The 254,869-nt window shown below is 41.0% G+C and overlaps 5 protein-coding genes and 1 pseudogene across 15 annotated transcripts; 2 read left to right on the top strand and 4 right to left on the bottom strand.

The window, feature by feature from the left end:
• The first annotated feature begins 5,193 nt into the window (after positions 1-5,193).
• On the top strand, positions 5,194-11,754 carry LOC101404690 (histamine H3 receptor-like). Its single transcript, XM_087420330.1, has 6 exons — positions 5,194-5,213; positions 5,632-5,684; positions 5,992-6,001; positions 7,931-8,107; positions 8,273-8,423; positions 11,161-11,754. Exons 1-6 carry the CDS (start codon positions 5,194-5,196, stop codon positions 11,752-11,754), a joined length of 1,005 nt encoding a protein of 334 aa, XP_087276456.1.
• A 4,969-nt stretch (positions 11,755-16,723) lies between these two features.
• On the bottom strand, positions 16,724-40,968 carry VPS35 (VPS35 retromer complex component). Of its 2 annotated transcripts, none has more exons than XM_004443431.3 (17): positions 40,667-40,968; positions 35,285-35,383; positions 33,880-33,976; positions 32,978-33,101; positions 32,281-32,463; positions 30,447-30,660; positions 29,108-29,191; positions 28,581-28,690; positions 27,068-27,164; positions 26,815-26,963; positions 24,965-25,172; positions 24,427-24,582; positions 22,414-22,536; positions 20,135-20,314; positions 19,412-19,651; positions 18,809-18,952; positions 16,724-17,707 (listed from the first exon to the last, which is right to left on the bottom strand). In XM_004443431.3, the coding sequence occupies exons 1-17, from the start codon at positions 40,667-40,669 to the stop codon at positions 17,528-17,530; spliced, it is 2,391 nt and encodes a 796-aa protein (XP_004443488.1). In that variant the 5' UTR covers positions 40,670-40,968; the 3' UTR covers positions 16,724-17,527. The 2 variants fall into 2 exon arrangements, with proteins under 2 accessions (XP_004443488.1, XP_087276450.1); XM_087420324.1 differs by lacking the exon at positions 40,667-40,968 and adding an exon at positions 37,776-37,808.
• Positions 40,969-41,075: 107 nt separating this feature from the next.
• On the top strand, positions 41,076-48,107 carry ORC6 (origin recognition complex subunit 6). The gene is made up of 7 exons (XM_004443430.2): positions 41,076-41,279; positions 42,489-42,618; positions 44,329-44,492; positions 44,714-44,803; positions 46,016-46,128; positions 46,853-46,921; positions 47,552-48,107. Exons 1-7 carry the CDS (start codon positions 41,215-41,217, stop codon positions 47,677-47,679), a joined length of 759 nt encoding a protein of 252 aa, XP_004443487.1. The 5' UTR covers positions 41,076-41,214; the 3' UTR covers positions 47,680-48,107.
• A 5,350-nt stretch (positions 48,108-53,457) lies between these two features.
• MYLK3 (myosin light chain kinase 3) lies at positions 53,458-131,240 on the bottom strand. 4 transcript variants are annotated; one of them, XM_087420321.1, is made up of 13 exons: positions 130,931-131,240; positions 85,332-85,422; positions 83,821-84,226; positions 79,575-80,032; positions 77,389-77,494; positions 76,725-76,818; positions 76,182-76,291; positions 75,092-75,233; positions 66,127-66,197; positions 58,319-58,447; positions 56,722-56,874; positions 55,653-55,785; positions 53,458-54,461 (listed from the first exon to the last, which is right to left on the bottom strand). In XM_087420321.1, exons 1-13 carry the CDS (start codon positions 131,072-131,074, stop codon positions 54,402-54,404), a joined length of 2,097 nt encoding a protein of 698 aa, XP_087276447.1. In that variant the 5' UTR covers positions 131,075-131,240; the 3' UTR covers positions 53,458-54,401. The 4 variants fall into 4 exon arrangements, with proteins under 4 accessions (XP_087276447.1, XP_087276449.1, XP_004443486.2 ...); XM_087420323.1 differs by lacking the exon at positions 130,931-131,240 and adding an exon at positions 97,922-98,118; XM_004443429.3 differs by lacking the exon at positions 130,931-131,240 and adding an exon at positions 91,364-92,000.
• Positions 85,332-177,919, bottom strand: HDIP1 (HDAC and MIER1 interacting protein 1). Of its 6 annotated transcripts, none has more exons than XR_015549172.1 (5): positions 177,698-177,885; positions 172,643-172,739; positions 156,873-157,055; positions 150,686-150,898; positions 85,332-85,422 (listed from the first exon to the last, which is right to left on the bottom strand). XR_015549172.1 is itself a non-coding variant. In XM_087420325.1 (4 exons), exons 1-4 carry the CDS (start codon positions 177,761-177,763, stop codon positions 150,780-150,782), a joined length of 465 nt encoding a protein of 154 aa, XP_087276451.1. In that variant the 5' UTR covers positions 177,764-177,885; the 3' UTR covers positions 149,859-150,779. The 6 variants fall into 6 exon arrangements, 4 of the variants coding, with proteins under 4 accessions (XP_087276451.1, XP_087276454.1, XP_087276453.1 ...); XR_015549173.1 differs by lacking the exon at positions 85,332-85,422 and adding an exon at positions 141,229-141,319; XM_087420325.1 differs by lacking the exon at positions 85,332-85,422 and having other exon boundaries at positions 149,859-150,898.
• A 3,471-nt stretch (positions 177,920-181,390) lies between these two features.
• Positions 181,391-247,366, bottom strand: LOC147913153 (uncharacterized; annotated as a pseudogene). The gene is made up of 4 exons (XR_015549174.1): positions 247,356-247,366; positions 244,790-245,245; positions 195,258-195,354; positions 181,391-186,673 (listed from the first exon to the last, which is right to left on the bottom strand). The product of XR_015549174.1 is annotated as an uncharacterized LOC147913153 (transcript).
• Between the last annotated feature and the right edge of the window lie 7,503 nt (positions 247,367-254,869).

The raw sequence follows: 254,869 nt of genomic DNA, 5'->3' as shown, positions 1-254,869 counted from the left end.
TCCTGTTTACCCCAGATAAGAACTTTGTCTTTCAAGTGCCCAGCTCCCTCATTTCCCGGTGTGAGGAGAAAAGGAACCGGCTGAAAACCAGTGTTTAGGGAGCGAGGTGGGGGTTGGGCTGACAGCTCCTTTCTTCCCCACTCTGAGTCTAATTCTGGGTCTCAAACTTAGGCCCAAGGCCCCAGAATTAACATCAGTGAGTGAAGGTCTGACGTGAGTCGGCAGGGAGTGGTGAGGACTGAGGAATCTTTCCCTCGTGTTAGTGAGCATTTGTTAATTCATATCTCCTCTTCTAGTAAGAGACAAGACAGAGAATCTGAGGCAAAATGGTGAGAAGCCATTCTGGATGGTATTGCTGGGGCCAGAATCCCTGTGATATTTATGGATACTTCAGTCAAGCAAATGCATCAGTGCCCTTTTTGTTTTAGCCAGGTCAGGTGGGGTTTCTGCCACTTGGAAGTGCAAGGCCCTGCTGATCCCCACGGACACGGCACTTCGCACACTTTCACCCTCATTAATTTATCTGAGCACCAGAACATCCCTGTAATAGGGACATTACTACCATCCTCATTTTATGGATAAACAAAACAACCTGAGACTCAGCTACTTCCCCAGGGTCCAGCGGCTGGTCTACCAGGGCCTGGACGTCAGTCCAGGGTTCCCCTGCAAGCCCAGGGCTCTGCGTCCTCAGATCTCTCCACTGCTCACTTCCCTGGTACAAGGCTGTACAAGCAGGAAGTGACTCGCCCCCAAATACCATCCTTTAGCAAGTTCTGCATAAGGTAGTGCGTGAGTCGGTTCTGTTTTCTGAAACAGATCCCCTTGCACTGATATGTGACACATCGGACAGAGCAATAACTATGCACCTCCATAGGGAGGGATATTAATGGGGAAAGTCAGGGGAATGTTTTTTAAAGCAGAGACCATTTTCTATTTACTTTTATTTATTTTTTTTAATTATTATTTTTTTTTATAATTTTATTTATTTATTTATTTTCCCCCAAAGCCCCAGTAGATAGTTGTATGTCATAGCTGCACATCCTTCTAGTTGCTGTATGTGGGACGGGGCCTCAGCATGGCCGGAGAAGCGGTGCGTCAGTGTGCGCCTGGGATCCGAACCTGGGCCGCCAGCAGCGGAGCGTGCACATTTAACCGCTAAGCCACGGGGCCGGCCCTATTTACTTTTATTGTAATGAGTTCCTGGCAAGAAGCTTGTAGAGAACGACACAGCTGACACAGCACAATGCATGACAGCAAATGCCTCCCAGCAAAAGGGCCAGCTGTTCTACCAAGTCTCGCAATAAAGTCAACGTTTTTATCTTCATACTATTCATGCACATTTCTCATTAGGTTTACTTATAAGCATTTCTGGCTTTTGTTGACATCGTAAATGCAATATTTTTTGCAACAAATTTCTAATCGGTGGTTGCTGGTGTATAGCAGAGCTTTTGATTTCCACCTATAAATTTGAATCTATCTACTCTACTGAGCTCATATTAGTATCAATAGATTTTTAATTGAGTCACTTGGATTTTCTAGGTAGACAAAAGGAATTTTGTGCTTTATCCTGTAATAAAGTAAAAAAAAAAATAATAGTGTGGGAGAGTGGAGTAAAAATTACAGTTGCCACTGGAATTTCTCCTAGGGAAAGATGATCTTTTTTTTTTTTTTAAACAGTTTTATTTATTTATTTTTTTGTGAGGAAGATCAGTCCTGAGCTAACATCCATGCTAATCCACCTCTTTTTGCTGAGGAAGACTGGCTCTGAGCTAACATCTATTGCCAATCCTCCTCCTTTTTTTTTTTTCCCCCAGAGCCCCAGGAGATAGTTGTATGTCATAGTTGTACATCCTTCTAGTTGCTGTATGTGGGACGGGGCCTCAGCATGGCTGGAGAAGCGGTGGCTCAGCGTGTGCCCGGGATCTGAACCCGGGCTGCCGGTAGCAGAGCACACGCACTTAACCGCTAAGCCATGGGGCCGGCCCGAAAGATGATCTTTGATCCAGAAAATAGTTTGATTAGCTACTTGAGCTAGAAGTATAGGCAGAAACCTAAAAAATGAAAAGAGATGGCTAGACTGATGGTCAGGAAAAAAGAGAAGATAACGTTTTGCTCTGAGAGAAGGGAGTAGAGAGAGAGGAGCTGGGGCGATAGTGTGATACTGGGGTACTGTGTGGGGGTGAAGCAGTCCACAAAAATGCCTTGGTGAGGGGCTGGCCTGGTGGCGCAGTGGTTAAGTGCGTGCACTCGCTTCAGCGGCCCAGGGTTCGCACGTTAGGATCCCGGGCGCACACCGACGCACCGCTGGTCAAGCCATGCTGTGGCGGCGGCCCATATAAAGTGGAGGAGGATGGGCACAGATGTTAGCCCAGGGCCAATCTTCCTCAGCAACAGATGTTAACTCAGGGCTGATCTTCCTCACAAAAAAAAAAAAAGAGAGAAAAAAAGAAAATGCCCTGTTTGGGGTTGGCTGGCAGGAATTTTCAGAATAGGAATGTCTAATGTTCCCTTTGAAGCCGATAAGCTTGTGTCTCTGAGATGTAAACCCTTCTTAGATGTCCTCCCCAAATCTGTGGAGTGCAGTTTTGCAGAAATCAAGGAAGGAGCTGAGTTCCATACTTGAGTTGCCGTGACCCATGAGAGAGATGGCACCCACGTGAGACAACCCACAATCAAGAGGAGGCTGAGTCCCACGTCAGATATGACCGACCCCTGGAACAGAAGCCTGCTGTGAATTTGAGGGACCTTGGAGAAGTTTTACACGCCACCAGGTGTGCTAAGAGTCAAGAGATCTTATCTCCAACTCAAGAGTCCTGGAGGCTCCGGTTGACATCTTGACTACAAGAGCTACCATTTATTGTCTACTTGCTGTGTACCATGCAATATCTACCTATTGCCCCAAAATCTTTACAAAAATGCTTCCAGTTACTATTAGCACCATCTGACAGCTCATCAAATGAGACTCAGAGGTTCTGAAGTTTGCCCAGGGTCACCCAACAAGTAAGTGGTGGAGTCAAGATTCAATCTCGAGTCTGTCTGGTTACTAAAGCCATGGTCTTACTCCCTCCCGAGAGGACACAGAAGTAGGAGCTGGTGTGAGGGCTGAGGTGGGGACAGAGTCTTGTAGGAGCCCAGGGAGCAGGGAAGGCAGCTCTACCCCAGGGGGAGGTTCCTCCTCTGTTCTGACTGTACATGAAACAGCCCACACGGCCTGGCAGGGAAGTGAAGTCATTTCCTTCCAAACTGCAAAGCAAGACGCTCAGACACCAAAACAACAACAACAGCAATAATAAAGATCATTTTTACTTCCACTTTAAAAAATAGACAATGATGGGCCAGCCCTGTGGCGTAGCGGTTATCTTTGTGCACTCCACTTTGGCGGCCTGGGGTTCACCGGTTTGGATCCTGGGCGCAGACGGATGCATCGCTTATCAAGCCGTGCTGTGGTGGGTTCTCATATAAAGTGGAGGAATATGGGCACGGATGTTGGCCCAGGGCCAATCTTTCTCAGAAAAAGAGGAGGACTGGCATCGGATGTTAGCTCAAGGCTGATCTTCCTCACACACACACAAAAATAGCCAATGATTTCTTTTTCCTTTTTTGTAGCAAATTTGGCTTCTCAGTTATGCCTCCCTGGGGCAAATTTGAAATATCTGTGTTCCTGGGAACACCCAGCAGGGGGAGGCTGGTAGAAGAGAGAACAGGCAAGGATTCCAAGAGTCGGGGTGATGATCCTCCGAACGGATGACAGCAGTCATTACAGCCCCGGTTCTGGAGCGCTCACCCGCATGCCACGTGCTGCCCACGTGTTTTCTGTGCAGTCACTGGACCCTCACCACACCATGAGGACTTCTATCATCGCCTTTCATAAATGAGGACACGGAAGCCCAGGGAGGGTGAACCTCTCCAAGGTCTCCCTCTCCCACCTGGTAAGTGGTGGAACAATGTATTGGTCAGCCTGGCTGCCATAACAAAATACCACAGACTGAGTGGCTTGAACAACAGAAATTAATTTTCTCACAGTTCTGGAGGCAAGAAGTTCAAGATCAAGGTTCTGTCAGGGTTGGTTTCTGGTAAAGGCTCTCTTTCTGGCTTCCTTCTCACTGTGTCCTCACATCGCATTTCCTTTTCATCGTTGCTCAGGAGGAAGGAAGGAGAGGGAGAGAGTAAGACAGAGAGAGATCTGGTGTCTCTTCCTCCTCTTATAAGGCACCAATCTTATCAAATCAGGGCCCCACTCCTATGACCTCAATTAACCTTAATTACCTCCTTAACCCCCCCTCTTCAAATACAATCACATCACATCACGGGTTAGGGCCTCAACATATGAATTTAAGGGGACTCAATTCAGTCCACAACATTCCACCCTTTGGTTTCCCAAAATTCCTGTCTTTCTTACACGCAAAATACATTCACCCCCTCTCAACAGCCCCCAGGAATCTTAACCCATTCCAGCATGAACTCTAAAGGCTGAAGTCCAGTCTCATCTAAATATTACCTAAATCAGGTGTGGGTGGGACTCAAGGTGTGATTCATCCTGAGGAAAAATTCCTCTTCAGCTGTGAGCCTGTGAAGTCAGACAAGTTATGTGCTCCTAAACTACAGTGGTGGGACAGGCATAAGATAGACATTCCCATTCCAAAAGGGAGAAGTCGGAAAGAAGAAAGAGGTGACAGGTTCCAAGCAAGACCAAAACCTAGCAAGGCAAATTCCATTGGCTCTTAAGGCTTGCTCCGGACTGAATGTTTGTTTGCCCCACCCCCCAAATTCATACTTTGAGACCCTAATCCCCAGTGCAATGGTATTTGGAGGTGGGGCCTTCAGGAAGTGATTAGGGTGAGATTAGGTCATGAGTGTGGTGCCCTCATAGAGGAGTAACACCCTTATAAATGAGGAAGAAACATTAACTCTCTCTCTCTCAACCATGTGAGGATACGATGAGAAGAGTGCCGTCTGCAAACCAGGAAGCATGTCCTCACCAGACACCAGATCTGCCGGAACCTTGACACTGGACTCCCAGCCTCCAGAGCTCTGAGAGAGGTTTGTTGTTTCAGCAGCCCAGTCCATGGTATCCCGTTATAGCAACCTGGACTGATGAAGACAAGGCTCGAGAATAATCCTCCGGCTGGACAGTCTACTTCCAGGCCAGCTACAGGGCAGCAGCATCAACCTGAGGCTCTCTGCATTGGCCCCATGCGTGAGGCACTGGGCAGGTGTGGCCTAGCCACCGACACAAACAGCACATACACACAACAAGCAGGGATTGACTCTTTTTGTTTCAAGTACATTTTTTATTTGCATCAAGTACCTTCTTCTTTCTAAAGTTCATGTTATGTTTTTGGTTGGTTGGTTGGTTTTGTTTTATTGAGGTCACATTGCTTTATAACATTATATAAATTTCAGGTGTACATCATTATATTTCACCCTCCCCCCGACCCCTTCCCCTCCGGTAACCACCAATGTGTTCTCTGTATCTCTGTGTTTATCTTCCACATATAAGTGAAATCATATGCTATTTGGCTTTCTCTGTCTGACTGGATTGACCTCTAAGCTTGATCCCCAAGCCACTCAATTGCTGGAGGGAAACCTGTGTGCCTGTCAGACCCAGTTCTCCTGCCCTTCTACCCACAGACAACAGTGGCAGTGCTCCTGTGGCCTCTACCGACCTGCCTTCACCTTTCCTGGTGAGCTCTGGGCAGTCTGCTAGCTCAGCCCCTGGTTGGTGGGAGGAGGTGCCACCAACCAGCTCGGAGTGTCATTTCCACCAGCTCCTGAGCATCTTCGAAGCAAATGAAGAGGCAATTAGCGGACAAGAAAGGAGATAAATGCTGGCTTGTTTCTTCCTTCCTTAATCGCTGGAGTCTTTTCGAGCCCTAAAAGCATCAATTTCACCATGAGAGGGACATTCATCTCCCAAATGGCCCTGTCTGTCAGCCTCAGTCTGGAGCCACAAGATCCCAGGTCCAGCTCTGCTCCGCCCTGACTCCCCAGATGACCTTGGGTGAGTCTTCCCTTTCTGGCCTGTTTCCCCACATGTAAAATGAGACGGTCCAACTAGATTATTGTCTCTCAAATGCAGGTTGACAGCCAGTTGAGGATCATGAAATAAATACAGTGAGTCAAGACCAGCATTAAAAACTAACAGGGGCCGGTCCCGTGGCGCAGTGGTTAAGTTCCGCATGCTCTGCTTTGGCAGCCTGGGTTCGCAGGTTCAGATCCCAGGTGCAGACATATACCACCCGTCAGCCATGCTGTGCTGGCTACCCACATACAAAATAGAGGAAGATTGACAATGGATGTTAACTCAGGGTGAATCTTCCTCAGCAAAAAAAACCCTAATAAAATAGTAATAATTAATGATAGTAATTTTAAAACTAACTAAAATTAATGATAAAACATAGAAGAAAACCAAAGTATCAGAATGCATCATACTAAGGGTAATTACTGTTTTTGTGAAACCCTTTCTTCATTGATATGTGTGTATGTGCACATGTGGAGTGTGTGTGTGTATACACTGGGTTATAATGTAAACAGTATTTCCTATGTAAGTCATGGTTCAAAAAGTTTGAGAGTCACTGCACAAAATGATTCCCAAGGGCCTGTTCCTGCTCTGTGGTCCAAGAATTCACATCCATGACGTTGGGTCCCTTTTCCTATCAAACTGGAGTAAACTGGTCTACAAGAGGCAAATAACAGGACAGATAAAACAGCTACACATCTTCATGATTTACACATATTCCCTCCATCCACCCCCCCACACACACATCCCCCAAACAACAGGGCGGAGCACTTGGCAGATTCTGCCCCAACCCAGGAGACAAGAGAACATGTTAAGGTGCAGCTTCCCACCAGTGTGCCCTCCTCCCCCTTCCTCAGGTGCCATTAGTCCCTCTGGGGGACAGTCTGTGGTCCTGACAGGCAGTCCAGGTGGTCCACTGAGCCAATTCCCCACAGGGAAGGCCTTTCTATGCTAGAGAAACAAGAGGGGAGGGGTGAGAGGCAGGGGGCTCTGAGAAAACGGACTAACACCCACACCATCACCACCCACTGTGAACAGTGTCAAAGCGGGTCGTTCAACTAAATTAGAACTACCTTTTCTGAGCGCAGCCGCGCAACATGTTATAAAACAGTGGCTGTGCATTCCCTTTGTCCCAGCAATTCTGCTTCCATTAATTTCTCCTGGGGAAACCATGGGACAGGGAGCAAAGATACACACGCCCAACCAAACAAAACTAAGAAACAACTGCTAGTTGTGCATCAACAGATTTGGCAGATATGATCATCCAGACAATGGAAAATAGTATCATAAAGATAACGAATGTGCTCTGTATTCCATGTGAATGCCGGAAAATGTCCAGATTTATTATTTCGTGGGAAGAAAAAGCAGGTTATACAACATTAGGACAGCCGAACCCCATTTTTCTTTTTTTAAATCTATGAGGTTTTCTTTTTTTTTTTTTTCCGCCTGTCTAGTTCTGTGGGCGAGGGAAGAATTAGGGAGAAAAGGGGTCTGAAGCCTGGAAGGCCTTAAACCAAAATGTTCAAAATGGGTATCTCGGCGAGGGGTCACGGCAGGAAATTTTACCTCTCCTTTATGCCTTTCTGTATTGTTTGTTTGTTTTACAAGTGCACGTATTACTTTTATGATCAAATAAAACATAAAACTATTCCTATTTGGGAAAATCTTAACAACTTGCTCAGAAGACCCCAGCACAGCTGAGCACGGACCCGGAGCGCCGAGCCCTCTGTCTCCCGCCTTCGCAGCGGGGAGCGAGCGCGGAGGGTGGAGCGCCGGGCCCCCTTCGCTCCCCCAGCCCGGCCCCCCCGGCCCCGGCCCCCCATCCCTCCCCCAGCCCGGCCCCGGCCCCGCCCCTCCGCCCACGTCTTCTGTCGCCTGGCCTCACTCCCTGCCGTCGTCCCCCGCTCCTAGCGCGCGCTCCCCTCGCCAGCCCGGCGGCGCCCTGCCGCGACCTCGTGGCCCCGGGGCTCGGGCGGGGGTGCACGCAGGCCGCCTCTGGGCGCCGGGCGCCGCGCTGCTGGCCTCCGCCCTGGACAGCAGCCTGCGCTCCCGCGGCAACTTCGCCCTCAGCTTGGCCGTCGCCGGTGGGTGAGTGCGGCCCCAGGGGCTGGGGGCCAGCGGCACCCGAGCAGCCCTGGAGAGAGGGATCCCTGCTCTCCGGGGTCCCTGAGGAGCTGGAACGCGTGGGCCACCCGAGTCCGGGCCGGAGCGGGCAGCCGGCAGGGCCCCCTCCGCCGCCCCCTGTATCCGCAGGCGGCTTCTGCATCCCGTGTGCATCGCCTGCGTCCTGCCCCGGGAGTGGAAGTTCGGGATGGAGCCGTGTAGGTTGTGGCTGGTGACTGATTACCTGGTGTGCGCCGCCTCGGTTTTCAGCATCGTCCTCATCACCTCGGGCACCAGGGCAGTGAGAAGGGCTGGAGGCTCAACACAAACCTGCGGGCGTGGGGGGCGCCGGGGACACAGCCGGGTTTGGAGTTGCTGGGCTAGTGGTCGAGAGAAACCATCATACCACTTCCGTATATTTTCAGGACCCCACACGTTGGAAAGGAAAAGAAAAAGAGAGATGCCAAAATCACGTTACAAATATTGTGATCTGTTTTAAATGCTTTTAACAAAGAAGTTAACATGCAATATAAATTGTGCATTTCACAGGATTTATTTGGATCATTATACAGTGTACCATAGGTGGTGTGGTCCTGAGTGTGATCAGGAAGACGACGCAAATCTAAAGTCCTATTAAGACACCTTTATCTTCTTACCCATTGTTCTCACCCTGAGTTCACCCAGGCCTCTGCTCAACTGTCAACCCCTCCGAGAGGCTTTCCTCGGTCACCCATGTCAAATAGCAGCCCTGGTCCTTCTCCAGTCCCCTTTCTCTGCTGTACTCACACTTATCACCACCTGATCCTATGTTCCAGGTCTGTATCTGTCTCCTTTACTAGAACCCAAGCTCTAAGGGGGCAGGGGCCTTGTCTTGTTCGCTGGTGTAGTCCCAGTGCCTGGAACAGTGCTAGGCATAGTTGCTGATTTAATGTAAGCGTAACCTCATCAAAAGTCTAAATTCAAGGCCCGGTGGAAGGGTGATGTGGGTGCCAAGTGGCTTCTTGCCCTTCCTGGTAAGGATTCATGGCTGCCTCCGCCAGAACAGTGCTGCGTGGGAAGGGTGCCTGCTTCTGGGCCAGCCCACCTCGGCATTTCCAGAGCTGACAGCAACGGGCCGGGCTTGCGTGAGCAATCACAAGTGGGGTTCACTCACAGGGGTGCCTTTTAGGCTGGCTCAGGAGCCAGGAGACCTGGGCTGCAGTTTTCCTTTAGCCACTCTCACACTGTGTGACCATGGCTCCTCACGGCACTCCTGTGAGACTGTTTTCTGTTGGAAAAGTGAGGGTCAGAAGCCCTTTGGCTCTAACCTCTATGCTGACTAATTGGTTTGGTCCTCACCTCCCTGTGAGATAAGTAGAAACTAACATTTCTTACCCCCATTTTGCACAGGGGATGATAAGGCCCAAAGAAATTAATCTGCAGGGGCACAGGTGAGCCTTAAATGAGACAGAGGAAAAAACCAGAAGTGAAAAGGAGAACTTTCTTTTGGGCTTTAGAAAAGTTCCTTTTATCTTTTATACAAGTCATCTCTGTTCACTATAGAAAAATTAGAACATAGCAGCAAGCTCTGGGCCCCTCTCTCCTCAGACGCAGGCCATGGCTAAGTCCCCTCTGTGGCGCCCACACAGCTGGCTTCATTTCCAGCCGCAGTTCTCAACTCCCTTGGGAAGCTTTTTTTTCCCTAATATGTACTTACATTTAATTGGCGTGGAGTGGGGCCCAGGTTTGGCTTTTTTGTTAATGTCTTCCGGTGAGTATAAGGTACAGCTGTGGATGAGACACCCCCCCGCCCCCGCCGCCTTTCACCATTGCTCTAGCCACACTTGTCCTGTCTCTGTCCCTGTTACTGCTTCTTACACTCCTACTGTGTTTGACCAGAATTATTTCCTAAGTACCAACATGGTCTAAAGTGGCATTTTCTAAATTTCAGGAGCTCGGAGTGGGCTTTGCTTGCGTTCACTCTCCTGAGGTCCTCCCTGGGTGATTAAGTTTCCTTTGCTCTGAATTAAAGGCTTTGTGTACATTGCAGGCATATATGGTGAAATCACCTAATTATCAGTATTAAATGTTCTGCTTTGACCCATGTGAAGAGCTGGGCCTTCTCTTCCAGTGACACGCATTCTAGAAGAGCCTACAGTACAGCAGCCCAGTTGGGGGAAAATGTCTCCCAATCTTCAGAGAGCCTTTAATTTCCCCAGTTATCTTTCACCCATCTCAGAACTTTCTCTGCACACCAAAGATACAGGGGGAAAAAAGGCCAAAATTTTTATTTCATGCTTCTGCCTTTATAGATATTTTTATACCCAGTAATAATGATAGCTAATATTTGAGGGCTTATTTTAAGTCAGACACTGTTCTAAGAACTTGACATGAATTATGTCCAATTGCTTACTATACATAGAGTCATGACAACCCTGTGCCCTAGGTAAAAGTGTCCCATTTTAACATGAAGAAACGGAGGCATAAGCTTCAACATAGGTTAAGTACGTTGCCTAGGACGAATAGCTAGCCAAGTGATAGTGGGTGTTTGAATCCAAGCGACAGAGCCTCTGCTCTTAGCCACTGTGACATAGTGCTACCTACAGAGACAGTAGTGGGGACTGAATTAGTCAAGAGTAAAATTACTGAATGAGCACATAAAGTTACAGGATGTACTTAAAGTTGGAAGAGGAAGCGCATTGTAACACAGTGCTGTTCCACACATGGATGTTGATTGAATTATGAATACAATGTACATATGTTCCAGGAGGTGTTGAAGGTGTATGCCGTCACACATGAATACCACTAGTGTCCAAAGGGACAGACCTTTAGCTGTCTCCACGGGGGAGAAGCTCTTCACCCATTGCAAGGCTACTTGGAGTGGCATAGTACAGCTGGGGAAGAGTTGGCTGATGTGGAAATAGAACCCACCCAGCCCACAGACACTGGCTATCGTAACTAATATTCAACCTCTTTGTTGGCACCATGCTGTACCAGCCTGAGTGAGTGAAGCTCCCCTCTTACTGGCCCCTGCTGTTTCTCCCTAGGTGACTTAACAGGGCTCAGAACGGCATGACCAGAATACTGTCTTCAAGATGGCGCTGGTGTGGGTGGCAGCGTTCCTCCTCTGTGGGCCTGCCATCATCAGCTGGGAGTACGTGGCTAAAAGGAGCATGCTGCCTCATGGGGAGTGCTATGCCGAGTCCTTCCATATCTGGTACTTCCTGATGATGGCCTCCATCACTGAATTCTTCACCCTCTTTATCAGCGTCACCTACTTCAACTTGAGCATCTATATCAACAATGTTTTTTTGTTAAACCTGAGAGGAGGGGCAGAAAGAGGAGAGGCAAGGGCCTCTCCCCCAGGCTCAAGGGTTTTTCCTTGGATGTCCCTGGGACTCAAGATGTGCCGCCTCTGCAGGTGGACGTCCCAGCTAAAGCAACGCACTGGCGGCAGAACCACCACAGGGCCACTTAGGGCGTCTGTGGTGCCCAGAGGCAGCCAGAACGCCAGCACTATGCGGCTCTCCCAGGACAAGCGAGTGGCCAAGTCGTTGGCCATTGTGTGTGCGTCTGTCCTGTGCTGGGCCCCCTACACTTTGCTCATGATCATCCGAACTGCCTGCCAGGGATATGCGTCCAGGACTCGATGAGATATCCTCTGGCTCCTCTGGCTGAATTCAGCTATCAACCCTGTTCTGTACCTGCTCGGCCACGTGAGTTTCAGAAGAGCGTTCATCAAATTGCTGTGCCCTGGAAAAGCCAAGATCTACCCTCATATGTACATATAACAGAAATGCCTCCAGTAACAGATTGCCTAAACCCCTAGTGCCTGAACTCCACAAAGGAAACATGGTCACAAACACTTCCCTAGGCCGCTGCCACCCCCTTGTCCTTAGTCTTTGCCACAAAGAAAGGTGGGAACCATCTAAGAAACAAGTGAAACAAGTTACTGCAAGTATTGTTAAAATGTTGTCTATGGAATTCTCATCTAGGGCTTTGTTACTCAAAGTAACAAAGTGGTCCCTGGACTGGCAACATGAGGATTACCTGGAATGTATGCTCTCCGGCCCACCACAGACCTGCTGAATTCCGGAATCTGCATTTTAACAAGATCCCCATATGATTTGTATTTTAATAAAGCTTGGGAATTGGTCCAGGGGATGTGTAGGAGGATAGAAATACTTGACAAAAATGGTTTTGTGATACCCCACTCCTGTGGAGACATCCTGTTTAAGGCTTAAAATCACTGTGGCTCAAGTTCATGTTAATTTTACCAAATTTGCACACACTGTCCTGTAAATCCATTTTATTCCTGATAAAGTTTACTAGTTTAAATAGATTCCAACCCTTTTGTTTGGAGTTTTATATGAGAGTATTCCATCGCCTTTGTGTATATAATTAAAGACAATACGGCCTGAAAAAAGAAATGGTAGAGCTTGTTTACAAAACATAGCAGACAAATTTTACACTTACACTTACAAAAACACCCCAGACAAATGTGCTCCTTTAAAATGCAAGAGAGTATACCTAATGATCATGAAGCCATTCTCTGCATTTGCATTTAGTTCTCTCTGCTGAGTGAAAATGGATTTAAGTCACAGCCTAAGATTTTACTTTAGTCGTAGGAAGACATTTCTTTTTTTTTTTATTAATTTATTTTATTTATTTTTCCCCCAAAGCCCCAGTAGATAGTTGTATGTCATAGCTGCACATCCTTCTAGTTGCTGTATGTGGGACGAGGCCTCAGCACGGCCGGAGAAGCAGTGCCTTGGTGCGCGCCCGGGATCCGAACCCGGGCCGCCAGCAGCGGAGCGCACGCACTTAACCGCTAAGCCACGGGGCTGGCCCAAGGAAGACATTTCTGACCTAAGGCTAAACACTATAAGGAGTGGTCAAGTATACAGTCCACCTCCAGAGATTTTGGCCAGTTTTGTTGGTACACTGCAGGGTGACCAAGAGGAGTGAACAGCACTTAAGAGGTCTCTCAGCCTATTTCCAAATGACTTATTTTGAATTACCACAAGCCAGGAAACTTATGTCTTGAATCAGACCTAGAGCAGGTCACTCAAGTACGTAGCAAATGATACTGTCAACTTATGGCAGTGTCTGCTGTCGATCCCCAGGGCCTCCCCTCAGGACTGACCCTAGCAAACAGGAAGGCCTTCCCCAGAGATCTCCTTACCCAGCACCTTTCATTTATAATATGTGGTCTGGAATTCCCATCATCAAAGACAATTCTGTTGGGAAATCCTTTCAACTCTATTCTGCCTGAACTTTGGATTCTCATAATGAGAGAGCTCATGTAATGGAAGAGTCATCTGAAAGCTAGACTTGTGTTTAAATCCCCTCTCACGCCTGAGAAGGTACATTTTTCATGTGGTCTGTCACGTTTCTCAGTGACTCTGAGAGTGGCACACGAACTGGACTACAACCGCTCATCACTCTTCTTCAGAGCACTCAAAGATGCCTGATCAAGTCAAACACCTCCCTCTTTAGGTACACTGAGACAGATATACCCGCCTGCAGCCCAGCCAGGGCCCATAATGGACAGGGTGGTATCGCACTTTGTTAACCTGATGGCTCCCAACCTCAGGGATAGAGCACTCGTCAGAAGTACGAGTTTCTAGGTGAAGAAGCAATCACCTGGACTCTTAAGAATCACCAGTTTCCTAAGTGAAGACACGAAAGGGAGGGCAGGAATGTCCTAATAGCAAGCATCTCAGAGTGAGAAAGCGTCATCTGCTTATATCACCTTCCTATATGTGTCCCCTAGTACTGGAATTCAGAGGCAGTCAATACCAGGCCTGCCCTAGGCTCAGTGCTTCTATCCATCTATGAGGGATCTTTTCCCCCAAACTATTAAGAACCAGTACTTTTGTAAGTGAGCATAAGTGAGGCCATCTTGTTATGCTAAATGGCCCCAGCCCCTCCTCTCTCTGACTACTCCCTGTTCTGCACGTACTCTAAAAAATTCACATGCTCTCCTGATTTATGGCCTCCACTTACCTATGTACTCCCTGATAGCTTGATAAATTAAAACTTTGTTCTATGAGTTTCTCTCCAGGAACAGGCTGACCACAGGCGGGAAACACACCTACAAGGTATCCATCACAGCTGACAGAAGAATGGAACAATATGATGCCTGGAGCCCATCACGTCTGGAGACCAGCATCCCTGCACCCCCTCCTCACTGCCCATTTTCCTATATAACTGCCTTTGAAGATGGGTCTTTGAGACATTAGTCACCTGTCTTCCTATTTGCCAACTACTCTAATTAAAGTTCATTTCTTGATCTCTAACTGGTGATTAATTGGCTCAGATCATGGCAAGCAGAGCAGGCCCATTGCTCGGTATCACTTTTTTGGTAAGATACAATAAAAATTACTAAAAAAAAAAGGATGGGGGGAGCAGACATACAAAACAGAAGCCCCAATTTATTATTAGATTCAACAGATATAAAATTACCAAATTGCTCTCAGTTTTTAATTTAAATGCTTAGCCCAGCGTTTTGTAGTTCTCAGCACAGTCAGGTACGAGTTGAACTTGCTTCAGTCCATGGGTCACTCTCTGGTAGCCTGGCTCTAGCTATACAAGATGGGACTGCAGGTTAAGCATGAGCCTCACAAGGCTCAACAGGCAATGGGACTGAAGTCCCAGAACTCACACAGCCCTCCCCAGCTTTCCCCACCACCCCAGTCCCCAAGACCTTCTAAGCTCTCCCAAGCAGACCCTTACCATATTCTGTAACTGCTGGTCTACCTGCACACCAGACCGAAATTCTCAAAGCTAGAGACCCTATTGTGTTCACCTCTATATCCATTGCCTGTGCCTGGCATATAGCAGATGCTCGATTTTTGTTCAATAAAGAAATCTTTAAATTAAGATAAGCAGAGCTTTGGTTTATTTCTTATTTATTTATTTTTGTGAGGAGATCAGCCCTGTGCTAACATCCGCCAATCCTCCTCTCTTTTTGCTGAGGAAGACTGACCCTGGGCTAACATCTGTGCCCACCTTCCTCCACTTTATATGGGACACTGCCACAGCATGGCCTGACAAGCAGTGCTTCGGTGTGTGCCGGGGATCCGAATGGGCGAACCCCGGGCCGCCGCAGCAGAGCGCGTGCACTTAACCACTTGAGCCACCAGGCCAGCCCCTGGTTTATTTTTTAAATCTGGTCTCTTCACTTCAACCAAAAAATATGAAATAATTTACACTTTGTACTGAACATTATTTTTACCTCTGACCCATCCTCTCCTGAGCTCAAACTTAGTATTCTCCTTGAGTCCTTACTTTTCCAATTGTATTTCACAGAACAAGTGAATAAAATGGACATGTCAACCTCTATTCCATCATCAGGTTTATACACAGCAAATGAACACCTGCAAAGTAAAGGGTTTGCTGGACTAACAGGTTCCACAGGAAAGCTTAGCGTACTTGACAGATTTCAATGGTACTAATTCTATAACTTTGGAAGCATTTGTTCTTGTGAAAAAACCTAATGTCCTAGTCCATTCGGGCTGCCACAACAAAATACCACAGGCTGGGTAGCTCATAAACAACAGAAATTTATTTCTCACAGTTCTGGAAACTCGAAGTCCAAGATCAAGGCACCAGTATGGTTGGGTGAGGGCTGTTTTCCTGGGTTTCAGACTGCCAACCTCTGTATCCTCACATAGTGGACGGGGGCGAGCATGCCTGCTGGGCCTCTTTCTCGTACCCATTCATGAAGGCTCCACCCTCACGACTTAGGCCCACCTCCTAATAACCATCATCTTTGGGGGTTAGGATTTCAACATGAATTTTGGGGACACATTCAGACCATAGCACCTAACAAGCGCTAGACCTCTATCAATGGGAGGGGCAGAGGTGTTAAGTAATGTGGTCATTTGAAAATCTCTGTAAATTCTTTGCAATTTCTCCCTTCAAATGGTGGAGCTTAATTACTCTTACCCTTGAATATGGGCTGGACTTAGTGACTCCCTTCTAACAAAGAGAATAAGGCAAAAACGACAGTGTGTCACTTCCAAGGTCAGGTCATAAAAAGGCATTGTGTTGCCTCCTTACTGTCTGGGGTCACTCACTTGGGAAGCCAGCTGCAATGTCATGAGGACACTCAAGCAGCCCTTGGAAAGGCCCACGAGAAGAGGAAGAGGCCTCCAGCTAACGGCCATGTGAATGAGCTTGGAAGCCAGTCCCAATCAAACCTTCAGATGACTACAGCCCCAGCCAAAATACTGGTTGCAACCTCATGTGACACTCTGAGCCAGAACCACCAGCTAAGCTGCTCTCAAATTCCTGATCCCGAGAACTGTGAGATAAATGTTTGCTGTTTTAAGACAATAAGTTTGGGTATAATTTGTTACACAAGAGATAACTAATACAGGTGGGTGAGCCTTTTGGGAGTTTATGTGGAGGCATCAGGCCTAGGAAAACAGGGTAAGGCTGAGGAAAGCAAATGGGTATAAATGACTGAAAGAGAAGATGGTGCCTTGCTCAGTACATGCTTAAAACGAGAGTCATCAAGTGAGCACTGTGACCATGAGAATGTCCATTATACTCCACAGGCATTCTACTAGTTCCTTTTACCAATCAAGACAGTATGAAAGGAAAAAGGTCCAAAATTGTTAAGAGCAACTTTATTGTTTCACTGGTGCAAAAAGAAAAAAAAATCATGATAATTGTTATGATGCACTTCCCCCTAAATTTACAATAATGAAGGTTATACATAAATTATATAGATCACAAAGTTTCTATTTTATACTATTTAGAACAAAATCATTTTGATAAATATGTCCAGAGGACAACATAAGTTCTTAATGGATGGCTGAGTCCAGATATGCAAAATATAGCTTCTAGTTTTGACCACGGGGCTTTAAAATTCTCAAACATGCATTAACATATTCTAGTTTTAGGGAAAATATTACTCATGGCCTTATTTTGCATTGAGGGAAAAGCCCAAGCTGCATTTCACATACAATACTCCTTTCCTCTAAATTAATCTCAAATTGGACTAGAGAACAAAGAGACAGACACTTTCGAGTTAGTACTCCCAAGTAATGAAGGAAATTACACAATCAACAATGAAACAAAACAGAAAAAAAGGAAGGAGAGCTTCATTAGTAGATGAGATAAGTGGCATTTTGGGGTTTTTTGCTTTTTTTTTTAAAGACCACAGGAATTTTCAATAGCAGATCAATCATGCTCCTTGGGGTGATCAGACAGACCTGAACACTTATGAAGTGAGTAACTGTATTAAGGTCTTGAAGGTGAGCGTCCGGAGGTGCTGGGTAAAACACATCACAGGTAAGGAACGGGAAACCTACCTCAGCATTTCTGGAAGGCACAATCTATGGAAGGGTAACCTAGCATAATAAACCCTCACTGGATGTGCATGGGAAGGAGGATGGTGAGCCTGTTCCCTTTTTAAAGGATGAGACCTTCATAAATCGGCCCCTCAGATTCTGGTGATTCCCGCCTCAAGCGCAGATGCTCCAGCGTGTTATGAAAATGTTTGTTAATCTGCTCTGTTTCTTCACTGGACTCAAGATTTGGGAGGTCTTCTCGAATCTTTTGGATAAGCTGGTTCAAAACCTGAATTGTGACCTACAAAGAAACATGTATAATTTCACAATCAAGCATGTACCACCAAAAGTTAAACAATAATTAAATAAAAATGCTTTGAAGACCTACAACTAGAATATACAACTATGTACTGGGGCTTTGGGGAAGGGGAGGGAAAACAAAAGAAAGACTGGCAACAGATGTTAGCTCAGGGCGAATCTTTCCCAGGCAAAAAAAAAAAAATGCTTTGAGGAGCTCGTGTTACTCTCCTCAATTACCAGAGTAATTATGAGAAAAAAAGAGGTGAGGGCCGGCCCCGTGGCTTAGCAATTTAGTGCGCACGCTCCGCTACTGGCGACCCAGGTTCGGATCCCGGGCGTGCACCGACGCACCGCTTCTCCGGCCATGCTGAGGCCGCGTTGCACATCCCTAGAAGGATGTGCAACTATGACATACAACTATCTACTGGGGCTTTGGGGGAAAAAAAGGAGGAGGATTGGCAATAGATGTTAGCGCAGAGCCGGTCTTCCTCCACAAAAAAACGAGAAGGATTAGCATGGATGTTAGCTCAGGGCCGATCTTCCTCACAAAAAAAAAAAAGAAAAGAAAAAAGAGGTGAGAACATGATTCCTGGTTTGAGCAACAATTATTGACTATTCATCCAAAAAAAAAAAAAAAAGAAAATTTTAATAGAAAACAGAGTGTCATGAACCAGTGAAAGAACAAAAGCAAAATCTTATCTCACCTCCAAATCCTGACCAAGACGCACCGCTCAAAGGATAGTGCACCACCTTTACTTAGGAATTATTCTACCCTTGCATGTGATGACAAATCAGCTTACTACTGAGCATTTGTAAACTATTTTACATTTTTTAAACAGACAAGTGACTATAGTTATCTTCCTAAGCAAAAGAGATGAGAATTTTCTTTCTACTTGAAAGCACATGAGTTCTTCTGTGAGAGAGATGCATCTAGACAGAGAAGGATTTTTCACAATGAAAGAAACTAGTAGGTGGATTCTCCAAACTCTGACCCTTGTAAACAAAAAGAAAGAATGAGAATGATCAACTTTTGTATATATCAAATCTAAGAGCAGGAAGGGAAAATATTAGTTCACTAACAACACTTTATTAGTTCACTTACCGCATCATTTTCCTTTTCATAAAAATAGATATATCTGTTCAGAATTTCTATAAAAAGTTGCACTTGTAGAGAGGGATCCATGCACTGATTTGCTATTTTTAGAGCTTTCTTTAGGCATTCCATTACCCTCTTGCCTCCGTGAAGCTAGAATAAAAGGGGGAGGAGACGTATTACGGAGATTAATGAATCACAAATGTCCCACTTCACACAAGAAAATAAACACAACACTCAGTGGTTCTTTTGTGGTTTAAAGGGACAACAAGTTTCAGTCAACTTCATTTTTGTTAAAGTACACAGCTACATTTTAAAACAAACATATTATTTGTTTCATATATCTATCTATGTTTTACATTTATATATTATGTATACTTTTTAAAGGTAGTGGTATAAACTTGCTACGTTACAATATCCTCAAAGTGGAGGCTTCACCAAGGACATAACTCTCTGTACATGACTGTCCATTTCATTTCATTTAACAAAACAAAGCCATTTTTTCTGTCAGGTTTCCAAGACTCCACAGGTTTCACCTCCAGGGCACGAGGCCCCAGCAGCCATTCCCTGCCAATGATCTCCTCTCCCGTGACATGGCAGGAAGGACCCTACCTCTTCCCCATTTCTGTCTGTGTTTCTGCCAGACCAGAAGAGGTGTGCACAGGTGCTCACAGCTCGGCCCTGATCGGGCTTCTTCAGAAGTTTGGATGCAGCAAGAGCACACTGAGTCCTCAGGGGTTCATGATTCTCCTCACTGAAGCACTTCATTCTTTCAAAGGTACCGATGATCAAGGTGATGGCTGCCAGCTGTGCTTTGGAGTCACTGATTTCATCTTCATACAGAGAAAATGCCTAGGGGAGAAAGCAGAAGGGATCTTTAGGGGTGATCTACTGGAGCATTTTCCCAAGTACTTCCCACCAAAGCCTCGTCCTGTGAGACATTCTGCAGTCCCTTCAGATCAGAACGTGCTGTGCCCTCTCTTGCAGAGGCACAAGAGACAGCTGACAAAGATGGTGACAAGCTGCAACAAAGAAACTTGTTTAACTTTTGTTTAACCCAGAGTTCCCACTGAATTAACATAGGAACTTTTTTTTCCAAGAAACAGTTTTTTCCCCAAGAAACTTGGAAATCTTAAATCTCATTAGCATCCAGTAACTGATCAATTTTCCTGTTCCAAACTATGGCTACAGTATTAAGAAGTTCCCAGATGGTGGGAAAGGGGTAGTTACAAATTCAGTGAGGAGTAAATCCATGCTCAATACCACTATAACTAAAGACAGATAACTGAACAGAGCAAAACACATTCAACAACCCAGAAAGAGAACAGACATCACCTGGGACATAAATTCATATGCTACTGTTTCATGATTTTCAAAACCAATTTCTCCAGCGGCTAGAGCCCCTTGTAGAAAAAGTCGTAAGGGTAATTCTGCCAGCTCTGCTTTGATCAAAGCACTGATAGTCTGGTGAGCAAATGAAAAAATCTTCTGGCATTTCTTTTCCCATTTGTCATCCTAAAACAAGAAAAAATAGTTTAAATTACCTTAAGTTCAAGATTAACTTGCTCAAGAATATTCATTTTATATAAAACTTCTACAGAGCAAACAGGAAAAGCGATCAAGTTCCGCTCACAGTTGTCCAGTCATCTTCCTTCTGTCTCCTTTATGGAGCACACAAGTAAATCAAGCAGGATGTCCTCTCAAAACATCCACTTGAGGTTACCAGCTTTGCAATTTTTGTATTTGATATATTTTTTTCCTCATCAGAAAAGTAACACATTCCCAAATTGGACAAAAGCAGGAAAATACATAAAAGAATTTTAAAAATTAAAATCATCCCTAAATACACCACCCAACAATAATCACTGATGACATTCTGATGTGACGTCTTCCCTTCTTTTCTTCCGTGCACATGCAACATAACTGGGATCTCTGGGTGTGGTCTTGTTCTCTACTTTAAAGCAGCCACTGAGAAGAGTTCAGTGTGCTCGTGCTGCAGATAATCTGTATCCAACTTCTTTTCTTTCACTTATTTTGTCATAAGAATTTTCCTCATGATACTAAAAAGTTATTTGAAATCATTTTAATCACTGGAAAATATTCCACAAACTGGATGTAGCATAATTTACTTAACTATTCCCTTTTGGAAACAACCTGTAACACCATAATAAATGGCCTATATACATGAGGCTTTTTTGAATTCCTAATTATTTTCTTAGTATAAAATCTTAGAAGCGGAATTACTGGATCTTCTAAGGCTCTAGTTACATAATGCCAGTTTTCTAGAAAGATTGTGGTAATTCACATTCCTGCCTTTACTAGATGAGAACGAATTCTCATCACACCATTGCCATCGCTAAACCTTATTTTACTTTTCTCTTTCCCAGTTTGATTTCTAAAAAAAAACATTGTTGTAATTACTAATGAGGTTAAATATTTCATCCATGTTTGACCACCCAAATTTCTTGTCAAAGTAATCAGTTCTTTTCATAGACTTTTTACAAGGATTAAATGCAATAATCCAAATATATAGTCCTTGGCACAGTGTACGGCACATAGTAAATGTCAGTTGCTATTTTTACCGTTATATTCACAAATATCTATCTATAAAATGCTGGAAAAGGGACTGAAGGAGGGGCTGGCCTAATAAAAACTGGCCAAAAGCTGCTGTCATGTTGGTAGGTCTACTGAGTAAACCTTGTTTCTCCATTATTAGAAAATTAAGTTTACTGAGGTTTGTTCCTTAACACAAACCTGCCTGTCCAACTTTCAGGAACATTAGATTGAGGTATTTTCTACAAAACTAAACCACTGAAGACTTAAGCCATGAATCTGTGTGTAAAAGGAACACAAGTCATAAAATTATTCAGTTACAGGCTTTTAGAGAGAGGTGATGGTGCAACGCTGGGCCCTTTCACTAGGCAAAGCTAACCTGAATTAGATCTGAATTGTTACGTATTGCAACCTCTACATGAGATTACTGCATCACTGTACTTTAAAGACTCCAAGAAAACAAAACTGTTCTTAAACACTAAAGCATTCTGAGCAAATTTTGTAATAAACTTAATCAATGTCTCACAAGTGATATTTAAACACAGGAAAGACTTCTGGCATAAATTTAAACTGTGTTAATCTTTCATTTCTAAGTGTTGTTATGTGATCCTTCACCTAGTATGTAAGCTACCAACATCACCGTTAGGAACACAACACAAGATGAATAATAAATTGAGTTACTAGGGGCCGGCCCCGTGGTGTAGCGGTTAAATGTGCACGCTCCTGCCGCTGGCGGCCCGGGGTTTGGATCCCGGGCGCGCACCGATGCACCGCTTGTCAAGCCACGCTGTGGCAGCGTCCCATATAAAAGTGGAGGAAGATGGGCACAGATGTTAGCCCAGGGCCAGTCTTCCTCAGCAAAAAGAGAAGGATTGGCATGGATGTTAGCTCAGGGCTGATCTTCCTCACAAAAAAAAAATTGAGTTACTGAACCCGGGATTTTGTTATACCATTGTCTATTTTTGTACATGTTCGAAATTTTCTATAACAATAAACTAAAACACACACACAGAGGGGAGAAATAGGAAAAAAAGTAATGACATACTTAAAAGGAAACCCACCACTTTAGAATTCTCTTTGTAGCGAAAGGCCAGCTGGTAAGCTGCAAATACCAAAGGTGGCAGTGTGAAGCGGATCCGCTGATTTCCACCAGCTCCAAAATGTTTTCGTGCTGTGTTTAAAATCTGACCAAAAAACCCCAGAAAACATTAATCTTTTCCACACTATGATTAATCATTTATAAAATTAAATAGGGGCTCTAATCATCATCATCACTACCACTTTTTTAATACACACAACATACCAGGCTTTATGGCAGGCACTTTACATTTCTTATCTTGCCAAGTCATCACAATCACCCTAGAGACAGATACTAACCCCATTTCACAAATGGGGAAGCCTGAGGGTCAGAGAAGTTGTATAACCTGCCCAAGGTTACACAGCTACTCAGGGGCAGAGACTTAAATACATTTTCATACACACATGTACACAGTATACCATGTTGATAAAGACCACAGGCTCTGCAGACAGACTTACAATTGAAAAGTAGATTCTAACAGTTACTTCTTATGTGACCCTGGGCAAATTATTTACCTTCTCTTAGCTGTAAGTTTCATTTGAAAAATGGGGTAGTATATTTCTCCTAGGGTTGTTGGGAAGATCAAATAACACATGTGAAGTGTTACCAGTACCTGACACAAGGCATGTGCTCAGAAAATACTGGCTATTATTATGACACAAAAACAGCTATATGCATATTGCTGATATATCATACCTCCTAATTCAGAAAGATATTAAGACCACTTAAGTCAAAGAAAATGGCAATACACTTTAAAAGAGCAATTGTGAAACAAACGTCTAGTTGTTTCAGAAAAACCATAAGAATGCATGAAATACTTTTTAATAAGTGTGACACGCTGTGTGACATATTCAGGTCTTCTCTGATATGGCAGATGGATAAGAAGAGAATGTATTCCCCCTTCGGGGAAGTCAGAGCTAATGATCCTCACCTTAAAGGTCTCTCTGGTTATGGGCATAACCAACTGGTCACAGACAGAAGGCATACTTCCTAACTACTACACTTGATACGCAACAAAACATGAAAACACACGTAGGTATGTGTGTGACACAGCAATATAAGGGAATTAGCTGAAATATCTGAACAATCAGCCAGTCACTATGTAGAGATCACACACAGTGCCCAGAATGTTTGTCACTAAGACAAGTCAACGACTCTCACCCTACCAACAGAAATCAGCTCTTCACATTGGTCATGAAAGAGTAGAAGAGTGTCAACTACGACGAAGGAAGGAACGGAAGGAGCAAGTCAGGACTCATCCTCAAGAAACGGGCTCTTCCTCACAGCTGCATGACACTCAGCCCCACGCATCCAACAGTGGTTCAACGACTTTGCCAAACAATAACTAAGCATCTGTGCTACTTTTTATTAAAATAAATTATTCAGTCATCAGTCACCGATACTCCTACTCAGGTAACATATATCATTCATTTCACAAAGATTTATTGAGGACTAATGATAAAGAAGGAGAGAACCTTATCTGATTGTTCTTTACCAGGAAAAGGGGGTTAAAAAGAAGGCAACTTGAATTTTAAAGTTTTTTCACACATTATCAATGTGGCAAACATATACAACTATATAGTGCAAACCTTGGAAACATAAACACAATCGAATATAAGGATTGCTGCTTACGCTTTAATTTAAAGTTTATTATGACAAACAACTGAACATTTCTAAAAGCAACACAGAGTTCAAAAATAAAAATTAACATGGAATGATTACTGGACATCCAACTAAAGGAAGATAGGCTTTTCTGCAATTCTTAAGAAGTCTTCAAAAGAAACTAGACCAACCAACTTGTTCCTCATAAGCTCCAGAAGTTTACAAACAATTATACATTTATATATAAAGTCCACGAAGGTCACTTAATCTCTTATTCAGTTGCAATTCTTTCAAAACCTTCTAAGACTTCCCACTGCATTAGACCATCTGAGGCACATCTATCTGTGATTTCACCAGGCGCTGCTGAAAGGGTACAGTAAAAGTTAACTCATACCAAGTACTGCTGATCAGGGTCCTCAGAGTGCAGAAGATGAATGAATCTGCCCACAAGGCTCTGCTCATCAGCAAAGTCCTCTGGATCAGGGTCTTCTACAGGCTGATCTGGCTGATCCTGAATCAACGTGGATACCAGATTCATTATGGAATCCACCTGCAACATGGGAGACAGCAACCCACTGGGGTGAAACCATCAGCATACAAAGCCACTGCCAGTGTTTCTAGTTGTGTAAAGTTACAAAATGGTATCAACAAAACAATTCCTTTTTTGTAAGAGAGAGTATGCGTGTTGATACACATATAGACAAAACTCCAGAGAGAGATGCACCAAATGTTAATCAACAGGTGGGATTACAGTTGTTTTATAATTTCTTCTTTATACAGCTCTAATTTTCTAATTTATATAATGAATAAGCTACTTTAACTTTTTTAGTATTAAATTACCCTCCCCTCCCATCTCATGTGTCTCTCTCAAAGTCTAAAATCGTTAACTATGTTGTCTCTGTTTACCTAATGTAGCACGCTGGTATTCTTACCTGGTCTTGAGAGACAATTTCTGTATTATAATCCAGAACATTACTAAGCACGTAACAACTCATGCTCTTTCTGGACTCATAGTCAAAGTACTCAAAGAGTGGGTGAAAATGTTTTAATTTCAAGACTGTTAAAATATTGTTGTAAGTGTCAACAGGTATCTTCAAAAGTCTGGTGAGCTCCTTTGAAACCGCACTACTGGTAGCAATACTACAAAAAGAAAAACAGCAGCCTTTTAATGAATAGAGTTAACTTTCTATATACACAAATAGCACTTATTTCATAAAAATAAAAAATTTTTCATTTCTACATTAAAGGAAATGAGTCAAATGAATCACATCATCCCAAAATACTCCAATGACCTCCTTCCAAGAGGATAAAGATGCCCATCTAAACACAAGCATTTATTCATCTATTAATGTCCTATTGATACAAAATAAGATATAATAGTCTCCAACTCACGAAGAGATTGGAGTTAAAATGACTGTCTAGAATTTGATACTTCTAAGGGAAGTATTTTAAGTGGTAGTTAGACTCCTAGGGCAGCCAATAAGTACTGTATATTCATGATGAAAATAAATAGGAAGAAAAATCCATGCAAAACTAGCAATTCCACAAAACAGGAAAATGCATAAATGATTTCTTCTGCCTCAGATGTTGGTGATTAAGGAAAAGCAGGCTGAATTTAAGCTAGTAACTTGTAGGAGCATTCTGTGGAAACTGAGGAATATCCGGGCATTTATAAGACCTTTAGAGGTTGGGATTTCTAATTTTTTTTTTGTCTAATTTTACTTTAAAATTTACTTGGTGGATGAAGATATAGATACGTCACTTTTATCATTCAAGATCTGGAATGTTTTTTGGTTCACAAAAAATGGGAGTGACCAAAAGAAAAAAAGGGAATAAAAAGAAGTAAAGGAAAAAGAAACCTTCCTGATGCAACTAAACAACTGGAAGAGAGATGGAAAGGAAAAAGATTATGTGATGTAAAACTACGACTAGTATAGGGTAAGGAGGGGCCTGGCTTGATCCCATGTTCAGAAGCAGTGGAAGATGGGACAGTAAGGGGACCAACTGCCCACAATGGTCACTAGAGGATGCCACATATCGAGGACAGCATAGGTTGAGGAAACTCCGAGTAGGCAACAGAACATTATACTTTCCTTGATGGTATCAAAATCAAAGCTCAAAATAGAAAAATATTTTAGACCAATTTAATTCCCACACCTTAAATACATGAATGCCCCCAGTTTTTCACAACTTATTCACTTGTAGGAAAGTACTTCTTCTGTAAATATTGCTTGACATAAATAGTTTCCTTACCAGTTTAAAAACTAACTCAAGAGCCGGCCTGGTGGCGCAGTGGTTAAGTTCTCGTGCTCTGCTTCGGCAGCCCGGGGTTTACAGGTTCAGGTCCTGGGTGCAGACCTATACACTGCTTATCAAGCCATACTGTGGCAGGCACCCCACAGATAAAGCAGAAGAAGATTGGCCCAGGGCCAATCTTGCTCAGCAAAAAGAGGAGGATTGGCAATGGATGTTAGCTCAGGGCCAATCTTCCTCACCAAAACAAAACAACCCTGACTCATTCCTATATACGAAAGGGTCTGAATTGGAGACACTGGTCCCTGAAGACTGCTTACGGTCCATGAGCCCCCACTATTTGACCAACGGACACAACCAAGTAATTGGTCACTACTTTCTGCCCTGACTAGCACCAAGCAAGTCAATCTAACAAACTCTTAAAACAAGACAAATGCTAGCATTTCAAAAAGGAAGTGAGAAAGAAAAACAAATCTAGGACAAAAAAGTGCTTTATGAGGGTTTCTTACAAAATATAACTTTGACTTACTGTTCAAGGTTGAGCTTATTAAATATCTCCACTGTTGTTTCTAGAACTTTATCAACATAGTCCACACGATCAGGGTAACACTTCATAGCAAGATTAATGAGAGAGACTTGTAAAGATACAACATCCTCCGAAGGCATGTCTTGTCTAGACTGGAAAGTTTAGAAAAACAGAATTTATTTTAAACAGTTACAAAAGGATCTACTACCTGGGAAGTTCCACAGTTTTGAGAATTTAAGAGAAAAGCCAGACAGACCTGTATTACTGTAGCCACCTGCTGGGAAAATATGTCAAAAAGTTTAATATCTGCTGGGATTCCAGGTCCATCTTCACGGTGAGCAAATAAAGCTAATCTGAAAAAGAAAATAATCTTTATTTAAAAAGATATGGGGATCTGGGTAGTGAGATCACGGATGACATTTCATTCTTTATGCTTTTCTGTATTTTCTACAAAAGTATTTCTCCTAGAACATTAAAAAAGGACACAGAATGTAGCTGATCATTCCCTCAATTCATTTTTAACTGAAGAGTTTTGTCAATGATGCCCTATTTCTTTAAACCATGCTTTATACTATACATAAATACATTTTCAACAGGCCAATTTTGCCAAATTCCCTTAAGCCTATTTAAGTATATAGAGATAGAAATGCATCATAGTGACAAATCTATTGAAGTCATGATTATAAAAATAATCTTTAAAAGATAAAAAGTACATAGACTATTTTATGACGCTGCGTTTTTATTAAAGTTTAAAACACAACTAATTCCAGAAGCAGTACAGTTAACTTCTACTTCCCATATTTTAAACTATTCAAAACAATGTGCGTTCCATTATCATTATTAGATTGTCATGATTACAACTGGATCCACATTTTGTTATGCAGAGAAAAATCACCACTGACAGGAATGGCTAAGTGACATTATACCCGACATTGGAAAATCCACTTACTAGCTTCCATTGAGAGTACGCTCAATTAACATATAATTCTTAATGCCCAGGATTCAGCTGATAATTTGGAGAATTCTGCTATATAAATTCTCAGACTTTAAAACTAATAACTTAGATATTTAAAATATAACAAAAGGCATTTGCAGAAATAAATCTTCACTTGGGTTTCTGATTTCATAATGTCAACGATGTGTATGCTCACAAGTAGGACACACACTAGGTACTAGCATTCAGCATGTTGCCAAGCAGGCACTCATTAAAGCCATTACCAAAGGCCAAGTTTCATACTTTTAACCAAGGCGAAAGGCTGAAAAAGTAAAACCTAAGCTAAAGGGGATCTACTAACATATTTAATACTTGAAGATTCTTCTTTAAACAATGTGACGACAGACTTTAAACAATGTGATTACCTGAACATTCTTAATCATCTATATCTTATGGCTATCTGATAAAGAAGACTCCAAATCAAATTGGTTCCCACCAAAAGATAACCTTCATCATGGTAAAAAATTTTGTTCTTTGGTGATCTTTGGATTTGTAAGATTTAAATGATAGGTCTGTATAACAATGTCTTTAGATGCCAATTAATTGCAGATTAGAAATATTCATCATCTCCCTGCCTCTTGCATAATTAAAAGCTAAACTTCTTTCATGCCTAAACTAGGCAAGCACTTAGTAGATACTCATAGAACTAAATAGTGTAATTACGTTAAAATCATTAATATAATAAACAGGTAACAGAAACAAATAATTCACGAAAAGGTTTTAAATTCATTATTCTCAAGTCAGAACATTGCCCTCCAATGTTGGAAGCTCTTACCTATCAATTAAAGCAATGATTATGTTTTTCACATTTACATTTTGGTGTAACTCAGCACAGGCCCGAAGAAAAGGATTCAAAGTTTGAAGATGGAATTCATCAGGGAAAACCTGAAAATAAAATAATAATTGACTGATACAAGTAAAAGCATTTCACATTATATTCTGGACTTACTTATGGTATTTCAAGTTCATATTTGTGGAAAAAATCATTTAATCTCATACAACTAAATTCAAATATATTACTTTTAAGTTTCTCCAAACATAAGCCCAGACAGAAATATTCCACTCACCAAAGTATGCCTACAACTAAACTAAAACTACGAGACCTAGAAAACTTGGAAGTTACTCTTTCCCACCTTTGTGGGGGAAAAACACATCAATACAAAGATCAAGTTAGTACAAGAAAGGAATTCTTTATTCAGGAGAGCTTATTTTCTACTCTATCAAGAATTTTTTCAAAATGATAAAAGTTAAAGAAATATAAAATGAGTTCTTGAAGAAAATGAAATAAATGTTCTCACCTACCTGAATAATACACTCCATGAGATATTCTTGAGCCAAAGCATCCCTACAATTCACAACTTGCTCCAATATGCCAGTCAAAACAATCTAAAAGAGAAAAAAAATGTTAAGAGTTAAAAGATTATTTTCAAAATTTTAAATTATTCCTCTAATAACACATTTCAACTATTAATTTGAAAATCATATTTTAGATTTTTCTCACCCATACTTCATTTCTAGATTAAACTTTCAAGTTTTACAGAAGAATTTTTAAGTAAAAATTTTTTTATTTTTAAATAAAAAATTCTGGGTTTCTATTTAGTAAAAGACATTTAGGACGAAGTCCAGTTCATCAATTTTTTCTCTTTTATGGTTTGTGGGTTTTGTGTCCTAAGAAATCTTTGTCTAATCCAAGGTTATAAAGATTTCTTTTGTGTTTTATTCTAACAGTTTTATAGTTTTAGATTTTATATTTAGGTCTCGGATCCATTTTTTAAGTTTTTCTACATAGTATGAGGACAGGTCACAGTTCAGGGGTTTTGTTTGCATCTACACGTCCAATTGTTCCAGAACCATTGGTTGAAAAAGTTGCCTTCGCAGCTTTATCAAAAATAATTGAATACAGGGGCCAGCCCAGTGGCGTAGCGATTAAGTGCGCACGCTCTGCTTCAGCGGCCCAGGGTTCGCAAGTTCGGATCCCGGGTGCGCACCGATGCACCACTTGTCAAGCCATGCTGTGGCGGCGCCCCATATAAAGGAGAGGAAGATGGGCATGAATGTTAGCCCGGGGCCAATCTTCCTCAGCAAAAAGAGGAGGACTGGCATCGGATGTTAGCTCAGGGCTGATCTTCCTCACACACACAAAAAATAAAATAATTGAATACATATATGTGGGTCTATTCTGAATTGTCTATTTCAACGGTTGGCAAATCTAGCTCAATGCCTGTTTTTGTAAATTGCTTCCACGCTGTCTGTGGCTCCTTTTGCACTACACCTGCAGAGTTTAGTAGAGGAGCACCATATGGCTTGCAAAGCCAAAATATATTTATTATCTGGTCCTTTACAAAAAAGTTTGTCTATTCCTGCTTTATTTTCCTCCACTGACTTACGTGTTGATCCCTTTCACCGATACCACATTACCTTACTGCAAATCTTTAGAGTAAATCTCAATTTAAGAAAAATTGGTATCTTGATAATACTGAGTCTTCCAATCCACAAACACAAACTCAAAATACATCTTTTGGTTTATCTAAGTCTTCTTTTCAATGTAATATTATTTAACAAAAATATTTCGATTTTAAAAATTGGACTTCAAATTACATTTCATGACATAAAAAAACATGGCAAGTAAAAAGACATAAACCTGTTTGTAACGTTCCACATTTACACCTTCCAACTGACTGAGGCGCACCAAATTTGTTCCCACTAGAATTCTCAGTTCTTGTCTTTCTCGTTCTCTTTTTTCTCTATCTCGGCTATGTCCCTGATGTTGCATTCGCACCCACAGCTTGTTCATTTCTGCAAAGTTGAGCAGTACGAAATCCATGGAATCACTGATATCACCAGTTGTTTCTTCACTGCAAAGAAACAGTTGGAAAAATCTTCATATTCAGCATTTAAATTATAAGACCAACTTACTATTACCCCTCTCCTATGTGCATTTCCTTTTTATCCCTTTAATACACCAATGCTTTATACAAAACACTTTCAACTTCACTGGCTTAGTGTTCAGTTTCAAGAGGAACAGACTTAAGAGAAAAAAAATACCAGGGAGAGGATACAGTGTAAGTTTAAAGGGACAAAATACGTTCCCCCACACCCCTTCCTGGGCCAACTAGACTTGTCCTTATAGCAACTCCATTAATTCAACAAGTTTCAAAAATTTGACACTTATAATGTACTGTTAATTACATTATTTTATTGTTGAATATTTTATGTTTTCAATTGGAATGTAAGCTTTGTGAAGGAAGAGACCATGTATTTCCTGCTTATTTTTATATCTCCTAAGATGGGGAACTTAGTAGTTTTCAAAATTTTTTATTGATTGCCTAATTAAATGTTCAAAACTAAGAGTCAAATCAGAATAAAGCAAATAACCTCACTATCTTCTCTACACTATTAAATTTTTTTCTTTTCTATACTGTTTAAATTTTTGGTCACACGCATGGTAAAATTTTATATTTTTTCTTTTCAAAAGGAATTGATGCAGATATACTAAAAACTGCTGAAATGTACACCTTAGAAACAAATGAATAAATAAACTTAAAAAAAGGAATTAAGTTCCTGAATCTAGGAAACCTGTCACATGAACAGTTCACCCAGTTGGTTGAAGACCACAGCCAGCTGACCACCTGCCATTTTGTGAGATAAAAGCACAACGGACTTGGATGCTGGAATGCTGGTCATGCAAGAGACAGGGTTCTCTCTGAATGGCTTTTGTTTTTTCTGTTTTGGAGTTAATATCTTATTTGTGTGGACAGATAATTAAAATCACTCATGTTCTAGGGTAACTAGCAGTTCACAAATTATAAAAACTGACAGACATTTAAGAAATAATATGAAAATTGGCTAGCTCATGCAAAATGTTAAGCACACTTCATTATTTCATCGCAAATACAATTTTCAAAATGTAACTCATTTAAAAAGTTATATTTTCAAATAATATTTAACGGAACAGAAAAATGCTCTCAATTATGTTAAATTTTACAAGCAGGTTCTAATAATCCACAGACATAATTTTCATAAGAGTACATCTTGTATCATACCACATATCCTGAAGAGTAAAGGAAATTTATACAAGAGATGCTACCAGTGACTGACCGTGGGTAGGAGAATTATTGATATTTATTCTTTTCTATATACTTTTCTATACTTTTTATATCATCTACAACAAAAAAATATTACAACTAAATCAAGAAAGAAAAGCAATGGGGCCAGCCCAGTGCCATAATGGTTAAGTTCGTGCACTCTGCTTCGATGTCCGGGGGTTCACAGGTTTGGATCTCAGGAGTGGACCTACACACCACTTATCAAGCCATGCTGTGGTGGTGACCCACATACAAAACAGAGGAAGACTGGCACAGACGTTAGCTGAGGGACAATCTTCCTCAAGCAAAAAGAGGAAGACTGGCAACAGATGTCAGCTCAGGGTTGATCTTCCTCACACCCCCCCCAAAAAAAGAAAGAAAAGCACTTACTCTGTTGGCTCTCCTTCATCAGGTAAGATATTTCTGGTACACTGAAGAAGATAATTTCGAAGAAACAGACCTCTCAAGGGATGCTGCACGCCACGGCACATTTCTACCAAATCTTTCAAAATATCTTTCCTTGACTGAGGAAATGACTTGACATATACAACTCCAACTGTGATCAACAAATAACTAGGAGAATTATGAGGAAACATTTGATTAGAAATAAAATATTCAAGTCAACAATTTGATTATGTCCAAACATACTAAATAAACTAAATACAAACATATTAAATAAACAAGACAAGGACCACGTTTTCTCCAGCACAATGAAGAAAACATCATCTGATTTAAAATATAAGCATTCATTGACACCCCCCAAATTTATATATACTCATTCATATATATATATATCATCATCACCTTTAAACATATTAGGAAGAGAATAATTATCATGATATTAATTTTTCTAGTACTTAAGAGATTAAAGAAAATATGTCCATTTTTTTCTTTCTAAAATTCTCAATATTTTATATAAAAAGTAAAATTACACTCTAAAACCTTAAAAAAAACTACCAAAATGTTAATCTCTATTCGTTAAGAAATTAACCTTAAAATTGGTTTTTAAAAAATACTGCTGATTTTAAAGGATATAACATAAAGTGGGAAATGCAGCTATAAAGCTCTCAGATCCTCAATTACTTACAGCCTTGGGATGATGTTTCCAGCATACTGTACGAGTTCGTAGAGATCTGCCACTTTCCTCCCTTTAGCAAACTCATCGGTCAGGTAGACCTCCAAGTAGTGCAGTTCATCAGAAATAGCCATATCTTTTCGTTATGATTAAGGACTCAAACAAAGCTAAGCCAACTGAAGTGATACTCTGGAACTTGCTGGAGTCAATAAACTACTGGGCAGAGATCTGAAATGTTAGTTCTTTAAGAGAGCATGTTTAAGTGAAGACAGAATTTTACCTGGGCTTTCCTTACTTTAAAATAAGGGTTTAAAAAGATATCTGGTGAACCGGCCCCGTGGCTGAGTGGTTCAAGTTCCACATGCACAGATCCACTCATCAGCCATGCCGTGGCAGGCAACCCACGTACAAAATGGAGGAGGACTGGCACAGATGTTAGCTCAGGGAGACTCTTCCTCAAGCAAAAGAAAGAGGAACACTGCCAACAGATGTTAGCTCAGGGCCAATCTTCCTCACCAAAAAAAAAAAAAAAAACATATCTGGTCAAACAAAGTAGTAAAAACAAGGACTGCCTATCAAACTACTAAAGGGTTTTGAGATGGCAAATCACTGAATTCCTTTCCATTTCAGAGTCCTGCACGACTAAATCTAAGCATTAAAGAATCAACTCAAGATCCTTCGTGAAAGGTCTGAAAATTGAGATATAACAACAACCAATTTAAAGAAGTTTCAGCATAGAAGTAGGTTTCTGATACTAAGCTTTTCTTTTTCTCACTTAGCACATTTGCATGGAGGAGTACTATTTGGTTAAGATAATATAACTCCAGAAAAACTTAATATGGAACAAACAAAATAAGCCCTTATCAAGAAAAAAGTATGGTTGAAACATTCATTCTTCAACATTCAAAAGATACAAAGTTCATAGTAGCTCTTTGGTGATAACATAGAAGTCCGGAGCTCACCAAGCATATTAGAAGCATGTTTCAGAGCATCCATAAGCTTGTTTTTGTCCTACAGAAATACCAAGAGAATTGATGAGAATGCTTAATTTAAATAAACATTTACCTTGGTTACATCAAGTCTTTCATCAAGGACTTGTTACACAGTTTTGAAAGTATACAGCACTTAAATTATTTTAATCACATAAAAATCACGTTTAGTTTCACCCTGCCTTCTTTCTACTGAAAAGAAAATGATGTCTGATTCCTCACCAGGGCTGCAGAGCTTAGCAAGTCTCACATGTTTAGGACTGCAGGCTCTAATCTTTACAACCCCTAGTGACTATGAAACCAGCTCTATTAACTCACATTTTACCTGCAATCAGAAAGCTGGCAGACTGATTCTTCTGAAGCAAGATATTATTCTGACAACGACCGTGTCATAGATTAAAGACTCTTCAGAGATGTCTGGAATGACTATTCCTGTAAATATGCTTTCCTCCTCACACTGCCCACGCGTCCCACGTAACACAAAAATGCAGACAATTCCTTTAGGTACAAGAAACACTATTCCTACACAGAAAGAGAGAGGCAAGCAACAGCAAGCTCCACGCCCACCATTTTCTCCACTCCAAGACTTTTTTTTTTTTTTTTTGCAAATTTGTTTGCAAGGAAAGCAATACAATAGATACAATTGGTTAAAAGAGCATATTACTAAGCTTTAGAAACTGTAAGACACTTTACAAAGCTAAGATATTATCATCATCATCACAGCAATTTATAAATTGAAGTACCAGCCTATTTGGTACCATTTCCTAAATTTTAATCTAGAGAATCTATAGTTTCTACACAGATTATCTCCTACGCTATCCTTTAGAATATGAAAATATATAAATAAGTATAATTTTTAAGCAACTTTCTGCAAAAAATATATCTAGTCAGGACAGAAATAAAAGCCTTCAAGATAGAAAAAAAGATGAATAATTTAAATTGAAAGAACTTAAATCATTTGTTCAATGAATATTTTTTAAGCACTCATTATATGTCAAATATTCCTCGGGTTTCAGGTATAGAACCACTAACGCCAGTAATTCAGATCAGATATTGGTATGGTGATAATACAGTCATGTGTAAACAGGAGGCAGGGCCTCTTGCCCTCACGGAGCTTACACTCTGGCAGGGAAGACAGACAATCCCAGGGCTGTCTGTTTGACACTGCTCCACACAGTGCTGAGGGAGGTGAGACTAAAGACAGATGCTGGGGGACACTGAAGATTAGATTCACCGGAAGCAGTGGTGCTACATGACTTGAGAAAACACTGCAGACGCATCCTTACAAACACACAGACCGCAACTGTGCCTCTCACACTGTCATTCTTACCAGGCATCTCTTCATCTGGAATGACTGGACCTTCACAGCCTGTATGGCTTCATCCAAGAGCTTTTCCTGCTCATCCTGAGGTGACTGCTGTGTTGTAGGCTGAAAAATAAAAACTACTTCCATGAACGTCTCATTAGCACTCTTTTCCAGCAAATCTGTTATTTCTATAGTTCTAGCCATAGTCCTTTTCCAAGGCTTTCATATAAGGTTCATTCCAGTTCTACATCTCAAACCCATTTATCAATTTTTGACAACTACTGAACAGAGAGCTATCTCCAATCACTGAAGTTAACAGCATGAAGATTCCTTAAAGTAACCTCTATACAGAGTAACGTGTATAGAGAATTTTTTCTTTCTCTGAAACTGACTCAACATTCTTGTAGCAGGTTGGCCTCAAGAAACATGACGTGGTAGTTTATGGCTGCCTGTATTCTTCTAATATGCTCTGAATCCAACTAGAACATAGCCATCAACCAATCTAATTCTTGTGATAGGTATAGTCTAACCCAAATCTCTAAAAGCCTCTTTTTCTCTAGACTACTTTTCATCTGCATTTTAGTCTATTTTTAGACAAACCAAGGAACTAGTTTATGAGAACAATGACTCCTTTAGGAAATAGATAACAAACAAGTAAACAGCTTAGAAGTAAAATAGCTGAAATTATTGTTAGTGACTTGTAGTGGAACACAAGAGCATAAAGAGCATTCTTCTCAAGTACCCAGCTTGTAATTTCAAACAGAGAGAGTTACAGTTATAATGGACAAAATATATCTAGATACTCTTCTCTTTGTCATCAGCAAAAACCTGCTTCCAAAATGAGTGAGATCTACTTGTCAAGCAGAATTAACCATTCTGTCCTTTACGTTGTACAAACACTGTGTTTACCCTTCTACTACAGCATGCATCACTTTATAATCATAAATGATGGTCATTTTTACATCCCTGGGACCCAACACATTGCCTGACACACAATGGATGCTTCATAAATGTTCACCGTATAAATGAGCGAGCTGGTTTTAGAATGCTTAGATTACATATTTAACAAAAAATGACTAAAGAATCAACAGATGAATGGACAAATTATGGTATATACATAAAATGGAACATCATTCAATCATAAAAAAGGAATTAAGTATTGACACATGCTACGTGAATGAACCTAGAAGACACTAAGCCAAGTGAAAGATGCCAGACACAAAAGACCACATATTGTATTTGCATGTAATGTCCAGAATAGGTAAATCATCCACAGAAACAGAAAGCAGACTAGTGGTTACCAGGAGGGAGAGTAGAGGAATAACTGCTTTTGAGTACAAGGCTTCCTTCTGGGGTGATAGAAATGTTTTAGAACTAGATAGAGGTGGTAGTTATACAACATTGTGAATGTACTAAATGCCACGGAATCATTCACTTTCAATGGTTAACTCTATGTTATGTGAATTTCACCTTAATTAAAAGAAAATGACTAAAGACAGAATGCCTCTCATACAATGAGCTAGAAGGTGGAAGACAAGGACTTACATATAAACGTGAAAGTTAAATCTGGTCTGTTCCACTATCGAAAACAATCAAAACAACACAATTTTGAGATTAACAAAAGGCACACAAAACCCACTTCTGAACTACAATCATTTAAAAAAATTGAAAACTTTCTTGGTCTAATTTTGGAAAGAGAAAAAAGTTAATTGACTAATAAGCAATGCCAAGCATCTCTCTTTATTTTTCTCTATGGCAAACTTGTAAACTGTTTCTCAGCAACCGTACTTCTTGAGAAGCATAAATAAATGTCAAAGAAAAAGCTGTCTTTTAAACTAAATGTAAAGGGAACATTCACTTATACCACAGAACTATTAGTGTAAAATGTTGGTCTCAGAGGCAAGGATGACATGAGCGTTTAATTAACATTCAGACTTAATAAAATTCACTATTCATTATGGGCTAGTCCTCTGAGAACTTCAGGGAGACCAAGCTATGGTTTGGATATTTTTGGCTCTTTACTTCTGATGCAATAGATTTAACAATTATTAGAATCAAGGATTTCATTAAGTTCAGCTGATCAACTTAGAGACAGGTAGTGATACACCAGGATTTTTAAAATTTTTATTATTACATTTCTATTGTGGTAAAATATATATAATATAAAATTTGCCATTTTAAACATTTTCAAGTGTACAGTTCAGTGGCATTAAGTATATTCACACTGTCTTCCACCTCCAGAACTTTTTCATCTTTCCAAAAGGAAACTGTGTGCCCATTAAACAATATCTCCCCATCCCCTCACTCCCACCCCAGACAACCACCATTTTACTTTCTTTCTCTCTGAGTCTGACTTCTCCAGGTACCTCATATAAGTGGAATCATACAGTATTTGTCCTTTTGTATCCAGCTTGTTTCACTTAGCATAATATCTTCAAGGTTCATCCGAGTTGTAGCATGTGTCAGAATTTCCCTCCTTTTAGAGGCTGAACAATATTCCATCGTATGTACATACCAAATTTTGTTTATCCATTCATCCATCAACGGACACTTGGGTTGCTTCCACCTTTTGGCTACCGTGTATAATAATTATCTTTATATAGCAAATAAAACTGTGGTTATAAAGAGATTACAAAAATCCTTGTATAGAAGTGACTAGATTCAGTTATCTACAAACAACTAAAATTTTAGCAAAATTTTTCTATTTTGTATCAAGTGAGTTTAAAATTAATAGAAACACAAACACAAAATGCAGACAATTACAGACTTACTACAAAGTAGGCTACAAATGAAGAGATAAAGCTATAATAAAGAAATGTATTTTTTACATATTACTCGTAAGACAATGCAGTTATCATACAGACAGCTATTCCAAGGGAGTGTCTTGATGCCCTTCCTTGGAAGTGTTGCATAGAGAAGGAACAGTTATAACATTAACATTCTCTCATTAAACACAAGCCGGTTAACGAATGTCTCCTCACTCATGAAAGTGGTGTCATTTACAAATTACTCTGCACTTAGCAGCTACATGGATCAGAGAAAAATGGCAACACTATAGAATCAAGATCAAATTAACATTTGTAATTAGGCCCATTTTAGCTTGAGACCCAAGCCAAACAGCCCTCCCAAGTCTACACAGTTATAAGGTGTAGAGAAAAGCAAAGGTCATCATGACCTCATCACTTACAAAACTACTCTCCAAAACATTGTGCTTTCATTTCCTCTTCTATCAAACAGGGATAATAAGAGTACTTATATCACCGTTACGAGGAATAAATGAAATGACACAGATAAAGCTCAAAACATGACCAGCGCTTAGTAATAAGCATTTCATAAGCACTACCATTATTATTATATCCCCCTCAGATACCAGCAATTATCTCCACCCATCCTCTCTCTCCACTCATATGCTGTACATGTAATCTAACAATACAATGCAAATCAACCGTAAAATGAAAATAACCAATCTCACAAATACAGAATTTCATCAGGTTAATGAAAGTGCTATCTAAAAAATGATGATAAGGCACAAAATAATAATTGAGGTAGGGAGAACTAAGGATGACGAAGGGCTGGGAACTTCAAAACCTAATCTGAACACCAAACTGTCTCCAGCTTCCTTTACCAATAGATTTTCCCAGGAATCCTATGATGGCACACAACCTGAGTATTCACTTCTCCCAGCTTTATCTATTGGCAATACCCTCTCTTCTCCACCTGGAGAATCTCTGCTAACCCTCCTCAGAGTCTCAGGTCACATGTTACTGTCCCAAGCTCCCCAGGCAGAACTCTGTCTCCCTCCATGACCCCACACACTGAGTTGACAGTGCTAGTAAAGCAATCCTCAGAGTGTACTATTACATTAAGTTCCACAAGCATGTCTTCCCCGCTAGACTCTTAAGTTCTTTGAAGGCAAGGACTACGTTTATTTCTAGGGCCTAGCACAGTCCACAGCACGCAAGATGCTTGATGCATTGAATTGGATCCTAGAATTTTAGGATGGCGAAGGGCTAAAGAGGCCAACACTTGTTTTCAGATGCAAAAGAGAGACTCAAAAAAGACTGAGTGACTTGCCCAAGTTACAAAGACAGTGGCTGTAACAAGACTGATACTCAAGTTTTCTTTCCCAATAAAATTTATGAGGACAGGACTGTGTGTCCGGCTCACTGCCCCAAACTGGTTCACCCAGCACAGAACCATACTATACCGGGTGTATGGTAGATCCTCAACTGAATGCTTTCATTACAAAACACTATGTCAATCCATAAACGTTGAGAAACAGACAAATCCTCATTAAATTTTTGCACCATTCTTATATCAATTCCCAACTGCAAAAATTCTGCGACAAGCAAAATCACCTTGTATAGCAATATATTATATTAAAGCAGTATATGTCAAACATTTAATTGTTTTCTGGTATTAACACGTTTAAGGTGAAGCCCGTTTCCAGGCTTACAGGTTTTCAGAAGCCTGTCTACATAAAATGAATAGTGAGATAATTAAAACTGACACACAGTACACCAACACGCAAAAACATTTACACAGTGCAGACTACGCCAAACGCTAATAAAATGCAAGTGACAAGTCGCCTTTGTGGAAATGAGATACAAAGAGTCACATTTTGAGGAAGTTCAAGTTTACAGGCCAACAGTCACACCAAGACCTGCAGCGATCACGGAGAGGCGCTAAGAAGAATGCCTGCTTCCAACAAGTAAAATACTTAGACTTCATCAATGGGGAGACACTACGGGCGCCAGGGCGCCCAACGAACCAGCGTGAGAGGACACGAGTGGCCTCCCTTCCGCCTGCCAGGATTAACGTCCATCAGACAGCAGCGGGCTTTCCAGGAAACGCACGGGAGCGAGTCCCTAGCACTCGCGGACAGACGCTGCAGCCCGAGGGGCTCCGAGGCCGAGGAGGCCAGGGCACCACTGCGGCCCCTCTGGGGGTACTCCTTGCACAAGAAAGGAGGAGGGCCGGCACGGCTACCAGGCACGAAGGTGGAAACGCCCCTCGGGGAGCCACCTCTGGGCGGGTCCCGACACCCCCGGCCCAGCCTGACGCTCCGACCCGGCCATCGGACTCCCGCCAAGGCGGGGCGGTGGCTAACCCTGCCCAGACGCGGCCGCAGGCCTTCACGGACCCCGAGAGCCCACAGGCCGAGACACCCCTCCGAGAAGCCGCCCTGTTTCAAGGCAACGGCCACGGCCAGGAGCCGCCGCCCACCCGGCCCGCATCGGCCCGCCTGCGGCCTTCCCGGCCTGCCCCACCCTGCAGGCCACGCCGCGTGGGTGTCGGCCCCGGTCGGGCCGCGGGCCCCACTCCGCCCGCTGGGCTCCAGGGCGGGGGGACGGCGCAGAGGCCGGAGAAGGGTCAGCCCGGGGCCCGCTGCCCCTCGGCACTCACCATGGCGACTCCTGGAGCAGCGGCAGCACCCACTGCGCGGAGCCTACCGCGGTCAGGTGACGCCCCGGCCCCTGCACGCCCCGCCCTCGCTAGCCCCGCCCCCGGACCCTGCAGGGGCTCCCCGATTGGCCCGCTTCGAGGAACCAAAGTCTCGCGTGTCTAGCGGCCCTCGCTCCTCATCGCTGGACTCGCGGACCTGGGCTTCACAGTGTGTGAGAGGGCGGGGCGGCGCAGAGTAGCAGGGAATTGGTCGCTGGCAGGAAGGAGACAGCGGGAGGGAAAGGCAACGTCAGACGAGTTTGTCAAGAAGTGAGGGACGGAAGGAAGGGAGGCCGCCCGTCCACCTGCAGCTGCGTGAGAGCGTGCACTCGTAATGCGCACGCGCACAAGAACGACTAGGATTGTTTTTTGGGGCGGCCTCAACTCCTCGTCCCAACCAATCCAGGTGCAGCGGAGAGGCGGGGCCTGGCTCTCACTGGCTGGCGCGGCGCCTGCGCGCGGCTTTTGTCGCGTCGCCGCTGTCTGCGGGGGTCGCCCTGGTGCGCGCCATGGAGTCGGGGCTGATCCGGCGTTTAGCCCCGCGACTGGGCATCGCGGAGCCCGAGGTGCTGAGGTGAGTCCGGCTCGCACGCCTCTGCGGCCCAGCCCCTCCGCAGGCGAGGCCCACGCCTTTCCTGCGCGACGGGCGGCGCCGGGGCGGGCGAGGGCGCCGGGCCGCGGGGGGTAGCCCTGCCTCGGGAAGGCCTTCCGGGAGTGGCGAGAGGGCGGCTGTAGACGTCCCTGGGAACACTGGCTCTGTGGGGTGCGCGCTGGTGGGGAGGGGAAAGGGGCGGAGGACTTGGGTCACTGTCTACAGCGGTGAACCGGGCTCGGGTACGCCCCGTGGGGGTCACGGCCTGCGGTGGCCAGAGCCACGTAGGAGACGAAAACGGTGACGAGCCGGGACGCCTGGGCAGGGAGCAGAGCGCGGCCTGCCGGCTGCCTTTGATAAGATTTAAAAAAAAAAAAAAATCCGGGAAGGGCCTCGGAGAGGGTGCCGTTTTGCTGAGACCCGAGTGACGGGAGGTGCCGGCCGTGGGAGGACGCGGGAGGAGCGGCCCCGGCGGAGACAACCGCCTGTGCAGAAGCCCTGAGACGGGCAGGCCCTCGGCGTGATCCCGGGGTGGCTGAAGCGGGGAGAGCAGGGCGAGGCCGGGGCTCGGCGGTCAGTTAGGCGAGGCAAGGGGAGGGAAGGAGCGCTTCTTGAAAGATTTGAAGTGGGATTTTCTGGCCAGTCATTTAGAACTGCGGTTCTTAAAGTGTGGATCCTGGACCAGCGGCATCAGTGCCATCTTGGCACCTGTTTGAAGTGCACATTCTTGGGCCCCGCCCCAGGCCTGCTGATGAGAAACGCTCTGGGGATGGGATCTAGCAGCCTGCTTTCACAAGCCCGAAGGTGATTGTCTTGCATGTTCAAGTTTGAGAACCACTAATTTAGAGGTAGGGGTAACAAGAAGGAAGCTTGGAATAACCTGCCAGCCTCTGTGCGTGTTCCTGCTTGTTCCAGTAATAGAAGCATGAAAGCAGAGTTGTGTATTGGAGGAAGTGGAGAACTTACTTTTGCCTAAAATTGCTTAAACACAGCGGTGTCTGGAGTCGGAGGGCTGGGTCTGTCTTACAGAACCCTGTCCTCCCCAAACGATGAGTTTCACTCCCAGCCCCACATAAACTTCATAGCAGTTAGGCTCCGAATGAAGTCCACTAGGCTGTATGCATTCTTTACCAAAGCGTTGGGCAAACTTCTGGAAAAGAGGTTTAGTGAACATGTTGGCCTTATAACCAGGAAAGCAGAGGAGTACTTGCGACTGTCGCAGGTGAAATGTATTGGCCTGTCTGCACATACCACAGAAACCAGCAGTGCGGTCATGTGCCTGGACCTTGCAGCTTCCTGTATGAAGTGCCCTTTGGACAGGGTAAGTAGGTCCCGTTCAACACTGAAGCTTAATCATACATTTCAATTTCTGGTTGGACTAGACCCTATTAAAACGCTTGTGTTTTAGAATTTTCCTGGCTATTATCATATGTTATTATTTTAGATGAACTTTAAAACCATTTTGTTGAGTTGGAGAAAAAAATTTTTTTGTAATATTCTCTTTACTCTTTACTCTCTAGTTTCCCTGGCCACCTCTTTCTTTGCTTGAAGCCATCTTCCATGCTGCTGCTAGCATCATCCTCCTAAAGCACATATTTTAAAGCCCATGTATATTTTTCTTCCAGTATATTTTTCTTCCAGTATCACAGTGGTTGCCAGCACAATCTGTGGAGTCAGGAAATGTCACATGTTGAGACCAAATCTCAGCAGCACCAGTTACTTAGTTCTGTGAACCTCCAGTTTCTCTATCTGTAAAGTGGGGATAAGAATATCCATGTCACTGGATTATTGTGAAGGTTAAACAATATACTGTATGTAACACACTTAACACAGTACCTGTCACATAATGATGCACTCATTAAATGGTGCCATTAAAAACACCATTGGGGGCTGGCCCGGTGGCGTAAGCAGTTAAGTGTGCGCGTTCCGCTTCGGCGGCCCGGGGTTCGCAGGTTCGGATCCTGGGCGTGCTCCAACGCACCGCTTGTCAAGCCATGCTGTGGCGGTGTCCCATATAAAGTAGAGGAAGATGGGCACAGGTGTTAGCTCAGGGCCAATCTTCCTCAAGAAAAAACAAAAGGGGGAGGATTGGCATTGGATGTTAGCTCAGGGCTAGTCCTCCTCACAAAAAAATTAAAAAAAAAACACCATTGGCCCAGCTCCCTGGTGTAGTGGTTAAGTTTGTGCACTCTGCTTCGGTGGCCTGGGGTTCACAGGTTCGGATCCTGGGCACAGACCTGTGCACCACTTATCAAGCCATGCTGTGGCAGGTGTCCCACGTATAAAGTAGGGGAAGATGGTCGTGAATGTTAGCTCAGGGCTAATCTTCCTCACCCAAAAAAAAAACATCATTGGCGCCCAGTGGGTTGGCTCCCCATTACCATCAAACTCTCCATGCTCTGTTGAATGCTGACTTCAAGCTACGCTATTCACTTAACAGACGATGCACTTTAATGACTTGTTTTTTTTTTTTTTTTAACCTGGAGTGCTCTTCTGGCAAGCTCCTGTTTGTCTTAGATGACTCTGCCTTCCTGTTTTATCCTTTATGAAGCTTTCCTTGACTCCCGGGCTGAGTGGGTTTCGCTTAGTTGTTGATCCTCCTGTTTCTCTCCCAGTTTCCCTCTCTCCTCCCTTTCCCTTCTCCACACACTCACCCTCCCCACCTCACCCCCACTCCTCTCCTCCTTCCTTTTCCCAGTGAACTGCACGTTGGCACTTTTTTTTGTTGAAAAACAGATGACCATATGTGCGTCTCCTGTTTTTTTATTCACAGCTTGGCTGTAGTATACTGTGTTGTTTTTTAAATTATCTGTGCATATGCATGACTGCCTTTCTAAAGTATGATCTCCTTGAGAGCAGTATTTAACTCTGCCTGACATGATTACTGTTTTTGACTGAATGAAGCTAAACCGTTAGCTAGTATGACTTGTCACAATTAATTTTAAAAAGCTGACTTATTAAACAAATGTTTAAAGGCACTATTATATAGAACTTATGATATTTATGATTCATGTGTGTCTTTCTTTTAAAGCCTTATTTAATTAAACTTTCTGGTTTGAACAAGAAGATGTATCAGAGCTGTCTTAAATCTTTTGAATGTTTACTGGGCCTGAATTCAAATATTGGAATAAGAGACCTGGCTGTACAGTTTAGCTGTATAGAAGCAGTGAACATGGCTTCAAAGATACTGCAAAGGTATGAGGCATAAAGAACTGTAATTGAAAATTTATACTGATACATAAAGCAAAATTATCCAATGTCCTGTTAATTTTTAGTTTTAAAAAATAACTAATATGCTAAAGTGACAGAGTACATATCTCATGCATTTAAATAGCTTATAAGTTCTGATTTGCATTTCAGTGCCTTTGAAATAATATTTTCTAACAAATAATTCTGCACACGATGCTTTCCCTCAGCTATGAGTCCAGTCTTCCACAAACACAGCAAGTGGATCTTGACTTATCCAGGCCACTTTTCACTACTGCTGCACTACTGTCGGCATGCAAGTAAGTGCGCCTTTTAACATTCAGAAAAGTCCACAATTTACAGATAGATTTCTCATTCCCAAAGAATACTTCTAATTAGTTTATTTCAACTCAGAGCATATTTTCTCATAAAAATAACACTTGGAATAGTGGCCAAGTGACCAGATTCTGAGTTTGTCCCACAGCATAGCTGACAGCTTGGATCTTGTGTTGCCGGAAGTCCACTTGCCGAGTGGCAGCCATATATGTGAGCTAAGTGTTCTGATTTCAGGGTCTACCTTTTATAAGTGATGAAATCTATCATGAAAACAGTGGTCGCTTGTGATTTTCCAGTCATATTTTTTTAAAAAGTTCTGATTGCAACTGTTTTTCAAGTAATGTATAAAACATTTCAGTGATAAATTCTTACATCTGAATCTTAAAATTTGGGGTTATCTATGTGTATACTGAAATGTTAGCCTGGAGATATTAGTAATTTTTACCTCTGTCCAAAGTTGTCTTGTTTTATCTTACTGGAAGACTCCTTAGAAAACAAAATGTAGTTGGCCCTTAAAGAGTAGGTTTCTTACTACCCAGCCACTAATTTTGGTGTGTTTGGCTCTCTTAGCTCCATACTTAGGAGCAATTAATTGGCATTCATAGAAAATGTCCCTGTAATTCAACAAAGGTATGTGTATGGGGAGGGACTATGGCTGCTATTGTAGAAAATGGTATTGACAAGTTACCCCACTTTTGAAACCAGATTGCACTGGGCAAAGTAAGGTTTGGATAGGTCTATCATCCTAAATAAGAAGTTGGTTTGGTAGTTTTCATTAGTGGTGGTTGTGGAGTGTTATTAGCAGGGGTTTTTGGCAAGGGGAGAGTAGTTGACATTTGTGTAGTGTAAGTATAAGCATCGTGGGTTAAAGTGAGTTGAACAATTAAAAATACAGTGATTGTCATTCAGCAAATTAGTAACCTCTGAGATTTACAAAGAAAGAGGTCTGTAAGGCATGAAGTACCGTAACAAATGTCTTTTATGTGCCCCATTTGTTACATAACAGATCCCATGTGCATTTTAACTCTCAGTCTAATAAACAACTAAAGAAATAGCTTTAAAAGGCCAATTTTCATGGTAGACAGTTGGGGGTTCTTCGTAAAGCATGGGTGGAAAGGAACTAAGCTGATAACCTGGTTGGCCAGAGAAGATAACTACTGGTCTTACAAACAGTAATTTATCCAATTATTTTGTAGGATTCTAAAGCTCAAGGTGGATAAAAATAAAATGGTAGCCACATCCGGTGTAAAAAAAGCCATATTTGATCGACTGTGTAAACAATTAGAGAAGATCGGGCAGCTGATTGACAGTGAGTATTCATTCCATATTTCAGGAACGTCTTTTTTTTTTTTTTTTTAAAGAATTCTTTCTTTTTTTTTTTTTTAATTTTATTTATTTATTTATTTTTTTCCCCCAAAGCCCCAGTAGATAGTTGTATGTCATGGTTGCACATCCTTCTAGTTGCTGTATGTGGGACACGGCCTCAGCATGGCCGGAGAAGCGGTGCGTTGGTGCGCGCCTGGGATCTGAACCCGGGCCGCCAGCAGCGGAGCGCGCGCACTTAACCGCTAAGCCACGGGGCCGGCCCAGGAACGTGTCATTTGAAAATGGAAACCTGCTGGTAATAGTCTGATATTGCCAAACGTGCAGAATGGCTGCTTTCTGAATTCTGTATTTAATGTAGACCAGAAAAGTTTTAGTGAGAAAATTGCTTTTTCTATTTTTCAAATAAAGTAGGTTAATAACTTTTTAAAAACTTGTGATTCTCTGAATCCATGCCTGGAAAGTAGACTTTCTGTTAACATGCTCTAATGTTAAATGCCAGCCTCCCTATGTATAAGTTAGAATAGAAGTGAGTCTCAAGTCTGACAAGAGAAGCCAAAGAAAAGAGAAGGGCAAGATCGTTTGCCTTCTCCTTATCCTAGTATTGGTCAGTCAAGGTGTCTAATTCTTATTTGTGATCCAAAATATGCCCAAATACTAAATTGAGAATAGGACAAAATTAACCTTGACAACACTTTTTTTCCTTAAAGGAGAGCCTAGTGATTCAGCTACTTCTCCACGGAAGAAAAAGAAGACAGTGGTTGAACCTCCAGCCAGGGGTAAGGCGTACTAACACTGGATGAACATTTAGTGCACTGGGATTAGTGTACAGTGGGTTTAATATGGTGAACAGTCCTGTGCTGCTTTAGCAGCTTGCCTGACAAGCTTTTAAATAAATCCTGACAGTTAATCATTGGATAAGACCAGTTTTCCAAGCAGTCATTTACAGAAGTTAACTGAAGTACTGTATAATTAAGAACACATCTGAAGCCAAAATGCTTACCTTCAAATCCTGCCTTACCACGTACTGGCTGCGTGATTTTAGGAAAGTCACTTAGTGTCTGTGAGCCTCATCTCCTAATCTTTAAAATGTGATTAATATTAGCACCTACTTCAAAGAATTGTGGTGAGGGTGGACTGACATATGCTATTAAAGTGCCTGGTTCAGTGCCTGTGGAGCACAGGATAAGTGCTTGATAAGTGTTCCCTATTGTCAGGATGTCTTGGAATGCTTGGAGTACAAGAGAGAGCAAAAAACTGAGGTGTTACCTGCTGTTTCCACTTTTCGTTTCTGTATCTTATTCCCTATTCCCTTCATTAATTAAAGACACTTTAAACAAGTTTCTTTTTTTATTACTTCATTTGTAAACATAGGAATTTTGAAACACTTTTGAAAATTTTTCTCACAGAAATAGAGAAGGTGGTAGAGATCCCACATAAACCACAAAAAGATGAAGATCTGACACAGGATTATGAAGAGTGGAAAAGGAAAATTTTGGAAAATGCTGCCAAAGCACAAAAGGCCCCAGCAGAGTGACTTCAGCTTTCAGACTGCCGTGTGCTGCAAACCGAGAGTGCATCCGCCACCTCCACGAGGATGTGGGGCATTGGAACTCTGAACTTTTATAATAAGGATCCTGACTGTTGCGTTAACAGCAAAGAAGCCAGCCCTGGGGCTGAGTTCTGGGCCGCAGGCTGGCCCGTGACGTGGGCAGCAAATTCCTGACATCAGCCACGGTTGGCCTAGCCTGGCTCCCCACAGGTCTGCACTCTCCTACAAAATGGAGTTGGAGCCATTTTGCTCTTTTGTTTTAAGCAAAAGACAGTCCCTTGTCCTATCCAAAATATAAAATTCAGGCTGAATGGAGTCTTATGGATCTTATTTAGGTTTTAGTGTAAGTTTCTTGGTTTGACTAAATCAATATATGGTACAGCCTAAGCTAATAAATGTTATTTTTATATGCATTCAAGTTGCCCTTGTCATCAGTTTGGGGGAATCCTTGCAATTTCAAAAGCTGTCTGCTCTAGCAGGAAAAAGCCCACAGTGCTGTACGTGGAACCATGCTGCTCCCCAGAGCACAAACTCTCGAATCGGACTTCCTGGGCTTAAAACTGCTCAGCCACATACCACTGTGATGCCTTGAGCACATTAATTAACTCCTTCATGTGTCATCTATAATAGGACTAAAAATGGTGTCTCCCTCAGAATAATTTGGAGGAGTATCTGAGCTAATACATGTGAAGCATTTAGCACAGAACCTGGTATAAGTATTTAGTAAATGTTACGACAAAGAGAGAAACTCACATATAGAGGTCTCACATAATGAATTATAATTAGCATTAGCATCATATTAAAAAATCAAATGGACCAAGGTTTATTTTCTTGAATGTCCACATACTGAAAAATGTAACCTTATTCAATTCTACTGATTTTAGAACTAAGGGAGAGGGGCTTCTGTGGAGGAGAAGTTACTGGGGGCTTAGAGGCATCATGCCAGACATTATTGTAACTAAAATGAAGAATGTGGGATCTAATTAAATATTTCCATGAAGAATGCAATAAAGTGATTACATCCAAATTTTAAAAACCTTTCAGAATGATATCAATAATAACAGTCGTCACCATTTATCTGCTATAAGTAAGGCATAATACCTACTGCGTAGACCTGGAGTGCTAAAGGAGTGGTTTCTCCTTTTTCTCTGCCCTTTTTAAGACTAAACTTAGCAGCCTAAGGCTAAAGAAATGCCACAATCAAATTATTCCCAACAGAGGCAGAATGTCTGGCCGGCCCTGTGGTAGAGGGGAATGAGTGTGAGCTTTGGAACCACACACACACGCACCAGCATTTAAATTTTGGCTCTGCCACTTAACACCCTAAGGAAATTTCAAAACCTAAAAAAGCCTCAGTTTCCTCATTTATAAAATGGAGATATTTATCCACCTTGTGAGTATTAAAGGTAATATTTGTGAAGTGCATGGCACTTAGAAGGCATTCACTAAATAGTAACTCTTGTTATTACTTTGATCTAAAATGGGTAAATAAAAAACTTTATTTTAAGAAGGTATATAATTTGTTTTTATTTGTTGCCAAGATTTAGATTTCTAGCTTTGGGTCAAAAGCAATTTACTCATCACCAGGTAAAATTAAGCATATTTACTTTTTTCTAATTGTAAAATATATATAAAATTTACCATCTTAACTATTTTTAAAAGTGTAGAGTTCAGTAGTGTTAAGAACATTCACATTGTTATGCTACCAATCTCCAGAACTCTTCATCTTGCATAGCTGATTCTACCCATGAAACCACTCCCATTTCCCCCTGCCTCCCAGACCCTGGTAACCTCTAGTCTAGTTTCTGTTTCTATGAATTTGACTGCTGTAGGTACCCTCATATAAGTGGAATCATGTAAGTAAGTGGAATCAGTCTTTTTGTGACTGGCTTATATTTCACTTAGCATATATTTCACTTGTCCTCAAGGTTCATTCATATTGCAGCATGTGTCAGAATTTCCTTCCTTTTTAAGGCTGAATAATATTCTATGTACAAATAGCCCACATTATGTTTATCCATCCATCAATGGATACATGGGTTGCTTCCATCTTTTGGCTGTTGTGAATAATGCTGCTGTGAACATGGACATACAGATATTTCTTTGAGACCCTGCTTTCAATTCTTTTGGATATATGCCCAGAAGTGGGATTTGCTGGATCATATGCTAATTCTATTTTTAAGTTTTTAGGAACCACCATACTGTTTTCCATAGCAGCTACACCATATTATATTCCCACCAACACTGCAGAAGGGTTTTCTCCACAATTTCTCCACATCCTCGGGAACATTTATGTTCTGAACACTTTTGCCATTTTCTAATTTTTTAATAACAGTCATCCTCATGGGTGTGAGGTGGTATCTCATTGCGGGTTTTTTGTTTTTTTTTTTCTGTGAAGAAGATCAGCCCTGAGCTAACATCCATGCGAATCCTCCTCTTTTTGCTGAGGAAGACTGGCCCTGGGCTAACATCTGTGCCCATCTTCCTCCACTTTATATGGGACGCCACCACAGCATGGCCTGACAAGCTGTGCATCGGCGCATGCACGGGATCCGGGCCCAGGCCGCCAGCAGGGGAGCACGCGCACTTAATCGCTACGCCCCGGGGCTGGCCCTCATTGTGGTTTTGATTTGCATTTTCCTAGTGAATAGTAAGCACTTTTTCATATGCTCTTGGCCATTTGTAGATCTTCTATGGAAAAATGTCTATTCGAGTCTTCTGTCCCTTTTTGAATCAGGTTCTTTTGTTGTTGTTGAGTTGTAGGAGTTATATAGTCTAGATATTAACCTCTTATCAGATATATGATTTGCAAATATTTTCTCCCATTTCTTAGGTTGCCTTTTCACTGCCTAGTCCATGACAGTAAATATAAGTACTATTTGTGACTTTCTTTCCCCGTTATGCCTTACAAGCAGGTGATGGTAATTATTTTGATGATCTGGAACATAGTAGGTACTTGGTTATTTCTTAAATTAGTTGGGGAATGGGGGATTGCCTTATAGCAATCTTGTCCAAATGCCCTCCCAGGGCAGGAATTCTTTCTGTAACAATGTTCCATCACATTCACACTCCGAGGGATAGGGGTTTACTACTTGTGAGTCCGCTGTTTCAGTACTGTTGGAAAGACTTTTTGGAAGCTCAGTTCTTTAAGCTCATGGTTTATTTAACTGATTTAAAAAACTCTTTTATCATGAAAGTTTTCAAAGACACACAACAGTAAAGAGGACAGTATAATGAAATCCTAATGGATCACCCAGACCCAACAGTTAACAAGATTTTGCCACACTTGCTTAACATAGCTTCCTTTTTTCCTGAAGTCATTTAACCTACATTATAACCACAGTGCCCTTACAATACCTCACAAAATTAGTAGAAATTCTATCATCAAATAAATATGCAATTTAGAATGATATATCCCTGGATGTCTCTAAAATATCTTTTTATTGTTTATGTGCTCCAATCAGGGTCAAAACAAAGTCCACACTTGACATTGGGCTGCTAATTTTTAATTATAAAAGCAATACATGCTCATGTAAAAAAAATTCAAATGATTCAGAAAGTTTATAAAGTGAAAATTGGAATTCCCCCTCTCCCCATCACCCACTTTCCATACCCCACTGTTAAGTTTCTTGCATATCTAGAAAACTTGAATGCACATATAAGCATATCTCTCTCCACAAACGGGATGATGCCACATATATGTTTTATAATTCTTTTGTAATGAAAAGATGGCTGTCAGTACATCTAGATCTATGTTTAACAGTGCAAAGTATTCGCCGAAATGGATGTGGCAAAATTTATTTAACTAAACCCATACTGATAGGCATATATGTAGGTTGGTTTCATTGGGCAATTAGCAACAGTGCTACAGTGAACATCATTTTGCTAAATCTCTGTCCACTTGTTCAATTATTGCTAAGGAATAAATTTCTAGAAATGGAATTGCTGGGTGAAAGTGTGGGTGTGCCTTTTATTTGGATACATATCCATCAAAAGTGGAAGAATTCCATTTTCCCCATAGGTGAAATGGGGAAATCTGATAGGTGAAAAAAGTGGGTCCTGACTACCCTTTAAAGTTTCTCTGCCCCACAATTTCCAATGACTGTTTGTTCATTCAAATGGACGAGTCCCTTTAGATATAGTTGATACCAGCACAGTTGCAATCTAAAAAATTTTTGAGCTAAGTACACACCAGCAAAGTAGAGAACTGAAAATGTCCAGAAAATTAAAGCTTCATAAAAGCTCCCTTGAATTTTAGATAAGGGAGGCTAAAATCCATATTACCTCTCACTTGCGTGGGCCTGACCCAAGCAAACCCCTCAAGAGAACTTTGGAAAGTTGTTTCTCTAGGTAAAGAATAACAGCATATAGGGAAAAAAAGAAAATTTGATGAAAGATTCTCCTGGTGTCTGCCCTGTCCAATATAGAAGCAACTAACCACATGTGGCTATTCAGCACTTAAAATGTGGCTAATGCAACTGCAGAACTGAATTTCTAATTTTATGTAATTTTAGTTAAATGTAAAAATGGATACTTAATTCAATTATTAGAAAACATTTAAGATGTTTTGACCAAATTGAGTATGTGAGTATATCTTTCCACAGTAAATTTTATGAAATCTAAATATAAATTATGTCTAATGAAAACCCAGCATCTGAGTTGAAATGTATTTTAAGTGTAAAATACACACCAGATTTTGGAGACCTAGTATGAAAAAATATATGAGATATCTCATTAATAATTTTTACGTTGATTACATATTGAAATAACGTTTTTGATTTATTGCATTAAATTATTAAAATTAATTTCACCAGGTTTTTTTTAGACGAGCTATTAGAAATTTTTAAATTATGTATATGGCTCGTATTATATTTGTCAGACAGTGCTTCTCTAGATTGGGGTTAACTAACTGTACATTTTTCTGGAGAGAAGATTCATAGCATTCCCCAAGAATCTGAAGTCTCAGAGAGAGTAAGAATCGCCCACTAGATAGAACTGTAAGACATTTCTCCAGCTTCTTCTGGAGGCTGCTCTCAAAAAAACCTTTCTTTTTTTTTGTGAAGATCAGCTCTGAGCTAACATCCATGCCAATCCTGCTCTTTTTGTTTGCTGAGGAAGACTGGCCCTTAGCTAACATCTGTTGCCAGTCCTCCTCCTTTTTTTTCCCTTTTTCTCCCCAAAGCCCCAGTAGATAGTTGTATGTCATGGCTGCACATCCTTCTAGTTGCTGTATGTGGGACACAGCCTCAGCATGGCCGGAGAAGCAGTGCATCAGTGCACACCCAGGATCCGAACCCCAGCCGCCAGTAGCGGAGCGCGTGCACTTAACCACTGAGCCACTGGGCCGGCCCCCAAAAAAGCCTTTTTAAGAGGGTTAACTGACGCTTTAAAAGGAAGCATTTTACTAAACCACTGTTCCTCTCTCATGAAAGGGAGATTTCCAGCAGCCGTCTCTTCTGATGTTCATCCATTAGCTGGCCAGCATGGAGCAGGCCTGGACGTGCTGGTCCTGAAAATCTTAACGAGGGTCTGTTCTCCGGAGGAGAGTTACAGCGTGGGAGCTGCAGCAGCTGGGTGAGCCTCTCCACCTCCGCCTCCCTCTCCACACCCGTGTCCTCTGCCAAAAACAAGTCTGTATTTGGACAAAAATTCTGACAGGCTGTGCAACTGTTGCATGGCTAATTACACATGAAAAGTAACTACTCCAGCTAAAACTGCTGACCTGAGAAGGTTACGGGAATAGCACAAAAATCAGGTTGGAAGTGACGAAATTAAAAGGATTGTTTACTTTCTCACAATCAAGTATTCCTTGTTAATCATTTTCTGTCAGTTAAATGACAGCATTGAAAGTGGTACATCCTTAACAAAGCAGTCAGAGAGCAGGTTTCCTTTATTGTCTGGTGATGTTTCACTCTGTGTTTCTCCCAGGAAGCTGAACATCCTTACATCCTTCTCTCTCTTGCACATATTGCCTGTTTCCAGACTTCCTAGACCACAGATTCATAACTGAGGAAGGGGAATCAGGAGGGAGACGGCCAACACCAGGACAGGGCAGAGTGAGGGGCGGGGGGAGGAGTGTGTAGATTTTCAAGCACATTCACAATGATCGTTTTCTGCTTCGGCCACAACCGTTGGTATATTTTGAAATTTCAAAGAATATTAAAGGATGCACATTTTGATTCTCAAAAAGGAGCACAAGTTAAAACAAGTCTGAGGATCACTGCCCTAAATCCACGTTGCTTTACACAAGAGTGGGGTAGGACGATAAAATGGCAGCTCACACTGGAGCAAATCAAAATTCTAGGAATTCTTTGTGCTGGAAGAGATAACTCGGAATAACATGCCCCTACGTAATAGTCTATTGAGTTCTTTAATCAGAATATGTTTAGAATTTAAACCTAACAGATGCAAAGGAAAAGCTTTCCTACCTACCTAAAGCATGCCTTCACTTACCACCAAAGTAGGGATACTTAATAAGTCCATACAGCATTTCAACTTAGTGATCTTATAAGGCAGAAAAAAAGGTCTTAGTCACTTTCTTTACAGCCACTTTTCACCCACAATTCTGGAAGGCAACAGCCATAACCTTTCTCACAAAATAAGTGGAATCAATATTAGTAAAAGGCCAGATTATTTAAAATCTTGAGTCATCACTTCACTACCGGTCTCAGCAATTGCTGGGCCCACGGGAGCAGCAGAGTTGAGGATTAGGGGCAAGCTGGAAATTTCCTTAACCTGTTGGCAGCAGTCACCACGTAGAAATGTTTCTTGAGGTAAGGAGAGAAAAAGAGAAAAAAATCATATTTTTAGACCAATTGTTTTAAGAAGAAACAATAAAAGGACTTAAGCAAGTTTAACCATTTGGGTTTGTTTAAAACTGATAACCTAAAGGGGAAAACAAGATTCTAGCAAAATTATAGTGGAACAGTTACATGACTTTCAGTGGCATGTTTGGAGCAAGCATGAACGAGAAATGTTATCTGCCCTTTTCACATGGAAAAACAGAGCACCCAGCACAGCGGTCTTCACATTGTGAGTACAGCCCACCGTGGGATGTGAGATCAAATTGGCGGGTTACGACCTACATTGTTTGCATGAAACCAAGTATGGCAGACTAGAAAATATCAGAGTGTCGGGGCCGGCCCCGTGGCGCAGCGGTTAAGTGCGCGTGCTCTGCTGCGGCGGCCCAGGGTTCACTGGCCCGGATCCTGGGTGCGCACCAACGCACCACTTGTCAAGCCATGCTGTGGCGGTGTCCCATATAAAGTGGAGGAAGATGGGCATGGATGTTAGTCCAGGGCCGGTCTTCCTCAGCAAAAGAGGAGGATTGGCAGATGTTAGCTCAGGGCTGATCTTCCTCACAAAAAAAAAAAAAAAGAAAGAAAATATCAGAGTGCGTCACACCCTCTGAAGCAAATGCTGTGATATTTCTGTTTTGCATACGTGTGTACACATACATGTGTACTTGTGTGCTGGCTCTCTAAGTTTTGTTTTTGTTTTTTAGCGAGGATCTGAGTCAATATCAAAATGTTGGAAAGCCACTTCCCTGGAGGAGACAGATTTTATGTCCATGGTACCAAAGAGTTCTGTTGTAAACCAAATTATAAAGCTTTTCAAGCATAACAGGGCTTTCCCAGCCCCTGTTTCTGAGCGTGGAGGAGGCAGGCCTCAGCCACAAGCAGTGGGCTTGGAGGGCTTCCCTGCTGAGCTTGAGAGCATACGCTCAAGCTTTCTTCTGTCATTTCAATGTCCACATAAGGATGAACTAAATCCCACTTTTATGCATGTCATTTTTGGTCTGTGGCACTTTTTAATCAAGCTAAGAGGTTTTTACATAAGAGGGTTTTTTCCCCCTAAATAATCTTTCTATTTAGAATAAAAGTGTAAGTAAAAACGTAGCTACAGTTCTTTCAAAGGACATATTAAGAGACAAACGCTGCCTTTACTAAAAGAAATACCTTCCATTTCCTCTGAGCCATGTATTTCTGCAGCAATAGTTGGGATTTGAGACGAACTTTGGATTTTGAAGCTTTGGCAGGCAAATTATTCAACCACTCATGTTTCAGGCACTGTGTGGCACTCATTCTGCAGCTGCGAAATCAAACAGCATTGAGACTTTTAGTTGAGGTTGCCTTTTCTGGTTGTCTGAAATGTTCAATTGAGTAGGAAGCCTGAGTCAGTAGAACAGATTAATCATTTAGGCAGATTCAAGCCGCACACTAAAAAGGGAACTCCTCCTGCCTAAAATTCTCCTTAAAAGTGCAAGAAAGTTGTCAACAAAATGTTCCCTGCCCTCTACAGAGGGAACGTACCCCAGTGGGTAACCACTGCCTCCCAGAGAGAGCTGGGGAATCGCGGCAGGGCAGTGGGAAGGCCAGCCGCGCCCGGAATCGCTCTGGAGTAAGAGCACAGGGGCCTCGAGAGAAGTCCTCCCTCCTTCCAGAGCATAATGTCAGCTTGCTCTTCCGAATTAGAAATACGTTTTCTCTCACATTACTTTTCATAATCAGGAAGAAACAAACAACAGGAAAGGCCAGGGAACTTACTCACGGGCCTCGCCCCTGAGCCGTCTGCAAACTCCCACAGGTCTGAGTATCAAACTCAATGGCCCAGCCCACACCCTTGATAGAGCCACTGAAAACAAAGGAGGCCCTAACCACAAAGAAATGAGGCTTTCTGGCTTTTATTCTGGGGAAGAATAACTGCATATTTCAACTTTTTTTCAGCTTTAGCCTATTAAAAGTGATAACTTGGAACTAGGACTGATTTGTAAATATGGTCCTTTCTAAAACTCTAAGTTTTACACTCCTAGTTGTTTGTTTTTTAATTGATTTCCTTTGTCCTCTTCCCTGCTACCTTTTTTGCTCCAAAGAAGTGGCAGACTAAGAAATCCTGGACAGAACTGGTGCACAGGAAGAAGGGAATGTTAGGTTCTGCAGCCCTGCCCAGCAGCAGCCCAATCTTCACAGCACGCAGATCAGTGGTCACCATCAGAATGGATCACAGGTGACAAGCAAGAAAGGGTACCTCTTCTCTTTGACCAGCAAACGGGAGACAAAGTCCTTGGCCTCCTCCGAAAGCCCTTCAAAGGTGTCAGCGTCGAAATCCCAGCTACAGTTCACAATGAAATTCATAGTCTCTGCATCTGTTTCCCCTAGAAATGGGGACAAACCACTGAGCCTACAGGGGAGAGAAAAGACCATCAGTGTGCGGAAACCACATCTGCCCACGTGCATCAACAGGATAGACAAGAATCTTACAAGGTCAAGCAGAACTAACCAGAACCAAGAACTGACCAGAACCCATTACCTCTCCACAGGAGATAGTCCAGTGCATTCAGGTAGGGAAGGAAGTGGAAGGATTGAAAAACTGAAGGCAGGAAGAGTGTTCGAATAAATCTTCTGTCATGCTCACCTCTTTCCCCTTACTCCGAAGTAAGGAGTAAATTGGAGCCCGACCCAATATGTCCATTTATCAGGCACATGGTTTTTTTTTTTTTTTGTGAGGAATATTGGCCCTGAGCTAACATCTGCCAATCCTCCTCTTTTTGCTGAGGAAGACTGGCCCTGGGCTAACATCCATGCCCATCTTCCTCCACTTTATGTGGGATGCCTGCCACAGCAAGGCCTGACAAGTGGTGCGTCGGTGCACACCCAGGATCCGAACCAGCGAACCCCGGGCTGCTGCAGCGGAGCGTGAGCACTTAACCGCTTGCGCCACCGGGCTGGCTCCCAGGCACATGTTGACTTAACTTAAAAATACCTTAGCCTGTCTCCGAGACAGCCAGGCTGGTGTAGATACTACCCAGCCTCAGGGGCCAAAGGGAAACTGGCTTCATTAGGCTCCTCTCGAGTGAGGGCGGAAAGACACGACTAGCCTTGGTCTCACATCTCCCCCACCTGCTGCAGCACAACCACACACAGAGCAGGGAAACGGGGTAGCGGCTACACCGTAGTGATAAGACTGGGAGCAAAGCGTGACTTTGCTGGGCCTCTGAGGAAATAGCCGAGGGACACCCACAGCTGGAGAGAGAGGAAGCTGTTTAGACTGTGCACAGATCCCCTCTCAGCCCTCCTAACTCTGCTTCCTCAGCCCTCAGAGAACAGGGAGCACAGGGCAGGGGGACAAGGTAAGACGCTGCAGCAGTGTCCCGCCTGCCGTCCCCTCTTGTACCGCGTCAGGGCGCTCCAGCCCCACTGGTACCGCAGCACCTGCTTTTCTTTGCTGGAGGCCTTTCTCTCCAGTAGAAGCTGCTTAATCCACCCAGAAGTTTCAGGGAATTAATGCCCTGGGATCAGCCCACAAGCAATAACTGATAAGAGTTGGTGTGTCAATACCCCAACTTCCTCGCCTCTCAGATGGAATGGCTCTGAGGGGGTGTTCCCCCACGGATCCCAGAGTTCCCCCACAGGCTTCAACCCCAGCTGCCCACAGTGGTCTGGCTCTACAGCACATGTTTTCCTGGCTGCCTTCCTCCCCATCTCTCTTCCCCACTCCGCTGTGGGTGCTTCCTAGGAACACCTCCCCAGTCAACTACTCACACTCTAATTTTTGCTGCATCGAAGGACACCCAGACTAAGAGGGACGGCCCCATCCCCCCGGGAGCCACGCCCCAGGCACTCACAGCATGTAGGTGATGACTCCCATGCTCCACATGTCCGTGGGGAACGAGACAAACTCGTAATTGACGACTTCCGGGGCCAGGAACTCAGGGGTGCCGAAGTTCACCTTTAGCTTCTCTCGAGGCTTGTACCTGGGGAGGGGGTGCAGAGGACCGTGGGAGTGAGCCTGGGATAAGATGTGGTGCTGGGAGTAATTCCTGGTGGGAGCTAGACATTCCCCAGCCCTTCCTATCAGCCGTGTTGTCTGGACTCACTTCCCGCCACGCAGGGGTTTACTGGGGAATCACCATACTCCCAGACCCCAAATCCAGACTTTCCTAAGCCACTGGGGAGAATTAGCAAACCACAGTCCTCCTCCTCTGGGCATCTACAATCTGAAAAGGAGAGAAGATCAATATACAGTCATGCCTCACTTAACAACGGGACACGTTCTGAGAAATGCATCGTTAGGTGATTTCGTCATTGTGCAAACATCATGCAGTGTACCTACACAAACCTAGATGGTATAGCCTACTGCACATGTGGGCTACACGGTGCTGATCTTAAGGGACCACCGTCGTATATGCAGTTCATCGTTGACAGAAGTGTCATTATGCAGCATGTGACTGTCTTATTCAGCGTGCAGCTGCGTAAATGAGCACAGACAAATTGGTTGGAGCTGCGTGTGGAGGTCTGCTCTGTCGGTGTGTGCAATGTGGTTGGAAGGATGTCAGTAAGAATTCCAAAAAGAGGAAGAACGCTCAACATCACTAATCATCAGGGAAATGCAAATCAAAACCACAACAAGATATCACCTCACACCATCAGGATGGCTACTATCAAAAAAGCAAACAAAAACAAAACAGAAAATAGCAAGTGTTGGCTAGGATGCGGAGAAATTGGAACCCTTATTGGGAATGTAAAATGGTGCAGTTGCTATGGAAAACAGTAAGGCGATTCCCCCAAAAATTAAAACAAGAACTACCATATGATCCAACAATCCTACTTCTGGGAATATATCCAAAAGAATTAAGAGCAGAGTCTCGAAGAGATATTTATACACCAAGTTCATAGCAGCATTATTCACAATAGCCAGAAGGTGGAAGCAACCCAAGTGTCCATCGACAGATGAATGGATAAGCAAAATGTGATATAAACATACAATGGAACATTTTCAGCCTTAAAAAGGAAGGAGATTCTGACACATGCTACAACATGGATGAACCTTGAGGACATTATACTGAATGAAATAAACCAGTCACAAAAAGACAAATACTGTATGATTCCACGTAGATGAGGTACCTGGAGTAGTCAAATTCCGAGACAGAAAGTAGGATGGTTTCCAGGGGCTGGAGACAGAAGGAAAATGAGGAGTTGCTGTGTAATGGGTGTAGAGTTTCAGTTTTGCAAGATGAAAAGAATTCTCGAGATTGGTTGCAAAACAATGTGAACAAACTTAAACACTACTGAACTAATCTTAAAACTTGTAAAGATGGTAAATTTTCTGTTATGTGTCTTTTACACAATTACAAAAAGAATTAGAAAAAGGGCTCTGGACATGAAGTTTAAGGAAGGCTAGGAAGAGGGTTGATGCCTGAGTGGGAAAAGGGTTGATGAAAGGTGGTTTTTAGAATCAGTCCTGAAGAAGAAGAATGTCTCTCGTTAAAATTTAATGGGCAGCAACTGAGATGTCCTTTGATTGGGTGAGTACGTAAATAAACTGTGGTACATCCAGACAAGGAAATAGTATTCAATGCTAAAAAGAAATGAGCTATCAAGACATGAAAAGACATGGGAGAACCTTAAATGCATATACTAAGTGAAAAGAAGCCAATCTGAAAAGGCTACAAACTGTAGGATTCCAAATATATGACATTCTGGAAAAGGCAAAACTATGGAGACAGTAAAAAGATCAGTGGTTGTCAGAGGTTAGGGAGGAGGGAGAGATGAATAGGTGAAGCACAGAGGATTTTTAGGGCAGTGAAAATATTCTATAATACTGTAATGGTGAATACATGTCCTTACACATTTGTCCAAACCCATAGAATGTACAACACCAGAGTAAACCTTAATGTAAACCACGGACTTGGGGTGATTATGATGTGTCAACGTAGGTTCATCAGTGTTCATAATGGGGAGGCTTTGCATGTGTAGGAGCAGGGGGTATATGGGAAATCTCTGTTCTTTCCCCTCAATTTTGTTGTGAACCTAAAACTGCTTTAAAAAAATTAAGTGTTAATTAAAAAAAATTTAATGGGCACTTCCTATTTGCCAGGAACCATGCTGAAAGTTTTATATATATAAACTTTTCATCCTCACAACAGCCCTATGAAGTAGATAAGATTATTGTCTCCATTTTACAGGCGAGACAATTGACAAATAGAGACGAATAATATGAATATTCTGCCAATGTGCCCGATTCCCTTAAACCAGGGAAGTAAGTTTTCAAATTTGCTGACAGACAGGCAAATGCAGACCTGGAGGCAACACAGCCTACACCCACCCAGTGAAAGAGCAACAAGGACCACCTTGGTGGCTGTGCTGTGGAAGGAAGCCAGGGAGGGGAAGAGAGTGCAAGCCCTCCTATGGCAGCCCACTCCTCCCCTGAACTGGCAACTGACCCGAGGCTCAGGGCCAAGGAGCTAAACTGAGAGGAACAGCCTTTCCCTTGAGGAGAGGAGACCCAGGCTCTCCGCCCCTGGAAGCCACATTCCCAGGATGCATTATTGTTTCCATTGCTTCATCTGCCTCTCACACACACCCTGTATCACGTGACTTTGTAGTTCCTTCCACTAGAGGTGGCATATATGGCCCCACTCCATTGAGTGGGCTTGGCCTTGTGAGTTCCTTTGGCCATGGAATGTGGGTGGAAGTGACAGTAGGCCAAGTCCAAGCTAGGCCATAGGAGCTTGCCTTCTTGCTCCTCTGCCAACACCACGAGAAGAGAACGAGAGACGTGGAGCAGACCTGTCCTCACTGACCTGCCTCTTGGATCCAAGCCAAGCTCAGCTCAGCCTAGATCAGGGACTCCCAACCAGGGGTGTGCGGGGAAATGTTTAACAACCAGTTATCTGATTTAAAAAAAAAAATCCTGATTTGTAGCATTTGCCAATTTCTGTGGTGTAAATACTGATTTCACCACACCATCATGGTTGATGTCAACGTACCATCACGATGTCACTGAATGCAGAGTTGAGAAGAGGTTTGCAATAGCCCACCACTCTGTACTATTTCCACCATACAGATACAATAGAATAAATAGCCTCATGAGCATAAACAATAGTGAAATGTAGTAAAATAATTAGGAAGTGATAAGTTTTAAAGATGAAATATCTTTGTTTTTAATATAATTTCTTTAATTGAAAGTTTATACAGCTTAATTTTTAATAACGGCCGTTTAACAACTGGCTTACAAGATTCCTTATTGTGAGTTAGTATGAGTTGGGTCCAGAATACTACTCTCCCCAGCTGACTCACAACTGTGTGAATGAGAATAAACGATTGGTGCTTTAAGCCACTGTATTTCGGAGTGGTTTGTTATACAGCAGTATTGTGGCAATAGCTAACCAATACACCCATCCCAAAGCTGTGTCAAAATATCCAGAAAGACCTCTCCAGATCCCTAGCACAAGGCCCTCTGTGACGATACGGTCACAGATGAGGTTGCAGCCCCACAGGGTTAGCCCCAAGGGTAGGCACTTCCTTGCCCTGCCCAAGGATCTGATGAAACGGGCTTGGAGCCCAATCTGAGCACAGCCCTGGAAGCCAGGAGGCCCACCCCTGCACCCAACATTCTTGAGACTAAGCTTACACAAGAAACTTCCCAACCTGTCCCCATCCTTGACCCTTGACATGTCTCTACTTTGACCCACTGATGGTTCTCACTGCCCAGCCTGGTGTAGTGCTGGTCCCTCTCGATAGACGTCATAGCCTCTGAAGACTTGTGTGTGCCCCTACTCTACCGGGGTCATACGCCACTGAAAACCTCAGCACCTTCTAACAGCCCCACCTGGAAATACGACTTGACTTGCTATAGCTTGTATGACCGGGAAAAATTGGCATTTCCTCCCTCTTTACAAACATTTAATTATTCTGGAGTATAAAATATGCTCTCTCAACCTGCACATTCCCCCCACGGATCCTTCCTCTTAGAAGGACACACTTCCCAGGAAGCAGGCCAATTTGGAAAAAGCCAATTTGCCAAACAATCCTTTTGCCAAACGACCAGCTTGCCAGACTACTGAGGATGTTTTTGATGTTTTCCTTTCATCTCACAGACAGAACGTGTGACTCTGTCAGCCCAGCTCTGTCGAGCGCAGCTTCCTGAGAGTGAGGTTGTTCGGACACCTGCCCTTCTCCGATGCCCAGCAGCTTTATGTGGGTGGCCTTCTCTCAAATGTGGTTCCCTGTGTTTATTTTCTTGAACTTGCCTTCCACCTCTGGTCCCACCAGCAAAATTATTGTCATCAAGGCCCTTGACCAGGTTAACAAATATGTCTGGCAGTTTTGGATGGATTGTCTGACCGTTTCTGAATAGATTTTGACTAACTGATTTTTTGTAAATTGGCCTACAGCCCTTTTCACCTTCCCACCCGGTGAGACTCAATGGCCTATAGGATAATGTTGCAACTTCTGAACCTGACATTCCGGACTCCATATTAGTGCCCTGATCTTCTACTGTAACTGCCTCCCCTAATCTCACCCGCAGCTCCTCCCTTCCCCGGACCAGCCTGCTCGTGTGCCATGCACATCCTATTCTCAGCCCCATAACTCACACTCTCTCTCCTGCCAGCTACGGGCAGAGCTGTGATAGAGCTGGTTCTTATGGGGGCACAAGAGTCACTCGTGCACATCTCCTCCCAACTCTGCATTCAGTGACATCATGTTGGTAGCTTGAAATTGGCTAAAATTAGTAAAAGTTACAAATCAACCCCACTTCCTCTCACCCACCCCGCCACGGCAGCTGGTTGTTAAACATTTACCAGCATACTACTGGCTGCATGTAACAAAATTCTGTTCATCCGTCCCTTCTGTCTGCTCAGAGAAGCCTTCCCAGACTCCAGGAGCCTCAGGTAGTTACTTTTTGCTCTGAATTCACAGTGTGTCATTGTAAATACGGTAGTCCCCCTTATCCGTGGTTTTGTGGTCTGTGATTTTAGTTACCTGTGGTCAACAGTGGTCCAAAAATATTAAATGGAAAATTCTAGAAATAAACAATTCATAAGTTTTAAATTATGTGCTGTTCTGATAGCATGATAAATCTCACACCATCCTGCTCTGTCCCGCCCGGGACTGAACCATCCCTTTGTGCAGCGTATCCACAGTGTAGATGTTAGCCGCCTGTTAGTCACTTAGTAGCCTTCTCAGTTGTCAGATCGACTTTTGCAGTATCTACAGTGCTCCTGTTCAAGTAACTCTTAATTTACTCAGTAATGGCCCCAAAGTGCAAGAGTAGTGATGCTGGCAACTTGGATAGCCAAAGAGAAGCCGTAAAGAACCTCCTTTAAGTGAAAAAGTGAAAGTTCTCAACTTAATAAGGAAAGAAAAAAATTGTATGCTGAGGTTGCTAAGATCTATGGTAACTTTATTACAGTATATTGTTAAATTTTTCTATTTTATTATTGTTGTTAATCTCTTACTGTGCCTATTGATGATAAATGAAACTTTATCATAGATGTGTATATATAGGAAAAAACACAGTATATACAGGGTTCAGTACTAGCCTCGGTTTCAGGCATCCACGGTGGGTCTGGAAAAGTATCCCCGTGGATAAGGGGGGACTGCTGTACTCATTTGGCAGTTGGTCATTTGGCATTTGGGAGGGTACTGCCTACACTGGTGTGTGTATTCTCACTGATGACAATACTGCTCCAGAGCGGGTGAATGTTGGTTCTTGGGAGGGGGGAAATCTTAGCTATTATGCTGGTTTGTGGCTCTCCAAAGAGCCACCGTACATCAACAGATACACGGTACATCTGTGGCATTGAATGTCATGGGGAAGGGGCCTAGCAATTAGGAAAGAAATGTCTAACAAGGCACTTGGGGGGGCAGTAGTGAAATTGGAAAATAGGTTGAGAAACACTGCTCTAGTGTATAAGACATGCAAGGGTACAGGATGCACTCCAATTTTATAAAACATTATCTGGGAAAATATTAAGCAATATTTTTCCATTCTAGGATGTCTAAGCATCTGGGGTGGGGGACTTGGGACTGTTTGTGAGATACAGCACACTGTGTAATGGAGATCCTGAAGGCACAGCGGGTTGATGTGGACTTCCCTCTGCTGTTACTCTCATGACCTCCATTGTGTGAGGAACTGAAAATGCACCTTTCGTCCCTGCAAGGAGGTAACAGTTATCACTTCAACCAGTCAGGGAGTGACCTAGGAAGACTGCCCTTGTGGTTCTGATTGCCACCTGTGGGACGCAGGAGCTGGACACCAGAGGCTGAGCTCAGGCCAGCAGCTCTGCCTCCACGGTGATGAAGCCCTGCTTTCTGCCCTTTGTGGATGGAGCAGACGACACTGCAAGGCTCATAAAGCAACAAAAACAACTTTGTGGAAAATGACCATTGACGTGAAAGAAAATTTTAAGAGCTGAAAATTCAGTTGTGATGTGAAGATCTATCTAGAAAATATGTGATTCCCAGAGAAATGTCATTCTTGGTGGAAACAGAATTCTAGAAGAAGCCTGCAGGATGGGCATACAACTATTGCCATATTTATAGACTGTGGATGCCTGAAGGTGTGGGGGACAGCCCTCCCCAGGGCCACGGGTCTGCTAATGCCACTGCTAAGAACCCATACACTGGGCCGGTCCCGTGGCTTAGCGGTTAAGTGTGCGCACTCCGCTACTGGCGGCCCGGGTTCGGATCCCGGGCGCGCACCGATGCACCGCTTCTCCGGCCATGTTGAGGCCACGTCCCACATACAGCAACTAGAAGGATGTGCAACTATGACATACAACTATCTACTGGGGCTTTGGGGAAAAAAAGGAGGCGGATTGGCAATAGATGTTAGCTCAGAGCCGGTCTTCCTCAGCAAAAAGAGAAGGATTAGCACGGATGTTAGCTCAGGGCTGATCTTCCTCACAAAAAAAAAACAACCCACACACTGAGTGTCATGCCATGGGCAAGAGCCCTACACAGGCACAGAATTCATCATACATATGACTGGACAGGACGGAACAATAAACTACACTTCACTAGGCTTTAGGCATTTTAAGGGACTCCAAGATGTTTTAAAAATTATACACGATGCTCCCTGTATGCACTGGGTGGGTCTGCACCGTTGATGCACTATCTCATTAACCTTTGTAACTGCCCCCTAGCCGCCGGTACTCCCTTATACCCCCTTTTACCAAGACAGACCCAGTCCTGAGGGGCCCAGAACCACTTGCCCATGGCACCACCCTACACTGTCACATACTCATTTTCCTATTTCACTCAGTATGTCCTGGAGGGCAAGGATGGTGACGGATGCCTCACATGCCCCGGCCCCCGGAGGCCTGGGGAATGAATAGACTTGAGCTGCCCAGCACCCCCATTCAGTGGTCCCCCTTTAACTGTCGCTCCCCTCTCTGCTCACACAGGTGGTTTGGCTCACACACCATTCATTAACCCCACAGCCTTTTCAGGAGAAGCAGAGGCCGCAGCATAAAGCCACCCCCTGTGGTAGTAATAGGCCTGTCAAAGGCCACCAGCCTTTCAGTGAGAGAGCTTTCTGTGTCAATCCCCAAACTCAAAAATTGGCTGATCTGTGGGTAACCACATCCAAGAGAGCCACAGAGCCCCCAGGGAGTTCTGTCCAAGTGCCGAAATACAGCCTCCTTACCTTCTGGCCAGCCCGAAGTCAATTATCTTAATTTGGTGTCCGGTCTGACTGACACACAGGATGTTCTCCGGCTGGGGAAGAAAGAGAAGTCTGCTCAGCTCAGTTAATGCTAAGAAGGTCTGCAGCTCCCACACTTGTTGTCAACAGGCCTCAGTTTCCCAGCCTCCAAGGGAAATGCGTGGCTTGGGGGAACTCTACAGGGATGATATTGAAAATAAATAACGTGGGCTGGTAAGAGACAATAAGGAGTGGTGTGGACTGGGAGGGAACTGGAGGCCTCCTGCCCCGTGTAGAGGGGCAGCCACTGCTCAGCTCCAGCCACCGGCCACCACCCAGGATGTGGGTCCAGTTGCCAGAGTTCCTCAGCCCTCAAGGGAAGCCAGAAATCCAGGTTTTTATGTGAATATTCCATGCTTTTAAATGTTGACAACAAAATTCAGTTTAGACACACATTCATCAGGTGTGGGAAGCAAACGCGACACCCCCGTGGTGCAGAGCTGGCTCACAAGCTGCTGTTGGAGACCCGTGACTGGGGGTGGCTCAGCCCTGGCTGCACGTTAGAACCATCAGGGGGCTCTCAAGTGCCAATGCCAGGACCCACCCTGACCAGCGACATCAGAATCTCGGAGGTGGGACAAGATCTTCTCTGGGCAAGGAGATCAAAGCTGCTAAACGTCAGCCTGCCATTTTGTGGTGACAGCTGTGACCCCCTGGATGGGGTGGTGGTCCTGACACACCTCTCCTCTGAAGTCTTTCGGATCAGCTCTGAGGCCCCGAGGGAGCCTGAAACAATGCTTGCTGTTCGTGCAAAACAACTTTGGATGGGAGTGGAGGTTGAGGGCAGATGGAGGGCTCATGGTACAAAGGGCCTGGAGACCTGAGGCCAGTGCCTGAGGTCCAGGGGTCCACTACCTGAGTCTGGAGCCCCAGATGAGTCCCTTCCCATTCCTGAAACCGCAGTGTCTCCATCTGTAAAATGGGAATAATAACCTTTTCCTGCCTTCCTCCTGGGAGGGTGTGAGGATCAAACGACATGATACGTATGAAACACTTTACAGATTCTGAAACGAATGCCACGTACTCTTTGTCCCAACAGACGGTTTTATTGCTGTTTATGTTACAATGGGGTTGTGCAATTCCTAAGATGGGTACAGGGCAATGGTGATTACAAGTCTCCATGTCTTCTTTAGAAGGCCTGGAACAACACTGTCCAATAGAAATATAATGTGAGCCTCATATATAATTTTAAATTTTCTAATAGCCACATTAAAAAAGTAAAAAGAGGGGCCGGCCCGGTGGCATAGTGGTTAAGTTCGCATGCTCCGTTTTGGCAGCCCAGGGCTCGCAGGTTCGGATACTGGACATTGCTTATCAAGCCATGCTGTGGCAGGCGTCCCACATATAAAGCAGAGGAAGATGGGCACGGATGTTAGCCCAGGGCCAATCTTCCTTACCAAAAAAAAAGGAAAAAGAAACAGGTGAACTTAATTTTTATAACAGCATTATTGAAATATAAATAATGATACCATAAATTTCACCATTTTAAAGCATACAATTCAGCAGTTTTCAGTAGATAGTTTGCTGCTATCTAATTTTAGATCATTTTCATCACTTTGAAAAAAAATAACTTGTACCCGTCAGCAGTCACTCTCCATTCTCCTCCACCTCCAACTCTGGGCAACCATTAATGTATTTTCTGTCTCTGTAGATTTGCTGATTTTGGACATTTAATATAAATGGAATCATAAAACATGTGGCCTTTTGCATCTGGCTTCTTTCACTTAGCATAATGTTTTCAAGGTTCATCCATGTATCAGTATTTGATTTCTTTTCATGGCTGAATAATATTCTATCATATGGATATACCATATTTTGTTTATTTATTCATCAGTTAGCGAACATTCGGTTGTTTCCCCTTTTTGGCTATTATGCATAATGCTGCTAAGAACATTCATGTACAAGTTTTTGTGTTGACTTATGTTTTTAATTCTCTTAAGTATATACCTAGGAGTGCTGGGTTATATGGTAACTCTATGTTTAACATTTTAGGGCCTGCGAAATGGTTTTCTAAAGTGGATACACAATTTTACAATCCCACCAGCAGTATATGAGAGTTTAATCGCTCCACATCTTAGCCAACACTTCTTATTGTCTGCTATTTTTATTTTTTTATTTTTGCTAGTCTAGTGGGTGTGAAACAGTATCTCACTGTGGTTTTGATTTACATTCTCTAATGACTAATAATGCTGAGAATCTTTTCATGTGCTTATTGTCCATTTGCATATCTTCATTGGATAAATGTCTATTCAAATCCTTTGCCCATTTTTTAAATTCGTCTCTCTATTATTGAGTTGTAAGAGTTCTTCATATATTGTAGATACAAGTCTCTTGCAAGATATATGATTTAGAAATATTTTCTCCCATTCTATGGGCTGTCATTTCACGTTCATGGTGGTGTCCTTTGAAGCATAAAGGTTTTTAATTTTGATGAAGTCTAATTTATCTATTTCTTTTCTACCTTGTGCTTTTGAATCATATCTAAGAAACCACTGCCTAATCCAAGGTCACAAAGATTTACTCCGATGTCTTCTTCTAAGAATTTTATACTTTTAGCTCTTATATTTAGATCTATAACCCATTCTGAGTTAATTTTTGTATATAGTGTGACGTAGGGGTCCAACTTTATTCTTTTGCAGGTAGATATCAAGTATGGTGTCTCAGCACCATTTGTTGAAAAAAACTATTCTTTCCCCCATTGAACTGTCATGGCACTGTTTTAAAAAATAAATTGACCACAAATGTAAGGCTTTATTTCTAGACTCTCACTTGTATTCCATTGCTCTATCTGTCTACTCTTACATCAATAACACAGTTTTGATTTCTGTAGCTTAGTAGTCAGTTTTGAAATCAGGAAATGTGAGTCTTCAACTTTGTTCTTCTTTTTCAAGATTGTGTTTGCTCTTCTAGGTCTCTTGAATTTCCATCTGAATTTTAGGATCAGATCATTAATTTCTACAAAGAAACAGCTGTGATTTTGATAGAGCTTGCATTAAATCTGCAGATCAGGGCCAGCCTCAATGGCCTAGTGGTTAAGTTTGGCGTGCTCCACTTCAGTGGCCTGGGTTCCATTCCCAGATGTGGACCTACACCATTCGTCTGTCAGTGGCCACGCTGTGGCGATGGCTAACATACAAAAAGAGGAAGATTGGCAGCAGATGTTAACTCAGGGTGAATCTTCCTCAGCAAAAAAAAAAAAAAAAGAAATCTGTAGATCAGTTTGGGAGTGTTGTCATCATAACAATATTAAGTCTTTCAATCCATGACTGTGGGATGTCCTTCAATTTATTTAGGTCTTTAAATTCTTTCAACAATTTTTGTAGTTTGCAGAGTATAAGTCTTGCACTTCTTCTGTTAAATTTATTCTTAAGTACTTTATTCCTTTTGATACTCTTGTAAATAAACTTGTTTTCTTAATTTTATTTAAAGATTGTTGATTGCTAGTGTATGGAAATATAATTGATTTTTGTATATTTGTCTTATATCTTGCAACCTTGCTGAACTCATTTATTAATTCTAATAGTTTCCCCCACCCTCCTGAGGATTTTCTATATATAAAATCATGTCATCTATGAATAGAAAGAGTTTTACTTCTTCATTTCCAATCTGGATGACTTTTATTTCTTTTCTGGCCTAATTGCCCTGGTTAGAACCTCAAGTACAATGTTTAATAGAAGCAGCAAGAGCAGACATCCATTTCTTGTTCCTGATCTTAAGAAGAAGGCATTTAATCTTTTACCAGTAAGTAGTATGTTAGCTGTGGGTTTTTCATAGATGGCCTTTATCAGGCCAAGGAACTTCTCTTCAATATCTAGTTTGTTTAGTGTTTTCATCATGAAAAGTTTTTCAATTTTGCTTTTCCTGCATCTATTGAAATGATCATGTGATTTTGTCATTTATTCTTTTAATATGGCATATTACATTGACGGATTTTCATATGTTAAACCAACCTTGCATTCTTGGGATAAATCCCACTGTGTGATGTGTATAATCCTTTTTGTATGTTGCTAAAATCAGTTTGCTAATAGTTGATTGAGAATTTTTGCATCTATATTCATAAGGGATATTGGTCTGTAGTTTCCTTTTCTTGTGATGTCTCTGTCTGGTTTTGGTATCAGGATAAGACAGGTCTCATAATATGAGTTAGGAAGTATTTCTTTCTCTTCTATTTTAGAAGAGTTTGTGAAGGATTAGTGTTAATTCTTTAAACATTTGGAAGAATTCACCAGTAAAGCCATATGGGTCTACTCTTCTTTGTGGGTAGTTTTTGATACTTATTCAATTGCTTTACTTGTTATAGGTCTATTCAGATTTTCTATTTCTTCTTGAGTCAGTTTTCAGTAGTTTGTGTCTTTTTATAAATTTGTCCATTTTATCTATGTTATCTAACTTATTGGCATACAATTTTTCACAGTATTCCCTTATAATCGTTTTTCATTTCTGTAAGTCTGGTAGTGATGTCCCCTCTTTCCTTCCTGATTTTAGTAATTTGAGTCTTCTCTCTTTTTGTCTTGTTCGATATAGCTAAAGATTTGTCAATTTATTGGTCTTTTCAAAGAACCAACTTTTGGTTTCATTGATTTTCTCTATTGTTTTTCTATTCTCTGTTTCATTTTTTTCTGCTCTAATCTTTATCTTTTCCTTCCTTCTGCTTGCTTTGAGTTTAACTTGCTCTTCTTTTTTAGTTTCTTAAAGTGGAATATTATATTATTGATCAATATAAAGTTTTGCTGCTACAAATTTCATTCCTGGTTTAGATGCATCCTATAAGTTTTGGTATGTTGTGTTATCATTTTCATTCATCTCAAAGTATTTTTCAAGAACTTAATAATATATTTTACTTAACCCAATATATCCAAAATATTATCATTTCAATAGGTTATCAATATAAAAAATATTGATGAGATATTTTCCATTCTTTTTTCATAAGTCTTTGAAGTTCAGTGTGTATTTTACATTTATAGCATACCTCAATTCAGGCACTAAATTTTCATCGGAAATATTTTATATGTATTTAGATTTCATGAATTATTCATGTTTAGATTTCATGAAATTTATAATTTAAAAGTAAATTTACATATTGAAGTTGTTCCAACTATACTTAAAAGTTTTCCAAAAACTGAATCAAGTTTCAGTTTTTAAATTTGAATTAATTAAAATTAATAAAATTTAAAATACAGTTCCTCGGCCACACTAGCCACATTTCAAATGCTTAATAGCCACATGTGGCTAGTGGGTACTGTATTGAACAATGCAGCTCTGGAGCTCTTTCTCCATGTTTGAATTCACACAACATTCCTAGGAGGTAGGTATTATTATTCCGCATTTTGCAATTGATGAGCTTGTGCAAGATCAATCAATAAGAGAAGAAACTTACGCAAGATCTCACAGCCAGGAATGGGCTGAACGAACGTAAGCTCTGCTTCTGACTGATCAATGGGCCTTAGCAACGATCGCCTCCTGCTGCAGGGTCACAGGAGTTGCCCCAAAGGCTGTTTCTTCACCCAGAACCACAGAGCAGAATCCTGAGGTTCTCCTAACTGCCTACTTTATAAGCAACTGGTCCAGAAGCCCTGGAAATAGCTCTAGTGAGGAGGGGAAGCTTGAGGTCAATTCCCCACGATCTCTACCATTTTTATGAGTACCCCAACTTTATCACCTGATATCAATCAGGAAAGATGGTCAGAAGGAGGAATGTTTACACACACAGGAATGTGTACCTACTTCCCAACTTCTGTGGGGAGCCACTGAAATTCCTGAAAAGGGTTTAGAGAAACACCCTCCTGTTGTCCCAACAGAGTGGAAAAATCACAGAAATGGCTGCCATGCAAATCAAAACCACAGTGAAGTATCACCTCACACCTGTTAGGATGGCTATCATCAAAAAGACAAGAGATAACAAGTGTTGACATGGATGTGGAGAAAAGAGAACCTTGTGCACTGTTGGTGGGAATGTAAATTGGTGCAGCCACTAGGGAGAACAGTAAAGAAGTTCCTCAAAAAATTAAAAATAGAACTACCATATCACCCACCAATTCCACTTCTGGGTGTATATCAGAAGGAAATCAAACCACTATCTCGAAGAGAGAATCTGCACTCTCATGTTCAATGCAGCTTTATTTACAATAGCCAAGACATGGAAACAACCTAAGTGTTCACTGACAGATGAATCGATAAGGAAAATGTTGTATTTATATACAATGGAATATTATTCAGCCATAAAAAGGAAATCCTGCCATTTGCAACAACATGGATAGACCTTGAGGATGTTTTGCTAAGTGAAATAAGTCAGGTAGAGAAAGACACTATATGATGTCACTTATACGTGGAATCTAAATAAACAGAGCTCATAGAAACAGAACAGATTGGTGATTGCCAGAAAGAGGGAAATGGGTGAAGGGGGTGAAAGTACAAACTTTCAGTTACAAAATAAATAAGTTCTGGGGATGTAATGTACAACATGGTGACTATAATTAACAATATTGTATTGTATATCTGAAAGTTGCTAAGAGAGGAGATCTTAAAAGTTCTCATCACAAGAAAGAACACTGTAACTATGTGAGGTGATATATATTAACTAAACATTGTGATAATCATTTTGCAATATATATATATATCAATCTTTATGTTGTATACCTTAAACTAATACAATGTTATATGTCGACTATATCTCAATAAAACCTGAAAAAATTTTTTAAAAGATAAACAAAGTACACAAATCTTTAGCTAGACTGACCAAGAAAAAAACAGAGTACTCAAATAAATAATATTAGAAACAAAAGAAGAGATGTTACAATTGATACCACACAAATACAAAGGATCATAAGAGACTACTACGAACAATTATATGCTAAAAAACTGGACAACCTAGAAGAAATGGATGAATTCCTAGAAACATGCTGCCAAGACTGAATCACGAAGAAATAGAAAATCTGAACAGACCAATTACTAAGAAAGATATTGAATCAGTAATCAAAAATCTCCCAAAAAACAAAAGTCTAGGACCAGATGGCTTCACTGGTGAATTCTACCAAACATTTAAAGAAAAATTAATACCAATCCTTCTCAAACTCTTCCAAAAAATAAGAAGAGGGAACACTTCCAAACTCATTTTACGAGGCCAGCATTACCCTGATACCAAAATCAGACAAGGACATCACAAGAAAAGAAAATCACAAGCCAATATCCCTGACAAACATATATGCAAAAATCCTCAACAAAATATTAGCAAACCAAATTCAACGGTACATAAAAGGATCATACACCATGATCAAGTGGGATTTATTTCAGGGACACCAAGATGGTTCAACATACACAAATAAATCAATGTGATACACCACATTAACAAAATGAGGAATAAAAATCATATGATCATCTCAATAGATGCAGAAAAAGCACTTAACAAAATTCAACATCCGTTTCATGATAAAAACTCTTAGCAAACTGGGTATAGAGGGAACATACCTCAACATAATAAGGGACATGGATGACAAGCCCACAGATAACATACTCAACAGTGAAAAGCTGCAAGTTTTTCCTCTAAGATCAGGAACAAGGATACCCACTCTCACCACTTTTATTCAACATAGTATTGAAAGTCCTAGCCAGAGCAATTAAGCAATAAAAAGAAATGAAAGGCATCTAAAGCAGAAAGGAAGAAGTAAAACTGTCACTATTTGCAGATGACATGATATTATACATAGAAAACTTTAAAGACTCCACCAAAAAACTGTTAGAACTTATAAACAAATTCAGTAAGTTTTTAGGATACAAAAGGAATACACAAAAATCAGTTGCATTTCTATACACTAATAAGAAACTATCAGAAAGAGAAATTAAGAAAACAATTTCCTTTACAATTGATCAAAAAAAAAGAAATACTTAGGAATAAATTTAACCAAGTTGGTGAAAGATTTGTACACTGAAAACTACAAGACATTAATGAAATAAATTGAAGAAGACATAAATAAATGGAAATATATTCCATGCTCATTGATTGGAAGAATTAACATAAAATGTCCATACTACCCAAAGCAATCTACAGATTTAAGGCAATCCCTATCAAAATTCCAGTGGCATTTTTCACAGAAATAGAAAACAATCCTACAATTTGTATGGAACCACAAAAGACCCCGAATAGCCAAAGCAATCTTGAGAAAGAAAAACAAAGCTGGAGGCATTACAATTCCTGATTTCAAACTATACTACAAAGCTATAGTAATCAAAACAATATGGTATTGGCATAAAAACAGACACACAGATAAACGGAACATTATAGAGAGCCTAGAAATAAACCCACGTATTAAAAAAAGAAAGAAACGGCTGCCATATATTAAGTGCTTACTTTTTGTCAAGTAGACAAAAGAAAGTGTAATGCATTCATTCAATGGAATATCACATGGCCCTTAAAGAGAATGAGAAAAGATGTCTACAATGTATTGTTAACTAAAAAAGACAAGTTTAAAAACAAGATGTGTAGTATGGTCCCCTTTGTGTCATGCCAAACTGCTAACAGAGAAGACCTCTCAGCACGGAGACTGGGTGGGAAGAACTTTCCCTGTGCACTTTATACACTTCATATTGTCTATATTTGTTACACAAGCATATGTTCCTATTTTAGTGTTTTAAAAACTAATCCTAAAGATATTTTCAAAGAAAAAAAGATCATTATATTATTTAATCTTCAAATAACACTAAAGAGGTACAATTATCCCCATTTTACAGATGGAAGAACTGAGGCTCAGAGAGGCAGCATGGCTCGCCTGCCCTAGACTCCAGGACTAGGAAACGGCAGAGAGCCAGGAACGAAGCCAGGATCGTGTGTCGCTGGAGCTCCCAAAGGTTGGAGAGAGCAGCTGGGGCTCAGGGACCCAGGGCCACCCGCCACGCACCGGGGCCAGAGCCTGACCTTGAGGTCCAGGTGCAGGATGTAGTGCTGGTGGAGGTAGTGCACGCCCTCGCAGATCTGCCTGGTGAACAAGACCACATCCAGCTCGGTCAGGTGGTACTTCTCATCTGTGATCCGGTCGAAGAGTTCACCCCCATCCACACTGCCAGGCAAAGGCAGAGGCAGGCACGGACTGAGCAAGGCTCTCAGAGGACTTGTCCACTCTCATCACCAGGGGCCAAAAGAGGTCAATTCAGGTGAGCCCGGGGGACACTGCCATCTAAAGTTTAATGGGGACCTCTCCCCTGGCCCACTCCCAGCTCAGAGTGTGGGTGGTAAAAGGAAGTGAGGGGCCAAAGGGAAGACTGGGCTGGTTTTCAGTGCTGATAGTCCAAGCTCACTCTGGACACCCTAGGCCAAGGCTGCAAACGCAATGGCCTACAGGGGCCCATTAGTACCTACACGGCAAGAGCTCCAATGGGCAAATCAGACCAGATGTGACACAAAAGTTTTCTTAAAACACACAGCCCTTAGTCTATCTTTTGTTTTTCTACTTTTGATAGAGAAATGAATGATAAACGTTTCACTCTCCTCAGCCCTACCAGAAGGAAAATAGCAACACAAGCACAAAAATAAATGTCCCCTGAGCCCTTGGCCTCAGTGTCAGGGGCAGTTGGGAGTGGTGGGGACTGGGGTAAATGGGAGACTGCTTGGCCTGTCTCCAGAGGTCAGCCACTATGAGCTCTAGGACGCTGTTTCTAGCTGGAAATGCAGGTCCTGCATTACTAGATCTTTTATATTTTCAAGAAAAGCCGGATATCTAGGTTTTAACGTGAAATTTCCCAATTTCCAACTGTTAACCAAATGAAATTACTGAAATTGTGTCGGCCAAACCGACATACATCTGCAGGTCAAATTAGGCTCACTGGCTACCGGTTTGCGACAAAGAGTTTTGTCCTCCATGCTCCATGCTGGAGGTCAAGCAGAGAAGGTAATGACGTTCTCTGGATGTCCCGGAGAGGGAGAGCTCTGCCTAGGAGCATGGCCCCACGCCCCAGCCCTGAGCCCTGGCTGCCTGGAGAGCCACCGCCCCCGCTCCCAAGACACTCACTACTCCATGACGAGAGTAAAGCTGTTCTTGCTCTCGAAGGCGTCGTAGAGCTGGATCAGGTTCACATGGCTGAGCTGGTTCATGATGTTGATCTCGTTCTTCACATCCTCCTTGCGGAGCCAGAGGGGAGAGAGTTTCCAAGAAATGGGTAGGAAGAGGAGCCAGCCGCCCCTCCCAAGATACATGCACATGACCGCCTGCCCTGCACCCTTGTTCCTGCTCTCACACCAGGTCTCCTCGACTCACTACCCAAACCCAGTCCTTACAATGGAAGGGACCGTAGTCCAACCCACCCATTTCACGGATAGGAAACCTAAGGCCCAAGAAGAAAATCTGGGAGTCCAGGAGGACTCTGTTGCCCAGGTGTGAGGTGACCTGTTGACTAGAGTGTGGGAGTCATGGAAAAGAGGCAGGAAAGGTAGTTGGGTTTTCTGCTCAGCATGAAGGGGCCTGGGGCAATGTGGGGCCCAGGGGGATCAAGAGGGAAGTAAAGGAGTCCTGAGCTCGGCCAGAGGCACAGCCGGCCCAGGGGAGATGCCTCACCCGGTCCTTGGCGCTCTTCACTTTGATGATCTTGGCTGCCAGTGAGAGGCCTGTGGACTTCTCCGTGCACCTGTGGACCTGGCCAAACCGGCCCCTGGAGAGACACAGTGACACAGAAGGCTGAGAACCCAGAGGCTCACTCCACACATGGGGGCCATCCTCACCCCGTGCCCTGGGCTTTCTGGTCCTACCACACACCACGGGGATGGCCCTGCTCCCCAGAGGCACCCTAGTCATCCCCTCACACCACACAGGCTACCTGAAACCTAGAGAAGAGCTTCTTCACCTCACACCCGGTGCTCTATCCTGCACCCCAGGAGACTCCGCCTCACCCCACACCACCCAGTCTGTCCTGCACCCCGGGGGACATCCCCCTCACCCCACCTACTGTTGGCTCTCCGGCCACCTCCAGTATCTGGTGCCCATACTGTGTGGGCCCTCTTGCACCTACACTTCATCTCATTCATCCCATGTGGGCTCCCCTGCACTCTCGGGATGTTCTCTTCTCCCCACTCTCGGTGGGCTATCCACTCACTCTCATGCTGTGTGAGGTAGCCCACTCCTGGCCTTGGCTCAATCCCCAGTTCCTGAGCACCATCCAGCAGCACCCCAACTCGGTCCTCCAGGTGTCTCTGCCCCTCATCATGGCAGGAGACCCACTTACCCTCCCAAGACCTCGTGTTGGCACACCGCATACCCTGCTGAGGTCGAGGTCTCCTTGACACTCACCACCCGGTGTTCAAAAGGAGCAGGTGGGGCCGGACTGTCATCTGTTCAGGAGACAATAGCCTCTGAGCCTCCTCTGTGTAGCCCACACCTTTCACCACCCATCCAAGACCCACTTGGTTCAAGCGACAAGCTCTTCACCCTTCTCAAGGATCATCTCCTTCAAGTCACCCAGTTGATAGAGGAGGAAGCAAAGTCTCAGAGACGTGAGGTGCCTGGCCCAAGGTCACAGAGTCAGTCAGTGACAGATGGGATTCAAACCCAGGTCTCCCAGCACCTACGACAGTGTCTTTGCAAGATGGAAAAGTCACGTCCAGTCAAGAAGGGGTCCCGGGTGGGTCAGGTGGCCCGCAGGAAACAGAAGGCATACTTGGACAGGGCGATCCAGCTGAGTTGAACGACAGGACTATGTTTAAAGGTCAAGCAGGGCTCTGGAGCAGCGAGGCGTGCGACAGGGAGACAGCTGGAGAAACAAACACCCACCCTCTCTCCCCTCTCAGCCCCGGATCTCCCGACAGGGCAAGAGTGCCCGCGATGCAGCCCCGAGCGGGTCAGCTCCCCAGGCATGGGACGGGGGCTGGCAGGGGCAGGGGGTCTGGAGGGGAAATGGAGGACGCCAGCACTTGGAAAGATAAAAATGGTTTAGGTTTTTAAAAGAAATCTTGTCCTTCCAAGGTGATATGAACCTGGAAATGTAGCACGAAATAAACGAATAAAACAGAGTAGAGAAGACGCACCACACACAACAGCATAAACCTGTTTGTGCATTAAGGGCCGGAAGACACCATGGTGGGAAGTTGACACTCGCTCAGGGCTTGTCACGGGAGCACTCAGAGTGTCCCACAGACGACTCCAGTACCTCCGAAACCGCACCCCGGGCAGTGGAAATCCTGCTCTTTGCTCTCAGTTTGTCTTACTACGAGAGACTCTCTGCTCCCCAAAGGAGAATATGGGATTTGCTTTGAGAGCATATTGCTCACTCTTTTTTGTGTCTGCAAAGGTAAGCCCTGGGCCCTAGACTAGAAGGGGGTAACATTTGTGGGGTTTGTGGTTTTTCCTTGTTCTGGGCCGCCAGAAACGCTGGGAGAGCCCGGATTCCGGCTATGTCACAGAGATTCCACATCCAGAATCCTAGTCTGAAGTTCCCTTTGCCGCAAGGTAAACCACCTTCTGCTCTGGGCACTGTCCAGCTGCAAGGTTTACACGCAGGGTCCAGGAGCCCGACAGCCAGGGTCAGAGCCTGGCTCATCAGCACTAACGCTGTGACCTTGAGTGTGTTTGTTAACCTCTCCTACGTTCCACTTATCCCACTTGCGGGCCTGCGAGGGTGAACGTCAGCTTGGCACACAGGGAGTCCTCAGTTAACACTGGCTTTATCTCAAGTCTCACAAAAGACTCTCAAGTCACAACCTGCTCTCCAGCTGTGTATCAGGAATTAAGAGAGGCCCGTGTCCACATTTGGACCAAGTCACACAAGGGGAGAGGAAGCAGCAGGGGATGTCAGTATGACAGGGCAACTGCAGAGCCCAGAAGTGGGAAGGGACACCACAATGACCTGCAGAACACACAGTCCTTCCTCAGGGACTCCCAGAAATTCTTGGGCAGGGAATCAGCAAAGGGCGGCCTGCCTGCAGCCACACTGAATGAGGGCTCGGACAGAGTGGGGTATGACCCTAAAGGTTAGAGCAGTTGAGGGTCTTTGGGTGACAAGAACACAAGGACACCTCCCACCACAACTGGGACAGAAAGCAAGTCAGCGGCCTCACCATCCCTCCCTATCCTGGGTGAGAGTCAGTTCACCAGGGGCAAGTGGCTGAGAGTGGGTTACGTACATCAGTTAACGGATTTGCTCTCTAACAAGAGCCTCTGTCTCAACCCAGAATGATACCAGCAGCAGCAGACAGGCAGGTGGCTTTGAGAAACCCACCCAGTTGAGCAGGCTCTGGCCAACCCAAGCTCGGCCGGTGGCATCTCTGCGCCTTGGTCTCCAGCCCCGGATGTATGGGCAGGCGGCTGAGGACTCCCCCGGACCCACATCCTCTCTCCCTGGAAGCTTCAGGGAGGCCTCCCTGGAGTAGGCCCTCCATACCCACACCTCAGGGCACAGGCAATGGCCTCACTTACCCAGAACCACGCTGCCAGCCTCGGCTCCCACGGGCGTCCTCCTTCCTGCTTCGGCCCCGCCCGTGCCCCCGGCTGCGCAGTCCTTCCTGGGCTCAGGGTTCCCTGCTCCCGGGTCTTTGTCCTGCTGCAGGCCTGGGGCCCCAGCATCGTCTCCCCTGTCCCTCCAGGCCCCGCTTGGTCCCATGGTGGGCGCAGGCCTGAGCCCCTGCTTCTCCTCAGCCTTCGCTCCGCTGTCGCTGCTCTGCTCCCGCAGCAGGGAAAACTTGCTGGCTCCTTTTGGGATCTGCTTTCCCAGCTCAGTCCCAGGAGCCTGGGGGCAGTACCCAGGCCCCAGAGGGTCCTGCTCACCTGGACGGGCGGCTGCCGGAGCCTCCGCAAGGGGCGTGGGTCTGAGGCTGCCCCCTCGTGTCACCAGCAGCTCCCCGGGAGTATCCGTCTCCTGCACGTGGATGGAGATCCTGGAGCAGAGAGAAATACGGCTCTGAGGTTAAAACAAGCACTCTGGGGGCAGGCTGGTGGCACAAGCGGTTAAATGCGCGCACTCTGCTGAGGCAGCCCGCGGTTCGCCAGTTTGGATCCCGGGCACGCACCAACGCACCACTTGTCAGGCCATGCTGTGGCGGTGTCCCATATAAAGTGGAGGAAGACCGGCACGGATGTTAGCCCACGGCCAGTCTTCCTCAGCAAAAAGAGGAGGATTGGCAGATGTTAGCTCAGGGCCGATATTCCTCACACACACAAAAAAACAAACAAAAAAAAACAAGCACTCTGGAGGCAAAACACACCTGGGTTCAAATGCCTGCTGCTGCCACTCCCAACCACGGCCTCTGGGCCTTAGTTTTCTTGTCTGTGAAACAGGCCGCTGAGGGTTGTTATGATAGCAAGAGTTAGCTTGTGGTTGGAACCAGCAGACTCCACTGCCTGCCCCTCTGGGTCCCTGCCCACCTCTGCCCAGACAGGACACCAGGGGAGAGGCCAGCTTCAGTAACGTATGGTGCCCTCCACTCTCTGTGTTCCACTGCAGAGCGTCCAGGGGAGGCTTGAAGCAACCTGCAGTGGACAAGGGTGGGCACAAGCCACCACGAGGCCCCTTGGAAACCTGCTTCCGCCCAGGAGGACTGTAGCCTGCAGGCAGGAGATCTGGGCCCTTCCCACCCTTCTCTGGCCTCAGTTTCCCTTTCAGTTAAATGAAGAGAAGAGTGCACCAAGTCAACCATCACACTGGAAGCTCCATGTCAGACGTATTTTATTAAAACCAGGCAATCACACATAAGAACCTGGACTTCCTGTTTTCTTGCACAAATAGAGCTGGCTTGCTGGGCCTGTGTGCCCGCATAGCTGAGGAGCAGCTCTCCCCTTCCCCACAGGCCCCTCTGCTCCCTGGGAATGCCGCTGGGCCCACTTCACCCATTTTCGTTACCCAGACCCTGCAGCATCGGGATTTGGGACCCCAGCTGGAGGTTGGGAAGGCCCTCTGAACCCTGTCATTCAGAGGGAAGGACCCTGACCTAGAAGCCATGACCCCCCAGGGTTCAGACTCTCCCTCTCAGAGTTGCCCCCACTCTGACTGCCTGTCACAACCCTAATGCCGGGGTCTGTGTGTGTTGGGGCAGGGGTGAGGGGGTGAGTGTCTGGTGTGGACTGAGTCTCAGGAAGGAGCCAGGCGGCCTCCATTCTGGTCTTAACTCTGCCACCGGGTCCTGTACGACTTTGACCAAGTCTAGCTGCAGCTCCCTCTTCTGACAGACAGCTACGGTAATCCCTTGCAGATGTGCTGGGAGTCGACTAAGAGAGGAAAGCACGAATGCAGGAGGCTTCCAAAGTGGTCCAGCCACTGTGGAAAACAGCATGGCCATTCCTCAAAAGTTTAAAAATAGAATTATCATATGATCCAGCAATCCCACTTCTGGGAATATATCCAAGAGAATTGAAAGCAGAGTCTCAAAGAGATATGTGTACATCCATGTTCACAATAGCCAAATGTGGAAGCAACCTAGCATCCATCAATGGATGGAGAAACAAAATGTGGCCTATACATACACTGAAATATGATTCAGCCTCAAGGAGGAAGGAATTCTGACATGTGCAACTACCTGGATGAACCTGAAGGACATTTTGCTGAGTGAAATAAGCCAGTCACAGAAAGAGTGATTCCACTTACATGAGGTACCTACAGTGTCAAATTCATAGAGACAGAAAGTAGAACGGTGGTTGCAAGGGTTTGGGGGGAGGGGGAAATGGGGGTTGTTGGGTACAGAGTTTCAGATTTGTAAGAGGCAAAGCTTCTGGAGAGTCGTGTCACAACAACATGAATATACTTAACACTACTGAACTGTACACTTAGAAATGGTTAGGATGGTAAATTTTATATTACATGTTTTTTACCACAAAAAAAAGTAAGGCCTTTGCCCCGCAGCTGAAGGCCAGGCCCCTCTCTGAGCCTCTGAGGGCAGCACTGCTCACAAGAGCGCCTGCCTCGGCAGCCTGCTCACACGTGCCCCTCAGGAGTGAGGGTGGCGTGGTGATCACAGGGTAGGATGGCAAGGGTGGCATCCAAGCCAAGCTCAGGCCTCATCTAGCCCGAGGGACGCGGGAAACTGCTAGAAGCCAGCTGCCGGAAGAGTACCCAGGTGGTCAGGTGGCCAGCTGAGAAGGCCAATGGTCACTGCTGTCCCCCTTGGTCTTCTCCCCTCGGGGGCACGGGATGACCCAAAGGCACTGCATGCATTCCCATGCCACCTTCAGGGCCCGGAGCTTTCCTGCGTCCCACACAGCACCCAGGGCAGGCTTCGCTAATCCACTGCCGACTCAGTCCCACCACGTCCAGTTAGGGCCTCGGGAGCCTCACACAGGCAGCCACTGCCAATCAGAGCCCACGCTTGAGTTCAAACCTATTTTCCTCAAAACATACCCATGTGCTAGCTGAGGAAGGGCAGGAAGGGATCCCCCTGAGCCCTGTGGCAGGGCTGGGTGCCTGAAGTTCAGCTCAGGGCTAACACCGACACAGAGACTTTTCTCCCTCACGCAGAACCCTTTTGGGGCCCCTAATGAGTTCACGGGAAGTTCAGCCCATCTCCCGATTCCACATTTAGAGCCTGGCCGCGATCCAGGTGTGCCTGCCAGGAACCCTCCCTCTGGCTGGGTAAGTCTCCAGGGGGCTCCCATTTCCTTCCAGAACAAAGGCAGGTAAAGGATCTGGGCTTCTCTGCCAGTCGCCACAGCACACACAGACACCAGCTCCCTTCCCTGAGCCAGGCCTCGGGGGGCTCGGTGACAGGTCAGAACAGCCAGGGCAGGTGCGGGAGGGCACCATGCCCCTTTGAGAGAAGCCCAGGAAGCCCTCTTAAGCGGGCTACCCTGGGGAATGAGATGCGCTGTCCCCCAGGGCTGGCGAGTACAAGCCTGGGGAGAGCTGGCAGTCAGCAGGTTCTGGCTCTTCATGCCCTGTGTCTGCTGAGAGTAGGTCCTGAGGCCATGTGTTAAGAGTTAGATCACAACCCCACCTCCAGGACTCCAAGCACAATCCTCCTGAAAGCTCCCCTGGATTGACTCAGCCCACACAGACTCCCACATCTGAGTGCCCATCCTTCTCTCCCCACCATAGCATTTAGGACTTAACTAAATGCTGACCTGGGAGAGCGGGATGCGCAGTGGTTAGGGACACAGATTCTGGAATCCAATAACGTGGGTTCAGATTCCAACTCTGTAGATCCCTAGCTGTGTGGCCCTGGGCACTCTAAGCCTGCTTCCTCACCAATAAAATAAGGACGCCAACCACAGCTGCCTCCTGCAGATGTGGTGAGAATAAAAGGAGATGATCCTGCGAAGTGCTCCACCAACGCCCGGCACGTGGGGGTGTCTGGTGAGCCCCAGCCTTTAGCTGTCATTACTGCTCTGAGAGCTGGGGACGCTCAGTCCTGCTCCACACTGGAGTCGCCTGGGGAGCTTGTAAAAACAACAATGCCTAAGCCTTGCTCCACACTGAATTAAGCAGAATCTCTGGGCATCGCTATTTAAAACTTCCTTCCAGGGGACTCTAATGGGGGCCAGGTGAGAGCCAGGGCTCCGGGCTCTCCGAGCAGAGCCTAGGCCTTCTCTGGCCTTCCCCTCAGGAGGCCAGCCCAGCGCTGTGCAGACAGTAGACATGCAACCTTTGCAGCTGGTTGCAGCTGGTCCCCCGCCATGTTCCCGTTGAGGGGCTGCAGCGAGTTCCTTCCCTCGCCCGGCCTGGAAGAGCATCCCTTACCTCGGATGCGCTTCTCCACCACCGTGAGCTGCCTTGGCCTTGGCTGAGGGCCCTGATGTCAGCCTCATGCCCCACTCTGAGGGCCGAGGGTCAGGCCTGATGGACGACGTTCCTCGTCCTGCACCTGGTGCAGCCTCCTGGCTGGCAGGGGCCTCAGTGACCTTGTCGAGTGCCGTGGACAATTCCAGGCCAGTCCCGGGGTTCTTGCTGGGCGCCCAGGGAGCGTTGGCTTCCCCCTCTGTGGGCAGCAGCAGGTGGCCAGAGGGCACCTGGGCTGGGCCAGGAACTCCATCTCCCTGCCCTGGTGGGGCCTCTGCCTGGGTCAGGAGGTCAGATCCCATCCCTGAAGTGTTGACGGCGGGCAGCCTCTCCACTGTCCCCTCTGGCAGGTCCACCTTCTGGCTCTCTACAGGAAATAGGCAGGAGAAAAATGTACTCCCCTTGGAAGAACCTTTCCCAAAGATATTGCAAAGAACATGCCGAAGGCCATTTAGTGTAGCATGTGTATAACAGCCAGACTGGACACAACCCAAACGACCTTCCGTAGGGAGCTTGGTTCATACAAGGAGTGCTGCATCAAAAAGCCATAAAAAAGGAGAATGAATATCAATATATGTGGATATGGAGTGATCTCGGAATACACTGTAAGTGAAAAAAAGCAAGGTGGAGAAAAATGCGTACAGTATGCTTCTGTTCATCTGAGGGAGGGTGTGTGTGTGTGCACGCATGTGCACACGCATATAATCACATATAATGTGGTCTAACGAGGCTGGATCTCAAAGGAAAGATAAAACAAAAGCTTTTTAAATGGTTACCTATCGGGGGCGGGGACGGCTGAAACAGGATGCAGGACACAAGGAAAGAAGCTGGACTTCTCTTCATATACTTTGTTTTGTCAATGTGACTTTGGAATCATGTAAATATTATGCAAAATTATAAAAGAAAATTAAACTTTAAAAAAGCCATCCAGGGGCCGGCCCAGTGGCACAAGCGGTTAAGTGCACACGCTCTGCTGCTGGCAGCCCGGGGTTCACTTGTTCAGATCCCGGGCGTGCACTGCGACACCGTTTGGCAAGCCATGCTGTGGTGGCATCCCATATAAAGTGGAGGAAGATGGGCATGGATGTTAGCCCAGGGCCAGTCTTCATCAGCAAAATAGAGGAGGATTGGCAGATGTTAGCACAGGGCTGATCTTCCTCACCAAAAATAAATAAATAAATAAATAAATAAGTAAATAAATAAATAAATAAGCCATCCATAAAAACTTAAAGCAAAGTGAAATGTCGAGGTGGCGGCACAGCCTACACAGAGAGGAACTGTTCTACGCGACTGTAAGACATCGCAGCTGACTGTTCAACTCTAGTGGTTATACACGAAGGACAAAAAGAATTGCAAAAAAAAGCAGCAGCTTCGACGGTTTTTCAGTAGTCACACTGTTGGTGGTGTTGACGTTTTTATTCTGAAACTGTCATGTGCGCAATGTAGGATACAGCAAATGGGGTCCCACTCACCTTCCCAAGGCCCCCTGATTTCAGCCTGCACGCCTCTGCTGCTCAGCCCGTGCTTTGGTTTTGCTCCTTTCTCTTCCACTCGCTCTTTGCTCTAAAAGAACAACCGTAAAAACTACCATCATGACCATCAACACCATCATCATCATCGTTCAGGCCACAAATGTCTGTTGAGCACCTACCATGTGCTTGAGACAGAAGTACTCAGGGTATTTCACGCAGTCTCCCAGTAACACTAGAGGGTAGACACTGCTATTGTCATTTTAGAGATAAGGTCACTGAGGCTTTTCCAAGGTCATAACTTAAAAAAGGAGAAGCCCAGATTCAAACCCAGAATCAAGTCCTTTCCAATACACCACCATATTGCCAGGGAGGGGCAGACCGAGCCCCTGACAGGGCAGTCGAAATAGGCTGGACCTCAAAGCACTTAGACCAGTGATGGAAAATAAATTTAATCTTGGAAGGCAACTCAGATCAATCGGTCATGACTACTAGAGTGTTGGCTTGGGTTGAACTCTGAAGTCAGATAAATCCAGGCTTAGGTGAGGAAAGAGTGCCACGATCAACTCATGATGCCTGCCTGGGAGCTGGGCGGGGGGCGTCCCACAGCCACCCCTTTCCAGTGCAGAGGGATAGCCAGGAGCACGGACACGTGGACTCTTGGGACAGACTCACTTGGTTCAAACCCCACCTTCACCACTTGGCCAAGATTCTTAAAATTTCTGCATCTCACTTTCCTCATCTGTGAAACAGGGAGAACAACATTATCTACTTGTAGAGTTAGTGGGAGGGTTGGGGGAGTTAACTTGTAGAACTTTCTGAGAAGTGTGCCCAGCACACGGTAAGTGCTCAATAGCGCTGGTGATTTTGTCCTGCCTGAGACAGAGAGCCGTCCGTGTTCAACGAGCTGATCGTGTAAGGACACTCAGAGCCCAGCCCAGAGAAGCTCTCAGCAGCTCTTCTTGAACTCTGCATGGGCCACACCACACCAGTGCCTGGCCTGCACGTGCTCTTACTCCTAAAATAGTCCAGAGCACTCAGTATTTCTAGATTGCTGGGTCCCCCTGGCTTCTGGGGGTGCTGAGCCTTTGACCTGTGAAGCCCCTAAGACTTCTCCTGGCACTGGTCACAGCAGCAGGTCTGGTCTCAGCCCAGAGCCGAAGGCCCCTGCAGCCCCTTGTCTTGCCTGGGCCACAGAGCCCCCTGGGAGTCCAGAAGCCAAAAGGAGTTCAAGACACATTTTGTTTGGCTTGCACAGCAATTTAAAATTTTTAATTTATCAACATTTTAAATCTAGGAGATTTTTACATTAAAATTTTAAGTTCCCTTTTAGGGTGACAGAATCTTTCTATATTTAAGATTGTGGTGGTGGTGATTTGGGTGTTACACATTCGTTGAACTGTATACTTCGACTGTGCATATTTTGTTGTGTATGTGCAGTTTATTGTATGTAAATTATACCTTAATAAAACTGATTAGAAAAAAATTCCAGGTTCCTAGCTTCTCTTGAAAAAATCTGAAGATCTGGCAACTCTAGGCCCACATGGCAAAAAGTGGCTGGAGCAGTTCCCTCTAACTGGGGCACCATAGCTCTCACCACTCTGGAATGTCTCCCTGACACTAAGGATGAGGGTTGGTTCTACTGTTTTTCCTATACTGCGCCCGCTTCTCTCAAACCCATTACCTGCTCATGCCTTTGGGATTCCACGACACCAAGCTTTGCCCTCTTAATGGTAACAGCACAACACAGGGGAACACCTAGCCCAGCGGCTGGCATGCAGTAAGCACTTAACAAATAAAAGCTGGCTGCTGTCATCATGACTATCACCAATATCATCACCGGGACCCGGACCCCGCTCAGCAGAGACCTCTCCCCTGGCCTCTTTCTGCAGACAGTGTCCTGCCAGCCGCATAGTGGCGGGGCTGGAAGCATGATCATGGCCTGCCTCCTTTTTCACCCCACGGGTAGAGAGGGACTCGAACAGACTGTCCTTTGGCAGACCTTGTTGGGCTCAGATTGTCCTCTCCCTCCCTCTGTCTTGGGTGTAGGCAGGCACACACACAGACACACACGCACACACACACGCACGCACACAACACATACAAAGCTGGTTTTGTCTTCAGGGCTCAACCTTCTGGTTCCTGCCTTGTCCGGCGCGCCCAGAGGAAGGAGGAGACCCCAAACACCATTCTAGAGGACTGATGTCTTCTGAACAGCTGGACCATGATTTGAGCTGAGCCTGAACTTGTCCTTCATGAGAGAGCACCTGGTTTCTAGTAATAAGCTAATTCATTATTACAACCACAGGAAGTGCCACCAGGCACTTCAGAAGACTCGAAGAGGACCTTCACAACGTCCTGGCATAATTTTCAAATATAACAGCCAGTGCTGGGATTTAATCAATTCCACAAATGATTACTATGCCCCTACTCTCTTAGGAAACACAAAGAGGGTCTCCAGAAAGTCTCCATAATGCACCATTTTCAGCACCAACAAGGTGTTAAACAGCTGGGGCTCTACTTAAGGGCCCATTCTTGGACACCTCCTGTGAGACCCATCCTCGCTGCAGTACACAGAGGGAAGTAGAAGCCTCATGGCATGCGCCAGTAAGGAGCTGACAGCCTGATTGGGAGACGAGATCCAAACCTATAGATGGTTGCTGAGATGTGTCTTAAACACAAGGACCAGAAGAGAGCTCAGCCACTTGCCACTGGAGCAGTACAGAAAAGAAATGTTCCAAGAACTCAGAAAACAGAAAGTTCTATGACTTCATCCTATCGAGAAATGCCTAAATGTCTGCAACATATATGACAGCACATTTCAGTAATATATGAAGAGCTTTACAAATCAGTAAAAAAAAAAAGGCAAAAAACTGAAATATGAAAGAGGGAAAAGCACATGAGCAGGCAGTTTACAGAAAAATATGAAAGGTTTTAAATCTGTGAAAGATGCTCAAACTTCTAGTAAAATAAATACAAATAAAAACTACAATGAGATATACCATTCTATCTACTCTTGGTTATGTTTGAAATTTTCCATAATAAAAAGTTTTGAATTTTTTTTATGAATTAAAAAAAAGAGTTAGCTTTAAGAGGCATATAACCAATTGCCTTATTTGAATCTTGACTCAAATGAAAAAAAAGCATAAGATGATCAGGGAAATTTGAACACTGACTTTGGTCATATTAAGTTACTGTTTAGGTATGATAATGGTATCGTGATTATGCTTTTTAAAAGAGCCTTTAAGGGCCAGCCTGGTGGCGTGGTGGTTAAGTTCGCGCACTCTGCTTTGGCGGCCCAGGGCTCGCGGGTTCAGATTCTGGGCACAGACCAAAGCACCACTCATCAAGCCGTACTGTGGCGGTGTCCCATATACAAAATAGAGAAGGATGGGCACAGATGTTAGCCCAGGGCCAATCTTCCTTGGCAAAAAGAGGAGGATTGGCAATGGATGTTAGCTCAGAGCCAGTCTTCCTCACAAAAAAAAAATAAAGGAGGCTTTATCTTTTAGATATAAATGTTGAAGTGTTTATGGAGGAAATGATCCAATGTCCCACATTTACTTCAACATAATCTGGAAAGAAGGAAGTGAGTGGGGGAATAGATGAAACAAAATTGGCCTCCAGTTACAGGCCCTTGGGGTTCATTATACCAATCTCTATTTTTAAAAATGTTGGAAAATTTTCATACTAAAATGTAAAAAAAGCCACATGCACAATAAGATCTCAGTTTTTATTCACCAGACAGGTGAAGAGGAGGAAGACTATCCTCTACCCACTCTGGGTCCTTTCTGGCTGGGGTACAAATTAAATTGACATGAGACCGAATAGCAGGAGAAAATCAAACAAAGCTTTATAACATGTATACATGGGAGAAACCAGAGAAACTGAGTTTCTTGACAAGATGGCAGAGGTTCTCACCTTAAATACTACCTTCAGCTAAAGACAAAGGAGGATGTTGGGGGTGGGGGGAGTCAGCAATGGGAGATTGCCAGAAAGGCACAGTACACAAGAGTATGCAGATTTAACTCCTTGCCTTGCGCACTAAGAGTTTCTAAAGATAAGGTCGTTCCCCCTTCTTCCTGGTACAGAGAGGGAGACACTTTTACAAATGGAGATTTCCCTTACAAATGTAAATTTCTCTTACAAAGGACAACTTCTACTTTTACTTGGAATGGGCTTAGCAAGGACCCTCCCAGTCTATCCATACCGAGAGTTAAATTCTTTTAAGCAGTTAGTGGGGGGGGGGGGCACGGCATGTCAAAGTTTCTTTCAGAGAAAATAATCAAGGTAAAGAGACATTTTGAGGTGGGCAATTCTGATCTCCCACACAGGCAAAGAATCAAAAAGTTGGATAGCATGCATTGTTACCAAAAGTGGAGGCAATAAGCATTCCCATACGTCATCAATAGGGGACTAAGTTAGAATAACTTCTTTGAAGGTCAGTTTTACAAATTTACCCTTTGGCTTAGCACTGCCACTTCTAGGAGTGCTTCATACAGATAAATTCACACTTCTACAGATACTTACTGCATCACTATCTATAATAGCTAAAAATGAGAAACAATATAAACAAACAATGATATGGGACTGATTAACAAATTGAGACACATCCCCCAAAAGGGAGAGCTCTACAAGTTTAAGAAACAAGAATGAGGAAGCTTTCTAGTTACAAATATGAGATAATGCCCAAAATGTATTAGGTAAAAAAAAAAAAAAAAAAATCAAAGCCAGAACAATGTGAATAACATTTGAGTGAAACAAAACAAAATGAAGAGGTGGTATATACGCCAATGTGCTGGTAGGTAAACAGACTTCATCTGGATGGTCTCACAGGACGCTGGGCCTGTGACTGCTCGGGGAGCAGGGTTGTCCTGGAGATGAGGAGACAGAGCAGGAGACGTGTGCTCTTTATACCACATGAATGGTTTTTGCCATGTGCATATATTAGATTAATTTTCCTTTTTAAAGCTGAGGTTGGTTGTAAGTGGCAAGAGCAGAAGGTCACATCTCTCACCGGGGAGGTGCAGAAGGCAGGGAGCTGGGGTGCAGGGGGCATGCTCTGGGAGAGGCTGCAGGGCAGGAAGGGGAAGGGGGCAACAGGGTGAGCCCTGGCCTGCTAGGGCTGGGGAGGGATGGCAAACTCCTGCAGCCCTGCTCCTGAAAGCCTCAGTAGCTGACAGAGTCAAGCCCAGACTCCTGTGGAACCCAGATTATCTCTCACCAGAGGCTGGTGGGTCGCTGCAGGGATCTGAAATGGTGGCTCCAGGCCGTCTAAGTGTTGCTAAGTGGCTGATCCTTAGCTGTTCCCAAACAGAGTGTTGCCTCCACACACCTCACACACACACACACACACATACACACACACACACAAAAAAACACCGCCACCCGAGCCAAACTTCCATTAGCCAGTGGGGGTGATTATGCAACCCTTGGGAACAGCCGCTCCCAGAAATGCCATACTCCGCCCCCAGGCTCCGGCTCCTGCCTGTGCTGTGTCCCCCTGGGTCACTGTCAACACTCATCCCCCCACAGGCAGCTGCACGCTCCGCCCACTCCAGGACAGAGCACAGGGTTGGGGACAGGAAGGGAGAAGGGTCTGGGTTCCTGAGCGGGGGCTCAGTCAGGGTACACTGATGCTCCCCACCTGTCTCCCACCCCAGGTGTGAAGGCACAGAAAGGAGCAGAAGAAGTCACCGGGATGTCCAAGGAAGGTCATGGTCCTCCTCCCCCTAATGGCCGGTTTATCCCCCACTTCTAAGTGCCCTGGACCTGCCCAAGGCCCCACAGACCTCGACAGGGCACCTCCTCTTCCTTTCCCTGGGAAGAGCAGCCAGTTAGTGTCCTGTCTGCAAATCTACCTATGACCTTTAAGGTTCTGTCTTTCCTTTTCCCCATCAACAGATCACGCAGGAGGCACAAGGAGACAACAGCCCCCCACCTCTCCTGAGACTAGCCACCTGGCCAGTTTCCCAGCCAGGGCCTCTGGGCCTCCCTTCCAGCCAGAAGGGCACGGCAGGGAAGCAAGAACCAACCTCCGCAGGGCCATCAGCGTGGCTTCCTTTCCTCCAGGGGATACTCCCTTGCATGATGAAATCCACCACCTTCGAGTTCTGGAACACGGCCCCCACCAGAGCTATGGCCTTGTCCACGGCCACCATCATCCTGAAGAGGGCTTCGAGTCTGGCGCCATGCTGGGCGGCATCCTGCCGCACGGCCCTCACCACCTCCAGGACCTCTGGCCATCCAGCCTGCACATCAGCTGGAGGAGTGTGGTCAGCTCCAGCCGGGCCCAGGACCCGGGAGGCCTCCAGCCGGTGCAGGCCTTGCTGCAGGTGGCCCATGCCTTGGTACATGCACTGCAGTTTCTCCGTGACGTCTTCTTGGAAATGCAAGAGTTTGTCAACCTTCTCGTTCAGCATGTTAAGCTTTTTGTCCACGGTAGTTAAGCAGGTCTTGCCCGACGCCGGCAGCCCCGGGGTCCCCAAACTCTCCTTGGAGGCTCCTGACATCCTGATGCAGGCTTGACAAGGGCAAGGAATCGGAAGAGCTACAGACCCCTGGTTTCACTTGGGCAGTGGTGTCTGCAAGCCCATTGTTCTTGGTAGCTAACAGCCTGGCCCTGCAGTGCCAACCCACACGGATCGCCCGGGTTGTTCAGGGAGCCCAGGGGACCGGCCTCTCTCTGAGCCTTTGCCTTTCTTATCTCCTACTCTGCTGTGGGCCATGAGTGACAGGCTGGGTTTGGCCCAGACCTTTCGCCTTGGGGCCCCTTTGACATCATGGCAACATTTAACATTCCTCTCTGAGAGGCTGCTGATGGATAATTATTTTAAGAATTTATCCAGGGCAGGCAGGAGTTCGGGTAGCTAAAACTAAAGGTTGGAAGAGGAGGGGTCCTTTAGGTAATGGACCTGAAAGCTGGCCTCTACAAGGCGCCTCCGGGATCCCAGGGCAGAGTAAGACCTTCAGAGGCTCAGAGCACCAAGGCGCAGACGGTGTCCTACCCGCCGCACACACATCTAATTCACAATAAAAAGCGAGACCAAATATAAATGTGAGGCCACTCTGGTTTTTGCCACGATGAAAATTTTGATGCTTCTGCAAATTAAAAACAAATTTTTGGTGCCCCTAGTTTGCTGATGCCCTGAACATGTATTTAGGCTGCCTGTGGGGTGAGTCTGCAGGTCTCTCCCTACACGGGGCCCTCAGTCACTCGTCACTTGTACCTAAAAATAGAAGTGAGGGACAACGGCCTAGGCAACACGCCAAGTGCCATCCGCAGGCTGTGTTCCTCGCAGGGCTTTCCGGGCACATCTGCCAGTGACCCCTGCTCCCCCAGCAACAGCTACGCAGGTGTCGGGCACTGAACCTCTAAACTGAAACAGATGCAGCAGGACCCTAGAGAGCAAGGGGGCCCCTGCTTCCTGTGGTTTCCAAACGTTTTAGCCTCAAAACCCTTGGTTCGAATGGAACTTTTACAGACGCATCAATAAATAAAGCCGACAAAAGGAGATGCTCAGGCTGACACTGAGGTGAGACGTGAGGGGCGCCAGAGAGGCCCAAGATGGCCAGGGAGCAGTTGAGTGACACCTTCTCCTTCCAGGCCCTCACAGAGAGAAAGCAAGGCCAGAGAGGGAACTTGTCCAAGGTCGCCCCGGCACACGGCCTCCTGAGGTCAGTTCAGCTGCAGCCAATGCTGGCACCAGGGAGGGAGATATTAGTGTCCTCCTAAGCTTCCCCCTTCTGAATATGAGCAATTATGAGAATAAACTTTGTCCTGGAAATCTGACACCTAAAAGCACCTTTAGGGGGCTGGCCTGGTGGTGTAGTGGTTAAGTTTGCCCACTCTGCTTCGGCGGCCCGGGATTCACAGGTTCAGATCCTGGGCGCTGACCTACACATCGCTTGTCAAGCCATGCTGTGGCGGCCTCCCATATAAAGAGAAGGAAGATGGGCACAGATGTTAGCTCAGCGCCAATCTTCCTCAGCAAAAAGAGGAGGATTGGCAACGGATGTTAGCTTAGGGCTAATCTTCCTCACCAAAAAATAAAAAATAAATAAATAGAAGCACCTTGAGATCATTTTGCTATTCTAAGCTACAGGTGACCCACAAACGCCGTGTGCTTGCTGTGCAAATGCAGCGTCACCACACACCCCCTCGCTACCCTCTCTCTATCGGGACAGCTGCCCTATGTAGCCCATGTAGAAACCCAGACCTTTTTCTGGGGAACACTGTCCTGGTGTTGTTGGCAGAATGCCCTGGAGCATGCTCAACAGAGCCCTGGTCTGTTCTATTCACTGTGATTTACAACAAACACACAAATTAACAAACTTTCCTGAAAAGGAAATTGGGAAAGACTGTTCTCCGGCCCCTCCAGGGAATTCACCATGCATCTCAGCAGGACTTCCTCTGCCACAGAGAAACCGGCATCGGACCAGGGATTCCTCCTTCCCCAGCTTCCCACTTAACACTTGCCTGTGGAACGAGGGCTCCCTGTGGCAGACTTGGGCAAGTGGCTGCCTAGAGAACTCTCTGGAAGTCTAACACTCAGCCCAACGTCTGTCTTTTATTAGGTGCGGAGAATATTTGTGGAATGAAGTCCCCACCAGTCTAAGGAGACAGACCCTGTCTCTGGGAGCGAGTTCCCACCAACGCACAGGCTGCTTCATTATGACTGCTGCTCGAGAGATCTCGGTAGCAACTTGCACCCAGGCAAGTTCCAGGTTAACAGAGCCAGAAAAGATATCCTGAAAGTCCAGACGCACCCAAAGCAAAGGAACAAAAGCCCCAGACAGATCTATATCAAAAGCTAATTATTTAAATTACAGAAGGATTTGCCCCAGGTCTCCCTTAAGCAACACGTGATTGCAAGGCAGCTGATTTACTAGAAATGTGGCTGCTTTGTCATCCACTGTTCCAGAACTACCTTGAAGCTCCCTGAGGCCAGAACAGTGCCTCTTAGGCTTGCCTCGACCCCCAGGCGCGCCAACGTGCCTGGTACATGTGAGCACTCAATACAACTGCGTGGAAGGAATGGACTAAGGAGACTCCAGCAGGAAGCAGTGGCTGGACTGACCACAGGGAGACTGGCAGCAGGAGGGGCAGCAGCTAGGGCTTCCCAGAACAATCAAATGAGCACAGGGCAGGAAACCCCGACAACTCCCAGAAGTAAGCTCTGGGCCGCTCTGGGAGAAAGCTCAGAAGATGCCAACAGGAGAAGTCGTTGAGGCTTCTCGGATGAAAAGGAGCAGCCAAGAGAACTAGCTTTGAATCCCTTTCATTTCTCAGCCTACAAGAGAAATGAGTTTATGAGCACATGGGTCCTCTGAGGGCCGATGTGTCGCTTCTCTCCAACTCATCCTGATGTACCGAGCACAGCAAGAGCCACAGGCAACTCTTTTTAAGCGAGGGCCCTTGCCCAGAGGATAGGGGCGGACTTCCAGCCCTCAAGTCAAGAGAATGCAAACCAGAGAAGAGGCAGCAGAGAGGATGGACACAGAGTAGCAAATCCAATGACACCTCATCTCTCCTGGGTGAGGACAGGGCAGCTGACTCACTCCTGGAAAAACACAGGCTGACTTATCATAGACTGGGGTCAGCGTGCACTGAACCCCCAGATTCTTCCCTGGTCTTTCTGGTGACAGCCAGTTTTCCCTGTAGAACCCCAGGGAGGCCTGTGGACCCCGAGACCCCAGGTGGAGTAGAGGGGAGCAGAAATGTAAGGCTGAGGAACCCATTCCAGAGCATTGGCTCTCCTCCTCCCCGATGTCTACACAGAATGGGCATGGCTAAGAGAGCCCCCCCCCCACCTTCCCTGGAGATCAGAGGTCTGTTTCTGGAGAAACTCAATGGTTCACAATACAAGAGTTCTATGTAGGGGTTTTGGGGGTCCCTTGGGAGCTCCCATCTGGTCATCCTCAACAAAGCCAAGCAGTCAACAAGCCTCAACCACCCACCCAGTCTTTTTGTGCCTTATTCTGAAGTATGCAGAGATAAAAAAGGATCACCAGGTATTCAAAGAAAGCACCCAAGATGAAAAGGGGAGCCCAAGACAAATAAACAGAAACATAATTGTGGAGGAAACAGGGAAAACAAGAAATAGAAGAAAGTTTTAAAAAGCCTCTTGGGGCCAACCCAGTGGCTAGTGGTTAAGTTTGCATGCTCCGCTTCGGCGGCCCGGGGTTCGCAGGTTCAGACCCTGGGTGTGGACCTACACACCACTCATCAAGCCATGCTGTGGCAGGCATCCTACATATAAAGTCCAGGAAGATGGGCATGGATGTTAGCCTAGGGCCAACTTTCTTCAGCAAAAAGAGGAGGATTGGCAACAGATGTTAGCCCAGAGATAATCTTCCTCAGCAAAGGAAAAAAAAAGTTCTCATTAACAGCCACAGAAAAGTGTGAAAGGCTATTCCATTTATTAAAAAAGAAGAGGGTGTTATGGAAAAGGAACAAGCATAGAATAAAAGAGGTTTTGAAATTAAAAATATGAATGTTAAAAATTTTAAATCCAATATAGGGATTACAAAATAAAGATGATATCACAGAACATAGAACTAAAAGATGAAGACACGTACCTTAGGAGAGAAAACATAAGAAACTCAGACAATGGATCCAGCTGGTCCCACATCTAATTAACTGGAGTTTCAGGAAGAGAAATGAAAGAAAGAGGGAAGGAATTTATCAAAGAAATACTACAGTCATTATGCAATTTTAGAACAAAGGGATAAAGAGAAGATGATCAAAGCTCCCCAAAATGTAAACAGAAAAAGAAATCACATATCAAAGAACTGGAATCAGAATGACTTCAGACTTCTTATCCTAAAAACCACTGCAGGCAGGAAGACAGGGTGGACATAAAACTCTAGATTGGAAAGCATGTCCCCTTAGAATTTTGAAGACATGGCACCATTATCAGAGGACAGAATGAAGAGTTTTAAGACTTGCAAACATGTAAAAAATGTATGCCTGTCTAAGGAAGCTGCTTTGAGGATATGGTCCAGCAAAATGAGGGACTAAACAAATGAAAAACGGAGCTCCAGGAAACGACAGCTTCAGCCAGGGCCCAAAGTTGACGCAGGAGGAGGGAGAGTCCCCAAAAGGGAGGATTCCAGGGGGAAAGCAGTACACAACATAATCCAATTAAAGACGCAGTAAAATGTTCAGAGCGTGGGGCCTGGTGTCTGACCCTCTGGATTTATCCTGCCTCTGCCAGTGATTAGGCAGAACCGTGGCCGGTTTATTGAACGTCTCTGTGTCTGCACTGCCTGGGCTGTAACATAAGAGGAACACTGTGCCCTCTCCATGGAGCTGGGGTGCGGGGGGTGGGGGGTGGCCTGAGAGTGCTTGCGAGACACTTGGTACAGTGCTGGGCGCACGGTAAGCACTCAGATGTTAGCTACTGGGATGATGCTGGCAGACAGGGCAAGAGGGGAACAAAAGGAATTCGAGACTCCAAGAAATTCAAGGTTCTTACAGGAAAGGGGGAGATTAAAGTACATAACTGATTTTGCAGTAAATGACGTTTACAGCCATAATAAGGTAAACACTTTATTAAGTTAAGACAGTGAACTATTTATTGTGGGGGGTGGAGTGGGGAGAGGGAGAGAGCTGAATCTGTACTCCTCGTGCAAAATTGAGGAGGAAGAGGGTGAGGCAGACACCAGAAGAACCGCTGAAGGAGTTCAGTGTGTTTGCCGCTGAGCAGCAGGACGGGAAGCAGGTTTGCAGAGCTCAAGGGCACAACATCTGAGGGGAGGCCAGTGTACTGGACACTTTGTAGGTTTGTGTATTTATAACAAGTGTTGCAGCACGCGGCAGTGAAGGGCCCTGTTCTAAGAGAGTCAAATATCAGGACAATTTTCTGAGATGGAGGCTACGTGTCTTGAGGAAGGGTGCACTTCTCTACATCACACAAAGGTGCTGTCTGGGCCAGCTACATCCCGGGGACTGACTTCACCTCCCTGAGCACAGCTTTCCCGTCTGCAAAGGGGCTCACAGTGCAATAAGCACAGGGCCGCTCAAGTGTTCACGTAAGTAAAACACTTAGCACAGCTCCTGGCACATGGTAGGTACAAGAAAACAGTGGAGATTAGAACTCACCACCCCTCCCCGCCCACCCACCCGACGGTCAGCCACAGAACGGCAGGGTGCTCAGTCACCCCACCGCGGGGTGGACGCAGGAGGGAGAGGTGGCATCTCCCCAATCCTAGACGAGCTTCCCAGGCAGCCAGCCTCGCCAGGGACACCTCCCCTGCGTGCACTCAGAAAGCGCAATCCGTCCTCCATTAAGCCGAGCTTACTCAGGAAAGGAAACCAGACATGAAACAGGACTCAGAAAGCCCCACAGGGTTCAAGGCGGACAACCTCGGGGCTAGCTGCCACTGGGCCCCGTCTGCCCACCACATCCTGCATTGGTTAGGAAAGGCCCAAGCTGACCACCCCCAACCAAAGCTTCCTCCTGAGTTTCTTGGTCCAGGAGGACCTAGCTCTGTGGAACAATTGTCAGCGAGGCTCCCTCAGTCCCATGACCCTGACAATTGTTCTTCAGGCTCATACTTCAAAGCAGACCTCCCGGAGCCGCCCTTACCAAACATATCTGGGTGTAACCCGACGCCCGCTGCTGGCCTCTGGCGCTAGGACCGCGAAGAGCTGGAGCGGGGCACAGAGTCCCCATCCTGGGGCCGTGGCGGCTGTGCCAACTCAGTGTTTACTCCGCCTGGAGATGCCCAACTGCCCGGGGTGCTAAGAATGAGGTGGGCTGGCCGACCAGGATGATTTCTGTAGGACTCAGGCGGCGATAAGCCTGGCATTTCCGCTTATCTCTGACCCTGCCCCAGGCCCCAGAGGCATCCAGAGGCTTCACTTGGTTATCTGCTTTGCTGGGCGGTATCTGCCTCCCCGGGGCCCTACTTCCTGCATCACTTAGCGGAGTGTCCAGTTGTGTAACAAACACCGTGTGGTCCAAGGAGGGGGAAAGAAGGGAGGGAGTCCTAGGGCAGAGCTGACCTGGGTTCAAATCCCAGAATCCCGGCGCAGACCCAGGGGATGAGCTGGGAACCTTCCCTTCAGGCAGCCCTCCAGGAAGAGGAAAGCCCGGATCAGCAGCAGAATGGGTTGGCAGCCTCGCTTCTCGTCAATGGGGCTGCTTGCACCCTGGCTGGGAGCCTAGTTGGTTATCTCCAGGCTGGGAGGGTCCAGCTCTCGCCTCTCCAAGTAAAACTACTCAGGAAGCAACGAAGACACACAGAGCCCCCAAAGACTGGGGTATACTGCAGTGAGGGAGGAGGCCACGACCCGCGGCTCCTGCCTGATGAGAGGCCAGCTACAGCTCAGCTCCTCCCTCAGCGAGGCGCCCTGGCCAGGTCTCCCCGAGTGCCCCGGAGGAGGCCAAGCTGCCACACACTGGCACGCATACACAGACAGACAGACAGACAGACATACACCCACATCACTTCAGGACCCCGATCACCTGGCCTGGCTGACAGGAATCAGAGAAGGTGCTGCAGCTTTGATATTAGCTCACTTTTCTGAGCCGGACCATGGGCAGACCCTGTGCTAAGCGCTTTAGCTGTAATATATTATTTCAACCCCTTGATTGTCCTAACACTCGTGAGCTCGGAACTCTGCTTGTACCATGGGAAACTGAGAAAGTCTGGGCGGGAGCAAGGTTAAGACCTGGGAACAACAGAGAAAGTGGGATAGTCACTAACTGCTAGCCGCAAAGGATGTGGGCGGGATGGAGCAAAATTGTATGATATACCCGTGTTTCCAGCCCTCCCGTATCTGATAAAAAGAATTCTGTCTTCATCTGCTCAAATTCTCTCCCCTTAGTCTAGCCCCACCCTCTGAGGAGAGCCTGGGCTTAGGACCTTTTGGTGTCAAACCTGAAGAACGAGTGGGAGGTGGGACCTGAGGTCTGGAGGACAGGATTTGGCTGAGCTGGGTAGCAAAGCGCCAAGAGTGGGGAAGGAAATGGGGGGAGAAAGACTGGGGGGAGCGGGGTCTGGGGTTGGGGTGTGGCAGGCCTGGGGCAGCCCCATGGTGGGAGAGAATGGGTGAGGAAAGAGGAGGGTTTGGAAAACTGTCTGCTGCAGGACATCAGTGGTCATCGGGAATCATAAGTAAGAATAGCATAGTGCTTGGCTTCTGTGGCCCCAAGTCTTGGGAGAAGCTCAGTCACGTGGTGTCAACTAATTCAGGGTGTAAGAGGGAATCAAAGAAATCAAAAAAAATTTGGCAAAGAGGGAGAACTTCTTGGAGGAAACAGGACTTGAGCTGAGCCTTGAAGGATGGGTGAGATTTGGGGAGGCCAAGCAAAGGGCAGTTCTAGTAAGGACACAGAGGGAACAAAGCAGGTGGGAGAGATAGTGCAGACGGGCCTCAGGCAGGAGGTGTCAACGGAGGCCCAAGTGATTCAGCAGGCGGGATCCTTAAGAGAGTGGACCAGGAAAATCAGGCAGAGACGCAAAGCAGCAAGACACAGGGACAACAATCTGTGGAATGTGTTTAGGTGGGAAATAACATGATAAAATTAGTGCTTAAGAATGGATGGAACGATTACCGGGGGCGGGGGGGGGGGGGGAGCGGGGACTGACTCCAAGGGGACACAAAGCCACTTCTGGGATGTCGGAGATGTTTTATATCCTCGGGGGTAGTCTCGCTGGTGTATGTACACATGCATACAGGTCTGCTGTACTCAGTTCAACAGGCTGGAAGCTTTGTGCGGGTACTGCATGTAAGTCATGCCTTAATCAAGTTCTGTTTCATGAAAAAAGGTGGGGGGTGGGGGGAGGCGGCATGGACCTGACAGCAGGCTGCAAATGGATTGGGAGGGCACAGGACCATCATCCACACAGAAGCTAAACTCAGCAAGTGTTTCCCAGTTCTGGGATGCATGCTGTTGCCAAAGCACAGGAGTGCTAAGGAAGTGGAGTGACATCTGAGAGAAGAGTCTTTGAAAGTTCTTTTGCAAGTGCTGACTGAAAATCTGAGGCCCTCGCTGCACCACTCCACACGCCCGCAGCAGAAGCGGGACCCTTCCCACTGCGGGCCAGAGACTCGAAGGGTCTACGGCATTCCTCCCAGACAAGAGGGGAGGACTTCACCCCAAAGGCAGATCGAAAAACAGCAAGTACGTACATCAGAACCCCATTTCTGTTTAAAATATACATATATGCCAGTATGGTTAATTCTGCATGAGAGAATTGCCAATGATCTTTATTTTCTGTATTTCATTTATATCACTTTTCTAATTTTTTAAAATGTGTGTTATTTGTGTTATTAAACAAGTTTGTTTTTCTATAATAGTTACCATTACCTGGACCCACAGGAATTAGATTCTAGACATAAAATATGTCCCAGAGAGAGGTTTAATTAACAAAGAACAGAGCGATAGACTCCCTCAGGACCTCAGCTGACAGAACATAACCTTTAATAACCTTACAGGCAGGGCTGAGGTCAACTGCTTAGCCTTCAATGAACAGAACACACGTACACACCACAGACTCAGAGGACTCCTCAGAAATAGCAAACCCGAGGGCAAAAGAGCAGTGATTCTTTTTCACGCTTTGTTTGTTAACTAGATTTCCGCCACCTTCCAACTGGGGAACAAATGCTGCAGATTCCACGTGCAGCTCACAAACTGCAGGGTAGAACTAATGTGGGAATGTTTTGGAGCAAAGTTGGCAAACATTTGGGAACAATCCCCAAATTCTCTATGCATTCCCAAATGATTTAAGCATCTGTAACTATGACTAAAGACAGCAGAGTTTGAAAACAGTTCTGAAGTCTGAATTACACATGCAATTCCCCCAAACCCGCACAAAACCAAAGACAAATCCATGCACCTACAACTTTGTTTTTACTGTTGTTTGTTTTTGATCGGACTCTCAAAGTGTTCTCTGGAGGGTCTACATGCCCCTAGTGCACCTACTGAAAACACACACACAGAGTAAGTTTGTTATTTCACTTACATACCACCTTCCATCCATGGATCCCAAGAAGTCAGTCAGAATGTTGTTTTCATAAGTCCCCAGTGAGATGCGTAAATACTTTTACCTCCATCTTATATGCAGATAAACTTAAACATGGGGACAGCTATGTGGCTTGTCAGTGGTTATAACCCAAGACAAAATCCGTGCAAGCTGCCCTCTGGTCTCCCTTCCTCCTTTCCTCTGCTGACTGTCCCTTTGAGCTTTCTCGTTGGCCCGGTTTAAATCACACACGCAGACCAATGTTTCCCTGGTGATGGAGGTGGCATTCTATTTCCTGCCCTGAATCTGGCCTGGGGCCCCGGCTGCACTGCATTTAGCCACAAGTGCATCAGCCGTGCGTGAGTAGGGGCAGCTTGGCTCCTTGGAGACCTAAGTGGCGTGTGTCAGCTGGCCCCAGCTCACGGAGAGCCACTGCAGGCTACGCTGCTAACTCCTCCATCACTAGCCCAGAGCAACCCCCAGTGAAGGTGATGACGTCTCTTGGAGCTGGGTGAACAAATGGGAACAGCTCAAAGGCCAACTCCCTGGCCCCATTCCAGTCTAGCCCTCAGGGAGAAATATCCTTAGAGGTCGGGGACCCAGGTCTCTGCTCATTTCTATGGACAATACAGCAAAGTGTGACGGTCACTGATTACATTCCTGACAAGCAACTGAATTTACACTTTCGATTCCTAGTTGCCGTGTTTATTTTTATTTACTTATTTTAATGTAACAATCTTTATTGAAAGTGTTTATTTTTCATTAATTAATGCGTCCCGGAAGGACCAATCAGAATCAGAGCCAGAAAAATAAGCAAGTCACTGAGACGTCCACCAGGTAACCAGAGTCACCACCTGAAAGGTGTTTCTCTGACGGCTGCCGTCACTCTCAGAAATGGGGGTGGAAACGTTTCTGTGAACTCTGCCATTTGGTCAGTGAATGCAGTGTAGTGTCACTTTTAATTGATTTCAATGTCTCTGCCTCTAAGATGCCTTGTCAACCTTATTGGGTGGTCACATGCATCCTGTGAAGCAGAGGTGAGGCCGCGAGCCCTTCCTTCCCATGTGTTCCCACAACTCCCCAGACACATTCCCGTCGGAGCCCGTTAGTAACAATAACACCCAGTCTCTGTTGAGCACTGACCCTGCGCCAGGCACCCTGCCCACATTTTACATTCATTAGTTTTCTTTAATTCTAGGTGTGTACCATTAATATCTTCATTTTACAGATAAGGAAACTGAGGCCGAGAGAGGTCACAAAGTCACTGTATTAGTTTCCTATAGTTATTTTAACAAATTACCACTAACCGAGCAGCGTAAAAGAACAGAAATCTGTTTTCTTACAGTTCTAGAGACTAGTATCACTGGGCCAAACCCAGGTGCCAGCAGGGTCGAGCTTCCTCTGAAGGCTCGAGGGAAAATCCGTTTCCTGCCTCTTCCAGCTTCTGGCAACTGCTGGTATTTCTTGGTTGGTGGCCACATTGCTGCGATCTCTGCCCCCACGATCATACCGCCTTATCAGCTCTTCTCTGTGCGTCAGACCTCCCTCTGCCTCCTTCTGATGACGATATATGTGACTGCATTTAGGGCTCACCTGGATAATCCAGGCTAATCTTCCCGTCTCAAGGTCCTTAATCACATATGCAAAGTCCTTTTTGGCATATAAAGTAAAATTCACAGGTTCCAGGGATTAGGATGTGAATATTTTTTGGAGGGCTACTATCTAGCCTACCATAGTCACTCATCTACTAAGTAGTGCCTTCAGGCTTCTCTTCTCATGTGTCATGAGCATTCACTGGCTAAGCGGCAAATGTGTAGCATAGTAGTTAAGAGGTCAGGCTTTGCTGCTAAAATGACCTGGATTTGAAGCCTAGCTCTATCACTTGCTTACTGTGTGACTTTAGCAAGTAACTCAACCTCTCTGAGCCTAATGCATGGGATTGTTTTGAGGATTGAGATAATGAATGTGAAATGCATACAACAGTGCCTGCATGTAGTAGTTTAGTGCTCAGTGAATGGTAGCTGTTGTCCTTTTTGTTAAAAGCAGAGTATAAACTGGAGTTCTGACCTGACCTTGCAGAGGGAGGGCGGTAAGCAACCAGGCTTCTGCAGATGAAGAAATGTGAAAACGGGGAGAAAAGTCATTCTGCCACAGAGCCAAGGAAAGGCAAAACTAACCAAGCATAGTAGAGCTCTCAACACCTGTTGAGCCAGCCCTGATGGCCTAGGGGTTAAAGTTCAGCGTGCTCCCCTTTGGCAGCCTGGGTTCAGTTTCCGGGCGCGGGACCACACCACTCATCCGTCAGTAGCCAAGGTGTGGTGGCAGCTCACCTAGGAGGACTTACAACTAGAATATACAACTAATACTGGGGCTTTGGAGAGTGAAAAAAAAAAAAAAGAGGAAGATTGGCAACACATGTTAGCTCAGGGCGACTCTTTCCCAGCAAAAAAAAAAGAACCTTTTGGCATGGAACAACATAAAGACCTGCCAGAACTGGCCATGCAAAGGATTTCTGCTCTTCAAAAGTGGAGAATGTGACCTTTTTCCATGTCGGATATGGATCTGGGTCCCCAAAATGTGTATTTTTGTCCATAAATATTCCTATACATGGTTATACATAGGATTCATCTGGAAGTTACTGTGATGGTCTGCTTGAGGTTAAACGGATTCAGGTTCTATAACAAAAAGAATAAATCAAGAGCTTAGAGCATGGAGAATAAACTAAGAAAAATAGGCAGGAAACAGTAGGAAAAGAACAGTGGGGGACAAGCACATGTTGAACCTGGGTGTTTGTTAGTAGCATGTTTGAGGGATGACACGCAAGCTGGCTTGCCCCCTTAGCTCTGAGGAGAACAGACACGATTTGATTTTGTTCCATTCACTAGCTGGCACAGCATAATGTGAATTTTAATAAAGAAGTTTTAGTACTGCACTTTTAAACATTATCATGTATTATAATCTGTTCGACTTGCTATATTTCATCCAGTTAGGTTTTTCAGTTTAGTCTACTGGGATTCTTTACAAAAAACAGATATGACAAGGATTTCTCAATTTAGGTGGGAAGCATGCTAAGGGTCAATGAAACAGGAAAGTAATAGAGTCTGCCTTTTTAGGAAAAGGAAAACTGCAAACTACTTATATGTCAACCAGTCGGGGACAGAATGATAGCTCTACGTCTATTGCCAGGAAAAGCTATCCAAGACATATGGCCAAGTTAAAATTCACAAAACAATACGTAAAACTTGACCCCATCTAAATTAAAAAGACAAACAGCCTGATAATCAGACACATAGACACAGATATGTAAATCCATTAGCAATCGTCGAGGATATATACCCAATTATTAATAGCAGTTACTCCGTGGGAAAAGAGCGGAATTCGGTTGGGGGAAAAAAAGGGAAAAGCTCATTTCCCTTTACAATCCACAAGCTTTTGTATTTGCAGTTTTATAAGAAGCATGTTTTTGTATATTACTTATATACTTTAAGCAATAAAAAATAATTTATTTTAATGGAAATATTACATTAATTTAGAGTTCTCTTGCTAGAAACATTACTTGTGGGATAGCAGACAATAAATGTGTGTTGTTGTTTTTTCAACCTTTATTAATGAACCAGACATGCTCTCTCTGCCTTAACTCTTTGTATTAAAGGAACAGAGGTACACAAAAGAGTGACCCCAAACCCGAAGGAGAACAAGGTAAGGGGAAGTCACATGGGGATGAGAGAGTCAGCACATATCTGGAAGCCAGAAAGCGAATGGGAGAGGGGTAACAGATAAAGGATGCCGTAGGGAGCAGGCCCAGGACAAGCTGTGAGGGCTGTGGAGGAGGGCTGCCAGTCAGTCTGAGGGAACCTGGGCAAGCTCTGACGGTGGATCAGCTGTACCCACCTGCTCTTCTCCACCACCTGCTTCCACTCCCAGTCCTTAGACACACACCCAACAAGTACAGGCAGCTGGCATTTACCCTCAGGCAAAAGTAAACGAACAAATCCCTGACAGCTCTTCTCTCTCTCAAGAAATTAAACAATTCATATTGCAGAATCTAAGGTTTTTAGTCATCAACCTGACGTCTCTGAGTAAAGTTCTCATTCTGGCAGTCAGGTGGCCTCAGCCTAAAAATGAGTTCCCACTCACCTCCTGCACCTCACGTCCAGAGCACTCAGCCAGAATTCTCCCTGGGGAGACACCACCCCAGCTGCGTGGACCTTCTTTCTTAAATATGACCAGACAAGCAAAAGTCACCAAGATATTACCAGATCCAGCAGCTTGAGAAAGAAAGACCAAGATATATAGATGTGAAAAACAAATTCCAGTGGAAACAAAGATAATCAGGGAATAGAAGAAAACTTGACTCAGAGAGATTTAAGAAAGATTTTATAAAACCAGAAGAGGTTGATTTGAAAAAATAATCAGAAAAATGAGACAAGTAATCGATTAGAGATTCAAAATATGATAGCTGAAAAAAAATGTTCAAAAGAAGAATCAGAGGGGCTGGCCCCGGAGCTTGGCGGTTAAGTGTGCGCGCTCCGCTACTGGCGGCCTGGGTTTGGATCCCGGGCGCACACCAACGCACCACTTGTCCGGCTGTGTTCGGGCGGTGTCCCACATACAGCAACTAGAAGGATGTGCAACTATGACATACAACTATCTACTGGGGATTTGGGGAGAAAAAGGGAAAAAAAGGGGGAGGATTGGCAATAGATGTTAGCTCAGGGCCAGTCTTCCTCAGCAAAAAGAGGAGGATTGCCATGGATGTTAGCTCAGGCTGATCTTACACACACACACACACACACACACACACACACACACGAATCATAAGACAAAATAGAGGAAACCTCCCAGAGCGTAGGATAAGAGGAGAGAAAATGTGAAAGAACAGATAAAATCCAAAAGTCCAACGTTGATTAAATGGAGTCCCAGGAGAAGGGACTAGAGCTAAGGCTGGGAGTGGGGGGGAGGGGTGAACAAACGCCAGCCATTTCCCGGTCTTTGTATCACTTATTCCCAGGGCAGCCCTGATGGGAGCCCCCTGGACTTACCATCCCACCAAGACTGGGGGTGGTATATTCAGGAATGGGAGTTGAGGGTGACTGGAAAATGACAAATGACTACCACTTTCTTAATGTGGCCTGATAGCACCAAGGAAGCCAAGACCACAGCCTCTGTTCGCGTGGGCACTTGCACTCTAGGGATAACTCATCTGAATCAGTGACAGAAACGCTAAAATGCCAGCAGAGCCCTTCAGCTCATCACTAACAACCTGCCTCCAGGCTAACATCAGTCCACTCTCTTTGGATCTGGTTGTTCAATTACTTACAATTCCACCCACTTCCCCAGGATTCAGCTCATGTTTCTCCATCATGTTTACAAGGATATCATGACTTTTTCTAATGCCTTGGTCTACAGAGTGTAGCAGGCAGCTCTTGGATGAGTACCTGGCAAGTAAACTTTCTGCCTTTTCCAGGAATGCCCCTAACACAGCTTATTTCAGTAGACTCCCAGCAGCCATGTCTATACTATGGAATTTTGGTCCCTAGCCAACTGGTCATGACTGACTAACCTGAGTAGATTTATGATCAATTCAAAACAACTGGATTCTCCATCCTAGAAAGCTGAAAATTGGTCTGGTAAGAGAGAGATTCTAGAGACAGTCTTGAGGCTTCCACCTAGAGAGAAAGGCCAGGAACTCCCATAAACTGAAAAAGACGGGTGGGAAAAACGCCACAAATGAGAAACAAGACAAAAGGCTCAAAAATATGTTTGTCAAGAACTAAGAACCATGATGTAGGCAAAGGTGGGTTAACTGGAGATTCCAAACCTCAGATGAAGAAGCGGGATCCACGAACGACAGGTCAAGGAAGCAGTCAAGCTTGGAGCTGAGAGACAAGGGCACGGGAAGAGCTCTTCGGAAAGCAGACTTTTGAAGTGGCATTTTCTTCAGGAGGAGGTGGGAGATCAACGGGGGGACCACAGTAATCAAGATAAAAGCCAATTAACATATGAACAAAATATTTTAATCCAAAATTTGAACCTGCAAAGAAAACTTGCGACACACGTGGAGAGGACACCTGCGACTGCTGGAAGGTGAGATGAGCACTCGGGCGTCTGCACTTGTGTGTAACAGCCACACAGGCAAACACACACACACACAAACAGGCCTATCTGCTCAAGTCCCCTACTTCTAGATGACGTCCACGCTCTTTTCCTAGCCAGTCACACTAATATTAAGCTATTGGAAATGTATTTCCGTTTCTCCTCTATTGAACAAGCTGTCAGACTTCTGTTATGAAACTGGAGTGACACTGACCTAGCATTGTGCTCAGGCTCTGCCACTTACAAAGTATGTGACCCTGAGCAACTTTAACTAACTCGTTGAGCTTCATTTTCCTGATTCGTGATGTTTTTTCTTTTTGATGAGGAAGATTGGCACCAACATCTGTTGCCAATCTTCCTCTTTTTGTTTGAGGAAGATTGTCCCTGAGCTAACATTTGTGCCAATCTTCCTCTATTTTGTATGTGGGATGCCACCACACCGTGGCTTGACGAGCAGTGTGTAGGTCCACCCCGGGATGCGAACCCAAGAACCCTGGGCCACCGAAGTGGAGCACACAAACTTAACCACTACACCACCGGGCTGGCCCCTGATTTGTAATTATTAAACACAATCATACACGGAAAGTGTTTGGCAAGGTGCCTGGGACACAGTGAGTACTCCATAAATGGTAGCTCTTTTCTATTGTTTTTGCTATAGTTCTAAACTTTTAATAGCACTCAAACCTTGGCACTACCATGAAACACATAAATAATTGTACTCAGGTGTGTTCAACTGATTCTTCTGTTACAAACAGGAGTTTGAAATTTTTTTATGTTTTATAGTTCTATAACTTGAAAATCACACTTAAAACTTTAATCCTGAGCTTCCTGATGAAGGGCAGAAGTTACATTTATCTATATCTCTAGCACCAAATATACGTGGCTCTCAACTCAAAAGAGGCACATGGCAAACTTGTGTCAGAGCTGCTGCTGCTGGAGCTACAGCAGATTCTCTGAAGGATGACACGTGCGATTCAGAAAGTGTATTTCTCATTTGCAGGCCTAATTAGCAACCAGATACCAAAGAGTGAAGGTGTTTTTGTTTCTGTTGTTTATGTTTTGTATTTCGCTGAGAGAGAAAATTTTCCAACCCAAAGAAAAGTTTAACAGGTGTGTCACTGGAGCCTGGGGGAGTCTTGCCCCCAAATCACATCCCACTAGTCTAGTCAACCATTCTTTTCTCGAAGTTTGCCATACAGAAATAGAAGGAGCACACTCTGGAAACAGCCCGGATACATGGGAAGCAACTTGGAATCACCACCTGCTTCATCTATTACAAAGAAAGATCTGTCACATACTTCACGCAATTACAGAAACATGAAACAATTTTCCACGGAGCATTTTCTAGATACATTAGATATAAAATATCAAAATGAATATCAAAAATCCCAGAAGATCTTTTGAGGAGCAGATAGTTTTGGGCATTAAAACATAAGTCCCTCCAAAAATCAAACAACCCAATTCAAAAATGGGCAAAGGATTTGAATAGACATTTCTTCAAAGGAGATATACGAAAAGCCAGTAAGCACATGAAAAAATGTTCAAAATCACTAATTATTAGGGAAATGCAAATCAAAACCACAATGAGATACCACTTTACATCCATTAGGGTGGGTATCAGTAAAAAAAAGAGAGAAAGAAAACAAAACGCAAAAACAAAAAAATCCAAAAACCAAAAAACCAAACTCAGAAAATAACCAGTTTGGTGAGGATGTGCAGAAATTGGAACATTGTGCATTGCTGGTGGGAATGTAAAATGGTGCAGCCACTATGTAAAACAGTTTGGGGCCGGCCCCGATTGCTTAGCGGTTAAGTGTGCACGCTTGGCTACTGGCGGCCCAGGATGGGATCCCGGGCGCGCACCGATGTACCGCTTGTCCGGCCATGCTGAGACAGCGTCCCACATACAGCAACTAGAAGCATGTGCAACTATGACATACAACTATCTACTGGGGCTTTGGGGAAAAAAAGGAGGAGGATTGGCAATAGATGTTAGCTCAGAGTTGGTCTTCCTCAGCAAAAAGAGGAGGATTGGCATGGATGTTAGCTCAGGGCTGATCTTCCTCACAAAAAAAAAAAAAAAAAGAAAAGTAAAACAGTTTGGTGACGTCTCAAAAAGCTAAACATAAAATTACCATATAATCCAGCAATTTCACTCCTAGGTACAGACCCAAAAGAATTCAAAGCAGGGACTTAAACAGATACTTGTATACTCATGTTCACAGCAGCATTATTCACAATAGCCAAAAGGTAGAAACAACCCGTGTCCATCAACAGATGAATGGATAGATAAATTGCATTATATACATACAATGGAATAGTATTCAGTGTCAAGAAGGAATGAGATTCTTTTTTTTTTTTTTTTGTGAGGAAGATCAGCCCTGAGCTAACATCCATGCCAATCCTCCTCTTTTTGCTGAGGAAGACCGGCCCTGAGCTAACATCTATTGCCAATCCTCCTTTTTTCCCCCTTTTTCTCCCCAAAGTCCCAGTAGGTAGTTGTATGTCATAGCTGCACATCCTTTTAGTTGCTGTATGTGGGACGCCACCTCAGCATGGCCGGACAAGCGGTGCATCGGTGCGCGCCCAGGATCCGAACCCGGGCCGCCAGTAGTGGAGCGTGCGTACTTAACTGCTAAGCCATGGGGCCGGCCCCAGGAATGAGATTCTGATACATCTTACAATATGGATAAACCTTGAAAGCATTATGCTAAGTGAAATAAACCAGATACTTAGGGACAAATGTTGTACAATTCCAGTTACATGAGGTACCTGGACTAGAAAGACTCACAGAGACAGAAAGTAGAATAGAGATTACCAGGAGCTGGGAGGCGGGGGGAATGGGGAGTATTGTTTAATGGGTACAGAGTCTATTTGGGATGATGAAAAAGTTCTGGAAATAGACAGTGGTGATTGTTACACAATACTGTGAATTTATGTCACTAAATTGTACATTTAAGAATTTTTATTTATTTATTTTTTTTTTATTTATTTTTTTTTTTAAAGATTTTATTTATTCAGTTTTTCCCCCCAAAGCCCCAGTAGATAGTTGTACGTCATAGGTTCACATCCTTCTAGTTGCTGTACGTGGGACTCGGCCTCGCGTTGGATGGAGAAGTGGTGCCTCGGGGCGCTCCCGGGATCCGAACCCGGGCCGCCAGCATCAGAGCGCGCGCACTTAACCGCTAAGCCACGGGGCCGGCCCTAAGAATTTTTAAAGTGGTAAATTTTGTTATGTACATTTTAACCACAATAAAAAACATAAATCCACCTTAACCCATATAAAACTAAAATAAGGCTTCTAAAGTTCTTGGGCCATGTATAATGCCATAAAATGTCTGATAACTACATCTGGCAAACAGTCAGCTCTGGAATGTGATAGCACAATAGCATAATAAATACCAAAAGGCTCTGAAGCAGATTTCTCTTACTGGTAAGAACAGAAGTGATTTTTTTTAATTAAAAAAAGAAAAATACCAGAGCTTTTTGATAGTTATGTTGTTAGTAATAGACTCTGAAAGAAGACGAGTTTAGAGGTCAAAAAGAGGGCGTGTGCTTTATCACACACCACGAAAATGTGTACAATTAGAATCTGAAGTGTTTTCTACTGATAGCAACTGGGTAAAACCAATATGTGGCTTTGCTGCACATTCTGAAACCTGGGAGTAAATATGAGCTACAGAAGAGAGGCAGGCACTTCTACTTCCAGCCAAGATGTAATAAAGACAGAATTTACCCACCTATCTGAAACAACTAAAAATCTGGACAAAATATACCAAAGAATGGTTCTCAAGACATTGAGAATCAGGCAGCAAAGGACAGTGATGCATGCGGGATGGGGAACAACCGAGGTGCACTCTGTGATTGCTCTGGTCTCCAGACAGCTAGAGAAAAAGTAGAATATATTAAGTAGAGACAAGGAAGATATTTTTAAAAGTCTCAAGGTGAAATCCTAGAGATGGAAACTATAACATCTGAAATGAAAAGTACACTGGATGGGATTAAAGGCAGGTTAAATGTTGCAGAAGAAAAGATTAGTGAACTTGAAGACATAGCAATAGAAACTAAAAAGAAATACAAAGAGAAAAAAGACTAAAAAAGAAAAAAAGAAAAGAGCAGAGCAACAGTGACCAAGGGACTTCAAGTGCCTTCATGTATGTATAATCGGTAACTGAAGGAGAGGGAAAGAAATAATGGTCACAAATTTTCCAACAAATCTGATGAAAACTATAAACCCACAGATACAAGAAGCTCAATGAACCCTAAGCATAAGAAACATCCCCCTTGTCATTCAAGTCTCAGCTGAAACATCACCACCTCAGAGAAGCGTTCCCTTACCACTAACCCTTAAGTATCACGATGTAATTATCTTGTACTTGCACATCTCTACTGCCATCCCACTGTGAGGTCCACAAGGACAGGGCCCTTTGCATTCTTCACCTGTGTTCGCAGAGCCTAGCAGAGTACCTAGCATTGAGAAGGTGCTCAATACATATTTCATGAATGAATTAATGACTTCATCCATTCCTAACCTTTATGAATAAATTCCTATTTCAAGATCCTTCTCAAATGATCAAAACTATTCTTTTTTGCATTCCCAACATTTCCTTTTGCTCTCAGACTAATATAATGTTGCCAGTGAGCGATATGGCATTTATTAGTACTCATTCTTTTTGCCTAATATTAAAGTCACTTCACCACTCCTTGAGCGATGATCTATAGGAAAACAATCCTTCCAGTCCACACTGACTCCAGGTGAGGCTCTGGCAACACTACTGCCAAGCTTGACATCCTGGTCCCCAGAGAATGTATCCTCAGTTCTCCAGTAGAGCATCCTTTTCATCCTAACAGTGGTTTACAGAGCAACTACTATTGGCAAACACTTTACACTTTACATAATCTATGATAGCTTACAGGTGAGAAAACTGAGGCCTAGGAAGGTGAAGTAATGTACCTAGTCACATGGCTTGTAAATGGCAGAACTGAATATAAACCCAAGTCTGTCTGACTGCAAAATGTTGTTCTTTATACCACACTAAGAAGAAATTTGAAGTGTTATGAAATTGTAGCAAAGTATCAAACAACATACATCTCACTAGGAGGAATACAAACTTTCAGTCCTCTTTTCTGTCTGATAAAATAAAAAAGACCAAATTCTTAATATGTATGCTCAGTAGCTCAGTCACAGAGCCTCTGCTATGGACTGAAATCAGAATTAACAACAAACACTTGCCTCAGCCAAGGTATTTTTCTCTTAAAGCTAGAAAAATTTAAATACCTGAAGTCTTTGGTAGAGGGAAACTATTTTACAGAAATTCATGTATCATTGACATGTGACTATACCAAGAACAATAAAATTTCTACATTCTATTGTGATTGGCTGATAGAAAACAGACCATATTTCATTGACTTTAAGATGTAGTTTTTCACTTTTCACATTTTAATACCTCTGAAATCCATGCACATCTTACAATCAGTGGTGTCTGACCACTGACCCAGGCAGCAGTCTGTGACGTGTCATCACTGTCTGCACATGAGTGAATTCGGCCACAGCTGTTCATACTGTCATTGTTTCTTTGTCTAAATAAGTCCAAAATAGCTTTTTTAAAAGATGTTCAAGTCTAGTTTTTTAAAAAATTGATATATAACTGGCATATAATATTCTGTAAGTTTACAACGTACGTGTTGGTTTGATACATTTACATATTGCAATATGATTACAACAGAAGCGTTGGCTAATGCCTTTACCATGTCACATACTTATCATTTCTTTTTTGTGTTGAGAGTAGTTAAGATTTAGTTTCTTAGCAACTTCAAAGTTTGTGATACAGTATTGTTGACTATAATCACTATGTTGTGCATTAGATCTCCAGAACTTATTTATCTACTGGTTGTAAGTTGGTACTCTGAAATAACATCTCCAAAATAACTTTTAAATAAGTATAAAATTAAAATCCTAAACATTAATTGGCTTATTTCTTCCTTAGTATTACATAAAATTAAGGGTATGCCTTACAGTTGATGGCGTCAGAAGTTCACTATTTTGTTCAGGAAGACACTTTCACTGGCCTTTTGGTTATGAACAGGTTGGCACCTCTTTCTCTTCAGCCCCCCATCCCCAATATAATAAAACATAACAAAATAATAGGAATTTTCCATTCCTCAACATACAGTCAGGTAGCCAGAAAATTGGGGCTCCTGAGAAAGCAAGCTGATGGGACAAAGAGAAAGGCCTCTGTAGGCAAAGGTTTGGTGTCAATGACAGAAACTAGCAAGTACAAGTTTTAAGCCGAAATACTCAGCAGCAGCAGCAACAGCATAATCAGACCTACCTCTGAGCACCTAAAACAAGTCAGGCACTAAGTGTTTTACATTAACTCATTTAATTCTTCAACCATTGTATGAATTGGGTACTATTTTTACGTCCACCTTATAAGTGCAGAAAGATTAAGCAACTTGTTCAAGACCACATGGCCAATAAGAATGACCGTGGGTAGGTTACTTGGCTAGCCAGTTCTTTGCAGTAGTGATATCTAGAAAGCTTTACAGACCAAGATATATGTGGAGGGCATGTTACAGCCAAGTGGAGAGTCAAGTGGTCAATACAGATGTCAATTACAACCAACTGGAGGGTCAGCCAGGTGAAAATTCACTGTCAACTGCAAGAAATGTGGAGAGTCGAGTCACGGACAACCTGAGAGCCTATGTCCCTAGTAGGGAGAAGATCTAGAGAAGACTTAGAAAAGTGTTGCTTAAATGAGAATTGCAGTCAGTTGATAGAGATAACACCCAAACAAAAGGAATTATCATTTGCACAGGCATTACAAATGGGTAAAATGGAAGCTTCGTGGGTGAAGACATTCAAGCAAGGGCCTTATCATCCCTCTGAGAATCAGACAGATTTTCTCATTGGGATTCAAGCCTGTTCCAAACACCATACTGTTGTTTTAGAGAGATGAGAAAGCAGGACAAGAGTCAATCCTCCGCTACCTCCCACATTCCTGGGGCTTTAACACCAGCGCCTGAAATTTGTGGTCAAGAACTGAGTTCTGATTTTGTGAGGTTCCACCATTCTGAACATTACTGGCCTGTCAGGGAACCCAGCAAAGTACAGTGTACTCCATGACAAAGATGACTGAAGATAATTCTAGTTATCACCCAATAAGGGCAGAGATTGGGAGGTTTATACATTAGATGGAGTCTCTTGCTTCCCTACTTAAAAAGGGATATATCAATACCAGATTTAATGAAGGCAGATTGGCAAAAAAATCAACTCGATGACTCTAAAAGCCTGTTTTTACACCTCTACGCCACCTTCTTTTATGTAATAATTACAGATGGTATTTTTTGAGCACCTACCAGGCACTATGCTATACACTTTGCTTCCCCAAATAAATTCCACTTGTGGACAGGAGCTTCACCCCATGCCTGAGAGTTCCAGCCTGCCTTTCATGATGGCCTGTCCCATGGATTTCAGACTTGCCTAGCCAGCCCCTCAATCATGTAAGCCAGTTCCTTGCAATAAATCTCTTAATATATATCTACTTCTGCTTCTGTTTCTCTGGTTGAACCCTGACTGATATAGACTGTAGTACCAGAAGTGGTTCTAGAGGAACAGAATCTTAAAGATGAATTTTCTGAATTGATTCTGGGTTTTCTGGAATTGGTTCTCTAATCTTATTAAAGGCACTAACGACTCTATCTCCAGTGGTAAAGAGGACACTCAGTCCAAAACACGATGTAGCAAGAGACACATGAAATACCATCATTGGATACTCCTCATCAAAAACCTATAGAAAGTGAGATTCTAGGTGACCATGTACTTGCTACATTAGAATATTTTAGTCAAACTAAGGAGTGTTATGGGGTTGGCCAATTGTCCTAACTGTGCTGGAGAAAGTTGGGAAAGAAAAGGATGAGCTCAGGGTTTCAAACTCCCAGCTCAAGCTTCACATTGACCTGAAAGCTGTATCTGCCCTGAAGGAAACCCTTATCTCCTGTAGCCCTCTGGCTCTTCCTGCATGTGGCTGAGTTACAATGCAAACTGAACTCCCAACCTAATAGGGCATTAACTGGGGAGGAATAGGACTCTAAAAACTGCAATGGGGTCATGAAGCTGGGGACATTGAATCCCCAAATTCTCCCAGGTCTTCTTTGCCAGTAGAAACAGTTCTTCTACCCCTGCCTGAAGTTAGTCCTTCTTTTCCTGAAGTTGTCTTACCAGGCACTGTGGATTCACCTCAGGACCTGCCCCTACCACTCTTCTTTACTTCTAGACCTATAACTTGATATAAGTCCCAGCAGGCTCCAAAGGGTGAGTTACAAAGTGTGACCCCCACAACAAAAGGTGCACTACACACCAAAAAACCTGCATGATTTTTCCAATTAATACAGATGTAAAATACGGGGAACATGTATGGGAATGCATCCTGGTAGAAGGAATATAAAGTTGGATCAGGCTGAAAATATTGATATAGGCCCCTAAGCAGAGGTTCTGAATTCAATGTTTTAACTCAAGGGAGTTAGAGAGGGATGTAAGAGTTTGGCTGGTCAGTTGAGCCATGGACCCAAAGGTTTCAACTAAACTAAATGAAGTTGAAACTTGCCTTGGTATACTATAGAGAACTATCTTGGTATACTATAAAGGAAGGTATCCAAAGGCTTAGGGATATTGTTTTCTTCCCTCTTATCCCCTTATCATCTCTGACATTAATAAGGGGCTGGCTCGGTGGCATAGTGGTTAAGTTCGCATGCTCCGCTTTGGCAGCCCAGGGTTCACGGGTTCAAATCCTGGGTGCGGACCAATTCACCGCTCATCAAGCCATGCTGGGGTGGTGTCCCATATACAAAACAGAGGAAGATGGGCATGGATGTTAGCTCAGGACTAATCTTCCTCAGCAAAAAGAGAAGGATTGACAAGAGATGTTAGCTCAAGGCCAATCTTCCTCACCAAAAAAAAAGAAAGAAAAAAACATTTAAAAGAAAAAGATGTATTAGTAACAGTTAACTTTATATCACAGATTTAAGTTACAGGATCAAAAGAGAAAATGAATACTCCTGCATGCTCTTCTGGGGTAACGGTTAACATGTTTTCAGTTGTATGAAGGGCAGTTCTATCATGTCAGGTGGAAGTATGACTTTGTTATTATCTTTATTTGACATTAAGTATGGCTTGAAGAGATGTGTAAGGGTAGCAAGTTGACAAGGGGTAGACTGTGCTCTGTGTGTCAATTTGACTAGGCAACAGTCCCTAGTTATTCAAATATTCAACTTGACTAGGCAACAGTCCCTAGTTATTCAAATATTAATCTAGGTATTGTTATGAAGGTATTTTGTAGATGTGATTGAAGTCCATAATCAGACTTTCAGTTTCAGTTCTGACATGTAAAGTGCTTGGAGGTCATCACTCCCATCCTTACAAAAAAAGAGCTAAAGAAACTGAAAAATCAATGCCTTTTCTTGGACCTACCAGAGAACTGAGGTTATGGGGCAAACTGCCACCCTGAAATCTGGAGAGATGCAAATACAGAGAATCACAGTAACCATCTGCTTACCTGGAGCAGAAACCTCCGAAGCCATAAAAAGATAGGAACTCTTACATGGTAATTCTGATGAATGCTGGAAAGTGCATGGACTAGTGTTAGAGTGAGAAAATCCTGGGGCTGCACTCTTGGTGGGGAGGGAGAGGGGCACACTTTCATGGGTACTCCAAGAATCCTACCTGGTTCCCAAGGTTAAGAACCAAGAAAAAAATCCCCTCATAGCTCTGACAGGGAGAGATAAAAAAATAACCATCTTGAAACACACTGAGATTGTTCTCCGTAACAAAGACCTACACTCCAAAGTCAAAGCCTTTTCCAGAGCCTTATCCACCTACAGGGAAGGACATTTATCTAACTCCTGCCCTCTGGAGCCTTCCTGTCTCACTCAAGGGAGAAAAAGAAAAGCTAAGAAACACTTGGGAAAGTAACAGCCCAGGGACACAGTCCCACTACTAAAAGACTGAGATGTAATTTTTTTTTTTTTTTAAGATTTTATTTATTTTTATTTTTCCCCCCAAAGCCCCAGTGGATAGTTGTGTGTCGTAGCTGCACATCCTTCTAGTTGCTGTATGTGGGACTCGGCCTCATGATGAACGGAGAAGTGGTGCCTCGATGCGCACCCGGGATCCGAACCCGGGTCACCAGCATCGCAGTGCGCGCACTTAACCACCAAGCCACAGGGCCGGCCCCTGAGATGTAATTAAAAGATTAAAGAATGCTTCCCCTCTCCTACACCTTGCTACCAGTATAACAACCCTGGATTATAGCTGAAAGAACTGTAAGGTACAGATTCTATTTAGGGAGGAGTTCTTAGGAAATCCAATGGTGGAGACAAAAACAAGGACAACAGAGGAGTTTGAAGCCTCTGGCACCTACACTACAGCGAACATTAAACACAGCCCAACTCTTAACCTGATTAATATAAAAACCTCACATTAAAGACCTTTTACCCTCCTGGCCCCATCTGACCAGAAGTGCTGGTGAGAACACCTAGAAGTTGTGCAGCCCAGTGGCCCTTAAGCCGAGAAAAGGGCAGGCAGAGCCGAGAGTTTGCAGAACAAAGCCAGGGACCTGTTTGGCTAGAGAATTTGGGGCACGGGTCAGCTTGAGTTAAGAAAAGAAAACAAACAAAGAGCTTCACTGGCAATAGAACTACTTCTTCCACTGCACCCAGGCAGGGAAACTAACTTGAAGCCCCGCTCATTGCTGAATACAGCCTCCAGCCTGCCTGACCAGAGAACCTAACCAGAGTACACGGGAAGCTGCACAGCCTATCCAACATCCCTGTTTACAGTGGCACTTGAACAGAGAGCACAGCCCATGGCTTTCCCCATCTGCAGAGCAAAACTGGTGGCCTCACCTGACCAGGGAATTTAGTGAAAACTCTTGCCTGATTTGGGCCCTCAAACAACGAACCATTCAGGTCCTAGGTCCCATCTGGATGCCATGTCAGGGCAGGGAAGCTAATTCATAGCCTTATCTACTACTGAATATAGTACCCAGTTCCAATCATCTAATAAGCCTGACCAGAGAATCCAGGCAATCATGGAGCCCACCCTACAGCATCATTTAGGGAACAAAGCCAGCAGTCCTATCCAACTGTTATCAGCCAGTGGCACAGCCCCCATCCCAACCTCAAAACTCCAACAGTTGCCTCACTGAAATACAGACCATAATAGCAGGCCCCACCTGTTCAAGGACATTACCAGCAGACACGCCCAGAAACCCAAACTGAACTGACTGGTGAAGATCTTTCTCAGCCAAAGCAAACCTGTTATGTCTGGAAGAAGAACCTGATTTTACTCAGATGTGGAGATACCAATATAAGGAATCAAGGATCACAAAAAACCAGGTAAATATGACACCACCAAAGGAAACTAATAAAGCTCTAATAACTGATCTTAAAGAAATGGAGATCTGTGAACTGTCAGACAAAGAATTCAGAATACTCCTCTTAAGTTTAGTGAACTACAAGGACTAAATGAAATTAGGAGAACAATAGATGAACAAAACGAGAAGTTCAACAAAGCAATAGAAATCATAAAAAAAAAAAAAAAATCCTAGGGTGACGTCAGCATCATGGAGGAGTGAGCTTCCCCCATTGAACTCTCCCCCTCTAAGACACAACAAAAAGGACATTCATATTCCAACAGAAGCTATTCACACAATGCAGGGGACGTCTGAGGCACCCAGGTAGCTGTACACCCAAGGACTGAGGTGCTGGAATCCCCAGAGTAAGTGGAAGGAGGTAAGAGGAGCTCCTTTCCTTCCCCAAGGACTGCAACCCAGAGGCTGAGACCACACAGCTCTCAGAGGAGGGGGAGGGGCGGCTCACCGCATGAAAACCAGCGCTCTCCAAGACCCCTCACAGCCCGAGGGGAACCCCCTACAGAGGGAGCGTAACTGTTGCGAGGGTAGTTTCAGCAAGCTAGCCCCTCAGGAGAGCAGAGAGCGACAGTGAGGCGAGAAACCTCTGAGATCAGGGAGGTGAAAGTAAGCACTCCTCCCCAACCCGCGCCCCTCCCCAACTGGCGCTTCAGCAGAGCGGCACTTCAGCTCAGCCCCGTCCCCAGAGGCAGCGGCCCCCAGGTGCCTGGGCCCAATAGCAGGGGCAGTGTGACCACGCCCCACCCCCACGGGCAGTGGCCCCCAGGTGCCCGGGCCCGACCAGCAGTGGGGCGAGCCTGCACCCCCACAGCAGAGGCAGCGGCAGCTCAGGCCCCACAACGCCACAGCCCCAGCTCCTCCAGCTGGACCAAGCCACAGCTCCAGCTTCCCCGGCTCCAGTGTGCCCCGCCCCCAGCTCCTTCAGCTTGACCGCCCCTCCGCCCCCTAGGTCCAGCTGCTTCAGCTTGGCCTGTGCTCAGGATCCAGCTGACTTTGGTCAGCAACTTCGGCTCACCACACTCCAGTTCTAGCTTCTTTGGCCCAGCGGTGCTCCAGCTCCTCCTTCTTTGGCCCAGTGCGCTCCAGTTCCAGCTTCTTTGGCCCAGCGGTGCTCCAGCTCCTCCTTCTTTGGCCCAGTGGTGCTCCAGCTCCTCCTTCTTTGGCCCAGTGCACTCCAGTTCCAGCTTCTTTGGCCCAGCGGTGCTCCAGCTCCTCCTTCTTTGGCCCAGTGCATTCCAGTTCCAGCTTCTTTGGCCCAGCGGTGCTCCAGCTCCTCCTTCTTTGGCCCAGTGGTGCTCCAGCTCTTCCTCCTTCGGCCCAGCGCACTCCAGTTCCAGCTTCTTTGGCCCAGCGGTGCTCCAACTCTTCCTCCTTTGGCCCAGCGCACTCCAGTTCCAGCTTCTTTGGCCCAGTGGTGCTCCAACTCCTCCTCCTTCGGCCAAGCGCACTCTGGTTCCAGCGTCTTTGGCTCAGCACACTCCAGTTCCAGCTTCTTTGGCCCAGCAGTGCTCCAGCTCTTCCTCCTTTGGCCCAGCACACTACAGTTCCAGCTTCTTCAGCCCAGCAGTGCTGTAGCTCCTGCTTCTTTGGCCCAGTGGCACTTCAGCTGCAGCTGCTTCAACCCACCCACACCCAAGCCCCAGCTGCATCAGCCTAGCTGCGCTTCAGTCTCAGCTGTTCCCACATTCCTCCCCTAGCAGCCTCCACACAGCCATACCTCAGATCAGCCAGGGGAGACGAGAGTGCCCACGGATCGAGGCGGGCCAGAATACACAGCCCTTGATCCGCACCCAGCAGAAGCAAGAGCAAACTGCAACCATATATTTTCACTATGAGGAAAAGTAAGCGAACACTGACAGGCACCATGCAAAAATATATTAAATCTCCAGACCAAAAGGAAAATGACAAGCACCCAGAAGTCAACCCGGAAAGCACAGAAATGTATAACCTTAATGACAGAGAATTCAAAATAGCCAACATAAAAAAGCTTAATGAAATACAAGAAAACATAGACAGACAATTCAATGAAATCAGGAGTTTCTTCACAGAAGAGATTGAAACTATAAAAAAAAAACCAATCAGAAATCTTAGAGATGAAAAACACAATAGAGGAGATAAAGACAAATCTGGAAGCGTTAAGCATCAGAGCTGACAATATGGAGGAAAGAATTAGCAATATTGAGGACAGCAATACAGAAATGCTCCAGATGGAGGAGGAAAGAGAACTAAGAATAAAAAGAAATGAAGAAACTCTCCAAGAAATATCTGAATCAATTAGGAAATCCAACATAAGGATTACAGGTATTCCAGAGGAAGAAGAGAGGGTAAAAGGAGCAGAGAACTTGTTCAACGAAATAATATCTGAGAACTTACCAAACCTGGGGAAGGAGCTGGAAACACCAGTGAATGAAATAAATAGATCTCCTAAATATATCAACATGAAAAGACCCTCTCCAAGGCATATAGTAGTCAAGCTGGCAAAAGTCACCAACAAAGAAAAAATATTAAGGGCAGCTAGACAAAAAAAAATAACATACAAAGGATTTCCTATCAGGCTCTCACCTGATTTCGCGACAGAAACTTTACAGGCTAGGAGAGAGTGGAACGACATATTCAAAATTCTGAAGGACAAAAACTTTCAGCCAAGAATACTCTATCCAGCAAAAATATGCTTCAGATATGATGGAGAAATAATAACTATCCCAGATAAACAAAAGCTAAGGGAATTCACTGCCACAAGGCCCCCAGTACAAGAAGTGCTCAAGAAGGCCCTCATGCCTGAGGAAAAAAACAGAAAGGGGATTCAAAGTTTTGAACAAGGAGGAAAATAGGTCGACAAAACCATAAAAAAGTACAGTCCTCTATGAAAATAGATTAGCAAACACTTAATTATAAAACCAAAGATCAAGGGAAAGTAGGCACCAAGCATAAATATAACCTCATCATGTTAAACACGAACTCACAAGACAAGAAGGAATAAGATGTGACAACAATAACTTAGAAGGGGAAGAGGAAGGGGATCGAATCAACTTAGACTAAGGGAATAAGAGTCCATCAAAAAATGGACTATCACATCCATGAGATTTTTTTATACAAAGCTCATTTTAACCACTAACGAAATAATGAGAAGAGAATCACACACGATAAAGAAAGAGAAAACTAAGAGAACCCCCATACAGAACTACCAAACTGAATTGGTAGTCCGAAACACATGGGATGAGAAACAGAAGAAATGCAAAAGAATGGGGGAAAAGAGCGATAAAATAACAACAAAAAGCCCTCATATATCAATAATTACCCTAACTGTAAATGGACTGAACTTTCCAATCAAAAGACACAGAGCGGTGAGATGGATTAAAAAACAAGACCCAACAATATGATGCCTCCAGGAAACACATCTCAGCTCTAAAGACAAACACAGGCTCAGAGTGAAAGGATGGAAGACAATACTCCAAGCTAATGGCAAGCAAAAGAAAGCAGGTGTTGCCATACTTATATCAGACAAAGTTGACTTCAAGATAAAACAGGTAATGAGAGACAAAGAGGGGCAATACATAATGATAAAAGGGACACTCCACCAAGAAGACACATTACTTTTAAACATATATGCACGCAATACAGGAGCACCAAGGTACGTAAAGCAACTATTAACAAACCTAAAAGGAGATATTAACAACACCACAATAATAGTAGAGGATTTTTAACACCCCATTCTCATCAATGGACAGATCATCCAGACAGAAAATAAATAAGGAAATAATGGACCTAAACGAAAAACCAGATGAGATGGACTTAATAGACATATACAGAGCACTCCATCCAAATACAGCAGATTACACATTCATTTCAAGCATGCATGGAACATTCTCAAGAATAGACCATATGTTGGGAAACAAGGCATGCTTATATAAATTTAAGAAGATTGAAATCATAACAAGCATCTTTTCAGACCATAATGCCATGAAGTTAGAAATCAACTACAAGGGAAAAACCAGGTAAGTGACAAAGCTGTGGAGACTCAACAACATGCTACGCAACAACCAATGGATCACTGATGAAATTAAAGGAGAAATCAAAGCATATCTGGAGACAAATGAAAATGAAAATACACCGTACCAACTCATATGGGATGCAGCAAAAGTGGTCCTGAGGGAGAAACTCATAGCAATACAGGCCCACCTTAATAAACAAGAAAAAGCCCAAATAAGCAACCTCAAACTACGCCTAACGGAATTAGAAAAAGAAGAACAAACAAAGCCTAAAGTCAACACAAGGAGGGAAATAATAAAAATCAGAGCAGAAATAAATGAAATTGAAATTAAAAAAATAGTAGAAAGGATCAATGAAACAAAGAGCTGGTTCTTTGAGAAGATAAACAAAATTGACAAACTCTTAGCCAGACTCACCAAGAAAAAAAAAGAGAGAAGGCTCAAATAAATAAAATTAGAAATGAAAAAGGAGAAATTACAACAGATATCACAGAAATACAAAAGATTATAAGAGAATACTATGAAAAACTATATGCCAACAAGTTGGACAATCTAGAAGAAATGGATAAATTCTTAGACTCACACAACCTCCCAAAACTGAATCAAGAAGAAATAGAGAACCTGAATAGACCAATCACAAGTAAAGAGATTGAAACAGTAATCAAAAACCTCCCCCCCCAAAAAAAGTCCAGGACCAGATGGCTTCTCTGGAGAATTTTACCAAACATTTAAAGAAGACTTAATACCTATCCTTCTTGGGGCGGCCCCATGGCTTAGTTGTTAAGTGCGTGCGCTCCGCTGCTGGCGGCCCGGGGTTCGGATCCCGGGGGCGCACTGACACACTGCTTCTCCAGCCATGCTGAGGCCGCGTCCCGCATGCAGCAACTAGAAGGATGTGCAACTATGACATGCAGCTATCTACTGGGGCTTTGGGGGCAAAAATAAATAAATAAAAGTATAAAAAAAAAATAAAAAAAAAAACCTATCCTTCTCAAACTATTGCAAAAAATAGAGGAAGATGGAACACTTCCTAACACATTCTATGAGGCCAACATTACCCTGATACCAAAGCCAGGCAAAGACAACACTAAGAAGGAGAACTACAGACCAATATCCCTGATGAACATAGATGCAAAAATCCTCAACAAAATAATGGCAAACCGAATACAGCAATACATTAAAAAGATCATACACCATGATCAAGTGGGCTTTATACCACAGACACAGGGATGGTTCAACATCTGCAAATCAATCAATGTGATACACCACATTAACAAAACAAGGAATAAAAACCATATGATCATCTCAATAGATGCAGAGAAGGCTTTTGACAAGATCCAACATCCATTTATGATAAAAACTCTCAACGAAATGGGTATAGAAGGAAAGTACCTTAACATAATAAAGGCCATACATGACAAACCCACAGCCAACATCATACTCAATGGGGAAAAGCTGAAAGCCATCCCTCTGAAAACAGGGACAAGACAAGGGTGCCCACTCTTGCCACTCTTATTCAACACAGTACTGGAGGTTCTGGCCAGAGCAATTAGGCAAGAAAAAGCAATAAAAGGAATCCAAATAGGCAACGAAGAAGTGCAACTCTCGCTGTTTGCAGATGACATGATCTTATATATAGAAAACCCTAAAGAATCCATTGGAAAACTATTAGAGATAATCAACAACTACAGTCAAGTGGCAGGGTACAAAATCAACTTACAGAAATCAGTTGCATTTCTATATACCAACAACGAACTAACAGAAAGAGAACTCAAGAAGACCATCCCATTTACAATTGCAACAAAAAGAATAAAATATCTAGGAGTAAATTTAACCAAGGAAGTGAAAGACCTATACAATGAAAACTATAAGACATTATATATATAGTTTATATATTGAGTGAAATCAATGATGACATAAAGAAATGGAAAAATATTCCATGCACTTGGATTAGAAGAATAAACATAGTTAAAATGTCCATACTACCTAAAACAATCTACAGATTCAATGTAATCCCAGTCAGAATCCCAAGGACATTCTTCACAGAAACAGAAAAAAGAATACTAACACATTCACATGGGGCAACCAAAGACCCCATATAGCTAAAGCAATCCTGAAAAATAAGAACAAGGCTGGAGGCATCACAATCCCTGACTTCAAAATATACTACAAAGTGATAGTAATTAAAACAGCATGGTACTGGTACAAAAACAGACACACAGATCAATGGAACAGAATTGAAAGTCCAGAAATAAAATCTTATATCTATGGGCAGCTAATCTTTGACAAAGGAGCTAAGCACATACAGTGGAGAAAGGACAGTCTCTTCAATAAATGGTGCTGGGAAAACTGGACAGCCACATGCAAAAGAATGAAAGTAGACCATCTTCTTTCGCCATACACAAAAATTAACTCAAAATGGATCAAAGACCTGAAGGTGAGACCTGAAACTATAAAACTCCTGGAGGAAAATATAGGTAGTACACTACTCATCATCAGCCATAAAGGGATCTTTTTGAATTCCATGTCTACTCAGACAAGGGAAACAAAAGAAAAAATAAACAAGTGGGACTTCATCAGATTAAAGAGCTTCTACAACACAAAGGAAACTAGGATCAAAATGAATAGGGAAACCACCAGCTGGGAAAAAATATTTGCAAACCACATATCGGACAAGGGCTTAATCTCCATAATATATAAAGAACTCACACAACTCAATAACAAAAGAACAAACACTCCAATCAAAAAACGGGCAGAGGAAATGAAATCTTCTCCAAAGATATACAGATGGCCAATAGACACATGAAAAGATGCTCAACATTACTAATCAAATGCGAATCAAAACCACACTAAGATATCACCTTACACCCGTTAGAATGGCTATAATCACCAAGACAAAAAGCAACAAATGCTGGAGAGGCTATGGAGAAAAGGGAACCCTCATACACTGCTGGTGGGAAAGCAAACTGGTGCAGCCTCTATGGAAAACAGTATGGAGATTCCTCAAAAAATTGAAAATAGAAATACCTTATGATCCAGCTATCCCACTTATCAAACAAACCTGAAATCAACAATCCAAAGAGGCTTATGCACTCCTATGTTCATCGCAGCATTATTCACTATAGCCAAGTCATGGAAGCAACCCAAGTATCCCTCAACTGATGATTGGATAAAGAAGATGTGGTATATATATACCATGGAATACTACTCAGCCATAAAGAAAGAAAAAATCGTCCCATTTGCAACAACATGGATGGACCTGGAGGGTATTATGTTAAGTGAAATAAGCCAGAAAGAGACAGACAAGCAGTGCATGATTTCACTCATATGTGGAAGATAAACCAACACACGGACAGCACTGTTTGGTGGTTACCAGGGGCAAGGGGGATGCAGGGGGTGGGCACAAGGGGTGGAGGGATGCACTTATATGGTGATTGATAAACAAAAATTTCACAATAAAAAGTCATTATGGCTTGCCATATTAAAAGCTAGTCAATTAGAATCAAATAATAAAATTGGCTCTGAATTAAAAAAAAAAAGATGTGGTGTATATATATACAATGGAATACTACTCAGCCATAAAAAAAGACAAAATTGTCCCATTTGCAATAACATGGATGGGCCTGGAGGGTATTATGTTAAGTGAAATAAGCCAGACAGAGAAAGACAAACACTGTATGACTTCTCTCATACGTGGAATATAAACTAACACACAGACAGAGAGAACATCTGGTGGTTACCAGGGAGAAGGGAGTTGGGGGGTGTCACGAGGGGTGAAGGGGTGCATTTATACAGTGACTGACAAATAATCATGTACAACTGGAATCTCACAATGTTATAAACTATTATGACATCAATTAAAAAAATGCCTAAAAAAAAAAATCCTAGAGTTGAAAAATACAATAACTGAACTGAGTAATTCAACAGAGAGTTTCAAACACAGACTCAACCATGCAGAAGAAAGAATCAGCAACAGGGAGGATAGAACATTAGAAATTATCCAGTCATAGGAGCAAAAAGAAAAAAGAATGAAAAAGAGTAAAAAAGCCTACGAGACTTACAGGACACCATGACAAGAAACAATATGCGCATTATGGGAATTCCAGAAGGAGAAGAGAAAGAAAAAGGGACAGAAAGTATATTTAAAGCAAAAATGGCTGAAAACTTCTGAAACCTGGGGAGAGAAATAGACATCCAGATCCACGAGACCCAAAGAACCCCCAAATAGGTTGAACCTGAATAGGACTACACTGAAACACATTACAACTAGACTGTCAAAAGTCAAAGAGAGAGAAAGAATTTTAAAAGCAGCAAGAGAAAAGGGATAAGTTACATACAAGGGAACCCCCATAAGATTATCAGTGAATTTCTCAACAGAAACATTTCAGGCTAGGAGAGAATAGGATGACATATTCAAAATATTGAAGAAAAACACTGTAAACCAAAGGTACTATACCTGGTGAAGCTGTCCTTCAGAAATGAAGGAGGAATAAAGACTTTGCCAAACAAACAAAAGCTGAAGGAGTTCATTATCACTACACTTGCCTTATAGGAAATGCTAAAGGGAGTTCTTTGAGTGGAAGTAAAAAGATGCTAATTAACATCATAAAAACATAAAAAGGCAGCACAAATACATAGTCAAATGGTAAATATACAATCAAAGTTAGGTTCTGCAATTTGGTAATGGTAGTGCATAATTCACTTACAAATCTAGTTTAAAAGTTAAAAAAAATGAAGCCAGCCCTGATGGCCTAGTGGTTAAAGTTCAGCAGACTCCACTTTGGCGGCCTGGGTGTGGTTCCCGGGCATGGAACCACATCACTCGTCTGTCAGTAACCATGCTGTGACAGCGGCTCACATAGAAGAACTAGAAGGACTTACGACTAGAATATACAAGTATGTACTGGGGCTTCAGGGAAGAAAATAAAATAGAATATGCAATTCCTTTAAAAATAAATAAATAAAAGTTAAAAAAAGTGAATATAAAAACCATAACTACAATAATCTGTTATTAGTTACACAATATAAAAAACATGTAAATTGTAACAGCAATAACCTAAAATGTGAGGGGAAGGAGAAGTAAAAGTGTAAAGTTTAGGAGTTCTACTGCTGTTAAGCTGTTGTCAGCTTAAAATAGAATTTATAATTTTAAGATGTTTTATGTAAGCCTCCTGGTAACCACAAGGGAAAAATCTGTAGCAATTACACAAAAGAACATGATAAAGAAATCAAAGCACACTGATACCAAAAGACATCAAAATATACAAAAAAAAGAGAGCAGGATAAGAAACAAGGAACAATGAATCTACAAAACAACCAGAGAGCAATTAACAAAATGGCAATAGTAAGTCCTTACCTATCAACAACTACTTTAAACATAAACAGATTAAATTCTCCAGTCAAAAAATACAGAATGACTGAATGAATAAAAAAATAAGATCCAAGAACATGCTGCCTATAAGAGACTCATTTTACCTTAAATACACACATAGACTGAGAGCAAAGGGACAAAAAAAGTCATAAACAAATGGTAACCAAAAAAAAAGCAGGGATAGCTATACTTATATGAGACAAAACAGACAACGAAAATAGTAAAAAGAGATGCCTTTAATGATAAAGCAGTCAATCAATCAAAAAGACACACAATCGTAAATATTTACACACTCCACATTGGAGCACCTAAATATATAAAACAAAAACTAACAGAACTAAAAGGAGAAATAAATGGTGACACAATAACAGCTGGGGTCTCTAATACCCCACTCTCAACATTAGATAGATCATCCAGAGAATCAATAAGGAAACAGCAGATTTGAACAACACTACAGACCGAATGAACCTAACAGACATATACAAAACATTCTATCCGACAACAGGAGAATACACATTCTTCTCAAGCACAAATGGAAGATTTTCTAGGATAGACAATATGTTAGGTTAAAAAGAAGTCTTAGCAAGTTCAAGAAGACTAAAATCATACCAAGTATCTTCTCTGAACACAATGGCATGAAACTAGAAATTAATAAAAAGAGGAAAATTCATCAATACATGGAAATTAAACAACACTCTTCTGAACAACCAACGAATCAAAGGAGAAATTAAAGGGGAAATAAAAGTTTCTTGAGACAAATGAAAATGGAAACACAACATCCTGGACCTTATGAGATGCAGCAAAAGCAGTTCTAAGACGGAAGTTCACAGCAATAAACACCAATATTAAAAAGAAAGATCCCAAATAAATAACCTAACTCTTCACCTTAAGGAACTAGAAAAAGAAGAAAAAACTGAGCCAAACGTTAGCAGAAGAAAGGAAATAATAAAGATTAGAGCATACTAAAATATAGAACAGAAAAACAATAGAAAAAATTAACCAGACTGAGTTGATTCTTCGAAAAGATAAAAAAAATTGACAAACCCTTAGCTAGACTAAACAACAAAAAAAAGAGGATCAAAATCAACAAAATTATAAACGAAAAAGGAGGCACTACAACTGATAACACAGAAATTCAAAGGATCACAAGAGGCTACTACAAACAACTATACACCAACAAACAACCCAGAAGAAACGGATAAATTCCTAGAAACATACAACTTACCAAGACTCAATCAGGAAGAAATAGAAAATATGAATAGACCAATTACTAGTAAAGAGATTGAAATAGTAATCAAAAACCTCCCCCAAAACAAGTCCAGGACCAGATGGCTTCTCTGGAGAATTCTAACAAACACTGAAAGAAGAATTAACACCAATCCTTCTCAAACACTTCCAAAAACTTGAAGAGAAGGGAACATTCCAAAACTCATTTTACAAGACCAGCATTATGTGATACTAAAACCAAAGAAGGAGACTACTAGAAGAAAACTACAGACCAACATCCTTAATGAACACAGATGCAAAAATTCTCAATAAAATACGAGCAAACTGAATTCAGCAGCACATTAAAAAGATCATTCACCATGATCAAGTGGGAATTATCCCTGGGATGCAAAGATGGTTCAATATAATGAAAACGTACCACACACTGGTAAAGGTAAGCATATAGTCAAATTCACAATACAGGCATACTTTGGAGCTACTGTGAGTTTGGTTCCAGACCACCAAAATAAAGCAAATATCACAAGAAAGCAAGTCACACAAATTTTTTGGTTTCCCAGTACATATGAGAGTTATGTTTACACCATACTTAAGTCTACTAAGTGTGTAACAGCATAAAAAATCAATGTACACACCTTAATTAAAAAATACTTTATTGCTAAAAAATGCTAACCATCATCTGAGCCTTCAGCAAGTTGTAATCTTTTTGCTGGGGGAGGGTCTTGGAAAAAGAAAACACAATGTCCATGAAGTGCAATAAAGTAAAGCACATAAAACAAGGTACACCTGTACCCCAATAATGTAATATGGTGATGTACTAACTACTTAACTCTAGAATAAAGGTTAAAGGACAAAAGTAGTAAAAATAGCTATAGCTTCAACAGTTTGTTAATGGATACACAATAAAAAACGTAAATGGTGACATCAAAAACATAAAAGGGGAGGAGAAAAAGGATAGAATATTTGTATGTGATCAAAGTTAAACTGTTATCTATGTTTCATGTAAACCACATGGTAACCACAAAGCAAAAATCTACAATACATACACAAAAGACAAATGGAAGAAAATCAAAGCATACTAATAGGGAAAAACATCATCTTACAAAGAAAAACAGCAAGAAAGGAAGAAAAGAAAAATGGAACTACAAAACAGCCAGAAAACAATTAAAAAGATGGCATTAGCAAGTCCTTACCTATCAATAATTACTCTAAATGTTAATGGATTGAATTCCCCAATCAAAAGGCACAGAGTCGATAGATGGATAAAAAAAGCAAGACCCAACTATATGCTGCTTACAAAAAACTCAGCTCTAAGGATATAGATTCAAAGTGAAGGGATGGCAAAAGATATTCCATTGCAAACGGAAATCAAAAAGAGCATGGGGAGAGGTGACGTCAGCACCATGGCGGAGTGAACTCTCCCCTTAGACTCTCCCTTCTAAGACACAACAAAAAGGACATTCATATACCAACAGAGGGCATTCACACAACACAAAAGTTGTCTGAGAGACTCACCCAGCCATATATCTGAAGGTGGAGGTGCTGGATCCCCCGGAGGAAGTGGAAGGAGGTAAGGAGAGCCTCTGTCCCTCCCTGGCAGCAACCTTGGGCTCCGCCACAACAGCTCTGAGAAGAGAAGGGGGAGGGGCGGCCCTCCATGGGAACACTGTCCCTCTCCAAGTTCCCTTACAGCCCATGGAAAAGATCCACATGGAGGTGACTGAACTGTGGCAGTGGTGTCTTCACATCAAGCTAGCACCCAAGGAGAGCAGATAGCGAGGGAAGAGCGAGAAGCCCTTGGGATGGCACAGGTGAAAGAAAGCCCCTCTCCCCCTCCCAGTGCTCCAGCTCAGCTAGTTGGCCAGAGCACCCACACATTCCTTAGAAAAGCAGCAGCTAGAGGCCAGGGGTCACAGCAGGTTCAGAATAAACAGCTCTTGACCCCCACCCAGTGGTGGCAGGTGGAAGCTGTGACCAGATACTATCACTATGCAGAGGCACAAACTCACGCCATCAAAAAGTATGAAAAAATATGTTAAATCTCCAGACCAGAAAGAAAATGACAAGCACTCAGAAATCAATCCTGAAGGCACAGAAATTTATAATCTACATGACAGAAAATTCAAATCACTATCATAAAAAGCTCAAGGAGTTACAAAAAAATACAGATAGACAGTTCAATGAAATCAGGAACTTCTTCACAAAAGAGATTGAAACTACAAAGAAAAACCAATCAAAAATGGAGATGAAAAACACAATGGAGAAGATAAAGCAAAATCTGGAGTCTTTAAATAACAGAGCTGACAATATGGAGGATAAAATTAGCAATCTAGAGGACAGGAATACATAAATGCTCCAGATGGAGGAGGAGGAGAGAGAACTAAGACTAAAAAGAAATGAAGAAATTCTCTGAGAAACAGCTGACTTTTTTTTTTTTTTTAATTTTTTGTTTATTGCAGTAACATTGGTTTATAACATTGTAAAAATTTCAGGTGTACATCATTGTACTTCTATTTCTGCATGGACTACATCATGTTCACCACCAAAATACTAATTACAACCCATCACCACACACATGTACCCAATTATCCCTTTCACCCTCCTCCCTCCCCCCTTCCCCTCTGGTAACCACCAATCCAATCTCTGTCCCTATGTGTTTGTTTATTGTTGTTATTATCTACTACTTAATGAAGGAAATCATACGGTATTTGACCTTCTCCCTCTGACTTATTTCACTTTGCATTATACCCTCAATGTCCATCCATGTTGTCATAAATGGCTGGATTTAAATCGTTTCTTATGGCTGAGTAGTATTCCATTGTGTATATATACCACAGCTTCTTTATCCATTCGTCCCTTGATGGGCACTTAGGTTGCTTCAAGTCTTGGCTATCGTGAATAAGGCTGCAATGAACACAGGGTGCATGTACCTTTGCAAATTGGTGTTTTCAAGTTCTTTGGATAAATACCCAACAGTGGAATAGCTGGATCATATGGTAGTTCTATCCTTGATTTTTTGAGGAATCTCCATACTGTTTTCCATAGTGGCTGTACCAGTTTGCACTCCCACCAGCAGTGTATGAGAGTTCCCTTCTCTCCACATCCTCTCCAACACATGTTGTTTCCTGTCTTGTTAATTATAGCCATTCTGACGGGCGTGAGGTGATATCTCATTGTAGTTTTGATTTGCATTTCCCTGATAGTTAGTGATTTTGAACATCTTTTCATGTGTCTGTTGGCCATCTGTATATCTTCTTTGGAGAAATGTCTGTTCAGGTCTTTTGCCCATTTTTTAATTGGGTTGGTAGTTTTTTTGTTGTTGAGATGCATGAGTTCTTTATATATTTTGGAGATTAAGCCCTTATCAGATGTATGGTTTGCAAATATCTTCTCCCAATTGTTAGGTTGTCTTTTTGTTTTGTTGATGGTTTCCTTTGCTGTGCAGAAGCTATTTAGTTTGATGTAGTCCCATTTGTTTATTTTTTCTATTGTTTCTCTTGCCCAGTCAGATGTGGTGTTTGAAAAGATGTTGCTAAGACCGATGTCGAAGAGCGTACTGCCTACGTGAGAAACAGCTGACTTAATTAGGAAATGCAACATAAGGATGATAGATATTCCAGAGGGAGAAGAGAGGGAAAAAGGAGCAGAAAGCTTGTTCAAAGAAATAATAGCTTAGAACTTCCCAAACCTGGGGAAAGAGCTGGAAATACAAGTGAATGAAGCCAACAGATCTCCTAACAGCATTAACATAAGAAGACCCTCTCCAAGGCATATACTAGTAAGCCTGACAGAAGTCAATGACAAAGAAAAGATATTAAGGGCAGCAAAGCAGAAGAAAATAACTTACAAAGGAACCCCTATCAGGCTTTCAGCAGATTTCTCAGCAGAAACCTTACAGGCTAGGAGAGAGTAGAATGATATATACAAAATTCTGAAAGACAAAAACTTTCAGCCAAGAATACTCTATCCAGTGAAAATATCCTTCAGATAGGATGGAGAAATATTTTCCCGGATAAACAAAAGCTAAGGGAGTTCATTGCCACAAGGACCCCCCTACAAGGAAGGAAGGAAAGAAGGGAGGGAGGGAGGGAGGGAGGGAGGAAGGGAGGGAGGGAGGAAGGAGACACAAAGCCTTGAGCAAGGAGAAAAATAGCTGGACAAAATCATAAAATATGCAGCTCTCTATCAGAACAGGCTAGCAAACATTTAATTATAACATCAAAGATAAAGGGAAGAAAACACCAAAAATAAATGTAATCTCATCATTTTAACCACAAACTCAAAATACAAGATGGAATAAGTTGTGACAGTTATATCTTAGAAGGGGAAGAGGAAATGGATGGAATTGACTTAGTTTAAGGAAATAAGAGTCTATCAGGAAACGGACTATCTCAGCTACAAGATTTTTTATACAAACCTCATGGTAACCACGAAACAACTAATCAGAACAGAGACACAAATGATAAATAAAGAGAAAACTAAGAAAACCATCATAGAGAACTACCAAACTGAATTGGTAATCTGAAACACATGAGACGAGAAACAAAGGAAATGCAGAAGAACCAGAAAATGAGTGATAAAATGGCAGCATTAAGCCCTCAAATATCAATAATCACTCTAAATGTAAGTGCACTGAATTCTCCAATCAAAAGACATCGAGTGGTGGGATGGATTAAAAAACAAGACCCAACAATATGCTGCCTCCAGGAAACACATCTCAGTTCTAAAGACAAACACAAGCTCAGAGTGAACGGAGAGAAGACGATACTCTAAGCTAATGGCAAACAAAAGAAAGCAAGTGTTGCCATGCTTATATCAGACAAAGCAGACTTGAAGATAAAACAGGTAATGAGAGACAAAGAGGGCCAGTATATAATGATAAAAGGGACACTCCACCTAGAGACATAACACTTATACATATATATGCTCCCAACACAGGAGCAACAAAGTACATAAAGCAACTATTTTAACAAACCTAAAAGGAGATATTAACAACAACACAAGAATAGCGGGGGACCTTAACACCCCACTTACATCAATGGATAGATCATCCAGACAGAAAGTCAATAAGGAAATAGTGGACTTAAATGAAAAATTAGACCAGATGGACTTAAAAGATACGTAGATAGATATCGATATAGATATATTGATATATATCCATCCAAATACAGCAGAATACATGTTCTCCTCAAGTGCACATGGAACATTCTCAAGGATAGACCATATGTTAGGAAACAAGGCAAGCTTCAGTAAATTTAAGAAGATCGAAATCATATCAAGCATATCTTCTGACCATAATGCTACGAAACTAGAAATCAACTACAAGGAAAAAACTGGGAAAGTGACAAAGATGTGGAGACTAAACAACATGCCACTGAACAACCAATGGGTCACTGAAGAAATTAAAGGAGAAATCAAAAAATATCTGGAGACAGATGAAAATGAAAATACACCATACCAGCTCATATGGGATGCAGGAAAAGTGATCCTAAGAGGGAAATTCATAGCAATACAGGCCCACCTTAACAAACAAGAAAAATCTCAAATAAGCAATCTTAAACTATACCTAACAGAATTAGAAAAGGAAGAACAAACAAAGCCCGAAGTCAGCAGAAGGAGGGAAATGATAAAAATTAGAGCTGAAATAAATGAAATTGAAACCAAAAAAACAGTAGAAAGGATCAATGAAACAAAGAGCTGATTCTTGGAGAAGATAAACAAAACTAACAAACCCTTAGGGAGACTCACTAAGAAAAAGAGAAGGCTCAAATACATAAAATCAGAAATGAAAGAGGAGAAAATGACAATGAATACCACAGAAACATGAAAGATTAAAAGAGAATACTATGAAAAATCATATGCCAACAAAATGGACAATCTAGAATAAATGGATAAATTCTTAGACTCATATAACCTCCCAAAACTGAATCAAGAAGTAGAGAATCTGAATAGACCAATCACAAGTAAAGAGATTGAAACAGTAATCAAAAACCTCCCAAAAAATAAAAGTCCAGGAAGAGATGGCTTCTCTGGAGAATTCTACCAAACATTCAAAGAAGATTTAATACCTATCCTTCTCAAACTATTCCAAAAAGTTGAAGAAGATGGAACATCTTCTAACACATTTTACGAGGCCAACAGCAGCCTGATCCCAAAGCCAGACAAGGACAACACAAAGAAGGAAAATTACAGGCCAATATCACTGATGAACATAGATGCAAAAATCCTCAACAAAATATTGGCAAACCAAATGCACCAATACATTAAAAGGATCATATACCATGATCAAGTGGGATTTATACCAGGAACACAGGGATGGTTCAACATCCACAAATCAATCAATGTGATAACACCACATTAACAAAATGAGGAATAAAAACCACATGATCATCTCAATAGATGCAGAGAAAGCGTCTGACAAGATCCAACATCCATTTATGATAAAAACTCTCAATAAAATGGGTATAGAAGGAAAGTACCTTAATATAATAAAGGCCATATATTACAAACCCACAGCCAACATCATACTCAATGGGAAAAAACTGAAACCATCCCTCTGAGAACAGGAACAAGGCAAGGGTGCTCCCTCTCGCCACCCTTATTCAACATAGTACTGGAGGTTTTGGCCAGGGAAATTAGGCAAGAAAAAGGAATAAAAGGAATCCAAATAGACAATGAAGAAGTGAAACTCTCGCTGTTTGCAGACGACATGATTTTATACACAGAAAACCCTAAAGAATCCATTGGAAAACTAATAGAAATAATCAACAACTACAGCAAAGTTGCAGGGTACAAAATCAATTTACAAAAATCAGTTGCATTTTTATACTCTAATAACAAACTAACAGAACTCAAGAATACAATTCCATTTACATTGCAACAACAAAAAAATAAAATATCTAGGAATAAATTTAACCAAGGAGTTGAAAACCTATACAATGAAAACTATAAGACATTATTGAAAGATATTGATGATGACATAAAGAAATGGAAAGATGTCCCATGCACTTGGATTGGAAGAATAAACACAGTTAAAATGTCCATACTACCTAAAGCAATCTATAGATTCAATGCAATCCCAATGACATTCTTCACGGAAAAAGAACAAAGAATTCTAAAATTCATATGGGGCAACAAGAGACCCCGAACAGCTAAAGCAATCCTGAGAAACAAGAATCAAGCTGGAGGCATCACAATCCCTGACTTCAAAATATACTACAAAGCTATAATAATCAAAACAGCATGGTACTGGTATAAAAACAGACACATAGATCAATGGAACAGAATTGAAAGCCCAGAAATAAACCCACACATATATGGACAGCTAATCTTTGAGAAGGCAGCTAAGAACATACAATGGAGAAAGGAAAGTCTCTTCAATAAATGGTGCTGGGAAAATTGGACAGCCACATGCAAAAGAATGAAAGTAGACCACCATCTTTTGTCATACACAAAAATTAACTCAAAATGGATCAAAGACTTGAAGGTAAGACCTGAAACTATAAAACTCCTAGAAGAAAATATAGGCAGTACACTCTTTGACATTGGTCTCAGAGGGATCTTTTAGAATTCCATGTCTACTTGGACAAGGGAAACAAAAGAAAAAATAAACAAGTGGGACTTCATAGGACTAAAGAGCTTCTGCAAGGCAAAGGAAACCAGGATCAAAATGAAAAGACAACCCACTAGCTGGGAGAAAATATTTGCAAATCATATATCTGATAAGTCGTTAATCTCCACAATATATAAAGAACTCATAGGACTGAACAATAAAAAAACAAATAATGTGATCAAAAAATGGGCAGAGGATATGAACAGACATTTTTCCAAGGAAGATATACAGATGGCCAATAGGCACATGAAAAGATGTTCAACATCACTAATCATCAGGGAAATGCAAATCAAAACTACACTAAGATATCACCTTACACCCATTAGAATGGCTATAATCACCAAGACAAAAAACAACAAATGTTGGAGAGGATGTGGAGAAAAGGGAACCTTTATACATTGCTGGTGGGAATGCAAACTGGTGCAGCCTCTATGGAAAACAGCATGGAGGAGCCGGCCCCATGGCTTAGCGGTTAAGTGCACACGCTCCGCTACTGGCAGCCTGGGTTCGGGTCCCAGGTGCGCACTGACACACTGCTTGTCCAGCCATGCTGAGGGAGCGTCCCAGATACAGCAACTAGAAGGATGTGCAACTATGACATACAACTATCTACTGTGGCTCTGGGGAGAAAAAGGGAAAAAAAAAAAAAAGGATGAGGATTGGCAATAGATGTTAGCTCAGGGCTGGTCTTCCTCAGCAAAAAGAGGAGGATTGGCATGGACGTTAGCTCAGGGCTGAGCTTCCTCACAAAAAAAAAAAAAAAAAAAAAAGAGTATGGAGACTTCTCAAAAAATTAAAAATAGAAATACCATATGACCCAGCTATCCCACTACTGGGTACTTATCCAAAGAACTTGAAATCAACAATTCAGAGACTTTTGCACCCCTATGTTCACTGCAGCATTAGTCACAATAGCCAAGATGTGGAAGCAGCCCAAGTGCCCATCGACTGATGACTGCATACAGAAGATGTGGTACATATATACAATGGAATACTACTCAGCCATAAAAAAGGACAAAATTGTCCCATTTGCAACAACATGGATGGACCTTGAGGGTAAGTGAAATAAGCCAGACAAAGACAAACACCGTATGATTTCACTCATATGTGGAAGATAAACAAATACATGGACAAAAAGAACACATTAGTGGTTACCAGAGGGGAAGGGGACTGGGAGGTAGGCATCAGGAGTAAAGGGGCACATATATATGGTGAGACAAATAACAATGTACAACTGAAATTTCACGATGTTATAAACTATTATGACATTAATCAAATAAAAGATATATGCACGCCCATGTTCACTGCAGAATTATTTACAATAACCAAGACGTGGACGCAACTTACGTGTCCAACAATGGATGAATGGATAGAGAAGATGTGAAATATATATACAATGGAATATTATTCAACCACAAAAAAGAAGGAAATCTTGCCATGTGCCACACCATGGATGGACCTTGAGGGCGTTACACTAAGTGAAATAAGTCAGAGTGAGAAAGACAAGCACTGTATGATCTCACTTATAGGTGGAATCTTAAAAAAAAAAAAAAGGAACTCAATGATATGAAGAACAGATTGGTGGTTGCCAGAGGCAGAGGAGGGGGGCATGGGCGAAGTGAGTGAAGAGGGTCAAAAGGCACAAACTTCCAGTTATAAAATAAATAAGTCATGGGATGTAATGTACAGCATGGTGACTATACTTAATAATACTGTATTGTATATTTGAAAGTTGCTAAGAGAGTAAATCGTAAAAGTTATCACAAGAAAAAAACACTTCTAACTATGTGTGGTGATGCATGTTAACTAGACTTATTGCAGTGATCATTTGATAATATATACAAATATCTAATCATTACATTGTATACCTAAAACAAATATGATATCACGTCAATTATATCTCAATAAAAAATAAAATAAAAAGCATTAACACCAATTCTTCTCAAATTCTTCCATAAAACTCTTCCACATCCTAACTTATTCTACGAGGCTAGCATTACTCTAATACCAAAGCCAGATGAAGACATCACAAGAAAATTACAGACTAATATCCCTTATAAATATAGATGCAAAAATCCTAAACAAAATACTATTAAACCAAATCCAACAGCACATTAAAAGCACTATACATCATGATCAAGTGGGATTTATCCCAGGAATTCAAAGGTGGTTCAAAATACAAAAATTAATCCATGTAATACATCTCATTAAAAGAACAAAGGAAAAAACCCAAATAATCATCTCAATTGATGCACGAAAGGAATTTGACAAAATTCAACATCTTTCATGATAAAACTCTCAGAAAACTAGGAATAGAAAAGAGCTTCCTCAAAATGATAAAGAGTATTTATGAAAAACTCACAGCTAATACCATACTCAATGGTGAAAAGACAGAAAGCCTTCCCCCTAAGATCAAGAACAAGACAAGAATCCCCATTTTTACCACTGCTATTCAACATTGTACTGGAGGTTCTAGCCATAGCAACTAGTCAAGAAAAAGAAAGCAGCAGCATCCAAATCAGAAAGAAGCAAAACTATCTCTATTTGCACATGACATGATCCTATACATGGAAAATCCTAAAGAATCCACAAGAAAGCTACTATAGTGAACAGAGAAATTCAGCAAAACCTCAGGGTACAAAAATCAACACACAAAAATCAGTTGTGCTTCCATACACCAGTAATGAACAATCTGAAAATGAAATTTAAAAAGCAATTCCAGGGCCGGCCCCGTGGCTTAGCGGTTAAGTGCGCGCGCTCCGCTGCTGGCGGCCCGGGTTCAGATCCTGGGCGCGCACTGACGCACCGCTTCTCCGGCCATGCTGAGGCTGAGTCCCACATACAGCAACTAGAAGGATGTGCAACTATGACATACAACTATCTACTGGGGCTTTGAGGGTAAAAATAAATAAATAAAAAGTTAAAAAAAAAAAAACTTTAAAAAAAGAAAATAAAAAGCAATTCCATTTGCGATAGCATCTAAAAGAATAAAATATCTGGGAATAAGTTTAACCAAGGAGGTGAAAGACTTACACACTGAATAAAACGTTGCTGAAACAAAACAAAGAAAACCTAAATAAATGGAAAGACAATCTGTGTTCATGGATAAGGAGGCTAAATAGACTAAATATTGTTAAAATGTCAATAGTACCCAAATCTCTCTATAGAGTCAACACGATCCTTATCAAAATTCTAACAGCCTTTTTTTTTTTTTTTTTACAGAAATGGGAAAGATGATCCTCAAATTCACATTTAATTGCATGGGGCTCTGAATAGCCAAAATAATCTTTAAAAAGAACAAAATCGGAAGACTCATACTTCCTGATTTCCCAACTTACTACAAAGCCACAGTAATCAAAACAGGGTGGTACTGGCATAAACATAAGATATATAGACCAATGGAATAAAATTCAGAGTCCAGAAATAAACCCATACATCTATCTCCAATTGACATGACAAAGGTGCCAAGTCTGTTCATTGGGGAAAGAACAGTCCCGTCAGCAGATGGTGCTGGGACAACTGGAAATCCACATGCAAAAGAATGAAGTTGGACCCCTACCTCACACGACATACAAAAATTAACTGAAAATGGACCAACAACCTAAATATAAGAGGTAAAACCCTAAAATACTTGCAAGAAAACATAGAGGGAAATCTGCATGACCTTGGATTTGGCAATGGATTTGTAAATATGACACCAAAAGCACAAGCAACAAAAGAAAAAATAGATAAACTTCATCAAAATTAAAAACTTTTGTGCACCAAGGACATTATCAAGAAAACCAAATGACAACCTGCAGAATGGCAGAAAATATTTGCTAATCACATATCTGATAAGGTTTTAATATGCAGAATATATAAAGAACTCCTACAACAACAAAAAGACAACCCAATTTGAAATGGGCAAAGCACCTGAATAGACATTTCTCCAAAGATATAAAAATGGCCAATAAGCATATGAAAAGATAATCAACATCATCAGTCATTAGAGAAATGCAAATCAAAACTACAATGAGATACTTCTTCTAGGACAGCAATAATAACAATAAAATAAAACCAACACTGGCAAGGACACGGAGAAATTGCTGAATCCCACACATTGCTGGTGGAAATGTAAACTGGTGCAGCTAGTTACCACTGTGGAAAATAATTTGGCAGTTCCTCAAAAATCTAAACATAAAATTACCATATGATCCAGCAATTCCACTCCTACGTATATAACCACAGGAACTGAAAGAGGGACTCCAATACATCCTTGTATGTCAATGTTCACTGCAGCATTTTCACAAAAGCTAAAAGATAGAACCCAAGTATCCATCAACAAATGAACAGATAAACGAAAATGTAGTTTATACATAAAATGGAATATTATTCAGCCATAAAAAGGAATGAAGTTCTGATATATGATACAACATGGATGAGCCTTCAAACAATTATGCTAAGTGAAATAAGCCAGAGGCAAAAGGACAAATATTATATACTTGCACTCATATGAAACATCTAGAATAAGCAAACTCAGAGAGACAGAAAGCAGATTAAAGCTTACCAGGAGCTAGGGGAAGGAGAAATGGGAAGTTATTGCCTAATAGTTCGAGTTTCTATTTGGGGTGATGAAAAACTTTTGGAAACAGATAGTGGCAGTGGGTGCCACTGAATGTAATTAATGCTACTGAATTATACACTTAAAAATGGTTAAAATGGCCAATTTTGTTACGCATATTTTACCACAAGTTCTTAAAGCAATGGTACATACCAAAAACAACAGAAAGGTACACTTTAACTGGGTGAATCATATGGTATTTGAATTATATCTCAATAAAAGTGTTAAAAAAAATTATCAGTACCTGTGTATCCCTCTGGAAAGTCTTTTCATTTCCCAGGTTGAAGACCACTGCCACAGAGAACACTGATGCCAAAGGGATGCACTGAACACTCAGGTTTAGAGTGGCAGCATCACACAGCTACCATTTTGCAAAGCATGTTGGAGGGCAACAATTCTGTCCATTGCTCAAAGATCACAAGTACAATGAGTATCCTAACATAAAAAGCAAACACTCTAGAATCAAGAGCATGAGTTATGTAATAGAGGCTGGGCCAGAATAAGTCTTTTTACCACAGTCAAAAATTATCACTAGTTTCTTGGTAAGGAATAATTACAAATTGGTTCCTTAATCTATTATATTATCCTTTAGCTATATTTATCCATGCATATGAGTATGTAAATTTTCTATTTCTCATTTATGGAGCAAGTCCAGTTAACTCAACAAAATCTTCCTTTATCTTCATCAAGTTCCAAAGTAAAAAACTCTTTGAGACATGGGAAGAACTCTAAGACATATTATAGGCAGTGACAGTAGGATCTTATTTGAATTAAAAACAAAAACTGTGGGGTTCCAATTCCAGGGAAGATAGAGTAAGTACACGTTTCTCTCACTGAATACAACTTTAAATCCTGGACAGAATACGTGGAGCACGTAAGTGAGGACTCTGAAATGTAAATGGTAATAGGCAGATTGGGAAAGCAGACGAGAATTCTAAATTCCACAGAACTCGCAAAGGCTGTGTGTGTGTGTGTGTGTGTGTGCGCGCGCGTGTGAAGAGATCAGCCCTCTGCTAACACCTGTCAATCCTCCTCTTTTTTTTTGCTGACAAAGACTGGCCCTGGGCTAACATCTGTGCCCATCTTCCTCCACTTTATATGGGATGCCGCCACAGCATGGCTTGCCAAGCAGTGTGTGGGTGTGCACCCGGGATCCGAACCGGCGAACCCCGGGCCGCCGCAGCAGAACGCGCACACTTAACCACTTGCGCCACCGGGCCGGCCCCTCAAAGGCTTTTTAATTCTTTTTCCTAAGTTATTGCCTGGCCTAGACCAAAAGGCAGCCTGAAACACAGAAATGTGCACACACAAAAGGAGCCAAGAGAAGCCCTCCCTTTCTGATATGAAGAATGGGAAACGGGACTCCTAAAGGTCAAAAAGAGTGGGCTATGTCTCTTCTGTTTTTCTTATTTTCTCCCTTTTCTACCACCCTGGCCCCCAGATAATACCACAGCAGCCATATCTGGGAAGGCACCTAAATCCCAGAGGGTTCAGAGTGGATCCCTCCTCTCTGACCAGAAAAGCTATGATCCCAAGGGCATGGGCAAATCCCCATTGCTTTTCTTCCCCCCGTATCTTGTCACATCTTGGCCACAGACGCAGTCACAGGGAGTGTACAGCAGAGAGGGGAAATTAAGCCTCAGCTTTCTCAATGAAGGACTGGAAAGGGAGGCCCTAGGGAGCCAGAAAGTGTCAGGGAGAGTGTGAAAAGTAGGAAAATGAAGAGTGCAATCCCATAAAGTTGTCTGAATTACTGGGCTCTACTCTGAGCTGTGCATACATGGATCTGACCCTAAATAACAGCACAAGTTTTGAGAAGTGATCTACCGGGTAGACTACTGCCCAGGCCCATACTAACCACTGGGTAGCACACATGCAGCACTGATCCAAACAGTACTACAGACACTTAGAAACTGAACTGATACCGGAACCACAGCTCACAGAGGACATCAGAACGTGCAGCCTGAACCTAACCAGGCTGACTGCCTATTGACACAACCAAAATCAGGATTATCTGTAGTTATCCAGAGGTTCACACACAATATTCAAAATGTCAAGGATAAAGTTCAAAATAACTTGGCATACAAAGAACCAAGAAAATATTAACTCAAATATCAACAGAAACCAATCACGACATGACACAAATAACCAGAGAAAGATGTTAAAGCAGCTATTATAACCATATGCTAAGGGTGAATAGTTTTAAAACAAATGGAAATATAGAAAGTCTCAAGAAAGAAATAGAAGATATAAAGAAAAAACAAATGGCAATTTAAGAAATAAAAAATACAAAAGTAAAAATATGTAATTCACTGGATGGACTTAGTAGAATGGAGATCGAAAGGGAAAGAGTCAGTGAACTTCAGATAGATCAATAGAAATTATCCAATCTGAATAGAGGGGAAAAAAAAAAGACTGAAATTTAATGAACAGAGCTTCTGGGATCTGTGAGACAATACCAGAAACTCTAACATTTGCATCATTGGAGTCTCAGACATAGGGGAGAAAGGAGGTGGAACAGAAAAAATATTTGAATAGTTGAAAACTTCACATATTTGGAGAAAGATATGTGCTTACATTTTCAAGAAACTCAGCAAACCCAAACAGGATAAACCCAAAGAAATCCACACCCAGACACACCATAATCAAACTGATAAAAAGGACAAAGAAAAGACTCTTGAAGGCAGCCACAGAAAAATAATGTTTCATATAGATGAAATATTATTTGAATGGCTGCATATTCCTCACCAGAAACCATGGAGGCCAGAAAGAAGTGATGGAATTTTTAATGTGCTCAAAGAAAAAAACTGTCAACCTAGAATTTTATATCCTGTAAATGTATCTTTCATGAATTAAGGCAAAATAAAGACATTCTCAGATGAAGGTAAACTATGAGAATTAATTGCCAGCAGATCAGCTTTAAAAGAAAGGCTAAAAGAAGTTTTCCAGGTGGAAAGGACATGATACCACTGGAAACTCAGAACATCAGGAATTAAGGAAGAGCAAGAGAAATGATAAATATCCAGGCAAATATAATGCGCTGCTGAGTTCTTAAAAATAGGTCTGTACAATAGTTGTAAGCAAAATATAAATCACTGTCCAATGGGTTTTCTAATTTACAGGACAACTATAACAGGAAAAGGTAATGGGATATAAATTTCTGATAAGATTTCTACACTCCACTTGAACTGGTAAAATATAGATTTAAGTAAACTGTTAAAGGTTAAGTCTGTTTAGGGTAATACCTAGAGCAACCACTAAAAAACTATACAAGGAGATATACTCAAAAAATGAAACAGATAAAATAGAATACTAGTAAATGCTGAAGAAATCCAAAAAAAAAAAGGCAAGAAAAGGGAAACAGAAGAATATAAAAGAGAAATCACATAGAACACAAATAATAAAATGGCAGATCTAAAATCAAACATATAAATAATTAAATACAAATGGTCTAAATAAAGCAACTAAAATACAGAGATGGTCAGAAAAATCAAAACATGAACCACTATATGCTCTCTACAAGAAATTCACTTCAAATATGATAGAGGTAGGGTAAAAGGATGGAAAAGATGTACCACATAAACACTAATCAAAAGAAAAGTGGACTGGTTATAAGGTATTAATATCAGACCAAGCATTATAGAGCAAAGACAATTACCAGGAATAAGACAGACATTATTTAATAATAAAAGGGTCAATTCACCAAGAAGATATAACAATCCTAGATATTTATGTACCCAAAAACAGAGCTTCAAAACACATGAAGCAAAAACTGACAGAACTAAAAGGAGAAATAGACAGATCCATAGTTATAGCTGGAGATTTCAACACACCTCTCTCAGTGATGGATAACACCAGCAAAAAATCAGCAAGGATACAGAACTGAACAGTATCAGCAGAATCCACATTCTTTTCAAGTGCATGTGGACACTTAGCAAGATAGATCGTATCTTAGGTCCTAACAAACTCTAATAATTTTAAAAGAACTGAAATCATATGAAATATGTTCTCTGACGACAATGAAATTAAACCAAAAATCAATAACTGAAAGATAACTGGAAAAGCCTTCAAACACTTGGAAATTAAACAAGAAATATCAAGGAAAATCAGAAAATATTATGAACTGAACAAAATGAAAATACAGCACAACAAAATTTGTGGGATAAAGAAAATACAGTGCTTAAAAGCAAATTTATGGCATTAAATGCTTCAGTTAGAAAAGTTTAAAATCAACAATCTAAGCTTCCACCACAAGAAACCAGAAAAAAAGAGCAAATAAATCCAAAGCAAGCAGAAGGCAGGAAACAAAGAGCAGAAATTAATGAAACTTAAAACAGAAAACAGAGAATATCAATAACCATAAGCTGGTTCTTTGAAAAAGTAATACAATACACCTCTACTAAGACTGACCAAAAAAAAAAAAAAAATAGAGAAGACACAAATTACTAGTATCAGGAACGAAGGAGAGAATATCACTGACCCCCAAAACATAAAAAAGATAAGGGAATACTACAAACAATTCTAGACACAGAGATTCAACAACTTAGATGAAATGGACCAACTCCTCAAAAATCACAAAATTACCAAAACTCACCTCAATAGAAATAGATAATTGGAATTGTTCAACAATTATTAAAGAAATTGAATCCATAGTAAAATCCTTTTGAAACAGAAAACTCCAGGCCCTAATGGTTTCAACAACAAATTCTACCAAACATTTAAAGAATAACATTAATTCTACACAATCTCTTCCAGAAAATGAAAAATGATGAAATACTTCCCAACTCATTATATGAAACCAGTTATCACCTGAATCCCAAGCCAGATAAAGACAATACAAAAACACTATAGTTCAACATCTTTCATGAACACATGTAAAACAACTCGCAACAAACTATTAGTAAGTTGAATTCATCAATATATAAAAATAATAATACAACAGAACCCAGTAAGGTTTATATCAAAAATGCAAGGCTGGCTTCAATAATCAAAAATCAATGTAATCCATTATATTAACATTCTAAGGAAAAAAGGTCATATCCACTTATAAGGAAAAACTGTCTGACAAAATGCAACATCTGTTCATGATAAAAACTCTCAGGGGCCAGCCCCGTGGCTTAGCAGTTAAGTGCTCGCACTCCGATGCTGGCAGCCCGGGTTCAGATCCCGGGCGCGCACCGACGCACCGCTTCTCCGGCCATGCTGAGGCCACGTCCCACATACAGCAACTAGAAGGATGTGTAACTATGACATACAACTATCTACTGGGGCTTTGGGGGAAAAATAAATAAATAAATAAATAATTATAAAAAAAAAAAACCTCTCAGAAAACAGGAACAGAGGGGCATTTCCTCAATATGATAAGGAAGTATTCTACAATAAACATCTACAGTTAACATCATACTTAATGGTGTAAGACTGAATATTTTTCCCCTTAAGACTGGAATCAAGTCAAGGATCTCCTCTCTCACATTCTTTTTCAACACTGTACTGAAGTCCTTGCCAGTGCAGTAAGGCAAGGAAAAGAAATAAAAGGCAAACAGATTGTAAACTGATAAAACATTAAGGGGTGGGGACCCTCAACAATAAGAGAATAAAATAGATTCCTTAATAATAAGAAGGAAAATTTTTGACCGTCGTAAAAAGAATTATTCTGGTCCAGCCTAGAATTTCTATCATGTGTCTCATACTTTTCATTCTGGAGAGTTCACTTTGTATGTTAGGATACTCATTATTATAGTTCTAACATTTGAGCAATGAACACTACTAATAAACTAAGTGGGTAAAAACAGTACAAAAGAATAACTAGAAATGGTAAAAAAATAAACAGTGTGTTTGTGTGTATACAGACAGATAAATATATATATATCTCTCTCCAAATGTAAAAATAAGCCTGTAATAACAGTAGTAAGAGAAAAAAAAAGCTACACAGAAAAAACTTAAAAATTGAAATAATTCATTTACAAAAAATATAAAAGGCTAAAAAAATAGAAAACGCTAGTGAAATTTAAAGAAAATTAGCAAGAAAATAAGATACCAAATCAAAATCAGAAGGTAAAATGGAAATAATTTTAAAGAAGGAGTTTCAAAGAATGATAGACAAAATGTTTTAGGGAAGAACACACTCAATTTGGCAGTGTGACTACTTGTATCTAGAGCATATTTTTGCATGAAGATTCAAACAAATTTGATGAATATTTTCATATGAAGTATGTAAAGAGCTTAATTTCTCCAAATTTAAAGGATAAACATGCAGGTTGAGAGGAAAGTAAAAATTAAATATACTGCTAAGACATTTTTACAGTCAGAATTAGAGAATCAAGTGCAATTACCAGAGCTTAGAAAGTCAAATACTTTTCAATTTGAATTCTTATCTCAGATAAAACACTTATTACTTTTAGGAAGAAACACAGATGTCATGCCATACCAACCATTATTTTTAAAAGTATTTCTGAAATTTAAAGAAATGTGAATTTACTCTGGCTGAATTTTTAAGTTATTTGTAATTTTAAATTTTATTTCATCATAATATAAACTGCCTCAACTATTTGATCACTTCCACTGATTGTTACAGAGGAATAATTTGCAGTATTTCTCTTACTTTTTAGATAACATACATTTAAACACAACTTAAGGCTTCCCTGCCCATAAAAATATAAGAAATGTTCATGTTTTTAAAAAAACAAACAAAATCAATCTCAAGCATTTAATGCCCCCCCAAAACATTTTGGAATATCATGGGATTGGGTGGGGAGGTAAACATACAAATTTGTATAGTTTAGCCTAACAGCTCTCAAATAACTTTTATTTAATCTTGCTCTCATTAAAGAATGAACGTATCTTCAATAGACCTAATCTAATTATGGAATCATTTCAGGACATCCTGAATAATCATATCATTTATACATATTAGAGCAGAACAAACTTTGCATTATGTAACTAAATTATGTTCTTAGGACATCTGCTGGTGAGAGAGATTTCTTCAACACCACTGACAAAGTAATATTTTCTGAAACCAGTGCAACATGCCTAGACAGATTCAGCTTTATGAGACAGCTTATAAACATATCTATCAGAGAATATAATTTCTAGAGAAATTGGTTCAACAGGTTACATCACAAACAGGGGAAGCCTAATTTGTCCCTCTGCCAAAGAACTTTTTACATAAGCCAAAGATTTAACATTATTGGCATCTGAAATAAATTACTTTTCTACAAGCTCCAGCCTAGTCACTAGTCTCCTCCCTTATTGTATCCAATGACTATTTTAACATGACTTTCCTCTAAGGGTCTTCAGCTTTAAATGAATAGACTCTGACATCAATAATTCTTTTCTTTTTTTTGAGGAAGATCGGCCCTGGGCTGTGCCCATCTTCCTCTACTTTATATGGGATGCCGCCACAGCATGGCTTGATAATCGGTGCGTAGGTCTGGGCCCAGGATCCGAACCTGCAAACCCCTGGCCGCCGAAGTGGAACACGAAAACTTAACTGCTATGCCACCCAGCCGGCCCCAGAGATCAATAATTGTTTAAAGAGACACCTACTCCACAAGCTATTCTTGCTTTTTCTGAGGACATATATATGTTCACAAGCATTTTTAGATATTAATCATCTTTACGGTTTTTTCCCTCAAAATGAAATCCATTTTCTTATACTACATTTCAAAAATAAAATCACATTAGCATTGTTGGGAATAAACTCAACTACTAGGGCTTTTAAAATGCATACACGATAACTGTAAGGAGTACCTGCAGGTAAATATGGGGAGTGAGAGAAAAGGAATTCTTAGGAAAATTCTACATTCTACCTAGAGTACCTCTTAAGCTCCCTCTGCTGGCTACCATTTAAATAAAGTAGAAAAAAAATGTAAACCTTTTTTCTTTTGGGAAGTGATGGATGAGAGATGCATGATGAAGCTGACAATGCTACTGTGGAAATTGAAATGGAAATTCTCTTAAGTAAGGGCCAAGTCTAACCGATGACTACCTTCCCTACTAAGGCTTCAGGACTTTCAAACACATTTGGGGGATGGTGGGTACTTAAAATAAGGGAAGTTATTGTCAAGTCTGAATACGTTCATCATTAAATTGATATGCAAAAATGCAAAAACATTTAGTATAAAATAAATCAACTATAAATGGTTAGCATTTAACACTAGAAAAATTAAGAAGTTAAATATACTTCACAAACTTCACTAGAACAAAAAGCTTATACCACACTATTTAATCTATTAGTTTCAATATTAAAGTTTATTTTTTTCTTCCAGAGTGAGGTTAAGTAACAATTTAAATAATTATCAGGATGTATAAACGAACATCCATTTAGATAAAACATTACTGCTTAAAAGTGGCTATCTAAGAAGTATTTTGCATGTAATAAATATATTTTATGTTTAGGTTAACAGGCACCATCTTGAGAGCAGAAAAGTTTTTTTTTTTAACCAATAAATAAATTACATTCAAGAAAACAAGATGTTTTTATCTACAGTATGATATATCCTTACATGTTTTTCTTCATATAGCACCCAAAGTTCCAAACTGTCTAGAAAGTATCTCCCAAAATAAAACTCATACCTTAAGTCATAAAAATAAAGGCCAAGAAAAAAATCAATTTAAGACAAAATTTACAGTTCATATTCTTAATTCCCATTCAATAAAATATCAATTGCCAATCTATTCAAAGTAATTGAACTGTATATATGCAATCTGTTAGTGCTGAAAATCTGAAATATATACTTTTAAAAGTCACTCTTTCTCAAAGTATTTAAAATATTGCATCTCTGGTGGCAAACCTGAAAACTATTAAGCATTTTATCTCCCTAGTTTTCACACTTCCACTCCCACCCCTACTCCTTTATCCTTTAATAGCCATCCAGCTTTTTTTGGGGGGGGGCAGGGGGGGTATTGTAAATACACTTACTTATATCCCAAACACAAAACACTGACAATACTCCTTGGTAGACAAGGAAATCCCAGAATAGTCCAAGCCTACAGCTTTGCTCCCAAAGTGTGGCACAGGCTAAACGATAGGGGGAAAAAAACAATGAATGGCCCTTACTGATGCAGTCAGAATGCTCCTGAGAGTCCATAACTGTTTGAGAATTTGCTGATGTAATCCTGAAGAAAGTTTCAACACATTTTGCAGACAAATATCAGAGAATAAGTCTTTGATTGATAATTTTTCTATTTATTTCTGCCAAGGCGACTGAAAACACGAAAGCCTTTTCATCAGAGAGGTTAGCATAGATGTCAATTTCCTTTTCCTGTTTCTCTGTTAAAAGAAAAAGGGAAAGCTTAATATAAAGGCAGCAGATGCAGTAATTCTTTTTAAAAAACAAAGCTTTCAAGTATTTCTTTAAATTACAATAAATATTATACATAATACTACAATGCACATTAAGTGTTATAAGGTATTATGCTACTGTACGGAAATTTTTGAAAAATTACACACAGGCGTTATTGAAATGCCATGAACTAAATTCTAAGACTAAATGGAGATGATATGTATTTCTACACACGCAGTCTAATATCTACATAATTTTTCTAAGAAATCTCAAATATTTCTCTCTCGATATTATGAGCTCACTGCCTCAGTCAAAATGAATCTTCTCACCCTAAAGATGGACCCTCCTGAACATCAAGGGTACCTTTATGAATATATTAACTTCTTCACCTTAGCCCTGTTACAGAAAATAAGAATAACCAACATTTATTTCTATTTTTTCCCCTGCTGATTACAAATGTAATCCAAGTTCATGGTAGAAATTTGAAAATTACAGAAAAACAAAAAAGAAAATAAAAATCATCTTTTATTTTCTCATGAGCCAGCTAAAATCAATTAACATCTTTGTGTACATTTTTCCAAATTTTTTCAGGATCTATTATGATTCTACTTTGTCTGTTTTTTTATTTTGTTTTGACTTTTTAATCAAAGGTAAACACGCATATAATTTAGAGTCAAATCATTTTTACCAAACTTGTTACAAAAACAGAAGTCCTCCTACCCCATACACACTTCCCACTCTCCAAATGCAACTACTTTTTCTTTCAGTTGTTCCTTTTTGTTTTTACATCTGTTATCACTAATATTTTTTATATGACGTTACTTAGTTTTTTGCTTTTAGGCATTATTAATCAACTTTCCACCATGGAAAATTAGGATTTTATTGTTTTCCATCTATTGCTCCACCACACTCTTCCTGTTATAGTCATATCACAATTTCGGTGAGATGAATATTCAATGTTTACCTTATTCTGACTATGTAAGTGATTTTACTTTTCCTGCACATTGTTTTCCCTGAAGAGATTCTCTCTTTTCACTTGCTTAGTTTTCATTACTGACTGAACCCAAACTCTCTCCTAGTTGTATAAATCTTTCAGAATTTTTACACATATTAGGTATGACATCAATTTTATCTTCTTGAAGAAATCTCTCCAAGTCTTCTGATGTGCTCCAATCTGAAATGTTTGTTTTCTAGGCCTATTACACAATTGTCATCTTGAATCTCTCAACATCATGCTGCAGATTCTCTTCATCTCTCTCTTGAGTTGGACCCCATGGCCCGGATCCCAGGATACTTTTTTGGTTTATCTCTTCATTTCGATGATATGTATCTTGCAGTAGCTTCCTGAAAAAGGGAGTAGGGGTAGCAAATTTTTTGAGACCCTAAATGTCAGAAAGCGTCTTTAGCCTATCTTCACACTAACTCATAGTGTGGTTGACCAAAGACGCGTAGATTTCTTCTCAGGATCGTGAAGGCAAAAAAATTGTCTGCCAACTAACTACTGGTGCCACTGTTAAGAAAACCCAACGCCCTTTTTTATAGTTATTTTTTAAATTACTGCTCAATTTACATACAGTGAAACAAACACAGATCTTAAGTGTACAATTGGATGAGCTCTGACAAACACATACATTCATGTAACCCACACACCACAATCAAGATATACAAAATTCTTCACGCTCCTTTCCAGCCAATCCCTCCCTACCCTACCAGCAACCACTGTTCTGATTCTACCACCAGATTCATTCTGCCTGTTCTTGAACTTCATATAAATGGCATCATATAGTATGAACTGTTTTGTGTTTAGTTTGTTTCGTTCAACATGTTTTCAAAATTCACTGATGCTGCTCATATATAAGTAGTTTGTTCCTGGCTGGGTAGTATTTTTCCCACTGTGTTAATTCCAATATCATTTGATTCTTTTCTCTCTTTTTTCTCTGAACACTTCAAGGATTTTCCCTTTAGCCAAAGAGATCTGATTTATGATGATATGCTTTGGCATAATCTCTACTTTTAACCATCCATTGGGCTGGGAATCTGGTGGGCCATTTCAATATGGAAACTCATTGTCCTTCAGGTTTGGGAAAATTTCTTGAATTATTTCATTGATGACTTCTGTCTCCACCATCTTCTATGTTCATTTTCTGCAAAGTCAATTATTTATAGATGTTGACCTCAAACTGGTCCTCTAAATTTCTTATCCTTCCCATTTTATTTTTTTCATCGCTTTTCCTACTCCTCTACGTTCTGGTACATTTCTTCAATTTTGTCTATAAGCCTTCTGTTAAAGTTTTTCATTTCTGCAAATCACATGAACACACACACACATACATATATATATATATTTTTTTTTTTGAGATTCATATTTTAAAGTTCATTTTCCAGGTACTTTCTTGATATCTGCAATTTCCTTTTAAATATCTTATTCCTGTTTCATGGCTACAATATCTTCTCTTGCTAAGAATATTAACGATAGTTTTAATTTTTCTTCTCCCTGCAAAAACTTGTTCTATCCAAATTATTCTTTTCCCCTGTTGATTTGGTCTTAGCTTTTCATACTAGATGCTTTCTTCCGCATATCTGGGTAATTTTTGGTAATGTGCTCATATTTGGGAGTGGGAACAAAAAAGCTAATTAGCTCATGCACATATGTGGAGCTTGACTGTGGTCATCACTTTAGGATGATCTGACTGGGCCATTTCTTTGTGAAATCCCTAACGAATGTATCTGTATTTTAGGCCTTTTCTCTTGTGCTCTTCAGAATCCCTAGAGAAGATACTTCTAGTCTCTGACCTGAAAGACATAAAATAAGCCTGACTGGAGAACTCAATATTTATTATCTCCAATTTTCACCTAATCTTTCTGATCTTAATATAGTACCCCTGCCCTCATTGATGCCTGATGTTCCCTAGACCAGAGACTGTTTTATCGTATCTCTTCCAAAGGATAAACTTGGAGGGAGGATGAGGTAAACAGCCCTAGTGGGCTATTAAAAAATAGACTTCCAAACAATCTTGTTCATTTTAGCCTCACCTTTACCTCTACACTTTCAGACATAACTGAGGCACAAATTCCTGACCATAAGGCAGTTGTGTAATAAAAATCAGTTTCTTTCTTAGTCTTCCCCAAAGGAGCTTACAATTAGGTTTCATAGGTCTGTTAAAGCAGTTTTCACTTTCTGGAATTTTGCTGCTTCTCCCATTCCTTGTCCTTGTGGGTTTTGCCCTTTTTAAAAAAAATCCCTTTACTGTCATTTTACTAGGATTTGAGTAGGATGCAGAACTAGATGTGCTTACTCAATTCACCATCTTTAACTTGAAGTCTACATTAATTCTTTATGTCCACTAATAAAATATTCAGAATTGCCCAATATATTTTCATCAGTTAAAATGTCACTCCTACATTACTAATATCCAGAATAATCGTACTCCCCACATCTAATATAAAGACTTATCTTAAACCAACCAAAAATTGTTAAGTTTAATGGTTTGTTTTTATTATTTATTATCTAGATGTCTAACAAGCTTTCCTCTTCCATTCTTTCTTCTTCCTATTCTTTTTCAAAATATGGGAAACAATAAAGTCAATTAAAAACATGTTTTTAGACATATTGTGAGGTTTTCCTTACTAAAATAAAGGTAAAGCTTGCTTCAAATTTTTCAATTGCCCTATGAGCAGGGAATCAATACAAACTGAATTAAACTAAATAGCTACTTAACACTAAGAAGCATATCAAAAAACTTGATTCTAAAATATACAGACATTTCAGAAGTTCATATTTCCTATCCCGTATTATATTTAGAGAACATGGTCTGCCTTAAGGGTTGGCAGAAATACAGCCCAGGGGCCAAATTTGGCCCACAACCTGATTCTATAAAGTCTTACTGGAACCCAGCCATGCCCATTCATTTACATACTGTCTATGGCTGCTTTCCAGCTACAAGGACAGAGCAGTGTAGCTGTGACAGAGACTGTATGGCCCACAAAGCCTAAAATATTTATTATCTGGCTCTTCACAGAAAAGTTTACTCAGCCCCCTGGGCCTACATTAAGAGATTCCAGTTTATTCTACAAAAATTGCCTTGAGCACTTTCCTGTTTGTAATAAAAGCAAATAAATTAAAAGCATATCTTACTCTAGAACGAGCTTCCTTAAAACTTTTCCATAATAAACTGAAAATACCCTGAAAAAATTTACAGCCAAATAAATGCTTCTTTTTTCAAGTTAACATGAAATAAAAGTTCAAACCTGCATATATCAAGTCCTAGCACAACTATATAGACTTCATTTCCCTGACTAAAACACTGTCATTATCTGTTTTCTCATCTTCTCTCAACCACTACCAGAAGCATTCCTTCTCCATTCTTTGGGTTATATTCCCTTTACCTCAACTGAAAAGAATGTTCTGTTTTCTAGGCCAAGCAGTATTTCCCTTTTCTTTTTTCTCTTTGACTTTTCTTTACCTAGTTTCCTTCTGAAACAGTCTTTTGCATAGATTTTATGATCATCCCATTGTTAAAGAAGCACATTCAAACTGAGAAAATAACTCAAACTCTCTGGAAGAGCAGCATAATAGAAGGAAAAAGAAAAAACAATAAAATTACCCAAGGAATTAAGGAGTATCTAAGTACAATCTTCATAGGATATAGCCAAATACAACATAAACGCTATTCCTTTGGCCATACAATGTTAAGAAATTTTGTGTGTGTGTGTGAGGAAGATCAGCCCTGTGCTAACATCTGCCAATCCTCCTCTTTTTTTTGCTGAGGAAGACTGGCCCTGGGCTAACATCCGTGCCTATCATCCTCCACTTTATATGGGACGCTGCCACAGCACAGCTTGCCAAGCAGTGGGTCGGTGTGCGCCCGGGATCCAAACCGGCGAACCCCAGGCCACCGCAGCGGAGCACGCACCCTTAACTGCTGTGTGACCGGGCCTGCCCCCAAGAAATCTTTAACTTTGATAAAATCTAGGGACAGCTATACCAGTGAAGTTATTTTCCCCAATAGTAGTAACTTTATTCAAATAAAAGCACAAAAAGCAGACAGAAATGGTGAACAGGTAAAAAATTCTCAATGTCTAAAATAAGAGAAATTTACATTTATGCTTGACTACTTGAATAACTAAGACTGAATACCTGAAAAAGCAAAGCATAACTCACAAATAACATAAGAAATTATAATGCATTTCACTGAAGATGAAATCACTTAGGGGTTTTTAAAGAATTATAAAGAGCAACTATCCCTTTTTTTCACTAATAACTGGCCTGAAAGTCTCCATTTTAAAAAGATATTCATGGGCACATGGGGGTTCATTATACTATTCTCTCTATTCTTGTGTAATCTTTGAAATTTTCCATGATAAAAAGTTTTTTAAAAGATGTATAAACCAAAGAAGAAGAGACGCCAAAGTTTTAGTTAAAAACAAGTTATTGGTAGACACACTACTTATCAGAAGAAAGAAGATATGTAAGGAGAAATATAAATACATTTTGGACCAAGAAGAATTCACCTATCTAAAAGCTGCTTCAAAGTAGGGAGGACGCAATGAGCAAGCTAAAAATTCATACTGAAGAACACTTTCAATTGTAAATTTTTAAAGCACACAGTATAACAGTTTGAAATAAGTCTTAACAGAACTGATTTATCTTACAAAAAAAAAGTACAACCATTTTAACAGGCTTCTCCAGGATGTCATATACAAATTATTATCTCTGAACTCTATCAATCAGTTTATAGCAAGGTGAATTTTACCTAATTTAAGCCTTTAGTTTTCCAGTAAGAATTAAATTTAATTCTTAACAAGCATCTACTTTAGAGGAAATGCTTTCAAACTAAAATATGATTGTGATTTTAAGTCCAGGAGTTCAATGCCTACCAAACACTTTCTTCACTACTATCTACTTAAGATCTTAGAAAAATTTAATATTGGGGAAAAGAAACTGCTTGGATTTATTCATACCTCTTTCTTCCTCATGTTTTTTGGCAGATGCACTTTTAGGTCTTCCTCTTCCTCGTCTGATATGATCTGAATGGCTGTTACTTCGAGATCTCTTTCTGTTTTCTAAATCCTTATTTACTGTAGAATTTATCTTCTCTCGCCTAACTCTCTCTGTTCGCCTCCTCTTGGCCTCATGCTTGTTTTCTGTACGGATGAATAAAAGTGATATATTTTAGGGCTTAGCAAGAACTGTTGGCCCAAGTTCTCATTGTCTTCTTCTTTTTCTTTCTAAATAGCACTAGAGTTTGCTGCCTGGCATATTTTATAAAACTATAACCGTAACATCTATGTCCCTCACACACACTTAGGAAAAAAAGAAATTCAACAGAATTCAGATCCACATCAACACATGAGGTAGGAGGAATCTTGAAACAGAAGACAAGTTTCTTTATTTGGCACCTTTAATTTCAGCCCCTTTAAGTTCACCCAGTTTCACAGCAACCTTCCTGCCTTTTTCCTTCTCTCTGTTTCCAATTAAAAACAGTGAAGTATTGGAAAAGGAAAAAAAAATTCCATTTCTTTTTGCCCTCTACCCAAATTACAGATTGAACTATGTCAAATATGCAGAAGCAAAACTGATCTTAACCATAATATAGTAAGGTTACCAATAAAAAGCAAACAGAAAGCATCCATAGAAAATATAAAAACACAAGGGAAGCAAGCAGTTTTCACGTTAGCCACAGATGAGATCTAGATGAGGTCATCTCTGACATTCTAAGAGCATGTTAATCTCTAACTGGAATAGCAACAGGAGAACTTTAGATAATATAGTGATTTAATTGATAAATGCAAGAAGCCACCCATCTCACTCCAAACAAATCAAAATGTTGGATAAGACAAACAACAAACTAAAAAACAAAAACAAAAATTTGCTTTAATACGTACCTGAACTCAAAAGCAAGAAAGAGAATTTCCCAAATGCCTAAAATCATGGTGGTAAAGAGGCAAAACAAATAAGAACAATCATATCCCAAGAACTGTAAAATAAGTATGCTTAATAGGCTACTGTAAAATAAAATTAAAAAAATTTAAGTAAAATATCTAAGCTATTTTCAAATACCACATCTTTGGAGAATTAGTTAATTCCAGGTCTCAGATCAGACATATACCAGATGATGCAAGAACATTTAATTATTCCCAATTGCAAGAAAGTTATCAAAGACAACTGGGGTCTTGTTAAAGGACTCAAGGGCTAACTTGAAGAGGCTCCCACTGACCATTATAGGACAATCTGAGCATCAATAAAAACAATAACTGTAATAGATTGAAACATATCAAATATACTTAAAATGAGTACATGACATTAAATACAAAAACAAAAGCAAAAATTACTTGGCCACCATAGGAAAACACTAAAGAACCAACTCACTATTTTGACAACTTAAATAAAGAGAAAGAATAAAGCCTTTATCCTGCCTTTCCTATTCAAACTGTACCACTCACTGGGTAACTAAAGGGCAAATGAAGAGAAGTTTCTCATTTAAGAATTACTGCAGCTAAAAAAACGAAGAAGGAATGATCAAATCAGAGTATCACCAGTTTCAACCTGAAATGAACTAAAGGATGTAAGTACTAAACATCAACAGCTGCTAACATCACAAAACCAGAGATAAAGCAGACTTTATGTGCCTCCTGATAGAATACCTACCTAATTAAGTAATCTTGTCAAAAAAAAAATCAAATCTCATCAAGTCCTTAGATCCAAATTACAATTTATAGGAAAAATAGAAGTCCATAGAGAGACAAACAGCACATCCAAATGGACAAGTGATGTAGTTTCTTTAACACATAATTTGCAAGGAAAAAAAAGAAAATAATAGATAAAAAGAGAGCTAAAAAAGATATCACCCATATGCAATGTGTGGATCTTATTTGGAATCTGTTTCTAAAAACTTTAAGACCATTTATGAGAAACCTGAAAATTTCAACACCAGTTGGATACTTGATATCAAGGAATTATTGTTAATTTTTTATTGTGCTTATGTTTTTAAAGGTCTATCTTTTAAAAACCTAGAATGAAATATTTATAAGTGAAATTATATGAAATTTGCTTAAAAATAATAAGCAAGCAAAGGAGTAGACGTGGGTGTGGATGGATCAGGGTTGGCCACTGTCTACTCTTGTGTATGCTTAGAATTTTTCAAAGAAAAAAAGTTGAAAGAAATAGTAATAGGTAAAGCTTTTTATAGCATGCCTTTTAAAATTTAACATTGAATTTAGGTTTGTTCCTCCAGCTACCTACCCATCTCTGCAAACCGCTTCATAGCCAAACTTCTCAAAAAAGAGGACTCTGTATCAATTTCTCATCTCCTATTCACTCATCAATCCACTCCAGTACAGTTTCCAACCCAACGAAACTGATCATCAAGAAAGACAAAAATCTCTGTTATCAAATCCAACAGATACCTCTCTTTAATAATCTTAATATCATCTCTCAAAAACTCAACAAAGATGACTACTCTTTTCCTTGAAATTATTTCACTTGATTTTTCAGGCTCTCTAGGTTTCCCATCTCACCAGCCATCTCCTTTGCTGTCTTCTCCTCCCCCAAATTCTTTCCCATCTCTAATATTAAAACCCTAGGACTCTGTCCAGCGCCCTCTTCTCTTACTGACACTCTGCCTAGATAATCTATAGACTCAAAACACTAAACACTATTGTTATGATGGCTCCAAATTTATACTTTCAGTTCTGACCTCTTACCAAAGTTCTAGACTGCCTACAAGACAGCTTCACTTGAACCTCTCACAAGTATTTCAAATGTATCAAAAAAGAACTCTTGGGTTAGCCTCGTGGCCTAGTGTTCAGCCTTAAGTGGCCTTAAGTTCAGCACGCTCCACTTCAGCCGCCCGGGTTTGGTTCCTGGGCACAGACCTATACCACTCAACGGCAGCCGTCCTGTAGTGGCGACCCACATACAAAATAGAGGAAGATTGGCACAGATGTTAGCTCAGGGCGAATCTTCCTCAGTGAAAAAACAAATAAATAAAAACTCTTGATTTTCCCTCCTCCAACCTTCATTATATTAGTAAACAGCACCAACCTGCTGCACAAGCCAAATAACTTGTCATTTGTGACTCAGTTTGCCTCTTCTTATATCATCACAAAGGTCCACAGGTATTCCTTGCAAAAAATATCCACAATTTCTTCATTTCTCTCCACCTCCATGGGCAACATCCAAACCAAATACATACCCTACAGAGCTGCCAAAATTATCTTAAAAAAAAAAAAACTGTAGGGCTCCCCTTCTAAAACCTTTCGTTACCTTTTCACTGTATTTAAAATAAAGTCAACTTTCCTTACCAAAGACTACAAGTCCCTATAAGACCTGATATTCGCCTCTCTCCAATCTCATCTCACACTACCAGCCACTTTGTTCACTACACATGCTTTCCTTTTAATAAAACAAGTTCCTTCCTCCCCTTGAGTCTCTGCACTTGCTAATCCTTCTGCCTAAAGCTCTCTTCCCAAGGCTCTTCATGAGACAGGCTTTATTTCCTTCAGGTGTCAATTTATAGGTCACCCCCTCTGAGTGTCCCAGCCCAAGCTACTTTCTAGAATCTACTACTACCACTATAATCTACTACTATAATCTGTTGTTTATTTAACTATATACTCAATATGTCCCTCCATCAAAATATAAACTCTATGTAAGTCAGGACACCTTTGTCTTATTCACAGAACCTGGAACATTACCTAACATATTAAGTAGTGCTGAATAAACAAAATCAGACCGAGCACATGCATTTATCTCACCATCTTCTCAAAGTACCACTGAAACGAAAATAAACATGGGTAAAAGGGAAAGGGAAAAAGGAAAATAAACCTGCAGAGTTGGAAACAAGGAAAAAGGGTGCTATTAATGATCCGAAATTACAGAATTTCAGCAAACTGACAAGCTGACAGATTCTGATTAAGAAACCAAAATAAAACAAACTATAATCCAAAATAGGAATAAGAGATGGCTCCTATAGAAGGGAGAGCTGTTCTTCCCAAAGATACTCCCAGGACAGAACAAACAGTACAGCAATGGAGAACAGGCCACAGAGTAATCATCAGAATAACTATGTATAGGACTACTGCAGAACAGTTGGGCCTGTGTATACACAACAACTGACATAAGGAAGTAAAGCTCTCTTCGGAACTAAGCAATGTTTTTTTTTGTGTTTTTTTTTTTTTTTAAAGATTTTATTTATTTATTTTTCCCCCAAAGCCCCAGTAGATAGTTGTGTGTCACAGCTGCACATCCTTCTAGTTGCTGTATGTGGGACGTGGCCTCAGCATGGCCGGAGAAGCAGCGCGTCGCTGCGAGCCCGGGATCCGAACCCGGGTCGCCAGCAGTGGAGCACGCTCACTTAACCACCAAGCCACGGGGCCGGCCCTTTTTTTTTTTTTTAAAGATTTTATTTATTTATTTAGGAACTAAGCAATGTTTAAGAGAACTTTGAACCTCCACAACACAGAAAGAAGAAACAAATGAAAAAAGGCAGCTCCTCATAAAAATTAAATACTATAAGGGATTTTACATTCTGCCCCAGAATGAAGCCTTCTTTAGTTTGGCAATCATGGAATTCAACAGCTTCCCCCAGCTCACCTAATTTACATCTAAAAGCCTGCCAGTAAGCTCCCCCCAATTATACACTAAAGACATCTGGTGTCAAAACAGATCTTTAAAACATTGTGGAGGGCTGGCCCAGTAGCGTAGTGGTTAAGTGCTCACGCTCCGCTGCTGGCGGCCCTGGTTCGGATCCCGGGCGTGCACTGACGCACCGCTTGTCAGGCCATGCTGTAGCAGCGTCCCACATCAAGTGGAGGCAGATGGGCACAGATGTTAGCTCAGGGCCAGTCTTCCTCAGCAAAAAGAGGAGGACTGGCATGGATGTTAGCTCAGGGCTGATCTTCCTCACAAAAAAATAAAAATAAATAAATTAAAAAAAATAAAAACAATGAAACAGCGTAGGACAGGGGCCAGTCCGGTGCCAGGGCAGTCAAGTTTGAGTGCTCCGCTTCAGCGGCCCGGGGTTCGCTGGTTCGGATCCTGGACACAGACCCACTCACCGCTCACCACCATGCTGAGGCGGCATCCCACAGAGAAGAGCTACAACTCTACAACTATGATATACAACTATGTACTGGGGCTTTGGGGAGAAAAAAAAAGAAAAAGAGGAAGATTGGCAAAAGATGTTAGCATAGGGCCAATCTTCCTAAAAAAAAAAAAAAAAAGCAGTGTAGGATATTCATGCAAGTTGTCTACAGTGATAAATCAAGTCCTTCATTTATAAATATCAACAGGCAGTTAAGGATTATCAGCTATTTGAGGAAAACAAAGCGTGAGAGAGAAGGAACAAGATAAAACAGGAGGAACAAAGGTAGTTCAGGAAACAAGAAAAAGATTTTTTAACATTCTAATGCATACTTTCAGAAAGATCTGAGAGGAGATTATATCATTAAGAATAAGATTCTTTTGCAGAAATAGAAAATTCCATCCTAAAATTCATATGGAATCTCAAAGGACCCCAAATAGCCAAAACAATTTTGAAAAGGAACAAAGTTGGAAGTCTCACACTTCCTGATTTCAAAACTTACTACAAAGCTATAGTAATCAAAAAAAGTGGTACTGCCATACGACAGATACATAGATAACAGAATAAAAGAGCGCTTAGAAATAAATCCTCAAATATATATTCAAATGATTTTCAATAACAGTGCCAAGATGATTCAAGGAGGAAAGGACCGTATTTTCAACAAGTGGTATTGGAAAGACTGGGATACCCACATGCAAAAAAAATGAAATTAACCCTTATCTTATTCCATATATAAAAATTAACTCAAAATGGATTGACGACCTAAATATAACAGCTAAAACTATAAAATGCTTAGAAAAAAACAGGGAAAAAGCTCCCTGACGTTGAATTTGGCAATGATTTCTTGGATGTGACACCAAAAGTAAGGCAAGAAAAAACAACAGACAACTAGGACTTCATTAAAATTAAAAACTTTTGCGCATCAAAGGACATTATCAACTGAGTAAAAAGGCAACTCATGGAATGGGAGAAAATATTTGCAAACATGTATCAGATAAGGGATTAATATCCAGAATAAAGAGTTTCTACAACCCAATCACAAAAAACAACTCATTCAAAAATGGGCAAAGAACTTGAGAGACATTTCTCAAAGAAGACAGACAAATGGCCAATAAACACATGAAAAGATGTTCAACATCACTAATCACCAGGGAAAGGCAAATCAAAATCACAAGATATTACTTCATACCCATTGGGATGGATACTATCAAAAGCACATACAATAACAAGTGTTGGTGAGGATGTGGAGAAACTGGAACCTTTGCGCACTGCTGGTAGTGATGTAAAATGGTGCAGCCATTATGGAAAACAATACGGCAATTCCTCAGAAAATTAAACAGAGAATTACCATATGATCCAGCAATTCCACTTCTGGGCACATATCCAAAAGAAATAAAAGCAGGGAAGAGATATTTGTACACCCATGCTCATTAGCAGCATTATTCACAATAGCCAAAAGGTAGACTCAAGTGTCTATCAATGCATGAACAGATAAACAAAATGTGGTATATACATAAAATGGAATATTATTCAGGAAGGAAATTCTGACACGTGCTACAACATAGACAAACTTTGAAGACATTATGCTAAGTGAAATAAGCCAGACACAAAGGGACAAATATTGCATGATTCCACTTATAAGAGGTAACTACAATAGTCAAATTTACAGGCACAGAAAGAATATGGGTTGCCTGAGGCAGGAGGGAATGGGAATGTTATTATTTTATGGGTACGGAGTTTCAGTCTGGGAAGATGAAAAGAGTTCTGGAGACGGTGATAGTTAAGTACAATATGAATGTACTTAATGTCACTGAACTATACACTTAAAATGGTTAAAATACTCAATGTTATGTTATGTATATTTTACCACAATAAAATATATGAAAAAATAAGATTTGATGAAAAAGAAATTAGAAAACAAGATGAACTGCTAAAAATTACAGTGCAAAAGACAAGCTAAATAATGGACGTGTCTGAAGACAGAAATATGGATCTAGAAAGAGAAATCAATGAAATTTCCTGGAACAAAGCAAAAGGACAAAAAGAGAGAACATGTGACAGTAAATGAAGAGAAATGAAAGAAAGATCCAAGAAACCTAATATTTACCTATGATGTAATTGCTAATTATCTACCCAACATTCATTTTCCCCTTCTTCATTAAGAACAGAATCTCGTTCTGCTCAAGAAGGCAATGTGCCTAGCTAAAATATATACTCTCTTGCAGTGAAATGGCCATGAAACTTAGTTCTGGCCAATGACATGTAAGTGGAACTGGGTAAGGTTTTCAGATTTTTTTTTTTTAAAGGAGGATAATTTTATTTATTTATTTATTTTTTTCCCCTAAAGCCCCAGTAGACAGTTGTACGTCATAGCTGCACATCCTTCTAGTTGCTGTATGTGGGACACGGCCTCAGCATGGCCGGAGAAGTGGTGCATCGGTGCGCACCCGGGATCCGAACCCGGGCCGCCAGCAGCGGAGCGCGCGCACTTACCCGCTAAGCCACGGGGCCGGCCCAGAAAGATTTTTTTTTAAGGGTATAAGTATGGTTAGCATGCCCCTTTCTCTCTCTGCCCTTCCCTCTTTTTCCTGCTTGGAATGCTTACGGGATGCCTGGAAGTACACCACCGTATCTTGTTAACAATAAGGATGAAAGCCTCAGGACGGAATAAAGGAAGGCGCCTAGGTCCTTGATATCACTGAACCACTGGTCCTACAGTGCCAACTTCATCTTTTTTCACAAATAGGAAAAGTAAACTATTTGTCCAATTCAAAGTCAGTCAGGTTTTCTGTGGATGGTGATCTTGATATATCGTCCAATAAGCATGCCAGAAAAAAAACAAAAGAGAATGGCAAAAAAGAAATAATAGGTAAATCTGCCCTAAGCTGAAGACTTGGGCCTTCAGATGGAAAGAACTCACTGAGTACCAAGGAAGAATAATGACCTTTAAGTGTGAGTGCAAAGTAAAGCGTTCTCCACAATGGAAGATAGGAAGTGTACCACCACATGGCTCTTAATGAAAATTTTTTCCAGGTCTGAAACAATTTCTGCAAAGTTTGTTCCATAAATAAAAACACATGGGTTAAAAAAAATAATAGTACATAAGAAAAAGTAGGATTGTCCCTGAGTACAATGGAAAGAAATCTTAGTATGGCAGCTGTGCAGCAGACCTCAAATCAGTCAGTCTTAATTAGAAGTAGTCAGAGGATTCTATTAAAAATTTTAAAGTCAAATATGAATATGGATATCATTATATACACTATATGATTAAGAACCTAAAAGTACAGGTGCAGAGGTGAAGGTACACATTTTTTTCATCAAAAAGGAAAATAAAAACTATACAAAAGCTATGTTGTGCATATGAATGTACAGCAATTTTAAGTGATTAGCACGTAAGAAACACTGTTTTCTGAAATAATAAAACCAAACTTTCATTGTCAAGTAATTCCAAGTTGAGGATCACATACTTCTAAGTTTATCTTCAATCACTTTGGGTTTATAAAAGGAACTAGTGATAATCATTTCTCCATTTTTTTTTCCCTTAACTAACGTGAATATGCCACTTATAGACTTCTTTGCTTATTCATCAGCCTTTGCCTCTTACCTTATCTTAGACAATAATTTGAAAAGTAAGTTTAGGTTTAATTTTTTTATCCCTTTTTTCCTTCCCCTAATGAAAAATAAGGAGGTTATTTAACTAAGCTTAACCTAAAGCTTACACCTACTGAGAAATATAGTTAAACACTAATAAGCTATTCCAATTTCTTACTGTTTTAAATCTTTTTTCTTACCTTTAGAAGTCTTTTATAAACTGGTATCTCATTTAGAATTTCAGTTTACTTTGTCTTTATAGTTTTTATAATCAAAATTTTTAAAAGGAAAAAGATATATCCGCGGATATTAATAATGATAAATGGCATCTTTTAACGTCACTAACCACCCAGAATACCCATCTGGAAAACCAAATTAAAAGATTTGGAACAAACTGAGTTTGTTCTCACCAAAAACTGCTTCTGTCAGTATTTGGTGACTGACCAAATATTTAAATAGATTACTACTCCAGTAGTTACAGACTGATCAAATATTTGACTAGAAAACAACTACAGTGTTCAAGGTTTGGTCCACAGTACAGATACTGTCAATTTTAGGAAATACAATATTTCCTTCCATCTCTTTTTTAAAGAAATTTCTTCAAATCGACAGTGTAAGACAATCTCAAGGCTACTTTTTAAAATCTCAGTCAACCATTCAATTTAGAAATTAAATTCTACATGAATCAGACAGTTAATTTTAAAAATTTTATCTCCATTTAATACTGGCCCTCCAAAACGGATAAAAGAAACAACACATACCTAACTCATTTGGAAAGGTGTCAAATATTTTGCCTTCAAGTTCTATGTCCTCGTACAAAACACTGAGCATTTCTTAATTCAGTTTTATTTGCAACACTCATCTCTTCTTCTCACCAAAATTAATTTTATACTGGTAAAAATCCCTTAATTTCCATAATGGATTTTGTTTATTTATATATATTTTCAGCTAGATGAAGTACTATATAGTTTTAGTGTCCTACCTCCCTATTTCTATGTATGTTATGAAGATATAAAGATGATTAATATACTTGAAAAACGTGAGTTTTGAACAATTCAAACCTAGATAAATCTATTTGGCTTAAGAGATTATTTTCCTCCTGCATGTCCCAAAGTTACAATAATAATTAAATAAGAGGTTTCAACAAACTGAAATTTAAAATTATCTTTTGCAGCTTTGATTTCACTTTTAAAATAAGTGCAATTTGAGCTTTAAAGATAGTTCTCTTGTTTTAAATGTATAATTATGCAAATAAGTCTTCCTTGATATTTAGTGATGTATCCATTTATGCATTTACTGATTAATACTACATGTAGAAATCATATTGTGGGTTTTAAAAACAAACAAAAAATACAACTACATATGATCCAGCAATTCCACATCTGGGTACTTATCTGAAAAAACCAAAAACACTAACTCAAAAAGATATCTGCACTCCCATGTTCACTGCAGCATTATTTACGATAGCCAAGACATGGAAACAACCTAAGTGTCCCGTGGATGGATGAATGGATAAAGAAAACGTGGTGTGTATATATACAATGGAATATTATTCAACAATAAAAAAGAATGCCATTTGGGACAACATGGATGGAACTTGAAGGCATTACACTAAGTGAAATAAGTCAGAGAGAGAAAGACAAACACCGTATGATTTCACTTACATGTGGAATCAAAAAAAAAAAAAACAACAAAGGGGCCGGCCCGGCGGTACAGTGGTTGGGTTCTCGAATTCCGCTTCAGCCGCCCAGTGTTCGCCGGTTCGGATCCTGGGCACAGACCTGCTCACTGCTCGTCAACCCATGCTGAAGCGGTGTCCCACATAGAGCAACTAGAAAGATGTACAACTGTGACATACAACCATCTACTGGGGCTTTGGGGAGGAAAAAAGGGAAAAAAGGAGGAAGACTGGCAACAGATGTTAGCACAGGGCCAATCTTTCTCAAAAGAAACCTTTCATACATAAAAAAAAAGAAAACAAGCTCACAGTTATAGAGAATAGACTGGTGTTAGCCAGAGATGTGGGTGAAATGGTGAAGAGGGTTCAAAAGGGACAAACTTAAGTCATGGGGATGTAATGCACAGTATGGTGACTATAATTAATACTGTATTTCATACATGAAAGTTGCTAACAGTAAATCTTAAAAGTTCTCATCACAAGAAAAAAAAATTTTTGTAACAAACAAACAAGTTCAGGGGCCAGCCCGGTGGTGTAGTGGTTAAGTTCACATGCTCTGCTGCGGCTGCCCGGGGTTTGCAGGTTCGCATCCCAGGCATGGACCTACGCACTGCTTATCAAGCCACACTGTGGCAGATGTTCCACATATAGAGTAGAGGAAGATGGGCACGGATGTTAGCCCGGGGCCAATCTTCCTCAGCAAAAAGAGGAGGACTGGCAACAGATGTTGGCTCAGGGCTAATCTTCCTCACCAAAAAAAACAAAAAAAACAAGGTTATACAAGTATTGTTTTGCACTTTTTTCTAAAATTAAGTGTTTTAAAGATTTCCTCCAAGTCAGTACCTAAAAATCAGCATCACTCTTTCTAATCAGCACATACTGTTGCTCCCTAAAAGAGGTACCCTACTTAATTAACCATTCCTCTACTGATATTTGGCTTAACAACTTTTTGCTATTATAAACAGTGTGGCCTGAAAATCCTAGTAAATATTTCATTGTGTATTATGAACAATTATATCTCTAGGCTACAGACCTACTGATAAAGAGGTCTAGATTCTAGGTTATGTGCTTTTATAACTTTTTTTTTTAACTAAGAATTTTTTTTGGGCCGGCCCGTGGCTTAGCGGTTAAGTGCGTGCGCTCTGCTGCTGGCAGCCCGGGTTCGGATCCCGGGCGCGCACCGACGCACCGCTTCTCCGGCCATGCTGAGGCCACGTCCCACATACAGCACCTAGAAGGATGTGCACCTATGACATACAACTATCTACTGGGGCTTTGGGGGAAAAATAAATAAAAAAAAAATATTAAAAAAAAAAGAATTTTTTTTATTGCATTAACATTGGTATAACATTATATAAATTTCAGGTGTACATCATTATATCTCAATTTCTGTATAGATTACATCATGTTCACCACCCAAAGACTAATTACAACCTATCACCACACATGTGTCTAATCATCCCTTTAGCCTCACCTCCCTCCCCCCTTCCTCTTTGGTAACCACCAATCCAATCTCTCTGTTTCTATGTGATTGTTTGTTGTTGTTTTTATGTTCTACTTATGAGTGAGATCATATGGTATTTGACCTTCTTCCTCTGACTTATTTCGCTTAGCATTTAAAACTTTTAACAACTACTGTCAGATTGTTCTCCAAAAAGGCTGTGCCAATTTACACTCTCATCACTAGTATGAGAGTATTCATTTTGCCATACTCATAAAAGCACTTCGAAATCCTTTACAAACTGTCAGAATGTGGGCAAAAAGCATGGTCCTTTTTTCAACTGCATTTCCCTGATTATCGGTGAAGCTGACTATCTTTCCAGATACATATTATCCATTTTCATTTTTTCTTCTATAAATTCTCTAATTTAAACTGAAATGTTCTAGATCCCACTGACAACATTGATCAAGTACTTGATAAACTATAGACATTTTAAAAATTATACTCTTCTCAATTCCCTACATACTATTGACTATCCAAGGCAAATCTTACTTTCAGGAAATTTAATTGTAAAAATGAATGTTTACTGTGCATCTATAACATACCATGCTTTGTTTACATTAGACATTTTCATATGTACTTCCTCTACACTTCAACCCTCTAAGACTGGTACTATAAATCTATCTTATACACAAACAGCAGCTGCTCATGGAGGTTAATTAACTTGTTAGCCACAGACAAAACTGGCATCTGAATCTGAAGCCAGGTCTTCTGACTCCATGTCTGTAATACCAAACTGTTTTCCAGGCTTTGAATACTTGTTAACCCTTCTTCTTTCCTCCTTTGGTTTCTACAGTACAGTCTGTCCCTGATGTTTCTCCATCCTTTCTAACTATCCTTTCTGGAGTGTTTTTGCTGGTTCCTCTTCCTCCTCCCTGGGATTTCTAGGTTTCAATGTTTCATCTTCACTTGAAGGTCACAAAGCCACTCTTACTAAACAACAGAACCTTAGGAAACTACAAATGTAAAATACTAATGAAGTGCTTCTCACTCATCACCATGACTTATGTAACATCACTCTCCATTGGTTGTTCTCCTAGAGCTGACATTTCTTCTCAGTTGACCTGACCTCCCTACCCACTTCCACCCTGTAAGATTGAAGTTTGCCAGAGTTCAGTCACTGAACTCCTTCCTCTTTCTACCCTACAGACTCTGTAGCACAAACCCATCCATTTCCATGACGTCAACTACCATCTGTTCGCTGATGGCTCAAAAGCTTTACCTTCAGCTGAGACTACTCCTTGAGCTTCAGACTGTATGTCCAACTAGGAACAACAACAACAACAAAACCCCACATGAATGATATTTCACAACTAAATTCTTCATCTTTCCCTCAAAACTTGTCTTCCCTTTTATGTTCCTTTTCTAATCAGTAATCCAAGTCAGAAATCTGGGAGTCCTTCTAAATTCTTCCCTCTGGTTCAAATGATTCTGACTCCTTAACACTGGTAGCATCTGTCCCTTCTCTCTGCCCTTGCTGGGATTCTTCCTTACCTATTTCTCACCTCAATCGTTGGGGCTCAAAAATACTTGTTGAATAAAAATAAATACACTTGTCCCATTAAGGGCATGGACCACGTCTTACTCATTTTGAAGACTCAGAACTGGGCTGACATGCCACCCTAGCATATCCAATGAATGAATCATTCCAGGGTTCCCATACCTGAATCAAACTCTTAGGGACTAAGACCCAGGAATCCATTTTTAACAAGCTCTCCGAAAGACTCTTATGTAACCAATCCAGCAACCGCCTTTAAGAACCAATAAATTAAGTCCATTATCATGATGAAAGGGAGCAAACTCAAAGGCAGAAATGGAATTAAACAACTTTCTTGCCACCTCTATACAGACCTAGGATAAAGAAACCTCTCACAGACATCAATATAAATCATTCTTGAATCATCTGCTTCTATAACCACTCTTTGTCTAACTCGGCATCCTCACTCAGTTAACATACTGTAACAGCCCACTTCCACCTTGTACCCCCACAAACTATTCTCTAGAGAGCAGCCAGAATGATCTTTCTAAAAGGCTAATCAGAGCATGCCACCTTCGCCTCGCCCCATTGTACATCCTAAGGATAGTTTCTCTTCACATTTTAAGAACAAAATCCAAGTTTTTTACTCTGGTTTACAAAGCCCTACATAATCTGGCCCCTGCCTATCCCTCTGACCTCATCTCCCACACTCTCCTGCTCTTACTGTCTACACTGCAATCACATTGCCCTTTTTGTTCCTAAACTATACCAAACTTTTTCTGCCTTAGAATTTTTGCATTTGCTATTTCATCTATCAAGAATGCAAAGATTCTCCCTGATCTTCTCATGGCTAGCCCCTTATTCCTATTCAGTCTCAACTTAAACATCACCTCTCAAAGAGAACTCCTCCAACCACTCAATCAAAAGTAGCCTTCTAGTCACACTCCAGGACAGCACTCTATTTTAATTTGCTACAATGTATTTATCACAAGCTGATATTCTCCCTATTTATTTGTTCATTGTCTATCTCCTGCCCACAAGAATGTAAACTCCATGACAGCAGTGAACCTGCCTTGATAGTAAATTCATTCATTACTTTATGCCCAAGGCTTGGAACAGAGCCCAGAACATAGAAGGTGTTCAATATATACTTGTAATCAATCTACTCTTATTTGGGGATCATCACTGCATGAAGTTCTGATTTTATCAAAGAATAAAGTAACAAAATTTCACCTTTTAATAAATATATCCATTGAATAAATCCTGTTCGTGTATATTAATAGGAAAGTAAAATTCAAACAAAATTATTTTTTAGATATTCTAAATCAGAGAATTATAAAAAATAACCAATATGTCTAAAAATTATATTCACACCAAAATCAAGTTATATTTTTCCAGTCACTAATCTAAAAAACAAAAACTTAAAAACTGTTACAAATTTTACCAGCACTATGAGAGGAAAAAACCCAAATGTCCATCAACCAGTGAACAGATAAACAAACCGTGGCATATCCAAACAAAGAATACTACTGAGCAATAAAAATGAATGAATTCTTATTGATGTACACAACAGCACGGCTCAATCTTAAATCACGCTCAGTGAAAGAAGCCAGGCAAAAAAGAGTGCATACTGTATGATTCCATTTATATAAAGTTCTAGAACAGTGAGAGAAAGCAGATCAGTGGTTATCTGGGGGTTGGGGTAGCAGGAAGGAGAGATTACAAAGGGGAACTAGAAAACTTTCAGAAATGATGAACATGTTCATTATCCTGATTGTGGTAACTGTTTGATTGGTGTAAACATTTGACAAAACACCAAACTTTAAATATGTACAATTTATTGAAAGTCAAGTATACCTTAATTAAACTATTTAAAAAAATTTTTTTAAATCAGGTCAGTCCCTTGCTTTTAAAACTCTCCAACGGCTCTCCATCCTCCAAAAATAAAAAAACAGAAAATCTGTTACAAGCTTTATCAGCATTATAAGGGAACTAACATTTAAATGGAACGAACAGCAAACTAATGTCATAAGCTGATTTCCAACAGCTAATAAAAAGCAAAGACATACTTCAACAGATTTTTTTTTCTTTTTATTTATTTATTTTTCCCCCAAAGCCCCAGTAGATAGTTGTATGTCATAGATGCACATCCTTCTAGTTGCTGTACGTGGGACGCGACCTCAGCATGGCCAGAGAAGCGGTGCACCAGTGCGCACCCGGGATCTGAACCCGGGCCGCCAACAGCGGAGCACTCGAACTTAACCACCAAGCCACTGGGCCGGCCCACTTCAACAGATTTTAATTTTTAACTTCAACAAAAATGTAAACAGTAAATTCACAAAAATTAATTTTAAATTTCTATATCAAAAAGCTAAAAATGTGGTAAACTCTCACAATTACCTGTAGAAGGTGGTGATTTCTCTGGGTGTTTTGCATTTAAAAGTTTTCTGCTAATAAATATGTAACCACAGGGACATGATTTACATGCAACAGGAACCTGCAGAAAAAAAAGAAAAAATATATTATTACTATTTTTCTATTATTAAACTTCTCAATGTTTACGTAGTTTCCTGAACTGAATGATAAATTACTTGAAGTAGAAATCAGATTTATTTAAACTCCACCTTCTTACAATAGATTGAGATGGGTTCTCCTAATGCTTTGCGACATCATGAACATAGCAAATGCACGATAAACATGTGCTCATGTGAGTAACCAATAGAAAACCATAATAAGGTCAGAGCCAGGAAAAATATGTGGGAAAAAGGTAGCATTTCCTAAAATATTAGTTTCATAGTAGTTTATATAGAACGAACGGGAAAAGGGAGCATTGCTGGGAAGTCATTAAAGTAATCCTAGCGTAAGATTATGAGGGCTCAGCTGGAATAGGGAGAATGGAAATGGAGAAAAGGTAGATCTGCCAGACATTTCAAAAGGGGAAAGAAATGAAAATGACTCAGATTCTAACATGAGAGGGTAAGATGCCAATTACCACTGACAAAAAAAGAACAGTTTCAACAACCAGTTTGAGGGGCAAAAGTACAGCACAAACAAAAAAGAATGTAGGAAAAAGCAGGAGTTAAGTTAGGATCTAGGATCTTATGGTATCAGCTCCAGGCAAGACATTGGATAAAACACTTAAGCTCTTAAGGCTTCTGTTTCTAAATCTGTAAAATACTTAACAAGTGGCTCCTTTCTCCATTTTAAGTCTACAAATATTTTTTTTAAAGCCAAATGTTATTGAAAATCATTGAAAAAAATTTTACTGTTTCATTAATATTAACCTTAATGATCCTTTTTGTCAAGACATGTTCACCAAAATCAGAAATTAATCTCAACAAAAAGTATTCACAGAACAATTAGTCAGAAAAATTGCAATTCCCGGGGCCTGCCCGGTGGCGCAAGCAGTTAAGTGCTCGCCCTCCACCGCGGCAGCCCGAGGTTCACCAGTTCGGATCCCGGGTGCACGCCAACGCACTGCTTGTGAAGCCATGCTGTGGCGGCGTCCCACATAAAGTGGAGGAAGATGAACACGGATGTTAGCCCAGGGCCAGTCTTCCTCAGCAAAAAAAAAAAAAAAAAAAAAAAAGAGGAGGATTAGCATGGATGTTAGCACAGGGCTGATCTCACACAAAAAAAGAAAATTGCAATTCCCTTTGTAAGATAAATTCCATTTGCCCATTGTTCTGCTTGTGTAAGTTTAGTTACAATTATAAAGCTTTTTATCCAGGTATGTACAGAATGCCTCATATTATAGAATAAAAATACTTGATCTAATTAAGCTGAATTAAAATTTTGGCAGAATTCTTTTTCTTTGCATAAAAATACTGAACAAAGGATCTCTAGTTTGTATTTAAGAAAAATAATAATGAGTCCTACAAAAATAATCAAACTCCAGCTATGTCTAACAGATTGCTTTATTAAGAATATGATGGGATTCTTTCAAACCATGACAGAAAATGTAACGTTACGTTTTTTAATAGTGTAAAATCTGCCCAAAACAGATATGTTTGTCATTTTTAAAATTTCACATCTTCACAGAAACCAGGCTCAAAGGTACTGACTCATTTCCTTTACACTTAAACACATCATTAAGGGCATCCACAGTAATGTAAATTGTTTTAAATTAATGCTATCCAAAAAACACAGAAACACGATGTTCTTATTCAACAGATCCTTTGCTACTCAGCAAGCATTTTCTTCCAGCTACTGAAACTCAACAAATGTAAATTTAGGTCTCTGTCTTATACTCAAGAAAATTATATCAACCCACATCCAGAATTAACAGAGTGCTGCAGGTAGATGAGAAACGTACATTTGGCTTTGAGATGAAGAATGCATAAACACTGACTAATTCAATTGAAGGCTGATTTTCATCCCTTAATGAAAGTGTTTCACGCTTAAGAAACATTCATGTGCCTGAGCTAATTCACCATAAAGTCCTTTTTAAAATGGAAAATTCCTTCCTCTCACCCCAAACCCAAAAAAAAACAACCAACCACCACCACAACCTAGATCCTATAAAAAGAATTACCATATAGGATGGACAACTTCAGTAATACTAATCTCTTTATAGTACAATTTGAATTTTAAACAAACACCGTAAACTTCCTTCAAATTTCAGTTGTAATACCAAAGATAACAGTAATGAAAGTTCTAATGCTACACATTCAGGATTTTAAAATGGAAAAGAAAAATCCAAAGTTTTGTTTATTGGTGACTTACTGAGCATCAATTTATTCCTTGAAAAGTGTATTTAGGTTGTTTGTATGTTTTACAAGTAAAATAAGAGGAAAAAAACCTGCAAGAAACAAAATCCTCGTCCTATATTGTTTACCGCTTTAAAAAAGCTCAAAAATAACCACATTCTAGGGAACTCACTCATATTCTTTGCAGCTAAGAGAATCAATGTTATCTACAGCGGACATGTTAGCTGTATGTCACATAAAATTCCCTATAAATGAAAAAAAAAAAGGTGATTTAATAAAAATTAAAGCAAAAACAGAAATATACAAAAGATACCAGAAAACTAACAAGAATCTTGAATACTACTACACACAAAATGGCTTAGTAATTTGAGTTAGTGGATGTGAAACCCCTTGAAAATAAAAAGTATTGTGGTTTAGATGTTTCAGATCTATATTTTCAATAGAGGCATGTAAAGGGGATGTTATAACGCAACTGAAAATCTAGGTCTTTCTTGTTTGCTGAAGTGTACCTGTTTCTAAACTTACACACAGAACGTATGTAAATCTATTCAACTGGGGCAATCTCCTTAACCTGTGAAGAGTTCACATTTGTGTTTAAAAATGATACCTAAATTCCAATTTAATATTCATCAAGCGACTTAGAATAACAGCAGTATCCCAATGTTGTTTAAAAAATGGCTTTCTGGATTATAGTTTTTTTCTCGTTTATAGGAAGCTTGTACTCGAAAATATTTAGAAAGCTAAAATTAACCTATTATTTTCTTCAACTCAGTTACTTTTAGTAAAAGATAAATCGCTTTTAAAAATTACCAAAAGTTTTAATTAGTCCTCATGTATGTAGAATAAAGGACAAAACAAACCAACATTTTAAATTATGTGATAGCTTGCTATAGACTGAACTGTGTCCCCTGCCCCCAAATTCATATGTTGAAGCCGTAAAACCCAACGTGATGGTATTTGGAGAGGAGATAATTAGGTTTAGATAAGGTCATGAGGGTGGGGCCCTTATGCTGGGATAGTATCCCCATCAGCAAAGACACCAGAAGGCTCTCTCTCTGCCAAGATCTTGGACTTTCAGCCTACAGAACTGTGAGAAAATAAATTACTGTTGCTTGAGTCACCCAATCTACGGTATTTTGTTATGGCAGCCGGAGGAAGAGGTTGTGTATGTATAACAAAATTAATGTGATCTTTCCAAATAAAATGCTGATCACGTTTTGTTGATCAGTTACAAGAACTCCTACAAGCTTATTATGGTTTGCTCTTTCTTTAACCAGGATATTAAAAACAGGTATTTTTCCCAAAAGGTTACTTTATGCCAAGTAAAACAAGGTCAAGATTTGTAATGACTTGTGCCCTACAGAAACTGGAATGCATAATGCATACCACGTAAACCTGATGCTTCTGCACAATTAATTGGAACAAATGGAAATGATTTAAATATTGAAATAATCTCCTGCAAAGAGACTTAAATAGCAAAGCCCAATTGTGTCAGAATTTTAAAAATTTAGTTTAATGATAACAATAGAAATTTAACTTTTTACTTTGGAAAACATCACTAAACCGTTTGTATACTGCATACTAAACAAACCCATAAGATCAATAAACAAATTCCTGCACAATCTTCCTCTGATCAGCATTTCTACCGCTGCCCATAAAAAATATTAATTAAAACATGTAACATTTTCTATTACAAGACTTGATCAATCTACAAGATTGCTTCTTATTGCTTCTTAAAAAATGCACTAAAATCAGCTTATTAAAAAAGGCTCCAGCCATTTCAAATTACTCCTGATTAAAACAAAAAAAGGAAAGGGAGAGGAGCGAGAGTCATTTTGAAAATACTCTCTCAATGAAAAAGAAAAACACACACCCAGATCTGCATATTGGCCTGAAAGAAGGGCCTTAAGAATGGTTTTAATTGAGAGTTTTGACTCACCGGATTGTAAGGTTTAGAGAAACGTCTATTATTCTAGTACAGAATGAGGCATGCTTAAACTAAGAAACAGTCAAACGAGATTTTCTAAATTACAGATGACACCATTCATTCTGTGTAGAAAGCAGTCATTTAAAATTTATGAAACCACATATATATATTTTAAAAGATGTGGAAGCAGAAACGCCCAATTTTTGGACCCCGCGGCAGTGGGGGAAGCGGGGAGCGCCCAGAAGGGCAGGGCTTCAGTGGGGGCGTTATTCGGGAATGTTTCATTAAAAACCACGTAAAGAAGGGATTCACGATTCTTTACGTCAAAAAGACAATAAACATATTTAGAAGAAAAAAAATCTCCAAATTTGCTGAAACTTTAACACCATTACGCTGCGGCCCCTTCTGTCACGTCAGCGTCCGCCGGGGCGCGGTGGGCAGTCTCGGGTCCACCGGACACGTCTGCGGCGGGAACAAAGCCACCCCGCGGGCCGGGACGGGCTCGGGGAGCCGGGCGCCCGGACTCGCGGCCGCACGTCGGGCACCTGGCGGACACAGGGGCTGCAGGGGCCGTGCCGGCCCGCTCGGGCCGCTGTCACCGGAGCCGCCAGGCGACTCGCGGGGGCTCGGACGGCGCGCCCCGCCGGCCCACGACACACCCACGCGCCCGCCCGGCGCGCCGCGCCGCAGGACGGACCCGGCCCGTCTGACCGCTCCCCGGCCGCTCCGGGCCCCGCCGCGGACACCGAGCCCGGGCCGGCCCCCCACCCGGAGCCACAGCCAACGGCCGCCGCCCGCGCGCCCGGCCCCGGCGCCCACCTGTTGATCGCACTCGGGGCACGATTTGGTGGCCATCTTCACTTTCTTGGCTCGAGTTGCAGACATGCTCTTCGGCGGCGGCGGCGGCGGCAACTCGGGCTCCTCCCCCGTCCCTCAGCGGCCCGGTCTCCGCCCGCCCGGTCCTCGCGGGCAGACCGAGGCTCCGGCGGGGGCGCGCGCGTGCGCGTGCGCGCGCGGAGCCTGCGTGCCGAGGGGGCGGGGCGCGGCGTGCGCCGGCCGCGGACCGCGGGACGCGCCCCCAACCCCACCGCGCCGGCTTCGCGCGCGCCCCGACTCTCACGAGAGGAGACGGTCGGGATCGAGCGGCGGGACGACGGCTGCCCCTTCTCTCCGCCCGGCCGACCCGTGGGGGCGTGGCCTGGGCGGGACTCGGCAGTAATGGGCGTCGGGCTCGACCAACGAGTGCACAGATAGGGCGGGTCGTGGTGCTGGGCACGCGCCCTCCCCGGGAGGAAGGAGAACGAGTAGTGCAAGAGGAGGTGGAAAGGAAAGCGTTTAGCACAGACCTGGCATTTCATCGACTCCAGTGAATGTTAGCAGGTCTAATCACTGAGGAATTGTAATAGACGTTTGATGAGTTTGCTATATGCCAAGCCCTGGACTCGGCGCTGTGAGATATATAATTCGTTAAGTCAAAATTTGAGGGCCAATTCCGCCAAACAAATGTGAATACTTGGAGGTGACTGTCCTCAAAAAACACGCAGTCTAGTGGTGTAGACGGCCTACCATTCGACGACAGCGGAGTTGGGCTGTTGATGGGAAGAGTAAATCAGGTGACTGTTTATAGAGTGTTATATCAAAACTTAAAATCCACCTAGCCTTTGACCTAACAATCACACTCCTAAGAATGTGAAGAAAAGATAATCTCCACCTGTGCTAAGATCTATTTGTGCAAAGATGTTGCACTTTACAGCATTGCTTCTCAGAGCAAAATCAGAAGCAGCCCAAGTATCCATCAACAAATTGAACAAATTGAGCAAATTAAGGTATGCATACAACAGAATATCATTGCAGCTCTTCAAAAGAATGATACATCTATATGAAAGTGATATCATTATCTCCAAAATAGTGTTAAATTGGAAAAACAAGGTGCAGAACACCTTGTTTAAAATTGTGCAAAAGTAACATGAAAATAATTTATGCTTGCATATGCATTAAGAAACTGGAAAAGGAACTGGAGGGCAGAGATAGAAGGGAGACTTTATTTTTCATTCCATATCCAATTGTATTATTTGATTTTTCTTCTAGGTCAACATAGCATGGCCTTTTCCCCCCCAAAAAGGGAAAAGGATTTGTACACAGCTACTAAGGAGGCCACTTGACCCACTGTTGAGGGAGCTGGCATCCTAGAAGGCTTTCTAGAAGAGTTCTGTCCAAAGCTGAATCCCTGAGGATGTCAGGTGGAGCTGCCCAACAAAAGGTGGAGACCTAACAGGCAGATGGGACAGTGTCAGCAAAGGCAGGGAGATGAACAGTTTGGTGTTGTGGGTACCTAAGTGCAGGGTAAAGAGTTAAGGCTGGAGAGGGGGGGCCGTATTCATCTATGCAGGGTCTTTGCTACCATGGGAAGGAGTTTTCATCCTGAGGGCAATGGGGCAATAAAGGTTTTAAGTTGGGGACTAACAAGATAGATTTGAGGTTGAGAATGACTGGTCCAGCAAAATGCCTCAGGTATCAGACCTGAGGCAGAGGGAGATGAAGGACTGTAAAAGAGAGGAACAGAATTAAAAAAATATGAAGGCCAAAATATTAGCAAAACTTGAGGAGCTATTTTTCTGGGGGAGAGGGGGTGGTCAGGGACATTTCCAGGATGACTCTCAAGTGTCTATTGCAAAGGACTGGAGGAATACAGGTAGCAGAAGAAGATAGTACCTCAGTTTTCCCCAGAGGATAATGGTCTAAGGCATGAATCAGGAACCCAGGCCCTGCAATCCAGACCTTGAGCAGTTTTCTGAAAGTTTCATTAGAATTGATCTTTTTTCTGGAAATCTCCCAAAAAGGCCATTTGGCTGGGGTGGGTGTTAAGGAAGATGTCTCTAACTCTGTGGGGTTTTTGAAATGGTTAATGTGGCAGACTCTGACAGTTGGCTGATGCAAACTCCATCCAGGTCCCCCCCTTCTCTCTAGCCACCTCCTAACTGGGAGTGGTCATGTGCCATTATCTCTGGCCAATAAGATACAAACCAAAGTCTGCTGAGCGGGATTTCTGGAAAGGTTCTGAGTTCCTGATAAAAATGAACAGATTTGTGTCAAAAAACTCTTCGTCCTTTGCTTTTCACACTTTTTCCTACTGTCTGGAGCATGAACATGAGGCCCTGAAGGTACAGCAGCCATCTTATGAGCCATCTTATGACAATGAGACAATCAGGTGTTGTAACAGTTAATCTATTGTTACATAACAAATTACCCCAAGACTTAGTGGATCAAAACAACAAACATTTATTATCCCAGTTTCTGTGGGTCAGGAATCCAAGTGTGGTTCTGCAATTTCATGTGAATCCTCAACCAGGGAGAGATCCACTTCTAAGCTCACTCATTTGATTGTTGGCAGGCCGCAGTCCCTCATCACTTGGGCTCTTCACAGAGCTGCCTTGCAACATGGCAAAGGGCTTCCCCTAGATAATGAGTGAGCCAAGAAAGAACGAGAGAGAACATGCATGACAGAAGCCACATTTTTTTTTTTCTTGGAAGAAATACTGTTTTAATTGAAATATACATTGTTAAATCTAGGTGATGGATGTTTCTGATATTGTTCTCCTTTTATGTGTGTGTGAAGTTTTTGGTTTTATTTTATTGAGGTCATAATGGTTTATAACGTTGTGAGATTTCAGGTGTACCTTATTATTTATCAGTATCCTGTACTGACCACCAATAGTCATGCTCACCACCAACAGTCTAATTTTTATCCGTCACCATATATAAGAAGCCACATTCTCTTTATAACTTAACCTCAGAAGTGGCATCCAATCACTTCTGCTGTATTCTGTTAGAAGCAGGTCACTAAGTCCAGCCCACAATCAATGAGAGGGCATTACACAAGGGCAAGAATACCAGAGGCAGGGATCACTGGGAGCCATTTTAGACACTGCCTACCCCAGGTGCCATGCGTAGAATTATTATCAATCCACTAAGGAGAATGAATGGAAAGCTAGAAAGTGCCTGGGTCCCCGAGACCATTGTTGGAGTAGCCACCTCAGTTGTGGCCTGCCTCCCTAGATTCCTTATAATGTGAAAGGGAGAAAATTGCTCAAAGTAAGATACAGCTCCAAACCCACCAGAATAGATAAAATTAAGAAGACTAATAACATCATAATTTTATTTATTTATTTTTCCCCCAAAGCTCCAGTAGATAGTTGTATGTCATAGCTGCACATCCTTCTAGTTGCTGTATGTGGGACGCGGCCTCAGCATGGCCGGAGAAGCGGTGCATTGGTGCATGCCCGGGATCCAAACCCGGGCCGCCAGCAGCAGAGCACGCGCACTTAACCGGAAAGCCACGGGGCCAGCCCCGAAGACTAATAACATCAAATGTTAGTGAGAGGGGGTATAAAATGGTGTAACCACTTTGGAAAAAGCTCTAGGAAAACTAAATATACACATAGTCTACGGCACAGTGTTTCCAATCTTAGGTATTTATCCAAGAGAAATGAAAACATATGTCCACAAAAAGACTTGTGCAAGAATATTCATAACAGCTTTATTCATAATAGGCCCAAACTAGGGAAAAAAACACAAATGTCTCTGAAACAGGTAAACAGATAAACAAATTGTGGTATATTCATTTAAAGGAATACTAATCAGCTTTTAAAAGGAACAAATTATTGATAAATGCAACGAAATGGATGAATCTCAAAAACATCATGCTTAGTAAAAGAAGACTTACATAAAAGAGCACATACTGTATGATTCCATTTATATGCAGTTCTGGAAGAGGCAAAACTATTCTATGATAGAAAAAAAATCAGAATAGTGTTTGCCTCTTGGGGGGTAGAGGTGGGGATAAAATGAAAAAGGGTAAGAGGGACCTTTCTGGGCTGATGGTAATAGTCTGTATCTTAATAGGGGTTTGTGTTACACAAGTGTTTGCATTTGTCAAAATTTATTGAATAGTACCCTCAAGATTTGGGCATTTTATTGAATTTAAATTTTACCTCAACAAGAACCTTAAGTCAATATAGAACACTAGGTAATGAAATGTATGCTCAGGTATCTAGGGTGAAATGTGCTAATGCCTGCAACATACATTGAAATGCATCAAAAAAAAAAAAAAAAGATGGCTACATGGGTAGATAAGTGATAAAACAAGTATAGTAAAAAGTTAATGGTACAATCTAGGTGGTTGGCATACAGGTGTTCATTGTAAAATTCAAGTATTTTGTATGTTTGAAAATTTTCATAAGTTTTAGGAAACAAAACCTATTTATTTAAGCCACTGTTCATCAGGTTTTCAATTATTTGCTGTCAAACATTCCTTACTCACACTGATACCAAAACAAGGGTGTTCTACAAAGTGGATGAAACTGGCCCTAACACTTATTCATTTAACAAACATTTACTAGGTTCCTACTATGTGCTGGACCCTTGTGCTTTTGATAGGGGTACGATCTTGTGAGCAAAACAAAGTCCCTGCTGTGAATCTTATAATCTAGCAGAGAAGACTGACAAACACCAACTATCACACAAGTAAATATATAACTACAGTGATCACAATTATGAAGGAACCCTACTGGGGCTCTAAGGCCCTTGGCAAGGGGACCTGACCTGTGGTGGGGTGGGGCAATCAGGGGAGACTGCAGGAAATGTGCGTGATGGGTAGAGTTAATGAGGCGAAGAGGAGTAGCAAATATTCAGACAGAAAGAACAGCATGGGCAAATTAGCTGAGGTAACAGGAAATGAAAGGAGGCTACTGTGGCTGAAGCAGCAAGAGAAAGAGGAAGAGAGAATCCAACATACCGAGGATGGGTACTGGAAAAGCCCACTTTCCACTGACTTTTGATGCTGTTTCTAACTTTGCTCAAGATCTTTCATGCACGCTTTAAAGTGGCTGTAGGTGCTCTAGTCTCAGAATAAGCAATTAGATCATGTAGGAGCTTCTTTAATAATAGGTATTATGTACTTAATAAACCAAAATGGCTATTCAAAGCCACTTTTTACTCCCTTTTGTAATTAGGACCCAAACTACTTCAGGGAGATGGGCAGGTGGGGTGGTTGAGAGGCAGCAGCCTCTATCTCTGCTCTCTTTATTTTGACAGTCAAACCCAAGTTTCCACCAAAGACCCTTTCAAAGCTTCTCCTTCTTTTCTAAGGAAGGAGAATGAGAGCACTGGGATGCTTGGCAGGTCTTTGTGTGTATAAAATTTCTCATTTTTCTTGAAAATCCAATATAGCTCCTAAATTAAAGAGTTATAAATTTAAAGCTGTTGCTCCTACTTTTCCAAGGCAATAGGAAGATGATCATCACAATGATGAAAATGCAGTCATTTTGGGTTGATTCTGTTCACACCATTTATAGTCCATATTTCCAAAAAGGAATAGTCTATGATTTAAAAAAAAGAGAGAGACACAAATAATTGCCAAAGTAAAGACAAAGAAGATGAGAAGCCTCATCTTTGCCCTGAAAGAGAGTTTTTCTTTTCCTCCTATGTGGCCAATAACGCACTGGGTCAGGGAGCACTCACTGCAGAAAAGTCCCAGGCTCAAAGCGACTCAAGAGGCCAGCCCCACTTTACAGCTGGGTACCTCTGGATGGTCCAAGCTGGGTACCAGCCTTGACTGAGCACTGAACTCAGCCCAGCTGGCCTGCCCTGGACACAGAGGGGCCTCCAGAGGTGTCCTTTGCCTTGCTTTGCCTCCTTTGCTTTTTCCTCTTACAGTATTAAATACTATTTATTGGGCATCTACTCTGTGCCTGTGCTTTACATTAACTGTCCCTCTTGCTCCCCAAAGCCTGCAAGGTGGTATCGTGAGCCCCATTTTACTGTTAAGTAAAGTAAGGCTCAGGGAGCATATCAGTCAGGAATCTTTCATTTGCCAAAATTAAAAACTCAATTCAAAATGGCTTAAGCAAAATTGGCTCACATAACCAAAAAACACTAATAGTAGTACCAGTTTCAGACACAGCTGGATCCATGTGCTCACAAGAACCACAGGGCCCATTTCTGTCTCTCAGGTCTACACCCCTTTTTGGAGGTGGTCAGGAAAATCGCTGGGATAATTTAACATCCTATATCTGTTCCCTTCCCTGTCTCATCACGTTTCATTGCTTCCGTTTGGGTTTCCTACCCATCCCCGAACCACTTATTTGGCTGGACAAGGATATCCACTAATTGTTTTAGACCAAAGTCCAGCATCTAGCTTGTGAAGTCTGACGAGAGGTCTGAGAATTGAGGGAAGGATGGATGGCCATAAAACAACTACCATCCAGACTAAGTAACTATACAACACCACTTTCTTGCACACTGGCCAAGCCACTGCTCCTGCCTTCTGTGACCGTTTAGCCTCACCCTCGTGCTGCCTTTGAAATAAAATCCTTCCTACACTCCTGGCCTTAGCCCTGTTACCCTATCAGTCTGAGCTAAATCAGAAGCTTCACTCTCTTAGGAGTAAGCAAGAGTCCATAGAAACATTGAGTAGATTCCTTAACAAAGCCAAGGATGGAGCAGTAAAATAAGCGGTGATTCCAGACCAGGGCCTCCAATCAAGGGAGTAAATCAGGACTGACAGCAGCCTACAATCTGCTCACCAAGCCTTGTGTCACGGTACAGGGCTGCTCCTACCAAAAGAAGGAACAGCTTTTTTTTTTTTTAATTTGCAGTAAAGCATCCCACAGTCCTTAATCCTTGGGCTCACAGTCAATTCTACTTTAGGGGATTTCTATTCCCTCTCTCCCTCCATTTCTCTCCCTCCCTCCCTTCTGTCTGTCTGTCTCTCTCTCCTTTCCCTCTCTCTCTCCAGGTAAGATCCATTCCAGGATGTCATTCTCTCACTTCTTACCTCTCAGGATTCCTTTACTCTCCTCTCCTTCATGGAAGTGACATAGCAGGTTGTCAAGAGGAAGAGAGGCAGGAAGAGGACCATCCCAGTATTTTTACCCCAACTTAATTCCTGGTTGCCATGAAGAGTAACTGCAATATAGCTACAAAATCATCAAGAGGCCACTAATTATGGCCTCTGATAGGTCACCTACACTTTTTAAAAATATAGAATCAGAATGGAAAACATATGAAAGAAGGAAATGGCTCTATGTGACAGAATAAGTATTGTCATCCAAAAGCATCACTGAGCCATGTCTAGTGTTTGCTTAGCTTTTGGTGTTAGAAACATGCTTTCATTTCTTTATTCAAAAAATATTTTCTGGGGCCAGCCCCATGGCCTAGAGGTTAAGTTCAGCACGCTCCACTTTGGCGGCCTAAGTTTGGTTCCCGGGCGCCGACCTACACCACTCATCAGCAGCCATGCTATGGCGCCGACCTACACCACTCATCAGCCACATACAAAATTGAGGAAGACTGGCACAGATGTTAGCTCAGGGCGAAGCCTCCTCAAGCCAAAAAAGGAAGATTGGCAACAGATATTAGCTCAGGGCAAATCTTCCTCAGAAAAAAAAAAAAAAAAGAAAACAAAATATTTTCTGAGAGCCTGAGAGCCTTTGATGAGGCTGCTCATCCCCCTAGAATCCTCTTTACCCAGATCTTTGCATGGCTGACTCCTAAGCATCTTTCACACACACATACACTTTGGGTTGCTCCACATTCCTCCAACGAAGAAGCCCAAAACTCAGGAGCAGCTTGTAGTTTTCCAGTACTTTAGATACCTTTCAGTCTTCATGTTCTGCCAGGGTCTGGGGAAGTATCAGGCTGAACCATATGAAATTGCCTTTTTGTAGGTCAAAATGAAAATGTTATATTTTTGAGAAAAAGAAAAGCTTTATTCAACCAAAATATGCACTTTTAGCATTAACTGCTTTCCCCAATATGATAAATTTCCCCAAATATTAAATGACATATACCATATTGATAAAATTCAGCATTGTTAAAATTTATTCAAATCCTCCAATTACAGCTTCTCAACTGGAGAATATTCTGTTTCTTAGAACGAGTTCCAAATGATGAAAAAGGTGGTAATCTGAAAAAAGGTCAGGTGAGTATGATGGATGTGGCAAAATTTTTTAGCCCAATTCAGTTAACTTCCCTGTAGTGGTTTGTGATATCTGTGATCAAATGCTGTCATAAAAAGTATAGCTCCATGTTGGTTAACCAATGCAGAGAACTTTTAGATCAATTTTTGATACATAATTTCAACTTCTTCAAAATATGATGCTACTGTTTGTTTTATCGGGGTTAAAAAGCAGTAATGAAATATCCTTTTTGCAGACCACCATATAGCTACCAGAACCTTTTTTGGTTGCAATGATGGTTTTAACACGTTTGATAACTTCATCAACATCCAACCATTGTCCAAATCACTTTCAATTTCATTTTTTGTCAAAGCTTATGATCCTCTCCAAAATAGATGTCTGCTCTTTCAAATCTTAAGGGATGAGCATATATCTCTAACCATCTCAGTTTATGATCATCCCTCAACTGGTGTGGTGCCTACCCACTTGTCCAATTTTTTCACTTTTCCTATTGCAGCCAGATGACGGGAAATTGTTGTAGCAGAAACTCCTAAGTGTGCTGCAAAGCCTCGAATTGCTGTTTTGGGGTTAGCTTCCACCATAGCTCTCAACTGATCTTGATTTAAAACCGATTTGGGTCTCCCTCGAGGCTCATTTTTCAGACTCAGATCACCAGAACGAAATTTTTTAAACCACCAACGGATAGTCCTTTCACTAACAGAGCCTTCTCCAAAGACAGAACTGATGTTTCTACTTGCCATGGCTGCACTATGTCCTAGTTTAAATTCATATAAAAACAGTATTCGCAAATCTTTCAAAGATATGGTATTGTTCACTTCTGTGGAGAAAATAAATAATAAAAACTCAATCATCAAAGAAAACTGAAGAGCATAACATCATCACGAATACTAAACAACACAACTAAAAATAGACCTGATATCAACTTTACCAATCATGGTCAAGTTTCAACTGGTCAAATAGCAATTTCATTTGGAGGATACATGTTTTTATCACTGTACTCTGCTGCCATCAGTTTACATCAGGTGGATGTTACTTTTAAGTCTTTCGGCTTTCCAACAGGAATACAATTTCCAGTAATTTTGTAAGCATCTACTACAGAAGAAATGCTTTTGACCTAAAATATCAGTTGTGCTTTTAAATCCAGGAACACAACACCTACTAAACAATTTTTTCAGTACCATCAAATTAAGATCTCAGATCAATTTAATGTTGGAAAAAAATTCTCCCATAATGGGTTGATAAATACCTGTTTCTTATGTTTTCTGACAGAAATATTTTTAGGTCTTCCTCATCCCTGTCTCATATGATCTAAATGACTGCTATTTCATTACCTCTTTATGTTTTCTAAATTCTTATTTACTATAGAATTTATCTTCTTCTGCCTCTCTATTTCACTTCTCTTGGCTTCATACTTAATTTTGGTGTAGATGAATAAAAATAATATACTTTAGGGATGTGAAAGAATTGTTTGCCTAAGTTCACTATTTCCCCCTGGCAGTCAGGTATTCTAAATGGCCCTAGAGTTCACTGCCTAGTGTATTTTTAAAACTACAGCCGTATAAAATACATGTTCCCTAACCCACCAAAGGGTTTGAAAAAAAAAGGGAGAGAGATTCAGCAGAATTAAAATCTGGACAATGTTTGGGGTGAATCTTACCGTAGGAAGGGGAAAGGTTTCTTTTTCAGCAGCTTTAATTCCACCCCCTTATAAGTATATACTCCTCCACAGCAACTTTTCTGCCTTTTTCCTCCCCTCTCCTTCCAAGATGGTAAAGTGTAAAGGGAAAAGGTCTCTATTTCTTTTTTCCCCTCACTTAAATTCTAAATTAAGCTCTTTCAAATAAATCGATAATTAATCTTCTATTACAAAAGCAGAAAAAAATATCTGACCTCAACCATAATATATAGTCAACAAAAAAATATATATTGCAACTATAAGATAAACATTAGGAAAGTGAGTAGCTTTATTTTAGTCCCTAATATACTGAAAGCAATTACCCTGTTTGTTCCTAAATGGAATAGAAACAGGGGAGAGGGGTTTCCCGTCAATATAGATTTAATTGATGCAAGAAGCTAAATGCTAAAAGGAGACCATTCATTATTCTATGATAGAAGTGGATCATTTTCCAACTGGCTACCCATTTGCCCCTGCACTATTATTAAAAGGTCCATCTTTACCCACAGCAAACATCATATTCAATGATGAACGACTGAAAACTTTCCCCCTAAGATCAGGAACAAAACAAGGATGCTCTCTTGCACCACTGCTAGTCAACATTGTACTGGAAGCTCTAGCCAGAGCTTTAGACAAGAAAAAGAAATAAAAGGCATCCAAATTGTAAAAGAAGAGTTTTTGTAAAACTATCTCTATTCATAGATGACATGATCCTATAAATAATAATAATTCCAAAGAATCCACAAGAAAACTACTGGAGCTAAGAAACAAGTTCAGCAAAGTTGTAGCGTCAAGAGCAAAAATCAGTTTTGTTTTTATACACCAGGAATGAATAATCTGAAGAGAAAATTAAGAAAGCCATTCTAGGCTTTTATCAAAAATAATAAAACACTTAGGAATAAATCTAACCAAGAAGGTAAAAGACTTGTATGCTGAAAATATTGCTGAAAGAAACTAAAGAAGATCTAAATAAATGAAAAGACAACTGTGTTCATGGATAGGAAGACAACATTGTTAAGATGTCAATATTACCCAAAGTAAATCTACAGATTCAACACAATCCCTATCAAAATTCCAACAGGGTTTTTCATAGAAATGGAAAAGCAAATCCTCATTTTCATATGGAATTGAAAGAGGCCCTGAATAACCAAAATAATCTTGAAAAAGAAGAATAAAGTTGGGGGACTCATACTTCCCATCTTTGAAACTTACTACAAAGCTGCAGTAATTAAAACAATATGAAACGGACATAAGGACAAACATAAAGACCAACGGAATAGAAAGCCCAGAAACGAACCCTTACACATATGGTCAACTGATTTTCAACAAGGGTGTCAAGATCATTCAATGGGAAAAAACAGTTTTTCAACAAATGTTACTGGGAAAATTGTATATCCACATGTCAAAGAATGAAGTTAAACACTAACCCACACCATATACAAAAATTAACTCAAAATGGATCAGACACCTAAACGTAAAAACTAAAACTATAAAAGTCTTAGAAAAAAACACTGGGGAAAATCTTCATGACATTGGATTTGGCAACAATTTAATGGATATGATACCAAAAGTGCAGACAACAAAAGTAAAAATAGGTAAACTGGACTACATCAAGATAAAACTTCTGTGCAAAAGATAGAATCAATAGAGTGAAAAGGCAACCTACAGAGTGAAGGAAAATATTTGCAAATCATATATCTGATAAGGGGTTAAATATCCAGAATATATAAAGAACCCCTACAACTCAACAAAAAAAAACAAATAATCTGATTAAAAAATGGCCAAAGGACTTGAATAAACATCTCCCCAACAAAAATATACACATGGCCAACAAGCATATGAGAAGATGCTCAACATCACTAACCATTAGGGAAACACAAATCAAAACCACAATGAGGTATCACCTCACACCTATTAGGATGGCTACTAACAACAAGAAAACAACAGGAAATAACAAGATTGTTGGCAAAGACACAGAGAAATAAGAACCCCTGGGCACTGTTAGTGGGAAGGTAAAATGGCACAGTAACTACGGAAAATATGGTTTTCCTCAAAAAATTGAAAATAGAATTACCATATGATCCAGTAATTCCACTTCTGGGAATATATCCAAAAGAACTGAAAGCAGAACCTCAAACAGATATTTGTACACCCATGTTCATAGCAGCATTATTCATGATAGCCAGAAGATAGAAGCAATTCAAGTGTCCATCAACCAATCAACAGATAAACAAAATGTGGTAAATACATACAGTGGAAAACTATTCAGCCTTAAAAACGAAGGAAATTCTGACACATGCTACATATAACATGGATGAACCTTGAAGACATTATGCTAAGTGAAATAAATCTGTCACAGAAAGGCAAATACTGTATGATTCCACTTATATAAGGTACTTAGAGTAGTCATATTCTTAGAGACAGAAGTAGAATAGAGGTTACCAGGGCCTGGGGGGAAGAAGAAATGGGGAGTTGTTTAATAGGTGTAGAGTTTCAGTTTTGGGAGATGAAAAAGTTCTGGAGATCAGCTGCATGAAGATGTGAATATACTTAACACTACTGAAGTATACACTTAAAAACAGTTAAGATGGTAAATTTTACATTTTGTGTATTTTACCAGAATTAACAAAAAATTTTTAAAAATTAGATAAATTGGACTTCATCAAAATTAAGAATTTTGTGCATCAAAGACACTATCAAGAAAGTGAAAAGACAACCTACAGAATGGGAGAAAATACTTGCAAATCATACATCTGACAAGGGATTAATACTGTGAATATGTAAAGAGCTCCTACAGCTTAACAAAAAACCAAAACAACCCAATTAAAAACGGGCAAAGGAGTTGAACAGTGTCTCCAAAGAAGATATACAAATGGCCAATAAGCACATGAAAAAATGCTCAACATTATTAGTCATTAGGGAAATGCATATCAAAATCTAATAAGATACAACTCTACAGCTACTAGGATGGCTATAATAAAAAAAAAAATCAGAAAATAAATGCTGGTAAGGATGTGGAAAAATCAGAACCTTCATGCATTGCTTGTGGAAATGTAAAACCATGCAGCCACTGTGGAAAACAGTTTGGCAGTTCCTCAAAAAGTCAAACACAGAAGTACCATATGATCCAGTGATTCCACTCTCAGGTATACAGTAGTCCCTCTTATCCGCAGGGGATGCATCCCAAGACCCCCAGTGGATGCCTGAAACTGCAGATAGTACAGAACTCTATACACATTATGTTTTTTCCTAAACATATACACCTATGATAAAGTTTAATTTATGTGGTAGGCACATTAAGAGATTACTGACAATAACTTGTCCTTGGCATATTCAAATTGCCAGGATCACTACTCTTGCGCTTTGGGTCCATTATTAAGTAAAATAATGGTTACTTGAACACAAGCACTGCAGACACAATCACAGTCGATCTGATAACTAAGACAGCTACTAAGTGACTAAGTATGGGTGGGTAGCACGTATAGTGTGGATACGCTGGACAAACGCATGATTCATGTCCCAGGTGGGATGGAGTGGGATGGCGAGATTTCATCATGCTACTCAGAACAGTGTGCAATTTAAAACTTATCAACTGTTTATTTCTGGAATTTTCCATTTAATATTTTCAGACCACAGTTGACCATGGGTAACTGAAACCACGGAAAGCAAAACCTCAGATAACAGGGGACTACAGTATATCCAAAAAACTGAAACCAGAGATTCAAACAGATACTTGTACACCAATGTTCCTAGCAGCATTATTCACAATCGCCAAAAGGTAAAATAATCCAAGTGTCCATCAACAGATAAATGGATAAACAAAATGTGATATATACACATAAAATGGAAATTAATCAGCCATAAGAAGGAATGCAATTTTGATTTATGCTACAATATGGATAGACCCTAAAGACATTATGCTTAGTGAAATAAGGCAGACACAGAAGGACAAATATTGTATGATTCCACTTATACGAGGTACCTGGAATAGGCAAATATATAGAGAAAGAAAGGAGAATAGAGATTGCAAGGGGCTGGTGGGAAGCCGGAGGGGGAAGGAAAAGATTTTTTAATGCGTACAGAGTTTATGTGAGGATGATGAAAAAGTTTTAGGTATAAATAGTAGCGATGGGCACAGCATTGTGAATGTATTTCATGCCACTGAATTGTACACTTACAGATGGTTAAAATGATAAATATTACGTATATTTTACCACAATAAAAAAAGAAGGAAAAAAGGTCCATCTTTACCCCAGTGATTTGAAATACCACCTTTGTCATATCCTAACTTTCCATATGAATTTGGGTCTAATTCTGCACTTTTTGTTTTCTTCCACTGGTCTATTTGTTTATGCCAACGCCACAATGTTTTAATTACAGAGGCTTTATAATATACTTTAATGACTGGCAAAGCTAGTCAACTCTCACAGTTTTTCTTTCTAAGTGTTTTCCTGGCTATTTTTTTAATCAGTTTTATTGAGGTATAATTCACAATTCACCCATTTAAAGTGTACAATTCAATTGTTTTTAGTATATTCACAGGGTTGTGAATCTAATTTTAGAACACTTTTGCCCCCCCGCAAGAAACTACCCATTAATAGTTATTCCCCCTTCTCCTCCTATCCCTTTCCCAGCCCTAAATCATTAATCTATTTTCTATAAATTTGCCTATGTGCACATTTCCTATAATTGGAATCATACAGTGTGTGATCTTTTGTGACTGGCTTCTTTCATATAACACATTTCCAAGAGTCATTCATGTTGTAGCATACATCAATACTTCCTTTCTTTTTATTGTCAAATAATATTCCATTATATGGATATACCACATTTGTTTATCATCAGTTGACGGACATCAGGACCATTTCAACTTTTCAGCTATTATGAATAATGCTGCTAATAACATTCACGTACAAGTCTTTGTGTCAACTTATGTTTTCAATTTTCTTGGGTGAGAATTCCTAAGAGCGGAACTGCTGGATCATATTGTGACTCTGTGTTTAACCATTTGAGGAACTGGAAGATTATTTTCAAAGTGGGTGCACCATTTTACATTCCTATTAGCAGCATGTGAGGGTTTCAATTTTTCCACTTCTTCGCCAATACTTATTTTTTGTCTTTTTCATTACTGCTATCTTAGTAGGTGTGAAGTACTATCTTGTGATTTTGATTTACATTTCTCTAATGACTGATAATATTGAACATCTTTTCATGTACTTATTGACCATTTGTTTATCTTCTTTGGACAAATTCTATTCAAATCCTTTGCCCATTTTTTTAAATTGAATTATTTTTCTTTTTATTACTGAGGTGTAAGAGTTCTTTATATATTCTGGATGCAAGTCCCTTATCAGATATGTGATTTGCAAACAGTTTTTCCTATTCTGTGAGTTGTCTTTACACTTTCTTGATATCATTTGCAGCAAAAAAGGTTTTAAATTTTGATATAGTCCAATTTACTTTTTCTTTTGTCACTTGTACTTTTGATGTCATATTTAAGAAACTACTGCCAAACCAAGGTCACAAAGGTTTATTGCTACATTTTCCTCTAAAAGTTTTATAGTTTTACTAGCTCTTACATTTAGGTTTATGATCTATTTTGGTTTTTTTTGTTTTTTTTTGTTTTTTTTTTTTTAAAGATTTTATTTATTTATTTTTTCCCCCAAAGCCCCAGTAGATAGTTGTGTGTCATAGCTGCACATCCTTCTAGTTGCTGTATGTGGGACGCGGCCTCAGCATGGCCAGAGAAGCAGCGCGTCGGTGCGAGCCCGGGATCCGAACCCGGGTCGCCAGCAGTGGAGCGCGCTCACTTAACCACCAAGCCACGGGGCCGGCCCGTTTATGATCTATTTTGAATTAATTTTTGTGTATGGTGTGAGACAGGGGCCCAACTTCATTCTTTTGCATATAGATATCCAGCATGTGTCCCAACACTATTTTTTGAAAAGACTATTGTTTCCCATTTAATTTCCTTCAGACCCTTATTGAAAATCATTTGACAATTTTCCTAACCATTTTGCATGTTTGTTTTTCCATAAGAACTGTAAAATCAGTTTGTCTAACTCAATAAAAAAACTCGCTAGGATTTTCATGAAGATTACATTGATATTATAAATTACGGACAACTGACATCTTTATGATGTTGAGTCAAACTATTCAAGAACAAGGGATGTTTTACCATTTGTTTAAATCTTCTTTAGTGTCTTTCAGGAGTGTTTTAAATTTTCCTTGTAGAGGTTTTGCACCTTTCTTATTAAATTCATTCCTAAGTATTTAATCTTCTATGTTGCTATTATAAATGGGCTTTTCTTTAATACTATGTTCTGTTTACCGTTTGTATATATGAAAGCTGATTTTCATATGCTAATTTCAAATCTTTCTCCTTCATTGAAGTCCTTTACTGTTTGAGTTAGTTTTATTACTGATTCTCTGGGGTCCAGGTATACCATGATCTGCAAATCAATATTGTTTTACTTCTTCGCTACCCATTCTTATGCCTCCTATTGATTTTTCTTATTTAATTGCCTTGGCTAATTTACCTCTAATGTAATGCTGAACAGTGGTAGAGACTGTGGGGATGCTTGCCTTGTTCTTGATCTTAATGGAAAAGTGTGTAGTGTTTCCCCATTTAAATAAGATACTAGCTTTAACACTAAGATACATACTTTATCAAGTCAAAAAGTATTCTTCAATTCCTATTTTCTTGAGTGTCTTTATCATGAATGGGTACTGAATTTTGCCGAGGGGTTTCTCAGCATCTGTAGAGATAACCTTATAATTTTTTATGTTTATTAATATGGTATATGATATTAATAGATTTCCTTATATTGTACCAACCTTGCATTCCTGGAATAAGTCCAGCCTTAGAACTTTTTTCTTTTCTTTTCCCTCTGCCTAGAATTTGCTTTCTCTGGTTTTCATATGTCTAGCCCCTTCATCTGTTCAGATCTTAGCTAAAATATTACCTCCTCAGAGATGCATTCCCTGACCACTCAATCAAAAGTAGCCTTCTTCTGGTCAACCTCTAAGATACCACCCTATTTTAATTTCCTACCCAGCACTTATCACTAGCTGACATTTTTCCCATATATTCCATATGTATATTCCTCCACTATGACAGCACTGAACCTGTCTTGGTAGCAGATTTATTGCTGTATGCCCTAGATATACAGTACCTGACATATGGCACTCAATAAATGTTTGTAATAAATCTACACCCATTTTGGGTTCACTACTATTAGAACGTCTGATCTTATCATGGGAAAAAATAAGAGTAACAAAAACTCACCTTTTCTGAATACACTTACTGAATAAATCTAGATTTATCAACTTTAAAGAGAAAGCTACAAACTCAAGCAAAATTAAAATCAGCAATTTTTTAGATAGTCTAAATCAGTGAATTGAAAAAAATAACAGTATTTTTAAAAATTATACTAATACTAAAACAAGGTTCCTTTTCTTCCAGTTAACATTTTCAAATCAAAATTTCTTATTAAAACTTGTTACAAAGTTATTGTAAAGGAGTTAACATTTAAATTGGATCTGACATTGGAATCAATGTCAGAAACTGACATATTGTCTCCAATAAAAGCCAAAGATGTACTTCAATAGATTTTAATACTATAACTTCACCAGCAAAAAAAAATTTTTAACTCACAAAAATTAGTTTTAAATTTATATAATACAAACTATAAAAGATGGAAAAGTGGTAAACTCTCACAATTACCTGTAAAAGGTGATGATTTCTCTGAGTGTTTTATTTTTAGAAGTTTCCTATTAATAAATACATAACCACAGGGACAGGATTTACATGCAACAGGAACCTAGAGAAGAAAAAAAGGAAAAAATATATTACTATTTTACTATTTATTAAACTTCTCAAGTGTTTATGTGGTCTCTTCAACTAAACAATAAGTTACTTGAAGGTAGAAATCACATCCATATTTAAATTCCATCTCCTCATAAAAATTATTTGAGATAGGAATCATATCCTTCCCATTCTCCTAGTCCTCTACAGTTCCAGGCATTTGGTAAATGTTTAATAATGCTAATGTGAACGGCCAGGGGAGGAACGTGAAGTACAAAAATTATTTCCTAAAATGTCAGCCTCAGAATGATTACAACATGGATTAGACTAAAAGAAAGGGATTGGTTAGGAATTATTACATTAATCCCAGGACAAGAGGCTGCTGGCCTGTTCTGCAACGCTGGCAGGGGGAATGTATTTTTAAAAAAAGGATATATTTGACAGATATTTCAAAGGGAGGAAGGAATAAGACAGACACAAATTGGTTACTGACGATAAAACAGCACTGAAAATGAGTCTAAGAGTTCGAACATTAGGGGGGAGGCGGCCAGTACCAATTACAGAAAAAGGGTCATTTACAATAGCCAGTTTGAGGGAAAGCAACATGGCTACTGTTGCTTTCAAAAGCTACAAAAAATGGTGTTGAGACAAAGGTTCTCCTAGTCTCCACTTGAGGAAAGACCCTGAACAAATCCACAGGCCCTGCAAGTTTCTGTTTCTTTTCTAAGGTGCTTTACTACCTGAAGTAGTCCATGACCTTCGCATATTTTTTTAAGTGAAAAAATTATTGTATCATTTAACAGCTTCATTATGGTAATAAACTACACATATTTGAAATGTACAATTTGATAAGTTTTGACGTATATATGCCCACGAAACCATCACTACAATCAAGATAGTGAATATATCCATCATCCCCAAAATTTCCTTATGCCTCTTTGTAATCTCCCTTCTTGTCCCTCTTTAACACCCCCCCTTCAACATTTCCAGGCAACTACTGATCAGCATTCTGTCACTATAGATTAGTTTGAATTTTCTAGAATTTTTTTTTTTTTTTTTTTAAAGATTTTATTTATTCATGTTTTTCCCCCCAAAGCCCCAGTAGATAGTTGTATGTCGTAGGTTCACATCCTTCTAGTTGCTGTACGTGGGACTCGGCCTCGCGTTGGACGGAGAAGTGGTGCCTCGGGGCGCACCCGGGATCCGAACCCGGGCCGCCAGCATCAGAGCGCACGCACTCAACCGCTAAGCCACGGAGCCGGCCCATGAATTTTCTAGAATTTTATATAAATGGAATCGTTAAGTACATGCTCTTTTTTTGTTTAGCTTCTTTCACTCAGCATAATTATTTTGAGATTTGTCCCTGTTGTTGCATGTAACAGGGTCATTCCTTTTATTGCTGAATACTACTCCTTATAAGGATATACCACAGTTTGTTTATCCATCAACTTGCTGATATACATTTGGACTGTTTCCAGTTTTTAGCTATTACAAATAAAGCTGCTACGAATATTCATGTACAAGTCTTTGTATAGACATATACTTTCTTTTCTCTTGGATAATATAGCAAGAAGTGAAATGGCTGGATTGTATGGTATGTATGTTTAACTTTTTTTTTTTTTTTGTGAGGAGGACTAGCCTTGAGCTAACATCCGATGCCAATCCTCCCCCTTTTTCTTGAGGAAGAGTGGCCCTATCTTCCTCCACTTTATATGGGGCGCCACCACAGCATGGCCTACCAAGCGGTGCATCGGTGTGCCCCTGGGATCTGAACCTGCAAACCCCGGGCCACCAAAGCAGAGCACGCGCACTTAATTGCTCGCGCCATTGGGCTGGCCCCTGTTTAACTTTTTAAGAAAACTGCCAAACTATTTTCCAAAGTGGTTGTACCATTTTACAATCACACCAGCACTGTATGAGAGTTCCAGTTCCTCCACATCCTCACCAACACTTGATATGTTCTGTCACTTTAATTCTAGCCATTCTAGTAGCATAGTGGGATCTCACTGTGGTAATATGCATATCCCTAATGACTAATGAAGTTGACCATTCTTTCATGTGCTTATCTGCCATCTATATGTCTACTTTGGTAAAACGTCTATTCAAATTTTTGCACAATTTTTAATTGGGTTGTTTTCTCATTATTGAGCTTTGAGAGTCCTTTATAAAGTCTGGATACAAGTCCTTGATCAGATACATGCTTTGCAAAGATTTTTATCTCAGTTTGTATCTTCTTTCCATTCTCTTAACAATGCCTTTCAAAGAGCAGAAGTTTTAATCTTGATGAAGTCCAATTTATCATTTTTTTCTTTTATGGGTCATGCTTTTGGTGTTATAATTTGCCTAAGAAGTCCACAAAGACTTTTTCCACAAATATTTAAGTTACAAACTTAAGTTCACAAACATTTGCCTAATTTAAGTTCACAAAGATTTTTTACTATTTTCCAGAAGTTTCATAGTTTAAAATTTTTCATTTAGGTCTATGATCCACCTTGAAATATTACTTGTATATGGCACAAGGTAAGATTCAAAGTTCACTTTTTTTTTTTTTCTTTGGTGAGGAAGATCAGCCCTGAGCTAGCATCCGTGCTAATCCTCCTCTTTTTGCTGAGGAAGACCAGCTCTGAGCTAACATCTATTGCCAATCTTCCTCCTTTTTTTTTTTCCCCAAAGCCTCAGTAGATAGCTGTATGTCATAGTTGCACATCCTTCTAGTTGCTGTATGTGGGATGCGGCCTCAGCGTGGCCAGAGAAGCGGTGCAACAGTGCGCACCCGGGATCCGAACCTGGGCTGCCAGTAGTGGAGTGCACACATTTAACCGCTAAGCCACGGGGCCGGCCCTCAAAGTTCATTTTTAAAGATAGATATTATTCAAAGTATCTTCTCCAACCACAACAGGATAAAGTTAGAAATCAACAACACGATATGATATAAAAGTCATAAATTTGTGGAAAATAAACAACATACTCTTAAATAACCAATGGCTCAAAAAAGAAATCACAATGAAAATTAGAAAATACATAGAGATGAATGAAAATGAAAATATAACATACCAAAACTCGTGAGACACAGTGAAAGCAATGCTCAGGGGGAAAGTCATAGCTGTAAACACACTAAAAAAGAAGAAATATCTCAAAAGTCAATGACTGAACTTTACAACTTAAGAAACTAGAAAAAGAAGGAAAAACTAAACCCAAAGCTAGGAAAGAGAAGGAAATAATAAAGATTAGAACAGAGATAAACAAAATAGAGAATAGAAAAACAAAAAAGAAAATCAATGAAACCAAAGCTGGTTTCTTCAAAAAGATGAACAACATTGGAAAACCTTCAGCTAAACTGACTAAAAAAAAAAAAAAGAGAAGACTTAAATTACTAAATCAGAAATGAAAGTGGGGGTATTACTACCAATTCTACAGAAGTAAAAAGGATTATGAGAGAGTACTGTGAACAACTGTATACCAACGAATTGGATAACCCAGATGAAATGGACAAATTCCGAGCACAAAACCTTCCAAGACTGGATCACAAACAAATATAAAATATAATAGACCTACAACTAGTAAGGAAATTGAATTAGGAATCAAAAATCTCACAACAAAGAAAAGCCCTGGACCCGATGGCTTCCTAGTGAATTCTACCAAACATTTAAAGAAGAACATCAGTCGGCAGATTTTTCCAAACCAGGCTACAACATCTACCTTGACGACATTCTGCAAAGTGAAATAACCCACTTACAGAAGTCAAGTACTGGATGATTCCACTTGTAAGAGGTACCTAGAGTAGTCAAATTCAGAAAGCAGATGGGTAGCTGCCAGGGACCAGGGGAGGGCGAATGGAAGTTATTGTTTAACAGGTATACAGTTTCAGTTTTGCAAGATGAAGAGTTCTGGAGATAGATGGTGGTGATGGTTGCACAATATGAATGTACTTAACACGACTGAACTGTACACTTAAAAATAGTGGTTAAGATGATAAATTTTATGTCATGTGTATCCTACCACAACAAAAAACACTAGAGGAAAAGTGGTTTTTTTTTTTTTTTTTTTTTTTGGCATATGCATATCCACTTATTCTAGCACCATTTGTTGGAAAAAAAAAAATCCTTTCTCTACTACTGTGGCCACCCTGCGGAGACAGATGGACCTTCTATCCAAAATTTGCTTCAGATGTTGACACTGATGATACCATCCAGGCACCAGGAGGGTATGAAAAGCCTTTCATAATGAGGCTTTTGGGGAGAGCAGGGAAAGCTCCCAAGAAGGTCCAAAATGGCTTGAGAGAGCAGGGAAAGATTAGCTCTGTTTTTATTGTGGTTGGGGGAGGGGCTGGGGTGAGAGTTCCTGCATGTGACCAGCTATGGCTTACACAGTTTGAACTTTCTGCTGTCACTAAAAGAGGGGGGTACCTGGCCTTATCAACTTTGCCCAGATGTGGAACAGAAGGGGAAAGAAGTTCTGAGGCTTCAAAGCTGTCAGCAATCAAACATCAAAAATGAGAGTCAGGCATTTTTGTTACAAATCACTCCCGATGTTTGATGACTGAAATGTGCTGTTTCACTTAACTGAACATGAACTTATTTAAGCAAGCCATTATGGCACTATATGAGGTTTGTAGCCTAAGACTAGCAAAGGAGGCGCAAGTTCCAGTGAATGCCTTGTTCAGCAGCTCAGGATTGTATATTTTGAGAAGTGAAATGAGTGCCTTGGTCACTACTGATAATGTCTGGAACTCCAAAGGGGATAAGGAATGTCTTGGTGAGACACTGTATTGTGGCTTTAGAGTGTGCAGAAAAATGTTTGATCTATATTTTCAGTGTCTGTGAGGCAAGAGATTCCCAGAATTCTTTACCCTAAAGGGGCAACCTTGGATAAGGAGTTGTTGCTGCCATTGGCAGGACCAGCCAGCCAGACCACCGGCAGTGGCCCAGGAGTCAATGAAAATGCGCAGATAGGGTTGATTGTTGGCCAGAGCATCTAGTCTAAGATAGCTGCCTGCAGTTTGGCCAGTTGTGCTGACCCTTGGGTTCCGTCCTTGATCAGGAATACCCCGCTTAAGGAACGGACAGCAGGAGTTTCCCATGGGCTCCATCAACTGTGATGCCATCCAAAACCATACCAACTCCCTTTGTTGTTCACTCAATGGATCCCAAGGGGCTCCCCTAGTATCCAAGTGGTGTAGTAGAGAAGCGACATCATCTAGCACCATGGCATCTGGCAAAGGACTGACAACAAGGGAGACCAACCCCTCCTGCAGGTGGGATATGCCAGAGGGCTCAGGGTTGGCTATACTGTAGGTACTGTTTTTGTTTTAGCAAGGAGGCTTTGATGACTGTGCTGAGCTTACAAGGTGCTGCTTCCATGACCCAAGGCATAATGGGCAACTGAGGAAGGAGAGTCATGGGCTTAGGGCCTACAAAAGCCTCTATTTCCAGGAAAATCAGTGTGCAGCCAGCAATTACTGCTAAAGGTATATAGCACGGGGCCGAGGAGGGCAGTTTCTTGCATCAGAAGCTTACAGACTACTTATGGCCATAATGGGTGGTGTAGAGACTCCAGGAGGCATGGGAGGATGTTGCTAAAGCCTTTAGAGTGAAGAGGTCTTTGGGGTACTAATGGGAGTGCCTGTCGTATTGAAATTTGGACAAATTCTAGAGCATTTTGTTGTAGGGTCTCCCTTCAAGGTATCTGTGAGTAACAGCACAAATAGGCTTAAGCAAAATTTGTAAATGAGGAATACGTTGCCTTCAGAGCCCAAAAAAGCCCAAAAGATGTTAGGCTTGTTTGAACATTGCTGAGAGGATCAATAGCTATTTCTCAATAGTATCAGGAATAGAGCTGCCCCAGCTAACCAAATAATTTTTCAGCAATTTAACCAAGATGGCAGGGCCTTGTACTATGTGTGGGGCAATGGCCCATAACCTTTTTGTGAAACTCTTTGTATTTCTATGTCCTGAATGAATGTGTCAAATCAATGTCTTTGGAGGAGGATGACATTGCCGTGATGTCATATCTGTGCTTCTGGAGAAAGGTGGATACTTTAAGATCTCGCCTGTAAAGACTGTGTGAGATGGCAGGACTACTGAGGTACTCCATCGGTAGCTAGGTAAAGGTGTATTATATTCCTTTGAAGGTGAAGGCAAACTATGGCTGAGAGATTCTTGAAATAGGCACCGACCAGAACATGTTAGTCAAATCTATGCAAAGTATTAATGAGATATTGATTGGAAGGAGTCACTAATTTCAATAATGTTGGGTACAGAGGCCTTAAAGGATAGAACCACAGCATTAACATTGTGGTAATCCACTGTGAGGCACCATTCATTCTTCCCAAGTTTAAAAATCGGGTAGGGGGCCGGCCCCGTGGCGGGGTGCCTAAGTTCTCACGCTCCGCTTCAGCGGCCGGGGTTCGCCGGACGGGATCCTGGGTGCAGACCTACTCACCACTCATCAAGCCATGCTGAAGCAGCGTCCCACATAGAGGAACTAGGACCTACAACTAGGATATACAACTGTGTACTGGGTGTCTGGGGCGAAAAAAGAAAAAAGGAGGAAGATTGGCAACAGATGTTAGCTCAGGGCCAATCTTCCCCCCACCACCACCGCCCCCCAAAAAAGGTAATAGCATTCTCTGTGCATACTTAATGGGTCAGAGCATCCAAGGCCACTATGGGATATTTTAGGGGAAGAGACACTATGTCTATAGGGAATTTAGGCAAAGCAATAGTTCTGATGGTTAAAGTGAGACACACCTATTTGTTCTCGATTTTATATTTGGTAACTCCTCTAAAAGGATAGGAGTACCTTGTTTAAATTTAGTAAGAGACCAGATACAACTGTAATTTGAGCCCCAGTATCAATTAAGGCCATAAAGGTTTGTCAATTGGTGCACTTCAGCAGATGTTCAAGTTAACTCAAAAGTTAACCCAGAACCTATGTTGTTGAGGCACAAAAGGCAATCAGAGACCTTTTATCTTTTCACTGTACAAAATCTAACTGCAAATTCTGGATTTCTAATTGGGTTCAATTGTAGACCTGTTTCAGCTTTTTGTCTCCTTGGTCTCTCTGGGCTCTTAGCTCCGTCTCCTCAACTGAGAACGCCTGCCATGCTACTCCTGAGCTTCCTTTCCCTATGCCATAGCCAGGAATTCTCTTAAGGCAGTAAACTGGGGCAATCATAGGGCTCACCTAATTTGTTTCTCAATTCTCAGGATTGCCTGATGTCCAGTGTCTTGAAAACCATTGTTTCAAATGCTTCATTTGTTTTTTTATGGCTGTTTCAGGTGGGAGAATAAATCTGGTCTCCATTACTCCATCTTGGCCAAAACTGGAAGTCTGTCATCACATTTTTTTGTTTTTTGCTTTTTATTTATTTATTTACTTTTTATTTAAGGAAATTACAGATTCACATACAGTTATAAGAAATACTACAGAAAGATCCCTATATATTTTGTCATTTCCTCCAATAGTAACACTTTGCAAAAACTACAGTATAATATCATGACCAGGATATTGATATGATACAATCCACTGTGATCTTATTTAGACATTTCATCATATTTTAACATTTAAATCCCGTGCAAGAAAAACTTTTCAAGAGATACTGCAGCCAAACAGTTTCACTATAATAATGATCCTTAAATCAAAAATTATTCATCAAAAACCAGAAATGATTTTCAACAAAGTAGTACCAGCAAGAATAAGTACAGACAGAAAGCTGTAATTCCATATGTAAAAAAAGTCCATTCTCCTACAGTTTTTCTTGAATAAAGCTTGATTGTAGTGCTTTATATTCATGTAATTTCAAGATGCCTCATACTCTCGAACATAAGCATTTTATTTCATTAAACTAGTTAAGCTAACTAAAACTTTGGCACAGTTCTTTTACTTCAGTAACGTGAAGCAGAAGAAAGAAAACTTCATTTAAAATGAGGTCGGGAGGCCAGCAGGGGAGCTCTCACACACTACTGTTCCACATCAATTATTACCCCAGCAGGAGGAAGATTTCCTCCTTGCCCAGCAACTCAGCCAATGAGAAACTGTCACCACCCTGAACTCTCGCTTTCCACCCATGGATTTTCATTCAAAACACCCCTCTCAACTTCCTCCTTTTTCTCCATTATTTGCTGACTTGCCTATGGCTTTTGCTGTAGCTGGCTTGTCCCAAATTGCAATTCCTTTGCTATTCCCAAATAAACCTATTTTGCTGGTAAAATAACTGGTTGTTTTGTTTGTTTAGGTCAACATTACTTGGTGTCAGAAGTGAAATCCAGAGAAGACCCCCAACAACTCCAAGGCTGGTGGGCAAACAGGTGCTGGTACCCAGAGCCCATTGAGCTCACTGCCTTCTTGCCGACCCTAGAGTATAAGGATACGTTTTCTCCCGGATTCAAATTCTGCTCTCTTTGCAAAGCATTTTGAGCTCTCCAGCTTTATTCAAGATCTGTTTCATAAAAGCTTCATCCTTTCTGTTTAAAGGCTTTATCCTTTCGTGAGTACTCGTTTGGTGTAATCAGGCCTATTAGAAGTGTGCTAGCATTTGGCATGATTCCCTCAGAATCAGGCTGTTTAGAAATTTTTCTTTTGCTCTGGAAAAAAAATCTGTGAGAAATGGGATCCCAGGCATCTAAATGCTTTGAGGGCCCTCCCCCTCTTCAGGGACCCCAAATTTAAAAAAAATTTAAAAATTTTTATTTTTAAAAATTGCAGTCCATTCTCATGCACGTTTGTAACTAAACAGACAGACTTAACCAAAAGTAATTTAGAGGTAGAAGTTTCTAAAAGACAAAATGACTTCAAAAACAGTTCTAAAAGGATCCTAACAGCATGCAAATAAAAAAACCTTTGGTCATCTGAGCAGGTAACCTTAACTTAGTCCATCTGCCAGAAAATTTGTATGAGTTTTGTACCTGAGATATAGCTAAAATTTTAAAATTTCTGTGTCTATCTGTATGTTAGGTATGTCCACGTATGTATGTAACAGATACGTGATATTTTTCTATCTCTGAATGGTATTGCCAAAATTAATTTGTAAGAGTTTTATTTAACTGCCTTAAGGAAAATCAAAAGTTTATTAAATTAAGTATTCCTAAAAGAAAATTCTCAGTAATATAACAGAAACTAACCCAATTGCTTTTCAGGTTCACATGATCTGAGAAAATATTCATAATTAAAGCTAGTTTAAGTCTGTTGGTTTAATTGAAACAGGTATGTCTTTAGAGTTATCAGCATTAAATATAATATTTTTATTCTACCTCGGTTTATTAGTCAAATAAGTTCACGTTATCTTGGCAGCAAAATTTGTCAGCAAAAAAAAATCGCTTGAGATGATAACTGACTTTGTCTAATGTCTCATGAAATTTTTGTGAATAATCTAAACATAATTGCTGGCAACAATTTAGATAGATGAAAATGGAATAAGATCTTTTAGGTACAATAATTATGTTTTATGATATGTGTGTTTAAAAAATAGCATCCTCAGGGGCTGGCCCCGTGGCTTAGCGGTTGGGTGTGCGTGCTCCGCTGCTGGCGACCCGGGTTCGGATCCCGGGCACGCACGACGCACCACTTGTTGGGCCATGCTGAGGCAGCGTCCCACATGCAGCAACTAGAAGGATGTGCAACTATGACATACAACTATCTACTGGGGCTTTGGGGAGAAAAAGGGAAAAAAAATAAAAATAAAAAAATAGCATCCTCAAATCTTTTTGAGTAACTCAAAACTTTTAGAGTTTAAAATGGAATGATGGCATTTCATTGGATATCTGGATCATTCTCCAAACAAGGTAAAATACTAAAACCTTAACTATTAAACATAGGCCTATCTACGTTTGGCTTCCTATTATAGAAAAAAAAGATAAATCTGGGTCTCTTAGTACATATGTGTTCTGCCACACTGAAAGATTGCACTATTTAAAAGGGCATATGCTTCTAGAAATTATGAAATGTATTTACAAATTTGCTAGTCTACACTTGCTTACTTCTCAGGAATGAAGGATTCTAAGGGTTAAGAATTCTAATTAACATATGTAATTAAAGCTACTAGGAATGATAAGGGAAACATCTCCATATGCAAAGAAAGCAGGATGTGTGCTTTTAGTTAGAAAAAGGTATGAGGTATGGAGATAAATTTTTGTTGGGGAAAAAAAAGAAAGTAATTTTATTCTAAAGTAAAATGGTTGCCAGAAATAAGAAAGAAAAAAATCTGAATGTAAAAAGAAAGTTGTAGAAGGTTTGTGAAACAGGACTTTGTGGGAACAAATTTTATATGTGATCAAGCTGGATAAGATCAAATAAAATTGCTACAAGGGTTTTAAAATAAGCTTTTTTATCAATAGCGTACTTATGTAAAACTGGAACTTAATTTTCCTTCATCTGTTAAAAGGACAAAGTTTGCTTGGACTATTGGTTGACTCCTGACAATAGATTGTGAAAAGTTTTTCCTTCCTTTTTGTGTTTTATCAAAATTATTTCGTGTACTTTATGTTAAAGGCTGAGTCTTTCCTGTTAACTAGAGCAAAGGTTTTTGCAGCTACGTAACCTGCTATACTTGTCTTTGAAATCTTTTTGTCACTTTGGTTAAATGGATAATTAAGTATTGTTTTGTCATTTTCTGTGATCCTATTTGGAAAAACATCCAAAACCTTTTGATATTTTTGACAAACTTCCCAAAAATCAAATTCTAAATAAAGTCTTCTTGGCCTGCAAGTAACTTTGGGAATTTCCAGAGGGCCTCTGGGACTTCTCAAAGGATCTTTTCTCTCTTCTTATAAAAAGGAAGATGTTGATGGGGCCGGCCCGGTGGTGTAGCAGTTAAGTTCTGGTGCTCTGCTTCGGCAGACCAGGGTTCACAGGTTCAGATCCCAGGCGCGGACAGATGCACCACTTGTCAAGCCATGCTGTGGCAGTGTCCCATATAAAGTAGAGGAAGATGGGCATGGATGTTAGCCCAGGGCCAATCTTTCTCAGCAAAAAGAGGAGGATTGGCAATGGATGTTAGCTCAGGGCTAATGTCCCTCACAAAAGAAAAAAAAAAGGAAGATGCTGGGGCCAGCCGGGTGGTGTGGTGGTTAACTTCATGCACTCTGCTTCGGCGGCCCGGAGTTCACGGGTTTGGATCCCGGGTGCAGACCTAGGCACTGCTTATCAAGCCATGCTGTGGCAGGCATCCCGCATATAAAGCAGAGGAAGATGGGCACGGATGTTAGCCCAGGGCCAATCTTCCTCAGCAAAAAAGAAAAAAAAGATGTTAAACTAATAAACATTAGTTAAACTAATGTTTAACTGATGTTAAACGAACAAACTAAGGCTTATTTGATACGTCAAATTACATGGGAAGCACTGTCAAACAAACGATGATAAACCTTCTTAGGTTATATTATATAGGTGAATGTTATTAAAATAAGCACTCTAGAAATTATATTAAAAGTATGATATGTCCTGGGCCGGCCCCGTGGCTTGGTGGTTGGGTGCGCGCGCTCCGCTGCTGGCGGCCTGGGTTCAGATCCTGGGCGCGCACTGACACACCGCTTCTCCGGCCATGCTGGGCCCGCGTCCCACATGCAGCAACTGGAGGGATGTGCAACTGTGACGTACAACTATCTACTGGGGGGGAAAAAATAAATAAATAAATAAATCTTTAAAAAAATAAATAAATAAAAGTATGATATGTCCTGATATAATGTTATCAGTCATAACTTTAAAATGTATGTCACAGGGCCGGCCCCGTGGCTTGGTGGTTAAGTGAGCGCGCTCCGATGCTGGTGGCCCGGGTTCGGATCCCGGGCGCGCACCGAGGCACCACTTTTCTGTCCATCCTGAGGCCGAGTCCCACATACAGCAACTAGAAGGATGTGCAGCTATGGCATACAACTATCTACTGGGGCTTTGGGGGGAAAAAATAAATAAATAAAATCTTTAAAATGTATGTCACAGATATGATCTAATTTACTTGTCAATTACATTATAATGAACCTTCATCAGATCTTTAACCATTGCTATTTTTAAGTCTTTTGTCTTTTACAGTTATTGTTTTACTCTGGTGCTTTTGCAGATGTTTTATCTTCTGAGAAATTCATGGAAAAGATCCTGACAAATACTCTGGAATGCAGGTGTTTGATAACTTTAAGGTCATCAACGCTGAACTGGATTTAAACAACCCCTTTTTCTCCTCTCCTTTGAGAAAATGTATCTTTATAACAAGGGTAAAAATATTTATCTTTTTCTCCCTACCTGATCCCTCCAAAATTTGGAAACTCTTAAGTATTCTTCTCAGGGCAATATATGTATTTGCACAAATTCAATGAGAATATGTTCTCCTTATAACAAGACACAATTGGAAATACTGGCTATATTACCAAGGCTCAACTGGAATGGCATTTGGAGAGAGATATACATACACTCAGATATTTACTATGATTACCTTTGATAAACATAGGGGTAATCATGGAGAGAGAAATTATGTTTGCACCTTTGTAGATATTAAATTCTAATCCTATTAATTATCTTTAAGGTCTGTTATAAACCTGAAAGTGGGACTGAATCCTAAATTCTTGTGGGGGAGGGAAGTCAAGATGCCAGCGTAGGTGGACTCTGAACTTACCTCCTCCTGCGGACATAGCCAATTTACAACCACTCTTGGAAAAATTACCCGAGAGAGAACTGAAAACTGGATAAGGGGAACTCCTGCAACAAACAACAATCCTACTTGAGGTGGAACAGGGAGAAATTCCCTTCTCGAGAGAAAAAACGCCACCTTCACAAGCCACAACGCCTCACAGCTGCACAGGAGCAGCCCAAAGGTACAAAGCCCTCCCTGGTGGAGTGGGGGACCTGAGCCAGGGAGCGCTCCCGCTATAGGCATTTTTTGAACCCAGCACAGCCCAGACGAGTTAAAATATCTGACTTTGCTCACTACTAACAACATTGGGGAATACCCCCAGAAAAGCTGGTTCACAAAGAAATTAAAGCCGGCTCTTAAAGGGCCCATGCACAAATTCACAAGTCTCGGAAAGCAACCTAAAATCACCAGAAACAAAGGTGCCCAGTCCTTTGGTGAAAAGAGACTCACCCGATAGCCTCTGAATGCATCTCGGTGAGAAGTGACACCTCTCCAGCGACTGGGACATTAGCAGTGGCCATTGTTGTGGCCTGGTGTGGGCATGCTGACACAGACACTGGCAGACGCCACTGGAGTTCTCCCTAGGGCCTGCTAGCCCAGGGTCTGCCCCACCCACTGGAGCACCAATTTAACCCAGCTCAGCCAGGGACTGGCCACACCCAACAGCAAGCCCTCAGGCAACTTGTGGGCCTGCATAGATTGGTGACTGGATTCTCCACAGCCTGGCAGGCAAGTGGGTCCACCTCTGTGGGGCAGGGCATGCACAAGAGCAGGTGGAGAGTGTGGGGTGTTGGTGGAGTGTTTGGGGCTCCTGCCTTGGAGAGACTGGGTCCACTTCAGGGGGTCGGGGTGCACACGTGGGGCAGGACTGTGTTGCCTGCGTGTGTGGACCTGTGGGCAGCAGGGCTTGTCAGCTGCAGAAGACTTGTGCTTCTCAAAGACCCACATAGGGGATTGGCCCTACCTTCCAAAGCCTGAAACAATTGGGTGCTCCCGTGCCTGAGGCCAGCCCCACCCAGCTGCTATCCTCAGAGAGCTGACAAGAGCCTTATAGGCCAGAGGCTTATAGCAATTTAAGCCCCTGAGCCTAACAAGCAGCCACACTGGGGACCCACTCACTCAATAGGAAAACTGCAACAGGAATGTGCTATTAGACCTTGCAGCCAACTGTGCTGGGGCTCCCCACACCGGATAAAGAAACTGAAGGGCCCACAACAATTACACGCAGCTGAGCATTACAACCAGCTAGCCAGGGGGACAGTTCAGCCTCCCTGGGCACTTACGGGAAGAGCAACCCCGCCACAACAGAAGGACACATGTAGCCCACACAGGGGTCACTCCTGGAACATTTGGAACTGGTGAGGAGAGGGAAGCACACTGCCAGGCCTCCTAAGGCCTCACTTACATAAGGTCACCTATCCAAGATCAGGAGACGTAGCTGACCTACCTAACACTTAGACACAAGCACAGGGAAAGAGGCAAAATGAGGAGGCAAAAGAATACGTTCCAAGTAAGGGAACAGGAAAAAACCCTAGAAAAGGAACTAAATGAAACAGAAATGAGCAACCTACCCGACAGAAAGTTCAAACTAAGAGTGTTAAGGGTGCTCACTGATCTTGGGAGAAGAATGGATGAACTCAATGAGAACATCAACAAAGAAATGGAAGATATAAAAAAGAACCAATCAGAAATGAAGAATACAATACTGGAAATGAAAAATTCACTAGAAGGACTCAAAAGCAGAGTAGAAGATACAGAAGAAGAGATCAGCAAGCTGGATGAAAGACTAGAAGAAATCAACCAAGCTGAACAGATAAAAGAAAAAACAATTAAAAAGAGTGAGCACAGTCTAAGGGATCTCTGAGACAACATCAAGCACAATAACATCCAGCACACTAACATCCGTGTTATAGGTGTCCCAGAAGGAGAAGAGTGAGACAAAGGGGCAGAGAATCTATTTTAAGAAATAATAGCTGAAAACTTCCCTAACCTAAGAAAGGAAACAGACATCCTGATACAGGAAGGACAGAGAGCATCAAACAAGATAAACCCAAAGAGGCCCACACCAAGACAGGTCGTAATTAAAATGTCCAGAATTAAAGATAAAGAGAGAATCCTAAAAGCTGCAAGAGAAAGACAACAAGTTACATACAAAGGAAACCCCATAAGGCTATCAGCTGACTTCTCAGCAGAAACCGTACAGGCTAGAAGAGAGTGGCACGATATATTTAAAGTGCTAAAAGGAAAAAATCTACAGCCAAGAATACTCTACCAGTAAGGTTATCATTCAAAATGGAAGAAGAGAGAAAACGTTTCTCAGACAAGCAAAAATTAAAGGCGTTTGTCACCAAGAAACCAGTTATACAAGAAATGCTGAAGGGACTTATCTAAAGGGGGAAAGAGAAGACCATAAATAGGAAAAATTATCTATTTCCATGATAAGAGGGTAACAGATACAAACGCACAAAAAAGAGGTTAGACATGATATCAAAAACATAAAATGTGGGAGGAGGGGAGTTAAAAAGTAGAGCTTTCAGACACAGGTCAAACTAAAGATACCATCAACTTAATATAGATTGCTATATACATAGGTTACCGTATATGAACCCCATGGTAATCACAAACCAGAAACCTATAATAAATACACAAAAAACCAAGAGAAAGGAACCCAAACATAATACTAAAGAAAGTCATCAAACTACAGGGGAAGAGAGCAAGCGAAGAAAAAAGGAATAGAGAAGAACTACTAAAAGACCGAGAAAAAGAAAGTTAAAAAATGGAAGTAAACACATACTTATCAATAGCTACTTTAAATATCAATGGACTAAATGCTCCAATTAGAAAGCATAGGGTGGCTGATTGGATAAAAAAATAAGACCCATATATATGCTGCATACAAGAGACACACTTCAGATCTAAAGACACTCACAAACTGAAAGTGAAGAGATGGAAAAAGATACTCCATGCAAATGGCAATGAAAAGAAAGCTGTGGTAGCAATACTCATACCAGACAAAATAGACTTCAAAACAAAAACTGTAACAAGAGACAAAGAAGGGCACTACATAATGATCAAGGGAACAATCCAACAAGAGGATATAACACTTGTAAATATCTATGCACCCAAAATAGGAGCACCTAAATATATAAAGCAATTGTTAACAGACATAAAAGGAGAAATAGACAGTAACACAATAATAGTAGGGGACTTTAACACTCCACTTACACCAATAGAGGAGATCATCCAAACAGAAGATCAATAAGGAAACACTGGCCTTAAATGACACACTAGAACAGATGGACCTAGTAGATATATACAGAACATTCCATCCAAAAACCGAAGAATACACATTCTTTTCAAGTGCACATGGAATATTCTCCAGGATTGATCACATATTAGGCCACAAAACAAGTCTCCATATATTTAAGAAGATTGAAATAACACCAAGCATCTTTTCTGACCACAACAGTATGAAACTAGAAATCAACTATAGGAAGAAAAACAGAAAAGCCACAAATATGTGGAGATTAAACAAAATGCTATTGAACAATGATTGCGTCAAGAAAGAAATCAAAGGAGAAACCAAAAAATACCTGGAGACAAATGAAAATGAAAATACGACATGCCAGAATTTATGGGATACAACAAAAGCGGTTCTAAGGGGGAAGTTTATAGCAACGTAGGCCTATCTCAACAAACAAGAAAAATCTCAAATAAACAATCTAACAGCACACCTAAAGGAACTGGAAAGAGAAGAACAAACAAAGCCTAAAATCAGCAGAAAAGGGAAATAAAAATCAGAGCAGAAATAAATGAAATAGAAAAAAACAACATAAAAAATTAATAAAACCAAAAGCTGGTGCTTTGAAAAGATAAACAAAATTGACAAACCTTTAGCTAGACTCACCAAGAAAAAGAGAAGGCTCAAATAAGTAAAATCAGAAATGAAAGAGAAGAAATTACAATGGACACCTCAGAAATACAAAAGATTATAAGAGAATACTATGAAAAGCTATATACCAACAAATTGGATAACCATTGGAAATGGACAAATTCTTAGAATCATACAACCTTCCAAAAATGAATCAAGAAGAAATAGAGAATTTGAATTGACCAATCACCAGTAAGGAGATTGAAACAGTAATCAAAAACCTTCCCAAAAATAAAAGTTCAGGACCAGATGGCTTCCCTGGTGAATTCTACCAAACATTCAAAGAAGACTGAAGACCTGTCCTTCTCAAACTCTTCCAAAAATTGAAGAGGAGGGGAAGCTGCCTAACTCATTCTATGAAGCCAAGATTACCCTGAAACCAAAACGAGACAAAGACAATACAAAAAAAGAAAATTACTGGCCAATATCACTGATGAACATTGATGCAAAAATCCTCAACAAAATACTAGCAAATCACATACAACAATACATTAAAAAGACTATACACCATGATCAGGTGGGATTTATTCCAGGGATGCAGGGATGGTTCAACATTCGCAAATCAATCGTGATGCACCACATTAATAAAATGAAAAATAAACATCACATGATCATCTCAATAGATGCAGAGAAAGCATTTGACAAGATACAGCATCCATTTATGATAAAAACTCTGAATAAAATGGGTATAGAAGGAAAGTACCTCAACATAATAAAGGCCATACATGAAAAACCCACAGCTAATACCATCCTCAATGGTGAAAAACTGAAAGCCATCCCTCTAAGAACAGGAACCAGACAAGGATGCCCATTCTCACCACTCCTATTTTAACATAGTTTTGGAAGTCCTAGCCAGAGCAATCAGGCAAGAAAAAGAAATAAAAGGGATCCAAATCAGGAAGAAGTGAAACTGTCACTACCTGAAGATGACATGATTTTATATATAGAAAATCCTAAAGAATCCACCAAAAAACTTTTAGAAATAAATGAATATGGTAAAGTTGCAGGATACAAAATCAACATAAAAAACCAGTTGTTGGGCCGGCCCCATGGCTTAGTGGTTAAGTGTGCGTGCTATGCTGCGGCGGCCTGGGTTCGGATCCCGGGCGGGCACCGACGCACCGCTTCTCCGGCCATGCTGAGGCCGCGTCCCACATACAGCAACTAGAAGGACGTGCAGCTGTGACGTATAGCTATCTGCTAGGGCTTTGGGGGGAAAAATAAATAAAATTTAAAAAAAAAACAAAAAGAAACAGTTGCACTTCTATACACTAACAATGAAGCAGCAGAGAGAGAAATTAAGAATACAATCCCATTTACAATTGCAAGAAAAACAATAAAATACCTAGGAATAAACTTAACCAAAGAGGTGAAAGATCTGTACACTGAAAACTATAAAACATTGCTGAAAGAAACTGAAGAAGGCACAAAGGAATGGAAAGATATTCCATGCTCCTGGATTGGAAGAATTAACATAGTTAAGATGTCCATGCTTCCTAAAGCAATCTACAGATTCAGTGCAATCCCTATCAAAGTTCCAACAACATTTTTCACGGAAAGAGAACAAAGAATCCTAAAATTTATATGGAACAACGAAAGACCCTCAATAGCCAAAGGACTCCTGAGAAAAAAGAAAAAAGCTGGAGGTATCACACTCCCTGATTTCAAAATATACTACAAAGCTATAGTAACCAAAACAGCATTGTACTGGCACAAAAACAGACACACAGATCAACGGAACAGAATCAAGAGCCCAGAAACAAACCCATACATCTATAGACTGCTAATTTTCGACAAAGGAGCCAAGAACATACAATGGAGAAAGGAAAGTCTTCAACAAATGGTGTTGGGAAAACTGGATGGCCACATGCAAAAAAATGAAAGTAGACCATCACCTTACACCATACACAAAAATTAACTCACCACACACAAAAGTTAATTCACAAAAATTAACTTTAATGGATTAAGACTTGAATCTAAGATCTGAAACCATGAAACTTCTAGAAGAAAACATAGGAAGTACGCCCTTCGACACCAGTGTTAGCAACATATTTTCAAGCACCGTGTCTGACTGGGCAAGAGAAACAATAGAAAAAATAAACAAATGGGACTACATCAAACTGAAAAGCTTCTGCACAGCAAAGGAAACCATCAACAAAACAAAAAGACAACCTAACAACTGGGAGAAGATATTTGCAAACCATATATCTGATCAGGGGTTAATCTCCAAAATATATAAAGAACTCATACATCTCAACAACAGAAAAACTAACAACCCAATTAAAAAATGGGCTAAAGACCTGAACAGACATTTCTCCAAAGAAGATATACAGATGGCCAACAGGCACATGAAAAGACGTTCAACATCATTAACTATCAGGGAAATGCAAATCAAAACTACAATGAGATATCACCTCACGCCCGTCAGAATGGCTATAATTAACAAGACAGGAAACAAGTGTTGGAGAGGATGTGGAGAGAAGGGAACTCTCATACACTGCTGGTGGGAGTGCAAACTGGTGCAGCCACTATGGAAAACAGTATGGAGATTCCTCAAAAAATCAAGGATAGAACTACCATACAATCCAGCTATTCCACTGCTGAGTATTTATCCAAAGAACATGAAAACACCAATTCGTAAAGATACACGCACCCCTGTGTTCATTGCAGCGTTATTCACAATAGCCAAGACCTGGAAGCAACCTAAGTGCCCATCAAGGGACAAATGGATGAAGAAGACGTGGTATATATACACAATGGAATACTACTCAGCCATAAGAAACGATGAAATCCAGCCATTTGTGACAACATGGATGGACACTGACGGTATTATGCTAAGTGAAATAAGTCAGAGGGAGAAAGTCAAATACCGTATGATCTCACTCATAAGTAGAAGATAAAAACAACAACAAACAATCACATAGAGACAGAGATTGCATAGGTGGTTACCAGAGGGGAAGGGGGTAAGGAGGAGGGTGAAAGGGATGATTAGGCACATGTGTGTGGTGATGGATGTATTTGGGTGGTGAACATGATGTAATCTATGCAGAAATAGAAGTATAATGATGTACGCTTGAAATTTATACAACATTATAAACCAATGTTACTGCAATAAAAAATTAATTAATTAAAAATAAATAAATAAAAAATAAATTCTTCTAGTTTCCTTAAATGTCTGGCTATGACTCTCCAAACTAATGTTTCCAACTTTCTTATGCCCTTGAAATCTCCTTGGAAGGGACTACACCCGGTCCTCCTCACTACCTAGAGGGCAGCCAAATTTCAGGGACTCAAGTTTGGGTCCCTGAAGTACACATCTCACAGCTAAAGAAGGCTCCACCTGACATCTGGTCGTGCACTAACACTGTGAGACCTCTACGTCAAACTGACGTAGAAGAGAAGCAGCCAACATCTGAGGCCAACAGCTTTCCCAAGATGATCAGACCAGGCCTGTACACCCTTCTCACTGTTGCTTTTTCTCTGTCTCTTTTTTGGGAAGCAATGCTCTTGTCCACATTTCCCAAACCCTTGCGAAATGGGGTATAAAAATTAATAAAGGGAAACTTCATTTAAAATGGAGTTGGAATGCAGCATTTTCACAATAGCCAAGACATAGAAGCAACCCAAGTGCCCACTGACTGATGACTGGATAAAGAAAGTGTGGTATAGGGGCCAGCCCAGTGGCGTAGTGGTTAAGTTTGCATGCTCTGCTTCGGCGGCCCAGGGTTCGCAGGGTCGAATCCCGGGCACAGACTGTCACACCACTCATCAAGCCATGCTGTGGCGGTGTCCCATGTACAAAATAGAGGAAGATGGGCACAGATGTTAGCTCAGAGCCAATCTTCCTCAGCAAAAAGAGGAAGACTGGCAACAGATGTTAGCTCAGGGCCAATCTTCCTTACCAAAAAAAAAAAAAAAAGATGTGGTATACATATACAATGGAGTACTACTCAGCCATAAAAAAGACAAAATCATCCCATTTGCAACAACATGGATGGACCTTGAGGGTATTATGTTAAGCAAAATAAGCCAGACAGAGAAAGACAAACACTGTATGAGTTCACTCATATGTGGAAGATAAACTAACACATGGACAAAGACAACACATTAGTGGTTACCAGAGGGGAAGGGGTTTGGGGTTGGGGATAAGGGGTAAAGGGCCACATTTACATGGTGACTGACAAATGATAACGTACAACTGAAATTTCACAATGTTATAAACTATTATGACCTCAACAAAAACAATCCAAACAGTAGCAAAATGCTAAGATACACATGGCCTCAGGAAAAGTGAAAACAAAATTGAATATTTTCTCTACTGTTCAAAATAAATAAATAAATAAAATTAAATAAAAATAAAATGGAGTTGGGAGGCCAGAAGGGGGAGCTCTCATGCAATACCACTCAAGTTCAATTACAGGAAAGATAGTCAATTACAGACCCCAACAGAAAAAAATGTGCATGGCATCCCAAACAGAAATTGACTACCCCAGCAACTCAGCCAATGAGAAACCATCACCACCTTCAACCCTTTGCTTTTCTCCAATGGACTTTCATTCAAAGCAACCCCTCCCAATTTCCTCCGTTTTCCCTATTAAAAAACGTTCCTCTCTTTTGATTGTTGGACTTGCCTACGGCTTTTGCCATAGCACGTGGTTTACAAATTAGAATTCTTTGGTTTTTCCCAAATAAACTCATTTTGCTGGTAAAATAACTGGCTGTTTTACTTTTAAGGCTAGTGGGGAAACCTCTTCTTTTGATTATGGCCTTTTGGAAATAGTGTCATCATAATCCCATTACAAATTAATCTTTTCACTTGCTTTTTCTAAAGGGTTAGAAAGTTCAGAAAATTCACAGAAGTCTCTCTTTCCTCTGGACTATTAACTGACTCTGGGTTCTTATCCAAATCCACGGCCTCTGAATTTGCAACCTTATAACCTGTATTATTGGACTACACATTTGGTTCCAAACAGTTCTTTTGAGATAACAATACTGTTTTAATACGTCTTCAAAGTTTTGCTATGTTTGTGAAGAGTTGTGAGGAGCTATTGCTTCATGTTTATTCCTGCACTGTATCTTCCCAATGCTCTCGGTTAATTCTTTCAATTTGTTCTCTTCCTGTGTTCACTGTTCTATTTTCTCTTCATAATAAAACAGAAGCCTCCCACTGATCCACTATACTAAACCTTCACCGCTGCCTTAAGCAGGAACGCCCAGGAAGCATGCAAGACTCTTGGTGTGCCTCCGTGGTACGATCCTTTCCCCCCTGGGACGAAGTAAGTGCCAATGAAAATATGATTAGAAACCTCTCCCTAACATTAAGAGAGCTAGCCCATGCTAGAGCCAAAAACAGTAGCAGCTCAATGATTACTTAACTCACTAGCTAAGGTAGTCTTAGCTCTCAGTTACCCACTCGTCGAGCAGGAAGGTGTTTGTGAGATAGCGGCCACCACCTACTACACACGGAAAAACTCCTGGGGAAACAGAAACTCAATTGCATAGAATCATGGAGCAAGTGCACTGGTTGCAACAAGTCTCACCTGGCTCTCCATGGTCCTTTGATTTGTTCAACTGGCTACCTTCAGGCCTAGGATCCTACTTTAGAACCATCAATTTGGAATTGTCATGTTAATTTTTTGTGTGTGTGCGTGAGAAAGATCAGCCCTGAGCTAACATCCATGCTAATCCTCCTCTTTCTTTTTTGCTGAGGAAGACTGGCTCTGAGCTAACATCTATTGCCAAAGGCCCCACTAGACAGTTGTATGTCACAGTTGCACATCCTTCTAGTTGCTGTATGCGGGGCACGGCCTCAGAAAGGCCAGAGAAGTGGTGCGTCGGTGCATGCCTGGGATCCGAACCCGGGCCACCAGTAGTGGAGCGCGCGCACTAAACCGCTAAGCCACGGGGCCGGCCCCTGTCATGTTACTTTTGATTCTGTTTTGTATAATTATTTTTTTTGTACTTGTCGCCTATCAAACCTTTTATAAAAACATATCCAATAAGGACTCAACACTTCAAAATGATCTCCAACGCTTACGACCTTGATAAGATATAGACTTTAGCCGGGAAGTGCCTGAGTTCTCCCTCCTACCCCTCCTTATTACTCGAATATGACCTCAATAGGTCTCTGATCTGTGCACTTTCTCTCTGACTTCGGACATGACACCCAGGAAGGCTCCTTTCTTGGCACCAAGGAACAAAGGCCACTGAATCCGGAAAACCTGACTCTTGGTCAGTAATGCTTTCGAAGAAAGGTCTTGAACAAAATGGGAAAACGTGAAACAGAAGAAAGAAAACCTCATTTAAAACCACGTCAGGAGGCCAGAAGGGAGAGCCCTCACATACTACTTGAGGCCAATTACAGACCTCAAACAGAAAGAATCGTCAATTACTGCCCCAGCAGGAGGAAGGAAGATTTCCTCCTTGCCCAGTAACTGAGCCAATGAGAAACCATCCCCACCTTGAACTTGCTTTCCACCAATGGATGTTTGTTCAAAACAGCCCCACCCAACTTCATCTTTTGCTCTATAAAGGAATGCTCCTCTCCTTTGTTTGCTGGACTTGCCAAGGGCTTTTTGCTATAGGTTGCTTGTCCCAAATTACAATTCCTCTGCTATTCCCGAATAAACTCATTTTGCTGGTAAAATAACTGGCTGTTTTATTTGTTTAGGTCAACAGTAAAAATACTGAAAAAGCAGCATCTCTAGCTTGTATTTAAGAGAAAAAACTTGAATAACTGATCTCTAAAACACACCTGCACTTCAGATATGTCTAAGTCCACATTTTATTAAGTGTATCACATGGTTCCTTCAAACCACAACTAAGAACATTAATTTTTTAAAAAGAAAAATATGCCAGAGATAGGCATGTTTGTCAGTTTTTCATTTTAAATCTTTGTTCAAATCAAGTTTAAAGGTATTAATTCACTTATTTAAAATTAAACATATCATCAAGAAAATCAGACATGTCCTCATTCAGAACTATCAAAGACTGTTAAATGAGAAACAATGCACACTCACAATTCAATTAACAGGTTGATTTCCATTATGTAATGAAAACGTTTAATGTAACATTCCTTCAACTGAGCTATCACCAAGACAACAATAAACCACTACTACCTCCACCAAATTCAGTTATAAAAAGAGCTTCCTGAAAAAACAACTGTACAATGGGTTGGACAAGTTGGATACTATTAATCCAAGAGTTAAGGACAATACAATTTGTACTTTGTGTTGAAGATTATTAATGAATAAGCTCTAATGCTGCATTTCCAGGATTTCAAAAAGAAAAAAATCCAAAATATTATTTACTGATAATATTGTTTGTAGGAGCACAACATCAATCGACTCCTTGAACATATATTGTTTTTACATTTTTCCAAGCAAAACTGGAAACAAACCGTAAGAAAAAAGTCCTTGTCTTATTTTGTTTCCTAGAGTAAAAGGGGCTAAAAAAGTAACCACATTATAAATAATTCTTTCCAATCCTTTATTACAAAAAGAAGCAAAAATCACTGTTAGAAGGTACAAAATTCATAAAATGATTGCTCAGTGTCAATATAACATTCACCAAATAGGAAAAAAAAATCTGCTCTATAAGAAAAACAAAACATACAGAAAAAAATACCTAAGGTAATAATGAAAACAACAAATACACAAAAAAATACTAGAGAGAACAAATGTATGATTCCACTTATATGAGTTACCTAGAATAGGCAAATTCATAGACAGAAAGTAGAATAGAAGTTACCAGAGGTTGGGAGGAGTGGTGAATGGGGAGTTATTGTTTAAGGGGTACAGAGTTTCAGCTTGGGATAGTAAGAAAAGTTCTGGAGACGAATGGCGGTGATGGTTGCACAACATTGTGAATATACTTAAAACCATGGAACTGTACACCTAAAAATGGTCAAAATGGTAAATTTTATGTTATATAGATTTTACTAAAGTTTTTTTAAATGTTAGAAGGCTAACAATAATCTTGAATATTATACACTTATAAGGACTCAGTAAACTCTGAGTGCTAAGAATAGATGTGAAACACCTTGGAAATGAAAAGCATTAATGATGCAGATCAAGATTTCTCAACTTTGGCACTATTTTGTTTTCAGCCAACAACTCTTTGCTGCGATGAGCTGCCGTCCTCTGCATGGTAGAATGTTTCTGAGCATCCCTGGCCTCTTCCCAGTGTCAGTAGCACCTCCCATCCAACTGTGACAGCCAAAAATGTCTCCAGACATTGGTGAATGTTCCCTAGGGGCCATAATCCCTGCTGCCTCAGGACCACTGGTTTAGCTGTTTCTGAAATACATTCTTAATACAGGCTTGCACAGACAATGTTATAAAGAAACTCATATTTTGTAGCTCTTTCCTATTTATAGCACATCTACAACAACGTTCCTAAATTTAAAAAAAAAAAAAAAAAAGGATAAGCAAATATATTCAAATAGAAAAATTCCTTCAAAGTTTAAAAATTTTGGGCCGGCCCAGTGGCGCAAGCAGTTAAGTGCGCGCACTCTGCTGCGGCCGCCCGGGGTTCACCGGTTTGGATCCCAGGCACGCACTGACGAACCGCTTGTCAAGCCATGCTGTGGCGGCGTCCCATATAAAGTAGAGGAAGATGGACACGAATGTTAGCCCAGGGCCAGTCTTCCTCACCAAAAAAGAGGAGGATTGGCATGGATGTTAGCTCATGGCTGATCTTCCTCACACACCCACAAAAAAAAAGTTTAAAATTTTTGTTTTATGTATAAAATACATATAAAGTGTTCATATGATACACTTCAAGTATTGTAGAACCACTGTACTATCCTATTATGCAGAATTCTGATATCCTAATATGTTGTGTAGGCAAAAAGAATAAGCAAACACAAAACATGGCTTTGCGGTTCCCCAATTTTTTAGTTTATGTTAAAGAATTGTTTCTTAATCAACCAAAAAAAGAAAAACTTCACTTTTAAAAAACTAGAAAGCCTCAACTATAATATTACTTTCTTCAGTTATTTTTACTAAAAGAGATATCACATTTAAGAATCAACAAAAGTTTGATTAAATCCTCATGAATAACCCCTTAAGCATGTACATGCGTTTCAATTTATGTAATATTTGATACATTCAAAAGAACATATGTAACATAATTAATGAGCTCCTTCCAAATGAAACTGAGCTCTTATTATGATGAAAACTTCTAGTCGTCCTTGGATTTTCTTTTTATCTTTAAGACAGCATATTTTTTCAAAAAAGATTATTTTATGCCAAGTAAAACAGGTCAGGATTTGCAATGGTTTGTGACCTGAAGAAACTAGAAGGTATTACACATACCATGTAAACCTAAGCTTTTACTCAATTAAGCGAAATAAAAATGTTTTAAATATTGAAATTATTTCTTCCAAAGAGATTTATAATTACTCAAGTCAAATTATGTCAGAAGATAATAAATTTAATTTTAAACTAAGAACAGAAATACCCCCTTACTTTGGAAAACATCACCAAATCCTTTTTATACTGCATACTGGTGGTGCCTGGTGGCACTGGAACAACATACATGATATTTCTCTTGCATAATCTTTCTCTGATCACACTTCCACCACGATCCATAAACCATATTTGTATAAAACACAATAGAGATTTGGTTGATCCACAAGACTGCTCCCCAATGTGCTAAAATCTCCTTTAAAAAAGAAAAGAAAAAAAAAGGCTCTCCAGTCTTTTCAAATTACTCAAATTTAAAATGGTAAATATAGGTGTAAATATGAGTGTGTCTATATTTATATATTTTTATTTTCTTCTATTATTTTCTTTTAAAGACATATGATTGGTTAAAGAAGGCATCAAGCAAATTCTTTTGTAAAGGGCCATATAGTAAACATTTTAGGCTTGTGGGTCACATAACTGTGTCTCATATTTTTCTTTTTCCTCTTTCTTAGTAACTCTTTAAAAAGGCAAAAACCATTCTTAGCTTGTGAGCCCTACAAGAAATAGGCCAGGAGCCAGATTTGGTATGGGAGCCATATTCCACCTGAGAGCTATATTTTGCCTACCTTTGACTTAAAGCAAAAAGTATAACATTGTATCATTGAGTTTATAACATTTATAGATGTAACAAAGATGATAACAACAGCAAAGGTGACCAACCTTTCCAATTTGCCCAGGACTGAGGGAGTTGCACACACACAAGACTTTCAGTGCTAAAGCCAAGAAATTCTCAGGCAAACAAGAGATAAACTGATCACTCTAATAATAGCACAAAGGCTGGGAGAAGTTTTAAAGGAAACTAGATAGTTGCAAAGTTCCTACGTTTTTCCTAAACTAATCCAATATTGCCCCTAAATAAACTGTGATAAGTTAGAGCTGTATAATGTAACTCAAGCAAAGAAATAAAGGTAAAAAGCCAACAGAGAAATTAAAACATAGTACCAAAAACATGTGATTAAGACAAAAGAGGGAAGAAAAAGAGAAATAGAATAAAAAGCTGATGAGACAAAAAACAAATAGCAAAAAAATTAAATCCTGGGCCGGCCCCGTGGCTTAGCGGTTAAGTGCGCGCGCTCTGCTGCCGGCGGTCCGGGTTCGGATGCCGGGTGCGCACCGACGCACTGCTCCTCCGGCCATGCTGAGGCCGCGTCCCACATACGGCGACTAGAAGGATGTGCAGCTATGACAGACAACTATCTACTAGGGCTTTGGGGGAAAAATAAATAAATAAAATCTTAAAAAAAAAAAAATTAAATCCAAATATATAGTTACATTAAATACAAATGGATTAATTCTCCAATCAAAAGGCAGACATTGTCAGATGGCATGGTTGTGTATCCTAGCTGTAAGTTCTAGTTCGTCTATGTGAGCTGCCACCACACCATGGCAACTGAGAGATGGGTGGTGTGGTTCTGCCACCAAGAAGTGAACCCGGGCCGCCGAAGCTGTGAGAGTGCCAAACCTTAACCACTAGGCCATCAGGGCTGGCTCCATATGTTTTGCTTTTCAATTCCACAAATAAGTGAAATTATACAGTATTTGTCTTTCCCTGTCTGACTTATTTCACTTAGCATAATACCCTCCAGGTTCATCCATGTTGTTGCAAATGGAAAGAATGCATTCTTTTTTACAGCTGAGTAATATTCCATTGTATATTTATATATATATCCCACATCTTCTTTAGCCATTCATCTATCAATGAAACCTTAGGCTGCTTCTGTATCTTGGCTACTGTAAATATTGCTGTAAATAATGAACACAGGGATGCATATATCTCTTTGAATTAGTGGTTTCATTTTCTTCAGCTAAATACCTCAGATAAAGTAAAATTGCTGGATCGTATGGTATTTCTATTTTTAATTTTCTGAGAAACAGCCATACTGTTTTCCATAGTGGTTGCACCAATTTACAGTCCCACTATCAATATACGAGGGTTCCCTCTTCTCCACATCCTCACCAACACTTATTTTTTTGTCTTTTTGATAACAGCCATTCTGAGAGTTGTAAAGTGGTACTTCACTGTGGTTTTAATTTGCATTTCCCTGATGATTAGTAATGCTGAGCATCTTTTTAGGCACCTGTTGGACATCTGTACATCTTCTTTGGAAAAATGTCTTTCAAGTCCTCTGCCCAGTTTTTAATCAGGTTGTTTGATTTTTTTTATGTTAAGTTGTATAACTTCTTTATATATTTTGAACATTAACCCCTTATTGGATGCATGATTTGCAAATATCTTCTCCCATTCAGTAGGATGCCTTTTAGTTTTCTTGATGGTTTCCTTCACTGTGCAAAAGCTTTTTAGGTTGATGTACAAGAAACACACTTTAAATACAAAGACACTAACAGGTTGAAAGACAAAAAATAAGAAAAAAGATACATCACTGTGAGATAATAGAAAAAATATATATATTTATCTGTGTCCTGGGTTCCTGGCACAGAACTCCTAAAACCCTTGTAATTTCCTAAGTGATAAGAGCACTAGGAGCATATTCTGTTCTAATATTTGGTCTTCGATCCCAGTTCCTGACATAGAGTTCCTAAATCCTTTGGAGTTTCCTGCATGGTAGCAATATCTTTTATTCTAATGAGGTGACTCTTGGTGGGCTCCTGGGTGGGCGCTGGTCACCAGAAAGACCAAGCCATGATTAGAAGCTTAGAATTTTCAGCCTCACCCCCAATTCTCCAGCATTTGGGACCCTCCCAAGACACTGTCCTGTGTATCTCTTCATCTGGCTGTTCATCTGTATCCTTTATCATATCCTTTACTATATAATAAACTGGTAAATATAAGTAAATGTTTCCCTGAATTTTGTGAGCTGTTCTAGCAAAAAAACTGAATTCCAGGGGCAAGAGGTCATGGGAACCTCTAATTTGTAGCCAAGTCAGACAAAGGTTGTAGGTAACCTGGGGTCCTAATACTTGCAATTGGTATCTGAAGTAGGGGGCAGTCTCATGGGACTGAGCCCTTAATCTGTGGGATAAGACACTACCTCCAGGTAGACAGTGTCATCAGAATGGAGTTAAATTGCAGGACAACCAGCTGGTGTCACAGAGAATGGCTTGGCGTAGGGAAAAAACCACACACATCTTGTATCAGAAGTTTCGTGGCCGGCCCCGTGGCTTGGCGGTTAAGTGCGCGCGCTCCGCTGCTGGCGGCCCGGGTTCGGATCCCGGGCGCGCACAGACGCACCGCCTCTCTGGCCATGCTGGGGCCGCGTCCCACATACAGCAACTAGAAGGCTGTGCAACTATGACATACAACTATCTACTGGGGCTTTGGGGGGAAAATAAATAAATAAAATCTTTAAAAAAAAAAAGAAGTTTCGTGAGCGTGGTAGCAACGTGAGAGTAAAGGAGAGGGAGAAGTGAGTTTTTCCTACTCAACCATACAAACAGCAAGAATAAGAATATTAGACTAGCCATAATAAAATCACACAAAGTAGATTTCAAGATAAACAGAATTTACTGGAGACAAGGAGAGACATTTAATAACAGAAAGGTCAATATATTAGGAAGATACAAAATTACATTAGGAAGATACAAAACTATAAATGTATATGTGCTTAATGGTAGAGCTTCAAAATATATGAAACAAACACTAAGAGAACTAAAAGGAGAAACAGTCAAATCCACAATCATAAGTGGATGTTTCTAACACACTTCTCTCAGGAATTTATAGAACTAGACAAAAAATTGAGTAAAGATATCTGAATGAAAATATCAACTACCTTAACATAACAGAAATCTATAGAACACAACACCCGACAGCTGAAAGAATATAGACTCTTTTCAAGTACACAAGGAACAGTTAACAAGGTAGAGCACATAATGGGCCATAAAACAATTCTTACAGCAGCCGCCCCAGTGGCATAGTGGCTGAGTTCACACGCTCCACTTTGGCAGCGTGGGGTTCGCAGGTTCGGATCCTGGGCATGGAACTACACACTGCTCATCAAGCCATGTTGTGGTAGCATCCCACATGCAGAATGGAGGAAGAAGGGCACAGATGTTAGCTCAGGGCCAATCTTCCTCAGCAAAAAGAGGAAGATTGGCAACAGATGTTAGCTCAAGGCCAATCTTCCTCATCAAAAAAAAAATTCTTACAGATTTCAAAACATCAAAATCTTAGAGAAATGGTGTCTGACCACAATAGAATTAAACTGAAAATCAATAAAAATAAGATATCTAGAAAACCCCAAGTATCTGGAATTTAAACACTCTTCTAAAAAACTACAGGTCAAAGAAGAAATCAAAAGGAAGATCAGAAAACATTAGAAACTGAATAATAATGAAAAAGAACATATCAAAATTTGTGGGATACAGTTAGCCAGTGTCCAGAAAGAAATTTGTAACTTTAAGCGATTATATTAGAAAAGAAAGGTCTAAAATTAATTATCTAAGTTTTTTCATAAAGCTGGAAAAATAAGAGCAAACTAAAAGTAGAAGGAAGGAAATAATACGGAAAATCAATGAAAAAGACAACAAGCAATAGAGAAAAATCAATAAATGTAAAGCTGGTTCTGTGAAAATATCAAAATTGATAAACCTCTAGGCAGACTGATCAATGTAAAAAAGCAAGAAGATGCAATTTAATAAAATATCAAGTGTGAAAGAGGACACCACTACAGATCCTACAGACATTAAAAAGATAATAAGCTAATATTATAAACATTATGTCAACAAATTAATCTAGATGAAATGGACAAATGCCTAAAAAATACACACACTTTCAAAACTGACTCAAAAAGAAATAGAAATCTAAATAAATCTATAACAAGTGAATCATAATCAAAAAACATCAAAAAAAGAAAAAATCTAACCAAACACAGTTCAGCACCAGATGACTTCACTTGTGAAGCCTACCAAACATTTAAAGAATTAAATCCTTCTCAAGGTCTTTGAAAAAAAGAAAAGGAAGGAACAATTCATAATTCATTCTGTGAGACCACCGTTACTCTGATACTGAAGACAGACACAATCATCACAAGAAAAGAATACTGCAGACCAACATCCCTTATGGACACAGATGCAAAAATCTTCAACAAAATATTACCAAACCAAATCAAGCAACATACAAAAATGATTATCTACCATGACCATGTGGGATTTATCCCAGGAATGCAAGGGTGGTTCAAAATACAAAAATCAATCAATATAATACACCTCTACCTCATTAATAGAATGGAAAGGAAAAAAAACCACATAATCATCTCAATTGATGCAGAAAAAGCATGTTACAAAATCTAACACCTTTCATGATAAAACACTGAACAAACAAGAAATAGAAAGGAACTTCTTCAACATGATAACGCATTTATGAAAAACCCACAGCTGACATCATACTCAATAGGAGGGACTGAAAGGTTTCCTCTTAGGACCAGGAACAAGACAAGCATGTCTGCTTCTGCTGCTTTTATTCAACATTGTAATGGAAAGCCAGAGAAATCAGGTACGAAAAAGAAATAAAAGGCATCCAAATTGAAAAGGAAAAGTAAATCTATCTCTATTCGCAGGTCACATGATCTTATATATAGGAAATCCTAAAGAATACACACACACACAATATTAAAGCTAATGAAGGAATTCAGCAATGTTGCAGGATACAAGATCAACAAACAAAAATAAGTTTTATTTCTATACACTAGCAATGAACAAACCAAAAATGGAATTAAGAAAATAATTCCATTTATAAGAACAACAAAGAGAATAAAATAATTAGAAATAAATTTAATCAAGGCTATGCAAGACTTGTACACTGAAACTATATATCATTGCTGAAAAATTAAAGACCTAAATTAATGTAAAGACAACCATGTTCATGGATTAGAAGACAATATTGTTAAGATGACAATATTCCCCAAATTGATCTACAGATTCAATGCAATTCCTATAAAATCTCAATGGCCTTTTTTCCAGAAATGGAAAAGCTAACCTTAAAATTCAAATGGTTTGCAAGGGATTCTGAAAAGCCAAAACAATCTTGAAACAGAAGAACAAACTGGAGGAGTCACATTTCCTGATTTTGAAACTTACTACAAAGATACAGTAATCAAAACGCTGTGCACTTCTAGTTTCCAGTTCCAAATATAAGGAGCATGAAAGTCACCACTCCATCCTAACAAGTAAAAAGATGAATAAACTGAAAAATCAACAACTCTTCTTAGATCTGTAAGGGAAGTGCACCCAAAATTGGAGAGACAGAGGCAAATATAGAGAATCTCAACTTACCAAACAGAAATTCACAAGCAAAAAAATTCTGTGGGAACCAGTGCCGGGGTAGGAAAAACTCAACTATAATTGACAAATTGCTAGAGGCTCAGTGTGGACAAGTCTAAGAGAAAGACTCCAGGGGCACTCAGCCATAGGTGGTCCCCCACACTTTTGTTAGTTTTACCTCCAGGAGCTCAACCAGGTCCTCAAAGTAAGTATCAGAGAAAAATTCTCTTGTGTTTTGGGCAGAAGGAGGGGAAAATGAACCATTTTGAAATATGCCCAACACTCTACTATTCTTAACAAGCCTTGCCTTGAGGAGAAAAACATTTAACCAAAGCCTAATCTGCTGGTTTTTATCAGCACCTAACCGACCCAAGGGAAGAGAAATACCCAACTCCAGCACAGTCTAGCCATCTAAGGGGAGATGGGGCGGGGGTGGGGTGGGGGTGGAGTAAGGCGCACTTGTAAAGTCCACAGCCGAGAGGCACAGGCTCACCAAAAGGCTGTGACCTAATCATAGGACTACAGAATGTTTCCCCACCCCTAAATCTTACCACCACATTACTAAAGGCCTATTTATAGCAATTCCTTTTACCTAGTACATGATGTCTGGCTATCAAGAAAAAATTACAAGGCATATTAAAAGGCAAAAAACACAGTTTGAAGAGACAAAGCAAGCATCAGAACCAGACATGGCAAGGATGCTGGAATTATCAGATTGAAAATTTAAACAACTATGCTTAATATGCTAGGGCTCTAATGGATAAAGCAGACTGCCTGCAAGAACAAATGGGCAATGTAAGCAGAGAGATGGAAAGCCTAAAAAAGAACCAAAAAGAGGGGCCAGCCCGGTGGCGCAAGCGGTTGAATGCAAGCGCTTCGCTGCGCGGCCCAGGGTTCGCCGGCCCGGCTCCCGGGCGCGCACCAACCCACCGCTTGTCAAGCCACGCTGTGGAGGCATCCCATATAAAGTGGAGGGAGATGGGCATGGATGTTAGCCCAGGGCCAGTCTTCCTCAGCAAAAAGAGGAGGATTGGCAGATGTTAGCTCAGGGCCGATCTTCCTCACAAAAAAAAAAAAAAAGAAAGAAATGACAGAGATCAAAAACACTAACTGAAATGACAAATAACTTTGATGGGCGTATTAGCAGACTGTACACAGCTGAGGAAAGAATTTCTGAACTTGAGGATATATCATTAGAAACCTCCAAAACTGAAAAGCAAAGAGAACAAAGACTGAAAAAAAATCCAAGAACTGTGAGACACCAGTAAAAGGCGTAACATACAGAGAATGGGAACACCAGAAAGAGAAAAAGGAACCGAAGATATATTTGCAACAAAAATGACTAAGAATTTCCCCAAATTAATGTCGGACACCAAACCACAGACCAGGAAGTTCAGAGAACACCAAGCAGGATAAATTAAAGCAATACACCTGGGCATATCATTTTCAAACTACAGAAAATCAAAGATAAAGAAAATTTTCTGAAAGAAATCAGAGGGAAAAAAACACCTTATCAATATAGGAACAAAGATAAGAATTACATCTCAGAAACCATGGGATCAAGAAGACAGTGGAGTTTAAAGCGTTGAGAGATTAAAAAACACCAACTAGAATGCTGTACCCTGTGAAATTATCCTTCAAAAGTGAAGGAGAAATAAAGACTTTCCGAGGCAAACAAAAATTGAGGGAATTTGTTGCCAGCAGACATGTCTTGAAGTTCTTTAGAGAGAAGGAAAATAATATAGGCCAGAAACGTGGATATATATAAAGAAAGAAAGGGCATCAGAGCAGGAACAAGTCAGGGTAAAATAAAACCTTATTTTTCTTTTTTTTTTATAATTTTTTTTCCCCCAAAGCCCCAGTAGATAGTTGTACGTCATAGCTGCACATCCTTCTAGTTGCTGTATGTGGGACGCGGCCTCAGCATGGCCAGAGAAGCGGTGCGTCAGTGCGCACCCGGGGTTCCGAACCCGGGCCGCCAGCAGTGGAGCGCGTGCACCCAACCGCTAAGCCACGGGGCTGGCCCAAACCTTATTTTTCTTATTCTTAATTGATCTAAGAGATAACAGTCTGTTCAAAATAATAATAGCAACAATATATGTGATTATGTATGTTTGTGTGTACATCTTGTGTGTGTGTTATATATATATACTTACATATAAGTGAAATGTATGACAGCAATAATACAAGGGATAGGAGGGAGGAATGAGAATTATTTTATTATAAGGTAATCACACTACTCATGAAGCAGTATAGTGTTATTTGAAAGTGGACTTGGATTAGTTGTAAACGTGTATTTTACACTATCAGGCAACCAATAAAAAAAGAAGTATAAATGATATGCTAAGAAAGGAGAGAAAATGAAATCATATAAAATGCTCAATAAAAAAACACAAAAGGCAGAAAAATAGTGGAAGACAAAAATAGGAACAAAGAATAAGGGCAACAAACAAAAAACAGTAACATACTATATTAACCCAACTATATCAATAATCACTTTGAATATCAATGGTCTAAATGTACCAATTAAAAGATAGATTGTGGAGTGGATCAAAAAACAAGACCCGGGGGCAGGCCCCATGGCGTAGCAGTTAAGGGCTCCCGCTCAGCTGCTGTCGGCCCTGGTTCAGATCCCGGGCGCGCACCGACACACCTCTTGTCAGGCCATGCTGTGGCGGCATCCGACATAAAGTGGAGGAAGATCAGCACAGATGTTAGCTCAGGGCTGATCTTCCTCACAAAAAAAAAAAAAAACAAAAAAAAGACCCAACTAAATGTCGTCTACAAGAAACCCACTTTAAATATAAAACCACATACAGATTACAAGTAAATGGATGAAGAAAGATTAACCACACTAACTCCAATCAGAAGAAAGCAGGAGTAGCTATATTAATTTCAGACAAAGCAGACTTCAGAGCAAGAAAAGTTAGCAAAGATAAAGAAGGGCATTACATAATGATAAAGAGGTAAATGTTCCAAGAAATAACAATCCATAACGTGTATATGCCTAAGACCAGAGAATCAATCTACATGAGGCAAAAACTGATAGAACTGCAAGGAGAAACAGACAAATCCACTATTATAGTTGAAGACTTCAACACCCCCTATCAGAAATCCAGCTGGCAGCAAATAAGTAAGGACACAGCTGAACTCAACAATCATCAATCAACTGGATATAATGGGCATCTGTCTTAGCCCATTCGGGCTGCTATAACAAAATATCACAGACTGGGTACCTTATAAACAACAGAAATTTACTCCTCACATTCTGGAGGCTGGGAAGTCTAAGATCAAGGCAGCAGCATGGTCACATTTTTGTGAGAGCCCTTGTCCTGGTTCATAGTAGGTTCCTTCTCACTGTGTCCTCAGATAGTAGGACTGGGGAGTTCTGCGGAATCTTTTTTATGACAGTACTAATTCCATTCATGAGGGCTCCACCCTCACAACCTAATCATCTCCTAAAGGCCCCACCTACTAACACCACCACCTTTGGGGGTTATGATTTCAACGTATGAATTGTGGGACAACACAACATTCAGACCATAGCAACATCTATACTTCATCCAACAGCAGCAGAACACACGTTCTTCTAAAGCTCACGTGGAACAATCACCAACACAGACCACATTCTGGGCCATAAAACACATCTTAACCAATTTAAAAGAGAAAGAATACAACGCCTGTTCTCTGACCACAAGTGAATTAAACTAGAAATCAATAACAGAATAGCAAGAAAATCACAAAATACATGGACATTAAACAATACAATTCGAAATAACATATGGGTCAAAAAAGAAATCTCAAGATAACTTTTAAAATATTTTGAACTAGGGGCCAGCCAGGTGGCATAGTGGTTAAGTGCATGCACTCTGCTTCAGTGACGCAGGGTTCACGGGTTCGGATCCCAGGGTGCACCGACGTGCCGCTTGTCAAGCCACGCTGTGGCGGCGTCCCATATAAAGTAGAGGAAGATGGGCACGGATGTTAGCTCAGGGCCAATCTTCCTCACCAAAAAGAGGAGGACTGGCATCGGATGTTAGCTCAGGGTTAATCTTCCTCAAAAAATATATATATATTTTGAACTAAATGAAAATGAAAACACAACATCAACATTTGTGGGATAGAGCAAAAGCAGTGCTTAGAGGGAAAACTTACAGCATTGAATGCATATATTACAAAAGAAAAAAATTTGAAATCAATAATCTAAGCTTCCCCTTAGAAAAAGAACAAATTAAATCAAAGTAAGCAGAAGAAAAATAATAAAAATTAGGGCAGAAATAAATGAAATTAAAACAGGAAATCAATAGAGAAAATCAACAAAACCAAAAGCTGGTTCTTTGAAAATATCAATAAAATCAGTAAGTCTCCAGCCAGGCTAACCAAGAAAAAAAGAGAAGGCATCAATTATTAATAACAGAAATGGAAGAGGGGACATCACTACAGATTCCATGGACATTAAAAGGATAATAAAAGAATACTATGAAGAACTCTATGCCCACAAATTTGATAACCTAGATGAAATGGATTATTCCTTGAAAGACACAATCTGCCAAAACTCACACAAGAAACAGAGAATCTGGATAGGCCTATATCTATTAAAGAAATTGAATCAATAATTAATAACTTCCCAAAACAGAAAGCACCAGGTCAGATGGGTTCCCTGGTGAGTTCTACCAAATGGTTAAGGGAGAAATTGTACTAATTCTCTATAATCATTTTCAGAAAATAGAAGCAGAAGGAACACATCCTAAGTCATTCTATGAGGCCAGCATCACTCTAATACCAAAACCAGATACAGACACAACAAGAAAACTACAGATCAATATCTCTCATGAACTTAGATGCAAAAACTCTGAACAAACATTAGTAAACAAAGACTTGTACACTGAAAACTTTATAAGACACTGGGGAAAGAAATCAAAGAAGACACAAAGAAATGGAAAGATATTCTGTGCTCATGAATTGGAAGAATTAACATAAAATGTCCATATTTTAAAAATTATGTTTTCATCAAAAATAACTTACGTAATTTTAGAGCAAATTTCTAAAGCTTTATAGATGATTATTATACTTGGCTTTGTTAATAGGTCAAGTTAAATTGATCAGACGGCATCATAATGAAAAAAACCCTAAATAAACAAATAGATGGAAATACGCACTCCCATAAGCTCCATGGCTGGGAGGGTAAACTGGCAAATCTTCTGGAAAGCATAAGCTGAAAAAAAAAACTTTTCAATTAAAAAAAAAGTCCATACTTCCTAAAGCAATCTACAGATTCAATACAATCCCTATCAAACTCCCAATAAAATTTTTCATGGAAATAGAACAAAGAATCTTAAAATTTATGCGGCACAACAAAAGTCCCCAAATAGCCAAAGCAATCCTGAGAAAAAAGAACAAAGCTAGAGATATCACACTCCCTAATTTCAAAATATTCTATAAAGCTGTAGTAATCAAAACAGTATGGTACTGGCACAAAAACAGACACACAGATCAATGAAACAGAATTGAGAGCCCAGAAATAAAACCACACATATATGGACAGCTAATTTTCGACAAAGGAGGCAAGAACATACAATGGAGAAAGGAAAGTGTCTTCAATAAATAGTTTTGAGAAAACTGGACAGCCATATGTAAAAGAATGAAAGTAGACCATTTTCTTATACCATATACAAAAATTAAATCAAAATGGATTAAAGACGTGATTGTAAGACGTGAAACCATAAAACTCCTAGAAGAAACCACAGGCAGTAAGCTCTTTGACATCAGTCTTAGCAGTATCTTTTTTAATTATCATGTATCCTCAGGGAAGGGAAACAAGAAAAAATAAAGACATGGGACTACATCAAACTAAAAAGTTTCTGCCCAGCAAAGGAAACATCAATAAAACAAAAAGACAAACTAAAAATGGGAAGAAGATATTTGCAAATCATATATCCGATAAGGGGTTAATATCCAAAACATATAAAGAACTCATACAACTCAACAGCAAAAAATGAACATCTCAATTCAAAAATGGGTGGAGGATCTGAACAGATATTTTTCTAAAGAAGATATACAGGTAGCCATCAGACACATGAAAAGACGTTCAACATCACTAATTATTAGGGAAATGCAAATCAAAACCACAAGGAGGTATCACCTCACACCTGTCAGAATGGCTATTATTAAAAAGACAAGAAATAACAAGAGTTAGAGAGGATGTGAAGAAAAGAGAATCCTCATACACTGCTGGTGAGAATGTAAATTGGTGCAGCCACTATGGAAAACAGTTTGGAGATTCCTCAAAAAATTAAGAATACAACTACCATATGATCTAGCTATACCATTTCTGGGTATTTATCCAAAGAACACAAAAACACTAATTCAAAAAGACATATCTATCCCTATGTTCATCGCAGCATTATTCACAAAGCCAAGACTTGGAAACAACCTAAGTGCCCATCAATAGATGAATGGATAAAGAAGATGTATATATACACAATGGAATGCTACTCAGCCATAAAAAAGATGAAATCTTGCCATTTGCAACAACACAGATGGATCCTGAAGGCATTATTCTAAGCAAAATAAGTTAGACCGCAAAAGCCAAATACCATATGATTTCACTCATATGTGGAAGATAAAAAAACAAACACAGAGACACAGAGAATAGACTGGTGGTTCCAGAGGGTGCAGGGGGGTGGGGGCAGGGTGAAAGGGATAAAAGGGCACATATGTACAGTGACGGATGGCAATCAGACTTTGGGTGGTGAACATGACAGAAATCAAAATATAATGACATCCACCTGAAATTTATATAATGTTATAAACCAATGTTACCTCAATTAAAAAAACGAAAAAAAAATTAGCAAAGTGAATTCACCAATGTGTAAGAAAAATTATATACCACAACCAAGTGGGATTTATCCCAGGTGTACAAGGCTGATTCAATATTCAAAAATCAATTAGTGTAATCTATCACTTCAACAGGCTAGAAAAAAAAATCACATGATCCTATCAATAGATACAGAAAAAGCATTTGACAAAATGCAATACCCATACATGATAAAAACTTTCTGTAAACTAAGAATAGAGGAGAACTTCCTCAACTTGATAAAGAATATCTACAAAAAAACCTACAGGTAATACAACACTTAATGGTGAAAATCTAGAAGCATTCCCACTAAGATCAAAAACAAGGCAAGAATATCCCCTCTCACCACTCCTTTTCAACATCATACCCAGCTAATGCAGTAAGACAAGAAAAGGATATAAAGGGTATACTGATTGGGAAGGAAGAAATAAAACTGTCTTTGTTGGCAGATGACATGATTGTCTATGTACAAATCCAAAAGAATCAACCAAAAATCTCTTGAAATGACCTACCGAAACAAGGTTGCAGGATACAAGGTTAATATAAAAAAGTCAATTGTTTTCCTACATGCCAGCAATGAACCAGTGGAATTTGAAATTAAAACCACAATACCATTTACACTCGCACACCAAAAAATGGAATACACAGGTATAAATCTAATAAAATATGTGCAAAATCTATGTGAGGAAAACTACAAAACTCTAATGAACAAAATCAAAAAAACTAAATATACCGATATTCCATGTTCATGGATAATAAGGCTCAATATTGTGAAGATGTTGATTCTTCTCAATTTTTCTAAAGATTCAGTGCAATCCCAATCAAAATCCCAGCAAGTTATTTTGTGGGTATCGACAAATTGATTCTAAACTTTATATGGAGAGGCAAAAACCCAGAATAGCCAACCCAATACTGAAGGAGAAGAATAAGGTTGGAGGACTGACGCTGCCAAATTTCAAGACTTACTATACGGCTACAGTAATCAAGATAGTATGGTAGTGGTGAAGGAAAAGACAAATAGACCAATGGAACAGAACACAGAGAGCCCAGAAATAGACACACAAAAATTAGTCAACTGATCTTTGACAAAGGAGCAACAGCAATACAATGGAACAAAGGTAGTCTTTTCAACAAACAGTGCTAGAACAACTGGACATCTACGCGCAAAACAGAATCCAGACACAGATCTTACATGCTTCACAAAAATTAACTCAAAATGGATCACAGACCTAAATGTAAAACACAAAACTACAAAACTCCTAAAAGATAACATACGAGAAAATCTAGATGACTTTAGGTTTGGTAATGACTTTTAGATATGACACCAAAGGCACAAATGTGAAAGAAAGAATTGATAAGCTGGACTTCATTAAAATTAAAATTTCTGCTCTGTGAAAGACACCGTCAAGAAAATGAAAAGACAAGCCACAGACTGGGAGAAAATATTTGCAAAAGACATATCTGATAAAAGATTACTATCCAAAATACACAAAGAACTCTTAAAACGCAACAACAAGAAAATGACCCAATTAAAAAATGGGCTAAAGACACCTCACCAAAGAGATATACAGATGGCACATAAGCATATGAAAAGATGTTCCATGTCTTATGTCATCAGGGAAATGCTAACTAAAACAACATATCTATTACAATGGCCAAAATCTAGAACACTGACAACACCAAGTGGATGGATGTGAAGCAACAGGAACTCTCAGTCATTGCTGGTGGGAATGCAGAATGCTACAGCCACTCTGGAAGACAGTTTGCCAGTTTCTCACACAACTAAACATACTCTTACCATATGATCCAGCAATCATGCTCCTTGGTATTTACCCAAAAGAGTTGAAAACTTATGTCCACACAGAAACCTGAACATGATGTTTATAGCAACTTAATTCATAATTGCCAAAACTTGGAAGCAACCAAGATGTCCCACAGTAGGTGAATGAATAAGTAAACTGTGGTACTTCCAGACAATAGACTACTACTCAGCACTAAAAAGAAATGAGCTATCAGACCATGAAAAGACAAGGAGAAACCTTCAATGCATATTTCGAAGTAAAAGAAGCCAATCCGAAAAGGCTAAATACCATATGAGTCCAATTATGTGACATTCTGGAAAAGGCAAAATTACGGAGACAGTAAACAGATCAGTGGTTGCCAGGGGTTGGAGGGAGGGAGAGATAAATAAGGGACTCACAGAGGATTTTTAGGGCAGTAAAAATGTGTCTATATGATACTGTAATGGTGAATACATGTCATTATATATTTGTCCAAACCCACTGAAGGTCTAACACCAAGAGTGAACCACAATGCAAACTACGGCCTTTGGGTGATAATGATGTGACAATGTAGGTTCATCAATTTTAATAAATTTACCACTCTGGTGGGGGATGTTGATAATGGGGGAGGCTATGAATGTGTGGGGGCAGACGGTATATAGGAAATCTCTGTACTTTCCTCTCAATTCTGCTGTGAACCTAAAACTGCTGTAAAAAAAATAATAAAGTCTTATTGTGTTGATCGTTTCACAATATATACAAATATCAAATCATTATGTTGTATACTTGAAACTAATGTTATATATCAATTATACCTTAATAAAAAAAAGTCTTTGCAACATCCATTTATGATAAAAACTCTCAACAAAATGGGTATAGAAGGAAAGTACCTCAACATCATAGAGGCCATGTATGACAAACCCACAGCCAACAACATACTCTATGGGGAAAAACTGAAAGCCATTCCTCTGAGAAGAAGAACAAGACAAGGGTGCCCATTTTCGCCACTCTTATTCAACATAATACTGGAAGTTTTGGCCAGAGCAATTAGGCAAGAAAAAGGAATAAAAGGAATCCAAACAGGCAATGAAGAAGTGAAACTCTCACTGTTTGCAGACGACATGATTTTATATATAGAAAACCCTAAAGAATCCATTGGACAACTATTAGAAATAATCAACAACTACAGCAAAGCTGCAGGGCACAAAAACAACCTACAAGAATCAGTTGCATTTCTATATGCTAATAACAAACTAACAGAAAGAGAACTCAAAAAGACAATCTCATTCATGATTGCAACAAAAAGAATAAAATACCTAGGAATAAATTTAACCAAAGAGGTAAAAGACCTATACAATGAAAACTATAAGACATTATTGAAAGAAACCGATGAAGACATAAAGAAATGGAAAAACATCCCATGCACATGGATTGGAAGACTAAACATAGTTAAAATGTCCGTTTTACCTAAAGCAATCTACAGGTTCAATGCAATCCCAACCAGAATCCCAAGGACATTCTTCACTGAAATAGAACAAAGAATACTGAAATCCATACGGGGCAACAAAAGGCCCCGAATAGCTAAAGCAATCCTGAGAAAAAAGAACAAAGCTGGAGGCATCATAATCCCCGACTTCAAACCATACTACAAAGCCACAGTAATCAAAACAGCATGGTACTGGTACAAAAACAGACACATAGATCAATGGAACAGAATTGAAAGCTCAGAAATAAAACCACACATATACGGACAGCTAAGGAGCTAAGAACACACAATGGAGAAAGGAAAGTCTCTTCAATAAATGGTGCTGGGAAAACTGGACAGCCACATGCAAAAGAATGAAAGTAGACCATTATCTTACACCATACACAAAAATTAACTCAAAATGGATCAAAGACCTGAAGGTGAGACCTGAAACGATAAAACTCCTGGAAGAAAATATAGGCAGTACACTATTTGACGTTGGTCATAAAGGAATCTTTTCGAATTCCATGTCTACTGGGCCAAGGGAAACAAAAGAAAAAATAAACAAGTGGGACTTCAGATTAACCACCCACCAGCTGGGAGAAAATATTTGCAAATCATATACCCAACAAGAGGTTAATTTCCATAATATATCAAGAACTCACACAACTGAACAACAAAAAAACAAACAACCCAATCAAAAAATGGGCAGAGGATATGAACAGACACCTCTCCAAGGAAGATACACAGATGGCCAATAGGCACATGAAAAGATGTTCAACATCACTAACCACCAGGGAAATACAAATCAAAACTACACTAAGATATCACTTTACAGCCATTAGAATGGCTATAAGCACCAAAACAAAAAATAGCAAATGTCGGAGAGACTGTGGAGACACAGGAGCCCTAATTCATTGCTGGTGGGAAGGCAAACTGGTGTAGCCTCTATGGAAAACAGTATGGAGATTCCTCAAAAAATTAAAAATAGAAATACCTTATGATCCAGCTATCCCACTTCTGGATATCTACCCAATGAACCTGAAATCTATAATCCAAAAAGAGGCTTATGCACCCCTATGTTCACTGCAGCATTATTCACTATAGCCAAGAAGTGGAAGCAACCCAAGTGGCCCTCAACTGATGAATGGATAAAGAAGATGTGGTATGTATATACAATGGAACACCACTCAGCCATAAAAAAGACAAAATCGTCCCATTTGCAACAACGTGGATGGACCTGGAGGGTATTACATTAAGCAAAATAAGCCAGAGAGAGAAAGACAAACACCGCATGATTTCACTCATAAGTGGAAGATAAACTAACACACAGAGAGAACTGTTTGGTGGTTACCAGGGGCAAGGAGGTTGAGGGGTGGGCATAAGGGGGGAAGCGATGCATTTATACAATGACTCACAAACAATAATGTATAATTAAACTTTCACAATGTTATAAACTATTATGACATCAGTAAAAAAATTTTTTTAAGTCTTTAAAAGAAACTCCGCAGCTAATATCATCCTCAATGGTGAAAAACTGAAAGCTATCCCTCTAAGAACAGGAACCAGACAAGGATGCCCACTGTCACCACTCCTGTTTAACATAGTATTGGAAGTCCTAGCCAGAGCAATCAGGCAAGAGAAAGAAATAAAAGGGATCCAAATTGGAAAGGAAGAAGTGAAACTGTCACTATTTGCAGATGACATGATTTTATATATAGAAAACCCTAAAGAATCCACCAGAAAACTTTTAGAAGTAATAAACGAATATGGTAAAGTTGCAGGATACAAAATCAACATACAAAAATCAGTTGCATTTCTGTACACTAACAACGAAGTAGCAGAAAGAGAAATTAAGAAGACCATCCCATTTACAATTGCAACAAAAAGAATAAAATACCTAGGAATAAACTTAACCAAAGAGGTGAAAGATCTGTACACCAAAAACTATAAAACATTTCTGAAAGAAATTGAAGAAGACACAAAGAAATGGAAAGATATTCCGTGCTCTTGGATTGGAAGAATTAACATAGTTAAGATGTCCATACTTCCTAAAGCAATCTATAGATTCAATGCAATCCCTATCAAAGTTCCAACAACATTTTTCACAGAAATAGAACAAAGAATCCTAAAATTTATATGGAACAACAAAAGACCCGAATAGCTAAAGGAATCCTGAGAAAAAGAACAACGCTGGAGGTATCACCCTCCCTGATTTCAAAATATACTACAAAGCTATAGTAACCAAAACAGCATGGTACTGGCCCAAAAACAGACACACAGATCAATGGAATAGAATCGAAAGCCCAGAAATAAACCCACACATCTATGGACAGCTAATCTTTGACAAAGGAGCCAAGAACATACAATGGGGAAAAGAAAGTCTCTTCAACAAATGGTGTTGGGAAAACTGGATAGCCACATGCAAAAAAATGAAAGTAGACCCTTACCTTACACCATGCACAAAAATTAACTCCAAATGGATTAAAGACTTGAATGTAAGACCTGAAACTATGAAACTTCTAGAAGAAAACATAGGCAGTTCGCTCTTCCACATCAGTCTTAGCAACATCTTTTCAAACACCACATCTGACCGGGCAAGAGAAACAATAGAAAAAATAAACAAATGGGACTACATCAAACTAAATAGCTTCTGCACAGCAAAGGAAACCATCAACAAAACGAAAAGACAACCTAACAATTGGGAGAAGATATTTACAAACCATACATCTGATAAGGGCTTAATCTCCAAAATATATAAAGAACTCATGCATCTCAACAACAAAAAAACTACCAACCCAATTAAAAAATGGGCAAAAGACCTGAACAGACATTTCTCCAAAGAAGATATACAGATGGCCAACAGACACATGAAAAGATGTTCAAAATCACTAACTATCAGGAAATGCAAATCAAAACTACAATGAGATATCACCTCACGCCCGTCAGAATGGCTATAATTAACAAGACAGGAAACAATATGTGTTGGAGAGGATGTGGAGAGAAGGGAACTCTCATACACTGCTGGTGGGAGTGCAAACTGGTGCAGCCACTATGGAAAACAGTATGGAGATTCCTCAAAATCAACGATAGAACTACCATATGATCCAGCTATTCCACTGCTGGGTATTTATCCAAAGAACTTGAAAACACCAATTTGCAAAGGTACATGCACCCCTGTGTTCATTGCAGCGTTATTCACAATAGCCAAGACTTGGAAGCAACCTAAGTGCCCATCAAGGGACGAATGGATAAAGAAGCTGTGGTATATATACACAATGGAATACTACTCAGCCATAAGAAACGATGAAATCCAGCCATTTGTGACAACATGGATGGACATTGAGGGTATAATGCAAAGTGAAATAAGTCAGAGGGAGAAGGTCAAATACCGTATGATTTCCTTCATTAAGTAGTAGATAATAACAACAATAAACAAACACATAGGGACAGAGAGTGGATTGGTGGTTACCAGAGGGGAAGGGGGGAGGGAGGAGGGTGAAAGGGATAATTCGGCACATGTGTGTGGTGATGGGTTGTAATTAGTATTTTGGTGGTGAACATGATGTAGTCCATGCAGAAATAGAAGTACAATGATGTACACCTGAAATTTTTACAATGTTATAAACCAATGTTACTGCAATAAACAAAAAATTTTTAAAAATAAATAAATAAATAAATAAAAAATAAAAGAAACTCTGTGAATCAGTAAAAAAAACAAAAACAAAGAAACAAAAAACACTGTAATAAGAATAGACATATAGATCAATGGAACAGAATTGAGAGTTCAGAAATAAACACATCCATCTATGGTATATTTTTTTGGTGAGGAAGATCGGCCCTGAGCTAACATCTGCCAATCCTCCTCTTTTTGCTGAAGAAGACCGGCACTGGGCTAACATCCATGCCCATCCTCGTCCACGTTATATGGGACGCCGCCACAGCATGGTTTGACAAGCGGTGTGTCGGTGCGCGCCCAGGATCCGAACCTGCGAACCCCAGGCCACTGCAGCAGAGTGCACACACTTAACCGCTTGAGCCACTGGGCCAGCCCCCTATGGTGTACTGATTTTCAACAATGATGCCAAGAACATTCAATGAGGAAAGAATAGTCTCTTCAACAAAGGGAGCTGGCACAGCTGGTTATCCACATACAAAAGAATAAAGTTGAACCCATACCTCACACCATATACAAAAATTAACTCAAAATGAATCAGGGCCGGCCCGTGGCTTGGCGGTTAAGTGCGCACGCTCCGCTGCTGGCGGCCCGGGGTTCGGATCCCGGGCGCGCACCGACGCACCGTTTCTCTGGCCATGCTGAGGCTGCGTCCCACATACAGCAACTAGAAGGATGTGCAACTATGACATACAACTGTCTACTGGGGCTTTGGGGGAAAAAAATAAATAAAATTCAAAATGAATCAAGGGCATAAATATAACAACTAAAACTATCAAACTCTTAGATGAAAAAAGGGGTAAATCTTCATGACCTAGGGTTTGGCAACGGTTTCTTAGTTATGACACCAAAAGCACATGCAAGAAAAGAAAAATAGATATACTGGACCACATCAAAATGAAACACTTTTGTGCATCAAAGGACACTATCAAAAGAGTGAAAAGACACCCCACAGAGTGGATTTTTGCAAATATTTGTAAATCAAATATCTGATAAGGGCCTACTATCCAGAATATACAGAAACTCTTACAACTCAACAACAAAAGAAAAACAAACCAATTAAAAAATTGGCGGGGGGGGGGGGGGGCGGCCCAGAGGCAACATGGTTAAGTTTATGCACTCCACTTCGGCGGCCCAGGATTCACGGGTTCAGATTCTGGGTGCAGACCTATGCACCACTCAAGCCATGCTGTGTAGGCATCCCACATACAAAAAATAGAGGAAAGTTTGGCACAGATGTTACCTCAGGGCCAATCTTCCTCACCAAAAAAAAAAAAAAAAAAATTGGCGGGGCTGGCCCAGGGCCTAGTAGTTAAGTTTGGCGCGCTCCACGTCAGTGGCCCAGGTTCCCAGGTTTGGATCCAGGCGCAGACCTACACCATTCATCAAGCCATGCTGTGGTGGCAAGCCACATACAAAATAGAGGAAAGACTGGCATGGATGTTAGCTCAAGGCCAATCTTTCTCAAGCAGAAAAAAAAAGAGGCAGATTGGCAACAGATGTTAGCTCAGGGCCAATCTTCCTCACCAAAAAAAAAAAAAAAAAGACAAGTACTGACATATGCTACAACATGGATGAACTAAATGCTAAACGAGAGAACTCAGATATCAAAGGACACATGCTGTATGATTCAATTTACATGAAATATCAAGAATAGGCAAATCCAGAGAGACAGAAAGCAAATTAGTGGTTGCTAGGGGCTGGAGGAAGGGTGGAACAGGGAGTGGCCGCTTCATGGAAACAGGGTCTCATTTTGGAGTGATGAAAATGTTCCAGAACTCGATAGTGGTGATGGGTGTAAAACACTGTGACTGTATTAATACCACTTAAGGATACACTTTAAAATGGTTTAAATGGTGAATTTTATGTTTTACTACAATAAAAAAATCAATTGTATTTTTATATATAATTAATGAACACTGATAAAATGAAATTTTTAAAACAAGTCCACTTAATAGCATCCAAAAAATTAAATTCATAGGGATAAATTTAACAAAATACATACAAAACCTGTAAACCGAAAACTACAAAACACTGCTGAGAGAAATTAAAGACAGAAAATTTCTCCTGCTGAGGGAGGGAACGTAAGAGAGGTAATACATTTTGAAAAGAAACACACATTAAGGTCTGCATTTTGGCATACAAGATGTCTTACAAATGGTTTTAACTGAGGGAGTTTTAAATAAACTGCTTTTTCTAGTTAGGAATACCAAATTTTACATATAAAGGAAACAGTAAAAAATTTTCTTCGTTGGGTTATGACATGTTAGTAAAGGGTTGACAAAACCCTTCATGAGAAAAGAGACCTCTGGCTAACCTTCTTCTAGCCCTCCGACCCCCTCGACCTGACAAAGCTGGAATGTCGGCAGTGTTACTTGGCAACACTGCTGATGGTGAAAATGACCCCTGTTGGCATCTGGACTGAAGGCACCTGGTGCGAAGCGACAGTTCTGAGCTCCCCTAATTATACTATAATCATGCCACTCCCTGCAAAACCTTGGAAGCTAAGGCCTTGCTCATGGGCTAAGAAACAAGAAATCTCTAAGCCACGGGGACTCTTGCAACAACGAGCACGCTTTTGTTTCTTCACATCTGCAGTGTCCTCTGCGGGGGCAGAGAAAGGCCTGCTGGGAGCATCCTCACTGACCAGATTCTGCCGGGGTTCTAACCACGCGCAGTGTCTTCTGTCCTATCCCGGCCCTTCTAAGTTTAAACGCGTGAACCCTAGACCACTGCACGACCTAATAAACTCAGTTTAGAAAGCAGACCTAAAAGTTCAAGAAACCACATATAGGTAGGAATGGCAAATTTATCTTTTAAAAAGTTAGAAGACTACAAGAGGGGACCGTTTTAAGAGGGGAGCGCCTCGAAAAACAGGGCCTTAATGGGGACTTAGTATTCAATAGTGTTCTACTAAAAATTTAGACCAGATTAATGATTCGGGTTATGAAAATTACTAAAAAGCATATTACGATCGCCAATTTACTGAAATCTAAGAGGTAAACACCACTACGCTGCGGCCCCTTCTGTCACGTCAGCGTCCGCCGGGGCGCGGTGGGCAGTCTCGGGTCCACCGGACACGTCTGCGGCGGGAACAAAGCCACCCCGCGGGCCGGGACGGGCTCGGGGAGCCGGGCGCCCGGACTCGCGGCCGCACGTCGGGCACCTGGCGGACACAGGGGCTGCAGGGGCCGTGCCGGCCCGCTCGGGCCGCTGTCACCGGAGCCGCCAGGCGACTCGCGGGGGCTCGGACGGCGCGCCCCGCCGGCCCACGACACACCCACGCGCCCGCCCGGCGCGCCGCGCCGCAGGACGGACCCGGCCCGTCTGACCGCTCCCCGGCCGCTCCGGGCCCCGCCGCGGACACCGAGCCCGGGCCGGCCCCCCACCCGGAGCCACAGCCAACGGCCGCCGCCCGCGCGCCCGGCCCCGGCGCCCACCTGTTGATCGCACTCGGGGCACGACTTGGTGGCCATCTTCACTTTCTTGGCTCGAGTTGCAGACATGCTCTTCGGCGGCGGCGGCGGCGGCAACTCGGGCTCCTCCCCCGTCCCTCAGCGGCCCGGTCCCCGCCCGCCCGGTCCTCGCGGGCAGACCGAGGCTCCGGCGGGGGCGCGCGCGTGCGCGCGCGGAGCCTGCGTGCCGAGGGGGCGGGGCGCGGCGTGCGCCGGCCGCGGACCGCGGGACGCGCCCCCAACCCCACCGCGCCGGCTTCGCGCGCGCCCCGACTCTCACGAGAGGAGACGGTCGGGATCGAGCGGCGGGACGACGGCTGCCCCTTCTCTCCGCCCGGCCGACCCGTGGGGGCGTGGCCTGGGCGGGACTCGGCAGTAATGGGCGTCGGGCTCGACCAACGAGTGCACAGATAGGGCGGGTCGTGGTGCTGGGCACGCGCCCTCCCCGGGAGGAAGGAGAACGAGTAGTGCAAGAGGAGGTGGAAGGGAAAGCGCTTAGCACAGATCCTGGCATTTCATCGACTCCAGTGAATGTTAGCAGGTCTAATCACTGAGGAATTGTAATAGACGTTTGATTAACGCCCTGGACCCGGCGTCGGAGATTGACAGTTCATTCGTCTACTTAATAAAGAATTGCCTAAGGCCCACTGTCAAGTAAATTTGAATAAAATGCAGCGTCTGCCCTCAAGGAGCGCAGGCTAGCTATTTAGACCAGTGCTTACTGTCCACGAGGAAGGACCAGTTTGGTTTTTTATTTTAATCTATCAGTCACTGATAGATACTTACTAAATTAAGATAAAGATAAATTAGGGGCTGGCTGGTGGCCTAGCGTTAAATTCTTGTGTTCTGCTTTGGCGGCCCGGAGTTGGCCGGTTGGGATCCTGGGCGCAGACCTACGCACCGCTCACCAAGCCATGCTGTGGAGACGTCCCACATAGAGCAACTAGAAGGACCTACAACTAGGATATACAACTATGAACTAGGAGCTTTGGGGGAAAAAAAAACAAAGAAGAAAGGAGGAAGATTGGCAACAGCTAAGAAACTGTACACTTTGCTGAGAGAAAATTTGCCAGTTTTTATTACAGAAAATAGCTATTACACTGGTAACTTTTTGTCCTAGACTTGTAACTAAAGCTAAGCTATGAGTGAAATTTCTGTTCCGCATATTAAATGCCTGTAAGCACACTTTGAATAAATACAATGTGTATAAATATTTAAAGTTTTTGATGTGACAAATGAAATTGATTCTTGTTTAATCGTCTATCTAAACTAGGTTAGACTGATAACAGCACAACTTGGAGGGAAAAATTTGTCTAAACTATTTCTAAGTTCTCATGGTAGGAAAGCTGTCTCTTGAAGTAAGTTAATCGGAATGTAAAAATAGATTTTAAAGTAATTTCAGTAAATTTATGGTTCATTCTTAACCTTTATCCAAAACAAACTGATGATGTATTTTCAAAATTCATATTCAATTGTCATAAATGGCTACGTCCAACAATTTGTAGCATACAGTAATAGTTAAAATTTAAAATGCCTTTCAATGAAAGACATGGATTCCAGATACATTATTTTTCTATGCCAGGATCTTCTTTTGAGGGAAAGTACAATTCAAACTGTTCTATCACATTTGTGAAATGTTTAATTATAATTTTCACAAGTGTGCAATGTCAAGTTCATTATCACTTTCATTGATGATTGTTGTTAAAATATGAAACATACATAACAATATGTAAAATCACTGTTCTTCCAACTTTCTACTTAAATTTTTGTTCTTGTCTTAACTGCTGTATGCTGCATTCCTTCCTTCCATTAAAATATTAAGATCCAAATATATCCCACAAAATACTAGCAAGCCAAATTCAGCAACATATTAAAAGGTTATACATCATGACCAAGTGAGATTTATTCCTGGAATGCAGGGATGGTTTGACATACAAAAACCATTGAATGTAATAAACCACAGGAATGACATCAGCAAGAAGACAGAATAGTTGTTTTCTGCCATCAAAGCAGAAGGCTTCCTTCCCCTCAAAGAACACTGGTTTTAACAACACCCATGGATAAGAGTACCTTTGTGGGAGTCTGGGAGTCCAGTGGAGAAGTTCTAGCTCATCCTTGGAGCAAATAAATAAATAAATAACCCAAGATTAGATGCATCGAAGATGGTAAGAGGAACAGTTTCACTTAGCTGTGTCTCCCTTCACACAGGGTAGCACAACTCAGTGCCAAGAGAGACCCCTTGGCCCGCAATTTCTCCAACAGTAGAAAGTGAGAGCATGTGAGTGACTGCCCAGCTTCCTCAGGTGTGTGGAACTCTGCCAAAGAGACCCACTTCTTTCTCATCCCATACAGAATACTGAGGTAAACTCCACAACTGAGGGTGGGGAGAGGCTGGGAGCACAGCAGGCAGGGCTTGGAATGCATTAAAGGGACACAGGTCCTACTAACTGCTTTGCAGACTCCATTAGGAGGACCACCCACAAACCGCTGGAGGGGCCTTGCCTGCAGATCCCTGCAACTGGCCCACAGGCACTCCCAACACTCCCCACACCTCACCCACATAATGCCCCCCCCTGCTTTGTGGTCAGCTCCCTGTGGGTGCCCCTGAGGGTGGCAAGTGCAAGCATTGGCAGAGAGCTTATGAGCACACATAGAAGGCTGGCTCAGCTCTGCAAGATTGGAAAAAAGCTAGCAACCTTGAACATTCACTACCACCGTAGGAAAAGTAAAGCAGAAACTGTCAGCTCTAGGTATGGCTTTGTAGGATTGAAAGAAGTCATACAATCCTAGAATGACCCCACCACCACTAAAAGGGAACAAGAAGTGTGGAGCAGGCCTATCCATATAAAAGGTCTGAGAAAGTCTCAGAAGCCCTAGCCAGGCTAACAGAAATTATTTCTCTCCCAAAGCCAGTCAGTAAAAACTCGAGGAGGTGACTGCTTCTTCAAATATTTATTTATTTATTTATTTATTTTAGTGTGTGTGTGTGTGCACGAGGAAGATCAGCCCTGAGCTAACATCCATGCCAATCTTCCTCTTTTTTTGCTGAGGGAAGACTGGCCCTGAGCTAACATCCCTGCTGATCTTCCTCCACTTTATATGGGATGCCGCCACAGCATGGCCTGACAAGCGGTGTGTCAGTGCGTGCCCGGGATCCGAACCCAGGCTGCCAGCAGCGGAGCGCGTGCACTTAACCACTACGCCATGGGGCCGGCCCCTGACTGCTTCTTCAAATGCAAAGACAGCAATACAACACTTCAAGGAACATGAAAAATCAAGGAAATATGAAACCACCAAAGGAACACAATAATTTTCCAGTAACCAACCCAAAGAAATGGAGGTCTATGATTTGACTGATAAAGAATTCAGAATAGTTGCTTTAAGGGAGCTCAGTGAGCTACATGAAAAAACAGAAAGACAATTCGATGAAATCAGAAAAACAACACAAGAACAAAATGAAAGTTTTAGGAGAGAGATAGAAATCATAAAAAAGAACTAAACAGAAATTCTGGAGCTGAAGAATACAATGAATGAAATGAAAATTGCAATAGAGAACGTCAGCAACTGACTTCATAAAGCAAAAGAAAGAATCTGTGAACTTGAAGACAAGTCATTTGAAGTTTTCTATTCAGAGGAGAACAAAGAAAAAAAGAACAAAAAAGAGTGAAGATAGCGTACACGAATTATGGGATACCATGAAACAAAACAATTTCTGCACTATCGGAGTCCCAGAAGAAAAAGAGGAGAATGGGGCGGAAAGCTTGTTTTAAAAAACAATGGCTTAGGGGGCCAGCCCGGTGGCGTAGTGGTTAAGCGTGCGTGCTCCGCTGCTGGCAGCCTGGGTTCAGATCCTGGGCACGCACCAACACACCACTCGTGAGGCCATGCTGTGGTGGCATCCCATATAAAGTGGAGGAAGATAGGCACAGATGCTGGCCCAGGGCCAGTCTTCCTCAGCAAAAAGAGGAGGATTGGCATGGATGTTAGCTCAGGGCTGATCTTCCTCACAAAAAAAATAAAATAATATCATGGCTTAGCACTTCCTAAATCTGGAGAGAAATATTGACATTCAAGTTCATGAAGCTCACAGGTCCCCAAACAGATTCAACCCAAAGAGATCTTCAGCAAACATGTTATAATAAAACTGCCTAAAATCAAAGACAGAGAGAATAATAAAAGCAACAAGAAAAAAAAAACTCACCTACAAAGGAACTTCTATAAGGCTCAGTGTCTTTCTCTGCATAAGCCTTGTAGGCCAGGTGAGAGTGGGATGATATATTTAAAGTGCTGAAAGGAAGAAACTGCCAACCAAGTATACTTTACCTGGCAAAGCTGTCATTTAGGAATGACCGAGAGATGAAGAATTTCCCAGAAAAATAAAGGCTGTGGGAGTTAATCACCATGAGATTCGCCTTAAAGAAATGCTGAAAGGAATTCTCCAAGCTGAAATGAAAAGATGCTAGTTAGTAACATGAAAACATATGAACAAAAAAACACTGGTAAATGTAAGAATATAGTGAAATTCAGAATACTCTAATACTATAGTATGGTGATGTGTAAATCATTTAACTCTAGTATATAGATTAAATGACAAAAGTATTAAAAAGCTATACTAAAATAACTTGTTGATGGGTACACAATATAAAAAGATGTAAATTGGGGCCAGCCCAGTGGCGCAGTGGTTAAGAGCGCGCTCTCCACTTCTGACGGCCCGGGATTCGCAGGTTTGGTTCCTGGGCGCACACCAATGCACTGCTTGTCAAGCCATGCTGTGGCAGCGTCCCATATAAAGTAGAGGAAGATGGGCAAGGACGTTAGCTCAGGGCCAATCTTCCTCAGCAAAAAAAAAAAAAAAAAAGAAGAGGATTGGCATTGGATTAGCTCAGGGCTGATCTTCCTCACACACAAAAAAAAGATGTAGGGGCTGGCCCCGTGGCTTAGTGGTTAAGTGCGTGCGCTCTGCTGCTGGCAGCCTGGGTTCGGATCCCAGGCACGCACCGACGCACCACTTCTCTGGCCATGCTGAGGCCGCGTCCCACATACAGCAACTAGAAGGATGTGCAGCTATGACGTACAACTATCTACTGGGGCTTTGGGGGAATAAATAAATAAATAAATAAAATTTTAAGAAAAAGATGTAAATTGTGACATTGAAAACATAAAATGGGAGGGGGGAAAAGGGTCACTTTTGTATCCAATCTAAGTTGAGTTGTTAGCTTAAAATATGCCGTTATAACTATAAGATGTTTTATATAAGCTCATGGTAAGAACAAGCAAAAATCTATGGTAGTTACCAAAAGACAAAGAGAAGGGAATCAGAGCATACCACCATGAAAAATCATCAAATCATAAAGGAAGACAGCAAGAGAGGAAAAAAGAACAAGGAACTACAAAACAGCCAGAAAGCAATAAGATGGCATTACCTGACAATAAGTCCTTACCTACCAATGACTACTTTAAATGTAAATGGATTAAATTATCCAATCCAAAGACAGAGTGGCTGAATAGATAAAAAAACATGACCCAACTATATACAGCCTCCTGGAGACTCACTTCAGCATTTTTCTTTTTTTTTTGAGAAAGATTGGCCCTGAGTTAACATCTGTTGCCAATCTTCCTCTTTTTCTTTTCTCTGCAAAGCCCCAGTACATAGTTGTATATCCTAGTTGTAGGTCCTTCTAGTTCTTCTATGTGGGATGCCACCTCAGCAAGGCTTGATGAGCAGTGAGTAGGTCCACGCCCAGGATCCAAACTGGCAAACCCTGGGCTGCCGAAGCGGAACTTAACCAATGTGCCACTGGGCCAGACCCTCACTTCAGCTTTAAGAACACATAGGCTTGGGGCCGGCCCGGTGGCTTAGCGGTTAAGTGCGCGCGCTCCACTGCTGGCAGCCCGGGTTCGTATCCCGAGCGCGCACTGACGCACCGCTTCTCCCGCCACGCTGAGCCCACGTCCCACATACAGCAACTATAAGGATGTGCAACTATGACATACAACTATCTACTGGGGCTTTGGGGAGAAAAAAGGAGGAGGATTGGCAATAGAAGTTAGCTCAGAGCCAGTCTTCCTCAGCAAAAAGAGGAGGATTGGCACAGATGTTAGCTCAGGTCTGATCTTCCTCACAAAAAAAAAAAAAAAAAAAAGAACACATAGGCTCAAAGTAAAGGGATGGAAAAAGATATTCCACGCAAATGGAAACCAAGAGATCAGGAGTAGCTATACTTGTATCAGGCAAAATAGACTTTAAGTCAAAAGCTATAACAAGAGACAAAGAAGACCATTATATAATGGTAAAGGGGTCAATTATCAAGAGAATATAACAATTATAAATATATGTACACCCAGCATCAGAACACCTAAATATATTAAGCAACTACTAACAGATCTGAAGGGTAAAATAGACAGCAATACAATAATACTTGAGACTTTAATACCCTACTCTCAACAACGGATAGATCATCCTGACAAAAAATCAGTAAGGAAACATATACTTTAGACCTAATTGATCTGATAGACCTATACAGAAATTTCTTCCAACAGAAGCAAAATACACATTCTTCTCAAGCACACGTAGAACATTCTCCAGGATAGATCATATGTTAGGTCACAACCCAAGTCTTAGCAAATGTAAGAAGATTGAAATCATACCAAGTGTCTTCATTGACCACAATGTTATGAAACAAGAAATAAATAAAAGGAGAAAAACTGAAAAAATAAAAAATATATGGAGGGGCCAGCCCCATGGCATAGTGGTAAAATGCGCACGCTCCGCTGCTGGTGATCCGGGTTCGGATCCCGGGCACACACTGACGCACCACTTGTCAGGCCATGCTGTGGCAGATCCCATATAAAGTAGAGGAAGATGGGCACGGATATTAGCCCAGGGCCAGTCTTCCTCAGCAAAAAGAGGAGGATTGGCATGGTTGTTAGCTCAGGGCTGATCTTCCTCACACACCCACAAAAAAATATATATATACGGAAATTAACACCCTCCTGAACAACCAATGGGTAAAAGAAAATAATCAAAAGGAAAAATTTAAAAGTATCTTGAGACAAATGAAAATGAAAACACAAAATACCAAAACCATGGGAAGCTGCAAAAGCAGTTCTAAGAGTGAATTTTATAGTGATAAATGCCTACATTAATAAAAAGAAAGATCTCAAATATACAACCCAACTTTACACCTCAAAGAACTAGAAAGAAAAAAACAAACTAAGCCCAAAGTTAGCAGAAGGAAGGAAATAAAGATTAGAGCAGAAATAAATGAAATAGACACCAGAAAAGCAATAGAAAATATCAACAAAACTAAGAGCTAGTGTTTTAAAAGATAAACAAAACTGACCTACCTTTAGCTAGACTAAAAAAAAAAAGAACCCTCAAATAAGTAAAATCATAAATGAAAGAGGAGACAATACAACTGATACCACAGAAATACGAAACATCATAAGAGACTACTATGAACAATCATACACCAACAAATTGGATAACCTAAGGAAATAAATAAAGCCCTAGAAACATACAAGACTGAATCATGAAGAAATAAAAAATCTGAACAGACCAATAACAAGTAAGGAGATTGAATCAGTAATAAAAAATCTCCCAAATAGGAAAGCTCAAGACCAGGTGATTTCACTGGTGAACTCTACCAAACATTTAAAGAAGAATTAATGCCAATCCTTCTCATATTCTTCTAAAAAATTGGAGAGGAAGGAATACTCCTAAACTTATTTTACAAGGCCAGTATTACTCTGATACCAAAGCCAGATAAGGACACTACAAGAAAAGAAAATTACAGGTCACTATCCCTGATGAACGTAGATGCAAAAATCCTCAACCAAATACTAGCAAACTGAATTCAACAGCACGTTAAAAGGATTATACACCATGGTCCAATGGGATTTAACCCTGGGATGCAGGGCTCGTTCAACATATGCAAACCAATCATTGTGATATGCCACTAAACAATTAAAGGATAAAAATCTTATATGATCATCTCAATACATGCAGAAAAAGCATTTGACAAAATTCAACATCCTTTCATGATAAAAAGCTTTCTACAAATTAGGTGTAGAAGAAATGTAACTCACCATAGTAAAGGCCGTACATGACAAGCCCACAGCTGACATCATACTCACCAGTGAAAAGCTGCAAACTTGTCCTCTACGATCAAGACAAGACAAGGATGCCCACTCTGACCACTTCTATTCAACATAGTATTGGAAGTCCTAGCCAGAGCAATTAGGCAAGAAAAAGAAATAAAAGCAATATAAATAGGAAAGGAAGAAGTAGAATAGTCTCTGCATGCAGATGACCTGTTCGTATATAGACAGAACTCTAAAGACTCCAAAAAAAGAACTAATAAATGAATTCAATAAAATTGCAGGATAAAAAAGTCAATATACAAAAATCAGCTCCATTTCTATACACAAACAATAAACTGTCAGAAAGAGAAGTAAAGAAAATTCCATTGACAATAGCGTCAAAAGCAATAAAATACTTAGGAATAAATTTAATCAAGGAGGTGAGACATCTCTACGCCGAAAACTATAAGACATTGATAAAAGAAATTGAAGAAGACACAAACAAATGGAAGGATACTTCCTGTTCAGGGATTGGGAGAATTGTTAAAATGTCCATACCATTCAAAGAGATATACAAATTCCATGCAATCCCTATCAAAATTCCAATGACATTTTTTACAGAAACAGAAAAAATAATCCTAAAATTTCTGTGGAATCGCAAGAGATGCTGAACGGCCAAAGCAAACCTGAGAAAGAAGCCCAATTGTGGTAGTATCACACATCCTGATTTCAAATTATATTGCAAAGCTATAGTAATCAAAACAGTATGGTACTGGCACTAAAATAGACACATAGACCAATGGAACAGGATAGAAAGCCCAGAAATAAACCCATGCATATACAGACAACTAATCTTTGACACAGGCACCCAGAACATACAATGGGGAAGGATTGTCTCTTCAGTAAATGGTGTTGGGAAACTGGATATACACATGCAAAAAAAATGAAACTGTACCCCTAAATTGCACCACTCACAAAAACTAACTTGAAATGGATTAAACACTTAAATGTAAGGCCTGAAACTGTAAAACTCCGAGAAGAAAACATAGGGAGAAAGTCCTGTGACATTGGTCTTGGCAATGATTTTTTGGGGTATGACACCAAAAGCACAAGAAACAAAATCAAAAATAAACAAGTGAGCTACATCAAATTAAAAAGCTACTACACAACAAATCAAACAATCAACAAAATGAAGGGCTACTTATAGAATAGGAGAAAATATTTGCACACCATATACAGAAGGTCCCCAACTTACAACCGTTCGACTTACGATTTCTCAACTTTACAATGGTGCAAAAGTGATAGGCATTTAGTAAAATTTGATAGCCATACTTCAAATTTTGAATTTTGTTCTTTTCCTGGGCTAGTGATATGTGGTACGATACTCTCTTGTGATGCTGGGCAGCAGCAGCCTCACAATCATGAGGTTAAACAACTGATACACTGACAACCATCCTGTACCCATATAAGCATTCTGTTTTTCACTTTCAGTACAGTATTCAATAAATTACATCAGATACTCAACACTTTATTATAAAATAGAGTTTGTGTTAGATGATATTGCCCAATTGTAGGCAAATGTAAGTGTTCGGAGCACATTTAATGTAGGCTAGGCTAAGCTATGATGTTCAGTAGGTTAGATGTATTAAATGCATTTTCAACTTATGATATTTTCAACTTATAATTGGTTTATTGAGACATAACCCCATTGTAAGTCAAGGAAAATCTGTATCTGATAACGACTTAATATACAAAAGATATAAGGAACTTATACAACTCAAGAGCAAATAAAAACAGAAACAAAATAATCCAACTTAAAAATGGACAAAGGACCTGAATAGACATTTTTCCAAAGAAGACATACAAATGTTCAACACATACATAAAAAGGTGCCCATCATCACTAACCATCAGGGAAATGCAAATCAAAACTACAATGAGATATCACCTCACACTTGTTGGGATGGCATTATCAAAAAGATAA

This window comes from Ceratotherium simum, chromosome 30 (assembly GCF_057802395.1).
Source record: "Ceratotherium simum simum isolate JZ-2026a chromosome 30, ASM5780239v1, whole genome shotgun sequence".
In the NCBI taxonomy this organism is placed as follows: Eukaryota; Metazoa; Chordata; class Mammalia; order Perissodactyla; family Rhinocerotidae; genus Ceratotherium; species Ceratotherium simum.
This window is presented reverse-complemented; position numbering and strand designations above follow the sequence as displayed.

What these genes read in the sequence shown, in the direction of transcription:
- LOC101404690 (XM_087420330.1), top strand. Translation starts at nt 5,194, where the DNA reads ATGCGTGAGGCACTGGGCAG. An exon ending in AGCTTGGCCGTCGCCGGTGG is followed by an intron (nt 8,108 to 8,272) that starts GTGAGTGCGGCC and finishes CTGTATCCGCAG; the next exon opens with GCGGCTTCTGCATCCCGTGT. An exon ending in TCACCTCGGGCACCAGGGCA is followed by an intron (nt 8,424 to 11,160) that starts GTGAGAAGGGCT and finishes GTGACTTAACAG; the next exon opens with GGCTCAGAACGGCATGACCA.
- VPS35 (XM_087420324.1), bottom strand. An exon ending in ATGTGGAACGTTACAAACAG is followed by an intron (nt 29,192 to 30,446) that starts GTTTATGTCTTT and finishes TTTCTCTTTTAG; the next exon opens with ATTGTTTTGACTGGCATATT. An exon ending in ATCATTGCTTTAATTGATAG is followed by an intron (nt 27,165 to 28,580) that starts GTAAGAGCTTCC and finishes TTTCTTTTTCAG; the next exon opens with ATTAGCTTTATTTGCTCACC.
- ORC6 (XM_004443430.2), top strand. Translation starts at nt 41,215, where the DNA reads ATGGAGTCGGGGCTGATCCGGCGTTTAGCCCCGCGACTGGGCATCGCG. An exon ending in TGAAGTGCCCTTTGGACAGG is followed by an intron (nt 42,619 to 44,328) that starts GTAAGTAGGTCC and finishes TTTCTTTTAAAG; the next exon opens with CCTTATTTAATTAAACTTTC. An exon ending in GCTTCAAAGATACTGCAAAG is followed by an intron (nt 44,493 to 44,713) that starts GTATGAGGCATA and finishes GCTTTCCCTCAG; the next exon opens with CTATGAGTCCAGTCTTCCAC.
- MYLK3 (XM_004443429.3), bottom strand. Translation starts at nt 91,840, where the DNA reads ATGTCAGGAGCCTCCAAGGAGAGTTTGGGGACCCCGGGGCTGCCGGCG. An exon ending in CAACACGAGGTCTTGGGAGG is followed by an intron (nt 76,819 to 77,388) that starts GTAAGTGGGTCT and finishes GTGTCTCTCCAG; the next exon opens with GGGCCGGTTTGGCCAGGTCC. An exon ending in GACTTCGGGCTGGCCAGAAG is followed by an intron (nt 58,448 to 66,126) that starts GTAAGGAGGCTG and finishes CCCCCTCCCCAG; the next exon opens with GTACAAGCCTCGAGAGAAGC.
- HDIP1 (XM_087420325.1), bottom strand. Translation starts at nt 177,763, where the DNA reads ATGTCTGCAACTCGAGCCAAGAAAGTGAAGATGGCCACCAAATCGTGC. An exon ending in GCCCCGAGTGCGATCAACAG is followed by an intron (nt 172,740 to 177,697) that starts GTGGGCGCCGGG and finishes TTTTTTCTGCAG; the next exon opens with GTTCCTGTTGCATGTAAATC. An exon ending in GAAATCACCACCTTCTACAG is followed by an intron (nt 157,056 to 172,642) that starts GTAATTGTGAGA and finishes TCATCCGTACAG; the next exon opens with AAAACAAGCATGAGGCCAAG.